The sequence below is a fragment of the Platichthys flesus genome, chromosome 12 (assembly GCF_949316205.1).
Source record: "Platichthys flesus chromosome 12, fPlaFle2.1, whole genome shotgun sequence".
NCBI classification, from domain to species: Eukaryota; Metazoa; Chordata; class Actinopteri; order Pleuronectiformes; family Pleuronectidae; genus Platichthys; species Platichthys flesus.
Window position 1 is genome coordinate 14526332 of NC_084956.1, and position 284797 is coordinate 14811128.

At 42.1% G+C, this 284797-nt stretch overlaps 18 protein-coding genes, 1 long non-coding RNA gene and 1 pseudogene across 31 annotated transcripts in view; 7 read left to right on the plus strand and 13 right to left on the minus strand.

Annotated features, from left to right (window-relative positions):
* Positions 1-55150: 55150 nt before the first annotated feature.
* Positions 55151-59218, minus strand: ly6pge (lymphocyte antigen 6 family member pge). Its single transcript, XM_062400640.1, has 3 exons — positions 59000-59218; positions 57179-57295; positions 55151-56569 (listed from the first exon to the last, which is right to left on the minus strand). The coding sequence occupies exons 1-3, from the start codon at positions 59058-59060 to the stop codon at positions 56376-56378; spliced, it is 372 nt and encodes a 123-aa protein (XP_062256624.1). The 5' UTR covers positions 59061-59218; the 3' UTR covers positions 55151-56375.
* A 485-nt stretch (positions 59219-59703) lies between these two features.
* Positions 59704-112569, minus strand: tacc2 (transforming, acidic coiled-coil containing protein 2). 2 transcript variants are annotated; one of them, XM_062400641.1, is made up of 23 exons: positions 112335-112569; positions 103520-103758; positions 102170-102271; positions 94259-100333; positions 92785-93366; positions 88351-88650; positions 75122-75228; positions 73172-74588; positions 72950-72985; positions 71370-71427; positions 71082-71289; positions 70253-70302; positions 70050-70159; positions 69406-69559; positions 68896-69042; positions 68529-68621; positions 65216-65359; positions 65042-65118; positions 63551-63594; positions 61525-61685; positions 61312-61418; positions 60960-61080; positions 59704-60648 (listed from the first exon to the last, which is right to left on the minus strand). In XM_062400641.1, exons 1-23 carry the CDS (start codon positions 112443-112445, stop codon positions 60583-60585), a joined length of 10509 nt encoding a protein of 3502 aa, XP_062256625.1. In that variant the 5' UTR covers positions 112446-112569; the 3' UTR covers positions 59704-60582. The 2 variants fall into 2 exon arrangements, with proteins under 2 accessions (XP_062256625.1, XP_062256626.1); XM_062400642.1 differs by lacking the exons at positions 94259-100333; positions 102170-102271 and having other exon boundaries at positions 112335-112487.
* A 1261-nt stretch (positions 112570-113830) lies between these two features.
* Positions 113831-118241, minus strand: nsmce4a (NSE4 homolog A, SMC5-SMC6 complex component). 3 transcript variants are annotated; one of them, XM_062400687.1, is made up of 11 exons: positions 118186-118241; positions 117197-117449; positions 117028-117108; positions 115984-116114; positions 115464-115612; positions 114907-115006; positions 114697-114787; positions 114514-114608; positions 114370-114415; positions 114190-114275; positions 113831-114090 (listed from the first exon to the last, which is right to left on the minus strand). In XM_062400687.1, the coding sequence occupies exons 2-11, from the start codon at positions 117405-117407 to the stop codon at positions 114025-114027; spliced, it is 1056 nt and encodes a 351-aa protein (XP_062256671.1). In that variant the 5' UTR covers positions 117408-117449; positions 118186-118241; the 3' UTR covers positions 113831-114024. The 3 variants fall into 3 exon arrangements, with proteins under 3 accessions (XP_062256671.1, XP_062256672.1, XP_062256669.1); XM_062400688.1 differs by lacking the exon at positions 118186-118241 and adding an exon at positions 117907-118139; XM_062400685.1 differs by lacking the exon at positions 118186-118241 and having other exon boundaries at positions 117197-117889.
* A 247-nt stretch (positions 118242-118488) lies between these two features.
* LOC133966010 (coiled-coil domain-containing protein 177) lies at positions 118489-121949 on the plus strand. The gene has a single exon (XM_062400684.1). The coding sequence runs from the start codon at positions 119411-119413 to the stop codon at positions 121097-121099; it is 1689 nt and encodes a 562-aa protein (XP_062256668.1). The 5' UTR covers positions 118489-119410; the 3' UTR covers positions 121100-121949.
* Positions 121950-122082: 133 nt separating this feature from the next.
* Positions 122083-126301, minus strand: LOC133966012 (zinc transporter ZIP9). 2 transcript variants are annotated; one of them, XM_062400690.1, is made up of 7 exons: positions 126069-126301; positions 125723-125828; positions 125320-125487; positions 125165-125233; positions 124378-124463; positions 124164-124298; positions 122083-124077 (listed from the first exon to the last, which is right to left on the minus strand). In XM_062400690.1, exons 1-7 carry the CDS (start codon positions 126162-126164, stop codon positions 123808-123810), a joined length of 930 nt encoding a protein of 309 aa, XP_062256674.1. In that variant the 5' UTR covers positions 126165-126301; the 3' UTR covers positions 122083-123807. The 2 variants fall into 2 exon arrangements, with proteins under 2 accessions (XP_062256674.1, XP_062256673.1); XM_062400689.1 differs by having other exon boundaries at positions 124164-124322.
* Positions 126302-130506: 4205 nt separating this feature from the next.
* On the minus strand, positions 130507-148100 carry LOC133966009 (CSC1-like protein 2). Of its 2 annotated transcripts, XM_062400682.1 has the most exons (24): positions 147748-148100; positions 143210-143428; positions 142879-142958; positions 141428-141469; positions 140236-140326; positions 140091-140128; positions 139825-139967; positions 139575-139626; positions 139352-139460; positions 139195-139265; positions 138528-138608; positions 138313-138436; positions 137132-137265; positions 136894-137031; positions 136057-136210; positions 135810-135916; positions 135613-135699; positions 135434-135499; positions 134637-134799; positions 133612-133717; positions 133284-133451; positions 133062-133177; positions 132877-132948; positions 130507-132337 (listed from the first exon to the last, which is right to left on the minus strand). In XM_062400682.1, the coding sequence occupies exons 2-24, from the start codon at positions 143402-143404 to the stop codon at positions 132161-132163; spliced, it is 2514 nt and encodes an 837-aa protein (XP_062256666.1). In that variant the 5' UTR covers positions 143405-143428; positions 147748-148100; the 3' UTR covers positions 130507-132160. The 2 variants fall into 2 exon arrangements, with proteins under 2 accessions (XP_062256666.1, XP_062256667.1); XM_062400683.1 differs by lacking the exon at positions 141428-141469.
* A 222-nt stretch (positions 148101-148322) lies between these two features.
* mrpl14 (mitochondrial ribosomal protein L14) lies at positions 148323-150024 on the plus strand. Its single transcript, XM_062400693.1, has 3 exons — positions 148323-148468; positions 148697-148796; positions 149516-150024. Exons 2-3 carry the CDS (start codon positions 148717-148719, stop codon positions 149880-149882), a joined length of 447 nt encoding a protein of 148 aa, XP_062256677.1. The 5' UTR covers positions 148323-148468; positions 148697-148716; the 3' UTR covers positions 149883-150024.
* A 197-nt stretch (positions 150025-150221) lies between these two features.
* Positions 150222-159662, minus strand: LOC133966013 (calpain-1 catalytic subunit-like). 2 transcript variants are annotated; one of them, XM_062400691.1, is made up of 23 exons: positions 159528-159662; positions 158284-158301; positions 157226-157472; positions 156665-156734; positions 156462-156580; positions 155657-155790; positions 155368-155536; positions 154857-154940; positions 154678-154763; positions 154505-154579; positions 153603-153763; positions 153264-153433; positions 153153-153164; positions 152827-153038; positions 152690-152729; positions 152508-152573; positions 152210-152267; positions 152001-152065; positions 151800-151868; positions 151639-151717; positions 151426-151539; positions 151241-151299; positions 150222-151161 (listed from the first exon to the last, which is right to left on the minus strand). In XM_062400691.1, exons 3-23 carry the CDS (start codon positions 157469-157471, stop codon positions 151135-151137), a joined length of 2115 nt encoding a protein of 704 aa, XP_062256675.1. In that variant the 5' UTR covers position 157472; positions 158284-158301; positions 159528-159662; the 3' UTR covers positions 150222-151134. The 2 variants fall into 2 exon arrangements, with proteins under 2 accessions (XP_062256675.1, XP_062256676.1); XM_062400692.1 differs by lacking the exon at positions 158284-158301.
* Positions 159663-162085: 2423 nt separating this feature from the next.
* On the plus strand, positions 162086-167619 carry LOC133966015 (calpain-2 catalytic subunit-like). Its single transcript, XM_062400694.1, has 21 exons — positions 162086-162400; positions 162488-162557; positions 162712-162830; positions 163255-163388; positions 163476-163644; positions 163742-163825; positions 163905-163990; positions 164081-164155; positions 164335-164495; positions 164582-164751; positions 164862-164873; positions 165034-165245; positions 165428-165464; positions 165587-165652; positions 165739-165796; positions 165885-165949; positions 166184-166252; positions 166351-166429; positions 166986-167102; positions 167211-167269; positions 167354-167619. The coding sequence occupies exons 1-21, from the start codon at positions 162164-162166 to the stop codon at positions 167375-167377; spliced, it is 2103 nt and encodes a 700-aa protein (XP_062256678.1). The 5' UTR covers positions 162086-162163; the 3' UTR covers positions 167378-167619.
* A 647-nt stretch (positions 167620-168266) lies between these two features.
* LOC133966577 (calpain-2 catalytic subunit-like) lies at positions 168267-176336 on the plus strand (annotated as a pseudogene).
* A 2681-nt stretch (positions 176337-179017) lies between these two features.
* cfl1l (cofilin 1 (non-muscle), like) lies at positions 179018-182523 on the plus strand. The gene is made up of 4 exons (XM_062400695.1): positions 179018-179175; positions 180107-180393; positions 181679-181755; positions 181851-182523. The coding sequence occupies exons 1-4, from the start codon at positions 179173-179175 to the stop codon at positions 181967-181969; spliced, it is 486 nt and encodes a 161-aa protein (XP_062256679.1). The 5' UTR covers positions 179018-179172; the 3' UTR covers positions 181970-182523.
* A 2221-nt stretch (positions 182524-184744) lies between these two features.
* rrbp1a (ribosome binding protein 1a) lies at positions 184745-198526 on the minus strand. 4 transcript variants are annotated; one of them, XM_062400500.1, is made up of 27 exons: positions 198335-198526; positions 195324-196188; positions 194155-194309; positions 193911-194033; positions 193005-193157; positions 192732-192850; positions 192371-192524; positions 191241-191379; positions 190820-191001; positions 190684-190718; positions 190520-190595; positions 190362-190399; positions 189819-189900; positions 189689-189729; positions 189516-189594; positions 189341-189439; positions 189149-189235; positions 188957-189046; positions 188614-188706; positions 188461-188511; positions 188296-188376; positions 187434-187517; positions 187120-187197; positions 186416-186499; positions 186209-186307; positions 185404-185547; positions 184745-185261 (listed from the first exon to the last, which is right to left on the minus strand). In XM_062400500.1, exons 2-27 carry the CDS (start codon positions 196168-196170, stop codon positions 185223-185225), a joined length of 3252 nt encoding a protein of 1083 aa, XP_062256484.1. In that variant the 5' UTR covers positions 196171-196188; positions 198335-198526; the 3' UTR covers positions 184745-185222. The 4 variants fall into 4 exon arrangements, with proteins under 4 accessions (XP_062256484.1, XP_062256485.1, XP_062256483.1 ...); XM_062400501.1 differs by having other exon boundaries at positions 189341-189436; positions 189689-189732; XM_062400499.1 differs by having other exon boundaries at positions 189689-189732; positions 198335-198525.
* A 3899-nt stretch (positions 198527-202425) lies between these two features.
* Positions 202426-209324, minus strand: snx5 (sorting nexin 5). Its single transcript, XM_062401038.1, has 13 exons — positions 209182-209324; positions 207984-208088; positions 207748-207858; positions 207343-207464; positions 207093-207216; positions 206621-206716; positions 206410-206515; positions 206229-206304; positions 206072-206111; positions 205878-205964; positions 205203-205362; positions 205019-205104; positions 202426-203613 (listed from the first exon to the last, which is right to left on the minus strand). Exons 1-13 carry the CDS (start codon positions 209215-209217, stop codon positions 203563-203565), a joined length of 1200 nt encoding a protein of 399 aa, XP_062257022.1. The 5' UTR covers positions 209218-209324; the 3' UTR covers positions 202426-203562.
* A 956-nt stretch (positions 209325-210280) lies between these two features.
* On the plus strand, positions 210281-212656 carry mgme1 (mitochondrial genome maintenance exonuclease 1). 2 transcript variants are annotated; one of them, XM_062401479.1, is made up of 6 exons: positions 210281-211249; positions 211361-211598; positions 211687-211819; positions 211941-212071; positions 212225-212283; positions 212517-212656. In XM_062401479.1, exons 1-5 carry the CDS (start codon positions 210733-210735, stop codon positions 212262-212264), a joined length of 1059 nt encoding a protein of 352 aa, XP_062257463.1. In that variant the 5' UTR covers positions 210281-210732; the 3' UTR covers positions 212265-212283; positions 212517-212656. The 2 variants fall into 2 exon arrangements, with proteins under 2 accessions (XP_062257463.1, XP_062257462.1); XM_062401478.1 differs by lacking the exon at positions 212517-212656 and having other exon boundaries at positions 210287-211249; positions 212225-212363.
* On the minus strand, positions 212092-214310 carry si:dkey-76k16.6 (uncharacterized protein LOC566817 homolog). The gene is given in 6 exon segments (XM_062401480.1): positions 212092-212891; positions 212985-213063; positions 213066-213110; positions 213661-213769; positions 213859-213969; positions 214102-214310. Coding segments are annotated over 6 exon segments (828 nt in total). The 5' UTR covers positions 214174-214310; the 3' UTR covers positions 212092-212479.
* Positions 214311-214789: 479 nt separating this feature from the next.
* Positions 214790-216950, minus strand: si:dkey-76k16.5 (uncharacterized protein LOC566887 homolog). Its single transcript, XM_062400889.1, has 5 exons — positions 216793-216950; positions 216601-216708; positions 216401-216521; positions 215582-215714; positions 214790-215495 (listed from the first exon to the last, which is right to left on the minus strand). The coding sequence occupies exons 1-5, from the start codon at positions 216865-216867 to the stop codon at positions 215096-215098; spliced, it is 837 nt and encodes a 278-aa protein (XP_062256873.1). The 5' UTR covers positions 216868-216950; the 3' UTR covers positions 214790-215095.
* Positions 216951-217453: 503 nt separating this feature from the next.
* LOC133966127 (cystatin-C-like) lies at positions 217454-219466 on the minus strand. The gene is made up of 3 exons (XM_062400890.1): positions 219191-219466; positions 218286-218399; positions 217454-217835 (listed from the first exon to the last, which is right to left on the minus strand). The coding sequence occupies exons 1-3, from the start codon at positions 219380-219382 to the stop codon at positions 217761-217763; spliced, it is 381 nt and encodes a 126-aa protein (XP_062256874.1). The 5' UTR covers positions 219383-219466; the 3' UTR covers positions 217454-217760.
* Positions 219467-220780: 1314 nt separating this feature from the next.
* On the minus strand, positions 220781-225284 carry mad2l1bp (MAD2L1 binding protein). Its single transcript, XM_062400389.1, has 3 exons — positions 224870-225284; positions 223576-223862; positions 220781-223019 (listed from the first exon to the last, which is right to left on the minus strand). The coding sequence occupies exons 1-3, from the start codon at positions 225282-225284 to the stop codon at positions 222477-222479; spliced, it is 1245 nt and encodes a 414-aa protein (XP_062256373.1). The 3' UTR covers positions 220781-222476.
* A 5946-nt stretch (positions 225285-231230) lies between these two features.
* On the plus strand, positions 231231-239032 carry LOC133966559 (uncharacterized). Its single transcript, XR_009923956.1, has 6 exons — positions 231231-231419; positions 232372-232498; positions 232676-232851; positions 232967-233029; positions 233111-233170; positions 238651-239032. It is a non-coding gene; the product is annotated as an uncharacterized LOC133966559 (long non-coding RNA).
* Positions 239033-273307: 34275 nt separating this feature from the next.
* The window catches only part of macrod2 (mono-ADP ribosylhydrolase 2), a 403426-nt gene continuing 391936 nt past the window's right edge, over positions 273308-284797 (minus strand). For all 3 annotated transcript variants that reach the window (XM_062401312.1, XM_062401313.1, XM_062401311.1), the window contains exons 17-19: positions 277059-277097; positions 276429-276500; positions 273308-274627 (exon numbers count right to left, since the gene is read on the minus strand). In XM_062401312.1, coding sequence (XP_062257296.1) covers positions 274605-274627; positions 276429-276500; positions 277059-277097 — 134 coding nt within the window. In that variant the 3' untranslated portion in view covers positions 273308-274604. The remainder of the gene's footprint in view (positions 274628-276428; positions 276501-277058; positions 277098-284797) is intronic.

The following is a 284797-nucleotide window of genomic DNA, read 5'->3' on the forward strand; positions in this document are numbered from 1 at the left end:
CGCGCCTGATGCATTAATCACAGAGGCTGTCTGTGTGTATCTGATCCCTCTCTGTTGCTGTGTGTGTGTGTGTGCAAGCCTGCTTATGTTGATGTACAGGATGTGTGCAGACTGGTCTTGATGTGCGGGTATGTTTGTGTATTTGTTAGGGAAATTGCTGCGGCATGCACGGCGAAGGTGCTACTGTCCTCTGTGTTTGCCCTTGGATGTGCTCCACCACCTTTGTGGCTCTGCCAGTAAAAGTCTCGGTGCTTGGACCTGGCACGAATACAAGAATCTGTTCTCCATCTGATCGTTAACTTTTGGTGTTAATTGATTAATCAAACCGTGCTGTTAATGAGGAAACACCAAAAAAAACAAGCTGTGTTCCATAGCGAAGGGGCTTGCCCTGTTGGCTCTGCAAATGACTAATGCAATGCAGATGGTACGAACGTTATATATTTATTTTGGAAAGAGACTTTCCTGCCGCTGATAACTCACCCCAGTCTGGTGGTACATAAGTTTGTCTAGAGAACTTGGCTGTTGGGAGCTGCAGCATCTTTTTCTGAAAAGTCCAAGACGGTGGCACCGCTTTAAAGCTGGAGTACAGATTCATTAGATGACGCCAAAACGCCATCTGTGGTGTCACCATGAGGGAGAGAGGCTGCATATTGTTTATGACAGAACCAAGATGAGGTTTTAATACTCGGTTTTATTGCTTAACAAATGAAGACAGGCTGAAGGTGATTGTTTATATCTGTTAATTAAGTTAATTATGATGAGAGGATTTGCTTCCCGCGCCCCTGTTGTTAATTACATCTACGTCTACAGCGTAAGGTTGATGCCGTAAATACAGATGTCATCTCCTGCACAGCCAATGTTAGAGATTAAGCTTGGCATGTGTTTGCATGTTTGCATGTGTGTGTATATCTCACAGGTTATATCATTGTCACCTAAGTATATGATGGAAAAACAGATGCTGGAACAGTCAGCTAATGAATTGTACAGTAGAAAATTAACTATGTATAATCTATAGAAATAAAAAGACAATGATTCTCATTGTGTTTCATGTGTCTTTGTCCAGAGCGGCCCACTGGTTCGACCTGCTGAGTGAGCCAACCCGCTCTCTCCCCACTCTGTCTCTGTCCCTTCTTTAGACCCGCTTCTGTTGCTGCAAATGGGACAGCAACCAAGGGGTCTACACTACAAGCAGCAGATTAAAGGATTACCATTAATTAGATGTCAGGGACAGAGAGGGGCTTTGCCTGTCTTGGCCATGATACAATATCTGTTAATCTGCTGTGCTCCTGGATAAAAAGAAATCAGTCCATTGACAGAAAAATAGGAAAAGAGGGATGGGGCCGAGGAAGAATTGAAAATAGGAACAAAGAGGCAAAGATGGAGGGGTGGGTGAAGAGATTGGAGGAAGGATGAAAGAAGCGGACGAAAACAAATATGCTCATGGTCCACTTGAATGTACATAGAGCTTTTCCTATAAAGAGAAAAAGCAGCTGAGGATAATAAGAGGCATGAGGGTGTAAGAGACCCAGCGGAAGTAACAATGAGTTAATAACAGTGTGATCTATAGAGGAGCAGTGAACTGAGGAGAGGGGTGAAGTGGGTGAGGCAAAAGAAAAATTCTAATATTGCAGTTTTTCCTTTGTCTTTCATTGTTATCTTTACCTTTTTTTGCTTAGACAAGTTTGCGCAAACATATGTCCCCGATGGACATTTGTCCATTTCATCTTTTCCTTGCACCATCACGTCTGTATGGTTGTCAAAAATAAGTAAAAAATGACCAGCTGCACCTCAAAGATATAGAGTTCCTTTGTACACACGTGTCATTCTTAATTGAAGACTCGGTCAGATGGATATGAGGTAAGTCAGGTGATTGACAGGTGACTGGTCTAAGTTTGATAAGGCACTAGTCCATAATAGAAGTCCCGACCCTTACTTTTAGTGCCCTTAACCCGAGCCAGACTGCCTGTGCAGACTTCAACTTTCTCTGACAGGGAGTTTGATACGGCGCCTCAGGCCAGGTGAGGACGGGCAATCAGGGCCTGTTAAACACCAGCCTAATGCCCTGCAAGCAGATAAGACTCACCCTGCAGGCATTCTGGTTTAGGACACTGTCTATACCCAGTCTGGACAAATCATCCACACAGAGCCTACAGCTGTATCAAGCTTATCACACATGCCGGTAATGTTGCTTATAGGAAATATAGCAATATATAACTATCTGCAGAGTGAGACTGATCTTAAAAATAAACGATCATGCATTTTGTTGAGTTGGTCAAACGCCTGAAGGCAAATACAGGACGGCACATTTTTGATGCATTCAGTAGCAGCTAATGTAGATTTAAGTTACGAGGGGGTAATTGATGGAAAAGGGCTGGGACATCATTTTCTTATGGCAAGGCATAGGGCATTCCCTCTATTTGAGTACAGGGACTCCGGGCACCCCTATGAGCCCCAATCGCCTGAGACTCTAATTACTTTGGGGACCTGGAGAATTCAAAGGATTTAGATATGGGGTAGAAAGAATTTCCAATTTACTGCACCACTTGATGTTTGTCTTCGTTTGTGGTAGGTCTTGAGCCCCGGAAAGCAAACGGACACTAAGTGCACATTTGTGCATCCTGATAAAAGTGAAACATTATTAGAACGCTGTCATGGCTGTGTTTATCCCCCAGGGTGTGTGTGTGTATGTGTGTGTGTGTATGTGGATAATAATCTCCTACACAAACGCCACAACCTCCCACTCTGCCTGAGCTATCTTCATCTCACAAAGCTCAACACCTGCCCGTCTTGGCCGAGGACATTTGGGCTCATGCTGGGGAGCCACCGCTGCTAGCACCTTTACACTGGGAATAAATTACCTCACAGAGTATTAAGGCAGAGCCATCAGTTTCGTTTCTCGATTGAGTCCTATTTAATTATTATCGTGCTTTTATCATGCTGTTGTTTAGACATTCACAAAAACATGTATTAATCACTTCACAGTTAGGGAAATGCTCTGAACAAGGAATTAGAATAAATATCTTTGAGTCAAGGCGAGGTCTGTGGCCAACAAGGCAAACAACTGGTTTACATGCATATCCCATTTGCAATGCCTTGATTAGAATGATTCGGACCCAAATACTAATTTTTTTAAAATAATATTAATTTTCTTTTTTCATTAGTTTGCAGCTTAGATTACATTTTCGCCTGATTGAGAACAGCCCCCTGTGGACTGTGGAAGGTGCTGTCTAAACAGTTTAAAACATGGCTTCCTTGACTACAGACCCTCCGAAGCATGAAAATCAGAAACACATTTTGGTTATGAGGTCAACCGACAATAATTGTCTGGCAGGTTGGTCAATTAACACCCCCCCCCCCCACACATACAAACACACACACACAGACACACTCATGCACACACCCACACACACACACACACACAGACACACACGTGTTTGGATCTGCATGCACATGTTTATGTTTTACCTTTGTACAATGGTTCACAAAGGTGTTAATTTATTTCGTTTCCATGAATTACTCAGCACAAATTAGAATAATGTAAATCACGCAGCAGAATATTCATGGATCCGACAAGGGGAGCAGTGTGTGTGTGTTTCAAACTCAAACTCAATATGGCATATGTGGAATTATGAGGCCACAAGAGCAGTAAAAGCTTAATTTGACAGGGTAAATTGTTGCAGAATGAAGGAAGCTCAATGGTCAAATGAGGATTTAATAGTAAAAGAAAAAATCCCAGTGATTCAGTTGTCATCCGTTGAGAGCACCCACGCGCATATTCACAGCCCTGTGACCGATGAAATGAGAGTAGGAGAAAATGGGTGGTAAACTTTCCATCATCTCCATTCTTTCCTATTTAACAGGGGGATATTTCGCACTCGCTCTGAGTGGCAGAGACCAGTAAAGCCACAGTGTTTTATGGCCTCGCTGCTCTCTGTTGACAAAGATTGGGCACAAGAGAGGATCGCGAGAAAGTCACAAAGTCATGCAGGACGGAGAGAGTGGTGCTTTGCAGAGCCAGTCTTTCACTGACAGACTGTAGTGTCGTTAATGGTTTAAGACATTAATGCCACACTCTCACTCTTTAATTGAGCAGTCGGTGAGCAAGATGTCAAACAGCAGAGTCCTCCGGGGTGGCATAGGTTTCATAAGTTACGCGTGTGTTTGAGTGTGTGTGCGCTGATCTATGTGCAGGTTTTTTTTTTATGCGTGTGTGTGTGTGCACTTCGCCTGTGTGGGAGTGTGACAGACAGAATGAGACCTCTCAGCAGAAGGTGCTGGGGAGACAATCAATACTGCTCACCAAGGTGTGCGTCAACAGCCATCTCTCGTTATGCACGGCGCGGGAGGTTGCTGCTGAGCCCGGCTGGAGAAGAGCCAGGGGAGTACGGACACACATTCGCTAAGGCCCCCCGACGCTGGGCTTTGTTGTCTTTTTTATGATACGTGACAAGATAATGAGTCTATTGCACCCCTGAATACATCCCCCACGGGTGTATTATCCCGGTGTATCCTTTCCATGGAGGAGTGGTACTGTATTCTTTCTTGAGATTCACCCTGAACACTGACGCCAGATGTCCATTCAAAGGCACCTCTATTTTAGATGTGAGGATGAGTAAAACCAAAAGAGCCTATTTGTGGATATTCTGTGCCGACTAACACAGGGGGAGGCAAAGCATACCGTGACATTGAAAAAAAACTAAACATTTCTATAAACAATGTGGCCCCTATTATCTACAAATAACCCGAGTCCCAAAGGTGCTCTAGGAATAAATATAACTACAAAAATAATGGGCATATTTCAAAATATGACAAGGCAACCCAATCCTTCTGGGCACGGATTTCTTGGACCAAGACTGTGGGACAGGTCTGTTGAGCTGCACCTCATCCCCATCCATTTGTATGCACTCTGCCAGTAAGCAGTGCCAAAGTGCTGATATCCCTCATTAGAAAAACAGGATCCAGGAAAGAGTCCAACTAATGCCTGCCCACACTGACACAATGATGGTGCAGGGTCTCCACAGGAGATTTGAAGGTCAACAAGAAAATGGTTGTAACAGATAGCAAATAGCTGCCTGTGAAAACCCAAGTCATTTAAATAGAATATCTTGTGCTGTTGTGGAATGAGCGTCAGAGGAGGAGAGACGGGTTCCCCTCAAGCTTGTTAACGCTATCTGAATTTGACTGCAGAAGGAAACTGACATGCTGACTGAGGTGACTGTGTATGCATGTGCATCCAAGTGAATCCTGTGTGATTTCCATGCCAGCTGTCAATTCATCCACACAGCGTGGAGTCCGGCTGTGGAACACGCACAAGAAGTGCACAAGAGTATTTGGCATTCGGAAAAACTGCAGCTATTCTAACAAGTCGTTCATTATCTGGTCATATCCCAGATAATTCTATCCGCTGAGACCACAAAAGCAAACATTTATCCAGCCCTTAGGGCAAAGCCCGGGGAGGCTCCGCTCCAAGCCTGCTGGAGTATGGAGCCACATCCCATGTCCCATATCCTCAGGAAAAATTTGCCTCCTCATTTTCAACAGCACCCCCTTTTCCATTCCATTCATTCCTGTATCATGTTCCTATTCTTCTTGTTTTTTGTTTGCTCACTCACACACATTTGGGTAAAGCGGATTCACCCTCCTTCATTACGAAAACTCTGGGGTTCTCCAGGTGTGGTCAGGGCCTTGCGCTACCAGATAGGGCACCAGGATTACACCCGCGTTAGATTAAACCACTACCACCGCCTGCTGGGAATTCTAATAATTATCAGCCTTGTACTCCAGGGATATGGGCCTGATGGAGGACAGGGGGTCCTGAGGCAGAGGAGGGGGTAGCGAGGCGTTCGTTGTCACAAGGTTTAATGTCTCTATCTTGAACTGGTCTGCCACATTGAGATAAACAGTGCCTGCCAGGCAAATGTGTGACAAAACGTCAGATGCACAGTTAAAAAGCACAGTTTGAGACGTAGCAACGACTATTTTTGTTTCATGTGACTGGCTTAAATGTGCCCTGCTGCTTATCTTCTATCATTTCATTCTGCATCCTCGGCCATGACGCTGGTCACTGCTGCTGCTGTTGCTCGGAGTGTTGTAGGTAAATGCTGCCGCTACAAAAACAGGACTCTTTGTCATTTTAGAGCTTGTTGAAAATTAAAGACCCTTCTGAGGGCACTGGGGGAAAGAATGGGGGGTCTGTAAAGAGAACATTAAAACAACATATGCTGCTCTCTTGCACCTCGACTCTTAAGACTGGCTTTTATTCCACCCTTTTCCCTCTATTGCACACTCTGTCCCCCCCTATTGAATTCCCACTTGCCTATTTTTGGAAAGTCATTGAGAGTCTTTGACAAAGACAGGCTGAAGTGAATGTGAAAGCGTGCCCCTAGCCTTGTCGCCTCGTTGTGGAGCAGGCCATCTGACCACCAGCAGTAGGTTGGGCCAGTTGGGGCCATTAGACCAGACCTTGGAGACCCGTGCAGCCACCGCTGCCAAGCTGCTCCACTCTCCTTCAAGCTTCAGACTACTCTGGTCGTCTCGCCCATACCACCTCCCCCTCTTCTCTTCCCCCTGCAGGTGCCAACTCTTCTGCTCAGCACGATCCCACTGGAGCACAATAAAAAAAAATCCATCCAGTCAACCCCGTTGTTCTCTGTGTGTGTGCGTATAGCGGGGTTGGCGAATGGACCAGAAATGTGAAAGAGCACTGGTGGCAAAATGGGACGCAAAAGCGAAGATGTCAGAGGAGGCTCAGTCCCGGGAGGGCTAATTTCATATTGTTGTCCAGATGACCTTGGGCTGGGTACCATGGAAACATGTCTACCTTGACTCTAGGAGGTGTCTTGGTGGCTCGGCGTTCGTCTGCGCCACAAAGCCCTCTCACTTCAGCACAGAGAAATCGCCGAAGGCACCAGGCTGGAAATAATAGCGGGGCTCCTTCGGGTACACGGGAAAGAGAGGGTATTAGCAGGAAATCTTTTGAGTTGCCACCGTTCATGCTTCACAGCTTCTCTTCAGACAGGTAGCTGTATTTGAAAGCTATTGATGGCCTTGTTCAATCAATGGAACAACAAAGTCCTGAACCAAAGTGACTCAGAGAAAAGTGAGGGTAAGTGTGTCTACAGGTGTGTGTGTGTGTGTGCGTGTGTGTGTGTGAAAGAGACAGATGGAGCGGAAGAGAGAGCTTGTGATTGCATGTGTTAATGCATGTTTAAACGCGACTTTTGGTGTTAAGTGTGCGTGTGTGTGTGTGTGTGTGTGTGTGTGTGTGTGTGTGTGTGTGTGTGTGTGTGTGTGTGTGTGTGTCTGCAGGAAGAAAGAAAGGAGGAAGGCTAAAAGGACACAGAGAATACCTTACATGATTTGATCTTGTAATGTTAGTTTGGAAAGGTACCAACCCATATTTGTATCCAAGCAATATATGTACTTTATGTCAGCCAACACGACTCTGTTTATTCAGCTGTAATTCATCTGTTCTGTTGGATATTCAAATTGGAGCTGGAATTAAGTAATATTATGCTTTATTTCCGAAAATCGTGCCCAGGCAGGACAAGACAAAATTCATATGCAAATGCAGAAGGAAAAAAACTTCACTGGCTGAAAATGTTAAAAGGCGACATTGTCATGATGCATTTCCAGCCTAACAGCAAATGCAGAAGTATCTTTAAATACTTGTCATTAGTGTTTGCGAAATCAATAGATTACTGTATTTTGAATTACAGATTAAACCAACTTGCAGCTATGATTGTCCAGTTTTCTTCATCGTATCATGGCTCATTGTCATGGACCAAAGCTGTTTATCTGCAGGTGCAGGAGATGGAAGTACAGGCAAATCTTTCTTTGTGCCACACCCCACCCACCGTCCTGCTGTCTCTGGCACGGCCCATCTGCCGCCTCAACGCACACCCGCAGTAGAAAGCCTTTGATTGGTTCACCTTTCATACTTTTCATTCATGACTTTGTCGGTGAGAGCAACAGTAGCTCTCAGGAGTAGTTGCCTACAACTGGAAGAATTTTGATTAAGACGCCAGGCAAATGTGAATCGTGTTTTGTTTCCCTCTTTCTTCTCTTGCAGCATTAAGAAAGTAAGCATTTGTTGTTAACACCAATTAGGAATTAATTACACGCTGTCTTGTGAGCGGGGTTCTAAATACAGACCAAAGGGCTGTGCGTCATTGTGTACTGTTTACACTGAGCAAGCATTTGTAGCTTGCATCTCTTTTCCTGTGAAGTGCCCTTGGAACCAAGTCTTTTATATCTCAATTAAAGTGCTTTCCCTGTGCTCCTTTGCTCTGAGCATGGCCATTATCACCATGGCTCCCAGCAGTGTCATTATACCCACTCCCAACAACAACCCCCCCATTTCCCTAACCCCCCCCCCCCCACCACCACCACCACCACCACCACATTTACAAACCGCATACCGCCGCGCCCACGCTGATCTTACTTGGACCTTGGCGAGCTCACCTCAGCCTCCTCACAACCAATCGCAGGACGGCATGGTGCCATCAGAGGAATATGGGATCGGCTGCATGGCCACTGGGTGTCTCTGCAGGAGGCATTGATGAAAGACCCCAGGGGAGGCCTGGCACAGCAAGGCTGCCGCTAAACCCTGAACTGCCTGTCAGCGAGGCTTTGTCTGATCATGATAAGTTCCTGTTAAGAGGCAGTGCTGCCATGGTAGAGCCCACGCCCTCTGCAATCTAACAGCGGCAGGGACCTCCAAAATGTAGCCCTATATTTCACTGCAGCCCCTGATGTATGGACTACAGTGTTGTGATGGCATTCTCTGTTCACCAACAATTACCAGAATGCTGACAGCAAATAAATAAATAAATGACCTAATAAAAAAATTCAAGATTCTGGAGTTTGTTGCTGTACTAGTTGTTCACCTCTGGGTGTCCAGGGAGGGCACAGAAACCCCATAAATACATAGGACATTAATTGAATATGACCCAACCAATCAAGCCAGTGACAGAGTTAGGCAATACACTATATATTTGTTATAGTCAAGAGACAAGATGAAAACGATCGCCTCACTGAGGCCACTACACAGCTTAATGTAGCTGTATATTCTCTGTGCTTTAAATGTCTATTGATGTTTTGTCAAAAGAACATCATCACATCAATTTGACTCAACTCAATCATAGACCCCCCTGCTGCTGTAAATACTTGCTAGCTAATCTATGGCTGAAAATAGTCCCCTCAAAATAAGCCATTTAGTTTTTGAGTAACAAAAGACAAAACCCAGCTGTTTTCAGAAATTACTAAGTCTTTTATTTATTTACAGTGTCTAATGTTTTTTAAGGTTAAGGTCTCAGTAGGAACAAATCAACTTGCGGGCTGAGAGTCGCAGAAGTCTTACAATTTTGATAAAACCATCAACACTGGATGGGTTTTCACTTTCAATTGGAATCAGCAGGATAATTGAGCTGCTGCTGTCTCGAAGAAATGTATTCTGCCTTCAGGTGTCTTAAATTATTTTAATCACTGTTAAACATTTAAAAGGGAACAAGCTGCAGGTCTGAGTGAATTATGTCAATAAAATGAAACAAAGAGCTTGTTGAGTTTTAAAGAATCACTCATGGGTTAGAGATGAAAGAAATATTGCTTATGATAGCCCCAAGCCTTCTTCCAGAAGGAGAGAGAGACAGAGGCAGAAGTGTGAATCGGCTCAGCGACTTGCTGCCTTCCATTGTCAGAGTGGCGCCATAATGGAAAATAAGTGAAAGAATAGAACTGCCAAGTGACAAGTCCAGGGAAGTACAGAGATACAAACAAAGCGCACCTGTTCTGCATAGAGAGCACAAATGAGACTTCACAATCATAAATCATGCACCAATAGCAGATAGGTACCTGCTCGCATTTAAGCTCTGGAGGCAGACCCAGGCTGTGGGAACATGAGAAGACTGCTCTTTACGGAAAAAGCCTCCATCCGTCGGTAACAGACTGAAACCCACAGGGTGCCTCTGCCAAATAAAATAAAAAATAAATAAAGGAATAGCAAAGAGAAGCAGAGTAGCCTTTAAGGTGGGCACCCGGCCCTAAGAGCAGCATGAAACCTCCTTGAAGTTATGTCATACTGCATCATACCCTGCAATATTAAACCACTCTTCAAGAACGATAGGACCCAGTCTTTGAGGGATCGAGGAGGTGAATGCAGACCTCACACACTGCTCCTCAAAAATACCAACGACGTTGAGATCTTTTAAATTAAAAGATGTGCTGTGGTTACGGAACCACTTTTTAATTTATTTAGCCCTGTGCAACGTGGCGTTTTCTTCTTGGTATATGGGAGCATCAGCAGGGAACAGCATTCGCACCACAGGGTGCACTTAGGTCTGTAAAATAGCTTCATATCCAGTGGCTGTTATGCAATCATGCAGAGCAATCATCAGACCTAATGATCCCCAGTAGATGGCGGTCCCTGCTATTACAGCTCTCATGCCATGTTTAACAGTCGGCAACAGACATTGTGGGTTGAAAGCATCGTTTATCTTTCCTCAGAATCTAAAGAAGGTAAAAGATGACTCATTGCTTCCAGCTATTGCACAGGGTCCAAGTTTACAGCAGGTTATGTACAGTGTTAGGACGATGGCTTTTAAAATGTATTTCAATACAGGTAACTAAAATCATCCACTCAAAGGAGACGTATCACGCTTTTTCAGTTTGTCTTTCCACCAGTGGGAAAACAACGTTTGACAAATGTCGGCTACGTTTAAAAGCTGTGAACCGAAAGCGAGCTGCTCCCCCCACTGTTCCTGAAGTTTCTGTGGCGTCTCATCAGTGGTCAGGACGATATTTCCACATCATTCTGATATCATGTGACACAGTGCCCCACAGTGGCGTAGTGCCCAGCTAGCAGCTAGTCTGAAGCAGCCCACGACAAAGCCAGGTAAAGTAGGAGCGTAGGCCGACACTTTCGCAATGCAATAGAATGTGTTGGCCAATTACAACAGAGTGGGCCAGCTAACCAATCAGAGCAGACTGGGCTGGATCAGGATGGGGTCTGAAACCAACTGGTTCAGAGAATTATTCAAAGTAGACTGAACCCAGGAGTCACTCTGGCGGTGTTGTTTATTGTTTAGCATTTCAAAAGGATGACAACACAATTTGTCCGTGACCCTATATTTTTCAAAAAACTGTAAACAAGATGAAATATAAAATGAACAGCTCCATATAAAATATTGTTTACAAAGAGGCAGTATTCAAATTCTCTATTTTCCCACAGCCTCAATGGGTGAAAAGGTTTTTAATAACTGCAACACTTTTATTAGCATTAAGGGAGTAGAAGTGTGAGCAATTTGTGGACCTAGTCTCAAATTGTTGCAAACTGTCGGTTGTTTTACAATGGTCCTCTGGATACTGATTTAATGTTTTTAACATCTCGTGAACCTAAACCAACTGAATCTCACAATATCATCTGGTTTTGTCTTCTTTCCCGATACACTCGAAAGACCTGTAGTATATTCACTCCTCCTTGCATGCAGCGCGGATGTGCCGGAAAGGATGATGGTCACTTTAATCATCTTGTATGTTTGCTTGAGGTGCACAGTGGTGCAGTGGTTAGCACTGTGCACCTCACAGCGAGAAGGCTCTGAGCTTGGACCACCCAGGGGCCTGTCTATATGGAGTTTTCCTGTTGCTGTGAGGAGTCTGTGTCTGCCTAGGTTTTCTCATCGGTACTCCAGCTTCCTCCCACACTCAAAAACATGCAGCTTAGGTTAATTGGAGTCTCGCCCCCGGGTGTGAATGAGGATGGTTGTTTGTCTCTGTATGTTGGCCCTATGCTGTACAACCTGTTCAGGGTATAACCAGCCTTTCATCCAATGTCAGCTGAGATTGGCTCCAGCTCCCCCGTCACTATGAAAGGTTAAACAGTATAGACAACGGATGGATGGATGGAAGGATGGATGGATAACATGCACCTCTGTAAAAATGGAATTACACATTGCGATGACGTAGACATCATGTCTCATCCATGTCTCTCAGTGGCAAGACAAGCACAGAAAATTCCCCCTCCTTCTGCCTCAGTCGCTTCAGTGGTCATACACATCATCTCCTCTGACATCTCATCTCTGCAGTGTGGGAGTAAATCCAGTACTCGTAGATCAACATTATCTAGCTCCAACTCCAACCTGATTCACTCAGTTTTCCGTCGTCATCTTTTGAGGTACACACACAGAGACATATAAACTCAAACACAAATAAGTAGTACTTTTCAGAGTTACACAGACACAAGTATATATTCTTACATTGGCTTAGGTTACTTCCACAAACTACGGCATTTTATAAACCAGGTTTAGGTGTTGATGATCAATGTTCTGTTGGGTTTTACATCTCAATATCCTTGGGGTTAGCCTATTTAATCAATAATGTATCTGTGCATGTTTACTTTATCGTGAAAGGCAGGTGGTGTTTCGTGACTTGAGCGGATTTAACTGCTTATTACCTCCACCAAGGAGGTTGTACGCAAGCTACTCAACTGATTTCCATGAATCTTTGTGGAGGGATGGTGCATGACCAGAGGAAGAACCCACTGAATCTTACTGCAGATCAGCCTGGGTCAGGGGGACATCCAGGAAATGTATTCTGTGTCTTAAACATTGTAGCTTGTTAGTGTTTTCATAAGGGGACTTGTTTGGCTAGTTAGTTAGTTTGTTTGTTTGTTTGTTTGTTTGTTAGCAGGATCACGCAAAAACTACTGGAACGATTTCCACATCAAATATCCCAAAATTTATTTTCACTTTTTTTTAAATGTTGATTGCTTGAAAATGTTCACCCTTGTCCCAGGGAATAATTCATGGGTCTTGATGAAAAATATCTGACATATTTATGGAAACCGATGAGTGTTTGAAATTTGGTGAAGCTTGATTGGATTTAAGGAGACTGTTGGGCCTTGGCTGAGGTACAGTATGTGCTCTAGTGACTGCCATAGTTAATAAAATGAAATGAAAGGTTTTGGATTTCTTTTTATTTCCTACTTCCTACGACCCCCCCTCCCCCAAGGTTTCCACTGCATGATCAATCCATTTTACTAAACATTTATTTGTGAAGTGAATCCACATCTCCTGCTCCTCTTCAGACCATAAGATTACAATGTGCAGGAGGCCGAAGTCAACAATCGCCTGTACACCCATATAGACATCAGTCTGCTCTGTCTGAACACTGTTGAGTCACTGAAAGAAGCAGTGTCAAAATAATTTGACAATCAAAAGTGAAACATGACGAAAGAGAAGATCGTAACAAATACACACACATACTTTACGCTACATCGCCGGTTACACTACTGGAGGCTGCCAGCTGTCAGTGAGCACTGACGCACATTGTGTCTCTGGCCAGTTCCGTTAGTCTCAGTGAGGTCGTCTCAACACGCTGAAAAAGCATCACATCATGCCTCAGACACACAGAATTGTAAAAAGTCCATCCATCTGTACAGCCTGTGTGTCGCTTCCCCGGCCGGTCAGTGTGAATCACAGAGGAAGATGAGGGAGACAGGCACAGAGGTACACTGTAAAAATGTAACAAACAGTCTCAATGTATTGTTTTTATTGTTAAGGCTAAAGGCGGAGCAATGTAGGATGAATCATATTCATTTTAAATGGATATTTTATTACTGTGTGTTCCCATTAGATTTGATTTTTTTAATTATTCTGCAGAAAATAAATGATTAAGACTGCTTTCAGATTTGTTATTGCATTCAGTTTAAATCCATTATTTTCAATGTGTTCCACATGCCAAATCTACAAGAGCTTGAGATGAAGTATTAATTTCTCCGTTTAGATGTCTGTCAAGTGGATTAATGATTTGTCAGATGGTCTTGAAATGAAATGCTCTGACACTTATTTTTTGCTTGCAAATGGATTTTATGAGTCTCTTAGCCTAACCTGTCACGACAAGTTGATCTGCAGCTTGTCTTAATTTAAGGACTGTTTTATTCACTTTGCTCTCAAAGCTAAAAGGAAGCAGCTGCCATATTAGGGGCTTGTGAGAACAAACATATAAATTAGTTTGCTGGACGGAAATTGTTGCTGAGTATTTTACCCCAACGAGGAGCACAAAGAAGAGAGTGAGTGAGAGTGATAGAAAAAGAGAAAGTTGGAGAAAAGCAAGATTGGACAGCTAATTATTTAATCTATTTTGTTTGTGACTAATGAGAATTAAGAAAAGTGCACAATAATTACAAACTCATAGACAAGGGAGAAAACAAATCTTGTAATCAACAATTAACAGCACAGCAAACCACTGTTTGTTTATCACATAATTCATGCGTGCGCAAATTTTGCTGGCTGATAAAAAGAACACGCACTTCATAGCCTTACGTATTAGGACTAAATTAAATTGTTGTTACTCTTCTGGTGTTCAAGTAATTGTTAAAGCTTGTTCATTCTTAATTTACTCCAACAACACTCTATGTCTGAGCAACTCAAAAGATATATTTCCTCTGCAGAATGCTCAATCTTGTGAGGCCTTGGTTTTTGTGTTAGTGTATCGTACAATGGCAGAAGGCAGGGATGGATGATATGTGTAGGAACATTAATCATATGCATGTGTTTGCAAAATGTTCCTATTATTTGCGCCGCCGGGCTGCTATGCCTGCTATACTTTCCCCTTTTAGTCACAGACAAGCAGCGGCGAAACAAGGGCAGCGTCGTACAAAGTCAGCAACTTACTGCCCAACAGAATATTTGTATAGTAGTGCACAGTTCTCCAAAATGGAATGAACAGAAGAAATACAATAAAATAGAAATGTCTCAAAGTAATGCAAGAGGAAGGACAGACAGGCGAACAGACAGAAAGGTAGACAGACAGACAGACATGTAGATAGATAGATAGATAGATAGATAGATAGAGCAGTGTCATTTATCCCCCTGCTACCGCGGACCTGGGTTAACTTTGATGTCTGTGTGGTACACAAACCCACGGACACCATCATTGTGGCTTCTAACCGATGCATCTTGCATGACAGTACTGTTGCCTCTCAGTAAGAAAGACACATGATCGATACCTCAATGATATCTTGCTGGTTTCTCAGCACCACTTCTCAGGCCAAAGTCACGCAAGTAGACTGAAGACTAGTGTCAGAAGGAGAATCTGCTGTAACCTTTCTTAGCCTCGTGATTATCTGACCACTGGTTCTGACTTTCATTTGCACTGTTTGCAGATTAGTCCAACCTCTTATAACATCAAATTACTTGCCGGGAAAAGATCATTTGAGCATTCAGCGGTGAGATATGAACATACTAAAATGACATCCACCAACTTTGAGAAAAATGTATTTGACAAGTACTTTTTACGCTTGTCTATGTCCCATACATTAACATGGAGGAGGCATACACTCATGAGTTTATGAGCCTTGCATCCAACCACCAGATAGCAATCAAGATGATTTGGCCCTACTTTTGAGGAGCTGTCACATCGTCCATCTTTATACATTCTATGAGCTAGCCTAGCTTGCTAATATTGGCAGTTCACAGCAGATGTTCCACTCACTGCAAACTTTAGTTGTCTCTATTTGATGTGCCCATCTGTGGTAATGACAAAGACCAAATTCTGAAAACTCAAAAATGTCCGCAGGTTGGGGCTACGGCATTATCTCTAAAAAATGATATCATCTTTTCAGTTCCAGAATTTAAGTTTGAGGAAAATAATATAATGCATAAATATATTACATTTTTTGAATATACCATGACAAGCCCCTGCATTTTAAAACCAAATTATTGGAATCCCTGGTAATGGTGATCAGGGTTACAGAGAATGAGATAGGGTAACCTAATGGGCTCATCTTCCCTTCATCTTTCTTCTCCTCTGAATTATTCAGCACTCATCTCTCCATCTTCTTCACTCGTGGGTCAGTCCCAGAGGAGTAATGGTTAAACCTCCCTTCTCATGAACACTACCTTATTCCCCCTCAGGTGACCCCTTGGAAGTGAGAGAAAGAAACAAATAACTGAATAGAGACGTCAGTTGGCCTCTGGGGAATAAAAAGAAAAAAGAAATGAGAAAGAAATGATGAAAAGAGCAACACGGAAGGACTTTATTATCCACTCTATCAGTCAGAAATCAGTCATTGCGTGTCACTCACTTGTCATTTTCACCGAACGCCAGAAATGTGTCCTCTGAAGACAAGTTTCAGAGCTCCATCAGCTACTCAACTAATGGGCGAGTAAGCAAACACAAAGTTAAGCTCTTTAGGGCTGAACGTAAAAGATGCTGCCAACGATTAGTTCTCTCTCTGCTTTCAAATGCTATTTGTGCAACTCTGTTTGAGGAGGGAGACGAGTATGTTGAGGGTGTTGGGGTGTGAATGCAGTGTGAGATGATTTGCCAGTTATCAGTCCTCTATGTCTTTCTGTCTCCCTTTTTTCCCCAACAGAACTGGAGCTAAGTGTGTGTTCATATTCAATATACAGTAGGTTTAAACATTTGATAAGTTTCTGCAACATTTCTGAGTTATTACCACCATTTTGTCACAAATACACAGTAGTAACCCAGAAGCTCCTCACCTTGATGTATACTTTTAAACCTGCGTTGTGTTTCGTGGAAAGCAAAAGGAACAAAATGCTATTTTGAGCCAGCCCTGCAATCAGGTGAGCTGGCGAAAAGTGCGAATGCTGCTGCAGAGCGGAACAGGCTCGGTGCACTGTCCCCACGCCGCCTGCCTGCCTGCTCCCAAGGGCCCACGGAAGAATAATCAGTCATTAACTGGTGCAGGCCGAGCTTCAGCTCCAGAGTGCCGTGTCCCTGGGAGGATCAATAGGCCAGGGTAATTAAAGAGCTGGCCGGGGACAGAGGGGGGCATGTTGCCAGTAAATCCACCGCAGCGACAGGATGCCTGTAGCCAGAATGACTACAACACTGACACTGAGAACGGCAGTAAGGGCGGGTGACTGACCATCCACACACCAACACGTTAACCTGAGTATATCACACGCTCTAGTAGGGCCTGGAAACTGCCTCCAACACCAGGGCATTCTCTTAAATATAACACAATACTGAAGACATGTATGCATGATGGGGTTGGGGTGTTGATACTTGACTCGTTTAAATTCTTTTTTAGATTTCATGTGGTGTAAATTGGCATAGATGATAGTAATTACTGTGATTTAGAGTTCTGTGCTGAGCCCAAACATCAGAGGATTAATCGTGTCGTCTTGTGTATCTGAGTGAAGACGCATATGTATTGAGCTGTCAGGACACATGGTGATTTAATTTCTCTAAGCTGCTTTTAGCGTGAGCAATGTTTTATTGTGGAAAAGGTAGGGGCAAGGTAAGCTGCATGAGCAAGAGATATTTTTTTTGCTCTCCAAATCCAAAACACCACAGATGGATTTCTTTTTTAAACCACAAATGGAGTGACAAAGACGTGAAAGTCTAATAAAGAGATGAAAGAAATATTAGAGAAAATCCAGCGGGAAAGACTGATGTGAATGATGTTGTTTTGCTGTTTGTTTGCGGAGGTATAATGTGTTTTTGCAGAGTAAAGTTCAGCGTGTGCCCTAAATCCCAGAGCATTTGCAGGCACTGCTGCTTTCTTTAATCTGATGCATTAGCAATCCTTAATTCGTTCTAATAAGGACACAGAGGTCTCGTGTTGTTGTCAACCCTCTCATAAGACTTCTTATAAGACTTTTTAAATCCAGCCCTTTATATTATGGCACCTTTACTCACTTAATGGTATGCAATCAGCAATACACAGCGCAAAACAAGCCAGCCGCTAAGTGGTGTACACACTGGAGTGGTGGCGAGCTTCCAAGAAACGTGCACTGCACTAAGTGTTTGCTGATAATTAAGTTGCACATCTGGTGAAATATAATTTTCCATTTTGAGACAATTATTACAAAGACAATAAAAGATAATAACAAAGATAATATGTAATTTCAGCCACTAGGGGCCTCGCCATCAAAACAAACACAAGATCTAGTTGGATGACATTGTGAAGCAACGTGGGATTCATGGGAGTTGTCATCTTCACCACCATATTCAGTGAAGATCAACTCAGGCACAATTCATTTTCACTGATTAGGTAACTTATTCGGGTTTATTCACGTTATGGGGCAAACAGCAATGACTAATTATGACCCATTACAGACATTGGAATGAAATTCAGCTGACTAACTGGCTAGCTTAGCTTCAACATATGTTGTTTGCACTGGAAGTTAAGGCAGAGACACGAAAAGCCAAGGGTAAAGTAGATTAAAAGGCGACCATAATGGCACATGTTGTTACCTTGGACTCTTCTGGGTTTGAAGATCATTGGAAACATTTTGGATATTGTAAGTAAGTCAGCAAAATATATAACATGGCTCTAGTTTATTTTAGACATTTTAATGAAGAATTATTATTCATTATCTTGTCAGCATATATCTTGATCTAATGAAGTATGTTATAATATGTAACATACACTTGATGGATAAAATTATAAAAAATTATCCTAATCTTATTTCCAATGAGTTTTTGTAAGTTCAACATTTTCTCACAGCAGATAATCAGACACATAGATCTGCCTTGCAGGAAAACTACAACAACTTTGACCCAGGAATGTCATCATTGAAATCACTTGGTGCTTCTGCTGCCTGGTGGCGTGTAGGCTCTACAGCAGGCTGGGCACACTGCAAACTAAACTGCCTGGCAGCATAAGCCAGAGCCTAAGCTCAGGGTAAAGAAAATATTTCATGTGAAGGGCAGACTATGATTATTAGAATGGGGATCCAAAAGTCCTTTTTACAAGCCCAGGGTCCAATCTGAAAGTCCAGATCACCAAACCAATATACAAAAAAAAAGGTTAGGGTTAGACAGGGGCAGACAGTGCAGAGAAGGCAGAACTCAGCAGCATGAACATACAGTAGAGATATCAGAGGGATGGCTTGGTGGTCCTGAGCAGAGACAAAAAGCATTTTAGCGAGACGAGTAGAGAAAGATAAGATGTTTATTTATACCAAACACATGCACAACACACTCATGCAAAGGTAGGTAAATATAACCTCTGCATTTAACCCATCTGTGTGCAGGACACACAGAGCAGTGAGCGACCATGTACGGCGCTCAGGGAGCAGATGTTGGGGGAGTAAGGTGCCTTTCTCAGGGGCACTAGACAGGGTAGGGAGACTCTTGGTTTTTTGGACAGATCAATCCAGGTTCGTCTTTTGCTGTCTCTCCATGGAGTCGAACCCGAGACGAACCAGAGACCTTCTCTGCCCATAGTCCAAGTTTCTGCCACTAGACCACCGCCTCTCCTAAGCGGTGGTCTAGTGGCAGAAACTGGTGGTGGTTGAGCCGGCTCTTTAATACAGGACAGGAGTGGATAACATGAACTGGATATGGCACGCATGTAGTTTTGTGGGGGAGCAGAGAAGCAGAATCTCAGCGCCACACCCAGCGAAACCAGGGGCGCACCCAGAACAGAGACCTACGTGCAGACTTCTGGGCTCATCCCCAACTCCTAAAACCAACATCATAATCAGGGCTGCCAGGTTCTTAAATGTTGTATCAGTAAAGAAAGGCTAAAAATTATTGTGTTTTGGCTTAAATGATCATAAATAAGTTATATATAAGAAAACTATTGGAATAAATGAATTGTTAATGAATAAACAATACTTTCTCAAAGCACAGCCAGTTTGTATTGATTTTCTTGACACCAGCTACAAATATAGCCACATTAAGGAATTTAAATGTCAATAATGTAAACAGAGTAAATAAACTAAAGTTACCTAAGTGAGGAAATTCAAGCTCCACCTCTGAATAGCTGTCTGTGACCCCTACATCCTCCAACGATGTGCAAAGCATGATTGGCTGAAGACTTCACATAGAGGAAATTAATAAAAATATGTGCATGGTCCAAATTCTTCATCACAACAATCAGCACAGGTGCAGGATTCACATTGTATATCTTCTAATACTGAATTTTGGTGTTATCATTGTTCAGAGTGCAAACATATCACACAAATTTGCTAATTATTTTACATCATCAACGCTGATAATTGTAAACAATACAAACGTATCAACATGCCACAGGACTTGCAGCTGCTGAATCCAAGTGGGAAAAGGTAACAATCAAAAGCTGTGCAAAAATGAAATGATTGGATTCTGCCGATGTGTCAGACCTGCCATCTGGGTTTCCTCGCACTTGTCGCTACTTAACAAGCAACGCAGCCTGATAGAGCACAGCCCGAGACAGAGAGCAGGACAGCCTGCAGACACAGGGCCATTACAGTAAGTGAACTGAGCATTTTTAAAGGCTGTCTGTTTTATGGCATTTGGAAATGGCCTCAATATTGATCACTTTATTGAGGCTCATTCAGCAGACAACATCCTGTGTATTTGATTTACAACTGATACTGGTATTATCGCCATGATTTGCCCCCACTGGTTGTGGGGCCTGAAGAGGAAGGTGTTGACGAAATGATTAACAGAATTGAAAACGAAATACCAGCTCCTGTAAGACACCCCAGAGGAAGAACCCTTTTTGTAGCCATTCAAAAAGATAAAACTTTCCACGATTCAAAACTTTTGTGCGATGAACACTGCAACCTGTAGGTTGCTTCAGACCTTACACAGTCGGTTTGTGAGACCTTTTTTGATCTGTGTTCACCCCAGTTTCCAGAATCCCTTTGATACCCACAGCACTCGAGGATACTCTAAGTTTGTAAGACAATACTTTCTTCCCTCAGAGCAAAAATAGCTTTTCCTTTCCTTTGCTTTTCCCAGCTGTCACTGGCCCTCTGTGATGGCTGCTGAGTGTTCCACTAAAGACTTTAGATGTGTGGAACTATTGATTGGGACGCTTTCAGCTCCTAATGGGGCTCTTTATTAGTGCCGTATTAAAGGTAGTTACACTGGAAAGGTCACCTAATCCTTTGTGTTAAAAAACACAGACAGTGGTTGCATCTATTTGTTTGTTACAGGTGCCTGATGACAATTCCCAAAAGACCCAATAAATTAAGGTATGTCCAGTACCTTATTAAGGTATGTCCAGTACCTTAATTTATTTATTTATCCTGTGCATCACATATGTTGCTCTACTGGTGCAATATTTACTCTATGTACAGTCTAAAAACCAAACATTCTTTCCATATATTCTCTAAATACAATTAACTGTGACCCCCTGCCGGCTTTCAACAGTGTTTGAAACATTTGTGCAACACATTTCAAACTGAAGCACTCCAAAGTGCTTTACATAAACTAAAAAGTAAAAGCAGCATGAGACCATAAAAAAATTGAATGGGTTAAATACATAAATAAATAATACTGGAATAAAACAACGAAAATAAAAGTACCTTTTAAGAAATTGTTCATTATTTGATTTGACAGACAGGCCACTAAGAGGTTTGGTAGCTTCTGCAGATCTCTTTCTGACAGGCCACAGGGAAGAGAGCAGAGCTCACACCCAACCTCTGCCCATCTATGCTTGATAACACTTTTTTGGAGATCATCACATTTCTCTCTGCCTCTCTGCCTCCGACCTAAGCAGATAACTGTGTTCTTGTCTGTGTGATTTTGTTGTTTCGCCATTAAGATTGAGTTATTGTCAGCATTAACACAGGTTGATGGATTATCTTTTAAAACCTAATTTGAATCTAATAAAGATGAATTGTTGAATGTATACCTGAAACTAGGCAGTGCAAGGATTTTCAGTGTGGTGCTGTTTTTTTGTATCATGTCTGTCATTGGAGTATAAATAAATCCAAACTCAAATTGTATATGTATAAATTCTTGATGATCTTTGATGACCTGCATTCTGAGAAATCTGAACTACACTCTTCTGGGCTTCTCGTCACTGGGACTCTACTCTGCCTGCTCCCCTGAGCCCATTGATTATTTGATTTATTGATCCAACCAACGTTCTTTCCATTAGGAAGTACAGGAAAACTTTGTCCACTCTTGTAAGGAGATATTAAATGGGCAGAAGGAGGGGTTGCAGGAGAGGCCTATTGATTTTGTGGACAGTGACTCTGATCACTTTAAACAGCCAGGGATCGACAACCAGTCCCCAGGCAGAGCTAAGTCTTGATCGTGTGGAGAGGAGAGCAGCCAGTGGGCGTGTCCATCAGCAACAAACATTCCACAACTTGACAAAAACGGGAGAAGGTATTAACTGTGATGACCATCGATCGTTCAGCACTGCACACAAGCTGGCCCATTCGATTTGTCTGGAGACAGAGATAGAGCCGATGTGATTGTAAGGAACTGCAAGCAGCAAAATGAACAGTGGGAGTCAACAGGACATCTTCAGCTGGAGCACATTTCAGTAGCAGGTTGCAGATGGACATCGACAAGGAAACAGGTGAACGAGCAAGGGAAAGGAAGAGGAACATAGAATGAGCGAGGGGAAGAGGAAAACACAGGGCTCCACAGGGGACTGATTTAAGCAGTGTCATTAACAGTCAAGGCAGAGATTCTCTCCTGGCTTCACTGCCCACTGCGCACCAAGGGTCATTCTTACCAGACAGATCTGCAAGCAGGGGAGAGATTTATTAAGAGCTTAGAGCCAGCATTATTCTGTCTGTTTGGCAGAATCTCACAGGTGGGGGTCAGTATAAACAACACAAGTTCTGAGCTGCTAGACTGTCCTTTTCTTCCAGAGGCTTGACACCAAGCTGAGTGGGTGCACAACACAAATTTAAACCTGCGAATGCCACAAGTTCACGGTTGCTATAGATGCTTTGCCTTTTTCAGTATGTACACCACACAGTGGAATAACTATTCAGAGTGCAAGTGTTAGACACATTCAATTGTGTTCGACTTTTTACATCTTGCTTCCAGATATCCAGATTCTGATTATATGGCGGATTATGCATTTAAAGAGAACAGCCTTTATCAATATGGTATGTGCCATCATAAAGGGCTGACACAAACGAAAACAGCATTTAGCTCTAGCAGTTTGTACTACATGTTAATGTTGAAAGAATGATGATCAGAGAGATAACGCAGCGAGCAATGCAAAGGTAACAACACCTTAATAAACACAAAGGATGTCTCACGGCCACATGGTGCTTTTTATCACTTAATACTGTCAAGTGAAGATACTATAATCCAGTTCTTTTACAACAGATGTCTTCTTGATTTTTGAATTTGCTACATGATTATGTATCTATTAAAAAAAGCCATCTCTGATTTTTTTGAGTCTATTGAATTTCTTTTCATGCGACAATCAGTAAAAGTAAAATTAAACAAGAAGGATCATTAATAGTTTTGTCCATTTCCTAATTATTCCTTTGAAATGGGCTAGAGCAAAAATCACACTGGTTGTCATTATTCAGTTTTTCTTATTTATTTTTTTACATACAATATGTAACTTTCGGCAGGTAAGGGTCTCCCAATCAAGACTATAACAAAAGACCCAGTTTGCTGATGTCGTGAAGCAGTGTGGGACATGGGAGTTGTTGTTTTCACCCTGTTGATGATGAAAATTGACCTGATATGACTCACGTCATTTTAATTTGTTGTAGACATTTGAATGAAGAATCATTACATATTATATTTTTAAGTTAGCGCTTAATGTGTTAACTGCTTTTGGACTGAGCGGGAGAAAGCACATTCAGATGAGCAGGCTGGACTGTACTGAAAAAATAACAAAGATAGAACAAGCTAAGGTAAGGAAAACGTATAGCAGAGATGATGGACCAAACATGTTGAGCCGGAGGCAGCCACACAGGAGGGGGTTTGATCCTAGAGCACAGGAGAAAATTCAAAGAAGTACAGACTAATGAAAACACAAGTCCTACGCACCAACCACACGGGAAGAGTGAAGAGTCTGGCATAGTGTGGCTAGAGAGCTGGGGTTTAAGTTCTGCAGAACTGATGAGATGAGGAGGGGAAAAGGAGAGAAACAGATGGCTATCACCTGAAAACACAATGTCTCACACATGAGACACAGTGTAGATCCATTCTGGGACACTGAGTGTGTGTCTTAGCGGAAAATCATTTGGCCCATTGCATTCGTGATCCTGTTCTTTTTCACCTTGAATTCAATGATTGATTAATCGGGTCCACGTGAACGATGTCAGCACCCAAATTGTTCTGCTTTTGAGTGAGCCTAATGAATGTTTGACACAGAGTGGATCTAGAGAGCGGACATGAAAGGTGATTGAAATGCATTGCTTTTGAATGGCTGTAATTTGGTCAGAATATGTCAATTGTTATGAGCACTGGGCATTTTCTGCACACTGGAATTAAACAGGGAGCACATCAATTACAGGGAGCACATATATTACAAGCAGGAGGAAATTATAGATTGGCACTTTCTTTGCAAACAGAATAATCACTTTTTATTGAAATTACACAGACCTGAGTGGCAGATGACACTCTTTACATTCAAAAGACATACTCATTTATGAGACACAGAATTTGCCTTACTCCATATGTTTCCAATGTATGTCTTTCTGCATATCATATTTCACACAGCTGTAATGAAATGGGAGAAGTGAGAAATTAGCCCCGCTAATCTCTCAATCTCCATCAGAAACAATGACCTGACTGGATGAAATCAATTGGACGTCTTCATAAAGTGAAGCTTTCAGCAACTTTAATAGCTGAAAGATTACTTTTGTGTCTGTAGATGATAATCAATGGCAAATTATGTTTTTATGCAGCGGTGCAGGAAATACTCAATCATTAAAAGTAGTAATAAAAAGACTGAAATGTACTCCAGTAAAATTTTGAATATACTTAAAGTATTAAAAGTAAAAGTAGGCATGGCCTAGTTATCTGAACAGTCAACATCATTATGGCTGTGGCCTCTCCTGAAAAAATGATCTGTGTTTCTTCTCCGTCAAGCAACTTCCTCTAAAAGGATGTTAAGGGGATTATACAAGACTAAATAATACGAGTCAAAATACTTCACACATTTTAATTTGATGGTTACTTATTTTGAATGTGACCAATAAGTTAATCAGAAAATACTGGTAACATGGCAGTATCTTTTTAGACTATTGTCATCAAACAATATTGGTGTCCATATAAATATGTCTAAAGTAGCTGTGTATCTCAGATATTTGCAATGAGAATGGATGATATAACTTTAACATATTGTGCCACTACAATTTTTTTTTCTTTAAATAAATCCATGATTTATTTCTATGAATACAACCGACCGAGGATTAACTCACCCACATTCTATTACTGCATCCTCATTTTCAAACACTGAAACAACAACACTCAGACACACACACACACAAACACACACACACAGGTAGCAGACAGTGCCTCTAACTCCCAATGCACAAAGCCATTATTTCTGGTGTAATTTAAGACGGCCCTTTGTAACATGCTAATTATGGCAGATGGGAAGAATTTCATATTAAAGTAATCTGGAATTGCTGATGGGTCACTGGATGTCTACAGTGAGAGGGAACAGGTCTGTGAACAGATTAACAGAGCAGTCTTTAATGTTTTATCTCAGAGACGCATGCCGAGAGAGGAGGTGGTCAGTTTGCCTTTGAATCACAGGAGTCAATTACCCCGTCCATATGGGACAGCGGTGATTTGGATATTAAAGACGGGCGGAGTTGAGAGTGAAGGGGCTGTATCAAAGGGGTCGCCCCGAGCCATCGTGTGTCCCTTAAGGCAATACTTATGAACACCTGACTGACTCTGATTCAGGGCTGCGCTGCTTGTGATAGCTTTGTCAGTGTATAGCTGGTGGAAATGAGATGGAAGATGGAGCACCTGGTCCAGACAGAACAGTCAACGTCTCCAGGGATTCTCATAATTATCATTGGATTCACTTCATTATAGCACCTCTGAAAACACAGTTGTGTCTGGCAGCACAATAACACCTACGCTCAGTGTTTTAAAATAACAGCTCTCTTGCTTCAGCGCTAAAGATACATGGTGGTTAAGAGCATGTTACATATACCCCTTTACATACGTATGCAAGACTGCTTATGTAAATAGCTTGTTAAAAAGAAAGTCTCTGAAGGAGAAACCTTTTATTTAAGTTACCCATTAGCAGTTAGTAGTTCCCCAGGGCACTGCACTCCATTTTTATCATCTTTCAGCCTCTATATGCCAATAATATCAACTTAACAGGTGATCATATGTCAGTGTTGTATTCAAGGTTTGTTTCTGAGGCACCGCAAACCCCCAAAACTGTCAGTATACAACAATTGTTTCATTGCAGAATATTAGGGACATGTGAAGGGTATATATATCCATTATTTGATCGATGTGTGACACCCAGTATGAATGTTCATGTCAGGGAAGCAGAAACTTCATGATCTTGGTTGATAAAAATATTCACCGAATGCATATCCTCAATATATAAGGGAAATTCTGTAATAGACTGATTAACAAATTAAAGGCTTTTCCCTAATATATGCCTCTTACTTGTTTAAAACACACTGGGTGCAATTAATCTCAATACGGTTGAGTTAATTAAACGTTATGAAGCGGTTTTCCCTTCCACAGATCTTATTATTTCTTTCTGCATTTGTGTAAGTGTTATAAAATTCATGTGATGAATTTCATTGCATCAACTGGTGCCAAGTGACAAGGTAGACATGATTTTTCTCCAGTGAAAAAAGAACTTGATTCAGTTACATGAAAGCTTAATTGCTGACAAATACGTCACTGAGAACGACCTTTAACTTTGTTTTTACATAATGGTCTATTATCTCCTCAGCTGCTCCGACAGATATCACACAGCTGGGCTTTCTTCTTGTGTGATCAGACTGGATTAACTGTCAAGTGTCACATCTGCAACTTAGGAGTAAGAAATGCACAAAAACCTCTTGAATTATTCAGTTTTAATCCGAGGAGCTGTCCATTTACCCAGAAAGCGCGAAAAATGTCTAATTGTCATAAAACATATATTACTGATGGAGACTTACCCAATATAAAATCTAAATACTCAAGAAAACTTTTTAAGATGCTTGTAATTAGTGTCATGGTCTTTTCTTGGCACCTTGACGCAGACTGGCTGGTCATAATGATCCAATGAGGTTTCAGACAGCAGTGAGTGGATAATCCAAGTGATCAAAGGCTCTTAATGCAATATGAAGGTTTTTTAAAGGTCAGCTGCAGATCTGCCATTTCTTATAAGTCCCGCGCTCTCCTCTGGCCTGCCAGCCATTAAAGGTCACATCACGCTACTCTCCTGCAGACAAAAAGATGGCAAAGGGCTCCGTGTGGAGGGGGCCATTCTTCATCCAACAAGGGCCACAAGAGCAGACACTTCTATTATACTACATGCTGTCATACCGAATTCACAGCAAGCGCTCTCAACACTGAGCTCTGTAGATATAAAGGTTTGTCCAACAGACATCGAAAAGATTAATGTCACCACAGCCCGGACAGCAACTCTGACTTCCTATGTAGTGTCTCACTAGATGATAACAAAAAGTAGCAACACCTTTGAATCTTCTCAAAGTATAGTAAAGGACATCAGCTAAAGCCAATAATTAAAGTCTGTCAAATGCAAGATGATGCATGTACACCATTTTATACTGTATGTTCCGAGCTACTGCTCTGTAGCATGATAGTCCTTTCTGATTTTAGTTCATATGTTATTCAGTTGCTCTTTCCTTTTTTCGGCCAATAAACACAAAATCCCATCTCAAACAGCAATCTCAACTTTAATGACATTTCTCCTTTAAAGTCTCCTCAAAACAGCAAAACCGAAGATTCAGGAAGATGCTATATCCATCTCGGAGTATTTGAATAAAAGGGTCATGAAGGTTTATTTTAGTACACACTTGATCATCTATATAGGTTTAAATGTGCGATTTAAGATGCTGTTAATTAGAATTTGCCTAGTCTTTGCATGTGTGAAAGTAGTTTTATCCTTATTTGTTTTGTTGAATACAATGTATGTGTTTGTTTACTGCCAACGCTCACTAAGGGTTCATATGTAAAGAAGACAAATTAACATAATTTTAATGAAATCACATTTGCGTGAAAAAATGTTGTGTGAGGCAGAGCGGCATCAGATGAATCTACTTTCCTTTTCCACAGTTGCGTTCTACAATATCAGAGCAATGAGAAAAATTGAGCTAATTAAGAAATTAAATTAATTTAATTAATCTGCTTGTGGGAACACAGCAGCATTGTGATGCCTCATTCAACCAAACAAAGCCTACAGTACACATGCAGCAATGCATTTGTGTGGTTAACAAGGAAAACACTGTAAGTTTACCTATTGTATTCATATGTCATGATGTTTTTCTTTATTTATTGTGTTTATTAATTAATTATTAATTAATTAATTAATTAATTAAGGAGTTCGCAGTAGATGATACATAGGCTTAAAGGGGAAGATACGATTCTATCAATTTCTTAAAAGTCCTTTATTGACAGAGAGACTTCCATATCTTATGTGGTTACAGTATAGGTGCTTTATTAATACTGTAAAAGTATCAGAAAGTTCAGTCCACGAAGGAAATACACAAAGATGGTGTTCGGAAACTGTGCCGACAAGCCGCAAGAGCTTACGAAACTTTGTGATGTCACAAAGAGACAGTTACAGTCTATCAGTTGTGTGGCTTCTATAGTTGCAATATTGTTGTTTATTATTTTCCTTTTCGATCACATTAAAGACTCGTATCAGTTTTAAGTTTGGCCTCTCCAATGAGCTTTCAAGCTTTTTAACAATATTCTTCTATCAATCATTATATGGATTTTACCTGCTTTGTCAAGTTTACTGTTTTATTTGTTTTGCTGTTTTACCTGTTTAATTGGACCGAAAAGTTTCTATCACCATTCACCGGCAGAGTTCAACACTGTTGAACTCTGAGCTGCTTGCTCGATAAGATAGCTTTGTCTCCATAGATGCGGCCCAGGAATGTATTCAGTCCACCACTCTTGCTGTCCCAGTTGCCCCTCACCCAACTTCGTCAAGTCTGATGGTCACAACCCTACTCCCACTACTCCCAGATGTTGTTGCAGCTAAGAACAGTGAGATTGAGGCAATGGCAGTGGGCTCTGCCATTTCTGAATTGAACCTATATGCTGAAACGCTACAGACCAATGCCACAAGATTATCCAGGAATTTGCAGTGGAACCAAGCTGAAGGCCTGGGTGTTTACCTCCACAACAAATCCAGCCAGAGCACTGTAGTCTGAATCTGACCAGCTGTTTGGATTTCAGCTCTGAATTACCAGTTGCATTTAGCGGTGAGTTTTACCATTAACTATGGTTGACTTGGCCATAAGGCACTTGGAAAACAGTAGGCCAGTCAGAAGAAAGGCCAATACAAAATGTCCTGCTCTTAGTCAACCTCTAAAGAGGTGCGAGGAAAACGATTGCGATGGTTCTTGGTAACTTAAACTATAAATACAATATATTTTTTCAAAACTTCAAGAAAAGAAAAATAATTCATAAGTTGGCTAACTAATATGTTGTGTTTTAACTGACTTGCTAACATGCAGAAAAAATAATATTTCATATTTAGTCAATGTGTCATTGCTGTGCAGACACACAACTCTAAATATACATCTCGTTAAACCACAACATCTTCTTATCCGTTTCCACAGCTGTTAAATATGTGTTGGACTATTTGGCATGCCGATGAGAACCTTGAAGTTGTTACAAGACACCTTCAATGAAGGTTGCAAAAGTAATGAGTTTTCTTGCATAGAAACATCTCTACAGCAGCAGGATCATTTGTTGATCTTTATTAAGTAAATGTTGCCTCACCATACCTGTTATACTAGAACCAAGGAGCCTTCATGATTCAAGTAGAAGAAAATTAGTTAGACATTCAGTTACAGCAGGACATTTGTCATGGCTGGTTTCATGAAATTAATAATGTTGGCTTAATCTGTTAACTTAAACATAACTATGGTGATACCAAGTATTGTTATTTCAAAACTATAAATTATTTTGTTTTTGTTAAAGATTTCTGGACAAGGAAGCATGACTTTACCACTATGCTTCTCCTGTGCTGTGGCTCCAGTTTCCTCTGTTTGCGCAGGTTACTGCAGCCAAACTATGCCTAATGTCCACATATGGCAGCTTGACCAGCCGGGTCTTGCCCAACACAGACGCAGATCCTAGTTGACTGCGGCATCACACTGCTAAGAGCGTTTCCCTGTTAACACAGACCAACAGTGACACTCAGGATTAAATCTGTCAGTGGCCTATACACACATGGTCTGGTAAACACAAGCAACAATAGATCTTCAATTTTGGCTATTCTTTGCTCGTATCTACCTTCCCTCTTGCAATTGAGGTCTGGAAAGTTACCTTTTTGCCCCGAATTCCATCCCTAATTAAAACTAAAGCCCCTGTTCCACTGGTCAGACACTCCCGGGTCAAATTACTCTGAAGTAGACACTGTTGTTTGTCGGCTCCATCTCTGATGGGAGGGATGGACAAAAGACAACCGGGTGAACGCACTAATTTGTTAAGACAGTGAGGTGAAAGAGCACCTTTCGTCTTTGCATTTATGACATCTATCAAAAAAAACACTCCTCTGTTGGCAATGGAAAATAAATCTATTTTAAGTGGGTTTAACCTTGTTTAAAAAAAACTGTATATACCCATTAATTAAGGTGTAAAGGAGGTATAAGAGGGAATGTCATGTTTTTTCTGGATTTTTGATTAATTTGTACAGGATGAAAGAACGGTGGAGGGGAACAGAAAATGCTAAAAGACCTCCTCCAAGGTCACACCCTCTCCATTCATCACCGATGATTGTCACAGCAGTTCCCCCAGTCCTGAAGCCAGCTACGGTCATGAATGTGCATCTTACCCCTGTGCTCTGGGATAAATTTCTCCTTTAGTGTGACAGCCACAGTGAATGTGTGTTGATTACCCACCACATGCACCGACAACCAGCGAGGACATTATTCAGGTACAAATCAGGAACGGAGGAGAAAGATAATGTTTCCTGAAAAACCACCCGTGTATTGATAAACTGACACTTTAAGTCATGCATATTGATTAAGTCCTGGAGGCATAAGTAAAATCAGTCAGATCTGCAGAATGAAGAGCTACTGTGAACGTGGCTGTGTCATTGAGTGAAAGACATTTAAAGACATCTGAATACAAAGAGCTGTGCTGTGGTGATAGGAGATCTGAATAAACCAGCGTTCAGGATGCATTAGCTCCAGCCTGAGTAGCTATGCTACACCATTCGGATTGACTGCTCTTGTTAAGTAAGAAACACTGCAATCAGGTGAATAAGTCTGTTTTTAAGGCGTGACCTCACAAGACAGCCTCCTCGTCCTCTGTGAAAAACACTTTGGCCACTTATTTATGGGGACGTTTTTATGCACTTCAATGGCTTCATTTTTGTAAATCACCCTGAAAAAAAGGTTTGACCTCTACTTAGATGTCAGTGTCTCTTCAATTATCAATATTATGATGAGGTGTGGCGTGCTGTGGCAATCAGCGCTCTTCAACCGACTGCATTATGCCCTTTTTTCAATATAAGCCTGAGGTGGTTGTGAAGGCCATAATGTGTAATAATGGTATGAAAAAAGAACAGCTGACAAAGGGCTGCAGCTATCCAGGTGTTCTGGCACCTGATCAATGCTTTTGCAGAAGTCACAGGGACAGACAGTGTTCGCAGCAATGCATCTTTCCTGGAAACTGTCTCTGAATTCCCGGCATCTACCTCTGCGGTGAGGACAGCCACACCTCGTCTGGTTTCCTGCTGAAATCCAATGTGGCATCTTCAGTTTCCAAAGAGGCGTTTTATGGCTCTTCAGTCATGATTATGAGGTAACCACCAGCGCAAACACCACATGAAATAAAACACCAAAGTGAATGTACAAGAAAAGTCAAGGCACATGGAAGATGGCCCTGGAAGAACGACACACACAAGCTTGCGACCGCATTAGCGAGAAAATATACTGCTCACACAAACATGTTCATGTGCTAAAAAGCCTCACAGACATGTACCAATCACAGCTCCGCTGAGCTCAGTGGCATTTATTATTAATAGAGGAAATCATAGGAGGTTTTTAATTGGAGATGCTCTAGTGGGTGTCTCAGAGGTAAGCGGGGTGCTGTCACTGTCGATCTGCAAACTTCCTCCGCTCGGAGAAAAGCGGCGGGACGTCGCACTTTCATGTGCACCTCCTGTTGACTGTGAAGGATGTAATTTGAAGCCGTCCTTCTTCTCTCACCACAGCTTCTGATTAGCAGCCCCAGTTCCCAGACTGGAGCATACTAATTCAGGAGCGGCAGTCTGGGAATCACCACCATTAGGGGCAGGTATAGAGAGTAAATGGCGTAATATGCAAATTAAAAGGAAGGCATCACCTTGGCTGTCAATCACCAAAATGAAATAAAAATTCTGTACAGCTGCTAATAATGTCTCGCCAGAGGGAGGGAGTGAAAGGAATGCAGATGAGAGACAGGGTATAGGGAAGTGTGGAGGGCATAAATGAAAGCGGTGTGGAATCAAAGCTGGCTGCCCTGTGCGCATGTGAGGCTGTGATCGTGGCAGGCACTCAGGCAGTCTGTGTGAAATGAGCCCAGACACTGACAGGAGTTAATGACAGGCAGGGCCGGGGTTCCAGCACATCAACAGAGGTGCGTCACTGTCTCCTGTCACCCGTTTGCCTCCTCAGGGCAGAGTTGCGACTTCCTGTGTGCTTCCAAAATGACCAGCTGCACTCGAACATCATTACACAGCGCAGCTGACAAAGGAACAGATGAAGCACTGTTCTTTTTTCATCAGGAAGCTCACACTGTCTTTCTTTTGAACAACATCAGCACAACAGAGGCCTTCAGCAGGGGTTTTAATAGGATACATTTTATAGAAAGAGGGGACAATATCTCATTACAACCTAAAGCTACTTGATGTGTTGTGGGTTTCTTGGTGTGTGAACCCAGCCCCAGTGTGCCACCGAGCTTTTGGTTGAGCTGTGCTGGCTGGCATGATGATCTGAAAGTCCCTCTTGTTTGTCATGTATTGACCCAGTTCTCCTGACAGCTTAAAATCGCTGCCATTCTCGCTAGTTGTCTCCTTATATGTTTTCTCCAAAATATGCTTGATGGAATATTGCTGGAGCATTGTTGTCTTTACAATACACACAGATTGTTTACCCTTTAATAGCTCTTCTTCACACCGTTGCACACTGCTAGTTCCTCCATCCCACAGAACTGTTCCTCTTTTTCAGTACAAATTTAGCAGTGTTGCACAATCTCACAGAAGAAGAACATGTCCAGTACATAGAGTCACAGAAAAACAGGACAATACATTGAACTCATTTCACCTCCTCCATCATTTAAGCTAATTTATATTAGATTTTAATCAACGCCTTATGCTTTGCCCCTGCTTAATCATTGCAATAAATATACAATAAAAGACAATTAGAGAAGTTATGGACAAATGCTCTCAGCGTGACAGTAAATGGAATACTGTGGTGATTTTTACAACTTACTGCTTCCTTACGGTAACTCTAGTCAACTATTTTGAACAGATCCTTGGGGTTTACAAAACCACTGAACAAATTCCTTCACAGATTACAAGAGGAGAGCTGATTTTAACAGACATACTATTTTTTCTCACATGGCTATTAAGAATTAAATATTTTCCGGCGGAAGCAGTTCCATGTTTCAATCTTGGTTTTCATCTAAATTGTACAAATTGTTGTTTTATTTACATTAGAGTGGGCCCTTTATATTTTAATACCTAATATTTACACAGGGAGCGGGTCCTCTCTATGGAGGCCACCATGTTTTTTACAGTAGTCCAGACTAGAAAAACGTAACACCCTTTCAGATTTTGTCACAACTGAAGGTTTCCTAAAGTTCTCTTTCATGTCGTGGAAGGGGAGGGTGAGGTGAGGGGTATTCTACGGTGGCCCTGAGAGCTCAACGAACAGCAACTTAAGAAAACACATGCAAGTTGACAAAACACATGCAAGTTGACAAAACACAAGGAAAGTAAGAAAACATCTTCATCAATTTCACAACACAACACAACACATTACAGAAACGCGCTGCAAATAGACACACTCGCTGCAAATAGACGAACGCGCAGCAAATAGAGGCGACAACACAACGGAAGTGTTTCCAGAGGACAGGTAAAAGGGATGGACACAGGAGACACTAAAACGTCCAATACACCATACAATTTCGGTTCCGCACAGGGTTCGGCAACCCGCGGCTCTGGAGCCGAACGCGGTCCCTCTGCAGTGGTTGTACTGTACAGTGTTGTGCATATGTTTCGCGATCGCTGAACTTAACGAATCACTTTTCATATTTTTAACGTGAACGTAAAGATGAACGTGACGTTACTTTTTTTCAATCATCATCGTATCAGGCCCTCATGAAATACCAGGAGCGGGTGTTAGTGTGTTGTGTGTGTGTGTGTGTAGCGGGCTGACCGGTCTCGGGGCACCGACCCCGCCCACTCGCTCAGAAGAGGGGGCAAAATGTCTCTTCTGATAGTAAAGGTTTCAAACCCCTGCTCACTATGGACAATACATTTCCTCACAAACAGGGGCTTGCTTGTTAGCGCTTCTTATTCAGTTTAACAGGAGAAGACGGCATGTCTCTAGATCGGAACAATCTTCAGAGCTCACTGTGGCTCTCGCCGAGCGAGTGGGCGGGGTCGGAGCCCCGGTGCGCTGGCCACACACGCGCACACACACACACACCCACGCCCGCTCCTGGTATTTCATGAGGGCCTGATACGATGATGATTTAAAAAATGAACGTGACGTTTAATCACGTTCATCGTTACGTTCACGTTAATAATATGAAAACTGATTCGTTAAGTTCAGCGATCGCGAAACATGCACGACACTGTACAGTACAGCCACTGTAGAGGGGCTGAAGAGCCGCGTTCGGCTCCAGAGCCGCGGGATAACAACCCCTGTGCGGAACCGAAATTGTATAGTGTATTGGACGTTTTAGTGTCTCCTGTGTCCATCCCTTTTAGTTGTCCTCTGGAAACACTTCCGTTGTGTTGTCGCCTCTATTTGCTGCGCCTTCGTCTATTTGCTGCGCGTTCGTCTATTTGCAGCGCGTTTGTCTATTTGCAGCGCGTGTGACTATTTGCTGCGCGTTTCTGTAATGTGTTGGTTTGTGTTGTGAAATTGATGGAGATGTCTTCTTACTTTGCTTGTGTTTTGTCAACTTGCATGTGTTTTGTCAACTTGCATGTGTTTTCTTAAGTTGCTGTTCGTTGAGCTCTCAGGGCCACCGTAGTATTCAGCTTCAACATGCAACTTCACAGCTGAAATTTACGCTCCAAAACTTAAAAAATAAGTTTTAGTGATCTCTTTTTGTGTGAATCTCATTAGAGCCTGAGACTCGGACCCTTTAAATGGAGAGCTGGTGAGGACCACCTGTACGGGGGTTCACTGGGATTTATCACAGTCCATGTTCTTTGTGTGTGTGTGTGGATGTGTGTGTTTACTCACCCTCCAGCACTACCTCCCCACCTGAAGCTCCCCAAGAGGTTTTCCGGGGCCTTACCTCATTTGCACACATCACAGCAACTTGGGACTGGGCTGACAGGCTCATTTTCCCCACTCTGCATGGAGCAGCGCAGCAGCACCGCCATGGAACGACCAGGCACCCAGAGTGGTTTTATAATTAGCTGCTTGCTCTCTGCCACTAATGTACAGGGAGCAAGAGCCTCCTTGTGAGTGTGTACGGTCGCCAAGCACTCAGCATGTGCAAGTCACCACTGATGATAATATGTAGGTGCACAGTATATATATTGGCTGAGGTCGCGGTGACAGGCTGGAGCAAGGTGAGAGAGGGAGGCGGGCGGAGTTGCCATCGTGTGTAAGATAGCGCTCGCCGTCTCACCACTCAGCAGGTGCGAATTGCGCCCGAGGCCGTTGGCTGATTGCTTTGATGTCAAATGATTTCTTTTTAAGTGGCTCTGAGGTGCAGGGATCACAGGCACGGCCCTGGTCTCGTTGTCACATGGTCAGCTGGACTTATAGGCAAGCCAGCGCCACACCACACTGCCCCGCCGCCCCCCCCCCCCCCCCCCCCCCAAGGGTGCAAAGGGCTGGGGGCCGATGTAGCTGTTGGTCAATAACATGGTTTATGGGGAGTGAGAACACAGCTGCTGTTTGTTGCATCTCCAGGTGCTAGGGCCTGGTCCTGGCAAGGAGGTGAAAATGAAACAGAGAGGAAAGGTGTCCCTGGGAAAGGTTAGCAAGGGCACGTCCTCATTAAGAAATGTCCCTTAGAATAAAGTAAAAGTATAACAGTTGACACAAATAAATAAGATTGAGTGCTGCAAGAAAGTGCATCACCATAACCGGATGTTTTTAACAAAACTAGATGGTAAAAACCTTATGTTGCCAACTGTTCAACATCAGATCCATTATTACATTTGTAAAAACAAGCTCATACTTGCACATGAGGATCCAGAGTTCTAGAGAGAAACAGTTAAACTTGGGGTTGCAACCAAAGGTGACAAAAATGAGGGTCGCCACCAACGTATCTCTTCAATTTGTGGACTATTAAGTGTCCCCCCATGCCCCTATGGAAAACCCGCCCCTGCACACTTGTAAGCTGTGGCTGTTACGAGGACATGCAGGATTAACATGTACACAGTGTCTCACCCCATCCCGTCCTGCCTCCACACCACTGCTGCGCTTCGTTTTCTGTCTCCATGGCACAGACAGCATCTGTTGTTCAGCGTCGCTTGTACAGAGCAGAGAACATCCACCGAGTGTAGAGGTGGAAATGGAGCGATCAATTCGATTTTAACAAATTACTTTCTGTGTATTACCCAGCAGCTGTTAAATCGGTCAACCTTAGCATATGCACCCGCCTCCCTTCTGAGGGGACGGAGGAGAGGAGAAACAGGGCTTATCGGAGCCGCGTGCTACATCATGGCAAACTGCAGAGAAAGTCAGCTGTGGCCCGGGGCCGGAGTGTGCTGTGCGTATAGCATGGCTCTGAGATGGAGGGACGGATGAAGGAGGTGGGTCAGTTGGACCCCAGGGGCCCCTGGTGGAGATGATGCAGTGACTGAGGGCCAGGAGATGGCCATGCTGTGCATGGAAGTCCAGAGTTACCTTAGGCAAAGGCTGACCAGACCATTTGTTCAATTCCTCTGCTTTTAAATATATAAATACAACACATCACACTCTGTTACACATTGCCACGCTCACAATCATACACACGGTGAATATATACATAAATGCAGAAATAAGTGTGTGTGCACAGGAACAAACCGTCTTCAGAAAGGACAGACCTACTTTTAGTCCTACCTACAACCTCAGTCTTTAAGGTTACAAGCACAACACAGCAAGTTCGCTCCCTAAATTATGTAAATTTATGGTAAAGTGCTACTAATGGCTCCTAAGATCACTCTGCAAGGCCACTTAAAAGCTCACAAGCCCATAAACTGCGTGACAACAGCAGTGGGCTCTGACCACACAATCTTCATTTGTGTGATGCATCGTGCATGTGAGTGGGTCAGAGGTATGGAGGGTGAGAGAAATAGACAGACAGCCTGTCTATATTATCTATCCAGTTGCTACAAGATTGGTGACAGAGCCTAGATGTGTGATGATGCAATAGAAAGTTAATCTCACCTTGGACACGCATATCCATAATGCATAATACTGGTATGTTTTCATCACAGGTCTGAGGACTGTGCAACCGGAAAGAAACACAGCACTTTAAAAATACCTCTTTTTCTGTCGCAATTTAGAGCCATTGCCAATAGTTAAATCAGTATAAAAGAACTACATCTTTCCAATTGCCCATCAACGCACAGGCACTGTAATCACTGCACAATAGAGCAAAAAGCCTCTACTTATGGAAAGTACTTTATAGTGGCAGACATGTTGGCGAAGTCTACCATTAAGTTTTGATAAGATGGTTGCCATGCTAACCCAACCATAGATATATATAAAGTCTAGATGTCTCGGCCAACTGAGTCGAATGTCCGCACATGGCGGCCATCTTGCCACAGGCAGCTCGCCCACCCATAACATTGAGTTGTAGTGGTACGTACTTTTTGAATAACCATAACTTGCTAAATTCTCAACCGATTTTTTAACGGTTCGGTTTCTTACAAACGTCAGATATGTAGTTATGTCACAGCATACTTATGAATAACGTAACGTAATCAACCACGTCATCACAGTGCCCTTGGGTTGAATTCGTTTTCAACAAACATGCCTGCCGCTGGCGAGCTGAGATGTGTAGATGCTGCCATTGAGTCTGTTTTAGAAGACATCGACAACGCATTCATTTTGAAAGAGGAACACAGAACGTGGAGGCGACGCCAAAGCACCGCGCTAATCCATATCGCCCCGGCGCTTGGCTGTTCACAACGGACACTGAAGCGACGCTGAACCGCCGGGCAGCGCTAATAATATCACCCGGTGATCCAGTAGATCGCTGCACGGCTTTGTGCCAGTCACACCGGAGGCTGAAGCACTGCGCTGCGCCAAGGCTGCCTCGCGGTGCTTCAGCCTCCGGTGTGACCGGCACAAAGTTTTAACATGGGAGTGGATGGGAGCCAGCTGTAATTTAAGGCCTGGCGCTGCGCTGAAGCGTCCGGTGTGAACCCGGCGTTAGTAAATAACTCACAATGCGTTGCTTAGCATACGTCACATACTACGTTGCTCTGATTGGTTGTAGGTCTATCCAATTGATCGAAGATGAATTTTACTTCCTGGTCAGTTAAAACACGGCCCATAATCACACCCCAATGGAGCGGTCTAAGACTCACATTCTGACTAGAATTGTGAGTCTGACAACGTCAGGCTAAATAATTACGTTATTTTCCAAAAAATAGAATAATGTTCTATATAGGTACAAGATTTCCCTTTACAAATATACATCAAGATTTTTTTTTGATTTTTTTTATTTAAAAAGTACATGTACCACTACCAACACAATGTTATGGGCGGGCGAGCTGCCTGTGGCCATGTGACGTTCGACTCCGTTGACCGGAAAGCGGATGAGACATCTAGCCTTTATATATATATATCTATGAACCCAATTGAAGACGAAGGAATCAAATAAAAAAATAAAAAAGACCTGTAGGTTTAACAAAGTAATGTCAATACCAGGTTATATGTAAATAATTACAAAATCGACTGCACAGCTATCAAGGAAAAAATAGATTGTATTTCTTAATGTATTTATTTATGTATTTATTCATGTATTCCTACATTTGTTTATTTGTGTATTTCTACATTTAATTATTTAATTTATATATTTGTTTCTTTGTCCATATTATAATCAGGTAGGCAGCCTAAACTCAGTCCCAAGCCTGGTTGGTTAAAGCGGTGTGATAATCGGGTCTAAAACTTTGATGGATCCTTCATTGCATAGGAATGGAAGGATACATTTGTCGGCCACAAGTTGGATGGCAGAGTCGCAACACTGTGACGTTATCTGTCTCAGTAGGAGGCTGCCCCTGAATTGAGACATAAATACAATTACATTTGCATAATACACAATATCACATATTCATTTTTTTATCCATCCATCCATTTTCTATACCACTAATCCTCACAGAGGCACTGTAGTCAATCCCAGTTGACATTGGGTGAGAAGTAGAGAGATTGCCAGTACACGACAGGGTTTACATATAGAGAAAAACAAACATTTCCTGTCACAGCTATGGGGGAACTTTTAGTCTCTGATTAACCTAAGCTGCATGCTACAGGATCAAGCTGGAGAAAACCCATGCAGACATTCAATCATATAAACTCCACAGAGAAAGGCCCTGAATCGGCCGGCAGCAACGCAACCAGTACCTCCTCGCTGTGAGGCAACATTGCTAACCACTGTGCTGCGCTCTTACATTTGTGCCTCTTGTTTTTACAACTTGTAAACATTGGATTTTTACTTTAAGTTTGTTTGCTTTTCTGTGTTTTTAATTAAATGCGGCTGACTGAGTAAGTGCGATGAGTTTTTCATCCAGGCCTTTCAAAACAGCGAAATTAATAATGAGCTTTTGAACAGATTAGATTCTGTCTGAGAGTCTCTCTGCACACAGTGAGAGGATATTCACACAACAAAAACTGCTGCACTGACTCATCCTGATAAAGCAAAATGTAATTTTGTTTATGATGAGAATTACTCTCTAAATTAATTTCCACAGCAATTAATCCTGATGTCTCACCTATAAGATGCATTCTGCTCTTTGGGAGAGGAGATAAAATGCAAAATAATTGGATTGATTATTTCATATATTTTTTGTAATGACCAAGCAATAATCGTATCCTCTTTAAATTAATGTTTTTCCATTATGTGCAGCCTATGAAGTCAGTGATGTTCAATAGCTCTCGGGCACTCGAATATTTAATAAATATCCCCATTTATTGTGCCTTATTCCGTAGGTGAAATTCAAGTGTCCAAGGTGCTGTTCATATCCCCCTCCCCCTGTCGCTCACCAACCCCCAAACCTAATAAAGCCATTGCGGGGCATTTCTTAATTAAACCTTTATTTATCTACTTGATTGTTATACAGGGAGGGACAGGGTTAAGTCTGCGATTTTCTATCTCATATCGGGAGTTGACTGGTTTCAGCCCTGAGGGAATATAATCTGAACATCAGGTCCACTGAGTGCTATAGTTTGCATAGGCGTTTAAGCTAAAGGCTTAATAATAAGAAGGTGAGAGAGCCAGTCATCCTTCAGAGGGATGGGAACTAATGAGATGAGGATATGAAACAAAGGAGGGAGAAGGGCTGAGGAACAAAAGGTTGAATGAAGATAATAAACAAAACAGACCAATCCAGACCTAAAAGATTTTTAATATTTTTGGATGAAAAGATGCAAAAATGCATAAGTCAGGCTGAATCACAGTAACTTCTCACCAGCACACTATGGAAGAAAAATCAAGCCTTATTACCTTGGAAAGTTTGTATCAGTGTCTGAGGGCCAGAAAGCAATTACATTAACAGCAGTGAAGAACAAATCTTTCGAAGGTGAACAAGTCTGAATTTCAATATTGGAATATTTTTTCAGCACTCGGGAGTTGTGGTATGATGCATTTTCTTAATTTAGGTATTTTACCTTCACTATGAAATATGCAAACCTCAGGATTTGTTGTTGCTTTTGTGCTCAGAATCATGCAGCCTGTCACTGGACTGTGCACATTGCTCCTACTCATATTTCATCCCAGTTTCCTTTAGTTTGGCTAACGATGGATCAGCAAACTTGTCGGTGGTGGAAAAGGTGGAAAACATTGAAATGCTATTGGTGTTAGCAAACATTTGCCTGTTCTCACATCCAGCAATCATGAACCATTATCATATATATGAAATATTTAAAGTATATGACCATTTTAAATCCAGTATACAGTAGCCTACTCACCTTTGAGCTCTTTATTGTTCCCCAACATTTCTCGGGCTTTTTAGCTGTAGGGTCAATCACAGTATCTTAAAGGGGAGATATTATGAAAATTCCACTTTTGTAGTGCTTCTACACATTAGTTTGGGTATCTGGCATGTCTACCGTCCCAAAAACTCTGGAAAAAAATCACTCCCGCGATTTGTTATGGTTCCTCTATTTCAGAAACTATGTGCTAAAGTGCGTCCAATGGAATTTCCCCCGAAATAGACGTCATAGTCGAAAAATGCCCATTTAGTACATTCCCCCATAGCTCTATGCACTCCCCCACTACCACTCGACCCACCCCTAGATGGACCCTCCCACTTTATAGAAGCTCGGTCCACCGGTGTCCGCCATTTCATTCTTGCAAGCCTTGGAAACACTTGGATTAGCTAACTAGCAGCATGAATCGGTGGTCGGCTGCAAACATGTCTTCATGTGACTCCAGCTTCAGAAGACACAAGATTGAGATGGATTGAGTTCATATATGATGGCAACGTTCCTGCCACCACTTTGAATCGGAGCTACTACGAACCCCGGTAGTAGCTGCTACGAGCTCTGGTTGTAGCTGCTGGAGCTTGAAGTTAGCTACAGATGCTTGTAGCAGCTGCTAAGAGCTCCGGTTGTAGCTGCTGGAGCTTGAAGTTAGCTACGGATGCTTGTAGCAGCTGCTAAGAGCTCCGGTTGTAGCTGCTGGAGCTTGAAGTTAGCTACTGACGTTTGTAGCAGCTGCTAAGAGCTCCGGTTGTAGCTGCTGGAGCTTGAAGTTAGCTACGGATTGTACACTTACAACCGGAGCTATGTTAGCTTATGTTACATAATGTTTGATATGTAACATGTCAACAATTGACACGTATAAGATGAGCAGTTAGCAAAGTAATACAGAGGGAAGACTAATTTATGTATTTTATTCCTCAGTCATAATTTTATTGCAGAAATGACTGATATCTCATGCATAAAAAAAAACAAAACTTACTGTTCTATTCCTTTTAGACATAAAGGCCCATAATCTACCCTATAGATGTTGAATGCATTCTGTAGTGAGAACACATTCAAACACATGTCTTACACCTCCATGAGAGGGGGGAGGGGTGAGAGGGGTGAAAGGGGGTGGGGTAAGATTGAGGGTGGGGTGAGAGGGGGGCGGGGCCCTCAAAACAGCTTGATCTGAGGAGGTCTGTTTTAGACAGAGTAAAAAGGTGCTGTTTTAAATGATCCTTGGGGTATTTTTACCAAAAAATGTTACAGACATTTCATTAAGACCCCAAGGAACCATATCAACTGTGGTGAAATGGGCATAATATGTCCCCTTTAAGGCCAATGTATGCTTCTCCGAGTCCGTTACGGACGGACGGACAGATGGATCGGACGGACACTTTTTGATTTATAGTTCTCCGTTGCTGAAAACAATTGGGCGCCAGATCAGTAGGTGGGCAACGGAAGACGAGCTTAGAGAAGCCTACCTCATGAGTTCCCAGAAGAAGTCATTCATTATTTACCTGCTCCCGGCTTTTCACACACACATTCTACGATGGCAACTCAATAAAATAAAGTGACACCCAGCGAGTCATAATGCTTATGCTATCGTTTCTTAGCGCAGCGGTTCCCCGGTCTTGTTTCCGAACTGGACTGCTAATTCAACAGCTTGAAGCTACACGGAGGCAGCTAGCTCCCCCCCCCCCCAGCTTCCACACACAGTCAACAGGGACTCCCGATACTAACTACTACCAAGTATTTGCTTCTAACCTGTCGGTGTGTGAGAAACAGTGTCATGATAGCTGTAGAATTAAAGTCGTGACAGCATGTTTTTTCACAGTTACCACCGCAGTAAGCATGGTGGCTGGGACGCTAGCGCCATTATGAAAGTTCGTTATAACCGTATCTGATCGTACACACATGCCATCAGGGCTTTAAGCAGCCACCGTCAGCCGGACAACTCTGCTGGCTTAACACACTTGTCACATTAATCGTAGAATCGTAGTTGTGTTTGGGTTTATTGTAATATAGGAAATGAAACAGGAAGATTGAGGTCCGGAAATGATGTTGTTCCGAAATACTGTCGTTAGCGGACCAATCACAGGCAATGGCTATCCGTAGGCTCTCTGCCATGCCGACGTGTAGTAACAAAAATCAGAGCTGCACGAAAAGCTCTCCGTGGAGCTTGGAGAGGGCGTTCCACGGCAAAGAAGGCGGTCCTATCGGTCCTGTCGGTCCTATCTATTTCTGCCGTAATAGGTCATAAAATGTGGTTCAGTGTTTGTCTAACCAATCGTAATCTGTCTTGTTTTTATTGAACATCTAGTGTGAATGGAAAGATTTAATCTTTGCGAGATGAATCTGTATGAATAACCCGAATAAATTCTCAGCAGGAGATTTTTCCTTCTAAAAAATAACTCACACAAATACATATTCTCATATGGTTTGTGAAATAGCTCAAAATCGTCTTTAAATAGTGCTTCTTATTTGTTTTTTCTTACCGATGGCTTCCGCATCGGGTAAGCCAACAGTTGCATGGCAACCAGTTGCTCGATGCACCCTTTGAGCTGTCAGAGTTACCAATGACATTCACATCTCACCTTGCATGTGATCAAGAGAAATGTGTATCGTGTATGTTCACGGCAGCCTAAACCATTTCATGTTGTAGCTGGATTTACAAATCCCTTTGTTATCGCAGCCAAATAACCACAAATAATTGGAATTATCAACACCAGTTTCTAACAGTAATTCACATCGATTCAGGAAGAGGAAAAACCAAGCAACAGTGGTGTTAGTGAATCAAACGAGCGCTAAAAGGTGAATAGATATTGGACTTCCACTCATCAGTTGTCCACAAATATGACTTAGTTTGATGTCAATGGTCTGTTGAATATGTAAGTTGGCAATTGATGAACTTTAGTCACTATAGAAGTTCAGACACGAAATCCAGAAAATATCATTAAATTTGGGTCAGGACATTTGCTGAAGTTTGCATCTCACACATGAAGGACACATTTAATTGTTTGAGTAGGAGGAGTAGGACATAACATATGCATTTTTGTTGACAGCATTTTTTACTGACACCGGCCCATATCATTAAAAAATCTCAAATCCAAGTTGAAATTTTTTTCGGCATCTTCTACATGTATGACACCTCATTTTCATCCCGAGATATATGCATTCGATCTGTGTTTTTTGTTATTCAACACGTTTACTTGCTCGCATTCATTACAGACTTGGACAATTTACAAGGGGGCTTGCAGGAAAAGAAACACTAAATGTTTGGAGCAACTGACTCTGATATTTATATATTCTCACATACAGTCCCTCTGGAACATTTCAGGAAAATATCCCTTGTGATCTGTGATGCAGCTCTAATAAATTGAACTTAATGAATTCATCAATCTGATGTTGTGTCACTTGTACATGCTTGTACATACTTGTTCATAGTAAATAGCTGATAAACAACTGAGATTTAAACAAACTGCTGTAATCAGTTTATTAAAAGACTGGCCAATGAACATGAGTATGGCTGCATGTTCCCTTCTCTTTCCTCTCAAGCTAGGGAAGCGACAAAAGGGTCAAGAAAAAAAGTTCTGTATTCACTGAAAACACTCAATTTATTTATTTTCTATAACTTGCACTAAGACTGCATTCTAGATGATAGGTAACTAGAAAATATTTAACTATGTATTACTAAACCCTTGGTGTTCATTTTATGTTTGTTCAGGATGACTTGCACATTATTGTAGATTGAATTGAGGATTTTGCCTACCTTCAGACAAGTTTTACACACGTGTCTTCTGAGCCCCTGGTGGCCAAGTTGTGAAAACTGTATTACACGTAAAAATAAAAGTTACCCCTCATTAAACATTCCTCTGCTCCGCGCTGCCCCTCCTCATCCACCTACCCCAACTACCCTCCTCACCCCCAGCCGAGAACAGCTTAGGTCATTACAGTCTGCTGTCAAAACTTGTGACCGCTCCGCATTGGAGCCGCCAGGATTAAGGGCTCTGAAAACAAGAACAAGGAGGGAAGGAGGTGAGGGCTGACAGAGGGAGCAAGGCCTTAAATATTTTCTCTTTCTTCCCATCTTTTTTCCCCTGCCACAGTTGACCGCGTGCTGATTCTTGCAGCTACTTTGCCCCGGACTGCACTAATGTGAAGGGATATGGAGTTACATGGAAAACACGGAGAGGGGGCCTGTTGCCCTGAATGTGAGGAGCAAACCTCTCTTGACTATTGAGCCATAGGTATCAGGACTCATTACTGTATCCTCTCCATACAGCAACAACAGTAAATGCCTGTTAGAGAATGTTAACTTTGCAGAATTAGCTATTAAATAAAAATTGTCAGAATATGTTAGTTAGAATAATCTACTCTCCTCTCCATTGTTGTACTTCCCTTGTATACTAGGAGCTTATCTCAAGCAACATCACTTTTGGCAAATATGTGAATGAATACTCTGAAAAAATGAGGCATGCTTTTATTTTGAGCAGATTTGACTCTAATGCCATACTATCAAAAATGTCATGTAATTCAGAATTCTGCAGACGCAAGAGTGCTGACCAGGATCAGATAAAGATATCACATCATTATCCTCTTTGTCACTTCTTACATTGGCTGCCTCTAATTTATATTGAATATTGTATTACTTGTTTGGTAGGTTGATTGGTTGGTTGGTTGGTTGATAGATTGATTGATTGACTGATTGATATAATCTAGAGGAAGATGAAGATGCATGCTGAGATGTATTGTGCTTCATTCACATTCAGAAATTGTCCTGGTTGACAACAGAAATATTCATTCTAATTCAGACCCTTTAGGATTGAAGGTTTGAGGCATCAAAGGGCATCCTGGGTCATGTTCTATTAAAGTTAATGCAATAGTGGTATATACACTGTGTATATGTGTGATGTTGTCTGAAAATATGTCAGCAGTTGCACAGAAGATATTTTTACTTTAGCTCAACTGTTACTTCTATGTTGACCCTATCAGGACTTTTCAATTTCAGCCCCAACAAAATATTATTCTCTGCCTTTCCTGTCTGGCTGAGGAAAGTAAAATATTTCCTCTTTTTTTTAAGCACAATCATAACAGGTTGTGTTCCCTTAATCTCTGCATATCGAATCAGCCCAGCAAATTGGGCGGCATAAAACTGAACCGTTACTCCATTATCCAGTGACACTGATTTGAAATGAGTGTGAAATAATTTGTCTGTTTGGACTTCCTCTCCTGTGGCGTTGGCCTGTTTGGTGTTTTATTTACCGTCACCTCCATGCCCAGAGCTCTGTTAATCCTCTGTTTGTATTCAAACACCTTAGCTGGTTGCTGTGCGTCAGTCTGTCTCCACACTGGCTGCTGTGAGCAGTCTGTCTAGCTGGCTGCCAGTGGAGCTGATCTGGCAGGCAGCCTGCTGTTGGGGACGATGCCTGATTCCAGAGATGTGTGACAGCAGATAGTGAATCGGTGTTGTCCCTCTTCTCTGCTGCCTGCCTCTCTGTTTGATAATGTGCATATCTTCTTCTCTGTCGCTCCACCTGTCTTTCTGCTTGCTGTTATCTGAATGATACAAATGTGTTAAGCATATTGATAAAAAGCATTGGGAAGCCCTTGTCTTGATTTATCATAACTAAAAACGCTTGTCATCAATACAAAATTCATTTCCTCGAGATTTTTTAAAACTGTTTTTTGGAAGCCTGATGTTGACATGAAAGTTGCTCTAAGTATGGGGAGGATTACACCAACTGTGAAAGCTTAAACACGACTTTCCCTTTGCCATAACGCTGCTTTCAACCTGTCGCCCCCTGCAGGCTGCACATTAGCATTGACCCTGTTCCATGGGCCCTTTGGGGTCATCAGCAAACCCTGTGTTCTCGCTTGGTTCCTTCCCCTCACCCCGCTGCTGAATGGTACCCCTGATTATCTCATAGTTGCGCTGGCTATTCCCTCATCTCCCCTTTAAAAGGACTGCATTACTTCCAGCTCCGCAGACTTGTCAAAACCAATTTGCTCTCCTATTATACCCTCAACTGATTTCACCATGACCCCTCCTCGCAGCCCTCCCTCCGCAAATCCTCGACCCACCGCTTCCCTAAATCGAAACTTCCAACACGACCTGTGCAACCCTAAACTCCCTCCACCCCCCATCCTGTGTGGACTCCTGTGATTTTTTTTTTTAAACCCACCCTCTTCCTTATAGCATTGTTTGGTTCTAAAGAGCGCGGCGAGTTTCCTTTCAAACCTTCAGAGGGAACACAGACAAACAGCAGCGAGTGAGCTTGTCATACACACACTAACAGGCGTTTGTGCGAATGGGAGTAGACAGTGAGTCACTGACTGGTAAATAAAACCTGTCTAATAAAGATCATCGAAGCTGAAATTTTTTTGTTTGCCAGCACAGGCGGCACTTCCACCATCATATCCTGCACAGCACGTCAGCCCCCCACCCCCCCGCCCTCTCCCTGCACCCACCCGTCTCTCGTCAATTAGCGCCTCGCCAGTGACAACACAGAGGATCTTCATTAGTGTAGAATGCTCAATTATATCAGTTGATATTCCTTTCCAAAACTAATTATCCCAGTTGCATGGTACAGCTGACTGAGCCTGCCCTCACCCCGGGGCACAGCAGTTACTGATGTGATTTGGTTTTGGCTCTGAGGTCTGCTTTCCTCCCCTCGCTTTTGTCCTCCTCCTTTTCCTCTACACTAACTCAGCACAGTCAACCCTCAGCAGCCTTTCTACACTTCACTTCCATTATATATTGTTTTACCCTTTGTGTATGTCATTTTTGAAATTGCCCACATGCTCCACATTAAGAGCCCCTTCATATACAGGAGATGCAGATCTGGGTCCTCCTGTAAGAACCCTCAGAACTGTGGCAAGGAGCTCATCATACGTGCCGTCTCTCCATGTAATCCTGCTCCTTTGTTCATCCTGTGGGAGATCACCAAAATAGAAGGCTGTACCACAGCTATAGCTGAAAAAGAAATGGTGCAAACTCCGCTTTCTCAAGTGAACAGGATATGGAGCAGGAGGTGAAAACCTCAGAGAACATATGGTGCAATATTGTGATGCTGTTTATTGGCTCAAAGTTAACTTGGGATTTATCCCCAAGAGAATAATCAAGACATCTGAAGTACGTAGTTTATGAGGAAAATTGTTCATCTGTTTGCAGAACAGTGTTTTTAAAGCCACTGATTTAATCTCAATTAAATTTAATTATTATCAACTTTTTAGACATAAAAACTGAGTGGATCAGCATGTGCAGTAAATTCATTACAGCAGGAACCTAAGGACACTTTCACTAAAGAAAATTGTATTTTTAATTCACCTCCAGCTCATTACATCCATGCTAATCTTTTTACATCTCTTGAGAACGGTCTATAAGAGAAAAATATCATTCAGATGTCTGAACATGCTGTATACTTTAGTCTATTTCACTGTGTTTCCTGTCAAGTTCAGGTTCCCTCAGTGGGCTCCTCGCTGCCCTCAAGCCAGGGACTGGCCTCACAGAAGGTGGGCCATTTAGTCACATTTCAAAGTAGCTCAGGCAGGGGAACACACTCATTACACATAATTCTTCTCCTCCTCTCTCCCCCCGGCTCCCTCTTTAGTCGCCCCACTCTCCCCCTCTCGCTCTCTGTATCTCTCCTCTTCCCCGTTGCAAAGACCAAAAGCCCACATGGTCCTCCGTCCGGAGGTAGATCACTTTAATTCTGCTTCACAGATCTTTTTCAAAAAGACCCAAGACCCAGAGACCTCAGAACCAGTGACCGTTGCTTGAACCCAGGCAGACCAGCCAGGACCCAAACATGGCCAGCGTCTCACACGCTCTCATTCCCCCCAAGTGGTTTTGTTCCCTCCTCACAATGGCACAAGCACTGGAAGTTGAGCAGCATGTGATCTTTTAGCTCAGATGTGTTTGTTTGCTTTTGCATCCAATGGTCAGCATGTTCATCCGAGTCAGTGATATTGGCTGATACTGAGAGCAGCTGATCGATGATTTAAAGAAGACTGCTTCCCTTGACACACAAATCATTAAAAGTATCATATTTTGCACTTTTCTGATGCTTTATAGTAAGTTTTGACATCCATAGACAAGATTTTTTGTTGGGTTTAAATTCCAAGAACCATCTCGATTTTAGTTTTACATCTAAACTCTTGCTTCTTAGTGGAGCTCTAGCAAGAACAGGTACAACAGCGTTTCTTCTGACTGGACGTGATGCACGACCAGGCCAAACACAAGTAACACATTGTAGCTCAAGGTCCCTGTCTCACAAACAAGCACATTCAATCTGTGTGACCGAGGAGGGAAAAAACATTTGCTTACTGTGACAAAGCAAATGTGTGGTTTTGCATGGAATTCCACTTTGGAAGACTTTGACCCGTGATATTCACTTGGTCAACGCTCTCATTACGGCGGCATGGTGACTGTTGTTTTTTGACATCACACAATTACAGAGGTCCTGATAGCTCATTTTGTGTCACCTTCTTTGAATACTTACTATGTCCATTGACTGAGCATTTAAATATCACGGTAGACCTGATTTATAATCAAAGACTTTCTACAATATTGGGCCTTCATGTTGTTTCTCTTTCACTGGTGGTTATTTTGGAGGGACTGCATCCAAAGCTGAGTTTAGCCAAAACAGTCTGACCCGTCCTGGGACAACTGAGAACTACTCTTCCTCACGGGAGGAAACTGTCCTAGATGAACAGGTTTGCCTATGTGGGCCAGGCCTAGAACTAGAACTAGTTGATCATGAACCTGGAGGGATAGCTCAGGGCTTACAGTATGTCCTGCTTCTATCCATGGTTGTGTCCTGTTTGGTCTTGGCGTCAGGAAGAGCTGAGGTCTGAGGATGAATTTGGGCCATAGCACAAAGAAAAGGAAAATTCTTAGTGTCACTTCTATTGATGTGTGGTCACTGTGGGTAGGATTGTAAAGAGCTTTCCTCATTGCTTGTGTTATTGCTTGATATATTTGTCTTGCAGTTTGGGTGCCTCTATAATGGACTGTGTGCAGTGGTTGCACAATAGGGCTCGATGTGCTAGTTTCAGTGCTTTGTGCTGAAATGTTTGAAAAAGTGTTTTTTTGACACATGCATGCAGCAGCTTCTTAGCGCTGAAAGTAGCCTGATGACCAGCAGTTCACCTGATAGAAGAAGAAATGTCCATTGTGATGAAGGAAAAGGGTGGAAGATAAACAAGCACAACAAAAACTCCAAACGGGATAACCATATAGACACCATGATGGAAATATGATGTTTGTTTCAAGTAGAAATTTGAGGAGTTACTCATTTACCTCATTGTAACATTTAATGTAAGCTAAACCATGAGTTTTCAAATTGAATATTTAAACGGGTCTTATTATCAAAAGAAAACATCAGTTTTATTTGAACCAGGTGAATCATTGAAGAAACCTTAAGTTAAAGGTTCACTTCATATGATGGGAACAAGGTCACTGGCTCATTAATATGCCTGCATGGTTTTCTAACTACAGATACATTCACTATCGGTCTGCCTGTCTTTCACTCCTAATCATTTTAACATGTACAGTATCTGAGCTCCAAATCTTCAACCCAATTTATCTAGAAATTATTTGAGCACTTGCAAAAAATTGATCATGACGAAGCACAATTACCTTCCTGAGAATTAAAGTTTCTTCTTAACTCTTATATCGATTAGTCTAATCAGTTCTCCTACCGCCTGCTGTCATTACAAACAGGCTGTGCAATCAATACACCATGCATATAAATATCATAAGAAAGAAATGCAATTAAGCCCTTAACTGAAAATCGCACAGCAAAAATATGTCAGCTTGATTGTTTGTGATGAGCAGAAAGTCAATCTTTCCAAGGCACTGCCAGATATAACACAACGATAAACCCTCACTGATAACAGCAAAACACACACACAATCCCACGCACACAAAAATAATAACAGATATGTGGACGTGTGGGATATTCAGTGGCATTCTGGAGGAGTGAAACCTGTCTGGTTCACTTTAGGAACCACTGTAGATGTGAGTGTTTTCATAGCCTTGTTAGTTTTGTGCAGCTTTCCTTAAAGGGCAGCCGCCTCATTCCTTTGCTGACTGACAGTGGGATTTGCGGTGATAATGTCTTCCGGTGCCAGAGGATTGGGATTAAACATATTCCAATTTAAACAGCAAAGTTGCCATGGCGATAACCTTCAGTTTTAGCTCAGATGGTCCACCTGAGGAATACAGTGACTGGTGTTATTGTCCGGAGACGCTCGACACTTCGGCAGGGGGCTTTGGCCATGATTGCACTTTCAAATCCTCCATCAAGTGATAAACTGTGTCCCTACAATACGTCTACCGGTGAAAAGTGCCGTTGACATTTCACACAGCAGTCGAGGGAAAATTGAGCCGCTCACAAATTTTCCCACTTGAGTGACTCGTGACCGTAACACTGTTGAACAGTTGGAATTGAACGACTGTTGGAGCACCAAAAGACAAACTTTAGACGCCCCCACCTACATCTCAGCGGCACCTTGACATGTTGACCCTCCCATAAGCCCTTTAAGTTCAGGCAAACCTTCCCCTCCCATCCTAATTAATGTGAAAGAGGCCTTTCAGAAAAGTAGCTGATGAGGGCTGACGTGGGGCCACCCTCTCGGCTGTCTGTGGACACAAGCTTTCCAGAAAAAAGCTTGGGCTGCACAGGCCAGGAGACTCACGGTTTGGGATCAGTGTATATCCCCCTCTGGGGCAGTCCGTTCACACTCTCACACCTGTCTGTCAAAGGAGAGATCAGCAGGACATCACCACAGAGAGAGAAGAGCCAAAGCAAGAAGCCGAGGGAGAGAGTTTTCAAGTTTTTTAAATAAAGCCCAAACCCCAGCAGGCAGCAATAAAACAGTACAATTATTATCACTATTGACTCGAGCCAATCTCAGCAGTACCCATGAGGCGTGGTTGGTCAATATGAATTGCAACAGTCTTATAGAGTTGACTATATCTGCTGAGGGCAGAGGTGGGGCTACACTGCCTCATTGTGGCGGCTGTGTGAACTGCAAGAAGACGCGCAGGGGGTAAAAAGATGCGTTCATATTCGACGCACTCAGATGAGTCCACAGAGCTGATAGCTGGTCATGTTTACATTTACTTAAGAAATGTGCAATATTCAATGCTTTTCTATTAAACATGGCAAGGCAGTTTTTCTCATATAAAGCACATTTCATACACAGCGGTAGATTTAAGGGGCTCTACGGGGACATTAAAAACAACACAGAGAAACAATGAAAATAAGTCCATTTAAAAATCAGAAAGCACAGACTCCATATCAAAAGCAAAACGTAAAAACTGAATAAAAAGGCGTAAAAGATGTAAATATAATAAAGTTTAAATTTCAAATAATTAAATAAAACAAATAAAGTAGATATACTTTGTGTGTAAAATCTTGAATGAAAATAGGATACAATTAAATAATAGTGTGACTTAGATAGATTAGTTAAAGCTATATTTGAATAAAAATGTGGTTTTAGAACTGCAAAGGATGTGGCATTATTTAGAGTTTTAGACCATAGGGATTTTTATTTGGTAAATATGTTTTGAGTCTCATATGAATATTTATCACTACACCGTTATACCTGCTTCTATGTGTACGTCATAACTCTTCAGTAAGCAGTGAGTGCCATCAGTCCAACAGATGTTAGTCTTATATCTTCTCTAAGTGTGAATATAACAGGTTTACATGGTTCAGCCTGTGAGCAGCTGTTTAATCCAGCTGTTTGAAAATATGTTTGCTAATGTGCACATAAAACATATCCACCAGAGGGATGCACATAGCTGTAAACACAACCTGTGCTTTAACAAGATTAACTTCATCTTGTTTTGGTGCAAACACGTTTTAACACAGAGCTTCTGGTTTGAACTTCATGTTATTTCCTCCACCGCAGCGAGTGTGACGTCCCTGAGGCCTGGACCTGGGTGATGTTTTCCCCTCCAGGCTGATTGTTTAAGCCTCACAAATTCATAACCTGGGCTTTTTAAACAAATCAGCTCTTAGTATTTACTGGTCCGGTCCTTATGATTTTATTTTTGTCTTAATTTTTATAGAAACAGCTTAGGGAATGAGAAAATGACCAAGAGATACAGCCAGAGCATAATCACCTATTACACAAGAGAGACCTGCAGTGCCAGGGAGTCAAGCTGAAGGGACAAGAGAAGAAGCAGAGAGAAAGAGCGGTATAGGAGAATAGGATGTAAAGAGAGAAAGAGACAGTTCAAATGAAGAGCTATGAAATACATTTGATCAAACTTATGCTTTTGCACTATTAAATTGAACTTGTACCGAGGCTATTTTCTCAGTTATTGACATCTATATATATTTTTTAACAATATGTTTTAATCTGTGCTTGTTTGTTTGTTTATTGATATGAGTCTGAGGAGAAACAATAAACTTTTGGTGTGTATCACCAAATTGTTTTTTTCTACTTTCCTTAAGTTTACATTTTCAAATCAACATTTTTGTTGACTTATCAAAGAATTGCGGTTGAATCTTGATGAAAAAGTATGATATATTTCTGCATATCCAAATGGAAAAAGGTATCTGGTTAGAGGTAGTTTCATACGAGTGGAGGTGAACAAACAGGCTAGAAACCTGGAACTACCACCAATTGTGTAGCTGAGAAACGTAATGTGATCTTAGCTTTAAGGCTGGTTTTAATTTAGGAGACTGTTGGGCCTTGGCGGAGGTGTGAGCTCTACCGGGTGCAATTCTGCTTTATTATGTTGGCTTCATAATTTAGAAATTATATCTCCACTCTTGATACTCAACATCACATTCCCAGGACAGGGGAATTAGGGAGCTACATCACATTACCTCATCTTTAAAAAGTGTTACACTATAATCTGAACGAACACTCAGGTGTTCTCTGTTCAGCTGGTCACAATCATGTAGTACCATTGTCAGTCGTTATATAAAAAAAGAGATAAATTAAACACAAGTAGCGTTAGTTCATGCAGGACATTGAGTGACGTCTACTGATACTGGTTTTTATTGGTGTGTGTCAGTCACTCCCCAATTTAAGCCCATTCTCTCCACAAAGTGGTATCTTTAAATATGACCTCCTCCTCACTGATCCCTGCTCAGCCACACTGTCACTCGCACCCTGCTGTCGGCTCGTCACTGCACTCACCTCGTCCACGCTAATCGAGCCTCATCACGAGACTTCCGTAACTCGTACTCATGTCATATAATAGTATTATTTAAAAGGGCCTGCAACATGCTTGGTGCTACATATACAGTAGATATTATCCTTCTAGCTTGGTGTAGGTTTCCATCGTTTCTAGGTTTTTGCATGTGTTTCCTGTTGTATCCTATAGCGTGCTGCATGGCTAATCTAGGGAACATCCAAAGAATGGAGCTATCCGTGCCGAGCATAACTGTATTCCCCTTTGTGCAATAAATGATTAAATCATGACGAGGTGTTCCTGACTGAACTATAATCAACAAAAGAAGCTTTAAGATTGATATCAAACTACTGTAAGCATCATAAAAACACTTTGATCGTAGGACAAAAACACTTCAAAATCTTCAAGTAATTGATCAATTTGGTTATTGATTTGCTAAATCCTTAAATATGCTCTAATTTTGCTCTAAAGCATCACTGATTCATATGGGTAAAAGGTTATAAGAAGCATGCAGGTCCAGTTATTCCACCTTTAACTGCTCAGGATTTATAATTGTAATAGATGAAGAATTGTTCTAAATGCCACACAAATAAAATAACAACATACTACTACTACAACTACAACAACTACTTCTACTACCAATACTACTAATACTAATAATAATACTCTACCTATTATATACGCGTCTAGCATATGGATTTAATGCATGTTGAATTAACCTCAAACCACTTTTCGTACTAATATTAGAAGTGAAAGAAGGACATTCGCAGAAATGCAGTTACAAAAGGTATTTTATATTGTTTGCACATATTAAATTGGCTCCATTGTGTCATTCAGTAGTTGAATACATTAACTCACAATTTCATATGTACAATGGGCAAAATATGCACAATTAGTTTATTTTTGTTCAAATTACATTAGAATTTTAAAGTGAATCTACAAGGAGAAATGTACATAAAAACAAGAAACAGAACGCGCACACTATAAGATTACAGTGTGCAGTTTATGCTATAGGACTTTTTACGGTATAGATTACTGTAACTTCTGCAGGTTATAGATTGAATGTATATCACAAAAAACCTCAGTAAACAGTGTGGATTGTCGTTCACAGACATTTCCTATACAATATGTACAGTAGCCTCGACTTATAGAGTACAGGCCTCAACCTGTGGTGAGGTGTGCTCGTACTCACTCTGTTTATAAACTCAGTAATTCTTTGAGTGACTTCAAACGCAGTGGATTAACCTCATCATTGTAACATGCCTTGCCATGTAAAAGGCTTGTGTAGATTTGCGTGTGTGAGAAGTGTGTCCTCGCCAACTCTCAAGATATCCTGCACTGCTCATCGGATGTGTGATTGATAGGTGGAGGCGCTGATGATGTAACGACATGTTGACTGAACTATTGGTGCCATATTTAGCCTTACTGGCATCTCCTACAGCACAAGCTCTGCTAGAATAACTTTGGCGTGTGGGTATGTAGGTAAGAAAAGAGACAACAGATTCGGCAGAAATGTGACTTTAAAGGTGAAAAGTCAATAGTTTCTCAAGCTTATTGTTCTGTAACTGCACAAACGGTTTGTTGAGCAAATGAACTAAAAGAACTCGAACCGCATCTCTCCCCTCTTTAATGTAATAAGCAAATAATAAATGATCTCTGCCTGTTATTTCAGCGCTTCCCTCAGGATCCTCTACTTATTGGCTTAGCGAAATCCACTGAGAGTCGCTTCTACTTGAGCACCGCTTAATGGATTCAATCCAATATCGTGCATATAATTCATGCAGTCACACCTAGCACCTCGAGCTCTTCAGCAACTCTGGGATGTCAGTATTTACATTGAGTGCAGTGGTGAAAAGTAGGACAAAATGTGTAGCGTCAAATTACGCAGCGTTATTTGGCTGATTTTTTTTTGGGGGGGGGGGGGCGAACTGACTGAGAACAGCAGTGGTCGGCGTTGAGACTTTCAGGTGGATACTTGTTGGCACGATGCAGTTGAGCCGGAACATCTACTTGAAAAAGCAGTGGAACAACAGAGGCAGGAGCAGCAGCAGATAGTTGAGTCCCTGCAGTGACGAGGCGAAGCTTGACACGTTGCAGTCGTTGCTGTAGCAGCAGTTGACTCTGACGCCCGGCGCCCTGTAGCCCTGGCTGTTCGCCTGACTGCAGAAAGACTTGTAGGAGCATGACTTCATCACCCCACCTGACAAACAGACAGGAATAGAAGCCAGGTACACGGGTTTAGCAGCTATCTCACACGGAGCAATTGAGTTCAACTGGTTCTAATAATAAAACTGCCTGGCTGGACTGATTTAGATGGGCTATGATGCACTTTATGTGAGGAAACTAGTAGGGAGGAGTATTGATAAGATTTTAACGATTCCGATTCCTTATCGATTCCTTATCGATTCCTGCTTATCGATTCCGATTCCTAGTTTGAAACTAGTGTATCTACGATGTAACGCACATACAACATGATGGTTTCTCCTGCTTTGTGCATGTTTAAATTAGGAAAAAGCTTTAACTTAATTTCATGAGGAGGAATTGTCTCGGTGCCTTGAACACATTGTGTCCTAATTTAGGTTATCGATCGAGCAGGAGAAACAAAGCTCTTCATTCTCAGACCCCCTGCTGACTGGGGTGTGTCTTTAGACAGCAGCAGCCTGTCCTCCATTAAGTAAAACACACACACACACTAATATACACACTCACACTTGCTGATGCAAATACAGTTTTTACAGTTATCATTGTTGGTATAGAAAAGATAAACTAGTAAAAGAAAAGGCTACTACACTGTCACGGTTGGACTCACTGTCATGGCCCACCACCACAGCGCAGGCGTCAGAGAAGCTTGGACACGATTTGGAGCCTTGTAGGTTGCAGTCCTCGTTGTTGGAGCCCATACATGAAATACATCGCAGAGCCTCACCTGACAGACACAGAGAAGAAATGTTTGCTAATGTACGAACACACACGTGCATGCATGATACACTAAGTAAAGTGGTACAACAACTCAGAGATCTCTTGAATATAGGTTTATCCTGGTGGAGGGGAGATGGATGGCTCTGTTTTTCGAACTAAAACATTTGATATAAAATACCAACATACACAGAGTCTCTGTTTTGTTCCAGAGCAGCATCACTCAGACATACATAGACATTGGGAATATGTTGTGTAAATGTTCCCTTTTCTTTACTACACATTACCATACCTGCTATGTTTGAGGTTGCTGTATTTCTTATGGAAACCATAGACAGCGTAATAAAGCAATAATGAAGCAATATAGCTGCAGCTGCTCTAGCGTGGTAAAGACTGCATTATACTTAGGCACATTTAAACTAACTAGTCCCATTTATCATAAATTCAGGGCCTGGGATTTATGCTCTTTAAAAAACAGGATCTAAGGGTTTGTTGAGCATGGACACACAGTTGTGGTAAATCACACCTTAAAATTACAGTAAAGTCAAGGCAAGACAGAGCATTAATTACTCCCTTTTGTCTTCTCAAACAAAGCAAATAGTTAAACTCAGATATAAAAACACATGTTCCTAACCTTCAGCTAAAGCTTGAGGAGTCCACTTCAGCACATAAAACACTTAAATGTCTCTCTAAAGCTCTCCAGAGGAAGAAGTGGTTGTTCGAGAAGGAGCTGACCTTTAAAATATCACTTTAACGCTTCCTTTTGAAAACCTCTATCCGTCTCCTAAATTCTAAAATGGCCCTTCAGAAATTGCCTGAAAAGCAGCGTCCTAAGAGGATTGAACAAAGCTGGACTAAGAGGAATCACTTAAAGATTCAAACATTCTTTTGCAGCAGCACATCTCTTGCTTTGGCGAAAAATAACCTCCTTCGACCCCGAATGTGCCCTTTTATGGTTGTTGTGATGGCGGGAGGACGAGATAAAAATGCACAGACACACAAACGGTTTCCTTACGTATACATATCGGAGTGGTAACAGTTTCCAAAAGTTATAAAAGTGTAGAAATGTAAAACGATGACAATGACAGCAAACCATCATTTCATGGGTGAATTTGAATAGCTGGTCTACTTCGGTCACTGTTGGTGTGCTCCTCTGTGTGTTGACATGCCATATAAAGGTCCCCTGCTGTTTGTTGTTGACCCCAATCTATCCCCACAGCACAGCCGCTCCACACACATGCTTTAAGTATTAGCCTGCAGGCCTATTAAGAGATTAACTGCTGGGGGATTGCATGCTTGCTACAGGAAAGGATGACAGTTGGGAGGGAGGCAAAAAGCAGGATAATTACCATGGAAATTAACAACAATTAGCAGACTTCGCATAAAATACGAGTCATCATAAGGTCTTACAGTGGAATCTAATTAATAGGTTTAGAAAACATGTCATGGATGTTCTGAGTAATAACGAAATGCAGTGATGTTGTGTCATCTCTTGTCCCGATGCGTAAAGCACCGGCTTTATGGACAGTCAACAGCTTTGTGTCTCTTACGGAAAACAATTAGCCAAATCAATTCTTGGAAATTCAAGACAGACAAATGCGACGATTGTCTGAAGGGCGACACCATCCGAGGTCAAAGTTGACAGATGATCCAATAGGAGGAAAGGCCAGTTAGAAGAAATAGAATGGTGGGAAAAAGAAGATAAAGTCCTTACTGTTGGTTGTTAGCAGGACCAGGGTAAGCAGGAGCAGCGGACAGTAGTGGACAGCTCTCATGGTGCCGGTGGTCCTTCTGTGAAAAGCAGCTTGTTTGGTCCTAAAGCCCCCTGAGCTTAATCTTGGCTATCTGATGAGCCAATGCCCCTCCTGCACTGACCAGGAGACAAGCAGCCCCTCAGCTGGGGCCCACAACTCTGTGTACGTATCGCAGTGGTAGCTTCTTCAGTCAAAGATGTGCACTGGGACACATGCTGCACCTTACACCTTACTTATCCTCACTTGATGTGGCCACACCCATCGAGAGTGTGGCTCTTCCCTTTCCTGTCCCTGTCTCCACCTGCGTCCCAGCCCTCACACTTTATCACTCTGATACTCCAGGTGCTCTGAGGTTACTGGTGTTGTCCTCTGAGATCTGTATTCAGGAAACGTTTTGCTTTGTCGTTGCAGCTTCTTCTTTTGGACTTTTGGAAAGAAGAACTCTGTGTCTAGAGTAATACATAAGGGATTGTAAAATGTTGGGTGTCATCTGTCCAAAAGACACCAAATGTCTACATATTCGGTTTCTTCAATTTATAACATTTTCTGTGAACTATTTCAAACTAGAATGGCACTCAATAGAGCACATACTATCACTAAGGCTCAACAGTCCTCTTTCGAAAACATGCCCTGCAGGTTAAGCAGTAGAGTGAAACCGTTGTGCTGTATTGCCATCTTTTATTGCACTTTGTAAGCAGACGCTGTACAGTAGCTGTGCAGAAGGTTATTCCTCAGTGTGACACAACCACCATAGCAGGACGAGGACATATCCATCCAAAATTAAATTAATCCTTGCCACAACTGAATACAGTCACGATTAGTTTGCCTCATATCAAAATAAAATCAAAAAAATAAAGTCCTCACAATTTCATCGATAAAGCTATGACAAGTATGACAAATATCTACAAGGTTACATGAGGAAAAGCGCACTGAGGATGACAGAATAACTATCAAAAATGCAGATACTTGGAATTTCCTATGGTATATACAAACATTAACATTTCTCTTTCACATGCAGGAAGCTACTGTGATAGTTTGAGTTCTCTTTGTGGTGTATCAACCTGTTATGAATGAATCTAACTCTCTGATACTCTTTGTCAAAGTCCATCTTTGAGACGACAACAGGAGCGGGTAAACAGTCTTCTCCCTCAATGGCTGTCATGGCAACAACATTATAGATCATTTTCACCCACAAACAATGCTCTCACTCTCTCATCGACACACACACACACACACACACACACACACACACACACACATTAGTGATATGGTACATTTTCTAAATCTTTAAACCAGACCTCTGTTACGATACGATACGCTGACACATCAAAACAATTTACAGAGTGATTTAGAGGAAGCCATTCCTGTGGATCCTGTGTAGACAAAGTCAGTAAGTAATAAAATCGGCAAAACCACTCAGGGCTATGATCTCTATTAGTCCTTGGTGGAGTGATAAATAAAACTGATCTGCTTCATTTTCTAAGTAGTTTGTCCACAGCCACTCGTCTTCTCTTTGAGACTTGGCCCGGATGTGACGCAGCCGCTAACTCTTCCCCATCTTGGCGATCAGCTCGTCGCAAATCTTTGTCAGCTCCTCGATCTCTTTGTTCTGCAAAACAAGAATAAAAATAATAATATATATACCTAAACCCCTTTTCAACTGGTCAAACAACGACTAACATAGGCTTAAATCATGACAATCCAATGAATGCGATAATTAGGCAAGAAAGCAAGGTGAAAGACAGCTCAGTTTTCGCTGCATTTTTTACTTAGATCGTGACACACAGGCTAAAAAGAAATAAAAAATCAGAAAGGTAAACTCCACTGTCAATGAGAAAGGAGTATTTTTTCGGTTGAAAAATAGGGGTTATTCACATAGATTTTTCTCATTTCATTTCCATATTGCTCAGAACAACTGACCTTTTGCTCCAAAGTGCGCTCCAGAGAGTCCACTTTCATCTGCTCCTTCCTCAGACTGGCCTGGTGTGCGGCCTGTTCCTGCTTGGCCTTGACACGCACATGAGCTATGTCTGAATTGGCCCTGGAAACACAAAAATCACACAATGAGAATCAAGTGAACTCTGCGTAACTCCCATAAGCTTGGGGAGTCTTGTAAAAGCACTGCTAGCTAATAACATTGGCCCGTATCCAAACATATTCCAGCTGGACAGTGAGTTACTGTGTAGTTAGTGTATTGTGTTGATATCCCTGAGGGGGAAAACGCAGTCACAGAAGAGTAAACATCAAATAATGAGAGTGTGTGTAGACGTACCTGTCTAGTTTCTCCTCTGCATGAATCTTCAGGGCCTGATAGCGCTGTTCCTCTTTACGGACTCTGGACAGATATTCCTGAGCGCACTTCTTCAGAACCTCTTCATTCTGAAATGGAGTGAGAAGTAGTTGCTTTTAATCTCTTGTCATCACAAAACAATTATATGACAAATGTCTGCGTTTAGTGAATGATTAATGAGTCAGTATCAGTCACCTTGCGGAAGCCCTCCAGCACATCTTTCATCTTTTCGTAACGACGGAAGAGTTCGGCCAGGGACTTCTCCACGGAGTTGAGGTCGGACAGGGCCTGGTCCTTCTCCACGATCAGGGACTGGATGGTGTGGTGGGAGAGAGACTTCTCTTTCTGGTCATCCTCTGATGGACACACACAAACATAGGGTAGCTCAGATCATCAGTCTGCAGTATGTGCTGAACAGTCTGCTGTACTGGTGGGCACATGAATGATTTAAAGACCCCCAGCAACACACATATGTACAAACAAATGTTTTAATTTGGACTATAGCTGTGTCTCAATTCAGGGGCTGCATCCTTCAGAGGCTGCATTTGAAGTCTGATTGCTCAATAGGAGCGTGAAAGCTCCATTTCAGCGGCTCCTTCAAACACACCTGACAAATATGTCCGTCCTCCCCTGAGAAAAAACGAATTTAACATGTGGATCCTCCCTAGCCCATCCTATCCCAGAATCTATTGTGCTTTATTGATAAATCTTTTTTACGAAGAGGTAATGAGTGGAGTTGAGGCACCGGCAGGTGACGAGATGTCAAAAAACCACAAGGGGCAATAAAACGTTCTTGTCGTGTCCAACTTCAGGTCTGTTGCTTGGCAACAGCAATAAGGGCATGGCACGCCGGTGACAGAAATCCTCTGTAGACCAGACTCATTTCAGTTCTGTCTTATCAGTCCACACAGCACACAATGAAGGCGGTCTCCTTGGGCCGGTTAGACTTCGTTCTCTGAAGGACGCATTCGCTGACTTGAGACACAGTCTATATATCAGAATGGATTTGTGAAATTGTATGAGTTAATATCACTTTATACTACACTACAAGTGTATTTCTTATAAACCAGTGTAGCATGCAAACAAAAACACGTAACAATGGAAAACATAAAGAGATCTGCAAACCATAGAGGAACCATAGAGGCCACTGGTTTTGCTTTTCTTAGAGTTCAGTATAATGTGGCAAAGCTTCAACAGTATCTTGACCCCCTCCCATCTTTCCTTTCCTCTTACAAGCTTATATGACCAGCCTGCTTAACTCACTAATTCTCTGAATGACTCAACCCTCCATAGTACAGAAATAAGGTGCAGATGTGCACGTAAAGGTTTCCACTAGGTAGGATGTTGCACTGAATTTCAACAACTGAAAATCCCAATAAAGGCAGTTGAATAGAAACTGACAAACAATTATCTCCTTGTTAAAATACAATGTCTCAAAATACAGTGAAATGAAATACAACAACATGGACAAACAGTTGTCATTGGTTGGAATGAAAAACGTGAGAGCATCTGCGCCCCTTCTTTGATGGACGGATGGAGAGACGTGAGCTGACACAAAAAGAAGTGAAGGACAAGTCCTTGTTACTCACCTGGCATGCCTGTCAGAGTTATCAAACAGTAAGGGGCAAAGATGGGAGCAGAACAGAAAAGAAGGGACTGTGTTAAGTCAAGCTGGGAGGGCAAGACACATGAGAGAGCCGAGTGTTAGACACAGGTAAAGACAGGTTGTTTCTTTTTTGTGACAGTGCTTTAATGAAAATTTTAAATGAAATTATACAGCAGCAAAAAAAGCAAAAACTCTGAGAATGTCCAGAGGTGCTGGAGAGGATGTAGGTGAGGGCAGGAATGATGCAAAGAGAAGGGCCTAGGTGGAATTTACTGTGTCCAGAGGAGCTGAACATGAGGGAGCAAAAGTGAGAGCACGGCCCCGACCAAAGACTTCAGGATTCGGTTCATATCCATCAAACATGAGAAAGTTAGCAGATAGCAAAGTTAGCTTGTGTCAGAGCATTTAAAAACTCTCCGCGCCCTGTAATCAGTGTATTTGGGAACATAAAGGCCTTCTATGTTTTTGCTTAATTTGCAAATCAAACAAGTGCAGCACAAAGTGGTGGCAGAGGCTGGGGAGCAAAAGTAATTCATTCAAATAAAATTCTGATGGAACAGTAACCATGTGATCAGAACAGTGTTCATGTGAACTTATATTTAGAAATTAACTCACCAATCATCTGTGCAATTGTCTTCTCATACTCAGCAACAATTCTCCTATGGATGAGAAAGTTAGATCATCAGAATATGGATAGATGTTAGATCAGTAAACACAGACATTTGTTTATAGAGCTTCCTTTCAGCCCTTTACCAAGAATTCCAAATGACAACACAGGATTGGATGGATATTTTTTTTATGATAGCTGTGGATCTGGCACTACAGCCAAACAATTTGGGCTTTTGATTTTAATTTTGAAATCATAATCATATATGTCTGGCAATATCTGACATTAAAAAGTCCAGGTTGCATTTACATACACCAAACATTCCAGTTTTATGCCTATATTCTGAATGTTTTTTGTTGCTGTGTGGTGAGGTTTGTTCATTTAACATTCACATCCTGGTTTATAGAACATGTTATTGCTCAAACATGGTGAAAACATATTTTTAAAAGGCTCTTAACACTGTTTTATATTATATAGTGATACAAAGAGATATAGAAACTTCCTTCTGTAAAAACATTTGTGACTCTATATAACATATAAATTATAATAACTACATTTGAAGCGGGCTTCATCCTATGTTCAGATTTATGCCCTGTTTATGTATGCAAATTAGCAACATTTTAATAAACCTTATTTGCATATTTACACTTAACGTGTCTGAAAACTTGTGATAAAAAGTGCTTGTTTAAATTAGCTGAATGGGTTTCATGGTGAAATCATCTAGTCAAAAATGTTACACTATCCAACTGTAGTATTGTATGTGTTTGTTGTCCACCTGAATCTCACTGTTGGTAGTGCCCTGCCCTCCGAGCCGAGCAGCAGGGCCCAATGAGAAGCCTTGTTTTGGTAAAAGCAGGTTACTAGAGGTAAGAGGATTGATTAGCCATGCCTTGTCCTTAGACTTTTAGCTCCTCCTTATCCTGAGCCCAATAAGTCAAATGAAGTAAGCTCTGTCTTATCCACACTAACTGGTCTGTGGCCAGCTGGACCCACACCCACCACCTGCTGGCAGAGAACATGGTGTCAGTTCAGCCTATCTCCTTCTACTCTAACCCCCATTAGCAGCTATTTGTCCGATATGTATCGATCGTTTGTGGATGTAAACGCGAGTCGAATTAATCCCAGTTTTGAGTTGCGGTCAATCAATTGAAATAATCCAAATGACAGCAGTTTAAAGCCCCTTAATATGTCTTTTAATTGAGATCTAACCTTTTAACTCTGGATATCAACCACATCTATTTCTCTCTTCTCCAGAACTATCACTAACGCTGATAATAAGATGAAGTTCTTTGAAGAGCTCGCCACACTGCTGTTAACCATGGCTTGGTCTGTCAGTTTAAGCATGATAAACCAATTGACTTGTTAAATGCAGAGAATGGATAGAGACACTAAACATCATGACACTGCTGTAGAACAGAAGGTGTTAAACCCACACCCACACGTATGGGTGTGACCGCGCAGTGATGTTAGTGACGACAAGGCGACGTGCTGCGTCTTACCTCATCTCCCCCACTTCCTGTCGGCTGTCTTCATACTTTCTCTGCCACTCCAGCACTTCTTTCTCCTTTGTCACAATCTGAAGAGGGCGACGAAAAACATCAAGTAAAGAGTGATATCTTACTCTATACATAGTTTTTATGACTAATAGGATAAAATAAATAGTTTTGTGGTACCTCTTCTCGTGCAATTCCCAGAGAGTTGTCCAGGTCCCTAGGCAGGTTGGGACTCTCCCCTTCGATGTAGTTGGTGGTAGCCGTCCTGGAGTACAGCGAGTTCTTGGACACAGCACTCTCCACCGGAGACGACGTGTCTCTGTGCTGCTTCCAGGAACCGAGAGAGAGGATGGAGAGGAAAGGAAACATAACCATTAACAAACTGGACGGAGCTACAGACGGGGCATCCTCACCCTCAGGGCCCACACGCACATTCTCTACTAGATTACTGGACCAAACTGCAAGGCAGCATCAAACGATATCAAAATGTAACACGCAGCAAAACAAATTAATATGTAAATGAGGCAGGGTGGTGATGCTCCTGAAGACTTGGTCAGCCGCTGCATGATTGGATGAGACAGTCTTCATAGCCACAGTGCAAGCCAAGTGATTGGCTGATGCTGCCCTTGGCCGAGCAGTCATGATCTCCTGCTCGTCGTGGGCGCTGGAATGTAACTGGGGGGGGGGGGTCGAGGCAAGGCTGAGGGGAAGGAAGGCAGCAGCTGATACAGCGAGGACTGCATCATATAGGAGGGAGGTGGGGTAGAAAACTGGGCAACATGGGAAATAGATGTTAGTCTCATGTTAAAGCATTCAGCCCCATGCTACACTGTTCTTACCTGTTGGCAGATTGAATCAATTGCAATGTGAGGTGAAGTAGAAAATTCGCAAGATTTACCGTTACGATTTTTTTTAATATGGCGTCGAAGTGCACTGAAAGACACAACAAACCAAGGTATATATGCATTTTGATATGACCAACGCAACTTAGGACAATACTCTCCCCAACAACAGCTCCAATCACACATAACACTGGGCCAAAACCAAAATCCCCAAACAATCCAAATTCTAAAGCCATTTCTGGTCCTCCAAACTCTATTTGCTGCTCTGAAAGGGATTAAGTCATCCTTGGGAGAGCCGGATTACGGAAGGATTTGATGAAATGGTCGAGGCTCCTGGGGGACAAGGAGACTGAGACTAATTCGTAGAAAAGAGAGTAAAGTGTTTGGTATGGCTGCAGCAATAATTCCTTTATTCCACCGGAGGTAAAAGCTGGTCAAGTTCAGGTAACCATGAACCTCTTTTTGCTTTTAGCGCGGTATTAGGCTTATTCTTCCAGTTCAGTGAGGTTTTAAAAAGAAAATTCAAGTTGCATTAAAGTGCCGTCTTACAGAAACAATCCCCAAGAAGTACCTGGGGCTAAATGAGCAATTGTGCATTGGTGGTGCCATTAAGTAATTACCACACAACTGAAAACTCTGTGGCCCCCGGGACAGTTGTCCACTTTGTCTGATTGGTATATAAGCCTTATAGTAAAAGCACCATTCATTTCGATATCATCCTAAATCATCATGTCTAATGAACTGTCAACATTTAGCTTTGCCTTGAGAATGACTAAATCTGTATCCAGCAGAAGTTATCCAGCAGAGTTCCAGGAGCAAGAACAAACCACATTGGCAAATCTTTCACCGTATTATAAATGCCTTCCTCACCCTCTCCCCCTCTTCCCTTTTCATATTCTTCCTGCCATCCCCAATCTCTCCAGGTTTTATTCCTCTTCTCTGTAGGGCTCTGGGGGGGTCCGAAGTTTCCCCACAACGCAACAATGACTCAAGAATCCTTCTACCTCTATTTATCACGTTGTAAATGGTGTGGTAATAGATGGATGAAGACTACAACATGGAGAAATTTACTCACAGGGACAAATACAGCTAAGGTAGAAGGCAAATGTAGGGAGACCTTAAGAAACGTCTTTCTATATCTTCTGGGGTCTACAGGGTCAAAAGTATACAGTGCAGTCTTTAGGTATCTGGATGGTTTGGGCTGTTTGGCTCAGGAATCCAGCACGGGGAAGGTAAAGAGCTGAATTTATATCCAAACAGTGTAGAGTTTGAGCCCCATCGTTTGCTGAACTGTTCAAAGATTGGGGCTACTACACATACACAACAACACATACCTCTTTATTTATGTTAGACAAATCTTTTCTAATTTTGAATAAATTGTAACACAATACATATATTTATGTATATAATATTATAATATTTTGTTGATGTTGCTCTGTTACAAAAGACATCAATTACATCTCTGTCTGTCCCAGGAGAGGGGGTGAGGGACAGAGAGAGGGGGTGAGGGATGTATCAACTATGAAGCAAACTGTGATTAGTGAATATGGACTATACAAATAAAATAGGATTGATTGATTGATTTATCGATTGAGGGCTGTGATCCCTGCAGTCAACACTTCACATCCAGTGGTCTTCTGCACTGAGCCAGACACGACCAAACCCAAGGACTGCATTGTAGTCGGGTCAAAACGTGGACAGATCACAGGGTTGTGATGTCACTCTTACTTTCAATAAAGGTGAACCGTTGATATTCCACCGCCGTGTGCTGGGTTTCTTGAGTCGAGACTGTAAAATGTGTGGGACAAGAGCATGAGACAAGGAGGTAGAGAGGACCGGAGAGTGCCTGCCCTGCTCCAACTGTTATAAGAGTTGTTCCACTGACTAGATGTTGCAGATTTACCACTGATCATTAAGTAAAGAAGGAAAGAGACTTTTGCTATGCCTAGACAGGTGCTTTTCAACCCAAACCTTATTACTCTCATTGACACCTACCCAGTGTTTGTTAATGCTGTTAGTTTGGGAACCAAATCACAAAACAACAATGTGACTGGGATTCACGGTGATGATGACAGTAAAGCATCAACAACTGCATCTGTGTGAGTCACGTCCATATACCTCCTCAGTTGCTGTTGAGTGTGAGACGTTCCCAGTCACATTCATGCTCATGTAAGCCTGAACAGACAACATGAATGTTGCCCAGCATGCATAGTAAAGGCAAGGGACTGCCAAGGCACAGCACTCCTGTTTCCTGAGGAGTCAACCTGGAAGAGCTAGCTGCTGGTCGGGGATGGGAGCGGGACGCATGAAGCCATGTTAATAAGAGATTTCATATGTGGGGACTGAAGAGGTGGCGGGACTGCGGATGTGGTGGTGCAGCCGCCATGTTAATAAGGCCATGGGTTCACAGACACACTCAGGATGGTGTGTTTAGGGAGAGGGGAAAGCAGGCTGAGACACTCTCATGCACACACACACACACACACACACACACACTGCAGTCCCTCAGGTGTGTGCCCCTACACACACCTGCTATTATGCAATCGCTCATTCAAGATGCACATTTGCTCGCACAAACACACTCACACATACGCACACGCAAACTCACACATACGCACATAGAGCAGGTGCAGGCTGATTCAGCGCAGTACCTGGGGGTTTACAGTGGAGAGGGAGGGGCACTGAGAGATGTTTTTGGCTACCTGCAGAGCCTCTATCCTCAGGGCAGCAAGCACCAGCTCCTCCTGGGCCGCACTCAAGGGGGGGGGGGGGTTGATGGATTTCAAGGGTAAGGGAGGCAAGGGGGAGGGGTTGCGGCCCAAGGATGAGAGAGCAAAGGGAAAACATATTGAAAGTTCAGCACACACACTTCCTGCTGTCTACATTTCACACACCATCGATCTTAAGCCAAAGTAAGGGAAAATGAATATGTCGGATGTGATGAAGCAACACAATGGGAACAACAAAAACACACATCAGGGCCACACAATGGGCCAGCGAAGTGGGCTGTCAACACACCTGTAGCTTTTGGGCGAATGCGGTGGGGTTGGTCTCGGCCAGGTCAGGCTCCAGGTACTGCAGAGGGTCGTCACACTCAGACAGCCTGTCTAACAGGGGCATGGCCGGGACAGGAGCAGGGGCCTCCATGGGGCCCTGGCTAGGGGACTAAGAAGGGCACCAGGAGGAGTAGGCAGAGGGCAGGGAGGAGGGCAGGGGTCAGCATGGCAAAGCAAAGCGCTGAGTTTTTGTTTGAGTGGCAGCATTGGGAGCTAGGTCACTGGGTTCTAGCTGGAAACTTGGTGTGGCAAAGTGACTATCTGTCATCAGTGACTCGGCTTTAATGAGAATCATTACGACTGGCGGAGGGCCAAGTCACGGCGTGCGATAGAGCATACTCTGGGTCTCTCAGTTGTGACTGTACAATAACATGGTGCGAATGTTATGAAATCAACATCGACAGATTCTCTTCAAGTGATGGTGACGAGACACAGTAATGGCATATGTGATGATAAAATGTTTTTGACTCACTTGCTCATCCCTCTCCGAGCTCTGAGTTCGGCTGAGAGACTCACTCTCTCTCTTTCTGCCCTTGTCTCCGGCAGAGCCCTCAGGTCCGGGCCGGGAGCTCAGCACCGGTGTCTTTATACATGCTGATATCTGGGCCTCCATCTCCTCAAAGCTCCTGCACAGAACGAGAGGGAGAGAGAGAGGAGGAGGAGAAAGAGGTTCATGAAATGTAATGCACTGGGTTTGATTGATGAGAGTGTTAATTAAAAACATCATGAAGCTGTATGCAATCATCGTGCAATCAAAATCATTGTGGTCTAGACTTGGCATGTTAGATATGCCAGTAAAGTCAAACTAAAACTGCACGGTATATCCTCCTGTACATTGAACATACAACTTGTGAAATACTTCAGAGTAACTACACATTTACAAAACTATAGTTATTGCCCTGCAGGGGAATGCCTCCACTAACCATTGCAGTTTAATAACCAAAATGTTGCTGAGGTATTATTTTTTAATTGTATGGGATTAGTAACCCAAAAACACATGCCTATGGCAACTGGCTGTCATCAAAGTAAAATTTTGAAAATAACTAGTAGTACTAGTAGTAGGGCTAGTAGTAGGGTTATCAGTAGTAGCAGTAGTAGTAGTAGTATAGAGTGTACCCTGTGCAGGGGGAGCTGGGCTCAGATCCATGTGCACCCATGTTCTTGGTTAACTTGTCAGACACTGAATCCAGATTCAGGTACAAAGATGGCTTCTTCGCTGAGGGTGGCTGCGAGACACACAATTCATTAAAACATTAACACATTTTTAAGCCTTTCTCACATATCGCAAACAAAATTTCAGAATTATACCAAAAACTCACAGGCGTAGAGGAGCCAATCTTCTCCATGTACTCGATTTCATAGTCTTGCACTGCCACAGAAAGACAAAACCAAGTTTGTGATGCAGAGGAACAAATGGAGAGACTTGTTAGCCAGTGTTCAGCTGTGGACTGACGGCATCAGAGGCCGAGGCAGTGCTCTGTTTTTCGCCTTCATCTGTGACCCAGATTGGTCGAGTCCACAGCCTCTGGGAAGAGGTGGCTCATGCAGAGGGCAGGGGGCGGCAGAGAACTGGGCCAGCAAGCCTTTTGCAATTGTACAAGAGAAATCAATAATAATGCCAGATGAATGAAGAGTTAAGTGACTGATTGTTGTACATGAGGGTTTATCCAAACATAAGCTCTAAGCCTGTCTGTAGCATGTTGTGATCGCTGTTAGCGTTTGTTCGGACACAGATGGCTGAAAGTACAAACAGGGATCCTAGAGAGCTAGGCCCCCTTGAGAGCTGGTAGTACAATCTGCCTGAGAGATCTGATCACAAGTGTAAGTTTGTGTGATCCCACCTGTGTATTAAAATGTGATGAGATCTCACTTTCCAGCTGTTTGTAAAAAAAATTTTATATGTCATTTGAGCCGAAACAAATTTTGTTGTTTGTACCCATCAAATCAACATATGGACACTCACAAATGTTAAAATACTTTGGATTCATAGTGAAACTGTAGCGAGTCAGAGATATCAGTAGGCTATATATCGATATGAAGCCCAGGACACACTTGCAATCACGCAGCGAAAATAATGGGTCCACATGTGTCCTAGACCACCTCTGTATGTGGTCTGAGTGATCGGATCTCAGGACAAATGTTACTCACCTAGACTCTGATGAGGAAGACTGATCTCATTAACGAAGGACGTGAGGTCGGACGGCTGAGGAAAGTCTTGTTGGTCAGAGTTCAGTTCTGCATCCATGTCATGCAGGGCGGCCCACTTGTGACTGGTGGAGGAGGCCAGCTTCTCCTCGTCTGTGGCGTGGTCGTCCTTAGGGTGGAGGGAGGAGGGTTCATCTGTGGACGTAGGATCCTGCAACCCCAAAAAAATTATACCGTCAGACGGAGCAGGAGGAAATACCTGAAATAGTTAGGTCAGCATTAAGTACGCACCGGTGATGTTTCAGACAGTGGGGATTTCTTTGGCGACCTCTTCACTCTGAAAGTATTACTGAGAAAAAGAAAAAGAATTAAGATCCACTGTCTACAGTCCACAGCTGTCTGGACTGATCCTAATATTCACTGAATAATAAGAAGTGTGACTCAACATGGGAAACCCCAAACGCTATCATCTTTTAATAACATTTATGCTTAGAGCAGCATTACCATGAGTAACAGAGCTACTTACTGTAGTGTATGTGAGGCTGAAATGACCAAACAGTGGCTGTACAAATACTGACATATAGCACAGAAACCAGACAGGAATGCATTTAGGGATGTAAGGGGTTAGTTACGACATAATGCAAACATAATGTATTACTATGGATTAACAGTTAGATGCAGCTATTTACTTTCACTGTGAACAGGAATTCTCATAACTGGTTGATCATCTTGGGATGACTTTGTAATTCAGCAAGTCACAAAATTATAAGGGTGAACCCTCTTTAGTATTGTGAGCTAGTTTTTACTTCAGTTTGTAAATTTCTGCATCCAGTCACAAAAATTGAAGGCAGTGTTTTATTGTTTAAATGTCAAATTCATTTTAGAAAAAATATTACCAAAAAGGACACATCTTTTTTAAATGAAACCATTACTTTACAGTTTTAGTTCTTTCAGCCAACAATAGCTAACAGTGAACACAAGAGGGAGCACGTGTCCCTCTTTTGTTGCGCTCTGACATGTCACTGAAATATCTATCACAAAGACAGACATAGGTAAACAAAATAGATAGTTTCAATAGAGAAGATTAATTGAACATTTTGTCATATAACCGAATCTTTGATCTTGAAAAATTTGTTTGGATTATTTTTAAAAATGGGAGTAACACAAAAAAACAATTGGTACTCAGTAGAGCACATGCCTCCACCAAGGCCCAACAGTCTCCTTATGAAACCAAATTTACACATTTACTAGATCTGGATTTGTATCTGGATCTGCACAAAATTGACTAAAATTTGAATATCAGTCCCCTAAACATGCCTGATATTTCCTCAAGATTCAATAATTATTGTATGAGAAATCAAGGAAAATGCTGAGAACGCGCTTCCTTGGGTCATGCCCCACCCCTCCACAAAGTTAATGTAAATCGAAATTTTTACATAATCTTGCGAACTAACAAACAAACAAACCCTAATGAAAGTATACACTCCTTGTTGAAGTAAACAACATGTCACCTTGTGTTTTGTTTGCATTGATCCATTCTTCATCATTTAACAGAACCTCTTTGAACGCAGCTACACTGACCTCTATTGGTAGAAGGTTTCAAGTCCTTCATGATGCTCGCCACACTGAAACGATGTGTATATTGATGTATATACTGTTTATAATACAGAATGAGTGAAGATATCTGTTCTGCAATTAAAATGGGCAGACAAAATGTTTATATGGGATTGTTTAATAGTAGTTAATAATAATAATGGATTGTGATGTTTCTGTTAATGTGAGGAGGGACACCTGGGCAACGTGCAGACTTAGAATAAGTCACATGGGATTAAGGATCAAATGGTGGATGGTTGTGTTGCCCCTGTACTTACAACAAACAACACAGAGAGGACACACCCCTGGACTTCCTGTTGCATACGAGAATACACAGACACAAGTGACAGACAGAGGACACTACAAGCCATAGTAGACAACTAGACCACAAACACACAGACTCACCTAAAAATCCACACCAACACAGATGCAGATGTTCCTACACATGAATGTCTGTAATGCGATGTTGTGTATGTCTGTATGGAGCTACATGAACTCACGATTTGAGAGGAGTTTTCTTCTTCTTGGCAGGTTTGTTCTGGTTTTGGTCCTCCAGCTCCCCAATGTTGTCATTGTCATTTTCATTGTCATAGTCATTGGATGACAATTCAAAAGAGCCAGAGGCTTTCGGCGGAGAGTCAGCCATCTTATTGGAGGATTTAAATGGCTCTGTTGAGTCGTCTAAGTTACTGGGGTCAAAGCTGTAAGACTGCCTTGACAATTTAGGGGAGTTGCCAATTCCTGTCTTGGAGGTGAATGGATTGAAATTTGGATTTTCCCACTTGTCCGTTTCAAAACTATATGATGCTTTAGGAGCAGAGATTTCATCGTCGTTGCCGTTGTGTGTTGCTGGAGAGTCGTTGTCCAGCTGCTCCATCTGTGCTGGAGGAGCCTTTTTCATCCCCAGCTTTGGTTTCCTCAGAGGCATCTTGGAACCAGGTTTCTTGCCCACTTTCTTGAGTGGGGGTGAGTCCTGGTGTGACACCTCACCGCTCTCCTCAGAGTAGTCAAACTCCAGCCTTACCGCCTGACGCTTGGGGATGATCGGTTGCTCTTCAGGGTTGGTGATTGGCTCCTGAACAGGAGCTGGAGGGCTATATGGATGTGGGTCTGCAGCGGGGACAGGGGAACTCTCTGCAGGCGTAGCAATAGAGACTGGACCTTTACGTCCTAGTTCTGGGGAGTTGGCAATTTTACTCCCTCCTGTCTTGAAAGGGTCGATGTTGTCAAAATTATCTGGATCCCATTTATAGGAGGTACTAGGGGGGATGGGGGATTCTTCTTGGTCTGCTGCACTACCAGGGAGAGGTGTCTCCTCGTGGCACAAGGGTAAGGCAGGGATGACAAGGCTCTCTTCTTGGCTGGTGTGATTGGTCTCTTCCGGGAGAGGAGGTGGAGTTTCAACACGGTTCTTCCTGGTTCTGCGGAGGGTTCCTCCAGGGCTCGGTGTTGCAGATCCTCCTTCTGCTTCCTCCTGAGCCAGGAGAGGGCTGGCAGTTCGAGGCTTTGCCCGCTTCTTGACCTCTGGGGTGCTGCTGGAGGAGCCAGGCCTTGGACTTTCTGGGTTGGAGTTCTGTCTAAGAAGAGGCTTCTTCTTCACAGAACCAGGACGGACCTTCTTGGGCCTGTGGAGTGTACCAGGTGCACTCTCTGTGCCTACGCTGAAGGCCTCTGAATTTGGTTGGAAACCTCCTGTTGTGGATCCGTCAAACAGACCACAGATGTCTAGCTCTCCTCCCTGGAGGCTGAGGGATCGAGCGAGTGTGTGACTTGATGAATCGGTTGCATTATATGCTATGTTGTATGTGCCACTGGCTGCGATTGGCTTGTTTTCATCAAAAACAATAGATGGAGAACGGCATCGTTCATCAATTGAAGTCAAGTCAGAGGCAGGGTCATTGACTGAGGTCTCTGCGACTGCAAAAGATAAAGAATCACATTGGATAAGATAAGAACTCTTTTATTAGTCCAACAATGGGGACATTAACATGCCATATAAAAGAGGTTTTATCAAGACATTAAAAATGCAAAATCAAAGCAAGAAATGTATTTATAAATTACATTATAATGATGATATAGTTAAACTGGTGAGTTCTGATGTGACAAAGAAATCCTGCATGAAGCCAAACGCTGCAGGCTGGCTTTTCTCAGATGCATTAATACAAATTAACGTGTAAAAATAACTCAGTTAATCTCTCTGCCGGAGAGAAAAATATTCTGATTCTGACTTACTGATGGTCGAGCTTTCCTAGATTCTCCAAAAGCATCAGTTTGAGCCGTGGAGATTATTTTCTTCGAATAGCCAGATATACCGCTTCTTTCCACTAGATGGTGCAACATGACTTTGATTTCATGGTCCTTTTTTCTGCACTCCTCAGGCTACAGTATACGATCACAGAGTATTTTACTGAGCTAAGCATGAACAGTGCCATATCTACTTCTTACTGTACCTGTGTCATCAGATGTCAGAAGCAGGATCTGGGGGTCTACAGGAGAAACAGCCTTGACTGGAGTGGTAGATTCAGGGGTCTCAAACGCTCCATCAGAATCTGAGCTCCTTTAACAAAAGACAAGGACAAACTCAGTCAAGGATGCTGGGAATCAAACTTGAACTACGATGACTCTGGATCACAATCATTGGCAACAATATCACAAAAGGCAGAGCTAAATCTGTCTCCACTTCGACAACACAAACACATTTTGCAAAGACAGATGGTTGCTTATCATGTGTAAAGTTTTTTTTGAGTTATTATGTCCCAGATATTGAAAGGTTTGCTGTGACTAACGTCGACAGACATAAAATCCCCTTCCCCACACTCCCGCCTCAACACACATCCCATACACACAGACAGGAGACCATCTTAACATCCAAAGGTGTGACAGCTTTACAATAAACAGGAGGTTGACCGAGGAGAACATCAAGCCATAATTGGAGAAATTACGGAATTGATTTTTCCTCTGCATTATACACACACACACACTCATACACATTTGGTAGCAGAGATAAGCACACAACCTGAATACCAATCTCCATCCTCCAGTGTTGTCATTATTAATTTCATCTGTGGCCCATCATCCCATCCAGTCTCTCACCTCTGTCTGACCAGCCCCCCAGCAGCCTTGATCATGCCATTGGAGCGTGAGCCCCATGAGAAACTCCGAAGGAGCCCCAGAGCCGGATCCGAGTCTGGGCTGTCTCCGTCTCCTGCCCCTCCCAGCAGCGTGTCCCAGCCCCAGCGAGCCCACTGCAGCGGAGACAGAGCCTGCCACGCAGTCACTGCCATGGCTACTGGCTGGATACCCCTCTCCGCACCACAATGCTCCTTCCTGACACACAGTTAGACGCCCACTGCCTCGACCTCAGATGATGACTAAGACCACCGTATTGAACGCAGCCCCTTCCTTCTCTCTACCTTTCTTTATAGTCTAATTAGCAGCTCTCTTTGTTTCCTGTCTACAGTCCTTTCCCTGTATGATTCTTTATGTGTCCATATCAGCACGTCTCCACTCCTCCCCAGTAGGAGATGCGACTAAATGAGACTGGCTGCAGAAGCCCACCGCCTGCATACAACTCTCCCTGCCTCACTCTCTCTTTCTCTCTCTATTCAAGCCTTACTGTACCTCCCTCTACCTCTCTCTCTTCTTCTCTTGCCTCTGAGCCACTCTGGTGTATCGATACAGGGAAGGCATTCTGCTGCCAACCAGCTCATTCTTCACATATAACACCACTACATTTCATATACAATACTATGTCCTGTCTCATTATTTCCACTTTAGTTTCCTTTTATCTTAGAAAATTAATAAAATATAATTATTTCTTATTGCAGGGGTCAAACTTTTCAGCCCAAAATAGCCATATACCAGAGAACATGTTGGTCAGAAGGCTGATGATAACTTGCATGGTTTTATTGTAATGTAACAAGAACTATTGTCTTAGTCAATGCAGAAGACAAACTGTGCGTCAAATATATATGTGTGCAGGTGCAGAAGATAGCCTCTCTTTTACAATGAACCATAAAAATTGCAATAAAAAAAAACAATCCCTTGAGGTAATGCTAACCTTATTGGAGGCATCCACAGTTAAATGACAACTCATGTGTCTACAATGTATTGATTCAATCAATAGAGGCTCACCTGAAGCCATTGCTGAGGCAAGTTAGCATCTTGTGGGGCTAATTCATCACATCCCCACAGATAGATAGATAGATAGATAGATAGATTACTTTATTCATCCCCGAAGGGAAATTAAGTCGACCATATACACAATATATGGTTCAAATTAAAGGCAAGTAAAGTGTGAGAGACATGGGGGCCTGAAACAGCAGCTAGTTATCAATACAGCTGATATGGCGGATGCAGCAGCTAGTTATCAATACAGCTGATATGGCGGATGCAGCAGCTAGTTATCAATACAGCTGATATGGCCGATGCAACGCAATTCCAGAGCTGAGACTTTAATGTTTATAGAGGAGGCTGGTAATAAAGGTTTTTGCTGTCATGGTCAATATGCCCTCTATCCCTGGGGCCATATCACAGCAGAGTGGGGGGTTCTTCTAGACCAACAATATGGCAGGAGTAACCAAGTCTCATTGCACAGCAACATGCAAATCGCCTCCCCCCAAACACACACAGTATGTTCATGGTGCTGTGATGTGAGATGAAAAAGCACATGGCTGAGAAGGGAGCTAGAGCTATAATCTCATTGAGAGCCCGGTGTGTCCCAGCAGGAGGAGATGAGTCTGTCTGGGGATCCATCTGGATCAGTCACTGGGAACCAGGATCATATACTGTCAGATGATTTAAGGCAGGCAGTGAAGCAGACTACTCCAAAAACAGGACCCCAATGCTGTATCCAACAAACAAAAAAGCTTCCAGCACACAAAATTAAATATTTGGGGGGATAAATTATGCTGTTATGGATAGATGGTAAGAAAACTGAAAACAGTAAAAAGAAAGAAACAACGTGCTCAGTTTCTCTCCATGCAGTGGCCATTTTTCATGCAACTGCAAACACTGTGTTGCTATGGCAACTGGAGGCTGTCGCCGCCATATGTTCCACGTTGGCAGAAAAAACATGAGCAGAGTGTCTGGATGCACACGGCCCAGGATGCACACGGCCCAACACGCAGACGCAGACGCAACAGAGGCTTATAACCAGCCAGGATCTGCACATTGCACATTTATGACGCGAAGTGCTGCTGCATCAGCATCACTCTGCTCACATCACCCGAGCTGGTTTCTTCTAAACCTCCCAGAATCAATCATCTTTATTTAGCTTTCGAACGACTGCGATCATAAATGAATCTGCCATCTGTGTTATTAGGGTCCGAGCAGCGATCAGCGGGAGACATTGAGACAGTGAGGCCCAATTGAAATTGTAAGGATTATTATTAATTATAAACATTTTCTGGCAAAGGAATTGGCTTTTTAGGGATTTTAACAGTTGCATCTTCCGCAGCTCTTATCTTACCAAACAGCAGACAAAACACAGAAGGAGGAAAGGCTGCGTGTACAAGGAGGAGCAGTCGGGGTATGAGGTTGATTAGAAACAAAGAGAGCAGCAATAAGCGATAGGAGCCTCTCAGATTGCCTGGAGACAGAGTCTGTGCAGTGTGAGGCAGGGGACACGCTGCATTTCAGACAGCCAGATGTGTATCTGCTTCCAACTCCACCTGTCTCGACAGCTTTCACAGAGCTGGAGGGAGAGCCATCACCAAGCCGGGGGGAATTAGGAGAAACTGGGCAACACAGACACCACACGTAAACCCAAGACCACCTATCTGTCAATTTAAAGCCGCCATATTCTTCCGAAACAGAAGATGCTGTGATTATTAATTAGCATTTGTGTTTTGCATAAAAAAAATGATGTCATTGCAAAGGGAAGATGGGGGAGGATGAGGCAACTGATGATGAATGATGGAACGAGACGGAGAAGCCATATATGAATGACGGCCCGGCCTGCAAGCAGCTGTGTGATTAGCCCCAATGGATTATCTGCCGAAAGACGGCTCCCTCCACCGTCTTGTGCCTGTCAAACACCTTTAAACACCCTTCTCTGTCTGGACAACACGTTCATGTATGTCTTTCTATTGCTCCCTCCCTCCACCTTTACATCCCTCATTTTCTCCGTCACCTCCCGCATTATCGCCACAAATCATCTCTTTTAATCTTCTCTTGATGCAGCAATCACGTCTCCCAAATCTGCTTTGGAGCACAGGTTGATTTGTGATTTATTGTTTGCAATGTGTGGAATTAAAGAACCAGGGAAAGGTTTTCTTCAGCAAGAAGTGTGCTGTGTCGCATGCTTACCATTATTAAAATTCTTTGTACGAGGGTAAATGTCTGTTTTGTTCTGTATTGTATCTGCGTTTGTTGTTTATTATGCTGTGCAGTCTATTGTGTAAGGCTGAGCTGAAGAGACCAACAGGGGGAGCTCCTGTTCTGCTTACCCCTGATGAATGTGTCTGGATATGAAGTATTACATCATAACCACTGTACAGGCTGTGAAGCGCCACATCATTATTATTATTATTATCTTTTTACAAGAGTCTCCCCAGTCCCACACAGATGTGGTGCAGTGAGCAGGAAGCAATCTGCAGAGGTTGTTTTTAATGGGACAAAGAGCACAAAGCAGCTCTGTCTGATTCTTCAATCTTCAGGAAATGAAATCTTATGGAGAATCACTCTGCACTTCCTGCAGGTCATAAAGAGAAGCTGGTACAAAAGTGTTTTCGATCATCCCCTCAGGATTCTGGTATCCCTTTGTCCAAGAAACCCCCTCATCCAGTTCCAAAACAAAGAAGCCACTGACAGACTAAGATAATCTCCAAGAGTAATACCTCATCGAGCCTAATCTGAGACTTTGACTGCAAGCAGATGGCACATTAAACAACACCAGGTCAGGTCAGGTCTGTGAGTCAGAGCCGAAAGGGAGTATCACATAATACATATAATTATTACATATTACAACCAACTGCACCCTCCCCTTAGGATGTAGGACAGTAGAATTTCAATTAAATTGTGCAGATCAAGAACAGGTACTGAACATGATTATGTGTAGTGTTAGAATATATTGTAACATATATTGAAATATTAGATATATCAACTAAACAAACAAACATGATACAATAATATTTATTTCAGTAAATTTACTCATTGAGGAGGTGGGATTACAAATAATGACTATAATAGATCCTTTCTCATGCAAAGTAAAAAAATAAAATACATAAAGAGTCTTTTTTTAAATGAGCATCTTAAAACGTGTATAATTTTAGGAAATAATAAAATAAATAGTGATAATCAAGTTTCAGTTAATCTTCTTTTTGTTAACTCACCACAACAACTCATACGTTTTTTAACAATTTCAACATATCTTAACATCTAGACATCTACTTTACTTTTCCTTTCTTTTCCTTTTATATCCCACCCCCACTTTTCTTGAGAGAAGTGAGCTCCAGCTTGTTCTGTCAGGATTTTGTAACTGGGCTAGAATGGTGTAGTGTTTTTTGTTTTCACATTGCTGCTTTCCGCGGTGTAGGAACATATGAGACACCGATCTGATGCTCAAGCCACAAAATAAAACAATTCTTAGTTTCAGGTTTTCAAAGTCATGAAAACATAACTATGATTATTATCCCCAATAGACTTATTAAATCCAAAGATGAAATGAGAATAAAAAGAATATAGACTCTATTCAGCGTAAACTGAATTCTGGTCCATTACTTAGGACTCAACAGTTCCACATCAGAGCCCTGCAGTGCTTCAATGTGTGAAGGCTTAACATACACCATGAGTAGTGTTGACAGCTTTACACAACTGAGGGAGTAAAAGCCTTGTTAGTCATGGTTGAGATGGCGGGAACTATTCCGGTCACCTGTGGGAGAAAAAAAGCAAAAAAAAAATCTCCCCCCCTGCTGCACTTCGGTCCACCGAGCTCTAAGTTTAGTCGAGCTCTGACAGGCAAAATGCTATAAATCATTCATTTCTGTATTACACACAGCACACACACATTTATCCCATTCCCCTCATCCCTCTCTTGTCTTCCTCCCCTGGTCCCTCTTCCCCTGTGCAGCAGTGTGTCTGTGATATAAATAAAACACAGCAAAGTGGAGCACTCTTGCTCCATCCCCATTACCTCTCTCCCTCTCTCTCTCATTCTGTCTTCCACTGATATACCTGACTTATCTTCTTCTGCCCCCACACAGCGTGTTCTATTTCAACATCGTCACCAGCTCCTGCTCCCAGTGCACCAGCCACTTCCTATGGAGGACCATACATGACATAAGTAAAAATAAATAAATAAATAAATGTATAAATAAATACAGAAATAAATAAATAAATGAATAAATAAAAATGGAAATAAATAAATAAATACAGAAATAAATAAATAAATATGTTAATACCAAAAGAAATGTCAAAAGAAATGTCTTAAATATATTTTAACATTTATTTTTTCCCTGATACATTTCCTTTGCATTTGCAGTGTCCTTATGCTAATGAGAAAGGCGGGCCTAACCGCAGTCTCATGCAGGATTGGTCACAGGAGTGTAATGATCCAGCCCTACTACTTCTGCCTTTCAATGCTGGTGTCCAGTAGCTGTTTGGGACGTTGAGCCAGTTCACACTTAAAATGAACTAGTTCAAGTTCAGAGGGTTAGTTAAGGTTATTTTTTATTGGGATGATTTAGCTGTCAGTAGTCCTGACTGTGAGCGTCACGTCTCGTGTTGTAATGAGCACAAGGAGCGAGCCGAGAGGAGGAGGAAACAGAAACTCCAGCTCGGTACAAACCACCTGCCGCCTCTGCTCTGAACATGAAGCCGCTGATCTCTGAGCAGATGTGACCAGAGAAGCTCTATGTTTTCACTGTTTCCACTGTTCCACAGAGTCACTAACTGGCTGTTTCACGGTGAAGAGCTCAATCTCAGTCACTGCCCGTGTCTCTGAGCGAGTGTGTGGCGGAGCGCAGGGGCTGTGTGTGTGTAGCTCAGTTGACCAATCCTGCTCGAGACTGAGGTTAGGCCCGCCTTTCTCATTAGCATAAGGACACTGAAATGTGGAAATAAATAAATGTGGAAATAAATAAAAGTTGCAATAAAAGTGGAAATAAATAAATAAATGTGGAAATAAGTTTAAGACATTGATTTATTTAATTCTGCATTTATTTCCATATTTATTTCCACATTTATTCCAACTTTTATTTTTCGATTTCAGTGTCCTTATGCTAATGAGAAAGGCGGGCCTAACCTCAGTCTCGAGCAGGATTGGTCAACTGAGCTACACACACACAGCCCCTGCGCTCCGTCACACACTCGCTCAGAGACACGGGCAGTGACTGAGACTTGAGCACTTGAGCCAGTTAGTGACTCTGTGGAACAGTGGAAACAGTGAAAACATAGAGCTTCTCTGGTCACATCTGCTCAGAGATCAGCGGCTTCATGTTCAGAGCAGAGGCGGCAGGTGGTTTGTACCGAGCTGGAGTTTCTGTTTCCTCCTCCTCTCGGCTCGCTCCTTGTGCTCATTACAACACAGGACTACTGACAGCTAAATCATCCCAATAAAAAATAACCTTAACTAACCCTCTGAACTTGAACTAGTTCATTTTAAGTGTGAACTGGCTCAACGTCCCAAACAGCTACTGGACACCAGCATTGAAAGGCAGAAGTAGTAGGGCTGGATCATTACACTCCTGTGACCAATCCTGCATGAGACTGCGGTTAGGCCCGCCTTTCTCATTAGCATAAGGACACTGCAAATGCAAAGGAAATGTATCAGGGAAAAAATAAATGTTAAAATATATTTAAGACATTTCTTTTGACATTTATTTTGGTATTAACATATTTATTTATTTATTTCTGTATTTATTTATTTATTTCCATTTTTATTTATTCATTTATTTATTTATTTCTGTATTTATTTATACATTTATTTATTTATTTATTTTTACTTATGTCATGTATGGTCCTCCATAACTTCCTGCTCAACACAGAACAAAACATCACCCCACCAGCCTCCCAGCGGCACCTACTGTACTCATTGCCTCATTTTTGTTCCCACAGGCTTCCCAATGCTCTGTTACATCTCATCCATACCTGTAGTACCTGTAGTGGAGAAGGACTGATGCATTTGTGCCTGCGCACGTGCTCCGATTCTCTCATCCTTATTTACGTCACAAAAGAAAACAAAAACATGATGACGCGCTCAGTCGCTCACAGTGGATTTCAGAGTGTGAAGGGAAATAAAGCAAAAAGGGATAAAAAAACAAAAGGAGGTAGCAAAACATAATGTTCCAGAGACAGAAATGTGTGTAAGGCTTAATTTGGCACGTGAGTGCATGATGCATAATAAATCAGTCTGGACCCACAAATAACATTTATGTTGCATGGGAAGCCAATGTCAAGCCATGAGTAAATAAATCATTGCATGCAAGAGCAATGCAGAAGCAGTTGGAGCAGCTCCACAGACCTCCACCTTTAATTAAGTAATTTTTCATAATTGATAGTTTCTTAATCAGCTCGATCGCCTCAGTCTGAACATTTCCAGACAGAACACTGAGCATGAATGCAGTTAAAGTCAAACTCACATGTGGTCTTGAGAAGGACAGGGGGTCAGTCCTTGCTCCATAGACTCGTTGGCTCCCATCCTTAGCTAGCTCGGCCCCCCCTGTGCCCCCTGCCTGCTCCAGCTCTCCAGCCACCCTCCACATTCACCTGCTCTCCTCTCGCCTCTCACTCCGATCCTTGCAGAGGAAGCAGCCTGTGCAAGAGGAGGAGAGCCCCGGCCGAGCTGACTGTGCTGCAGTGCAGAGGATGAGCTCGCATCAGGAGGAGAGCAGTGGGTGATTCAGGGCTCCTCACTCCACGCACAGCATCCCTCAAACCTCTGCTCCTCTACACACTGAACGGAATATTCCTGCGTCTCATCTGAAGGTTCAAATGATGCAGCACCAGGAGGAAAACCAAATCTCCAAGAGGAAAATGACGAGAGGAAAATCATCCACAGCAGATGGGGCAAAACGATAATCCTGTTTTCTCTGTGTCCTGTGAGTGTGTGAGGTGCATCGTCTGTCTCTGATATCGCTGAGCTGTGTTGTTGCTGCTTTCACTGCCTCCTCCCCCTCTCTCCTCCACTCTCTCCCCTGACAGCAGCCTCCTGTGCCTTTAAAAAGACAAGCAGCCTTTTTTCCCTCGACTACCTCGATTATGCAGGGGGGAGCCAGACAATAGCAGACCCCTGAAACCCCATAACAGGGGCTTTCTCTTTCACTCCGTCAGTCCCCCGTCTTCCTCTCTTCCACAGTAACCCATCTCTCACCATCGCCTTTGTCCTCCAAGGATCACCCTCTCTTTCCCTGCATGATGCATAGAGAAAATATCATCTTTTTTTGCCTCCTTTTGCAACAATGGGAGCCTCCACAACTCAGCGTAGCCAACCAGAGTTTTGCCTGAGGTAAACAATAGACTCTGGGAAACTAGTATGTATGTGCATTATTCAACTCTGACCCTATAAGGTTTCATTCAAGCCGCTCCAGCAGTGACTCAGAATCAACATAAAGCAAACAGCCAATACAGCACCGATAAAGAGAAAGATTACATATTTTAAGATTTTCTTCAGCCAATAAGCTTTTTACATTTACAAGCTATCAACAGACAAAAAGGCCGGGACATTTTGTCATTGACATGTGAGCATCTATTATAAGTAAAAAAAATGTCTCTGTGTGAAATCCCTGTGAAGCAGAAATCCAGTTCTTTCACCAAAACCTTAAACTGCATCAAATATAGGGAGCGCAATAAAAATATTCTGTCTCACTGTGTCTTCAATTTTTTTTTTTTTTCTGATCTGTTATCTGTGTGTCATACGCAGAGAATGTGTCCTGTGGAATGGAAATAGGAGCAGGAACAGGTTCTACAAATTTCCCATTGATCGTCCAGGAGCAGTGGGAAAAGGAGTCGCTCCATGGTGGAAATATGAGAGCTATAAATCTATTGTTCGCTCATGGGAAAGTGAGGAAAACGAGGGCTCCCGACAATAGAAACTCCAACCTGCAGCAGTGGGGTTCAGGTGTCGCACTTGGGCTGAAAAGACAATGATATGTAGCTCCACTGCACATCATAATACACACTAACCAGTGCTCAATCCAACATAACACCACATTTCAAAGCGGTCACTGTTTGCATGTAAACATGAAGTCCATTAACAGATGTTCACAAAAAATATCGATGTATCTCTAGTCTCAGATGAGCCTGTAGTTCGACATTTCATAGCCCGAGGGGACAACTAAAAAATGATGCCCACTCACAACTCCCAACGCAGTCCCCAGCTAAAGCACTCATATTGATTACTGCTGCTGTTCAGACCCCAAACCAGTTCACAAACGTATGTAGGGCAGCAAAGCTTGTTCAGTGTGTGTCGATCACAAGTTCCTATTCTATTGAATGAGCAGCATCAACAGCCCCTCTTTGCTGCTGAGAGTCTGGCCTCGCCGTGCAGTTCTAACTGCAGCCTGAAGAACATGAAGAAATAAAAAATTCTGCATACTCAGGCACTGGAAATTATGGCTGTGGTAGGATTTTCTGAAAGATTCATAATGGCACTCAAGAAGAATCAGGGTCACTACCATCCTCCAAAATGCAGCCTGCAAGACTCCTATTACTTGTACAACTTATAACTTATATCTTTGTGTCTGTTAAATGTGTTTAAGCTGTGAGAAAAAATTTAAATATAGAGTTGAGAGATATATAGACCTGCTGTTAGTTACAGATTTATCAAGTCTTACTTTCAAAAACTGACAGGAGATGTGGGCAGATTATCACCAAAAGCATCTTTCAAAGTGCTGTAATGGATTTTGGGTTTTAATTCTCAAAGCAGTTCAAGTGAAAGTGTGCAGGCTGGTAAAGGCTCAATCTGGTACAGGCTCAAATTCATTCTTCTGAAAGTTAGAAATTAATATAAATAGAAAACTGACTTTGTTGCAAACCATGAAATCGCTCTTACCACATCAGTGATCACACATTTACAACGTGGGGCACCTAACGCCAAATTTGTAAGACAGATTGTTGCTGATGAGTGTAAATATGCTCTGCTAAAGTACAGGCTGGAAATACCATACAATAAGCAGAATATAGAAAACACAGTAAAGCAGCTCCATAAGTCATAAAAATGTGTTTTGGGGAATCCTGGTTTTAGATATCTGTGCTGATCTGCTCCTCTGATCATCCAGCTGGGCAGCTGCTGATCAGGCAGTTTAAGAACCTGAAGCTTAAACAATCCATGCATCCATTTTCTATACCTCTTATCCTTTGAGGGTCACGGGGGGGAGGGAGCAGCTGACATAGGGCAGCAGATTGGGGTACACACTGGACAGTATTGCAGAGCCAACATACACAAACAAACCACCACTCACATTTACATTTACAGATATGGTCAATTGAGAGTCTCCTATTAACCAATCTGCATGTGTGTGGACTGTGAGAGGAAGCGGGAGTAAACCCACGCCAGACACATTAAGAAAATGCAAACTCCACAAACGAGCTGGGATTCAAACCGGGTACCCTCTTGCTGTGATGCAACAGCGCCACTGTAACACCGTGCCACCCGTAAACAATCATGTGTACAATATTCAGATGAAATCTTTCTCTTTATATCAATAAAGAAAATAACCCCAATCAGCCGGTGGAGGGATCAGGGCCCTTCAGTGGGACATCTTAAAAATAAAGAGCCAATGAAACAAAAGCTCCATCGGCCCAAGTTAATGCTGAGAACGCTTGTCACAGTAAAAGGTCAAATAATAGCAGCTTGTAAAATGCAGTGCTCAACCACAATTTGTCAACAAATGTGTGTCACTGGTGGATTAACCCTCATGATGAGTTAAATATTAAATAAAGGAAAGAAAGCTGTTTTTTTTCTTCAAAGAGTTGTGTAATTATTTCTCAAGATACAACTCTTTAAGAAAAGGAACATGAACAATGTTTTGTTTTTTGAATTGACTTAAATGATGAAAAAGGAGATTATGGAGCAATTACAGGAGCCAGATTCCAGAGCTTTTTGCAATCCCTAAGTGCCTTTGAGCAAGATAATAAATGTCTGACAGCAGAGAGAGGTGTTTAGTCTTATTTGGGCTGATAGATTATCACTTAATTACCAGTACATATCCTGTTTCTCTCCATTATGGCCTGTATACTCAAACGAATGCACTTTATTTTAAGTACAGTTCTAACCTGCACATATTTAGGCATTTTTTGTGTTTCTGCAGGCAAACAATCTGTGACATCCAATCAGAACATTCAGCCCATGTTACTATGCAGGTACCCCACTTCTCTCCACTGCTTTCCTCTCAGATGTCATGAATAATATAACAACACAACGTACTCCAAGCCCTCTTTCTGGTTCTGGTCTTCTCTGAGCAGGTTCGAAGCCAAACTTGCATCGAGTTAGTAGCTGATATTTATATATGTATATCATTTTACACAGAAAAAAAAATGTCTTTTCTGATTAAATGCTGATGTAAAGATAAATGAGAGCTTGTGTTTCCCAGTGTTGATTCTATTATAAACACTAGGTGACTGCAGCATTCAGACGACAGAGTGCAGACACAGGCCAGCATCACTACAAGAGCACTGGACTCTGCGCCCTCTGCTGGTTGTACATCTGCACTGAGAAAGTGGCTGAGTCATACCCTCCTACAAACTCAAGTCTGTGAAAATAAACAGCGAGGACCAAACACCCTGCAGAGGAATGTTTAGTGTTTCATGTAGTGATAGCAAAATAATGATAAGCATTTAAATATAATCAGCATGCAAGTTATGAATTACATGGAGCTTTGTGCCATAATGCACAAGCAGTCATAATACCCCAAGTGGTTAAGATAGAAAATCCATGGGTGTAAAGTGCGCCACAAAAATCATTTGTTCCTGCTGCATTTGTTATATCAACAATTAAAAAGCCACAATTATACAAACACATTACATTAGAGTTTCCATGACCACTAAGTTCATAAATTGGCAAATCCCATTTCCTTTGAAATCATGTGGTAGACACATAGAGCAATGCTATACTGTTATTTTGTGACTGGGGTAATAAATCTGAATTTCACTGCTGCTCAGCTGCTTTCTAGGAATTATTCAACATTTAAAGAGACATGCTCCTTATCCCTCTACATGAGATCACTGATACCACTGACGAATATGAAGGATGCAGATACACAGATCTTTATTGGCTTTGGACAGAGCCAGGCAAACTCCTTCCCCGCTCTTGATGCAAAGCCAAGTTAACCCCCTGCCCACCCCAGCTACACATTTACCACGTAGCTGTGGGAGTAGTGGTAGCAGTTTTGTCATGTAACCACCGGCAAGATAATGAGCACATTTCCCCCAAATGTCTGGAGCTGTAAGAATTAGAACGTATCAGGTAAATGAGTGAACCAGATGTCGACTTAATGCGTTTACTTGACTTAAACTGGACTTGAAGGGATAAAGACGTGGCTACTTGTCGTCAAGGAGGCTAAAAGGACTAGTGTCAGCCCATGACAGATCTATACCGGACTTACCACTAAAGCAGAGCAGAAGCATACCAGAAACCACTCACTCAGTCACATCACCTTTTTTAACATGACAAACATGATGATGAAATGAGAACAGAACAGGTTCAGGACAAGTGACAAGTAGGCAGAGCTCATGTGCTTACCTTAAGTTCTGGTCGACGGGTGCAGAAGCAGGGCAAGGGTCCACAAACTCGTGAGCAGGAGGTGCAGGAGGGGATGCAGGGGCTGCAGGGGCTGCAGGAGGAGGGAGAGGAGGAGGAAGGCTGGGGGATGCAGGTGGGGTGACTTCAGGTGTGTGTCTCTCCGGGGGTGTGGGAGGAGGAGTGGGGAACTCTGCGCTGTCGTGGAGGTGAGGAGGGGGCTCAGGCAGGAAGGGGGAAGTAGGAGGCAGGGGAGAGGCAGGGGGACTGCCACTTCTCTGTGCCTGCTCAGCGAGGGTGGGCCTGCAGGGGAGGAAGCGCAAAAACATCAACACACAGACTGAAATAAGGCGGCCCAGTACGGTTGTTCGGAGAGAACTCGGTTGACAAACTTTTGTTTCCCATGAAGGAAACTTACCTCCAATAAGTGAAAGACAACACGCTCTGCTCTACCCCTAAACCAGCAGTGACTTGAAAAACGAAATGTTCACTTCAACCAACCTAAGGAAGCTTTGACGTTTGAATTACAGGAAACTGAAGGTGCAACTCCACTCATCACTCCCTCTACGTGACTGCCCACGTTTCCCTTCTTTGCTCCACCTGTCCTCAGCATTGAAGAAGGCCGGCTGTAGGTAAGGGTGTCCGTCATCATTGGTGGAGTGGATTTGGCACAGATCTAGGCTGGTCTTATCAGGAGGGGTAGTCTAATCTGACAGGCATTGCGCCGGACGCCCTGTGCAGCTGTTACCCACTTGGGGCATGCCTTCTGTTTAGCTCTAAAAATACCACCCAGCAGCCTTTTCTGCAGAACAGAGCATCCACAATAAGCTCTGGGAAACAACTAAAGCACATTCATAGTAATGGAGCATCAACTGTCTGCTGAGCTGCACTTTCCAAACAGCTCATTTCAGACTGAAACTGAAACTCTGCTCTTGAGTAAAGTCAGAGTTTAATAACCTTTAATGAGGGTGTGTGCTTTTCTACAGGGCGTTAAAAAGCTAGAGGTTTAACGGGGGCCTGGTTCCTATCAACCCATTATAAGGGTACAGATTTTTTAATTGATGCAGGATGGTTGTATGATGAGGAAACATGCCATAATAACATACATGCAATCGTTTTAAAGTGTGTTTTACCCTGCAGTTTCCGAGCTACTTGTCATAAGCATCTTTGGCTAACTTTGCACATGCAGCCGGGAAATAGAAACAAGTCAAAACATAGACCAAAACTCAGAAGCAAGCATCAGAGAGTAGAAAGTAATATCCCTCTGGACACCGAGGACCTGTGGAGTATTTACTGGATCGGTTGCTTTTATGTGGGGATAATGTCAGCTGGCCCACTCAGGTTAACAGCTGCTCCCAGATATGATGTGTATGTACTAGAAGAGGTTTTTATTACCATAAAGGAATGAGTGCAAAAAGTCAGAGGGTGCACATGTGCTCTTTTTCAGCAACACATCTCTTCATGTCAGCATAGCTCCACTGTCGTAATCAACGCCTGCAGGCTGCCCGATTCACTCGTTCACTGTTGGTTACTGAGCAGTGTGCAGGGTAACTCGTGAGCACATCTTGAAAAAGCTAATCAGGTTTTTACAAGACAAGATGCATAAAAGTCACCGAAAAGTCAAGATAACAAAACCTGATTCTCCGACTTCCTCTTTATTGACTGAGTGTTAAGCAAATAAAAGGGACATGTCCTGAACTGTGTTAAAGCCGAACACATGCACACTGAGTGTAATCTACAGGAAACAGCTAGATGAGGACAGTCGGGGTGTTTAATGATAAACAAAGCTGTAAACAAAACTAGCTGAAGGTCCTGAGCAACGCGTTTTTCTCTGTAAATGCCGTAATGATGTGAGGACCATGTCTGTCATGCAGCCAGCAGCTTACTCATACTGTTCCTACACACAATGTGCGTGTGCTGCACACTCAGGGACACACTGACTGTATATATTACAAACACAGACATCGTATGTAACCCACTAATTTGTTTCCACCGTCTACTACTTTGATAGAATCATTGAAAGACCAGTGGTTGAATGAATGACAAGAAATCTGCTCGACACGTACAGGCAAAACATATGAAACTACAATCGCCATGGCAACTAGTCTATTTACAGTTTACACCAACAACACGGATGAGAAATATCCTGCATACCACGCTCAAGAGTCACAATCATTCCCTAATGTTCCAGAAGAAGCAAAAATAAGTTTGCAAAAGATGTTTTGTTTTGTATCAAGTGTAAGATTTCCAGAAAGTTTCATGGCGTGTTTATACCATCTGTCATACATCAAATCCAGTCAGCGGTCCAGTTCCTGCTAGGCCTAAAGTCATCTATTTATTAACATCCTAATTTTAAAAGTCTAACATACCAACAGGATTCCTGAAAAAACTCTCAAGACCGTAAAACATCTGTTCCTTTTACTAATGAGGGACGATCTCGCCAACTGTCAATCATGTAGGGGAGGGGAGCACAACATGCTTTAACCTGTTAGATTTTTCTTTAGCATACAACCCTTTATTTCGCAACTTTGTTCTTTCTTTTCCGCCTCCTGTCTCGCCTGTCCCGCCCCCCTCTGCCCATCTGGTGAGGTCAGCCCCGGCAGAATGTTAGTAGCACTGTTACCTACAGACCATCTGCTGCATCCACCTGGAGGGACTTAACCACAAACTCCTACTGTAGACACACACACACATGCACAGAGGGAAAATGAGGGCAGCTCCTTCTCGCCAACTCACCCAGATTCCAGCCATAGAGGAAACCATCACACGACTTCAGTAGGTAAATTCAGTCAGTGATGGGAATGACTCCAATCCGAAACACCAGAGGCCGGTAATAACTGTGCGTCCCAGTCCTCCTGCCCTGTGTCTGTGACTCCTCACCGACTCTGTCATAGACACACGCTCACTCCACAGCACATGCTCCAGTCTTCCTCTGAACTCTGGCTTTTGTTCCACTCTGTCTGCTCTGTGCAAATGACTTCTGTGGGGCTGAGTGCCTGCCCAAATTCCTCCCACTACAGGCTTCAGTTCACAAAGCCGCATAGACTGAGCAGGGCTGACAGCTAGGACTGCCTCTGGGGGGGCGGGGAAAATAACATACAGACACACACACACACACACACACACCTCCACATTGACCATGCAGTCACATTTCTGTCTCTGCCACACATAGGCAAGTGTAACTCTATCCATTGATGAAATCTATAGTGGAAATAGCAGCGTCACTCCTCCTCTGAGCAAACCTTGTCCCGACAGCAGTGATGGGACAAATGTTGTGACTGACAGGCGGCAAGTGCTACTCTGGCATGTGGGGGATGGCTCCTGGGCAGGCAACAACCGGCACGAGAGACTCACTGTACTTTCATGAGCACATCCTTATATACACAAGGAACACTGTCGATGCTGGTGATGGAGCTTTTCAGTTAAACAGTAACTTACATGGAAAGAGAGTCCAGCTAGAGCTGTTAAAATGCTTGAATAAATACTGAATCTCCACATGTCGGCTGAACTGCTTTACTATGTGTATTTAACAAGTCAGGAGTTTTAATAGCATAAAGGGTTCACTGCCATCACATCGAGTAGTACCTATGTGTGTGACGCCTTTTCATTCGTCCAGTCTGACACTGTAAAACCACCGCAGACAACAACAGCCAACCAGACGCCCCCTGAGGTGTATGAAAGGCAAACAAAGCCACCAAGCGGGCTCTGTGCGCATGGAAATCCATTTATGTGCGTTCAGGCATCGCAATGTGTGATCTGCCAACACAACGTATAAGTTAGATGCAATAAAATGTTTGGATCAGTGTAGTAGAAACATTATGAAAGGTCATCTACAAATCATTTTAATGTCTAGTTGCCAGCTGGAAAACCACAAATGACCAGTCTCCGTGTGAACGTGTTCATGTTTAAATGTTAGAAACCTCCGATTTTGGACAGCTGACAAGTAAAATGGGCTTTTAACAAAAATAATATCCAGACTGACTGCGCTCTGAGACTCTTGGCAGTTGCTTTATTGGCAAACATACACTGGACATCGCAGAGTATATTTCATAACTTTGACTGCAGGAAACAGCAATAACTACAGTGTGATTCTGTAGTGCCCATAGCGCTGCAAAGTCCTCTTAAATTCAATCGCGCTGTACCAAACTGCATAGTTATGGGTTCTTCCCTGACATCTTCCCACCAAGTTTGGTGAAAATCCATACATCAGTTTTAAGGTTATATTGCCTCAAATCAAACTAACCATTAAACAAATGGATTGGTGTGAAAACATAATCTCTTTGGCAGAGGTAACAACTGATCCTTCAGGATCAAGCAGAGCGACGAGTGGAAGTTGGTTCATTAATTCAAAGATCCTTATCATGTTTATCAGATGTAAAGATGAACCAGTCTCATTGAAAACACTTACAAATATTCTGGTTCTACAGAGACACTCACCTACTGTCCTGATGCTCCTCAGCAGGATCCTGGATTGCTTCAGTCTCTGCCTCAGCTGGCTCTTTCAGTGGCTCCTCTGGTGGGGTCTCAACAGGTTCTTCCACTGACAGCTCACTGATCAGCTTCTCCTCAGGTTTTCTGGGCTCTGTTGTCACCTTTGTAGGTTCTGGTTCCTCATTTTCCGTTGATTCTGGCAGCTCTTCTGTGCTTTGTGCTGGTTCTAGGAACTCTGCGGTCCCCGCTTCAATTTCTGAAGAAATTAGCGGCTCAGCTTTGGCTTCTGGACGTTCTTCAGGAGGCTCCTCTTGTTTCTTGGTTGCATCTGAGGATTCTTCTTTTGTGCTTTGTGTTGGTTCGGAAAACTTGACACTTGTCAGCTGTGTTGGTTCTGGGAGATCGACTGACTTCTTTAAAGGTTCAGGAAAATCCACTGGCTTTTTCACACGATTCGGAGGTGGGATTTCTGTGGACTTCTCCGTTGCCAAGTCTGGTGGTCGGACCTCCTCCTGTTTCAGAGGAGCAGCTAACTCCTCGGTCGGAGTGAGAAACTCTAGTTGAGGAGACTCCAGAGACGGGAGGGCTCTGAAAGAAAGATTCAAGAGAGGAGGGGGGTTGTTGTTTTAGTTAACAGCATATACACAAGGGATGACTGACAACTGACAAATGTGTCTGTTTGTGTGGCTGTGGGGTGTCCATGTGTTTGTGTTGTTGCTGTTGAGCAGTGTGTTTTGTGTAGAAAAATAAGGCTCATTCTTGCCCTGGAGAGCAGGGACGATGTCACAGCTGATGTCATCGTTTGAATATAAAGGGCTGCATTACTTCCATTAGACTTCAACAGGCACAGTCATCTGACCCGAGCTGGAGTCAATACAAAGTGCAGCTCTGTGTTTACCTCCTCATTCATATTCATTGTCACACTGCTCTCTGTATATCCAACAAGTCCAGGGCGAAAAAATTGGCAGTACTCTGAATACGAAACGACTAATAAATAGGTGAAAATCGCAGATTTACAGCAACGTGGAAATATGAATTAAAGTAAAGATATTGATGTACTGAAGTCAGAAATCCTTCTTCTAGGTTCTGACTTACACGTCTTAAATCCTGTTCATGAATGAGGTAATATATTTAAAAAAATTCTGTTTTAATCACATTACATAGCAAATGGCACTGAATAAACGTGATTATTACGACTGGCTAGCAGAGCGTTTTTCCTTTGTCAGAAGTTGTTTACCTCTGAAGTTCTAGCAGAGACAGGATAAGTCACGGGTGAAGATGATATGATGCAATTACAAGGCGACCATTCTGTTACCTCAAATATAAAGATTGATATCCTGGGCTTTAACATAGTTGGAAAAGTTTCAAATAATGTAAGTGCACAAGTCAACAAAATATTAACATAGGTCTAGGCGTTTTAAGAGAATTGCTACATATTGTATGTGTATCAACTTTGCACACATACTGTTGTTGTCTTTACCTTAAGGTCTCCACTGAGTTAACTCTCTGTTGACCTTGAGAACAGGATGCAGCCTCTTTTAGAGCTTTTATCCAGTCAGTATCCGGTTCGTGGGCTGTTAGTCCAGGATCAGGCCTCTCAGCAGCCTCTACATCCACAGACAGTTGTTCAACGGGTGAGGTGCAGGAAGGAGCTTCATCGAGTGTTTTACATTCACTTTGGGAAGCAGCGACACTGTGCTTCACCTCAGTGTCACGTTTGACATCTGTGGGTTTTGATAAGGACAACAGATTGTGCAGCTTCTCTAATTGGGCAGAATCTTTTGGGAACTTTGACTCATGGAGAGCAAAGCTCCCCTCAGAAAGACAAACAGTCCTGTTGGTGCTGCCGTCTGATAACCCACTTTCACAGAGCTCTGAAGCTTTAACTGATTCTGAACGACTCTGAGTTTGATTTAAAAGCTCTTGTTTTTCCCTGGCTTCGTTGTTTATTGCCTTTCTCTCACTTTGTCCGTTCCCCTGGCTGCTGGCTTTCTCTCCGTCCAACGCTGCTTTATCTTCCCTTGTGATCTCCTCTACATCAGGGCCTTTTATGGCTGTTTGTGCTACTGGGCTGCTCTGTGTGACTGAGCTTTTATTGGGGCTTTGCAGCTCAAAAGACCCGCACCCTGCATCCAGCATTTCACACTCCTCAGTCTCACTACTGTTGCTTTTCACAGCTACTGCAGCACTAACATCGTTTTCCACAGTTTCTGGTTGCCTATCAGGATCAGGCAGGGCACTGAATGTTTCTGTACGAGGTTCCTCAGCCTCTTTTGCACTCGGAATAACAGTGGTATGAATGTCATGACTATCTGTGCTGAGCTTTGATGGAGCCGGTATCCTGAAAGGTGAAGTCTCATGTACCTGTGATGCAGACTCAGGAGGAACAGCAGTGTTCATTGAGGTCTCTTGTTGGTCTTGACACGCAGCTGACAGATTTCCTTTTTGCTGACCTTTACCACCCATTTCACTCAGACACTCGGAGCTTGGCATTAAATCTTCAGCTGAACTAACTGCCACTAACCCAGGGCTTTTATTCCCATCCACCACCTGTCCTGTCTCCCCTAGAGGAGAGCAGGTTGTTCCTGTCACTATGTCAGTCGGTGCGTTTCTCTCAGCAGCCCCTCCACTCTCATTTACATCACTGCTGGTGGGAAATGGCACATATACCCTGTCAACTCCTTTTACAGCTTGTGATCCATCTGCGGCTTCTTTCTCTAGACCTAATACTTGTTCTGAGCCTCTGCTGTCATCATGTATCAACTCCTTCCTACTTTCTGACCGACACAAACTCTCGACAGCGCCGTCTCTTCCTTCTTCTGCCTCTTTTCTTCCTGGAACCAGTGCTTCGGCCTTCCCTTTCTTTTTTTCTCCCCCCTCTAGGCAACCACCTGATACCTCCTCTGTGGGGTCTCTGGATCCCTGACGCTGCTGTTGCTCCTGTTGCTGAGCAAAACAGTTTGGATCTGGTAATTGGCCAGAGGCTGCATTCAAAACTGGTACTGGGTCCCTGTCAGAGCAGAGTTCCAGTGTTGCTGTCGCAGTTTGGCACAAACTCGGATCAGAAACAGTCTGTGGTTCCCTAACAGACTCTGTGTTGAGCGTGTATTTAGACGACCCTGCAGGTCTGTCTGGGGAAAGGCAAGAAGCCTCTGTCTCACTTTCAGATGCAGTCCCACCCTTCCTCTCTCCTTCCACCCTTATTGGTGACTCATTGTTTTCTACTATATGTTTATGTGGTGGCTGCAGGTCTCCAGTTTCCCCTTCAGCCTCTTTATCTGGTCCAATATTCTCTTGTGGTTTTCCTATCAGCAGCTCCCTACTGCTTTCCTTTTCCTTTTGATTTCCCATTGTTGCTTCTTCAACGTCTTTCCTGTCTCCTTCAAACAGCACAGATGACGGATGACATTCCATTTTGCATTTTCCTTTTATATTGTCTTTTTTCACATCATCAGCCTCGTTGGTAGGCGGGTCAGAGCTGAGTGGGCAGACATCATTTATGAGGTCATTCCGAATGGAAGCTTCAGAGATAACAGGCTTAATTGCAATAGGGTCAGGGTCAGTTTGAGATAAAGAAATCAAATTATCATAGTCATCATTTGCAGGAGCCCCCACTGCATCAAGAGGCTGAAACAGATTTCCCTCTGGTGAAAATAGGATATTTACATCATTTATCACATTATTTTTGATCTCCGCATCTGTGGCATAATTTCTATCCTCCAGTTTTGTTTCATCTCCTTCAGCACTGACATCAGCGTGCTCCAGATCCCACGCTAAAGATATATGTGTCATTTCCCCGCCCTTGGTGTCCTCCACATCTCCGGAGACTTTGGTTCCGTCACCATCAGCAATGCGCTTCTCTGTATCCTCAGGAAGACAGATACCACAGTCATTAATGAACTCCCAGTGACTCAACATTGGGCCAGGGGGCCGCAGCACAAAAGCAGGATTACTGGCACATTGATCGATAGCAGGAATCGACTGGTCAGAAACTGTCACTTCTGAAGTCCCTGATTCATTTTCACTCTGCTGATCATTCAAAGGATCGGTTTGATCTAACGGGGTAGGGTGCTGATGACTGGGGTCTCTGGGCGTTGTCTGAATAGAGGCAGTGCAGGCTAAGGTGACAGTTACAGGTTCTGAACTGGGATCAAAGTCAGTAAAGATCGTCCCAACAGGTACCTCAGCAGAGGTGTCACTTAGAGGCTCACAAGTAACATTATCAGCTGGACACACAGAACTTGAAGGGAGGGGGGGTTGGTTACCTTCATTTTCTTCACGAATGACAGCGGCATCCCTGAGTGAAAGCGACTCGCCAGGCTTGAATGAAACTATAGAGTCAACCTGGGACTTATTCATCTCGTTCTCCTTTGACAAACACAGATTTAAAGGATCTTTCATTGTTTCCGCCTCTTCTTGCTTGATCTCCTCTGTCGACACCTGTCCAGCTGTTCCAAGATCAGGGTTAGAGATGGCACTTCCTGCTGTTTTTAAAAGGTCAAAACATTCTTCATTACCAGTCTGATCCGTCTCTGTAGGACATGGATGCTGTTTTGTGCAGGCTTCTTTTGCTGATTGTAAATCCACAGTGTTGGTCACTGACTTGTTGTTACCTAACGGATCTATTGCAACATTCTCCTTGGTATCTTTGGTTGCCAAATCTTCTTTATCCAACTCGAGCTCTTTCGGATAGTCTGCTAAGCTTTGTGTTGTGGGCTCATCCTTGGTAGACGCTGCACTGGTGGGGATTTCTGGCCTCTTCAAGCTGAGGAAATCTGGGAAGATGTAGCTGGCCTCAACCACGGGATGATGCAAACTCTCATGTACAATCAGAGGGGGCAGAGAGGCGCAGTCCATCGGCAGCAACGACCTGTTCCTCAGATCCACAGAGGAACTGCCCTCTCCTTTCACTGTATCTGCAAAGTGAACTCTGTGGTTGCCTCCACTGCTGCCTCCACACACAAACACAGCCCCTCCGGACATAGCAGGGTTACCAGTGTTGCTGTGGGCTTGAACTTGGATCTCAGCTGCACTTTCTGTGGTGCCACTCTCAGGCTGTACCTGTTGATCGTTGCTTGTTTGCCGCTCGACTGGGTCTCGTTGCGAAGTAGTCAGAGGCGGAGGTTTGAGCAGGAGCTGGCTGTCGTTTCTCTCTGTCTCTGTGATGGATGACTCCTCACAAGTGTGTCCCAAAGACACTGCTTCGCCTGGAATCAAATTCTGTTTGAGATCAGCCCTCACCCCTTTGTTTGCATTGCTGGAGCTGTGCTCAGGCTGAGTGGGGAGCGGCGCGGAGTTAGAGTGATGGTCTTGTTCGGTGTAGATGCTCCCAGCGACGGCAGCATTCGGCTCCCTCCAGCTCTGTGACTTCGGCTGTGACTGTGCAACATCGGTGGGCGGACACTTCTCAGTCTCAGCTGATGACACCCCACTAGCATAGCCTTCTGGCTGGCTGAATGAACTGTGGTCTGTAGCAAGCCCTCCTTTCTCTTCCACCTCCTTTCTTTGTCCTCCTCCCCCCTCTTCTGCTCCCTCCAATCCCACAGCACTGTGAGCCTGACGATGAGGACCAGTAAGTATCCCTAGGGGAGAATTATTGATGTAAGCTTCTAACAGGAGCGTCTCCTTCTCTCTGTCTCCCTCTTCGGCTGGCGAGCTCTCTGCGTCTGCAACATGAACGCTGGTCTCTTGCGGTCCCTTCATTTCCGTCTCAGCCGAGTTGTGTGGCATTTTGCCGCTGCAGCCTTTCTCAGACGCGGACTCTCTGTCTTTGGCCGAGAATGCAAGTCCACATTTTCCCTGTGAACCGATTAATGGGAGCTGAGGAGGGCTGTCCGGGAGCCCTTCTCTCTCTCCGTCTGCAGAGCTGAGGCACTTTTCTCTTCCTCCCAATCCCTCCTTTGCTCCTGCTTTCTCACTCTCTGCAAATGCTACAGTAGCTACTCTCTCCGGTGAATTGCAACTCACGCTCTCTCCCTCTCCCTTGCTTTTTATCACTTCTGGCATCGTGGGTGTTGTCAGTGGCAACGCAGCTACCACCACTATAGCCTGTTCAAGGGCACCCTCCATGTAACTCTCTCCCACACAAGTTGGACTGTTAGTGAGTGGGCTCAGTTTCTCCTGTGTGAGTATCGCTGCTTCCGTGGTAACTATAACCTCCTGTGTTTGTGCATCCGATCTCTCATCAGCAGAAGCACGGGCATTGATAACTGCCGTTTGGACATGTGTCCTGGGTGTATTTTGGTTATTGATAACACCTCCGTTTGCATGTTGCCTCCTCTGCGGGTTCTTGTCTGAGCTCTCGCCACATGGGGCATCTGCAGGTGAACAGTCAGTAAGACGATCCTCTCTGCTCTGTGGGGGTGATAGACGGGGGCTGGGCGGTCCTGAAGGACTCAGCTGCTGCTTGTAATCAAATCCATTATCAGGCTGTTCTCCACAAATCACAAGGTCTGCCCCTGACACTGATTGTGCTTTGGCCTCTGAATCTGCTTGAATGAGTGACTCAGCCTGAAAATCACTGTCAGATTGTACTACTGCCTTTGCTTTCTGTTCAGTCTCTGCATTCTTCTTTTTATTCCTCCTTTGTTTCTTCTTTTCTTTCTTTTTTGTCTCTTTGTTCTGCCCGGCCTGTCTGGCACTCGCTGAATTCATCTGCTTATCTGTTTTTGACTGATTCTCCTCAAAGTCTGTTCCTGTCTGTGCTTCTGACTGCAACTCAGAAAATGCATCACCATCATTTAAAGGAAGTCTGTTGCCTCCCAATATTTCATTAACTAAATCATTTTTTTTTTCAGATTCAGCTATACAAACACTAATACTGCACTCATCACTGTTATTTTCTTTCTTTATGTCTGCAGTCTCTGTTATTACCTCTGTGCCTTCGGCCCTAATCACTGTGTTACAATCTAATCTGCCCTTTTCCCCAATGGTTGCAATAGAATCAACACGCTCCACTATTAGATCGTCTCTATGCTGAGGGGACACAAAGTCCTTTGGGGTTTCTTTACATGAATCTGACTTTGATGAGGGTGTTCTCTTCTGCTCATGTACCTCTTGTTCTACTTCTGACTTAATCTCTGCACATCCATCTGTGCTCTGTGTTACTTTTATTTCACATTTAGTCTCTGCTGCTCCGGCAGTATCGCCAGTGCCCAGTATATAATTCCTGAAACTAAACACAAGTACGTCTCTCTGAGTGTTTGCTGCCTCACTGTTTCCATGTGTGTCGTTGTTTCCATGGCCTCCACTGCTTTGTCCTGGCTGGACTATGATTGGAGACAGTGACGATGACTCACTTGACTTATTAACTGTCACGCCTACAGTTTTCTTTCCTTCATCATGAACAGTCTCCTGCGTGATGCCGGGCTGCTCTGTGGGAGTAAGAAGGCCCAGAGAGGCCATTTGCTCTTCACATTCCTGGAAGGCCTCTTGCAGCTCCCTGTCTATAAGCGCAGATGAGGGAGGGGTCAGGGGTCGGACACCCGAGTGAGGTGTGGCAGTGGGCTGAGGTGGAGGCTGGGCACCTGTGGGAACTGGGTCGCTGTCATGAGGCCTGAGTCGAGGGTAGGGTGACAGAGTGAAGGAGTTAGGACTGTCAGCCAGACAGCTGGTCATTCCACGATGCCACAGAGCGCTGCAATTGAAGCCCATGCTCACCGCACACACAACTGACCTCAGGATGCCTATTCTGAGGCTTGCGCATTCCTCTACAAGACATAATACCAGGTGTATTCTATGCAAATGGCTATTAATGAACATGCATGTATGTTCATACACAGCACAACACATGTTTTAGGATACACACCAAGTACAGAATCACATTGGCAGATTTCAAAGGCAGTTGTGTGCCTACACAATCCTCATTACTGTTAAGTAATGTAATCAGCCATTCCTGGAGGCCTGCTTATAGTTTAGAGTGCCAAGTGATCGGGTGCTTTGCAACATCCTTTTGCAACACTCCTGAATGTGAGAGCCTGAATTTTTAGTTGTACCAAAATTTCAGCCATTAAAAACTGGAGTGGTTTAAATTATTTGATTGGTGAATAATGTATTGGAATTATGACTTTGTATTGCTCATGCCAACTTTTTAAGTGGGAACCTATAATGGACACTATGAAAAGTCTGTACCCTTTTAATGCAGCAGCTAACTACTGCGTACTATACATAACAACACAGTCTATTCCATACTGATCACAATAAAGCAGAGTCTCTTGGCTTAGACATCAGAACACACATTTTATGTTCTGTGTCTATTGTTATGTACCTCATGTTACTTGTTTTATGTTCAGAGTCAATGAACCAGGCTAATAACCACCATATTGTGTATTATATAATTATATAATATACCTAATTATTAAAAATAATTCAGACCTGCCTGTATAAACCTTTCCATAAACCTATACGCTAATATAAGAGTATTTCAGAGCAGAAATGACCCTGCATCACACGTCTCAATGTATACAGTTAGCATTAAGAAGTTCAAGAGCAGGTGCAGTGTAGCTATTTCTCTTCCAGTTGTACTTGCTGAGTCACTGCTCAGCCACTGTCTTACAGGAAAATGGTGATGGGTTCATTTTAATCTCTAAGTCCAATTATGAGTATGTACAGATCATTATTATATAGGTAACATACATAACATAATCTACACTCCTACTCGAGTCATTACGGATGTCCAGATATAAGATCATAAATAAAGTTGAAAATACGATCCTTTTATAAGTGTTAGTGTATGTGGTTGGTTAATGCTTGACCCAATATGATTCCTCAGCTCTGTCATTTCCTTGTAAGAACAACCACTACCTACCTCACCTGACTAGCCTGCCACACAGGCCTGAATCTAATCCACTTGGCACTCATCCTGCTAAGGGGTGGAACAACAAAACACACTCAACAAGTTAGCAGAGGACTAGTTTTCTTGCAGTTTTGCATTTTAAGACTATGTTCACATTTGTCCCGGTACTTTGCAGGAATTCTGTTTATTTTTAATTCATCTTTTGTTAAGGTTTTAATCTGCCTTGGAAATGCTTTAAGAAATCAAGGTGTTACACAAGGAGCAATATTATTTGGGGCGTCACACAGAACTCATTCAGGCCTTCAACACATTAGTGCAATTTCTCTGAGACAAAAGCAGAGCGCCAGGTGACAGTCAGTTCGCACGTAATTCACCAGATTCAGATTGTGAAACAAGGGAGTCACCACACATCAAGCCAAGACCTCACCCGAACAGTGACATCCATCACACTGGTTAGAAATACTTGAACACTCAAAGCACCTTGGTTTTAATCTTTATACAGTATACTGCAGACCACTCTCCCACAGCAGACCACTCTCCCACAGCAGACTCCCCCCCCCAAACCATCATTCTCCTCATGCTGAGTCTCTCAGGTACCTTGTGTCTAGAACCACCTGCGGTCCACTCACTTCCACGTGATGCTGCAGGCTCGCCAGCAAAGGGTTCACCTGCTCACATTCCCCTGAGCTCGTCTGAGCTCTGCAGACATTCACACAAGCAACAAATCAATATCACATCAACGTTTACCTTGACTGTGTTTTTCATAAATATCTGTTCCCTTGCAGCCATAAATCGAGCATATATAAATATGCCATTATACAGTAATTCTAATATGAGACTTTATTGATGGTGACCCTGCACCTTCCAGAGTATCTCATTTCTACACTATATTTTATTGGTTTGGAATAAACAAGTTGATTATAAGCTGTAAGTATGATAAAGTGCGTCTGTGTATGATAAAGTATGTGCTGTCAAAGTAAAGATAGACTTTGAAAAATGTTTCCAATTAAAACTAAATCACATTGTAACTATCTGTCTATGTGTTAGTCCTGCAATCTATTGGTGTCCTGTCCAGGGTCTTTCCCGGCCTCTCAGCCAGTGCATGCTGGGATAGACTCCTGTCCCACGATGACCGACAACAATGTCACAACTATAATTAGATTTTTATCCATAACTTTGACTTGTGCAGTTTTCCTGCTGGACCCCACTCACTTAAAAAACTTAAATACAGAGCATCTCTCATTGCTTTTTATGCGGTGCTTATTGAGAAAATTGGTTTTCAAGGCCTTTCAAAGGACAAATGCTCCATAGGCTGCTTTCAGACATGCACTGAACTCCAGATAATCTCATGACATTCTCCAGAGGGGCTTTGTATGAGAGTATAAAAAAAATATCTGAGGGACATAAAAAACAGTTTCATAGACATAGAGGACACAGGCGAAGATGTCAGAAGTGCTTTTGGGGATAAGTCAATGTGCTGTAAACAAAAACACATGATCTCCGCAGCGGAACTAATTTATCACGTCCTACTTCAGGCACACGTCTCCCGGATGTTCTGGAGATTTCTTTGATGTTGTGAATGCGTAGCAGAAAATCTCCTGCTGCGTTATTCATACGTGAAAGGCCGGACCCATTGTGCGGAAATTGCCTGGAGTTCATGTCTAAAAGCAACTATAGTGACAGCAGGTTTATGATCTGTCTTACGTAGAAAATCCAAAAAGTCTGGTTTTACTTCCTTCTGTTTGTTCAGGAAACAGACAAGGAACGCAAACAACTGTAGTTAATTTACATGAACCACACTTCCTGTAACTGTAACAGCCACCAAAAACCAAGTAGACGGTAGGCTTTCTTTTTTATGGGATATCAAGTCCTAGGTTTTATCTTTCATGCACAGTTGTGTATGCACAAACATGTGACTGTATGTGTGTGTATGACCCCTGAACTTACCCCAGCGATGACCCCCAGATGTTGAACTCACTGCTGAAGTCTAGACTGGGCAGCAGGTCGTGTGGAAACTCCAGCTCATCCTTGTCCTCCTGGTCTGCAGCAGCACCTCCACTCTCCTCCACTCCGGTGAGGACCGGGACGTCGGGGTACACCGGCTGAAGAGGCAGACTCTGCAGGCTCGCCGAGACCTCGGTCAGCAGCGTCCTGTCGTCCCTCTGGGTCAAACTCTCAACTTCAGCCTGTGGATCAGAGGAACATGACTGAGGCGACGCACACTTCATGCTGAAGTCTCTGTTGGATTATGCATGACAGCGTGTGTATTTAAACAAGTGTGAGCGTGTTACAGGCAAACATGAGAACACCGTCAGAATTAAGGCTCAAAGCCAAACACAATGAACAAATAACTCCACCCATGTGTTAAGCGATTAACTAAGGGGTCATTTGTATAATACATAAGTCCTTTAGACTGAAGATGTCCTTTAAACGACTTCTTTCAAATGGCGTCTTTGTTCCTCAGCTTGTTTTTAATTTAGCTGTTACTGAAATGAAAGGACTATTTCCAGGCTCGCAGCATGGGACTCATTTCTGCAGCGTTGTTTGCACTAACTACTGATTAATTAAGGTGATTAATTGAAGGTATCTTAATTGATTGCTTGGCTGTATGGTGTCTTCCACCTCAGAATGACCTAATAAGGACGTCTGCTGCTGTACAATGTTTTTTCCCAGGGTGTCAAAACATTTTTTAACCCTGCGAGTAGGAATAATCATTAAAGACAAACCAGTTCTGCTGCCTGTGACGAGCATAATCACACATGTGGTTTCAGGAATTTCCTTGTGAGTGTGTCATTAAGATGACATTTTCCCTTTTGAATCCTTCAAAGTAACTTAGGCTGATAAAGTCTTTCCTGATCTCTGCCAGTCACTTCCCTGAAAAGAAAATGTTCAAACTGTGACCTGTCTTTCTTTCTGTCTCCCACACCGCAGCCACACACCGCAACACTTGGCTGTGGCATCATGTTGCAGCAACACTGGCATCCACAACACACAACATTCAGCTGTGGACTCTTGTGATGGAATTTGTCCCGCATGTGAAGCCTCGGTTTGCAGCGGTGGACGTGTTTCCCTTATCTCACCCTCACTGACTCAGATCTGTATGAAGGTGTGCGAATGCAGGCAATGTGACGCAGCCCTTTAACATTCAGATCATCTGGGACATGTGTGTACATGTGAGCCGTTTCTCTCTGAGAGTTTAAGCTGAACTAAGAGGTGAGTTGATTTGATTGTGTGTGTGCACAGAAGGACATAACGTGGCTGTTTGTCGAGGGGGTGCTGAGATTCGGAATCGAATCCATTCATTCATTATGTATGAAGTAGACAACATGGCTGCACACGCGCAGAGGTCGCTGTCGTCAAGAATGGATTAGAGACAAATCCACAGAACATACATTTTACTTTTACTTGTTATACATTTTAATATATTTTTGTTTTATAGAATATAGTTTTTAGAGCCGTACAGATGTGGATTTTTGGGGGCTTGGGCAGATATCAATGTGGTGGAGTTAAACAAATTTTCAATACTAACATGTCAATACATGGGTTAAATATAATTATTAAATATTTATGAAAGAGAAATGTAATTGAGGCCTGACAGTTTTACACAACCATTTAAAAATATCCAAAAAATAAACAGAAAATGCCAATACAATATTATACATATTAGAACAAGAAGACAATATAATGTTGTACTAAAAGATGGACTAAAGAATGGTCACCTGTGTGTGTGTGTGTGCATGTGTGTGTGTGTGTGTGTGTGTGGCTCTGACACACTGGATTCACCTGTGTCCCCGGGAAACAAAAACTCTGCCGTGCCAAGACTGATAATCATTGGCCAATTACATGTAACCTCTCTCATCTCATCTATGTAGACAGATATATTTTTAAAGGTGCTATTTTGGAGCACTCCTGATATGTTTCTCGTAAAAACATTTTTTCAGAAACATGGCACCACATTTGATTTCAATGTAAAAATCTAAAACTGAAAAGAAGAAACTGAATCCAAAAACAGTTCATCTTCAGATACGAGCGTTAATCTGTAACCTGCTGTTACCTTCTCTGTTGATGTTACATAATCGGATAAAAATAAAACCCTTCACACCTTCAAAGTCAGGCACGCAGAGATGAAGACAGTTTGATCCTAAGACGGCTGTATGTTGTTGACGTGTCTTGGGTTTCCTGTTTCCTGACCTTGTCACTAGACATGTGTGATACAGAAACAACACCAGAAAGCAGATAATGCTCAAATTTATACCTCACAGCCCTTCACCATGTTACTGGCCATTTAAAAAGTTCATTATGGAGTCAGTGTTACCAGGTGACGAGATGTCTCAGTAAGTTTGACCCAACACACACAGAAAGAGCAGTCTGTTATTAATTAACCCACGTGCAAACAAAACAGAAAGCAAGCTAAGGCTGCCTGGAAACTGCCGCTCCTCCAACAATCATTCAGAAGTGAACTTGACAGTGTCCATGTGCTAAACTTAAAGGCTTCACACAAACAGAGAGGAAAGCAGGAGCAGGCCCTCGCATTACAAACACACTCACACACACCATCCTGTGCAGAATGAAACACATCTGTCACTACAACTTTTATCCCACCAGCATCCCCTCTGTGTTGCACTCACCCAGCAGTGTGCTCCTCTCTCCTCTCTCAGTGCAGCTCCCCTGCTGCTGCTCTACTGTACTGGCAGCCTCTGTGTTTTGATGAGAGGGGCCGACGACGACACAAACATGCCGCAGCACATGATGCTGCTGACGCTCTCTCTCCCCTCCTCTCCTTTGGACTGACTCAGCTAACTTCCTCCTCCTCCTCCTCCTCCTCCTCCTCCTCCTCCTCTGTCCTCTATTGCAGCCGCTCCCCTGTTAAATTTCCATGAGCCTCCTCTGTGCTTTTGCAGTAAGTGTGTGTGATAGTGTGAGTTGAGTTTAGAAACACTACACTTCCAAACACTGGCAGACACAGTCCGTGCTGCTGAGACTTGACTGGGCTGGCCTATGCTGACAATACTCCTCCCTCCCCCTCTCTACTGTAAACTCTTTCCACGCAGCTCTCTCCCTCTCCCTCTCCCTCTCCCTCTCTCTCTATCCCCTCCTCCTCCTCCTCCTGTGTCTCCCTTCCCTCTTTTTCTCTCTTCCCCTATGCACCTCTCCTTCAGCCTCCTCCCTCCCTCCTTCTGTGCCTCATGCCTGGCCGGTTGCACTGGCTGCCTGACAGTGCCTCTGCAGGTGAATGCTGGGAATTAGGCCAAGGGTCGGACCTGCAGTGACCCTCTGGGAGAGGATCAGGTTACACTTCCAACAAGCTTTGGTTACATGCACTTGCACAGAGATGCACAACATCCTGCTGCATCCCAACAGCACCTTTCTCATCCTGCTCTGACCTCACTGTGTTGCTAAGGTCTGACATCATCCCTGTGTTCATCACTACACAAGGACATTTAAGCCACTTTTATACTTGGGTGATTCTCAAGAAACACAAACATAATGTAAAAATACATCATGATGAGTAAACTGTTTAGGATTAAACGCATTTTTTTGTTGTGACACTTTTCTCATTTGTATCCTCAAACACCAGGAAATGCACAACCAGGTGATAAAACCAGACAAAAAAAGTGCTCAGAGAAGTGATCACATTACACAGACCCTTGGTTCACTTCACTGTTCACCTGTGAGTTTCTCAATTGAATTGAAGCTTTTTACAATTGGTTTAGAATGGCTATGCTCCTGCTTATATCTGCTATAACCCCTACGGCTCTGACCACTGACTCAGATCCTCCAGCAGGGCCCTTTACTAACTGTTTTTAAATCACAACTCGTCACTAAAGGTGACTTTTGTTTTTCAAGCCTCTAAGCTGTGGAAGTGGAGATGTCTGACAGGCAAAGTCACTATTTGTTTATTTCTTCTCTTAAGGCTCATTTTAATGGTATGGTGAATTCGTAACTACTGGTATAGTTAAAGATATTTAGTATTTATCTTCTTGTGACATCTGTTTTATTGAACAGCACGTAAATTTGTTTTGAAAGGGGCTTTATTTGTATCAGTGTTGCATTTAGACTGAATAACAAACATCAAAGATGCATTCTCCAATGGCTGAGGTCCAAGGGGATAAAAATAAACCAATTCAAACTGAGTCATCACGGCCAGTACAGTCTGAGATAGGTTTCATTTGAAGGGATAATGACACACGTGGTTTAAAATCTACTTATTTTGACTGTATTCTAAAAACAAATGTTTTGGCTCAACAACAAGAAAAACTACGTAATTGTTTGCATCAATCTGTTCTAGAAATGAAGACTTGGAGAATTGGTTTTCTCTCTTAAACCAGTGTTGTTCTTAATTACAACTTACTTGATAATTACTCGAATATACTTACTCTTTAAAGATGCAGCAACATTTCTCCCTCTTTTTCACTCACACACACACAAACACACAGAAGTTGTTGTACCTGAAAGCTGTCATTGTGAGTTTCCTGTGGTGGAAACAGAACAACATTCTCTGGAGCGCCCTCTTCTGGCTGTAATGGGGAATGAAACAGATCTTTAAGAGGAAATTCTATAGTGAGTTATGAAGCTGTAGCAGTATGTACTAATGCAAGGATATTAAATCCAACTTGTTTTTGAGCTTTTAGTTTAAGACCCAGTTTGCAATCACATCCAGGCAGCTCCAGTGTACATAGTTTCTAGAGTCTATAGCTCATGAGACAAATGTTTATGTTAATCCTATTAGAATAATCCTGAATTCCACTGCTCGAGACCTCATGTCACATGGGCACATTTTTCAATCGGTGTCATTTTTCTAATTATTGTTACACAAAACAAAAAAGATTCAAAATAACAAGTTAACTGCAACCACATCTCTGGATGCCAATAGGAGGCCTTCACAGGAGGGATAATAAACTGAAGAAGCAAGAAAGCAAGCTTAGTAGAATCAGAGTGTGAGAGGAAACATAGATCCTGGCAAATATTGTGAGTCGTGGCATAAACAGCTAATGCTAACGTCTGCTCTACACAGGTTAACCACATAATAGATCAAAAAGCATGTTATCGGAATGCTTATTACAAAAGCCTCAAATTAAGCACAGGAATGTACACAAAGTCTGCAGCTCTGTAGACATTCTACGTGAAGCAGACAGTTTGTAATCATGAGAGCTGGTTTTGTTAGTCGTCCGTGCACGGAAGAGTTCAAGGTATGCACACTGCAGCAACTGGCAAACCAGCCATTCAGTGGCAGAAACTCGTTCTTACCAACGCCTCGGTCGTGCTGGTCTCGTTCCCCATGACTCAGCCAGCTGCAGGGCCACAACTGCCCAAACCAGCGGCGCCCCTCACATCAACTGTCTGAAAGACACTGGCACAGAAGAACCATCAGCATTCGGCCACATCCACATTCAACAAAGAGAGACTGGAGCAGAGGGAACGGGGGTGCTGTGGTCCCACACACTCCGTGGGATTAAAGCTCTTCGGTATGAGGTTGAAGTAGCAGGGACAGAGAATGTGAAAGTGCCTCTTCTTTTGGAGATTAGGGGGCCTGGGATGCTAAACCGCCCCCCAGGACCAAACTGTAGGCTTTAACTCAAATGATGTGAGCTTCATGGCAGGAAAAACAGCATCCAAACTTCTGGAGGTAGAATGGCACTAAGTGGAGCTCATACCCTGCCATGGCCCAACTGTCCCCAAATCAAACCACATTTAAATTCGCCAGATCTAGATGACATATTTGGATCTGCACCTTATTTCACAAATTTAGTCCAAGAGGAAAATGCTCAGAAAATGCACAATGTTGTAGAAAGTGAAAAAACATTCCTGGATACGCCCCCAATCTGAATCTGAATCAACATTTGGGTCAAGTAGGTTTTGCGTAATCATGCAAACAAACAAACGCAGACAAAAACATAACCTCCTTGGTGAAGGTAATAACTGTCATGTAAATACAGACGGGGATTTAACGTATTTCTCTAGGATAAATTATAAACAGCAGGTCCCCTCAAGTCTGGAACAACACCTACACATGTGGTGTATCACTTTGTGCAGGTGATGTGGCTGAGTGACTGCAGCATACGGACACAGTGACTGAGGAGGTGTAATTCCGTAAACTAATCCTAGCTGGATAAATATCAGATCTCCTGGCTCCGACCTGTGGCCCCTCGTCTGATTGAACATCAGGATCGAGACGATACACAAAACACCCAGGAGCTTCTCTTGTCAAATTAATCATCTCTATATTAACACATAAAACTACATTTAGAAAAAAAAACAGACATTTCACTTATTCAAAGAAAAGCACTGCAGCCTTCTACGTTGAGTGGAGCCACTGTCGTAACCCTGCTTCTGAGGGCATCTTTCCTCCTCTCACATGAACATATCAGTGTTGTTGCTGAGCAGTAAACACACAGCACCACACAGAGGCTGTTCATGCTTTTCCTCATATGACTGTAGGGACTTTGCTTAGTCAGAAAGCACTGACCTGGATATGTAAGACTATATAAATAGAAATCTACGCTGTCCACTGCTGTTTGACGTTATTCCAGTCTTGTGCACAATTTTTCCCTCACACTTCATCCCCAAACAAATGAGGCTGTGAACCAATGGGTGAATGGGGTTGTGTGTGTGTGTATGTGTTAGTGTTTTTCTTTTTTTTGGGGGGGGGGGGTATGCTACAGTGTTAAGTTTCTCTTTTGGCATAGATGTTATTCTCTGCTTCCTGCCCAGGGACTACAGATGAAAATGAACGTATAGCTATCTCTGCTACTCTGTGCATTTTCAATGTCAAATACACAAATTAATAAACACTTCATCCGTTTACTGACTTGTAAATTATTATAAATTGTGATGCCAATCATTGATAATGCCATGAGAACAAGTCGGTTTCCTCTTTATATTCTGCAGCGTGGTCACCCCTCACCATGCAGTGCCTGCCTTCTGGCTATTTGTGTGAATGGATGTAATTTCAGCCTGCACTCTGCGGACGTGTGTGTGTGTGTGTGTTTGTTTGCGCACTTGAACTGGCAGCAGTGTTTGGGGCTTTTTCTGGCAGCACCAACAGGTAATCGGGGAAAATCATATGATCAGACTGTTGCCAGGTCTCCTGTCACCTCATCGTCACTCAACATGATCCTTTAAGCTCATGTGGTTTTGGATGAGCACCGCGTGTCTTTGCTGAGACACCGAGAGTGTGAGGTTACCCTGTTTCCTGCCCCTTACCTGACCCCCCCCCCCCCCCCCCCCCCCCCCACCCGCTGGCACAAAGACCCAGCAGCAGCAGCACAGCCTCCGAACTAAACCAGTTACGGTTCTAATGTTTTAAAACCAACATAGAATACAGTACGTCTCAGATAATAGAAAATGACAGTTCAGCAAGGTGGGGGAACAAGGAAAACAGGTGAACACTCTATGCAGGGGTTGAAGTTGTAGTTTAAACCATTTTCTTCAACCTGGCCGATGGCAACTATAATAGGTCGATTGAAATAATCCCACTATACAGCAAAGTCATGCAAATTCCACTGCATGCATTCCCCGATCTCCCCCTTCACCCCTTCATCCTCCATTTTCATGTTTTGACTCTTTCATCAATTATAAACCAAACCAATCGTCCAAAATCAACTCTTTAACGCACAGTGAACTACTCACCAGAGCAAACAAGAGAGACTTTTCTCGACACAGCGTCTGCCTCTTGACAAACCCCCTTCACTGTGTTTACTGTCGTGCTCAAGGCCAATGTTTGTTTCTGGCCCCCCCCGGTCTAAGGAGTCTGTTGCTATATTTATGAATTACACGTTGAGTGGGAGGAGAGGACGAAGGGTGGACACAGGACAGGGTAGAGGGGAGGAGACCGAACCAGAGCAGGGGAGGCCATGTCTGGGAGTAATGTTGGTGGTGGGCTGTGGGTGGAAGGGGAGCGTTGGAGGGGTGTCACCTGCTCTGACAGGCTCAGTAGACCTGTCAGTCAGCTGGGGGGGGAGAACTAGGGCAACGCTGTAAACAAACAGGCGCGCTTCAGACAGCAGGTCAAGGTGTGGGGCCTCCTCGTCCCTTGACTGGTCATTTGAAAGGTTGCAGATGCTTTTCTGATATTTATTTCATTTGTACTTTTGCTCCACAGCTTTTACATTCACACGTTATCTCATCTTCAGCTTGGGGAACACAGTGTCCGTCTGAGATTCTGTGGTGACTGACATGTTACGACAGCAGTTGAAACACACTCCTGCTGCCACAAACCTGCTGCGGCACAGATTTACAAAGCTACCATGCAAACAGGAGCAACATTTACAAATCTATGTTAGATTATCTGCCATCATCACAGGCAACCCATAGCTCAGTGTGTGGAGAGAACATGGTTATCATCCCTATAAATAACACTGATTTGATCAGCTCAGATCGAAGCACTCGCAGCATAAACATCCCTTTTGCCTTGAACGTTTCTTCTTTATCAACCGCTTCGCTCAAAACATCATCTGTTCTCTTCAGGATCTGTCAACCCGCCTTCCACCTTCCTCCACTTCGATCAGCATCCCCCTGACACTCCTCCCTTCCTCATCCCCCTGCTCTCAACAGCTCCTTTTCCCAGCTGACGTCGCCCCTCCTCCACCACTGGAGAGCACCGACTCTCTCGCTTAGCCTCTTCCCTGGGAAAAGAAGCTTCAGCTCCGGACCAGTGGAAATATATTCTGCCTTCTCTATCTCTCTCACACACACACAGTGATTCGACGCTGCAGTCAGCCTCAGTTCAGCACACACTCCCTCCCTCCTCTCCTCTGTTTACCTGGCTGTGTGAGATACCGATGCAGCTCCCCATCCTGTATTCCATGTCCTCCTGTGGTGAAGTGACCCTTGCACTACATGGCTGGCACAGCACCTTTCTGCAGAACTGCATTGTTATCAGTCAGACTCAGCATTGCCAATGCAGCCGGGTCTCTTCTGACAGAGCGTGCGTGTGCACGCCTTTCTGTCTGTAAGAGCGTGTGCCTCGGTGACTAATAAATGCTCTGCACTGCGTTGCCCGTTGTGCAGCTGTCACATATATTCTCAAGCCATTGCTATATAAAAAAAAGCTACATTACATAAGGAATCCAACCTGAGCAAAGTGTGTGTGTGAAAAATGGAGATGCTCATATGCAGCTGAGGCTCAGACCACTGCATACATGGGTGAGCAGAGCTTTGGAGGGAGGAAAAAGATCACAGAGGGAGAGAGAGAGAGATGGGATACAGCATGAAGCGGTAACTGCGCCTTTAAAAGAACCAGGAGATGATGAGGATGGAGCGACGTCACGAGGAGAGACACCAGTGTTCATCCAACTACATCTGATCGGAGAGGGGATCACTCAGCTGAAGTAGAGCAGGAGGGAAATTAGTTCAGGGGAAAAATATGAAATGAAAATGACCCTTTCTTCAAATTCCTTCTGTTTGTCATTTTAGTAAATTTGACAAATGTTGGCCGCATCACGCACAAAAAGAGGCTTAACTCTGAGCACCATATTGGAGTTTGTACAGTAACTTGGGTAAATACATAACAACAAAGTTTAAGAATCAAAAACACAAATATTGTCATATTATTATTTATCCCCATATTACCCTTATGTTTAAAGTGTGCCTCATTGTAACTGTTGGTTCCCGTTCATTTAAGCTTGTGACACCATTTAATCATCTTTAGACCCTGACGCCAGTTACATGCGTCTGTGAGTTATTAAAGGTCAACCAGGAGAGATTTCCCCTTCCTGCTTTATTCAAATAATTATAGGGAATCTGAGGAAGCAAATCATCGTGTAAATCATAAGAGAAAATACTTAGGGTACATTTTAAAAAAACTACTATATCGTGTAAGATACATATTTACCGTCTTCAAAGAGTTTGTTTCCATCCCAGTCTGTTTGTAAATTTGAGTCCAGGAATCTTTCTAATTTATTGACATTTTCGAGAAGATTTTGATGACATTTTTTTTCAGGGGAGTGAACATGATTTTGTGAATGTAAATGTGGTTGCATAATGGGACTGGGTAGAAAGTAGTGGACTAACAGTAGACTAACATTTTGCCTGGAAGTGAGTCGTGACCTTTAAACACACGCTGCTGTTAGTTCTTTACCTTCTGCTGCGGGGATCTGTCCATACAATTTGAATACCAGCTATTCAAATTACAGCATTAGCTTGTTTTCTAACAATACAGACAATACCATGTTAGGACCCGAACAGTGCATCAAGGTAATGTTCAACACCTGCTATTCAAACGTGCTCAAAATAAATGAAAACAGTACCAGCTTTCTCTTCTTGTCTTTTATTATTTAAACTTCTAAAAACAGTAACACAAACATTAAAAAAATGTGCATTTGAGTTATTAGGAACTCAAAAATTGATCTACGTTTCATAGAAAATTTCAAAGAATTTGTCTGTATTATGTAGAAATTTAAAAAAAAAAAATACAGAATTCAGTTTCAGCAAAGAAAAAGAGGCACGGCCCCTCACGCCTTCTGTGTGTTAGGAGGATGAATCATCGTGTGTGTGATTTCGAAGACGTCTATGAGCTCCTGGGAAAACAACAACCAGTTATAATAAGAAAGTTATGACCAGAATTAAACCAATTATGTGTATAAAATATCTTTTAATGTTGCTAAATTAAGACTCACCCTCCACATCTTTGGACTTATCGAGATGATGCACTGTTTACGGCTGATGGATCCTGCAGCTTCTGCCTCGCCCTCCTCTACAGGTGCTGAAACACAAAAAACACACAACAATGCAGCAGGGGACATTGTCTTTCCTGTTCCACAAGCAGAATATTACAACTAAATGTCACATCCTCTCACCTATACAAGGCAGTTTGCCATCCAGATGCATCCGTGCCAAACCGTCCTGAAACACACACACACACACAATGTGGTCATGTCTGCTAACGGCCACTAGAGAGCAGAGAAGCTCAGTTAAAATCAACCTCAGCACAGGCATCTTACCCGGATCAGGAAAGATGTGTGGAAAATGTTCTCTACTGTCCGAGAAAACGAGTTGGGGTCAATGACAAACTCATAGTATGAAATCGGCGATGTTGCTAAAAACAAAAAAGCAGAGCCATTTAAGGAAATAATAACAACACAAAGATGCAAAGTTAATGTCCGTAAGGTTGACTTTGAACTCACGATCGTCTTTGTAATAACTCTTCAGATATCCTAGGATCCTTTCAACCTCTTGCTCTGTTGCTTCTTGATGGGACTCTTCCATTTTCTTCAGCTGAGGCAGAGAGTAGTAGTTGTTTCTTAGTTTAGATAATACTCAAACCTGGATCTGTTTGCAAAGTCAAAGTCACTTGAGCACAGATACCTGGAGCCATAAGGTGTACGTTTTGTTACCTGAGTGGGCATGATCCTTTGGGTGTCCTTTGTAGTCGCTTTACTTTGTCGCACTATCTTTTGCTTTGGAGGAGGCGGCTCTGCATGGAACGAGCCCATCCTGACAAAAAAGAAAAAATTGAAAAAAGGTTTAATAAAATGTAATACTGGGGGAATGGTAAGAAACCAGGGGGAAGCTATAAGAAAAAAATAATAATAGTCATAACAAACTTGTTACAAGTGAAATGATTTTAAATTAAGACTTGCTGTGCTCTGGGATTTGAACCTGGGCCAAGAAGGTTATATTTACATTTGCAAAAAAGTTGGTGTTAGGAGACTCAATTATCATTTGCACATTGGTATTTTTTCTAGTTTTTCTTTTAAAAATGATTGTTTTCTTCAAAAAATTTTTTTTAAAGTAACATAATTAAGGTTAAATTTAATTGACACCTACTATGTAAAACTTATTAAACATATTTAAGACTTTTCAAGAACTAAAATTAAGCTTATTGAGTTTCAGAGTTTTCAAACCTTTCAAACCTACACAGTGGTTGTGCATAACATTTAGAGGCTCTCACATGTAGTGGAAGGAGGGTGCGGTCCTGAAACAGCCCTCTGCCCTCCGGGCCACTCTGTGCCAGGCATCCTGGGGAAGGTAACCCTCAACTGTGCCCCCATTCTGCTCGTCGTCACCGTCTTCTAGTCGGTTCAGACCCATGAAGGACAACTGTTGGAGAAGCAGACACATCTCCACATGACTACTGCAATGTGTGATCCCATGATGCTTGCATTCAAAACAGCAGATTTTTTCTTTCATTGTATTATATTATATATTTATCATGTCGATTCCTTATTTGTTTCCACCAATCTGGTAAAATAAACCAATGACAATGAAATCTGAAGAAACACTGTAACTATGATAAAAAGCCATACTGCAAGATGTTGGGATCATTTTATCATTCAGAAAATTGACAGTTAAGTGGGATCTTATCAGTCTCATCAGTCATGACTCTGTGACTGCGTGCTTATGTCAGTTAAAGGACACCTCCCTCAGTTGTAGATGTAGACATATTGAGTATACACAATAAATGTACTCACAAGATGCTCAGTAAAGGCGGCGGGGTCGAAAGCGGTCCCTTCAGCAAACATCTGACTGGCTTTCTCTTTCCCCAGGTCTGTGGCCATGACAAGGAGCTGGGAATCCAGAGCCGCTTCCCTCGCCTGTCGGACTGCAAAAGATCATCAAAAATCACAGTCAAATATCTAAAGCCCAAATTCAAAACTTAAGTAGCTGCATCATACATAAATAATCTCTGGAACAGTGAACTGAATTATATCAGAACATCTTTGACCCTTGAAATGTTTAAAAAACTCATACAGACCCATTTCTTCTCATTGGGTTTTAATTCCAATTGAGTTTGAGACTTTGATTTCATCTGCAATTGAGCAACATTTGAATCTCAAATATTCAAGTTGTTTAATGTTGTATTGCTTTTGTATTTCCTTTTTATTCTGTTTTTTATATATAGGAGTGGTCAGTTGGATCAAGCCTGTGACAGGGAAATCCTGGTGGATGTAAGCCAGTGGGTTATAGAGACTTCAAGTCCCATTGCATATTGTCACTACCACCCTATGACCAGACCTGGTCCTCTGTTCCAACACTCTGCGTGTAGTAGAATTGACAGTACCCTGGGAGGATGCTGTAGATGAGGCGAATGAGAGGAAAGGGAAGAGGATGTAGTATGCAGAGCAGTGGAAACAAAAACGATGTAAGCAATAGTCCATCCAGTGGAGGTTGGCTGTGAGGTGTTAATGCATCATGCACCATCAGGTTGCTCAAAGAGCTTGGGAATAGACAAGCCCTGAACCAGACCCTGAAATAAACATCAGGGACTACAGAACACTGCAGCCAATGGCTCTGGATCAGGAGGAAAGACACAAACCGGGCTCCAAGATGTTGGGGACACACAGCAAGGTCTGATCAGCCTGTGGTGGGCCTGCTTTAGCAGAGGGTGACTGGTGAAAACTATTGACCATCTTATCCTATGTTCTAAAAAAAAGTATATACTGTGTATTCTTTCAAGTCACATGTGGTTATCATAAACGCTCTATATTAATAAACGTTGTTGTGTCTTGACATACCATCTTCGAACAGCTTGTTGGCCTCCTCTAAAACTTCAGTGAGCTTGTTGTTGGAGGGATTCAGCATGTCCTCTCTACTCTCTGAAAAACAAAAACACGTGCATCAGAGACATGTCAACAAATAAACAACATGAGCCCCCCCCCCCCCGCCTGTCCAGTCTTTACTCACGTTGCACGGTGTTGATCAGGTCTCTGTACCTGCTCCGTATCTCCCTCCGGGCGGCCGGGTCATTGTCGCCATCGTCCCGCAGGTCGGTCGGACCGTAGCCAGAGTCGCTGTCGTCCCCGTTGCTCTGCGGTCGCTCCACTTTCCTGCGGCGGCCCGAGGAGCCGTTCTCCCGGGGAGGGTCGTCCTCAGAGCCGCCCTTGGATCGCTTCATGTTCGGTCGGTGAGGTGAGTGTGTCGGTGAGAGGGAAACACACTGCACACAGAACAACAAAACGGTTACAGCTAAGAACGTTGCAGCGAGGAAACCAAACAGACAAAGAACGTGGAAACAACGATCGGGGCGAGCGGATGTGTTCAAGTTGCTGAACGATGTTTGGAAACTGATCACAACAAACAGGAGGCTTCTTCGAATTCAGCCAAAGACGTGATAAAAGTCAAGATATAAATCCATCACTCTAGCTTATTTACAAGCTGGACAAGTGCTAAATGTCTCTGGAGTCACAACAAACGCGAAGAAGCTAAAAGTGGTGCAAGGAGAGTTAACCACAGCTACTGTCAGACACTGTGGACGATGCTAGCGCTTTGAGAGTTAGCTGGTGTTAGCTGTTTGACTAACATTACAATATATATGAACCAACCACGCACATAGGATTGACTCGTTTGCGGCTAACACACATTCAGTAGCAGTTAAAAAACAATACAAATGAAACCTGAACCAGATCCAGAAGTAAACATCTGCTGGAGACGCCACGACCGGACAAAACGGAAGTGCTGAACAGTTTCCCATTTCGTTTCTGTTGCACTTATCTTTGGGTCGTGCTAGCGTTAGCCCTTGTTATCTTTCAAAATCAGTTATCTTAGTAACTTAGCCGAGAGTTCGGGCCACCGATGCTCTCGTCGCAGAGAGGACACGTTTAAAAAAGTCCCAGTGAGTTTCTGTTGTTGTTCTAGTGAGTCTAGAAGAGATGATTTCGAAAACTTCCACCAACCTGCTCTGCACTGACAGGGCGCCACAAATATCCATGCGGAACATGAAGCTAGCTCTGTGTTGGTACTATCTTTACAGAGAGAAAACAAGAAGTGGAAACTCGACTACAATAATAATATTATTAATAATATTAATTAATAATAATAAGCTTTTTCAACAAATAACGTCAGCCTGACATAAATGCATACATAAATAAGTAAATGCATACATCAAACTGGATTTTTTTTTAATTGTAAAAATGGATGAGAGCAATAAAATCAGAGAGTATTTCACAATGACTTAACAAAATAACACCTGTTTGGAGAAAACTACAAATGTCCTAATTCACTGGCAAATCAGAAAAACTAATAAATAATACAAATATAAATAAAACCTCCCAACAAGTGAAACACAGATTACACAAATGTAAATATGGCCTGTGAGTGACAGTTGTTGTACACTCTTTTGTGTGTCTAAAATCATCACGCGCATTGTGTTCACGTTTATTCATTAAACTTCGGATCAATTTTCTCAGAGCGTCCCACTGTCTGTCAAAGGTGGAACTAACTTCAGTGATGGCGGACAGTCGTACCGGTAGATGGCGCTCTAACCCTCTAACCTTGTGATTCTTTCTACAGACGCTCTTTACTGTGAAGTCATTGTTCGTCGTCATGGTAACCTGAAGCGTCACCCCCAGCTGTTACCAGTCTTCCTCTATTTTTCTTACAACGAGTTTAAACTGATCAATGACGCGGTTTGTTGACAAGCTTTTTTTTCTTTTTGTAATTAAAGCAAGTTTAAGAATATGACGTAAAGAAGTCAGACTTCTCATATTGGCCTTACATTGACTTGAGATCCTTTTGGCGCAAAGGATGCATAAAGGATGAGTTTGAATGATTCAAAGATTCGTCCAGGAAAACATTTCCCGTGTTCTGGAGTCTTTCTGGATCTTTGCTTTTGTTTTTATATTTCCTGTTTATTTACCATGAGGCCATAGTTCATTCATTATTCTGTGCAATCTGTAATTACACGTTTCATCAGGTTTGTGTAGACAAACTTGAGATATTTACAGACAACATTTCTAGTTGGGCTTTTCCCTGTCTGTGGTTTCATCACAGCCGAGCAGGACACGCAGCTCTAATCCCTCCATGACCTCCCTGCGTCGAGAGGGCGAGAGAATGAGCTGGAACAAGGGAGTGGAGGAGACTTAAGGAGCTCCAGCGGGTAGGACTGGTTTCATCGGAGTCATGGGGGAGCAGAGGACCACGTTCCCGGTGCTTCGTTTGAACCTGGACAACTTCGACCTGGCGGAGGCGGAGAGGAGCCGCTACGTCTTGACCAGCCCCCGCTCTCTGCAGTCCTGTTCGCGGCTCGGCATCAAACCCGTGGAACTTCTGATCAAATCACTGAACGAGCTGATCGCTGAACAGAGGGACGTTCCCCTGGAGGCGGTGCGAGTTATGCACGAATCCTACGAAAGGGAGAGAACGAAGCTTCTGCAAATGTGCCGAGAGGAGCGGGAGAGGATTATCCAGGGGAGAGCAGGGGACAGGTGGCCTGGCTTGGAGGAGGCGCCCGTCGCCAAAGTGAAAGATCAGTCAACACAGAGACACTCCATCCCGTATGCAGACCTGTGCCTTAAAGGGAAACCAGCCAGCAGGTCCTCCGGTTCTGCTGCTGGTCCCAGAGACCTGGACAGGAGCACAGTCTGCAGCTACAGGCTGGGAGACCTCAGGCATTCCCCATCTACCGAGAGGAAACTGGAGAGGCTCACAGAGGACATCAGGAGGGAGATGTGTGTCACAGTGTCAGAGAGAGACCGCAAGATAGCTGCTCTCATGCTGGTGAAGCACGAGGAGGAGAAGGCTCGCCTGGAGCACTGTCAGCAGGAGAAGCAGCAGAGAGAGGAGGCCCAAAGGCAGATGGAGGCTCAGCGGGCTCAGGTGGAGAAGACGAGGAGGAGGCAACTGAGGCAGAGTGTGCAACACTGGCATGAGGATCTGGAGGCCCGAAGGAGGGTAAGGGAGCGTCAAGAGAAAGAGAAAGTAGAACATCTGAAGCTGGAGGCACTTCTGCAGGAGGACCGCTGGAGGAGGCTGAAGGAGGAGGTGGAGACCCAACGTAGAGAAAAGATGGAGGCTGCACAGAAAGAGGCGAAGGGACGCAAACACTACCAGGAGAAGCTGCTGAGGGAGAATCGAGAGAAGGAGAAGAGGGAGCAGGAGAAGGAGAGACAGGTGGCAGTCGAGAAGGAGCAGAAGGCCAGAAGGAGCAGAGAGCTGCAGGAGAAGAAAGAAAGAAAGAGGCTGCAGGAGGAAAACCACAAGGAGCTCCTTCGCCACATCCTTCTGAAACAGGAGATAGAACAGCGTGTGGGGGAAGAGGAGGCCCAGATGAGGAGCACCCTGGAGAAGAAGCTGCATAAATCCTGTGAGAAACGTACCCAGGCCGTGGAGGCCCGGCTGAAGGAGCTGCAGGGGCGAGCAGCCCGGGAGGAGGAGCAGGTTCAGAGGGCGCAGCTGAGGTCCAAGCTGCAGAGCGCCCAGCATCTCACGCACAAGCAGATCCTGGTCCAGCTGAACCAGCGCCGCATGGAGCGGGCCGCCCGGTACACCTCAGCCCAACAAAGGGACAGAGCACAGCAGACACAGCAGCGCAACAAACACAAGCAGCTCTGCCATCAGAGGCTGTGGGAGAGGCTGCAGAGAGAAGAGGAGGCGATGAGGAGGCTCAAGGAGAGCTATATCTGCATGAAGGAGTGGAGGAGAGAGAGGCTGCGGACACAACGAGAGCAAATACAGGAGGAGGCCAAGACGCTGGCTCGGGCCTCCTTTCACTTGATGGACAGGGCGAGGCAGTTGACACACAGACGGACCTTTGACCAGATGGCTCTGCAGGCTGAGCTGACGGCCTCCATAAGCCACATGAAACTATGAGTGACTGTCGATGAATGTGTTGTTACCGGGCTGCAGCTGAAGCTTTAATGTTGGGGCCCCCAGCTACACAGAGGGCCCTTGGACACACCATGGATCCTTATCATGTTAGAATTGTTCTCAATGGGCTCAATGTAGCTCAACAAGGGACGTGAAGAATTGTATTTGTGTAACGACACACAAAGTGACAGTGTGGTTAGATGTTCAACATAAAAGATGGTGCCATATATTGTTTTTTAATGTATTAAGGCAAACATGAACCTGGAGTTATAGGTCTGACCATGTGGTGACCTCCCATCAGGAAGATCCAAAAGTGCAGAATGGTATTGAGAGATCCAGCAGGACACAGTTTAGTTTTACACATATTCCTGCCTGTGGAGAGTTGAGAAGTGGGGTTAAACTGCCTCTGGTGGTACATGAAGGAGTTGGCATCAGTGTTTTGAATTTGCTATAAGCAGCCAATTACAGCCAGTGGAGCACAGAGAAGACAGGAGTGGTTTCAGGGACAATGTTTGGAGGTTGAAGATGAGCCAGAAGTTGCAGCGTTGACCTCTGGGTAATGTTCAGCTCACCACTGTGTCTGACCACCACTGTGTCTCTAGAGAAAAATTTGTTATATACATTTATGTGAATTAAGCAGATTAACATTAACCTTAATTACAGGAATTGAAGCAGAACCAAAGAAATATATATATATGTAGAATAAAAACAGCTGAGTGAAGTGATGACGTATTGGACAGTGTTTTTGTATGTTTCACTCCTTCTCTTGACTTTATTGTATCTGGATATGTTTTATTAGAATTGTATTATTAAATTAAAAGCAAAATGTCTTATTCAGTTTATTGTGTTTAACACCAGCCTGATTGTTCTATGTCAAGTTCTCAGAGGCAGTTGATGAAAAGGGTGCAACCTGACACTTTGACCATTAAATAATGAATTAGCATCAGATAATTTACGTCTGCATCAAAAAAGTACGTGAGGCATCATTCTAACAGAACCATGCGTGTTTTATTTCATATAAATGTCTGCACTCACTGAAGAAATAAAGGGAATCATCAAAATTGATAAAAACCCAAAGTGACATGATCATAAATTCAGTGACACGTGTGTCCAGCTGACTCACATATCATCTAGCAGACCTACAGACTTCATAAATATTGTTATACACAGGGGTGGGCCGGTCTGGTCCACTATGTTTTTTTTTCTTTTCTCTTCTTCCTCTCTAAATTCCCTCCAATTGGGAGACGAGCGAGGAGGACTCGACAATGATGAGCGAGTGGAGGCAGACATGGCAAGTAACGTTGGCCTGGAGCTGGCTAGGCTACATTTTTGAGACATGTCCAAAACAAAGTAGAAAACGTTTTTGATTTTGTTTTAATATGCCGAATTGTGATATTATGGGTTATTATTGTTCAGATGATTTTGATAAGCTAGCTAAGAGCTGACATGTGAGAGCCTGAGGAGTTGTTCCCCCTCTGTCCATGTTCGAGGACTTGCTCTCTGTCTGCCTCCACTCTCTGCCTTCACTGTACCAAAGTTTGTCTGTTGAGCCTCCTCTAGTCTGGTGAGTTTATCATTTTTTATGTTTTATGAAATCATACTTAATTTGTGATGATTAGAGACATTATAATGTATCCATGTCCTTCTCAAGTTGACCACTTGACATGTGAGAGCCTGAGAAGTTGTTTTCCAGACAAAGGTAGAGCTGGCAGGGGCGTCACCCCGGGCCGGCCCTTTTGGGCTGGGCTTCAGCTGCAGATCTAAAGGCTGCTTCCAGGGGCATGGTGCCCTCAGCCTTTGTTTTTCTTTGCTTCTGCACCTTACAACATACATCACACCTTATATTCACACATTCAACACTGTTAACACCACTGACGCGTAACATATTTTACACATCCCACTACATTGTTAGAGCTATCTTGATTTGGAGTTAAATAAATTTACTTTTGGCTTGAGAGGTTTGTGTGTGGCCTCCCTTCTTGTTGCCATCTTCGAGCTAGGTGGTAACAGTAGTATGCATGGGAGAAGACGCCGCGAGATTTGTGGACTTCTATGTGGTGTCCGCTGATAATGTAGTGGGCTGGTCTGGACAGACAATGCCACCCCTGGTTACACATGTTCCGACACGCGTCCAAAAGGCAGTTAAAAATCTCACGTTAAAAACTACAACTTCTATTTAATCACACGAAAGTTTCACATCCTTTCTCACGTGTAGACTATTATTGCACATTAATAAAAGAGAAAAACTGAGCTCCAGACTAAACAACAAAACAAGGAAGAAACCCCCCAAAAAAATAGCCTGGCCCAGATCTATTATCTTTGGTGTAACAGACAGTATCATGTGATCCGGTCGTTCCTGTAAATCTATCGACTTACTGGGATTTCACCGCTGAACAGGCCCTGTCCTCAGCTTTGGCAACAAATGAAGCCTATTCTGTTTCCCATAATGTTTCTTGTAATGGAAACTCAGGCAACAGAGGACGACATATTTGCCATCAGATTCTTTATACTGACTAAAAAGGTCTTGTAATAAACCTCTGATAAACAAATAAAAGCTGGACACAAAGTGTAGTTTCACAGAGAACACACCAAAGTAAACCCCCCGTCCCAGTCATATTGTATTTCCTCTAAAGCTTACAGACTAGGCTAGAAAGGTGCTCACAGTCTTTCCCCTCAGGTGCGGTGGCACTGTGCCTTTTCTTTTCTTCTTTTCAGTCGTCATGCAGCCCGAGTGCCAGCACCATGGGGAGCATGACCCCAAAGATGAGAGTGATGCTCTCCAGGAGCCCCACGTGGTGCCGCTGGTGGGTCTCAGCTCCGGCAGTGGGCTGCTGGGGGTCAGAGGAGGGCTGGCCCCGGTCTGCTCTGGCGCTGCTGATCTCCGGGAGAACGTGCACTGTGGCCACGTAAAGGAAAGTCCCAGCTGAGAAGAGCATTCCCACGCCTGTGGAGCTGAGCTGGTTCTGAGGCGAGCTGCCAGACTACACAGACAAACACATGAAATCAAATCAATAACAGAACCACCGACTGAAACACTAAGATAAGAGATATAAAGCTGTGTTCTCACTGCATGTAATATGAAGTAAGAGGTGATGGCAACTATAGGTGACGCAGCTGAAAAGGCCAGCAAGTGTCCCTGGATGTACTTCCTCTCGAGTCCTGAGTGCATCAGAAACGAGACCAAACCAAAAGCTGTGGGCGCCTGGGAGATAAGAGGGAAGCTCCGCTTTATTAAAACGTATTAACGATTGCCACCATCTTTTTCTCTCTGATAAACTCACCTTGTGTAGAATTACTGCAAAAAATACTATGACTTGCACAGTCACTTGACCCGTGGACACAGCAGCGCCGAGAGCAAATCCATCGGCTGTACACAGAGGAAAAAAGATGTTAATGTTTACAAAAGGCTGTGACTAAAGAGGATGTTTGTGCTCTTTTCTTTGTGACATGAAACCGATGAAGTTTGTTTGCATTATATTATCACACCCTCACTCATCTATTTGACAGGTTAGGTTTTCTATTTGGCATGTTCTATTCACTTTTTTTCCTTCTTTGCATGTATAATCTATTTGAGTAATGAAGCTTCCACCTACTCCTTTAAAGCCCGAATATTTAAAGAAAACAAAACATGAATCATTAAACAATAAAGGTACTGAATAGTCGTGCTGTTATGTTCTTCAGTATATTATTTTACCTTTTACCAAACGTTTGAAGAAACTGAAATAAACAAAATATTTTTTAAATGAAATATTATGTTATGTTATGTTCACTATACTCTTTGTTACTAGTCTAAAAAATGGATCAGAGAGATTCAGCTTCTGAAAGCTACATGTAGTTAGATTTGAAATGAGCTAAAGCTTCCAATTCTTGGTTTAAACTCAGGAAAATGTCTTAAAAGACTCAGTGACGGAATCACATGCTGAGTCACATGAGGTCTTGAACAACTCTAAAGCTTTGTGGGGAATCGTCCTTGCTTCAGGGCCTACATGGAATTCCATGAAACATCTTACTTACCTTGGGAAAATACACAAGTCATAAAGGAAAAGTGCTGTCAATATTTTGTAGTACCTGCAGCGTGAATCACCAGCCCCAACGTGGCTGTGACGCCGACACTTCTGTGCAGCTGTGTTGCTTGGTCTGAAATGAGATGTTGCACATGTTGTGGTGAGGAATAAAGACAGTGGCGGACATTAAGTGAAGCTGTGAGAAGTCAGCCAACTTGCCACGCATGGAGATGTAACTTGCAATCTGATCCACTGCAAACATGAAGGTGAAACCCAGCGTTAAAGCCACTCCGATGAAGAAGCGAGGCGGACGGCCTCTCTCTGTGGAGGTTGTGTTTTTGTCGCTGCCATTCAGAGAGTACGGCCCATCAGAGGAGGAGGAGGAGGCTGCAGAGAGAAGATGAAGGACAGAGAGAGCTTTTGATCACAGACAAAGACACAGGTGGACATGCATAAAAGGACTGAATCACTTCAATCCCTATGTGCTTCATCACCCTTCAGCAAAGGGCCACAATCAAACAATCACTTCATCATGTGTGATCAGCTGCAGATTAAATGCTGCAGGTTTCCCTCCTTCAGGTCAGTTTGTGTATGGGGTTGGTGGGTACAGCGCCCTGCTCACCAATCCATGACTCCTCCAGTAAACCCACTCCCTCTGGGATGGTGATGGCCAGTGCGGTGCCACACAGGAGTCCAGCCCCGAGGACAGTTATCAGCTGCAGGCTTTTCTGAAAGAGTGGACACAGGATGTCAGCTGATCAGTGAGATTCTTCCTCTTCCTCCTCCTCCTCCTCCTCCTCCTCCTCCTCCTCCTCCTCCTCCTCCTCCTCCTCCTCCACAGTGTAATTACACACAAAACAGATTCAGTAAACACACATAACATCATGAGCAGGACTCTCACTGCAGGTTGAGATACATTTTGATGCGTTTACAGTCATCTGGGACTTCAGGACAACATCAACACTCACCTCGGACAGTCTGAACAGCAGCGGGATGAATCCAAGTAGGAAACAACCGACAAACATCGCCACCGATATGAAAGTAATAATGAGTCCACCCTCCATGGCGACGTCGGCGTGTTATAGACCAACCCGTGGCGGCTGAGTGTGTTGCTGTGTTACATGGTGGTGTTGAGTGTGTGCCGGTGGATCAGTGTCTGGATGGCATGGAGCTCAAAGGCAGTCTGGCTGTTCCACGTCTCCCTCCACTCTCTGCCGAGCATCAGCACCCAGTGTCCCGCCCCCGTCAACATCTGGCCCAATCACCTACCACCATTCGTTTCCTGCGACAATGATCCATTACAGTACCCAGTTGAAATGCTAGACCCAGGGGAGGTGTTGTGTCAAAGGGACAGTGTTGTGCAAGTTTACACCCATGAACTAGTTAAAAGTTCAGTTCATACAAGTAAACATGAATAGTTCACGTTCATAGTTCACCATTTAAATTCTGAACTAGTTCAGTTCATGTCATAGTTTTAAGGTGGAAAGTGAGAATGAATGACTTAATGTGTTAAAGAAACCCTTATTCATCATTACTCCTTGCCTTTTCTGTCGGAATCTTTATCAGACTGTGTTAAAATCCCTCTCTGCTTTCTCTTGCCATCTGAGGGCTGTTGTGTTGCAGGTATGGCCTGCCCCTTTAAGGAAAGTTTGTAGTGTAGTGCACCTGGGTATTGTGGGTAAAGACGCTAAAAGTGTGTGTATAACGAGAAGTGACGGACCACCTAGAGGTGATGCCCTTGTTGCTCCTGCTGTATATCCGAGAAATAAAGTGGCCGCATTCCAAGTAAAGAAACATCTCCTCCCTCTTATTCACGGAGCGGTCCGGACGGCTGGTTACCGGCCAGACAGCGAGCCAATATAACCAGTGACAGGGGCGGCTCCTGGTACAGGCGACACAGGAGACTGATTTATCATGACGTGACACATGCAATGTAAAACAATACATCAACGTCACACACATCATCCTCTAACCCCGGGGACACACCGGAGGTAGAACCGCTGCGAAAAGCGGTCCGCTTCCTTTCCTCGCCCATGTTAAATACTTGGGCTGCTCGCACTGGGAAGAACCGGAAGGCTCCGCTGCCACACACACACATAATCTCCTGTGAAGACCAGCATCATTTACCCCTGAACCAGAACGGAGAAATGATGATGATGATGACGAAAAATTAAATATAAAAAATATATATAAAAAATTAAAAATTAAATTAAATTAAATAAAAAAATAAAAAAACTGCGCGCACATCCTGCGCAGAAGCCCATTGCGAACATCTGCGGAGAAGCCTACTGCGCACATCTGCGCAGAAGCCCACTGCACACATGCTGCGCAGAAGTCTACTGCATACATCTGCGCAGAAGAGCCCATTGCGCACATCCTGAGCAGAAGCGTATTGCGCAGAAATTGCGCCGTGCAGTTTATTTTTTTTTCAATAAAATTTTTCCCCCTGTTTTTATATTTAATTATGTTAAATTGACATAGTGTAGAATATTTTGCACTTAATAAGTGAAGTGCTACCAATTTTAAGAGTTCAATATATTTCCGGATTAAAGATGAGAAAGAGTGGGATTCTAACCCTGGACCTTCCTGTTGGAGAACGGAAGCTCTACCAACTAGGCCACACCGCCTGATGGATACCGTAAAGAACTAAACACATAAAGAAGACGGCCAAATTACCATGTGTGTGTGACCGTGTCATTTTTGATAAAAACTTCAGAGAAAATATGTTGTACTTTACTACATATATTTGACAGCCTTACTTAAAAGTTACTTTTAGATTTTTGCCTTTTAGATACTGGATGATTGTTAGAGAATAACCCAGTACATTTTCCAACCTTGCCTTTGAACACCTTACAAGAATCACAGACTGCTGTGATGTCCTGAGGCTGCCCCCTGCTGGCTGCTGGGTTCCTCTGCTGCTCTAGCTTGGTTTGTGCAGCTTGTGATTAACTAAAGTTGTCCATAAAAGAAAATCTTTAGTATCCTTCGAGGGCAATTTGATGTACAACCATCAATCAGTGCACGACCAAAATAAACAAATATAAACAATGTAAATAAAACACAATATAAAAACCCTATAGACTAAGTAGCAGGGGGAAATTAGCTTTTAATAAATGAATTGATACGTCGACCAACAGAAAATTACCCGTCAACTATTTAGATATTCTCGAAACATTTCATTCTACTTTAAATTTCCTGTTGTGATTCTAATAATTATTAATGTTGGTGACATTTCCTTGATAAATGGGTGGAGGTTTTATTACCTCTGCTAAGGTGGTTATGTTTTCATCTCTGATTAGTCAGTCAACAGGTTTATGTAATAAACTACTGGACCAATAACCACACAACGTGTTAGAAGGAAGCTGCATGGGTCATAGATGAACCTATACGGCTATATGACTGTTAATCTCGCCTAGGGCACCAACATTGCCAGGGCCGGCCCAGACCAGAAAGCTGAGCTCCCAACTACGGTTCGGAGCCGAGACACTGGCCAGAGAAGAAAACACTTGGAAAACGTTGCTTGATTGGTCTGCATGTGTGCCATGAGTGATGTGTAATGTAGTGCGAAGTGGAGTTAGTTGGTTTAGGTTAGGTTACATTGCGGACATTTTACGGGCACTGTACATGGTGAAAGCATTCGATTTAGACAGCGTCTCTCCTGAGGATAAAGTATTGAAATGTCCAAAGCGTTAGTGAACAGGTAGGGGTGGGGCATGTGACAATTCTAGGCCAATGGCTGTAGGGTTTTGTGGGATGGCAGGCTCTCATTGGCTGATGAGTTGGCATATCAAGGGTGAATGAGTGAAGAATACAGTGGTGGATGATAGGAGTGTCGGAGTTACGAACAAGAAGTGCGTCGTGTTCGCTGGACTTTAATGAAGTTACACATAAAGAGAAAAGTTTCCTGTCGTCTGTACGCGAGGACGCTACAATATGAACGTGTTCACCGTTCAAATTCATTATTTGTCATTGAGTTGCGTTCAGTTCATCGTTCTCATAAAGGTGAACGTGTTCAATGAACGCGTTCTTTTGCGTTCGTTCATGCACAACACTGCAAAGGGAGTTATCCCAGAAAGAAAGTGTGCCCCCAAACTGCAGGCCTACGAATCAATTGAAGCGATGCGACATTATTATGCTTCTATATCAACGATAGACTGTAGCTGTCGCTATGGCTACGGCAATGTGTTATTGTGACAACACCGGAAGTACAAGTACAATTGTCATTTGATTTGTTATTTATTATGTTTATTTTATTACGTTAAATAAGTTAATGATGGAAAGTAAATTGAGTCTAGTTCATGGTTCTGCTGTCAATCTAAATGATTAATGGTCAAAGTCAAACGCCACCGGAAATAGTCAGTGAAGTCTGAGGCTGGAAGTGACGCACTTTGCTGACCCAAGTACGTCGAGAGAGAAAGAGACAGAAAGAGTTGAGATAGGACTATCTACTACTGGCTAAGCAGGCGAATCGGTACTTATTCATAATATTGTCTGTAAGTATTGTGTATTGAATTAGAAACGTCCGTGAAAATAATGTATGTGAAATGTGTTTTATGTTGTTGCAGTTTTCACGGTGTTCCATATCTTCAAAGAATAAAGTGATTGTGGACATCAGTACGAGGCGTATAGCGTTTTTAACCAGGGTAGATACATAGACTGTACATAAAGATGGACGACATGGAGGGCTCCCCAAAAGTGAAGGCAAAGAGTCTCGATCCCCACCTGGTGAGAGGCTGTAGTGTACCTCATCTCCTCCGTGTTAGAAGATGGGACATGGACCAAACTTATAAATCAAAGTACACTTCAGATTAACATTTTTTAAATGATATTCGTTTGGTGTCGGACAAGTTGGGTGGGGGATTTTTTTATAGTGAACATGTCTGGAAGTCTGGCCCAAGCTGCTTTCCGCGAGCCACATGGCTCAAAAGGACTACACTATTGTGAGGTAATGCTAAAGTATTGTACAAAAAAAAGTAGCGCGAGTTTTTATAGTGAACATGTCTGGAAGTCTGGCCCAAGCTGCTTTCCGCGAGCCACATGGCTCAAAAGGACTACACTATTGTGAGGTAATGCTAAAGTATTGTACAAAAAAAAGTAGCGCGAGAGGACACAAAACATATTGCGTGAGAATGCAAAATTATTCGCCCAATAAATTCTTTGTGTGATTCTTTGGGGGATGCGTATACTAACATAAGTTCAAGGTCAGCAAACTAAGTTATGTCTGTCAAACAGCAGCATTTATCAAAGATTGCAATCATTAGCTGAGCTAAGTCTGTAACAGCAAAAACATCATAGTATTGAACTGAATTGACATGCTTTGCTCTATAATGTGACTTTTCATGATAGTGGACAAAGGAAACATTACATGTTGTCATTGTTAAACAGAAATTCTTGATTGTCCACAAACTTGATTAAATACAGATTTATTGTTCAAAGAGCTGAGTGGGAAAGTAAATATGTACAGAATAGAAATCTGTTGTACTTAACGGCCCTTTGGAAAGAACGACAAATGGTAACATTTGTCATCTCTCTATCCAGAATGTAAATCTAAAAAAAAGACAAAGCACACAGAAACAGTCTAGTTTTGCAGTTTGAAGGTGCAGCAACATTTTACCGTTACATTATTGAAACAAGGTGAGAACTTCTATTAGACTGTTGTTAACAAAAAACATGTATGCATTTCCAGTGGGTACCACCATCTAAACCAATCTTATGAAAAAAATAAAACAATCCATGAAAAAGATAACAGTGGCTACAACAGATAAAGAGAACTAGTCACAATGACCCCGTTCAGACCTGGTAACAGCATATGTCCTCAGTGATCCAATCACAAGTGATCAGCACCAATTAGAGAACTAAACACACCCTAACAAAGACTAAAAACAACATAATGTCTTTGTGATCACAAATAACATCTATGTTTATTTGCATATAGAGTGGAGAAGCGAAATCAGATCTCAAGTGGTCACACAAGACGCATTCAGGGTTCAATGCCAGATGTGAAGAAGTTAGAGCTGTCCACTTGGGAGTGGATGGTTATACCAGGTCTTAACGAGGACAAAGGGTTTTATCTAAAACTGTCCCCAAAAAAACACAAATGGCCTCTCTCTCTCTCCATCCTCTGAGCAACACAAAAAGGATCAGCAGGATCTTGACCTTCAGTCCTCCTGCAGCAGCCATGCAAGGATTGTCCCCTACAGGGGGCAGCATCAGTAGCAGCAGTCCGACAGCAGTACAGAAAGAGGCTCAGGGATGGGCAGGTCAAAAAGACAATTACCAGTGTAGTGATTTGAATTCTGTTCTTCCTCAGTGTAGGGATGTATCAATCTTGATAGCATTTAAAATCCCATTCATACAAATAAAATAGGTAGTTTAACAAATGCAAAGTTTTAGAGTTGTACAGGGTCAAAGCAGCTGTTAGTATTGATGTTGAAAGCTTAGAATTGGACATAGTAATGGAAGAACATGTTTTGAGACCATGACATTCTGCACAGACCAAGCTTTATGCTGGTGTGAAAATTTCTCTTACGCTCCTCTCTCATGAGCTGCTTCTTCTGGGGAAGCACCTGGTACAGTCATTTAGAGATACTCACAAAGGACTATGGAAAGTCCCTCCAGGCATGCTGTACTACGGTACCTTGGTGAAACTCCCTCGTATAGGACAGGTCCTCTCTTTGAAGTGCAATATTGTTAAGGAAATACAGACAGAATATCACACCCTATACCGGACAAGGCAAAACATTCTTCATCTGTGCATTGGTTTATTTCTTTCATGGGTCTATGTGCACGGTTTCAGGGCGGGCCTCAGCTAAATCGGCCATGCGCTGTCAGTGTACATTCCCACAGAAGATGACGTTTGATGAGACCCAGTGGAGGACATATCCTTGAGCAGCAATCCATGTAATGCTCAGTAGACAGTGTGCTTACGTTAGTGTAAAGTCCCTCGATGGAGGTTGAGATGCTTTGGAGAACTGTTGGTCCAGTTCCTAGTTTAGTTCATAAGATCAGTGCACTCCTCAAGTTAACTCAGGCGGTCTTTTTATTTCTGTTCTAGGCAGCGTCAGTGCCTCACTTCATTATCGATGAGGCTGTCCTCACCAGACTGGAAGTCCTCATTCAAGCCATTTTCCACATTGATTATTTCCTCGTCCTGCGAGGATCCCTGGCCGTCGTCACCACTTCCTGAACCAGCCTCTTCTGAATTTGGGTCTTGAAGTACCTGAGCAATGTACATTTGCTGTGGGGGAGAAAATGAAAACAAATAAAAATGTTGAGGTCCGAATGCTAGATCATAACTCAGAATAAGTTATCTTTGGCAGCAAAGGGTTCTTTACATGGGTTTAAACACATCCTGCACTTTTTTCTATTATACTGATAAATCATTCAAAATAATAAGAAACTGTACCCATAAATATGTGAAGATTAAAATAACTTAAAAAAAAAATATGAATTTCATTTCATATCCACAATAATAACAAAACTAGTTTGATTATGGTGAGAAGCAGCAGCTGACTGGCTAACTGGCCAAAAGTGTGTTTTTCCTTCGTTATCCGTTGTTTTCCCCAGATGTTATAGCAGAGTCGAGCTATGACAGAGGCAAAGCGGATATGACAAAAGGGGAATAAAATTAAACAACTTGTTGCATTGAATACATTTGGGGATTTCTCTGTGTTTGAACATTTAGGGAAACATTTTGGATTATGTAAATACACAGTTTTGGAGGTTTGAAGGGATGGCCTCTAAAATCTTTAGCATTATGTCTGACTGAGTACATACCGCTGCCTTGTTTGCAGCAGAGGTGCACGGTGGACGCCCATTCTCCACTCCATCAATGTCCTCGGTGTCAATCTGGTATAAAAAACACATTTAACATCAGCAGCTGAATATCAAGCTTGTATCAAATACTTGGATGAACAATTCAGAAAACATCTTTATGAAAAAGGTGCAATTATTTTAGTTACCTTGTAGTTATGAGCACTGAGATATTTAAAATGTCCAAAGCAGACATGAGAGAGGCAGACGATGATTGTGATGATCAAAACTATGAATGTGAACATGGATGTTGCAGCTGAGAATCCTGCGGGAATAACAGTAGAGGGAAACTAGTTTAACATGGTTAACAGTAAACCAATCTGTGCATGTGTTGTGACACGAGTGGCCAGTAGATGGAGTCCTCCTCTTACCCGAGCGGACAGTGGAGAAGAAGAGAAGCCAAAAGAGACAGAGAATAGGAGCAGCCACCACCTGGTTGACAGCTCCAGAATGGATCTTCTTGTCCAGTTTGGATGGCAGATAGGCGTAGTACATGTTGTATCTGTCTGCTAAGTGTTTTAGCAGCATGTACATCAGTCCTGCACAGGGAGACAAGACAAGACATTCAGCAGAGGTAATCCAATTAGGCCTGCTGATAAGCTTGAGCACAGAGCCACTGTGCACCGCCAGTTCTCTGTAAGTTTCCTCTGCACTCATTTCATGAGCGCACTATCAGGGATAATAAATGGTAGCACTCACCAAAAGGGACAATGATTGGGCAGGTGATGCTGTAGGCCATAACCACAGTGAAGATACACATCATCCAGGCATAAGCTGCCCCAAACTGGAACTCATAGGCTTGGTGCTGCCGAGACACAATGACAGGATATTAACTTACTTTCTTGATTCTTGTTGTTCTGGGTTTGTACCCTCATAGTTGAATGCACTTATTGTAAGTCGCTTTGGATAAAAGCGTTAGCTAAATGAAATGTAATGAAAATTCTAAATCAAAAAATCTTAATATCGTTGGCAGTTAATCAACATTATAAACATATTTTTAACCTATAATCATAAAACTGTATTATTATTTATAATAAATGATATGACATTAAATTCCGTGGTTCCGATTTCTAGCCCCTTAAAAGGTTCAGTGTGTAAGATTTAGCTGAAAGGGATCTGTTGGCAGATATTTTCACTCATGTATAATCATCTAAATTGTACAAATTGTTGTTTTCTTTACCCTAGAGTGTGCCCTTTACATTTACATCAGGAGCTGGTCCGCTCTCTGGAGGCAGACATGTTTTTCAGATTAGCCCAAACTGGACAAATTTATCACCTTTTGAGTTTTTAGAACAGAAGGCTACCACAGGTTCTCCATCATGATTGGATGAGAAAGGTGAGGTGAGGGATATTCAGCTGCAATACGCAACTTCACCACTAGATTCTAAACACTGAGCCTTTAATATGGCTTGTTTGTGCACTGGACAATGACACATTCACTTCCCCGTTCAGTTTAAAAGTAAATGTTTTTATATTGAGCTAAAAAGTCTTAAACTTAAGCCATTTTTCCGTCACGACCTGGTGAGATCCCATGCTGTGCTCACAAATCGCCTTGTCCTGGATTTCTACGGTATTTATACAAGATGGTCCGGTGGTTAAGTTTGCAGAAACTGTGGAGCGTCTCACTCTGACGAGGATGGTGGTGTCCAGTGCATGTCTAAAAGCAGCTTATTTCACATGGACCATTAACTGGTTTAAGCCTGGTAACCAGGGAAGGAACAAACCCTTTTGACGTTCCGTCGCTCAGCTGCAGAGCGGGCCAGGCAGAGCCGGATCATGTACATGAGCAGACCCGGGATCCTCAGCAGGTCCATAGCGTTTCCAATGAAGGCGGACGCGATGACATAGTTCACAAAAAAGGCTCCATTGTCAGGAAGGAAAACACACCTACAGAGTAAAGAAATGGGTAAGTATCATTTAAGAGAAAAAAAGCCTCATGCTTAAGTTTAAAAATACATTAGTGCGTAACAGAATTTAAATTCAAGTTAATTATATAAACTAAGTGAGACTTGATCTTATTTCTAAATGACTGAATTAAATATCTACTTAGTAGAGTACATACCTCCACCAAGGCCCAACAATTCCCTTAAATTCAATTAAGCTGCACCAAATATCCTACACTCATAGATATCAGGTTCCTAAATGTGTCTCGTCAACATTTATGAATCATTCAATGGAATACCAAATCTCACAATGTTATAGAAAGAAGAAAAAAATTCCAGGATCTTCCCCTTTATGCAAATCTCTAATGCTATATAGGTTATTCCCTGACCATATCCTTCAATCACGTTTCATAAAAATCCTTTTAGTCGCTTTTATCTAATCAAACAGACATACATACAAAGCAACAAACAAGTGGAAAGGGGTAAAAACATGACTTCCTTGAAGGAATTAATAATGATTTTTCTACAATATATTAGTTTCCACTAGTTATAGTGAATAAATAAACTGTTAAAAAGATTTCATCCTGTTCTGCTTTTGTATGTTTAAATTCAAACAGCCATAAAATTATTCCACTTACTCAAATCTCACTGCAGCATCTGCCAAGAAGCTTTTGTCAAAAAGCCAGCGGAAGAAAACATCCAAACTGAAAGATACGAAGAAAGAAAGGAATTATAACTATTTATGCTGACAAGGTTATTCATGTGCAAATTAAACATTCAATTGCACTGAAGGAAATGTATTAAAAACATGCTATACCTGCTGAGTCCTAGGGAGGGCAGCAACAGGACCATGAAGATCAAGAAAGAGTAGCATTTATGCATTGTTGTCCTGTTCTCTCCTGAGCTACAAGGCCAAATGAAACATTTAGAGATCAAGAACACACACAACCAGCTTAAAGGTCAAATGGAAACAATTACAAAATAAGTATTGACTGCAGAAAATGTGACTCATACCGGGTCCAATGTGCTTCAAAGAAGGCAGAGTAGTAGACAATAGTAGGAAGTAAGGCAGAGAAGGACCACAGGAGGAGGGTGGGGAAGAACTGGGTGACGATTGGATTCTGGAGGACAGATCAGAAAGAAACAGGCATGTTATGTGAAGACACAGAGGGCTTAATTCCTTTGCATCTGTAACAGCATGCAGACAGGTGATGGCAATTTTTCAGTAGAGTGATGACAAAGATGGTTAAACTGAGCTCACATTTAGGTACTCCACTGGTTTGGTCACATTGAACTTGTCCATCGTGGAGATGATGATGGCCGGGGTGGTGAGGAAGAACAAGAGGAGGAAGAGGACACAGTTGATGATGAAGAAGCGGATCCACCAGGGGAATCCTCCCACTGACAGATGCTCCCTGTGGGATAAAGGTTATGTGGAGGTTAGATCGACGCTGGGTGGTGACCTGCCTTTATGGACACAGCTGTCCTGTAAACTGATACTGCAGCTCAAAAGACACTTTTTTATCTGGTGAGCGGAAATCTTTTCAAAGTAAAATGAAGTTCAATTATAGTGAGAGCATAGTACAGAATTTAGGAATGAACTTTTCATTATTATCATTTGATTAGGGAGCTTCGAAAAACTAAACTACAGCATCAAACAAAGTTATCAAAAGTCTTCCAGATACAGTAATCATTTAAAATAAATGACACTGTCGATCAGGACAACTGATGCATTCACAACACGGACAACTCATTTTCCAGTTCAGGGTTCTGGGTACTGAGTCCAGCCTCACCAAACTTTGAATAAACTTTGTCCGGTCTTTTTTCGCCGTGGCTCAATTATACTTCACTTTACAATTTCAGAAAAAAAAAAACTGCAATCAGCATTCCCACAGACATACGGCCCATTTGAAAACTGGCAGGTTTAGAACGGGCACTGCACTAGAAATTAGTAATTATAACATGAATGAAATAACATCACTGTGTATCAGGGGCATTATGAAAATTTTCAGCACATTTTAACAATACCGTGATAATGGTCACTATAATTATGATATATGGATAAATGAAAGAATATGAGACTTGAAAGTGTTCTTACCAGTAGACATTCTGTGGATCTGGGGCATAGCCGACAGTCCAGTTGTGTGTGTGTAGCTTGCCACTGAACAGAGAGGTCTTGGGCTCCTGACGACAGTGACAGCCCTGACACTTGCAAGCATTAAAGTCCTTCGAAATACTGAAAACATAGATGTGGAGGAGGGACAAGAGCAATGTAATTCAAAAACAATATCCATAGGTACACATTCCATTATTTCAACATGCTCAAATGTACTTACATGGCAGTTATGGACTCATTCTGAAAAGTGACGAAGGCCATTCCTAAAGGTTTCCTGTTGACCTTCTCTCTCTCCTTCCTGTAGTCTTCTTTTAGTTGTCCCTCCAACTTGGTGTAGTAACTCACTGCCTCTTCCTGCCAAGGACACAAGAATACAGTCAAGAGTCTATGATGTTTGTGTTTGTTTTCTTACTTTAATCCTAGTTGCCAATACACAAATGATGAAGCTCAGTTAATACACTGGAAACAAGAAGACAGGCTATTAATATACAATATACAGTAAATGTCAACCTTTAATTTTCAGCTTTATATGTAATAGCTTAAGTTAAGACAATACAATTACAGAATGTAAATAATAACATACCTTAAGTAGATTAACATCTGTAATACTTGAAGGCCTCTGGAATAACTTGATAACTTTATAGAAATTAGTTAATTTGGTGATAATTTATATGATATAAGTATTTGCGGGTCAACAATAAAAGGCTAGTTAAACAGAGGGCAGAACACAAGTTCAATAATGTGAAATTGCAGCAGTAATTACATTTTTCAATCAGTCATGTTGTACAACAAGCTTACTGAACTTATGGTTCATAATATCATAACCATCAGAAGTCAATGCAAATGTGGAGTGCATCAAAATGTCTCCATTTAACAAATGTATAAAAAGGTCAAACACACTATGAAAGAAGTAATATATAGTTGTGTATGGATATGATTTACTCTGCCCCCTTGCCCCCTCTAGTTGTATATTCCTCATATTATTTCATAATTTGCTCCAATTTGTTTAGTTTAAAATGTTTTATTAATTCTTATTATCTATTTTTTGTCACATCTTGGGGGTGACTGATCCAACACATAGTGCGATTCTGTGTTGGACAGAACTTTTCTGGCATTGAAAATGATGACAAAAGAAATTCTTTGTTGATGCTCAATTGAATCAGAAAATAAAACCAAATCATCATGTATTATAATATCATTTTTCACTCAGCGTGATGGCATGACTATGGTAGAGGGATTGCATAGGATGACTTTGATTATTGAGGGGTTAAAATACCAGATGACGTGACATAGCATTTTCACAAATCTAAAATTAAATAAATGTTTTTATCTTTCAATGAAATGAAAACGAGTTTAAGGAGTGTGTTATTTTGAGATAAACCTGCAACATGTTAGTCTGACCTGCTCACAGCCTTTGATGATGCAACAGCAAAGGTGGCCACAGGGCTTTGGGTTGACCATGGTGATTATGTTCTCTTTTTCCATTAGGTCGATGAAGAACTTCTTGTTGCGCTCTGCCTTCTTTCTGTATACACAAAATTTTAATATGTGAGCAAATAAGAAATTATTTAAAAAAAGATATAAAACTCGCACACTCCCAGTTAAAAATGTTTTACCGATCAGAGTTGAGATTCATCAGTCTGGCCACATTGTAACAGATTCGAGCTTCCAATACGACACAATTTTCATATGCTTGCCTATGAAAGACATACAGAAGGAGAGAAAGTGAGAGAGTGGACACATTTACAGAATCACAAATGTACACAGTAAGCATTAATTACGCATTCCTAATAACAAGATCTGTGTCTTTACATCTCTCATGTGAAACCAAATTATAACATCGCCACAAATTGTAACAGGCTATCACTACAAGGTTTTAGGAAGGGTGGGGGGGTGTTTGATGGTGTATTTGTATGTACTAAAACGTGTAGGAGCAAATATAACATTTTTGTTAATACAATTTGGCTGAGTAGGAGTTGAGCAAACACCCCCTCCTGTCTTGACACATGACTTGCATAATCCTGCTCATCTGGCTTCTATTATGGACAATTACACATATAGGCCAGTCATTGTCTGATCCTGGCCATAAGGGTGAGGACAAAACAACTGTTCCTAACAGGGAAAGGCACGGCTCTAATACATCCTATTACAGTTACTGCACAGCTTTAACCCATGATGATGGACCACTTTGACAAATGGACAGATTTATAGTGGACAGATTTATAGTGGTATAATATCCGTGGAAGCAAGACAGCAGCGAGAGAGGTCTTGAGGTGAGCTTACTCAAAGTGCTGCTTTATCTCACTCTCCTCTGCATATTTGGAGATTCCATTGACAAATAAGGTGCGTTTCACCTGCACGGAAACAAAGGAAAGTAATTAGCAACAACATTCAGACGTATGTGGGAAAAGAGAGGATTTTCTGAAAGTATGCCACTGACCAGGTCATCCTCCTTGTAGTGCATCTTGGAGGTGTGCCGTCTCATGCTGTACACTGTCAGTAACAGGTAGAGGAATGCAAAGGTGGTATGCAGCCACAGTAGTGTATTACTTTGGAAATAAAGGGTAAAAGGGATTTAGTGACATGGTTAAAAACAACAGGGCAACATAATGCTGTAAAGCTGAGTATAGGCTAAATTAAGTGAGGGTATAAGTACTACTCACTTGGCATCCAAATTTGCTATAGTGGTTCGCCCAAAACTATAGGCGTTGTTTTCTGTAAAACAATATTACAAATATTATTCACAATATGGTATTACACTGCATTTAATACAGCAAAGAATTTGGGACAAGATTTAAACTGGTAGAGTAACTTCCGAATGACTTCACAAAAAAAATGAAGTTTTAAATAGAAGTCAATGCAAACTTGTCAAACAAGATTAATAGAAAATCTAAACTATATCAATAAACTCACCAAGTAGATTTCCAGAGAAATTAACGGGCAAGATGATGCCCACAGAGAGCACGCCCACTACGACCAGTAGGCCAATAATGTGGCGCTGAAAGGACAAATAATACACAGCATCCTCCCCACACTTTTCCCGTATCTCCTCATCCCTACAGAGAGAACACACAAATATAATCAGCAACCTAAGTTCCATTCAAAGCAGACAATCCATTTTAAATCAATGATACTCGAATTTCTCTTATTTCCAATTTTCTGTTGGTAGGTAGACTCACTTGATGCGGAAGATAGCAGTTAGCCAGGAGCAGAAACCCTAAGAGAGACGACAGCAGTGAACTAAAGGTGTTGTAACAGCTTTCATGTAACATATAGTGTTTATATGATTGAATACATTTATTCTATAAGAAATGGCATATTTACAAGGTCTTTCTGATCAATGTCCACAGAGCTGGAAACTGACGTGAGGCGTTCATAGCGTTCAGATGTCTCTGATGTCATCGCAGAGGCCATACTGTATACAGACAACACAACACAGTGTTTGTCTGATGTTACACAACTAACCAACATCAGAATGAACTACGAGGGATATTAGTTGTTCACAACTTTGGGAGAGTGGGATTACCATCAGTATGGAAAAGTTGAGAGAACAGTAAAACACCCAAACACACGCCCTGAAATGGACTGAGGAGAGTCATCCAGTGGGATCCACACAGGATTTTGGTTGGTAAACCAGTTAACTACAGGGAGATTCTCTACAGCCACATTTCATGCATTATTAAGTGCTTACTAGAGGTTGAATTCACCATTACCACCAGAGGAAAGGTTGTAATTAAAAAGACATAGCTCTACACAAAAGAGTATTCACCAAGAAAACAACACAGTGATTATCAAGAGGCAGATGTATGGAATTTTTCTAGCAGAGCCACAGCTTCTCTTTGACAGATCATATGATGACCCTTATTATTTACTGTATTCCATGTTGATAACACTCCCTAAGGAAGGTCAAGTCAGTTCAATTTATACATAGCTGAAAAATATGAAGATTAGCCAGGCTCTGCTGAATTTCCAGCACTGGTTCAGTGTAGTGAGTACAACATGTAAGGATGACATCACATAGATCTATAAAGAAGAGGGGAGAGAGCCTGTGGCTATAATCCACAGTCAATTCTCCTCTCCTACATTCCTGAACTACACGAGGGTGGATGTACTGTAGGTGCACCATGTTAGGGCCTGTCTATGAACAACCACAGATCAGTGAAGAATTACCTCTCCCTGTAAGCATCTTGTCTGTGCGGCTCATGCAATGCGCTCACACAGAGGAAGTCCATGCTTCATAAAGAGGTCAATACACAGATTAGCAAACAAGATCTGATTAGAATGGCGAGAGAGGACAGGGACACATGACAAGAGAAGAACAAGAATGACAAGGAGAGGGAGAATGATTAGTAGCCGGGCACTGACAAGACACCTGAAGAAGGAAGAAAAAAGCGAAACCATTAAGAGTGACAAACAGATTGAAACCCACAGCAGCCTGGACAGTATGAGGGTTATAAGGTTATCTAGAGAAAGAGGAAAGGACAGAGGAAGTCTACTGTACGGAGAAATAACATACTATTCCCGTTCATCCAGGCGACTGTACCGCTGATCCATTCGTCTAAAATGAAAAGCAACACAAAGCCATTCAGCTCAGTTAAGGGATAATGGCCCTTTTGGCCAGTACGGATATACATATTACACCAGTGGAATATCAATAAAGGTTCATCCTTGTATACACAGATATAAAGAAATGGCCTGCAATTTGACAATATGCCTTTTACTCTTTAATGAAGCCTGAACAATAAACTTATATTTGTTTAATTTATATCCCATCTTTCTGATGCTTGCCCACATTTTCACTTAAGGCATCTTTTACTTTACAGGCTTTACTAAAATTGAAGAGCCAGACAATGACCTTAAGTTAGCAGAGCCATGAGACAATAAACTACATTTCCTGTCGGATACAAAAGTGTCTCATGCTGCCACCCCCCTCCCATCCTCCCACCATGCTGCAACCCAATTCTCGGCTCACATGCAGCTGAAAAAATAGTGTATCTGCAACATCACACAAACACAGCAGGGGGATGTAGGTGATGGAGCAATGTGTCATGCACTTTCCAGCATTCACAGTCAAATGGGCCTGTAGTGATATCTGATCTCTCTCCCTTTTCATCAGTCCTTGTGTTTCATCTCATGATACAGTGGTTTAAAAGGAGCAATGGTATCAGCCCATGTTGACGGGTCCAGTGACTCATTAGCCGCTTCCACATCTATTCTCCATTTTTATTATCACTCTTGCGACATGCCATCAAACTCTTATTATCCTCAGGGGAAGGATGTCATTAATTTATAAAGGGGAACTTCTGTCCATGTGGCTTAGATGCAATGACAGTGGGGGTTTTGAAAATTCTTAATATTTAATAATCATGAGTTTCTCCCTCCATTTCAGGCTTGTTCAAACAGCTGTCTGTTAAACATGTAACAAAGCATGAAAATTGCCAGCAACTTTGACATAAAAGGAAAACTGCTTATGGCGACTTCCTGTCTGGTGTCCCATCCATGTGATGTCTGCTTCTGTCAGAAAACAAAGTGAACTATACACCCTTGAACTGTAAGCAAATCACATCAATGTCCAACAGTGGCTGTGTTTAGAACAGGCTCATGACTTGCTGCCTTTTACACTGGCTCTTTAAAAAGTGCTGCCAAACCCATGGCAATGTCTTTTTTCTCCATCAACTGTGTTTAACTAATCTTAACTGGTCACACCAAGATGGATTTCTTTGCACTACTGCAACTTCTTGAGTAAAATTTGGGTCAACTGTATAGTTATACATTTGTTCAAATCGATTATTCTAGCTGCAAAAATTATTTTTGGATCAACCATCAACCACTGCAGTGTATTAAGAACATATTACAATGTGATGTTTACATATAACATGTCAACCATAATGTGTATATATAAATAATATCATTGCTTTCAATGCATGATGCTTAACACCAAGGTGTGGATTTGTGAACTCTGATTACCTTTCAGTGTCGGTCACCAAAGCGAGGCGCCCATAATCCCATGCTACTTTTCTCAAGAAGGAGAACACAAACAGCAGCACCTAGAAGAACAAAATGAACAGCGGCTGTCAGCACCTCTAGTTCCTTTATTTACATTACAAAAACATACTGAACAAAATCTACATCGATACAAAAGTTGTTTTTATTTACATTTAAGTCATTGCTCAGATGTTGATATGAAACCCGTATGACACACATGAGGCAAACTAACAAAAAGGCCAGGCTCTATTGGAAAGCTACGCTCATCGTCTGTTGTAACTGGGCACTTCACTTAATGGACAAAGGTACTCACCAAGAAGCACATAAAATCAAGTGCGAGGACAGTTGGTACCCCTCCAAAAGGCAAGCCCACGAGTACTGTGCTGGAAATTCGGGCTGAGTAACAGTAGTCCCTGGTGGAATTGGGCTGTGGCGTGGGGCAGCTCTCCGACTTGGAGCATCCTTGAACCCCCCAGATGGCCATTATCAATATCAACACTTGATGCATCACTCACTGCAGCATGTTGACAACCTGAAAAGAGGCAAAAGTGTTAGATCACCAAGTAAGCTGACTATTACACTCATCTTATGTATGGGTCTATCATGGACCATTCTTCAGCTCATGGACAGAAATGCAGAGAAGAGGTAAACAGCTTGAGATATGAATTTGCCTTCCCTTCCTGCTGAGGCTTCTGTCTCGTCATTAGTCACATGCTTTGCTGCTGCTTCTGACCACATGTCCAACCACTGTAGTTAACTTTACTCTGAATTCAAGGGAAACCAGATAATGCATTAACAGCTTAAACATGTAGCGGGAATGCTGAGTTGCACAAATGGATTAATAAGTCAAGCTGATGTTTCGGTTTCTAACTGCAGTGTCAGACTTTGTATTAATAACTAATATTTTACATATTATTGAAATTTCTCACATTGGGTATCTTCATAATTCAATAAGAAACAAGAAACAGCAGACTTAACAATCTACCTTAAGCGTATTGATGGACAACACTGACAAAACATGAATAGTGTATGAGGGATAATGAGTCATATGAGACATGTATCTTTACCATCCTGGGTAAGGCTAGACAGTCCATTCTCCTGCCCGAGCACACATCAAAAGTTATGTGCAACATTGTGGCAAGTCATCCTGACACCAAGGTCAGCATTCATACATACAGTAAACAAAGATGACAGGCAGGGCACAAGTTGTTTGAAAAAAAACAGCAGTCATCGCATCAAAGCCAGTTGTGACATCCTCAACGGAGGTTCAAATCATGAGAGAAACTAGAATAACAATCAAAAAGAGCATATACTTCCACATAGGCCTAAACGTGTTATAAAGATGTTATAAGATGTTGAGACAAAACAACCTCTGAAAACTAAAGCACCTTCTTTATCTCATAAAATATTGACGCATTCTGATCAACAAGGGGTTTGGAGAGTGTGTGTAGCTGTTACAGAGAGGGCTGGAGTGTGTTTGCAGTTGCACTGCAATACTCGTGCCCTTTGACCCACTATTAGCAGCAGCATTCACGATGCTGCTCATCTGCCCCAACACTAACTCATTTATCCGCTCCCTGGAATGCTGTGACATCAGTGGAGAGGGACGCAGCCAGCGCTGAACAATAAGCCGATAGAGAACACAGAGTTCAAATGGACCGGTCTCAACCCAAGAAGGACACAACTCACACCCGCCACTTCAGCAACACTGCTGCACGTCCTGGATCCATTGACACAGTTCCAGCTATTTAGGATTCAACACCAATATCTTAAGGGGGAGTTAAGCACACTTCAAGTCAAGAACAACTTAATATTTCTTGTGAGTTATAGATGCTTTTTTAAGGAATAGTGAGGTAAATAACTGTATAGGCAATTTCCTGTATGTGCAAATATACATGGCAATAAAAAGAATTCTGATTCAGATTTCTCTTGAGTGGCATGATAACTTAAAATATGTAGGACATGTATCTATACAATCATTTGTATTTGTTGTGATCTACAGTGGTTGGTTTCAACCACACAACCTGATAATATAATGCAACAGCACTACAATTCAAACTCTTCATCTCTGCATGTTTTTGAGGATAATAACAAAATTGATTTCCTCGCCATTTGTCTCAGTTTAAAGTGCCATGTAACAAAGTTAAGTGTACATTTGTCTTTGTCACCAACACACTAATACTGAGTGCAAAGCAGATTCTTAAACATATTTGGAATCATCAATTTTTTACATCAGGGTTTGCTTGCAGTCTTCTACTCCTTTGTAGTCTTTGATGGCATTTACCCGAGAGCCTGCCATAGCATGCATTTGCTGTGAGGGAGAAACCACCATGCCTGGCTGATAGAAACTCACTAGAGAGCTCGCATTTGCTCTTCAGTTTAAGCAGTCAAAACAATGTGGTTTGTGAGGGATTATCATTACATATGTCCTATTGTTTTAGTTAAGAGAAACAAGACCAAAGCGAAACATCTACCAGGAACAAATAAACTGAAAAAAACTCAGACAACAGTGCATCATTCAGTTTACCTCAGGCAGCTGCATGTTTATTTTATACTGATGCCTTTTTACCGTAAGTGTACCCCCACCTTGAAACTTTAGAGCACTTTGGTTTTCCATTTACAGCACAGATATTAATGACCTTGTGCATTAAAAATGTGTTTTCCATACGTACATGAGTCAAAATATTTATATCTACAAAGTGAAATATTTAAACCGGTGTTGTCTAATACTAATCGAGGGTTCTGAATTAGGTTTGCAGCAGTCAAGCAACACCAACTGTCTGATAACCTTGCTTGCACAACTAAATAAAACCAGAATTTAACAAGGGAGGGACACACTAGAGGAGCCAAGACTAAATTAAATGTATATTGCTCAACACTTTTCTCCAAGGACGTTCACTTCCTGCATAGACTATTTGTAACTCAAAACCAGCACCTGGTGCAGTTTCTATTCACAAGTCATTCACACATCTACAGTACAAGATAAAACGTATAACCTATAAACTTAATAAACTACTACTCGTGTGTGTGTTTTGCTTCACAAGAACTTTTGACTTGGCTCCTGCAATGCTGCTGGCTAGTAACTGTGATTTGACATATTAGCCTTGTTGGTATTAGCATGTAAATCATTGACAGCCTCCCTGTGGCTGAGTGTTGACGATCACAGATTGTGATGATGTCAGAGTTCACTTTCATAATCATGTCACAACATGCATATCAATTTAAGACAACACATAATACGAAGACAAGGAATCCAAAGAAAAATTATAAATGTTGGATCTCAAACATAATTAAATCAATTTATTTATTGTATTACTATTAACAACTTCCAGGGTAGGTTAGGGTACCTAAGGTCCACTTAAATATAATTAAGTAAGTATTGTTTACTGTTGACATAGATTCATTCAAATATAACTTGAATAATAGAGAATAGAGGAGTAATCATACAAAGGTTAAGATGAGACAAATTCCAATTAAGTTGTCTGTATGACAACAAATTATTACATTGAATAGAGGAAAACAGCACATAGCATAGAAACGTATCCATTATTGTGTAAGAAATGGAACAAATTATATTATCTCTATTAAGTAATCTCACGATCGTATTTTAAATGTACCTTGAAAAGGATAACGTGTCTGTTGCATCTCATCTTTTCAGGGGAAGCCTGAACTGATTTGAGTCAAACAGACCACAATCACTTGCAGTTAAATGTTATAATAAGCAATAATAGCATAGCATACACTGTGTGGTTACAGTCCTATGTACATGAGGCTTAGTTTAATGTGGGGAGTTAATCTCTATTATCTGTGTCACTGTTTCACCTTTTCAAATTCTAGATGAACACAGGGTGTCAAACTGATCAGGTAATAAAAGGCTGTCCGTTTACATTCAACTGGTGATGGGCATAAATCATCCTTTTACACAGTAACAGATGTAATTATGGATCAAATAATCAAATAGTTACCCATTGTTTTCAGACTAGTAAACATAAAAAAAACATACATGAAGGAGAGAAGGCAATACCCTCAGGTTTAAGTGAGGAGTCAAGTCTTAATCTGGGATGTAATCGGTATGAGCAAAGGTGTCAGTGTGATCATTCTCAATCTATTTATATCTGATGCAAAAAAAAAAAGTTTATCCCTTTAAAGGCTGCCCGGTGATACCCAAGTCAGTGAATGCAGCAACATAAACCTGTTACACTACAGAGATTCTCCAAACACAGCCTTGCTCAACCACCAGCTCTACATAGATAGCTGAGATATGTGAGGAATTACTGATCCTCCACTGTGTATGTAGAGTAGAGACATGCTGTACGGAGCCTTACAGACAGATGGGCAGACACTGCAGCTGCATTGTCTCACACCGCTCCTAGTATCGTATCCCATCCACAGGGTGTCATATAGTGCGGTGGTCCAAGGAGTTCTCAAAATTATTCATTAAAAATGTATTGTTAATCTCATACGGAACAAAAGAATATGATCAGTTGAACCTAGCCTAACATCCCCGGATGAGAACAGGCGACCTTAATCTTTGGGCTCGAGGGTGGCAAATAATAAATAAGTCATGAATGACACAGCCATCTACTTTAATGTAAAGCTACAGTCCTCACAACCGACAAGCATCTTCGTTTATTCGGTCTCACTTGCTTGATGACCTCACTGGAGCTCAGTTAGCCTGGCGCTAATGCTAACGGGATGTGTTTACTGCTTGTTCTGACAGCTACAGTGAATGAAGTAGCGCACAGTTTGTTTCGCATTTAGCTGCTACGACTGTCGAGAAAAAACAAAACACGTCTGTGGCGAAAACAAACGAAAGCAAGGGCGTTTATGTAAGCGAGTATAACAACTTACCTTGCTATGATACGCAGCAGCAGCAGAAACTGTTACAAATAGCTAATGTGAGCTAGCACTCACTAGTTTCGTTGAAGTTAGCCAAGTTAGCCCCTCGATGTAGCAACACGGGTGGGCAAAGTAACAGGTAGAGGTGGTCTAACGCCCGGCGGCCGAATTCCCGCTTCAGACTAGCATCTGCGAAACACAGTACTGAATCCGAGAGAGTCGGTGAGGCCGTGTAACTGTTCGTGATGACGGACAATCCTCCGCTGTCTCGGCTGCGTCTGTCAGCCGGTTCGACAAGTCTGCGCTACCCAACCAGTCAGTCTGCCAGCCGAGGGTTATCTTCGTGACGTACCTAGCGGGCGACCACATAGAGAGGCGACTCGCCCTTCTGGGCCATGAACGGGATCTTCGTAGAGTCTTCGTTGTGCAGCTTCTATGTTCTTCTACATCTATGCGTTCCCTAAGCGCGTTTAGATGACGCACAAAGACCAACAAACAAGCTAGCGGTAGCCGGCTTTGTGCTTTTTGTTTTGTGCTCATGTTTTCACGAGCAAACTTTGTCATGATTCAAGAATAAACATCAAAATAAAGCGGTTCAAACTGTTTGCAGTGTGAAATATGTATATATATCTAGCTAATGGATATTGCGTCTATCGGCTAGCTCGGCTAAAGCTAGCCGGTCGCATGCCACCGACGTCACACTTTTGACATTGGCATGGAGCGTGATCACAGGGTAAAGCTAACGACACACGATTTTAACTTATCCTTTGCTGCTTTCCTTAAACACATTTTCTAGCATTTGTGTAATTATCATTTGCAGTAAACTCGCTTAACCATAAATCATTCGGCCCCATCGTTAGAACAGAGAAGAATCCGCGTGTTTTAGGATCATTAATGCTAGCGATATCGTCCAACCCTTTAGCTGATTAGAAGCTAACTGTGTTATGTTTTCTCTCTCCAGCTGACACAGTTCTCGTAGTTATGGCTCTCCCCGTACTTTCAAGGTCCCTGACTGGCCTCCTCGTGGGTCCATCGTCCATAATTCACCAGAGGACTTTTAGGTAAGATATCTATCCCTCAGGTGTGGAGCCAAGTGTTTATAATACTTTATATTTCCTATTGTTTTCCATTATGTAAATGTGAAATAATTATGCTTTTAAACTATAGAAACATGCTGTTAAGTTTAGCCAAGAAAAATAATATTCTTCACTAGATGGCCCAACAGCCCCTATAATTAAATCAACCACACGCCGAGATATTGATCCGCTGAATATGTCAGAATTATTTCATCAAGATTCACACTCTTTGACAAACAAAAATGTTGCACTGTTAACAAAAGTGATAAAACAATCCTTGATCTGGTCACTGCTTCGGACCCGCATCAACATTTAATGAGTTCTTCCCTGATACTCACCACATCCTTCCACCAGGGTTCAAGGGACCCTGACCAGTAGATTTTGATTAACCTTATCAAATAACAGATTAACAACACAGATGAAAATAACCTTGACGCATGAATCAAAGGGATGATGTCACCAGGTAACCGTTACTCTTTGTTAGGTGGCCGTTGTGTTTGTTTATTGAAATAGCAAAACTTGAATGTCTCGAAAGTTTGTATCTTCATATCCCAGCGAATTCAACATGGTTAATGGCACAATTTGTTGGTGATGAAATACTGACGTTAACTTGTTCAGTTATTCTGCATTACAGCTGACGGGGGGGGCTCTCACGGAAATTCTGTCATTAGTTGATTTACTATATTAACTATTTTCCTTGCCAGTGTGTCTGCTGTATCAGCAGCCATTCAGAAAATGTCGAGAGTCCGGGTGGTGGACAACAGCCCTCTCGGAAATACGCCGCATCACCGTCCGCCAAGAGTAATCCATGTCTACACCAAGAACGGCGTAGGAAAAGTTGGTGACAGAGTGCTGCTTGCCATCAAGGGACAGAAGAAGAAAGCGCTGATCGTTGGACACAAGATGCCTGGAGATCGCATGAGTCCACGCTTTGATTCGAACAATGTCGTTCTGATTGAGGACAACGGGAACCCTACAGGGACGAGGATTAAAGTTCCCATACCAACACATCTGCGGGAACTGGAGGGGGACTACTCTAAAGTGTTGGCAATTGCTAGTGCATTTGTTTGATAACTGTATCAGCTAGCTGTTGTTTTTGAAATCCATATATAATCTGTATAATTTCCGATCTGCTGGGGAATAAAAGACTATTCATAATTGTATATTTTCCCTTCAGTAAAGTTTAAAAGAAGTGAACACTAAGTCAAACAAATTGAGTCTATATGGTATTCCTTTGGTTACTTAATGCATGAAGGAGATTCAAGTCCTTGTCAACATGTTTGACTTTTTCTGAAGCCTCCCTATGCTTACTGTAAATATAACCTATAACGTGAATGCATAGGAGTTTTTAGGAGCAGCCAAATGTGTGGCAAGATTATGTTGTAATGAACACAATAGAGAAATCACAACTATGAGGGCAATATTTATTGAAGGCACGACATACATTCACAACACATCATATGACTGGCTTATTTTTAATAGCTGTTAACAACATCATGGTGTAGTGTATAAGGCATTCAGTATCATGTGATCCCTGCATATGTCAATTGAGTGAACTAATACATTATTTCTCAATGTGAGGCAACTTCACTAAACCGCTTAATAAAATCCAAGTGCAAAATAAAACAACTAAATTGAACTGCTTGACTTTCAACGTCATCTGAAGAAGACTGGTGTAACATATAAACAGGCTAAACTTCAGTATCAATGCCAAAAATAATAATTAATACAAAACTTCATTGACATCAGATCCAGGCTTATACTGCCACCTACTGGTGCAAGATTAGAACGACAAAATCTTAACTGAGGTGAGAATTTCCTGTTTCAAATATCATCAAATATATATTAAAAATCTTGTCAAAATTGAAACGAAAATGATTGAGCAAAACTATAAGACTTAACTTTTTAAAGCACAACCTCTGAAAATCATTCTATTTTATTTATCCTGCTTCAGTGGGATGTCATAAGTTCAAATGTTAGTATGTCAGTTAATTCATACGGACAACAAAACTAAAATGTATTAGTGTTAAATTAACTAACTGCTACAGTGCACATCACAGCTAGTGATTTTTGTCATGCACAACCGCATGCTGTTTTATCGAGAAGACAGTTTATGTAGCACAATGACTGCATAGTTTCTTAAATTCAGCTGGGATACGCGTCTTGGTTCCACTTATTTGTTATACAGCATTTTCTTTGCTACTTCAGATGCTGAGGTGGGATGTGTTAAAGGATCAGCAGGTCACTAAGGCTGAGGGGTCTTCAGGGTCCCGGTTTGCGGCAGTCTGTACCTTTACACTATTCTTCCAGTACCGTCTCTTCCTCATCCGCACATTGTCAGGTAAAGCCACTGGCAACATGATTCATGAAGTTAGAATAAAACAAGAGATTGAAAAACTGTCGGGACTCTCTTTTAAAACAGAAATTACCTCTGTGACGTTCATCTCAGCAACTCCTGATCCCTCCTTGTCAAACTGCTGGTAAGATCCTGTTAACCAAGTAGACATTTTCATTATTATCAAGATATCATAATTACGCTGTATACTCCGTAAGATAATATGGTGTAACATTTGGTTTATGTATTTCTAATGACATCTGCATTAGTACTACTCACTAAACATGGCTTCAAGTTTGACCAAGCAGCAGATGAAGTTGTCAAAGTCAACCATCTCGTTCTCTGCGTACCGGGCGACCAAGACCTGATTCAGTCTGTTGTTCAACTTAAAACCTACAAAAGGAAACAACAAAATAGAGAAAGAGCTGCAGTTGTCATCTGTGAGGGAGTGTACATGGATAAATGAGGATTATGATTCAGTGAGAATTATACCTGCTGCCTCCACAGCAAGACGCATCTCATAGGAGCTCATTGCCCCAGACTTGTCGAGGTCGAACTGTCTATAAATCAGCTGGGAAACAGTGGCAGAAATGTAAGTAGAAATGCAGAGTTGAAGTTTTATTTAACCTTGCACATATTTTAATAAAACTTACCAGCCATTTCCGGATCTTGTTCCAGAGGATCTGAAACTCCACCAGACCCAAACGGGCACTGCCATCTTTCTGACAACCATGGTGTCAAGGCAAGAAACTACACCCAGAAAATCACTAAATGCTAAATAGTTTTTTTGTTTCCAAGAAAATCAGTTCATTAAAGGTTTGATCAGCTCACACCTGATAACTCAAAGAGGATACATCCATTAGATTGACCATGGTCCTGCATGATTCTACACTGAAGCCATCAGTCTTCAGGTCCTTGTCTGAAATAACAATAACACCCAATAACACAGGCTGGTCCACAATGATTCAGTTACAGAGGCATTATGGGAAGTAGACTGCACTCTGCAGTGGAATCTGATACAGTATTGGTAGATGTATTAATAATATGTAAAAATAAAACTCACGCCGGGAGACAACTCTGTTCAGAATGGTCCGAAGCTCACGAATGGAAATCTCCATATCCTGGTTAACACAGCAGACGAGAATTTTTTTCACATACAGCATAAATTATAGCAGAATTTTTAACTGTATTTATTCCATAACAAATGTGATGCCATTTTGGATCTAAGATGTGTATTTAAGACACTGCTAAACAATTTAATTACTTTTTTCCATATTGTAATTATATCTTAAAACGATTCAAGCAGTGTTGGCGAGTACTAATTACAACAAAAACAATAAGACAGGTGTTTCAGAACATACCTCCCCTGCTAGCTGAGCAAACATGGACTTAAAGGAGTCATCAATATCATCTTCAGAGATTTCCTCCTGTAGGAAAACAAAGAAAAAGCGGCAACTTATGCTGAGGATGCTATTTCTTTTATGATATTAATAATGTTGTTAATTTTTTCATTCAGTGTTGATCATGAGTCATTTATAAGTACCTCATCTTCTAAATCAGCAGAGACTTCATCATCCAGTTCTCTGCAATGGACAAAAACATATTTACATATATGTGATTTTTACTTTCACACATCACAAATACATTAAATGACAAACATCACACATGAAAAACACATACTCAGTTTCAGATTGCTTCTCAGTGAAGACCCTGAGGACAAAGTCGGCCTCTTGGCCAGGGTCAAAGGTGGAGGGGACGATGAGGTACTCTCCAGGGGGCAGACGCAGGCGCGTGCTCACCTCTCTCAGGTTGATGAAGGTCTCTGAGCGTGCGCAAGACGACATGCTCAAAAAGAAGTTCTTCTTCAAGTGGACATTCTGGCAGCCTCTGAACTAAGGGCAGGAGGAAATAACACATGGGTTGGGATGTATTCGTTTTGTTCACCTAAGCTTGTGTGGATGTAATACACAAGAGTGTTTTCTCTGTATTTTTTATGCTAAACCTACCTCTTCCGGTATCTGAAAAAAAAGATAAATGAAGAAATTAATATATACAAATAGCATACTTTTAGATCTGTAAACCAGACAAGGAGTGGAGTGATCTTTCACAGTTCTCACCTCATAGAGAGCAAAGCCAATGGTGTGCATGTCCTGACCTTGGCGCCGATGTCTGCGGCGGTCCTTCTGCATGAGAGCTACTAAAAAACTGCACGCCACCTCATCATCCTCGGGGTCATCGTCTTCCTCCAGCAGCGTGATCTTGTACTGAGGGTTGATCCAAAACGTGTCTACAGAGACAGTGCAATGTGTCAGCCTGTTTAATAGTCACAGTAACACGAGAGGACCTGGTTGTTGAGATATCGGCACTCAAATACTTTATTAGTAATATTATCAATGTCAGAGTGTACACTTGTGCATGAAAATGATTTTTCCTGTGAGCACACAGATGGGACTCACTGGGGTGGTTCCTGCAGCCTCCAGCGGAGCTTCCTTTTCTCCAGGAGCCGTGGAACTTGATGGTGTTCCAGTGGCTGACACTGTCCTCGCTCAGAGCATCAGGAGTCAGGTTACAGATCTCAAGGCGAGAAAACTGCCTCGTGAATTCACTGAAGGACATCCTGGAAGATTAAGATTAGCTCAGTCAAAAATCCGGAGTGCAACTTTTGTTACATATATTTCACACTATGTCCATTAAGTTCTTTTTCAAAGTTATATTCACATATATGTCTTTTAAACATGAAGCTGGAGCCAGGAGGTTGATAGCTCAGCACAAACTCAAATTCATATCCATACAAAGTGTAAAAACAACAAGTTGCTGTTAATGTGATGAGAAACACTAAGAAGTCAATGATACTAACGGAAAATAAATATTCACAAATAACCCCACTTGAAGAACCCATTTTCAATGTATTTGTAAACAATTAACAAACAAGATATATTTATTGGAGAGCTTTAGAGGTGCTGATGTTTTGATTTGTTATTTACGGACAGAGCCAGGTTAGATGTTTGACCCATTTCCATCTTTGTGCTAAGCTAAACTGAGCTTCTCCTGGCTGTAGCTTAAAGGAGAATTCTGGTATTTTTCCGCCTGGGCCCGATGTTTATAAATGTGGATTTTTAATCGAATGGTACTTACGACAACTTTTAGAATTAGTCCAGTAGAATGCCTCTGCCAGGCGCACGTTCATAAACACAGGGCCCAGGTTGAAAGATATTGGCATTAACCTTTAATATTTAGAGTACAAGTGTGTGAGCTGTATCAATCTTCTCATCTCAACAAAAAGGCCCAAAATAAACCGAGCCATTACTTAAAAATCAAAACATTAAATTCATCAAATCTCCATACTGCGACATCCTACCAAAACTCCCCGTCTTCCATCTTAAGATGCAAGTCCTCTCGTTCAGAAGGGTCGATCTCATCCCATTCAGGTGAACTAGCAAAGACACAGGAGTAAAGTGAATTAACACTCTTGAAAGAGGATATTAAGGAAAATAAACTAGGGACGAAAGTACATCCGAGACATTTACTCACTTGTCACTCCAGGCTCCAGTCCACTCCACCTGGCCCCAAGGGTTACGCACTCGGATAAGGCGCGTCAAGTTGCCACGGAACTCGACCTGCATAACACCAGGGACACGGTAAATTAATAACTCTTACTGTTATTAACTATGGTGACTTATTAGAGAGAACAGAGTCATGCACAGACAGACCTCCTTCAGCGCAGTGAGTGAGTAGGCGTGGCCCTTCACGAGCTTCTTGAATGTAACAGCCTCCATGTCGAAGGCACTGGAGATCTGCAGCAACGTAACAACATGACAACTGCAACTGAGTGTGAATAGTCTAACACAGTGGATGCCAGACTAAGGGTAAGGATCCCTTGGGGGGGAGTAAAAAATGACTTTCATAATTCATGTACAATTTAAAACCATTTCGTATTTCCATTTTAAGATAAAACCAAATGTGAATTAAAAATATTTATGACCATAGTGTCCCTTGCAGTAGGTTAATTTATAGCACCAATATGTGCACCAATATTATTTTTTCACAAACTAGTCCAACGTCTCAGGTATCATTATTTTGGAGGGCAGGGACTGAAAGGTTTGGGAATCCTTGATCTGGCATTTAAATAAATACAAGAGCTTTTAACATTATCGGCCTTCTAAAGATGGTGCAGTCTTGATCGTCAATTCTTGGTGCTATGCCAGCGTGTTCAGCACTCACATCGATAGAGCAGCCCAGTAGAGAGCCTCTCTCCAGGGCTTTGCCGATGATCCGGTACAGATCTTTCGGAGCCCTGCTGAGCTCGTACATCTCGGACACGCCGCCCGTGAAGTCCTCAAAGCCCTCAGTGGTGCTTCCTCCGGACAGAGCCTCATAGGAGCCATTCAGCCTGATGCCACATTAAAAAAACATCACATCACTTTGATTGTAGACCTCAACAGCATTTCATAATGTGCTTTACAGCTTCTCATGATGAATAATTCAGCTGCTGGCCTCTTTCAATACCTACTTAGCATAAGCCTTCTCCAGGAGTGCACTCCAGAATTCGTTGCCCTCCGCAGAGTGGACAAACATAAGCTCGCCGTCTTTGACAGGCAGCCTGTCATCAATCACGATGTCCACCCACTCGCCGAACTGCCAGAACTGCAACACAGAGCAACATCTGACAACTCAGGACAGATTTTTGTTTACTACTCATGGATTTAATCTTTCAATAAGTCTGTCAAAGTCCCCGGTCTAATAGAATGGCAGGTGTAGTGATGATGAATGAAATTGTCCAACCCTCATTTTGGTTACTTTTGCTTTAGGTGATGATCCCATAAATGACAGTGAGGGAAACAGGGCAGTGTCTGTTTTGTTTTTGTAGTTTCTTCTAGCAACTGTGTTCTAATAACATACAGAAATATTTGAGATCCTTGATTTTGCTGCTCCAATGTTGACCAGGGATCTGCTGGAGTCCTGTTACATGAGGGGGTTGTCGTTTTTACTTAAAGCAGACAGACAGGAAACTGATGGAGGTGGGGGGTATATGGATTAATTCATTGATTGTAAAGGACTCATAGACATAAAGCTAGCACGCCCACAACAAGGGCAGGACATATTCACTTGTCAACCCTGCAGCTGGTGTTTTATATGTTGGGAATTAAAAAAAATACAACACACACACACACAGATGTTTGAGCGCAGCAAATCTGAGCACAAGCAGAGTAAAGTTTTGAGTAGAACCATTGCAGAATTTAAATGTGAAATATTGCTCTCAAGCTTACAGACCACAATCATGAATAAAGATCTGAAAAAGACTAAAGGGGAAGTACCTGAAAGTGGAAGATTCCAGCGTAGTCATCCTGGAACGACTGTCCATGAGGGACCACCCGATGAAGAAGCCTTTCATTGAGGGTGAGAGAGGCGATGGCTGCTAAGAGCCAGCAGTCACCTGCGGACGAGAGAAAGCCTCCAGTAATGTCTTCCTAATTATTTTTCATGATAATTTAAACATTAATGACCAACACAGACTTACCGAGCGCTCCCTGACAGATGTCTGTCCTGGTGGCACCACCCAAAATGAACTGAGGGTCCTCGGTCAGTTCCTATGGAGAAATTAAATACAGTTAAATCAATCATGCACAATTACCTCAACAATTTTGGGGATCTACAGATTCAGTGCTTTGAAACATGACACATTTTTCAAAGCTATTCTTTCCACCAATGCATCAGCGGCTTGTGTTTTAATGAGGCACTGTAAACAAATGTCCCAGCAGGGAGTGGTCTGAGAGACACATGCGATGCTGACAGCTGCAGACGGTGGTCAGAGAAGTTCCTGTCCCTACTTGTCCTATTCTGTCTGAGATTCCAGACTGGAAAAAAGATAGTGTCACTGATATGTTTGCTTACATACAATAATCTGTTGAGTCACCTGGAAATTGCTCTTGTGAAAGAGTTTTTCCTCAAAATAATGACGGATATTTACGGGTATTTCAAGATTTTCTACATTTGTAAAAATCAATGCGTAAATATGGTGTTTTTATATAAAACAATTCTAAATAGGCTAATAATCAACTCTCACGCTCAGTTTCCTCACCGTGGGTCTCATCCACTCCACATCTCTAGTTTTGGAGGTATAGGGGGCGAGCTCCTTGAAGCCCAGGGATGGAGGCTCGGCGGGGAAGTAGGGGTCTTCAAAGAGGCTGCCTGACTCCACGCACTCCTGCTTCAGCACCTCATAGTCCTGGTTGTTCAAGTGCAACGCCTGCTCTTTGGAGCCCATGCCTTCTGCGCGGAGCCTGTTGGCGTATATCGTAGCAGATATCCCTCCAGCTGGATTCATGCTGGTGCAAGATATAAATAATGGCAGTGGTGGGTGGGTACTCACGGAGCTGTCTATAAATAGCAGAAAGCTCATCCATGGCATGCTCTTGTATAAAGAGTTACAGGAAACAAATCAGGTGTAAGAGCGTGTGTATACAAATAATGTTTATTCTAGTGATTAAGCAGGATTTCATTTCTGCTGATTAATTAGCTGATTAGAGTGGATTCTACTCCGAAGCCGAAATTATAACAAGAGGCATCTGAAGAAACTGAGGTCAGGTCCTTGGTATCACGTTCGTGTAGTAAATTTAAGCAATTTTAAACTTAACACTTAAAGTTGAGGTTTAGAAGGTGATTATTTTTTGGTAAACAAAATTAAAAATGTACAAATTTGAATAATAATTTCAGCTTTTGATCCCCAACACTTTTGTTTCTGACAGTTTGGTGAGGACTCACCTGAAAAGCCTAAACAAGAAAATGTAAATAAGCAGTTAATAAAATGAAAAAATATAATTTAGGGGTCTTAGAGTAGCAGGTTTGTTGGTTTAACTCATGACCTCAGCATTTCCAGAGTCCAGGCAGCAGCTATGTAAAAGAGCATCAGCAATGATGCAGGCCTATTCCTGACAATACTGGTGAGTGGAGGAGGGTAATGGTAAGTGGTGACATAAACAAAAACAGTTAATGAAGCTTCAGTGAGAAACTACAGAGGATCAACAGAAATACAGAGAGTTTTGTAAAGTGACTACAGGAATGTGAGACATGAACAGCAGAGCACCACCTTAAACACGGCAAACACAGGGATAACAAAGCGAGTTAGAAACGTGATACCTTGACTGTATGTGCGAGCTGATGGGAGGAATGAGACAAAAAGGAGAGATAATGTCAATTACTGATTTTTTTTTAACACAGGGTTGAAAACAAAAGTGTTCTCATTTCAAATAATTGTGATTGCCATTAGTCTGCGAGGCAGGAAAACCAGGCCCTAATGGAAACTTAACAACTCAGTGGGGACCTTTTTCTCTCCCCTGAATGCTTTCAAATGTCAAGAAGTTCACAGCCTTAAGTGAAGCATCATAGCGGCTTGTTGGATTGAACCTTTTTACTTGGCTGGAACTATCTGAATCACAATTGGGACACGGGATGGTCTTTTATGCCCCTCTGCTCCACTGGAGAGGAATAATAATGAGCCTAGTTCATTAAACAGAGCAGGCATTCACAGTTGGAAGGGAAAACTTGGATGAAGCTGCTGAGGTGAAGGAGCCAGAGGGAGATATGAGACGAATGGTGGCATTAGCAAAAATAAATCCAACGTGTTGCTGTGCAAAACAGTGTATTATTTTGACAGAAACAACTCTGCAGGCAGGGAGAGTGTTTATAGGGCCGGCCCCTCGCAACCCTGAGGGCCCCCACATGCCTGTAGAGTCTGCAGGAATGTCCCTGTGCTCTGACAAACCGCTAGAGAGGGTTGTCAAATGACCAAAAAGCATCCTTCTCCTGTTTTTTCACCCCCCAGTGGACAAAGAACAGCTGATCCACGCAGTCCTGCGGTGGTGATGTCATCCATGGGACTTCAACCCTCAACAGAAACCTAAACCCAATCAACTAGCCTCTCAGTGTAAACATGGCCTGCGCGTAAAAGTCTGAATTATCCTGCGCATGTGTTCCCAGCTTTATGAATTGAAGATGATGATAAGCTCTCCACTATTTAAAAAAAAAAAGTCATAGTATGTCAGGCATTTAATACAGGCTCCTATTTGTATTGTGAGCAGCACCTGTTCAGCAGAATAAGCAGGCCTGTGTTTACAGTGTGTGCGCACTGGGCTGCAGCCACACATTTCCCCTCTGTACCAGTACCTACAAGTGACACATGAATCTGTCCCATTCAGTGTGACGGCTGTATCCGTGCAGACTGTTGGCAACCCCAAATCATGCAGTGCGTGAAAGCAGACGCAGCGCAACAGCCCACACAGAGGCCTACACACTACAATAAAACCACGAGGCACCGTTAACCTTAAGCCGGTGAACGAGGTGCACTGATTCTAATTAAAGAGAAAGGAGACGGCAGCACTCACCACTGCTTTAAATGACAACTCAAAGCTCCACAGGAACAGTCGTGAGGGGACAATCGTGCAAATCTGTGAGAGGGGGGTAGAGGTTCTGTGCACAGTAGCGCAGGCCCACCCCTTTCCGCTACACGCACACACACACTGCAGGAGACACCCCTACAGTAAGTGGAGGAGGAGCCACTGGCACACACCCAGCAGTAACACACACTGCCGCTGGAGGTGCTGAGGACAGCGAATATAAAATACAGCTAATAGACCACAAAAAGGCAAAAGGTCAGGTTATTATTAGGTAAGTATATTAAATACTTACTTAACAGAAATATTAACTAAAGAAATATACATCAGAAAAGAGCCTATTCAAATTCAAAGAATTACTTTTAATTGATTCATGTTTTTTAAACATAATAATGCAATTTCAAGTTTTACTTATCAAATGTAAGTTAACACAGGGGCAAAGGATCAATAAAGATTGTTGGACGAGAAGGTCAGGTCAGTTCAGGTCAACAAAATACCGCTCAATATAAATCTAATCAAATAAAATATATACAGTACATTCAAAGTGTGAGAGTAAAACCAACCAGTGTAAAACCAAAGTGACAAGTGCATACAAGTTGTTGTGCATGTTCAGAGGATATGCAGAGAAATACTTGGATATGAATTGAGTTATGAATAAGGGAGCCTGATGTCCTGGTGTAGCCTGGATTTGTAATGCCCATCATGTGTTGTGTGTGGATAAATACACACCCTGTCCTGAGCTGCTCTGAAACGAGGTAACCACATATGGACCAACAATAAGCTCTATGTTTACATGCACATAATAAACACATCTATACTAAAACGGGAATAACTGCCCCATCCTAAGTAGCACATATCACAAGAAGTGTCAATATAAACTACTGCTGTCCTCAATAAACATATGTATTTTGGAAAGCAAAGCTCACTGACTGACTATATCAAGAAGTTTATGTTCATGAGGCCTAAGCATGTTTGACAGTGACAGTTTTAGAGAATTAAATATATACACGTTGCTTTAAACTGAGAGTTCATTCTGATTGAATCAGAGGGAAAGTGACGGTTCCACTGTCGTCTTTATCTCAGAATGTATGGGGCTGATTGACTTGACAACAGCTAAATAAATAATATGTCTTGCCACCTGGAAAAGTAAAAATTAGCATCAATTTCTCTTAATCCTTATCCTGGAGTAAGTGCCTGTGTCACCTGAACCACGAAGACTAACATAGAAAAAAACCTAGGCCTGTCAGAGCGTCATGACATAGAGATATGTAATTACTATGATAAAGTACTCAAATCCTATTTTCTAAATCAACTTTTTATGTTTTAATGATGGGTGTGAAATGAAAGCAGTAATTTTAGCCAAATTTGAACTAGTTTTAGCTATTTCTGGGGGGGTTTCACTGTGCTCTTCATGCTAGTTCGAGGTGGGTGTAGATCTGGTGGAAAAAAAGATTCAATAGAATCTCAATCTATGACAGTTTGTGGGTTGTTAGATCTCTGTCAATTATTCAGCCACACCCAAACAGACTGGATCCGTTTTGTTTTTTTACATCAAACTCTAGATAGTCCGTGTAGATAACAGTATAACTGAGTAGAATACGAGTTTCACTCGGAATGAAAAGCTCATAAATGATTATTATCTAATTCCGCAGCTCCCCTCAGCCCAATTGAGCTTTACTATAATGTTTTTGTTGATTACCAAGGCTCTCAAAATAAAAAATCTGTGATAAATGACAAGGCAAGCAGAAGGCAATTGGAGAAATTTGGCTCCCCAAATGGACTGTTAAACTGAAAGGAAAATTAGAGCCTCATAGCTAATGTGAAGTTTAAATGTGTACCAGCAGGAAAAGAAACTGTAGTCAAGTAATATCATTCAAGTTCACATTAGCATTAACATGAACAAAAATAACATTGACATAACATTATTTGCTCAATTACTTTTGGTCCCCTAAAGCTGTTTGGTAAAAACAACAGCACATGTATAATTAATTATTTGTAATGCAGTCTGAGTCCAGTAATAATGTATTCTATTGATATGGGCATTACATTATAGCCATATTGAATCCTAATGTATTTGCTGACTGCATATTGACATCCCCCAGGCTTAGTGTTGCTACTTTGCTACTCTGACTCTTGCTCAACTGTTACTTCATTACAACCATTTAATCTTTCATGTCTCAATTCTAAGCGTTGTGTGAACTTAATCCCTCACACTAACCTGGGGAAAACATCTCTATTGTTTTATTTTCTTTGATGGGATGTTTTGTAAAAGATTATTGTAGAATGCCTGTTACCCGATTAGATAGTGGGTTTCCTTTGCTTCTGAAGTGGAAGTCGACAAATGGGGCAAATGAGAATGGTGGTTGGAGTCGCTTTAGGGTGTGGCCCTGTTTGCATTTCAGATGTGGCCACAGCTATCTCTCAGGTGATTTGCCTAGGGTTGCTGTGGTCTGCTCTGTTTGCCTCACCTGTCCATTGGAGGCCCCGCCCTGAATGTGATCCCTGTCTTCCATACCCTGTGGCAGATATAAAGGAAGCTGGGACAAAGACACGTCTACTTTGTGACCGGCTCCTCTCACAAGAGAAAAATCCAGCCCCAGCGAGTGTAGATACTATCTGAGGGGAGGATGACATCCACGGCAGACCGACTGGCCCACCAGAAGGAGAGGGAGCAAGGCATTGGCACCAACCAGCAGGCGGTGAAGTTCTCCCAGCAGGACTATGAGAGTTTGCGGCAGCAGTGTCTGAAGAGTGGACGTCTCTTCGAGGACAACCTGTTTCCAGCTGAGAGGAAATCCTTGGGCTACAATGAACTGGGACCATACTCATCCAAGACCAGGGGAGTGAACTGGAAGAGGCCAAAGGTAGGTAGCATATTTCTGAATATGTGGACCAAAATAAACCAGATTAATTACATTTTTCTAAAAACAAATGTTTGCTGCTCTTTGTAGGAGCTGTGTTCCAACCCCAAGTTCATTGATGATGGAGCCACGAGGACAGACATCTGCCAGGGAGCTCTGGGTAAGTGAGGGGAAAGAAAATGGATGATGGACTGTAATGGCTTTTAGAAGAGGACAGTATACTGTACATATCTGTGGAATAAACCCCCGTCTTTTTGAGCTTGCCAAAGGAAGGTTGTTGCCCCATCTCAGAGTGTGAATCGGCTCCATTGCAGGTGACTGCTGGCTCCTGGCTGCTATAGCCTCTCTGACTCTGGACCACCGCATCCTGGCTCGTGTGGTGCCTCCTGGACAGAGTTTCACAGAGGATTATGCCGGGATATTTCACTTCCAGGTGACAAACGCTTTTTTTCATCTGGCCCCTAACCCTGAATTTCATAACCTCTGAGTTTCTGGTCTTTTATCTTTCTTAGACTGTCTTCTTTCCTGCCAGGTTAGATCATAGAATGATGGGTTATTTTAATGAAAACTGGTCATTATACATCCGCAAGGCAATCAATAACTCACCAGTGTTAAAAACCACTGGCTCTTCACTCTAGCGCCACCACCAGGTGAAACTTGAATACATGGTGAATAAAAAAAACATTGTGACAATATAAAAACAATGAGACTATTTTACATTTGTGTTTCATATGTAATCACCTGACACTCAAACAGAACATCCAATCGCAGACTCACACAACTGCCTGCAGGACAGTTGAATGAACTTGGAGGGTTAAGAACTAATTCATTAAACAATATAAATATTTCCTTCAAAGTTCTGGCAGTTTGGTGAGTGGGTGGACGTGGTGGTCGACGACCGTTTGCCCACCAGAGATGGAAAGCTGCTGTTTGTCCACTCAGCGGAGGGCTCTGAGTTTTGGAGCGCTCTACTGGAGAAGGCCTATGCAAAGTATGTATGAGCCCTTTTTTATCTCCAATCGAAACATTATGGCATCTGTGAACGTGTAGTGTATTCCTGTCTCTTTGTGTTTGACAGGGTGAATGGTTGCTATGAGGCTCTTTCAGGTGGAAACACTATTGAAGGTTTTGAGGATTTCACCGGAGGAATTGCAGAGATTTACTCCCTAGACAAGGCTCCAGCAAACCTCTTCCAGATCATACAGAGGGCACTGAAGCTGGGTTCACTGCTCGGCTGCTCTATTGATGTAAATCTTATTTTACTACTGATTTCCATGACTATCTGCAAACAATCCAACATTTAGCAGCACTAATGCCATCAATGTATGCTGTTGGTGCTCTCAGATAACTAGTGCCTACGAGACGGAGGCAGTCACATCTCTGAAACTTGTGAAAGGACATGCATACTCAATCACTGGAGCAGAAGAGGTACTATTCCACTTTTTTTCCATTTAATTTAACAGCATGCACATTTTCCCTATATATTGAAGCCTTGCTCTTTCCGAAGGTTCGTTCCCGAGGCAGAGTGGTTCAGCTGGTCCGCATCAGGAACCCGTGGGGTCAGGTGGAGTGGACAGGGCCTTGGAGTGATGGGTAAATAACTGTATCAAGAAACCATCAGCTACCATTGAATAATTCAAGGCATTTTTTAAGAGCATGATGTTTTCTAATTACTATTATTAGATCCAGTGAATGGGAAAACATCAGCAAAGATGAGAAAACAAACTTCAACCACGTGGCGGAAGATGGAGAGTTTTGGTAAATCTGACTTTATCCTTTCAATAGCATCACAAACATTTTTATTTTGGATGTTTTTTTGATGGTAGAATATGGATTAATAATCGTAATCTTCTGTATCTCCAGCAGCAACTGTTTAGTGAGATGAATAACACTTTTTTTTATATATTATCATGTAATATATATTTTCCTTCTGCCAGGATGTCCTACTCTGACTTCACCAGGCACTTCTCCAAGCTGGAGATCTGTAACTTGACCCCGGATACGCTCATGAGCGACACAGTGAGCCACTGGAACCATTACCAGTTTGAAGGGATGTGGCGGATCGGCTCCACAGCTGGCGGCTGCCGCAATAATGCAGGTGAGGGGAAATTAAATAATTTGTACAGTTACAGCTGAGCAAGACGTTCTGAGTTTACAATACCTCACCTTCTGAATGTGTTCCAGCCACGTTCTCCTCCAACCCTCAGTTTTTGGTGTGCCTGGAGGACGTGGATGACGATCCTCTTGATGGCGAGGATGGATGCACGTTTCTGGTGGGGCTGATGCAGAAGAATGGACGACAACAGAAGAGGCTTAACCGCGACATTGAGACCATTGGCTTTGCCATTTATAAGGTGTCTGACAATAATATGACATCACTGATGAAATCAGTTTGTTGTATGTGACTATTTTATGACTAATTGACTGATGTGCAATAAATATGCGTCTTTCTGATTTTTTACAGGTCCCAGATGAGGTCTGTATTTGTTCTGGTACATTTCTGTAATGATTTTCAACTTAAGATCGACATTTAAAATTACATCACAATTATCAAGATGATTGTGAGATTGTCTTGTGGATGTCTGGGCTCTCGCACAGCTTTCCATTAATGAAGCTTCTCTGCTGTCAACCTTCAGTACAAAGGTCGCAGCAATGTCCATCTGGGTCCAGATGTTCTGCTGCGTCAGAGAGCTGTGGCTATGAGCAGCAGCTTCGTCAACATGCGAGAAGTGTGTGACCGCTTCAAACTCCCTCCAGGGGAATACGCCATCGTCCCCTCAACCTTCGCACCCCACAAGAACGGCACTTTCGTTCTCAGGGTGTTCTCAGAGAAACAGGCTGCGACCAGGTATCTGTGTTACAGTAACAGGCAGACTACATGATGTTTAGGGTCATGTGCAGTACAGCACAGAGCTTTGGCTCATGCAGCCATCTACAAGCTGCAAGTCAGACGATAGCTCCTTTGGTCACAAATAGAAATTGTAAACTTTTTGTTGTTTCAGTGCTCACCCTCTGCATTTCTTCTTTCAGTCGACTGGAGGAGGAACTTGATGCTAAGATAGAGGAGGTAAGAAAATGTTCTTTCCTCCACCATACTGAATTTAAAAAACACATTGGTCAATATAATATATACATTCAATTAACATGCTGAGATCATGACTCACACTTGCTGGTATTTTTCTATCACAGGACGTGATATCTGAGAGTGATGTGAATCCTCATTTCAAGCAAATCTTCAAGAAGCTTGCAGGCGATGTAGGTGGAAGGAAGAGACAAAAATGCTAAAAACGCCATAATCCTGGATTACAAATTAAAATTCATGAAATTTGTTCTACAAACAGGACATGGAGATATCTGTCTTTGAATTGATTACTGTTTTGAACAACGTTGTCTCTCACCGTAAGTACTTCTGAAAAAGGTGATTCATTTAAGTACAAACTCTTTTATGTTCATTGACTATAGACTTTGTTTTGTCACTTTCTTGCAGGGTCTGATATCAAGACAGATGGATTCAGCCTGGACACAGGTCGACTTATTGTCAGTCTGTTGGATGTATCCTCTTTAAAACATTAAACAGACACTGATTCTTTATGTTGAGAAACAGCACCTTAAATGTCCTTTCACTGTGACCCTGCAGAATCTCACTGCACTACAGCTTTGGAGTTAAGATCCGTAAAAGACATCTGATGATGACTTAATATCCCTATTCGCAAATGTTAGATACATAAGTGACTAATACATTATTAGTCGCAGGCTTTGCATGGTGGATACCTTAACATTCACCAGAAAGATGGAAGTGCCATGCTGGGACTGATGGAGTTCCACGTACTTTGGAACAAAATACAGAATTATTTGGTATGTTGCGATTAAATTGGTATGACATTTATTATGATCATGGTAGGAACACCTGTCTGCATCTGCTAACACAAATCATGGCTGCCTGGGTCACACAGGCGATCTTTAAGAATTACGACTCAGACAACTCTGGCACCATGAGTTCCCATGAGATGAGAGGCGCCGCCACTGAAGCAGGTAAAAAGACATGATCACGAGAGGAATCTCAAATGCAAATGTCCAACAAATGGTGTTAAAGTGTAGACAATGTAAAGGACCATGCAGCTTCTGCTAATGCTTCAATGCAAAGCTGTCAAACTCTGCTGCATGGCTCCAGGATATATCAGAAATGTCGTAATACTGCATTAAGACTCTGTATGTCTTTGAATTGAGAATGCCACTAAAGCTGAAATACCAGTGGATTACAGTAATGTGAAGCCCATGACTTGTTTTTGTAGAATATCCGTTAACTGCTCAGGAAAATACAGCATCCTTAGTTGCTGGTGGTGTGTTTGTGTGTATAATTACTGCTACCAGAAATTGTCCGACTGGATTAGCCAGTTTGACTCCTTCCCTGCACATTGGTGTTTGTCATGTATGCTTTACCACAGGAACAAGAAGAGTACGGGCCAGACTGTGTAACTTAATTCTTCCATTGTTAATAGCTGACACCTCTCCAAAATGATCCTCATGTATGAAACCAACCCTGCAATCTTACAGGAAGTTGATGATCCTTACGTTTCTTCTTCCACAGGTTTCAATGTCAACAGCGCCGTGCTGCAGGCCATAGTCAATCGTTACACCGATGCTCAGTATGCCATAGACTTTGATAGTTTTGTGGCGTGTCTCATTAAGCTTGAAATGCTCTTCAGTAAGTGTCCGCAAATACAACTCCAATACCTCTTAATCTTACATTGATATGAATCAGAGAGCTGAGGCCTGCTTACATTAACTGTATTTGTGTTTTCCTCTCAACCAGAAATGTTCAAGTCTCTGGAAAGAGATGACTCAGGGAAGATCGAGCTGGACATGCAACAGGTGAGGAAAAAAGAGTGTCTGTTTTTTTGGGCTGTCCCACTTTAGACACTGTGTTGTTGTATAACTTCTGTTTGTTCTTTGCAGTGGCTGTGCCTGGCTATGAACTAGCTGTGGAATCAACACAAACAGGGCTTCCTTTGTGGTATTAGCCAGTTAACCCAGTGAGAAAAGCATTTAACATACACTTTATCACACATTTAACTGCTATATTACACATTCAATTGCATTTGCTGTAGCCTACATATAAATGGAGAAATCCTATAGACATGTTTTATCACGCATCTATTAAAAATGGTGTTTGCTCTTGAAAAACATATTTCAAATGATAGAAAATAAAAAAATTAAGAAACCCCTTGACTGTTCCTATTTATTTAATCTTGCACAGATCACAAAGATAAAATGATTCCAATATTGTCCGCACCTCTGTTTTTCCTTGTTTTTCCTTGCAAGAATTGATTCCTGCAATAACAAGAGCTGTTGAGTTTTCTGTGATACACTCACATTTGTATGAAGTGACATTTTATGAATAAGTGTAACTTCATAATCAAATTACTTTTAAGTCGTTTGATATCCGTTATTTTTCACATCAACTCAACATGATAGCAAACTCGTACTAAATATTACCCTTTATATTGAACGAAAATGAGAGATTACATGAACATTTCGTTCAATATAAAGGGTAATATTTAGTACGAGTTTGTAATTGTAGTAGATAAAGTAATCATTTTAGGAGAAACATGTTTGAGAGTGTACAGAAATGATACAGAAATATATTAAAGATTCAATTCCTCTGCTACTGGTCCACATCTGGGCCAATCACGAGCCAACACTCGAGTCCATACACACAGTGGGAAACAGGTGAACCAGAATAGGCAGCCCTGACCAGGGTGTGGAGACCAGTTGAACTGCAAATGCAACATAGAGACCCTCTACACACACACGCACACACACAACAGGAGACTCACAGGCAGACAGGTCGTGTCACAAGCCGCTGAATATGTCTGGCGTCGCGAGCAAACTTGCGCACAACCGAGACCGATCACACGGGATCGGGACCAACTCTCACACGGTGGAGTACCTGGACCAGGACTACAGGGCTCTGAGGGAGAGCTGCCTGGAGACAGGGCGGCTGTTCGAGGATGATTGCTTCGAGGCTCTGCCCTCATGCCTGGGCTACGACAAGCTGGGGCCAAACTCGAAAAGGGTGCAGGGCATCACCTGGAAGAGACCCTCGGTGGGTAGAGGCCGGGGCAGCAGCAGATACGATGGGCTTAAATAGGAAAAGTGCAGTTATCTAAAACTCTGCAAACACACTCTCTGGGCACTAGTTTGTATGGAATCTATGCAACTACATATAGATTATTAAGATGCTTTTATTAGTCCCAAACACATGCACAGACATGCAAAGGCACACTCATGCAGGTAGGGAAATTTAACCTCTGCTTTTGACCCATCTGGTGCAGGACACACAGAGCAGTGAGCGACCATGTACGGCGCTCAGGGAGCAGATGTTGGGGGAGTAAGGTGCCTTGCTCAGGGGCACTAGACAGGGTAGGCAGAATCCTCTTGGAATTTTGGACAGATCAATCCAGGTTTGTCTTTTGTTGTCTTTCCGTGGAGTCGAACCAGAGACGAACCAGAGACCTTCTCTGCCCATAGTCCAAATTTCTGCCACTAGACCACCGCCTCTCCCAATTATTAGTATCACTCATGTGTTGACTCTAAATATTGGTTCAGGGGCTATTTTCCTCATATTTTCCTACACCCTTGTTTTTACAGTCAGTCTTTGCTGCTATTGTTCAGTGATGAAAGCCAGTTCCTGTTTATCAACAGCCAAGTGCTTTTGCCTAAAAGCTTCCACCTGTAGTTTGTTTATAATATTAATATGGGTGTGATCATACAATGTGCAGAGAGAGAGGGGGTAATTCAATGTATTTGCAACATTTTCCTGCAGTGCGTCAACATCCAAAGCATGTAAGATGTTAAAATAATATTAGTAGAAAAATGCCTAGAAATGTCCCGAACAATCAGAATGAGCCGGAGACTTCTAGGCACTTATCATTGAGGCAAAATGCCTTAAAATGTCCCACTCTTGGTATTAGGGAAGTACAATACGTGGGACACTGTAGGCACTTCACATTAAAGCAAAATGCCTAGAAATGTCCCACACTAGTGGTTACGGAAGTGTAATACTTGGGACACTTCTAGGCACTATATATCATATATAGATAGATAGAGAGATAGATAGATAGAGAGATAGATAGATAGATAGATAGATAGATAGATAGATAGATAGATAGATAGATAGATAGATAGATAGATAGATAGATAGATAGATAGATAGATAGATAGATAGATAGATAGATAGATAGATAGATAGATAGATAGATAGATAGATAGATAGATAGATAGTTCAAGTATCAAGTACCTTCAAACACACATACAGGGTAAGACAAAAGTAAAAGGCTGTAGCATATGTAAACAGTGTAAATAATCAACAAATTGCTACTTTTTATACGTCACAAATAACAAGAAATAAGATGGAATAAGAAAAAAAAATAAGAAAAAGTGCTTCGTTCATTTCCACCTCTTTTCTTTCAGGAAATTCATAGTTGAAAATTTTGCCAGGACTGACATTCGCCAAGGAGGGCTTGGTGAGAAAATGCATTTTCATATTTGCAGTATTTATTTTACGGCAAAGTCTTGTAATGACTTTTCATGCACATCAGTTGTCAGATATCCCATGTAAACGTCAGGACTCTCAGTAAATTCCTGTGCATTGACATAAACATAGTGACTGTGGACAAATTGCCTCTTACACAACTCTCTCAGTCTTCAGCATTTGCTGCTGAGACATGCAGAGAATGTGAGCAAGCAGTTACTGTGCACAGCTGAGTGTGTGTGTGTGTGTGTGTGTGTGTGTGTGTGTGTTTGTATGTGTGTATGTGTGTGTGTTTGTGTGTGTGTGTGAGAGAGCAAACAAACTGCAGACAGATGTGTCCTACAGACAGGGATTATAAAAGTTTGCAACATAGCATTTTTTTTCCACACAAAAGTTCCCTTTGCTTTTTCATCTTTGTCAACTTGTGTTCAGATAACAGCTGGCTCGTCGCAGCCATCGCTTCCATGACCCTCAGCAAACAGGTTTTGACTCGAGTTGTACCTCAAGACCAGAGCTTTGACGAGAACTACGCAGGCATCTTTCACTTCGAGGTTCAGTAGATGGACACATGCCACAGTTGCATTCTTTTTAAGTGCTGCAGACAGGTTTGATTTTTTACATGTTGTGTTCTCTTCTCTTCTCTTGTGGTTCAGTTCTGGCAGTTGGAGAGTGGGTGGATGTGGTGGTCGATTGCCCACCAAAGCCCTGAAAGCTGATGTTTCTTCGCTCAGAGGAGGGATCTGAGTTTTGAGCGCACTGCTAGAGAAGGCCTATGCCAAGTATGGATTAATAGAACATCTAGAAATAATCTATTTTATTGGCCTGCTCCTCTGGTGTAGTCCCTCATGAAACCTTTTTTCCCCTTCAGGATGAATTGATGCTACGAGGCTCTCATTGGTGCAGCATCATTGAGGGTTTTGAGGACCTCACCGGAGGCATTTCTGAGAGTCATGACCTGAGGAAGGCAGATCCCCGTCTCTTCAAAATCATTGAGAAGGCCCTGGACCGAGGGTCCCTTCTGGGATGCTCAATCGATGTATGTTTGAGTTTCTTGTTTAACTTTCATGGAGCATCGTTGGTGTTCTCTCAGGATCTGGTAGTTTTGACCTCACTACTTTTTCCTCTCAGTCCCAGTGCCAAACCACGATTGATTCAAAGACCCTCAACAATCGCGGGTTGTTGACAGGTCATCCCTATTCATTGACGGGAGCAGAGCAGGTGAGCGAATGTGTAAAAACAGATCAAACGAGAAAGACCATCCAGGTACAAGTGAAGCTGCGGTGGATATGTGACAAAAATGAGGAGTTAGAAGATAACAATGTCAACGATAAGAAAATCCATAGGGTATCAGGGTTCACTAAAGGGCTTAATGAGACACAAGCTGTGTCTCAATTCAGGGGCTGCGTCCTTTAGAGGCTGCATTTGATACAGATTGTATCACAGCAGCGTGACTAGACCATTTTAAACAATTTTGTCTATGAGACACAAAGGCTCCAACTGGCGCATCCCTCTCTGCCAAACCTATCCCAGGATTAATTGCACTTTGGAGACAAGCTGTTTTTCAAAGAGATAATGGTGCCAGTAAGAAACGATATGGCCATCAATTAAGTATCAGGCTTTAACTCTCACTTAACAGTACACCCGTGAAAAATTCCAAGGGGCATTGCATTTTTATCGGGGAGTCCATCTTCAGCTCTGTTGGTGGGCGAAAGCAGAAAAGACGAGACGAGCTGGTGATGACGATCACAGAAATCCTCTACAGACCACCGTCTCAATTCGGTTCAGCCCGTGTGTTCTATGAAGCTCAAGGAGGAGGTGGTTTTCGTGGGCCATGAAGATCATGTCCTCCGAAGGATGAAGCCCCTGAATTGAGACACAACTACATTCACCAGATCTCAATCGGGAGGTTTGACCAACAATATTAAAGTTGAATATTTGTATTTATATTTGATTATACTGTTTCTTTTCTGATTGAGGGTAACTGAAACCTTATTCTGTGTCAGGTGGAATACAACGGGGACATGGTGCAGTTGATCAGGATTAGAAACCCATGGGGTCAGCGGGAGTGGGACGGAGACTGGAGTGACAAGTGAGTGTTGTGTACATGTATGGGGCTTTACAGGCACACACATGGTTCCTAGGTAACAACTATTGTGATCCCCTGACTTCTTCTAGTGCCAGATTAGCAGAATTAATGAAAAATCCTAATAACCATTGGATGGATTGCCATGAAGTTGGAACTGACACTTATGTTCAGGATTATTTATAACAATTATTGTAATCCTTTAGTTTTTCACTCTGTCCTCATTAGGCTAAACGCTTGTTTGAGTCCAATACTTTGGTTTAGGACCAGATGCCTGCAAAACTATTTACAATCCAACTATGGTTAATCATAGATAGTATATAAAAGTGGACACTTCTCCATCTCCTTCCATTATCCAAAATAAAGCCAAAATATCCTTGATACACAGGCTGCCATCTGGCACCGATAACATTGTTTTGGAGACAGTCTGGACAGTAAAGATCTTGAGATGCAGCCAACGGAACGAAGTGCCACTGATACAAGTGCTTGACCAATCGAGTGTCAGTCTCAGCTCTTAATCATGAAATTTCATCCAGCATTTAATTAATAATAATATCAAATAACTAATACAAACCACAAGTACTTGAACACACATCTGTTAAAATGTATCTGACATGCACTTTGACTATTTAGTTGGACCAATATGCATTCCACTAACAAGGAGGAGGCATGATTTGTAACTTATACTTCTGCCTGCCACCAGGGGGCATTCAAGGTGCTTTGGCTTAACTGCAAGGGAGCAGTGATGTTGTTCATTTTAATACACATTATGTGGTGAACATGGACCCATTATTCCTCTTGAACACCAGCACTGAACCTCACTGCCCAATGGATGTAGATGTATTTGTGTGTTCGAGGTGTGGGTGGAGGAGTTGTGTGGCGCTCACTTCACGGACCTGCTTATTTGTGCAAAACACTATTCAACTTACTCACACTCAAATTCTAGTTCTGGCCACTGGAGATGCTTGAGTGATGCCGATCGGGAGAGGCTGACCAAAAGTTCTGACAACGGGAAGTTCTGGTAAATCTCCAAACAACAAACATATATTGTCCGAACAACAAATAAAAAATCTCTAATGACACAAATGGAGGAAAAAGTAGAGATCTGCAACCTCCCCCTCGAATACTCGAAGTGGGTAGAGTCTGAGTTTGAAGGCACATGGAGGAATAACGTGTCAGCTGGTGGCGTCAGAAACTTTATAGGTACAACCAGTTTCATCATTTTTGCATAATTGCCACTCCAGATTTAAACCCATCCCTAATATATGTGTCTTCCTAGGCATCTTATCGATGTATCCTCAGTTTGTCATCAAGCTGAATGAGTTGGATGATGACCGTGATGATGGCGAGGATGGCTGCAGCTTAACTGGTGCTTGATGCAGAAGAACATGCACAGGTACCAGTCTCGCTGGACAATTGGTTTTTCCATCTATGAGGTGAGGAGCTGCTTTAAAGCCAACAGTTCCAGTGACGATTTTTGTCAGAGCCCCTTTTCTCATGTTCTTATGTTTGATTTGTGTTTAAATTTCTATAGCTGCCTGAGGAGGTACATAAGCAAAGATGAATACACTTCATGAACTTGTTGCTTGGAGCTGTCGTTTTTAATGAAGAATGAGCATTCAAAGCAACTGTCTCATTAAGAGATTACGTATCTTAATCATTAAGATTAAGATACGTTTATTTATACCAAACACATGCACAGACATGCACAGGTAGGTAAATTTATCCTCTGCATTTAACCCATCTGGTGCAGGACACACAGAGCAGTGAGCGACCATGTACGGTGCCCGGGGAGCAGATGTTGGGGGAGTAAGGTGCCTTGCTCAGGGGCACTAGACAGGGTAGGTAGAATTCTCTTGGATTTTTGGACAGATCAATCCAGGTTTGACTTTTGTTGTCTCTTCGTGGAGTCGAACCAGAGACGAACCAGAGACCTTTTCTGCCCATAGTCCAAGTTTCTGCCACTAGACCAGTGATTCTCAAATGGGGGTACGCGTACCCCTGGGGGTACTTGAAGGTACTCCAGGGGGTACTTGAGATTCTTTTTTTATATATTTAAAATTAGCATCCATTCACAAATCTTTGAAAAATTGTTATTTAACAAATATTCAATAACATATAAGTGTAAGTTCATGAACTAAATTGTATATTCTGTAGGCTTATCAATTTAATTATCCTAAAAAAAACAGAGTCTCCCCCATACCGATGGTTTGACCCAACCTGGCACACGCCACCTGTCGTCACCTGCCTTGAAAACTTCAACAATGGAGTCGAGTTGAAGTGCAGCAGCAATGCTGCTGAAACACGGAGGGACAAGTACAAAAGAAGGTCGAAACCAGAGCAGAGAGCCTTCCCTAAACAACACCGTGAGAGCTTGTGCCTCTTCGGAGGGGCGTTAAAACGTAAAAGTTTTCCGTTGTGAAGTTAATGATTCATAACAAGAAGTCCGCGTCTCTACCGGTACCCTTTCAAAATAAAAGCAATAATACAAAAGCGGAAATGAAACTGTATGACCTTAAAGCGAGCAAATATTTCACAATAAAATAACAGAAAGACACTTCAATAATATTAACAATAACATAGATTGGGTTATTTACACTTTTTGTTTTTTCTGTGGGGAGAGATTAGCCAACAGTGGCATTAAGCCACCACATCTTCAGCGGTATCTCCAGACAAAACATGAAAGTCATGTTGGTAAGCCACCTGAGTTTTTTGAGAGGAAACTTTCTGAATTCAGGTCATCTCAAGACACAATGCGAAAAGCCTCCCCGAAGCAAACGGAAACAAGCTACCTGTCAGTATTCTTTTCGATCTTTAAAGAAGATATTTTAAGATGATAAATATTAAAAAAATATGTTTTGAGCTAATCTTTTATTTAAAACTAAGTTAATGATTTATTTTTTGGGAAGAAGTGTTTAGCTATAATTAAGTTCATGAGTTCAGTTTGAGAACATATCTTTATTATGATCCCAAAAGAGGTCACTTTAAGTTGATAATTATTTTGAGGTCGAAAATCTTTATTTATATTGAGATAATAATAAAAGTCTTTAGTTATTTGTATATCTTTTTATTTCGAAATAGTTCAAGAGAGACCACTACAAATGAGCAATGTTATGGACATTGATGGAGTTTTAAATTTGAATGTGTCAAGTTACAAGGATTAATAAATCACATTACATCTTTCTTTCAACCAAAAATGCTTTGCGCTGGTTAGGGGGTACTCGGCAGAATTTTTTCTTCAAAGGGGGTACGTCACTGAAAAAAGGTTGAGAACCACTGCACTAGACCACCGCCTCTCCGCTGTGTTCAATTCAAAATATAAAAGCAACGAGTTCCAATGGATGGTGTGTATGCAGTGCCCTCATGTGACCAAATTGCACATGTCTTTTTCCATTACTCTGGCAAAAGGCAGGTTCACCTGATGAGGGACTTCTCCGAGTACAACTGCTCAGTAGTGCTCTCCGAGAACGTCATCAATAATCGAGAAGTGTGCGGCCGCTTCTGTCTTCTCCCTGGAGGATACCTCATCATCCCCTCCACCTTCAATCCCAGAGAGGAAGGAGACTTCTATATGCGGGTGTTGTCTGAGAAAGGGGCTCATTTCCAGTACACTCATTTCATAATTTGTTTTAATGTAATATATAATCACAGTGTTCAAAATGATCATATGTATGTGTGTCGTCCACAGTGGCTGTATCTGGCGATGGTGTAGAGGACTGTTACAGAAAAGGATTCGGTTTTGTGTTGAAGTATCATCATATCTGGTTTCAGGTTTTCGGGTGAATGTCTTTTGCGATGAATGGATATTTAATTTCAATGAAAACTATTCCCGGTTGTCCGATAATCCATTAACAAAATAATGCCAAATGTTTAATTGGTATTCAATAAAGCAATATACATTAACACAGTTTGTATGTGCTGTTCTTTCAAGAAGTAACCTCAATTACTTTTTTGGAAATTTTGCGCAACACAATAATTGTTTTTTTTTGCAGATTGATACTAATCTCAGACCTGTATGGTAAATATGAAGCAACAGCCAGCAGCCAATTAACTTTGCTTAGATTGCACACATAGGAAACACCTTTAGTTTCCAAACAGCTGCTATTGTCCTCCTACTAGCACCTCTCAAACTCACCACGCAACAATGTTTATATCATTTGTCAAATGGCAGTTTTATACTTATTTTTTGCATAGATCATACTACTGAGATAACAATGGGATTCACCCTCAGAGGTAATTGTGGGAAGATTATTGTTACATTTACATAAGAGCCCAGTCAGCTGTTTCCCCCTGATCCCTGTCTCTATGTTAATGTCAGGTAAAAGAAGAGCCAACTTTGAAAACATATCTGAGCAAACCCAACAATAGTTACACAACAGACATGAAACTTGAACCGAGGTGAGAACAACAATGCTTTTTCTCAATGCGAGAGTAACTTTTTGTAGACCAACCCACATCTGCGAGAAGCATGTCTGGATGAAGTCAGGACTGACAACTAAACCTGGTCTTAAGAACAGTCTTATTTTAACTTATGAGTCACAGCACTTGTAAAAAACAAATGACTCAGCATGTAGCAGGTATTCTTCATACACACCCTGACACTGTCATTGTGTGCACATTTTTTTTCTATATGTCGCACTATATGCAAGAGGAAATGCTTGTAGATATTTAACAAAACACATGTTGACAAAATGGATGTTTGGTATACAAGCCATCCTTTAACCTGTGCAGAATTATTCTTAAAAACCTTTTAAATTCTGTCTCACACATATCTTCTTCTGATACTTATTATGATGATGATGATGATGATGATGATGATGATGATGATGATGATGATGATGATGATGATGATGATGATGATGATGATGATGATGATGATTGTTATTGTTGTTGCTGTTATTATTATTACTAACTCGGCCAAGGCAGTCTGTTCATTTGCAGGATTTTTGTTTTTTAACTTTCTTTAACATTGTAAGATAGGACACATTTTTCTTTGAATTCTCAAGTAATTATGTGGAGATCTTGATGAAGAAAAAACTGAAATATTTCGGAGGTTGGTATAGAAGAGTGTCTGCAATTTGGTGTGGATGTAGCTGAGAAATGTAATGTCTTAGCACAACGGTGGCCTAGGTGGAGGTATGTGCTCTATTGAGAACCTTTCTAGTTTAGTAGTTGAGACATGAGTAGTTCAGACATGAACCAGCAGATGTCAGAGTGCCTATAGAGTAGAGGTCTGCTGCTCTGTCGTCCCTGACTGGGTTGTGGCCGGACTTGCTGTGTGCTTGCAGCAGCATGCAGCTTTTCACTCACACAGCGCTATGCAGCAGCCATTTCCTGCCCTGTGTGCTTCAAGATTGTGATTCTTTTATAACTCTGAAAACTTTGTGCTGAATGCCATTAGCTCTGGTAGGGCAGGCTTTACCACAGTTAGTATAATAAACAACCCTCAAGCATCAAAATGAGAGTTTTCAGTGGATAACTCTATTGTACTTTTGCTGAAGGGACTGTCAGCAGTTTGATATTTATGATAATGTCTCTGTTTTTTCTTCACATATAACTGGTTTCGACGCTCGCAGTGCAAGTGTCAGCCAGTGTAAGTTATGACATGCTGACATTTAGACACCCTGCTTTTTGGAACAGGATGTGGGACGGGCCTCTGACTCTGTAAACCACTAATCCTCACAGGAAGCCAAGCTACTGTGATGTTGAAGCACAGTGTCTGTATTCAAAAGCAGTAGCTGTAGATGTGGAGTTTATTATGTTCTAAATTCTACAACAAGGGGAACTAAATTATGGGTATCATCTAAAAAGAACATGAAGATGATTCTTCTCTGGTGTTACACTAATCCGGGACAGACGTTCACACAGGAAGTTACCCTTTTTGTCGCTGGCAGTTGCTGTAATTCAGATATTTTGCCACAACACAGAGATGAGGGGCTCTACTTCTTCACTTATTTCACAGCTCTACAAGCCTATCCATGTGCCACTCACAAGATATTTATATTGTCTTATGCAATACAAATAGTCCTTTTTTTGTTTTGTATTATTAACATTTCAAGTTACTAACGAATGGAGAAACGTACTTTCAACCATCGGAAAAACATGATGTAAGTTGAGAGGAGGTTCCTTTGAACTAGGCCCCTGATTTTATTTTTTACACTTTTTGTCTCAAGATCGAATCATCATAAGACAGATATATAAGGTTAATTCAGTTTAACGGCGTTTGTTCTTTTTCCTTCCTGTTTTCTTCTTTGACCTGAAGGGGGTCTGACTGCGGGTGAACCCTTGACTTTTCTACTGGTTTGTACAATCTTTGATTTGATGCAGTTTTACTACAGCCAGACCAACTGAATGTCATATAAGCTGTAAATATTTTAAATACATGTATATTCCCACACTTTATACCTATTTTGGGCCTCTGACACAGAGAACAGGCCTGACAGAGGCTGCATGGTCTCGCAGAAAATGAGGAGAGAAGCTGAGTTACCAAATAAAACTGTACCCTTAAAATTCACTTCAGTCCAATTTACACACTTTGGTGGTGAATATATGTGTGTTCAATTACAACTGGATTGCAACCAGGTAGATTTTTACTGACTTTTGGAATCTGATGGATAGGCACATCTCTCTTCCCACAGGTAGGGCAAGTAAATCCTTTTGGCACATCTGCACACTCATCTTAACCTTTACCATATAAGGCCACTGAGCTGAGTCCCACAGGCAGATGAGTTAAAAATGTGGACAGGTTTGTTCTCCATATAAGGGTGTCATGTGCCGCACCCACCCATGACTGGCTCAAGATCACCTGGGCTTTTAAAACCCTCAAAAGGAAGGCTTCTACAATACTGAACTCAAGCAGATGGAAACACAGACAAATAAAAAAAGAAGCTTGCCCTGTTTAGCAGCGCATATATTTTCTTTGATTTAACACGCCGATGGCGACTGCAATGAGAATTAATGCACAGAGTTTGCTGAGGTTTGCAAGCAGCTGAAACTGTCACACCTGGGAAGAGGCCGGGCCAACTTTTGGAGGTGTGCTCATTTACCACAGCCCCTCCCCCATGAGTCAACCTGCTCTCTCTACTTATGACCCTTCTGCATTGAGGCTGCTGCTGCCATTTTTGACTGCTGCCTGCTCCTTCACACATCTGAAGCAAAATGGTGAGTAGCTTCCTCAAAGCATTTCACTGGACTGACTTTCTCCGTGTCAGTGAATAACTTTTTCTCTCTGATGTGTGTGCACCACTGGACACATGTAATGTAGAGGTGACACATGCCATATCTTAATTTTAATGAAATCTGACAATGAAAAGATTAACTCAGACATTATGGATGAGTATATATTTACATTTGATGTTATTTGAGGTGGAAAAAAGCTTTGCAAGTGAACAGAGAGTTTTGAGTTTGACTTGTTCAAGGTGTGGTTTTGCCTCCAAAATGGAGGGAGCTTTGTTTGTGCTTGAAACTTGTTCTGAGAGAATCCTCCGGGGCGGTCTTTCTTGTACTAACTTGTTCCACAATGACTGGAATGTGACAGAGTCGAGGCCTTGAAGATTCACAGGGAAGCTAAGCTCATGGCATGTAACTGAAAGAAAGCTGACACGATAAAGCTGACACAATATTTAGAAAGTGTCTAAATGGCGTGAACACTATTCGACAGTCTAGTTTTAAAGAACTTCCTGTTTCTTAATTTTTCACTTCTGCTTTCGGTCTCAAAACCAAAGCACAACTGCACATCTGCTCGATTATGAGCCAATCCTCTGCAAGTGTTTAAACTGTGATAAGTTTTCCATCTGGGAGCCTTAATTCATACACCTTACGGAGAAGTGAGAAGTTACTTAATACCATATTCAAAATGATGAGGAAATATAACTTTTTGAATGATATGAATGAGATTGAACCATTTGCACTTTTGAGAGTTATATATAACAATTATAGCTACATTTGTCTTAGGATCTGACCTCAAGCAGATGTCAATCATTATACATTTGGCTTGATTATACACAAATCAAGCCATGACAACAGCGTTGATTGTCTTTTTTAATATTTTGTACCAATGCTGACTTGAAACGTTTTGTGTTTTTCTCAACAGGCGTCAGGGATCAAGACTTCCGATGAAGTGACGACCATCTACAATGAGATGAGACTGGTGAAAAATGATGCAAATCAACTGGAACGCATCAGAATTGTAGTGTTTGAGATCAAAGACAGCCAGATCCAGCCGACTAAAACTTTCAGGCAAAAGGATCTGACCGACGTGGAGAATGTCTACAAGGTTTTCCTGGAGCAGATGCCCTCGGGAGAATGCTGCTACCTCCTGTATGACTGCCACTTTGAAACCAAGGACTCACCCAAAGAAGAACTCGTACTTGTGATGTGGTAGGTCCTTGTACTGCAATGGAAGCATGAGAAACTATTGTTAAATTATTGTCTCCAACTGCACCCTAAACCTGTAGCAGACCATATAGTCAACAAGCAATATACAGGGGCATGGCGAGTGTCGACTAAGTGAATAAGAGATGACCTAATGTTTTTAATTTTACAAGCAAGATTGTTTTTATTTCACAGTTTCACAATAACTGGTTTAGTGAGATTCTTGGTCCGTCTCAGATGCGCTGCTCTCTTTTCGACGGCCTTTAGGTTGCCTTGTTTAGGTGTTGGTGATGATGCAGGAAATGCTTTCTCCTGATACCTCCCCCATGTAGTTTGTATTTGTGTAGGTGTGGCTACGTAGTAGAACAGTGCACCACCACTCCAGTCTGCTAAATCCTCCTGAAGGTCTTCTGTAGTCAAACGCAGGCTCTGATCTTCCTCAGAAACCTTTCTTGTTCTTCCCATCCTCGACTTGACCTCCACTGTTCCTATTGCCTGTTATTTCTTAAACAGTTATAATTTCTTTACTAGTGTAATGGAAAATTATACCATTATACCACACTATATATTATCTCTGCTTATGCATACTATTTCTGCTTGTATCACTGCCAAGATGACATCAGAGCCACAAATCTGAGACTGTGCTCGTCTCCCCCCCTTACGACCTCGAAGAGGCCTTCAGCCTATGTCTTATCTCGTGGTATTTTACCTTTTACTCAGTTCACATACACACATATTTCACCTCTTCACTAAATCTGCATGAAAGAGCACACCTGGGAATGTTTCTTCGTCAATCCCTCTGCAGAATGCTCTTCACATGCTTTATCGGACCTTCCTTGCAAGGAATAATGTTTACTTAAAAGACTATTATTCTAAGGTAAGTCTCACCAGGTCAAATTTCCATCACACTATTTTCCTAAATTTATCTTCCTACAACCTTTCCATGTGTCGTGGGCCTCTGTTATTTAAATTTCCATGTTTCACGCATTGACATTTTCATCACCGTGCTTTTCTTATGATTGTAAACAAGCCATAGCTATAACAAACCAAGAGGTAATTTTAGCTAAGAATGGTGTAATTTTGGCTTTACACTAAAACATTTCAAATTAAATGTCATCTATTCACCAATCGAATAATGTCATCTTAAAGATTTGGTCGTCTTCCCCCCACCTGTAAACAGAAATTTCAACCAAACCTTTCCATGCCACTGTAGCACGTTTTAAACTGAGGTGACACTTTCCTGTTTATGTATGTGAATAATTATGTTAATGGTGGTATCTCTTCCTATCAGGACTCCTGACACCTCAAAATGCAAAGATAAAATGGTCTACGCCAGCTCAAAGCAATACATTAGGAAGGCCATGCCAGGTAAATGGTTTTTTTTTTAACTGATTCTGGTAGAAGCTTAGAGCGCACGTTGCATTGGGGCTTTGTCTGTAACACCCTGTTTGTGTCCTCCACAGGTATCAAGCACGAGATGGAGTTCAATGATGCTTCAGACTACGAGATCGAAACCTTTGCAGATAAACTTGGGAAAAACATTTCGAAGATTGAGGGCCACTCTTTTGGAGGCAGAAAGTAATAAACAAAGCATAAAAGGTCAAGTAAAGGGGATTTGAGATGAGGACACCAGGGCTTCTAAATTAACCTCCGTTTCAAGGATTGGGTCGTCACAGTTTAAAGGGAGGGGTTAGACATGGGGTTAGATTCCTGTTACACAACAGCTAAGGTCTGTGCTCTACTACACGTTCTAGTCACACCAGCTTGTGGACATAATATAATTAATGATTGGAGGTATTCGTACATTGATACTATTGTCTGTCACTTGACTCTTGGTAACAACTCCAAGTGATGGCTGTTATGTACAAACCGTACATACATGATGTTAGAACCATGTCTATTCCATCTACCTTGCTTTAGGGATTGGTTAATAACTTCTCTGCATACAGCTATATCTTACACACCCTGTTAGATTTAAAGGTCAAAATAGCCAGGCTAAAACTCTGATATCTGTTTTTCTAGACTGTTACAATTTAATGAATATAAAATAGTATGACTTTTACAAAGAAAAATAATTTCAATGAAAATGCAGGAGTCTTTGCATTGAGTATTGTCAAATAAATTTGATGGAATCAATTGTGTCCAAGTCTTACATTTTTAGCACACTCAGCAATTATAAGGGGCCACTAAGGGGTTCAGTATCTTGCCAAGGACACTTCGGCATGCAGATGGGGAAGAGTGGGGTTTGAACCGGCAACCTTCATGTTGGAGAACACCCGCTCTACCCCCTTGGCCACACCTGATGACTTCATGATTCAGTATTCTGCCCTTTGATCATCCCTCCTGATATTATTTTTGAAAGTTGTCCTTTAACATTACAACCTGCTGTAATTACTATTGGTGCCTCGTTATTGGGCGAAAATGGAGCCTATAATTAACAGATGGCTGCAGGGGGGAGGGTGTTGGCACAAGGATTCTGCCTCCATTCACACAACCTTAGGCATTTTGGTGTTATACTTTCAGGTTCTATTTAGAGGGTATCCCAAATGACGCCAGGTTTTAAATTATAACCTGTGTGTGTCCCTCCCTGTCCCTGTGGGAAGACCGCGGTTTGAGGAAGTCTAATAAAGATAGCAAGCAAAGTATGCTAACCTGGAAGCTAAGTGCAGGAGGAACGGATGGAACGCTTGCTGTGAGCCGGTGGAAGTGGGATGTCTGCTTTGCAGGCCAGGCTCAGCTACATCTGGTCCTGAGGTACCTCAGTATCTGTGGGCTGGACGAGAGTCATTAGAACATTTACAGAAGCGTCATAGAGGTCTTCCTGTTATTTATTTGGAAGGAACAGTGCTCATTATTTGTAAGACAAAATAACCAGAGCCAGAGTCAGCTATATAACGAAATTTTCATCTGTTGTCCCTAGCCAGTATGCTAAGCTATGCTAACTCCGGTTCAAACCAATCAAGTCCAGCCCTTCCCCTGTATTCAAACTTAGTGGCTCCAGTTTCATATTTGTTAAAGACGTGATTGGCGTCAATTTCATTTTACACAACAGGAAATGAAAATAATTGCCTGTTTTCAGCCAATTTTGTTTTTTATATTATTGTTTAATTTCAAATCTTCAAATAGTTGACTGTTGAGGATATTACCTTCAGAGGTTCATCTGCCTGGAAGCCATTTGCAAATCTGCATGGACACAGCACCTCCTCCTTTCAGTGTCAGACCTGCACGCTCACACCATCTGTCACCTCTGCTTACAGTTGCTCAACATGCTTAGTTTGGAAGTGACCACAATGATATGCGGTTCAGGGGAAACAGGTTTTCAAGCCTTCGTAAACTAACTGGGTTAAAGCTAGGGGAAGCTAATCGTGGAAAAGTTAGCAAGAGCAGGCATCCCACCATCTCCTATCAAAACACAGACGACTTTTCTGTGACTCGTTCAACACCTGGCTATTGTCTCTTCCTCACCCAGGTATGTTTCCACCTTAGGGCTGCGTCACTGATCTGCATCACGGGGGGCGGGGGGCAATTAGAAATTCGGGATGGGCCCCTTTTCCCACAGCAGACACAGTGTGAGCATTTATCCGAGTTTTAAAGAACTTGTCCCAACAAGAAATTCAACCAAGCTGTGGTATAATAATAATTATCTCACTTAAAAATATGATTTTTACTATGAAAACATAGCCAAGAAGAACATAGCCTATGTAGAGGTCACAAACAGTTGATAAACGTTGGGAAAAAGTCAATTGCTAAATATTGTAGCGAGCTGTGCTTGCTAGCTATTTATCTAGTAAAATATAACAACTACCAGCAGTCGGTCAGTGCCTGTCAATGCTCGGGCACTACAAAATTAAATTAAATTGTAACCAAAACTTTGTTAAAGCTAATGAATGGATTCAGTCAAGTGCTTTTACCTTACAATGGGCACAGGAAGGGGTTTGAAACTTTGGTGACAGATAATTTTCAGTAAATTTTGCGGTGAACCTCACACGGAGAAACTCAGCGAGACCCTGACTCTCTGAAAGAATGTGTCTCACACAGGCAGATAACATGGGTGCCAAAATGAAAAGCAACATTTTCAGTGATACACATACACACTGATGTACAGAGTGTGGCCTGTGCATTATAGTACTGAGTTACAGTCAGACTTATTTTCCTTTTTTCACCCAACATGAAGAAGATTCTGACAAATACTATAAAAAGTGTTCACAAACAACTCAGCTTTCAACTTTCAAGCAAATGGCAGATTTCACGGTTTGATTCATTCCAGATCTCAAAGTATGTCAAAATAAAAGGGTGCAGGTATTTTTGTCTCGCCTCACTGTGGGTTCATTACATCAACAAAGACACAGGACAAGAATGACAGGTGACACTGTAGTTTATTCATTCATACAAATTTGATGTGTTATTGGCTGCCAGCTACAGAGGACAGCAGGACCTAAAAGGTACTGCATCACTGAACCATAAAATGTTCCCATCATTCGACCACATAGAAAAAACATACAAAGTAATTGCACAGGTTGATGTACGTTTGACGTACAATCGGTTTCCCTTTTAACACTGAACTATGGGGAATTGTTTGGAATATAAGGCAGGGGGATAAATAACTTCTGACATAGCCAGAATGGTTGATGGAATGTGTGTTTCAGGAAAGACTGCAGCAGGACTCCCTCCTCCAATCTTACTTTGAAAAGTTCATATTATATCAAACATGATTCCTACATTTGCAAAAAATGCAATTAACTACAGTAAGAGAAATAAATTGTTTTGGAATGCATAACTATGGTAATCATAAGGCATATTTGGCAGTTTTGTGTAGTGTCCGCAGTATACTTCTTTCAGACGGACGTTCCTTCCTTCAGTTCCACATATTCACCCTTCAAAGTGGAAAGAAAAAGATCAGAGTCAATAAACAAGCTGCCCAAATCACTTCATCTAGAAAAGTGTATTTGAAGTCTTGCCAGTGTTAAGCCCTGAGTCCTCTACTGGCCGTTATAAAATAGGTATAAGTTGTTTCACCTTGCCCTCCAGGTGCTCCTGTAGTGCTTTCACTGTGTCTCTCTCTTTGGTCAGCTGCTCCTGTGTTGCTTTGAGAAGCTGCTGCAGCTTGGTGGCCGCCTGGCCCAGGTCTTTGGACAGCTTCTTCTCCTTGTCTAGGCGCTCCTGTGAGGACAGCAGCAGAAAGTACTTTAAAGCAAAAATTTACACTGAACATATGGAGATCCAACGTTTTTTTATTACTCAAGTTCCTCTCCTGCATTGACAAAACTCCATGAAAAAATGTAGGCCTTCAAATCACTTTGTAACTCTCAGACCGCGGTTTCATTTGGTATTTTCAAATCTCTAAATATGTAAATTAGCCAATCTTATCTACCCATACCTGCAGCTGAGGCGAAGCTTGAAGATCATCAAACACATGACCCTCTGCTTATTTCTCCTGTTTAGGTAGGTAATATACAAATGTTTGAAACATAGGGAAATAATTGGCATGGATCGACTACCTTTGACTAAGCTACCGTAGCTAACTGAGCTTGCAAAACACTGTCAATTTGCTTCTCTTGGCTTCTTTGCTGATGCCCCTTGTAATAGCAGAGTCGGCTGTCACCATGAAATACGATGGTCAGAGATTAAAAACTGCATTCAATCAACCTACTATTGTAAATTTAAGTGAGGTAATAATGATAGTAAAATGCTGAGTGGATTTTTTATCCATGCTCAATAAATTATTTATTTTATACCCAATTTAATACTGAACTTGGGTCTCCATTAAACCAAGTGAGGTTGTGTGCTTTAAAAATAAGATATTTAAAAAAAATCAACACACCTTGACTTGAGCAACATCCTCTGAGTCAGTTTGTGGTGACTCTGCAGAAACCTTCAGAAGATCCAGCTGAGCCTGAAAGTCTGTTATAGTTTTCTGGGCCTGAAAGTTTGACAGCACACAGTGATGTTATCCAATGAGAGTGTATTCAAAACTTTCTAGTGTGACAAGACTAGAAACGGAAAAAAGTGCATCGTCGATGGCTGCTACCTGCTCAAACTCCTCTGAGAGCTGCTGCCCCCGAGCCTCCTCCTCATGCAGGTTCTCAGTTGTCTGACTCAACTCATTCTGCACCTGATGGTAGACAAGCACACAATAAATATATACACTGAAAAACGATTAACGCATCATGTGTGTACGCAAGCATTCTCATTCCAAAGCAGCAACAATGCACTCACGCACACAGAAGCTGTTCTGCCAGTGTGCCAAATTAGTTTCCTTTCACACTATTTCAGGTGCAAGGCTCAAGTCTAATGTTACATTTCTGTTGCTGTTAAGAATCCTACTGAAACATTGAAAAAACTAAAAGGAGGAGAGATGTGCATGCCAGAAAAGTTAAGAAAGAGCAGTATTAGAGTTATTTTCACTCAGTCAATGCAAATAATGGTTAGCACAAACAGTTGCTGTGTCTTGGGAGAACTGGACGGACTGGAAAAACAGCTTTATCATCCGTTGCCTAGTATCGGTGTATTGTGACCACATCCTTGATTTAGGACTTTGTGGTGTCTGTATGACACAGATCACCCAAAATCTGTCTAACAAAGTGTGGAATGGTAAGTCAATAAAATGTGCATCTGATTTTCTATCAAATTGAACCAAGCTGAATTAAGAAACTAAAAACACAAGTGTCCGAGTCACTGTCCAGTACTCTCTGACAGGAAGTTAAGGGTGCCCTGTGACGTTTGCACCCTGACCTGACTGGGTTGAGCCTCGGCTGGGCCATTCTGTTCGCTCTGAGCCCTCATCGTGACCTCGCCCAGTTGCTCTCTGACCTGAAACAGGAAGCCGTCGCTCGTCACTGGTTACATAACCTCCCTGGGTCCCCTTTGTGTTACATGTCACTGAAACCTTACTGAGCTGGCTGGGCATCAAAGCACTGGATTTTACACAAATTCCTTGGCATGTTACATTTCAGGATAATTCTCCATCTGACCTAAGTTACACTGGTGTATGAATAAGTTAAAACGTTGTAGATTATAGGAAAGCAACTTAAGTCAGTAAAAGTCACCTGTGCAAGCTCCTCCTTCTGTGCCTGGGATTCCTTCTGGGCCAAATCCAGCTGGCTCTGACACTCCGACAGCTGCAGCTGCAGCTGAACATAAGAGCACAGCAGAGGAATGAACAGATGTCAGACAGATACTGTTCTACATGCACCACATGAGGCTGAACCTTAGAAAGAATACCACAAATTACAACATTTAATTTATTAAACACAAAATCTTCGGAATGTTTATGCCCTCATGTATATCAACGACTTACAAATTCCCTATGATCCTGCAAGCCATCTTAGATCATCCGATAGTGGCCTTCTGGTAGTTCAGAATGACAACCAGCTACGATAATGCTGCGACTGTCGCTGCTTTTAATTATTATTATTATTCTTAAAAATGCTTTTAGCTGTGTGAATTTTAATTTATGTTATTTAGTCATATTCCTTTTTATCGTTTTGTGACACTTTGTCACTTTGTTAAGAAAAGTGCTATACAAATAAAGCATATTATTATTAATGCCTCAAACTACACACATATCCAACAGTAACAGGTTTATACAGTATTATTGAGTCCAACACACAAATTCTCATGGTTTGTAATGCTGAAATATTGTTTCTGATATATATGGAGAATAATCAAAATGATTGACTGTTCTTTTAAGATCCTCCATCTCTGTGTTGTTGAAGAGCAGATTTCTTTATCTTTAGTTTTTATTTTAGTTAAAATGTATTTTTGGAATACAGGTCTCAAATGTATTTAATATACAAGTTGACCTCCTTAACAGGTGATGTTGCACATAAAAATTCAATAAATTGTAATATCAGCATTGCCCGTTTCAGTGACGCTGCTGTAATCTGTAGATTTAATTTTCTCATGTACCTGCTCCATCTCCTCTGAGGTTCCCTGGTTGTCTGACTGCTTCTCCAGCTGAGCTTCCAGAAGCATCATCTGCTCCTTCAACTGCACAGAAGAAAATTCACAGTTTTAGAGACTGTTATCTCAAGTGGCCATTTAAACTTGAGTGGATGTGAAAAAAAGTTCCACCTTATCTACACTTTGATCTTCAGCCTCCAGCTCGCTGACTTTCTCCAAAGCCTGGTAGTGCAAAGACGGTTCAGTTTAAAGAAATAATTTAAGTGGACCAACAAGTGGTGAAGAAACATTTTAAAGAAGTGAGTTCAAAGAGATACAACTTACCACCCTCAGCTGTTCCTCTGAGTCAGCCATCTTGGATTTCCATACCAGCTCTTCCTCTTCTACGCTCTTCTGCAGATCTTTCAGCATTCCTTCCTAAAGTAGACAGCACCAGGACTAAATGAGCTGCATAGATCTTCTCCATAAGAGGTGTAAAGCATCTCTTTTTCATCCTGACATATTTGATTTCTGTAAAGTTCAGTTGTGTTTGAACGTCATCAACATGCCCACTCATTCGCCGTGATCATTTCCTGCTGTATTCTCACATGGCTTCACTCCTTGTTCTAACACACAGCTGAGAGACAGTTTGTTTTATATCATCAACATCATGATGTCAGTCACGTACTGTTTCAGCCAGAACTGTCCTGTACTGTTCACACTCAGCCTGAAGGGAGCTATGGCTCTCTTCAGCCTCCTTCAGTTTCGCAAGTAATGCCTGAAAAAAGAAAAAGAGAGAAAAAAGAAAAACATTATGAATTTTGCAAGGTAAATTCAAACCAGTCAAGGTAACAGCAAAAAAAATGTTAAGACAACTTACTGGCAACTCTGTGCTTGAATCTACCTCCTGGCTCTGCTGGTTCAGAACCTCCTGAGCTTTCTGTGTAAATTCTTGCAACCAGTTGGACTAAAGGAGAAAAGCAGATAGAAATATATCATTTGATCTATTTTCAGCAGAATAATGAATAAATAAGAGATTTTAGATTATTCAGAAACACAATCCTTTTCTTACCTGCTCTAACTCTAAAGGTATTTGTGGGAAGAGTGTCTGGAGACTTTCTTTGATTTCGCTTTGAAGACCAGTCAGCTGTGCCGTGATGTCCTGGTTCTGCTAAAATAATAATCATTAAGTTAATTAAGCGCAAAGCAGTCTTTGATTGATAAGTCACGAGTGTGTACACACTTACTCCATCAGTGGTCATCTGTTCTCTCATTTCTCTCAGTTGCTCTTCTAATGAGGTGACGAGAACATCCTTCTCACTCAGGCTAGTGACAGAATCAAAACAGAGGCAGAAATTGTTTAACAACAGACCCAACAACAGCGTGTGATGGATCTCTATGCGTGTTCACGGTCGTTTACCTGTCCTGTAGTTGAGTGAGTTCTTCTGCAGAGCCATCTGACTGCTGAAACAGAGACAAGAAGCAAATGAGTTATTCATTGTTCTGCCTCAAGGAGTAGAATCATGCAACATAGCCGGAGGTACACTTACTGCTGAGTTCTTAATTTGCTTCAGCTCTTCTTTAAGGCTTGTAAGTTCCTCCTGTAGCGACGTGACAACACTGCCATCCTCACTGAAATCATATTCAAATTTTATACAGCGATAGAGAGATAGATAGATGGATGAAGATACTAGATAGAAAGACAATAGGTGTAGAGAGCTAGTGGTAGTGAGATGGAGAGAAATATAGAGATACAGAGATGGGTAGATATAGAGAGAGATGGTGCGGAGTGATATACTGATAGATATGTAAACAGAGTGATATGGGTCGGCCGAGATGTAGAGACATGAAGATAGATAGAGATGGAGAGAGATCGATACAGAGATAAAGAGATGGAGATTGAGAGATAGATTGAGGTGGATAGAGACAGAGATATAGAGAGATATTGATAGAGGGATCGGGATATACGTTTAGAGAAACAAGATGTTGAAGATACAGAAGTAGACAGGGATAGAAAGATATTAAGATGATATATAGAAAAGTAGCTACAGCTAGAGAGATAAGAGATACAGGGGGATAAAACAGTAACCTACCTCTGGTTTCTTTGTTCAATCTCAGCTATAGTGTTCTCCTGTAAGAAGATAAGATTGTTTGTGATTAGCATAGACAACTTTTACATCTTTGTATGAATAAAAACAACTGCCAAAGTAATAAATAAGTGATTTAATCAAAAGATATTTGTATCACTTACGGCAGCTTCCTGCTTTGTCTGCAATTGATTCAGTTCCTCGTGAAGCGTGCTCAGCTGGCCGTCTTTTTCCTGAAGGCTGCAGAGGGGGCACAGAATCTAAAGTCAACGGAACAGCTCTGGATCTAAAGTCAACTCTGATAAAAGGAGGGGGATCAAACCCTTACCTAAGCTTAAGCTGTTCCAGTTCTGCAGCATTCACCTGCGGCATCATAAATAACAAAAAGCCTTAGATGTGACTATGTCGGGTCAGCCATCTGGCCATTTAAAAAAAAAAAGTACAATTGACACAGTATGTTCTACCTGATTGTCCTCGTCCTCCTTTTTGTTCTGACTGGCTTCCAGCAGTGAGTTGATGGAGTCCACCTGCTGTACGAGCTGGCTTTTCTCTGCCTGGGTCTCCTCCAGCTGAGCTGTAAGGGCTTCCACCTGAGCAGAGTGCTCCCTGACGTCAGCCTCCAATCTCTCTGTACGCTCTTGGAAATCTGCAGGGAGAACACTCATCACTTAAGTTTTATGATGCAGCCACTGGTCACAGAAAAATACCCTAAATGTCTATAATGTATTATTTGTTCTACTTATTGCCGTCATTTAACTAAAAATAAATTAAACTTAGGCACCATCCATTCTAATAGGTTTTAGTATTAAAACAACAACTATCTTCTTCCATACAAGTCTTTAAGCTCCAGAACAGTAATAATTCCTGTGAATGACAGACTCTGACCTGAGATTGTGCTGCTTTCCTGCTGAGCCTTGTCCAAAGTGGCCTGCAGGCTGCTACTTCTACTTTGTGTGTTTCTGAGCTCTTCGCACACTTCCTCCAGCTTCCTCTGTAACGCCTGCTCGCTCTCTGCATGGGCAGCCTGAAATAAATTGAGCAATATAAGTCAAACTGCAGAGGGCAGCAAAGAGTCGCTGAATCAAAGCATTTTATAAAGCATTACTTCACAGTATCAGTACTTGTATTCCTATTTCCACACACTTAAAGATAAAGATAATAGCATATTTACAGATTTTCCGACAAAGGGGCAACCAAAAAAAGTTGAGGCAAAATAAATAACATGACAAAATATATTTTAACAGCATGTTTGGATTTCTTTCAAGGAAGTGATTTTTGTTTATTTAAGGAAGTGTTTGTTATGAAGTGCTTTGAAGATTTTGAGATAATGAGTCTTCATCAATCTCTGCAACCAATTCAAATCCGCAAATTGTTGACAATTGATCACATACTGATGGCCTGAGCGATTGCATAACGCGATTGCATTAACCTGGCAGGTTAAAGACCTTTACCCGCCAGAAGGGATGATGGTAAATGACTAAACCAAATGAGGACTGACTGTCAGGAAGTGTTGACTCACTTACGCCACATAACTTGTGACCGACGGCAGTCATTACTGTGAGATTGTGTAAAAGTGAGAACAGTGAATGAACAGATACTGTAAGACAGGGATGCACTGCACGTCTTGAAGTCATCAGTAAGATAAGTTGTAAATAGCTTCACACTGTTCTTGTGCTTTTACGGCCCGTTGGAGCGGGCGGGTGAGGCGAGATGCTCGGACACGCACGCATTCCAGCTGGTGCTGTGAAGCATTTTCCCTGCAGGCCCATTATTGTATGGCTGCATTCCAGCCAAGCCCTGAGCTCTGTGATTACAGGGCAATTAAATTTACCATAACATTAGAGGGGATGGGGATAGGTGGGAAAAACTATGCTTGCATTTTTTTGAGACTACAACTGACTGGCCACTCAATGACAAAAAGGCATTCGAAAAACTAAATTAAGTTGTGGAAACTTGATCACGTCCAAAGTAATTTATAAAGGAGATGATGTGGTATTCCCACAGCAAAGGCCAACCTGCAGCAGGGAGAGTTGCTTTTCAGCAGCGGAGGCCTTGGCCTCCAGCCCTTTCCTGATGTGCTCATCAGCAAGCAGACTTTCCGTCTTCTCTCCGAGATCCTTGGTTAGCTTTGTACATTCCTGACGCAGCTTGGCCAGCTCTGCATTTTGTCTGCAACAGACAAAAAAAAGAAAAGATACAGAGTCAGAGAGTCAGAAGACATGACTGACTACCATACAGGCCAACTACTCCAAAAATGACTCATAATCTGTACATACTGTAATACATTTTCAAGTATTACTGATATCAATAGGAAGAGCTACACGCATGTCATTCAGCACTGTTCATCATTCGTTATTGTGACAGGAGGAGACTCACTTGCTCTCTGCTTGACTGGTGGCTTGGTTGAGGGCATCACGGAGAATGGAGTTCTCCTGCTGTAGACGGGCAAGTTGGGCATTGGGGCCTTTTTCCAGCTGGTCCTGCAGGCTGATGACCTGGAAAAGTAAAAAAAAAAAAGTTTTTTAAACAACTGGAAATATGGGACCTGCGTGCCTGATTGGCATTTCATCTATATCAAGAACAAAAGAGTTCAAATCCTCAATAATAAGTCAGATTATGAAGAGGGCATCAGAATTTAATAGTAATGACCTTTGCATTGAGCATCTGAGTCTGGGCTACATGGTCCTGGTAACTGGCCTGCATGCGAGCTTGGAGTGCGATCATTTCCTGCTCCCTCTTACTCAGCTGGGAACTCAGCCTTGTCTCAACGCCGGCAACCTTGGACTTCTCACCAGACAGCTCCTGAAAAAGACAGTAGATTCAGACTCACCCTAATATATCTGTGGCTACAGAGCAAGTATTTCATGAAGTGACATGTCTCTACAACTATTTGATTTATAGTAGAGGAATGTATCACTCCTCTGAGGAGGATTTTAAAGTTTGATGAGGACGATGTAGCTTCTGTCGACACTAATGTTCTCACTTTTCACTATTCAGGACAAGACCACATGATATAACAAAGAATGGGTAAAATCTGATTTTTTTCTTTAATATAAACAGTAATCACCTGTCCTTACATCGAGCACCAACCGTAGTGTTTATGTACAATATCTTAAAAAAAACATGACAAGATAATCTTGTGATAAACAATGACCTCTCCTCTATTGCCACCTATAGATTGACATATATATTACATGAGATATTTTACATCTTATCTAATGAGTGGGTTACAGTGAAATTGAGTGAGCTTACGGTGCTCTATGATAATCGTGTTTGTTTTAGTGACTATCAGGACAAAAGATAACAAATGTCTATACACTTTCATGCTCAACTCAGACTTAACCCTTTTCAATTTTGGAACCAACATGTATTTTTCTCCACTGCCACCTTTAAGTCAAACTACACTTTGACTCACTGTCAGAAAGGATCTAAGAACAGAAGAGATTTGCATCCATCTCACAGTAGGGGAATCTCACAGGGCTGCCAGTATGGCAGTACATCAGATGTGTATATTGGCAGGAATTTGGCACCATATGTGACACTTCAAATTCTAACCTTGGTGAGTTCTCTAAGACGGTTCTTTGTTGCAGAAGCTTCCTCCTGTTCTGCCGCCAGCTGTTTCTCCCGCTCCTCCAGTTGTTTCTTCATCAAGGCAACTGGGTCTCCTTTCTGGGTGGCCTGAAAATATGAATGTACAGAAAGTAAGAGAGAGAAAAATGAACTCAGTGAGCTAAACGTGCTGTGCACCCTAACCAGGTCTTGTGGGTGTATTTTTCCTCATCACAGCAGTTTCTCATACCATGTGCCAGGTGTCCTGAATGATGCCAACTTTCTCGGACAGGATCTCGATGAGCCTATGTGCCTCCCGCTCACTGAACACCATGCTACTGATAGTGGACACCAGAGATTTGTAGGGAAGGTACAGCGGAGCATCAGTAGAATCCACAGCTGCCACTAAAGTGACAAAAACAAATATTCACATTTTAATTAAAGTTTGAAACTACCGAGACAGGTAGTTTTAGAGGCGATAGGCAGTCACAGTTAAATCTAAATTCCCACATGGCGTCAGGAAAAGGACAAGGTTGTGACCTGTCCTATGGGTCTGGGAACCCGTGCAGCTTCGTATAGCAAAATGATGGGGCACTGTGGCACCAGGCAGAGCCAAGCCTTGGGCAAGTGAGATCTCCAACCCCCCTCCCCTTCTTACCCATTGTCAGGACACTGAGAGCCTTTGTCAGCAAACAAAACAGGGCAGCGATGTTTGGACAAGTTGGCTTGCTCTATGCCCTCTAGAACTGAGTGCCAGACATTACCCACTACTGCCATTGGCACAACTTTCCATGGGTACAGCCCTAGAAGTTCATCAGTACTGACAGGGTATTACTGCCTTAGATTGAGTGTGTGAGCGTGTGTGTTGTGTGTGTGTAAGTAAGTAACTCAACTGTGCAGACGTGCCCCCATTCTAGCTGTAAACATTCAAGTCTGACTACTGTCACCAGTGTTATGGCTAATGTAGTTCCTGCCTTGAGAACCATTTCCATCAATTCAAGGGAGACGGCTAATTTTAACAATGCTGGTTCTAATCTAAGCCTTGTTGTACGGAGAAGGGTAACTGTAACTGTAGCTTGCAGTGACTTGAAGAGGGTCCCAGCTGAATGTGACAAGTAATAGCAGTCCTGGGCATCAAAAAGAATCAATGAGATACAACAGGGGCGGAAATCTGGCAGCCGCATTAGGAACAACATTTTTTTTCTTAAATGCTGTGAAATTATTGGTGTAAAAAGCCTCATCAATGAGTAAGAATACTTATACTAAAAATGATAAGGACAAAGTTATAAAGCACAAGAAATAATGTAGAGCTGGGATTTTGACATATTGGTACTGAAGGAAGTGGCAAGTTATGTAATGACATACAGTTACTGATTTGTCTCCAAAATTGTAAGTGACATCTCTACAACATCAGCTTACCAGGCTCACTCTTTTTCTTAGAGGACTTTTTCTTGGGCTCCTGTGCTTTTGCTTCAACAGCAGGAGCCTGCTGCGATCCCACAGGGGGCACTGCCATCACTGGGACCTCTTTGGTAACAGCCTCCAGCACTGGGGCAGTCTTGGATGGAGCTGGTGAAGACTTGGCTGGTGCTGCTGCGGCCTTTGCTTGTGCAGGAGCAGATTTGGCTTGGGCAGATGCAGACTTAGCTGCAGGCGCAGACTTGGCTGGGGCAGACACAGGGGCCTTGGTTGATGGAGGGACTGCAGAGGACTTGACTGCTGCGGGAGCAGACACTGGGGCAGGGGCAGCTACTTGGGTTGAGGCAGGCTCAACCTTGGCGACCTTCTTCTTCTTTTTCTCTTTAGGAGAGGGTGCAGGTGAAGGCTCGGCAGCAGGAATTGGTTCAGCGGCAGGTATGGGCTCAGGTTCTACTGGTGCTGGGGCAGCAGCTGGCTTAACCTCGACAGCAGGGACAGGTTCTGGGACAGGTTCAGGAGCAGCAGCTACAACTGGGGCAACAACGGGCTCAATGACTTCTTCAGCATCAGTAGTATCTTCTGTTTTTTCTTGCTCTGGGATCTTTCCATTGGGCTTGTCTTCTTTCTTCTTTCCACGGCTTTTCTTCTCAGACACTTTGTCCTTCTTCTTTTTGTCTGAGCGACCTGACTGTATCTTACCTAACTCTCTACGTTGTTTAGCGAGGGCCTCCTCATAAGAGGTCTCTTTCATGGAAAAGGTGGAGACGAGGGCAATCCCGACAGCCGAGATCACCATGAATCCACCAAACACCATTATCCCAAGGGTCTGGGGGTCATAGATATCCATTTTTCAACTTCAGTAAACCTAAAAATAGAATGGTAGACTTGTTAACATGTATGCAAAAGTTAAAAAAAAAATTTGAGCAACTTGAGAAAGAAGTTCATATAAGTTATTCAACATTCCTCTGTGCCTAGACAAAATGAAAACTGACAGCTGCTGTATTAAAAGCAGCTGGTGAGAGAGATTTGTGATGAATTCTGCACATCTAGACTTTACCCTCAACCGCCTCAAGGTGTCTCTCTTACCCCATTAACTTTTGCCTTGAGGCAGGCTACATAATGCAGAACAGCCTATCTTATCAGCAAACAGTGCAAAGCCCCTTGTCGTATGGCCTCTTATCAATGGTAAAACATGTGCTAATACAGCTGGAAAAAAAAAAATCACTCAATGTTCCATCTCTTACACAGCTTAATTTTAAAGTCCAACACTGAGCCCTCTGGCGCAGCACAAGCACTGAAAACCAACTGAGCCAAAGTAAACACTCATATATAACAGCCCCAGGCGAAAAAAGAAAAACATTCCCGAAACACATAATGTTGACGATGATTTAGGAAACGTGTCATAAAAATGGTCTAAAACTTACTGAGATTGTAATTCTCAGTATTTGTTTATCAGTATTTTGCTAAACAGAATGATTGAAGTTATTTGCACTTTCGAATCGTGGTTAGGGTTGTGGGGTTATGCTTTATTATTATTATATCATCGAGCAAGATAAAATAGAATACAGTGGTTTGATATGAAAAATTAATTGTACAAATCAAGGCCCCATTTTTTCATAGAGCCTCTGAGGGCAAATTGCCAAAGCAAACATTGCTGAAAAATGACTTGAAATCATGGAATCACATTAAATAAAAAGGAAAAAAGTATCAGAGCTATAATAGTTTGGTGTATGAGTGAAACACTGAAATGAACTTACGGCAGAGAAAGAAACCCAAACCATGGAGGCCAAAAATGTTTAAAGACCAAAAGTACATAAAGTTACCAACCACTGGGTGGTTTCCTGCCCTGCAAAAAAAAAAGGAGCTTAAAGGGTCTTTCACTTATCACGTTAAAACTCTTAAAGGCTCTTTTTTTTGCAACACTATTAGTTTAAAATGAGGGACAAGTGCAAAAAAAGGGGAAATGGGGGGGCTTAGCAAAAAGGCAGCATTGTGACGTGGTATAGTGGAGAACTGCTGAGCTGCTTTAAGTGTGATCGAAACATGAGTCCAGAGTCCCTGTTCACAGCAGGGTCTAAAAGCCACGTACAGAGAGTACTACCTCCTAATCTGTGATGTCACACGTCACTATATCTCCACTCAGACTGAGCTGGCCAAGATGATTTCAAGAAAAACTGAATTATAGGTTGACTCTTTGCAGATGAAAATGGATCTCAAGGCTAATAAGAGGCAGGACTATATAATGGAACTTACTATAGAGCCACTTTTAAACTATAGATCCGTAAAAATTACAATATCTGGCTTTCATTAGCGTGCAATGGCCAGCTACACGCGAGGCATTGGACATAAAGTTCTAATGAAATAAAATGAAAATATCAACTCTACTCATGGAAGTAAAATACATAGGAATGGCTGCGGTATTGGATTTTCCTTATTCGTGTGACACACATGTTTCATTATGCTTGGTGTTAGACGGTAAGAGTGACAAATGTTCGTACAAAACCACACACTTTTTATTCCAAACTTTAATACAACAGCAATGACTTCCAACAACTTGCATGACAGTTTGTTCAAAATGAAGCTAACATGAAATGAATAAAACCGAGACCAAAGTTAGAAAAGGCCTCGACTCTTACTGAGACACGGAGGACACCTCACATCTTAATCCTTCAGACGTGCACTAACACTCAGTGTGTAAATGTGCCATTACTTATATGTTAATGCTTTTAGTGGTCCAGCATTTTAAGCTATCACTGGGAATCAATGAACTTGGCTCACGTCCTGCACGTTATGGTTTATAGTGTCGGGTTACGTTACAAAATATGAACTACAAACGCTCCAATAAATCCGGAGAGCAAACATTTAGCACGGAAACGCAGTGGAATAATTTTCCACAATATCTTTATTCCACTGATTTTCCATCCCCTGGTAGTTAGCAGGAGTTAGCTTCCCGGGCTAGCTAAATGTGGATCAATGAATAAGAAGGAAAAATCCGGGATTCCCACACTTACCTCGCCGGTGATGGAGCTGCGCGAAGGGAAAGAGAGCGGGCAGAGAGCTGCGTGCTGAGGACGAAGGGACCTGTGTGCGAAGCTGCCTGCTGTTCCAGCTGTGTGTGGCTCAGTTGCCTTTTCTTTCTTCCACTGGTCTCCCTCTCGCTCCGCTGGAGAATCCGTGCTCCGCTGTGAAGTCGTGGCACTTCGAGCTGGCTAGACGCGCTGGCCCCGTGCCCCACACAGCGACCAGCGACCGACGGCGCCTCTGATTGGCTGGGGCGCGCTGGATCCGGAAGTGAGCACGCCGGGAACTGTAGTCGTCTACGTCGACGAAAAGCAAACTCTCTGAGTCAGAGAGTTTTCAAACAAAGGTGGTTTGTTTGATCTGGGAAGTAACGGAGCGAAGTTACTGGAATTAAGTGCTGCAGTGAATCTGTTTACTAGGTCCACCGACCCTTCTTTATAGTTTTTAACCAGGTGCATTTCACGGTTGTTCATGTTTACACAGTTACAGGAGCAGTTTAGTCGTTTAAATCATACACGACTAAAAACACTCTGTCTCAAATAGGTTTTATTTACCCAAGGACAGTTTCACATTAATTGTGTTCATGGTTTCCACAATGCCAAATAAATTAATTTAAACATATGTCAAAATGTAATAATGATAGTACTTATGAACAAGGTGTGTACATTATCAAGGTAATAGGCTTGTACTCAGTATATACTTTAAAAAATAATGTAAGTGAATAACTATTCAAAGAAAATAGTAACAAAAATAGTAACAGAATAACATAAAAATAGTAAAAAGTATTTCTGTCTGTTTTTATATTCAATAGTAAGTTCTGTTCCAGCACAGAGAGAAATATACAATATCATATTAGTAAACACTTTCTAACCCAATTATATTTAATTTAGCTATAAGGCCAATAACACATTGAAACACATTAAACAAATGATAGCAAGACCTTTATTCACTATTTTCTAATATACTTTCATTACGTTTTTTTGTTTGTTTCCCCACCGGATCAGATAATTAACATCATTACACCCTCAAATAATGGCTTTACAAGCAAGGCAATAGGCCTTCGTTTTTTAGTTTGTTTCCCCACCGGATCAGATAATTAACATCATTACACCCTCAAATAATGGCTTTACAAGCAAGGCAATAGGCCTTTCAGAGCTTGTCATCACCTGCCACACCTGAAAAGTCAAGCAGCAGGATGTGATTGTTAGCATTAGTGACGTCTGAAGCTCTGACAGTACATCTTGAAAAGCTTGTTAACCACACCCTCCTTTATTTAACGCCCCAAAAAAGTACCACTGGGGATAATAATGAAATTCTATCAATCAAATTAAGTAGCACAATGAGCACCTTTGTGATGGATTATTAAAATATGATGCGTGGAAGTTTTCAGTGGAATGCAGAGGTCGGACATACTTATAATGGAACACTTTTCTGTCCACACCCTAGGTCATGTAAATATTAATAGACATTCTGTACACAAGCTTTCCTTGAGCTTCTAAATAGTCCCTTGTGTTAGATCTACTCATTTCCATCAGCTTTCAAATATAACAAGAACATTTTTATTTTTCATTATGTCTTTCCTGTACATACAAATACGCCTCATTGACAGTATGATTAGCCAAGTGTTCTGCCAAAACGATTGGAGCGTTTTTCATCTTCTGCAAGTAAAAAACCACAGTGGGTGATTTTGACTTCCTTATGCATTGCTGCTGTACCTGGACATGTGACCTGTTCAGCTCCTGTTCGCTCTTTTGCTCATATTTGTACAGTGTGACAATCAGGATGATAATTAGCCTTTCCTGATATGACACAGGATCAAACAGCTATATTTGTGTTGGTTGCACCAGAGAAAACAACTGAGCAGGGCAAGTTGCCCTGACCTGGGGAAAGTTTGGCCACATTTCATTGTTTTAGCGAGGAGAGACGATATTTGGCCATGACGCTGTGTAAATCAATGATATTCCAGAAAATAATCTGTGAACCCCTTAATTTTTATGTTGAGTCTCACATGTGCCAACATGAATGAGCTTGTTTGCTTATTATGGAAACTGTCAATAGGGGTTTCTATCAGGGAATATAATAGTTTTATTTGTTTTTAAATTTGATTCGCAATCTGCAACATTTCACACCAGAGAAAAACAACATTGTAAGAAACTGTCATGATATCTACCTCTTTGAAGATGGGCTGTATTAGCCCATGGCCTCTGTGTTATTCAGTATGTTTATGTTTATACGTTTTCGGCCTCTCCACTTTAAAAACTAGCATTGGAATCCATTTTTAGTAATGTCAACTTTATTTAAATTTACCGGTCTTCCAATTCTTCGTTTTCAATTGCTGGAGAAAACTTCTCTCAGCAGCCACAGTAGTGCAAATAGAATTATACACTAAGTTTCAACATAATTCAGTGAACTCTAAAACCTGCAAGTTGCTATTTAACTCAGACGGCAAAAGCAAAAGATGGAAAAGGTATACATTTGCAGATTGGTGCGCATTTTAACTAATGAGCACCAAGAAGTAGCCTCCTGCTCTGTTTCAATAAGGAAGAGGTGACATTTCAGTTTCACCAAAGTGCAGGTGCGCTTTTCTATAGCGAGTCCCTGCAGAGGACACAGTTCCTGTTTGAGGCAGCCTTCATGCTTTATGGCTCCAGTCATTCCCCTATAGCACTGACTGCACTTATCATGATGCTTCAGCTGAACAGTGATAGAGCTGTGGGACATTACGCAGGTGTTCAGGGTCAGTCAGCAGAAATAACATGTTGGCTCTTTGCAGTTCGCCTGTCCATGACCAAAGTGGTTTCATACTCAAATAAACACTTATATCATGACATGACACAGCAGAAGATGAAACTGTGAGGACTGATGTGTGTTTGGTAGATGATTTTGACATTGTTTCATAAAGGCCAAAGTTGATGAGCAATCAGTGATAATGCCTTTAAAAGACTCAAATATGAAAAAATCTCCACTTCTGCATTTAAAGCCTGTAAAATCGGAGTGTGCTTAGAGGAGATAAGGATATTCATAAAATCTGCAGTGCCATTCTTTGAAGCCAGCAGAATTCTTGCAACAGACAAATTTAACACAGAATATCACTGCCTCAGAAGTTTCTGAGATTAGCGTAAAAACGATAAAGGACTTCTTTATCAGTGTAACATCAGCTGCACAAAAGACTGAAGTTATGAGAGACATTTATGTTTCACACAGATACTGATCGGAAAAGTTGTTGGACAGCACGTACTCTATAAGTAAATGCTGAAAGATCGTGTCAGTTTCAAACTGACACGTCAGGCTAAACTCTGATTCTTTTACTTTACACTCCTCTTCACAAGTGTTCAGTTGCAGAATTACTGAGGATGCCTCCTGGATGTGAGGTGAAACATCTGTAGTATCTGCAATTAAGTCCAGTGGCCCTTGATTCAGCTCTGACCTGACAGAAATCCCCTTAGCCCTAAATCAATGAATCAAACAATCTGATCACTGTGTCTACACGACTGGTGACGTAAACATTGACACATGTATCCATTATGGACAATTATATATAATGTCCATGATGGACATATACTTTCCCTCTCCATGTCTAATTCAAGTTCCTTTCTCTATTGTATAACTGTTTGAATATGGTCTTTGTATGAATATTAGAGTTAAGAATACAGTGAATAAAATGCTACCACGGGCAGAAAGTGTTTGATTAATAACGCAGAATGAAAAACATTTTTTTTCCCCCATGGGTTATAATGTTTTGCAGCAGATCATTTATTTGGGTCACGTTGGTTAGCACTGGTCAGAGTAAGACATGAAATGTGCATTTTGGTTGTGCGGTGCTGATTCCCATGAGCACTCTGGCATTTCCTCAAAGCTTACCTAATACTCTTCACTGTCCCATCCCAGGACGTACTGTGGTCAATCGATTTAACACAAACATGTGTACAGCTGTGTTTAAATTCATGGGCCCACACGCTGAAGCTTGGAGGAAACAGAATATAGTTAGTGGCTAGATGGATTCTGCCACCTAGTGGTATGATGGGTGGCTCAAAGACAAACCCATATGTCACACAAAGAACTGAATGGCAAAAGATCAAACTTGGGAAAAACAGGATTTATTTAATGTAATAATTACAAATTTATAAAATGATGTTCTGTAGGAAAAGCATCATGTCAAGGTATTCACACAGTTGGAATCCAATAGAAATACATTCAATTTTATATAAAACTATAATGTATTTTAATTCTCCACTGAGCCTGGCCGGGTTTGTAAAGTATCTTTTTTTCTCCATTTTTTGTTAAGTGCATCTTTTCGGTTTGAAATAAACCAAGTGTTTAGAAGATCTGGTAAAATATATCAGGTCCAATACATGAGAGCCTGTAACAATTTAGGGCAAAATAAAGAAGAAGAACAATAATTACAAACTAAAAAGGGAAGCGTGAATGAACCGAGTTGGCCAGGGTGAAGAAGCAGCTGAGGATATAATACACGTGGTACAGGGGTATTGTGGGTGCCCTGTGCAATGCACATTGTTTGATTTATTCTTCTACCAGTCTCTATGATTCATCCATATGTACGTCGTTGATTTCTGTGGGATTTGACGCCACTTCTTACAAATGTGGATGAATTCCTGAGGTGAAGTGCAGCTATTTTTAAACACTTGATGATCAGTCTTGTCTTCTAACAGCGTGGTTTGAATGCACTCTAATCTCAGAGGCCAGGAATGCAGAGTATGAGGATATTTTTTTCCAGCCACTAGTTTTACATCAGTCTTTAGCAAAGAAAAAAGCTGTAAAATGTAGGTATTGGCTTTGCAAAAGACATTCTCTAAGCCTTTTTGTAAAAAGGTATTTACATGAGGGAGGAGGTTAGAGTTCAAATTCATGGAGGCAGAAACATTATGAAAAAGGCAAGATTGATACTATGTGCATAATGTAACAAGGAGAAATTAAGAAATTTCCCAAAAAAAACAGAAGTCATCTCTGTTAGCGAAATATGAAAGACATTGATTTTGACTTCCATAAATAATGGAAAAAGGATGGACCACAGACCAGAGGACAGTAAACATGGACACATTCGTCTTACGAGACACTGGTGTTTCTCGTGCAGGGTTTTAAAGTGGCATCAGACCCCAGGGTGGGAGCAGAAAGAGGTCTTGGATTCATGTCCATGCAGGGGCCCTGGGGACGCCAGGTTCTACTGGTGATGTTATGGACAGGACCACTTGAAAACACGTCAGTTGCTCTTGAGCAGGTCAATGCATCCCTGCAATAGACTCGCATTGTTCTGTGGAGACAAGAGGAAACAAGTTTTTCAAGAAAGTATCCATTTAATGTGGTTGCAGACCCCGGATCAGGGAGCAGATCCAGAAGTCCTTTCTACACGTTCTTTAACATTGTTAGCGTTTCTCACATTTCTTGAATAATTCATGGGTCTTGATGAAAACAATCAGGCAATTAGGGTGCAGACCCAAATACAAGTCTGGATCTAGTGAATTTAAATGTCGCTTCATAAAAGGGCTGTTGAACCTTGGTCAAGGTATGCACTCTACTGAGTGACATCAGAGTTAATGTATCAGCTTTTAATCTGGTTATATCTCTCTTTAAAAAAAAAACTACTGTTTGCTTTACAACATTTATATGCACACATGTTATTATAAGCTTTTTATGATCTTGTGTTTGCATGTGTATACAACATATGCTACGTATGGAAACCTTAAAAAATCATTATCTGGATTTTGTGAAACTTGAATATGTCAGATGGGTTGTTCTGAAAACAAACTGTGATCCTATAGTCTGTAAACACCATCACAGTTCTGAAATGCTATGTATACTCACCAATATGTTTACTAGGAACACTTGCTACTGTTACAGGTCAGGAGCTTCAGGGTTCACAACAAACTGATCTTAGCAATTGTTGGTGTCAGACAGGCTGCGGAGTATTTGATAGTATTTAACTGTTGTTTTGCTAAGAACCGAAAAAACAACCATTCAGTTAAGCACCAACTCTGCAGAAACTCTGTGTTGCTGAGAGAGGTAAGAGGAAAATTGACAGACTGGCTTGTTACTCAAATAACCGGTCTTAACTGAGGTGAGAAGAAAAGCATTTTAGAATGTATGACATTAAGATGAGTGGGCTACAACAGCAGATGATTGTGTCGAGTTCCACTCATGTCAGACAAAAAGTGAAATCTGAGGTGACAGTAGGCAGAGGCTCACCACGACAGCACAAACAAAGCTTAGTCTGATGAATCTGGATATCTGCTGAGGCTGTAGATGGTAGGGTCTGAATCTCACATCAAGATCATGAATCCATTGATCCAACCTGCCTCATGCCTACAGGTCAGGCTGCTGGTGGGGTTTGATGGCATGAGGAACATTTTTTGGCAAACCTTGGGCTCCCCTAAATACTTATTAATCAGTATTTGAAAGCCAAAGCCGCTCTCTGTATTTTTTTTGACCAAGTGCATCCCCTCATGGCCACAGTTTACCATCTTCTAGTGGCTACTTCCAGCATGATTCTGCAAATGTCCAAACGTTCTCACAGACAGGAACCGAGGCCGAATACAGTTAATGTGCTTGGTGAGTGTATGTTCCCATGGGAATGTTATGAAAGTATTCATATTAATTCAATACTACTAGACAATATTACAAAGTATACATGTATCTAGGGGGTGTATTATGCTTCTCACCTTGGCATGTTTTATTTCGAGCTCAGCCATCTCTATGAGGTTCTTCCTGAAAGCCACAACACGCCTCCCCTTGAAACCGGTGAGCTCTAGGTGGAAAACATTGAGCAGTTTAAGGGCTCACATAGCGTATTCTATCTTATACACAAGTACAAAAATCTGTCTGAATCTATCAGGATTGACAAACCTTTCTTTCCAGAATTTGAAAGCTTGTCAAATTTCTGCAGGCACTGCTGCTGGTGCTCCTCTGCCTGGGGAATGTCCTTGCTTTTCAGTCGAGCTTTATCTAAAGCCTTGTTAGAGTTCTCGTAGTCAGCTAACGCCCGGGCTCGCCTGTATAAAAGGTCCTAACAGACATGATCCACACAGATGAACATAAGAAATTACCTAATAAAAAGTTTTAAAAAAATACTTAAAAAGAACCTTCACTTGAAGCACATTCAAAATATCAATGGAGCACAGAATCCAATAAGTCAATATTTAAAAATGTCATGTTTTCGAAAGATTGATAAAAAAAAATGCATTATTATATTAATAATAATGATACAGAAATACATGTGCTTCTGTTTTATGTATCAGGGTTTTATATGGCACCTTAAAATCCTTTTTTCCTAAATTACAATAGATATTAATTTGGTCTTGAGCTGAATATAACAAAAGTTTTAATTTCCAATATAACTTAAAATGCCTGGCTTGTTGCTCGATCGAATGCAGATTATTTTTTCAATCTTTCAACTTTTCTTGTGGTAAATAGCAGAGCATTACTAATTTTGGCGTTTTGCCTGCTTGTGATGTGCATCACGACCAGACACCATTGTAATCTGTGGACCTTGAATGAAAGCACGCGATAAACATGTCTCACCTTCGCAGCCTGAATGTCTCTCATGTAGTATCTTAGCAGTTCAGTCAGTTTCAGCTCCTGGTCAGATGCGACTCTTCCCTCCACTTTCTGCATTCAGAGGCAAAGTCACAGAGTAGCAACCACAGTGTACTAATGAATCAGGATAAATGTTTTTTACAAAGTCACAGCTTTTTGAGACATGAGGTTCAACTTACTCTGAGTTTCTCAAACAGATCTGACAATTTCTCCAGGTGTCTGACAAAATAAGTATAACAGTGAAAATTCTGCAATTACATATTTGATGACATGTCAATACATTAAGCATGAAATTTAAGTCACAACTCAACATGTTGAAAATGAAATGACACTCACTTCTTATTTGCTGTACTATCATCAGCTGAGAGACTGTTCAATGTGGCAGAGATGTGAATATAATCATCCGCAATATCTGAAATAACAGAAATAATCTATCAAAACAAAAAAAAACAAAATCCACAATAGAAATAAATTCATTGCAGGACAGGTCCCCTTCCAGTTAATAATGATCCAATACTTTTGTGAGCGCGGGTCATTTTTTCTGCTTTGGCAGTGGAATCTTTTATCTTGCTGTAGTAGTCGAGAAGGAATGTCTTCTCCTGCTCAAAAAAATCATCGACTTCCTGTGTAGGAGACAAACAAACTAAGGTAAGTTGGGAAGCGGTGACAACACTGAATCTGTAAAGCTGTCGTACAAACACTGTAGGCAGATCATGCAGACGCCCCACCTTCACTCCTGAGATAAGGACCTCATCAGCTGACTTCACCATGTTTTTAAAGAATCCTCCAAACATTTCCTTGGCATTCTTCCTTCTCACGGTCAGCTAAAATGACAGAATTAAGAAAGAAGAATTTTCAAATCTCTAAGAGGAACATTACTTATTTGTTGTGTAATGGAACAAAGTAAGATCTGAAATAACATTTGTGCTTGTACCAATAGTTCATTGTTTTTGTGTCATTATGCGTCACAGTGTGATCCACACGTATATGTAGCTGGTCTCCTTTTATCAAACTGCTACCTAAATATAAAAGCTTGTTCTGCAAATAAACTTTAGAGCGACTGACAAAAACTACACAGATCAGCATAACTGCTGATCACAGCAGGATGTAAGCCATGTGTCACAAGTGTCCAGTACACTCTACTTCCTCTCTTTCCAACAGACAATTTGGAAAAGGAAGTCAGCATTAGGAGGAACTCACATCCTGGTCATACTCTAAGAAAATCTGGAAGTTTCTGTCTTTGTTTAAAATGGGGTGAGAGGACACTCGCTGTAGGAAGATTTCGTGCACTTGGACAGTCTTCTTGAACACAGCCAGGTATTCACTGAACAGAAAGAAAAACAAACACCACAGATTACACAAATAAAAGAGTTTTTAAAAAGGACATTATGCTGCATAAAGGACACATACAATACAATATGTTTATGTTTTGACTGAGAGTCACACTCACGCCTCCAGCTCCTGCTTCATTTTAGCGTACTCTTCTTTGGTCATAGTGGCTTCACCTTCCCCCAGTTTGTGCATCTTCTCTCTTGGGCTCTCAAAGTCAGGCTTTGGGGGCGCTGGAGGAATCTATGACGGATAAAGTCATAGCAGGATATCATTTACTTTATTTCATTCATTCATGACTGGATAAATGTCCTTATTTGTAACATACTCATGAAGTTTCGGGGAAATATTTTTTCAAAAGGATTACTACTTGATTTGTTAAAGACTTGAAAATACAACAAACCAAACATATATCTGAACTTACCCTTTTGTCATTAAGTACATAGCGCTCAAACAGAAATAGTGATATTACATTGTCTGACTTTGTCTGCGTATGTGGATCATGTGTGCAAGTCGACATACTCACTATCAGGCCAGCGTAGTCCTCGGTCTCCACCAGAGTGTCATGTAGCCAGATGAAGTCTTCATGCTGCCTGGGGACCGAGAACTCTGGCTTCTGGAAAGCACTAAGGGTGGTCTGGGAACAAAGTTACATTAATAGAATATGTTAAAGGAAAACTGTCAACTAATTAGAAAATAGTATTACTGAATATACTTAAGATTAGGAGTAAGGTTTTTGTTCGTGCACAAACTCTTTTCTACCTTCGTATGGACAGTAAACTTGACTTTGTCCCGTTCACAGAGTGCGTCAGGAATGTCAATGAGTAGAGAAGCATCATTGTTCAGATCCACAGAAACAGAGCGCATCTAAGGAGAGAGAATAATTCAGAGTTACCAAAAAATGTAGCTGACTGATCTTATGTGTGAAGACAAAAATATATTTTTGTATTTTTGTTTGTTTTTAAACGCTTTTTAATTGTAATTATGGGTCAACGATATCAGGTAAATCTCAGCCAATGAGGCCACACTACAAATCCTCAGAGACTGGAGTCTTCCCAGGCTTGACAACATGCAAACAGTTAAGAGGAATGTGCAAATAACATCTACAACATCCTAAATCCTGTCCATTTCCGTTCATGACTGGCTGAAACTTCACGATGGGGTCAAACTGGGGTTCGAATTTAGAGAATCCAAAATGAAATAATCTCTCAATCTCTGCAGCTCAGAGTCAATCTAAAGAGTTCATCTGTATGACCAAACATGCAAAGAAACTATAGCAATTCAAATCATCCAGGGGTGTAGAGCTGTGAGTCTCTCGGTGGTGCTGGATAGTGAAGGCAGTAAAGTTTGGGATCCAACAGTAAACAGTTAACAGTCCTCCGGTTTAAGATTCTGCTCCACACCCTTGTTGATCTGTTATACTACGAGATAGAGTACAAACGGACTTGTCTATTTACTGTCGTGCTGATTAGAGAACAAATCATACAACCAGTTACCAGTGTAAAGAGCACACCCGTCGGAAAGAAGGTATCAGAGACAGAAGCAGCTGCATTAAAAGTAGGTCAGGGTAAAGATATCGTAGTGTATTTTGACGCTTGTCAAAATGCTAGTCATTTTAGCTCAGTACACTGAGTTATAACAGGCCAGTGTGCTGCACAGTTAGTGGAGTAAATATGTAGATATGAGCAATTAGCGTAAACTATGCTAGTTTGAATAAGTTGACCAAGTTAGTTAACATAAAGAACGACAGTTTTCTCAGTCTACATGCAAACTGACTTTACTCGTGAAGGTTTAACAGACTTCCCGAAAGCTTTACCCATGACACGATAGCTAGCTTTAGCCGCAGGCTAGCGTTGTGTGGGCAGGAAAAGTTAGCGGCAATAACTTGCCACAAAGCAAGATTCAAACTCCCGAGGCTGAGTTTAACTGGGGCTCACGTGCCAGGAGCCCTTCGCCTCACCTTTTCCTTGCTGTTTTCGTCTAAAGAGGATGTCATGGTGATACTGAAATTGACGGAATGGCAAGAACAGGCCAACCACCCGAATAACAAAACTAGAAGCAGGAAGCCCTCCCTCCACTCACTGACGAGCTGTCAAACCTTTTTCTGCGCCCACTTCCTGGTGATGAGAGATTAACCCCGCCCTACACTGAATTTGATTGGACGGTGTCAAACACACGGAAGGTACGACTGGTGTTTAACCCAATCAGAACTGCGGTCAAGCCAGCCGACACTCGCGTCTCTGTGGCCAAATCAGCCAACACAGAAATTCTACTGCGCGCATGTACTGATATTTATGGTAAACGCATCCAAAGCGTACTGAAAAAAATGAAATGGAAAATATCGCTGTTGGACAGTTACAGATTCCAAGAAAGGTGACTAGTCATAGGAGTGATAACAGAAGCATATCAGTCTCATTCTGAACTTATTGATCAAAGTGTTTTTAAGAACTTTGAATATCCAGAAATGAAGTGATTTGATACATTCCACAGTGAAAATGTTGGATTTTACTTTGAAAATCTCCAAATCTATACAGTAAATATGTTTGATCTTCAGTATATAGGTAGTCAGAGAGGACCTGGACACAGGCATACCAGTCTCTCTCTGAACTTATTGAGCAAAGTGATTTTAGCAAAGTGTTTTTACAGTACTACTGAAGTATTACCTACTTGAAGCTAAAAATGTATGACTTATTTAGTAAAATCTCATTATTGATACTGTCGAAATTCTATTCATAAAAATGAAACAGGTAAGACGATAAATACTTTTCAACTTTTCAAGTTTGCATTTTCTATATGCTCCATGTCAATAGTCTATTTTGAAAACCGGACGTATCCCCACATGTGTTCGTCCTCCAACTTCAAGTACTCCGTTGCCGTCCCCTTTCTGGGCGGTTTGGATCATAGATATGGTTTTGATGGTTTGGATGCGTTTACCATAAGTGTCAGTACATGAGTGCAGTAGAATTTCTGTGTGGACTGATTGGACCACAGAGATGCTAGTGTCGGCTGGCTTTACAGCAGTCAATCAGACATGTTGGATTTGTGCACGAGTTTTTATCGCATGTGGTTTCTGAAGCAGTCTTTTTAAACATTAATGTAAACAGTTGTTTGTCATTAATGGAAACATGGAGTGGAACAAAAAGTAAATGAAACTGTAGTACATCTGCGGAGCAGATGGCTACACGGATGTATTTCGAGGATGCACCGCGTATTATTGGTAACGTACATTTTTGCCTTATGGGTAACGTAGTTTTTTATTGTTACAAAAGCATCAATGAAAAGGTAATCCGAACTTCAATTCCCATAGGCGGAAATTTGTGCAACTGAAAAGAAGCGTCGTGTGAAAACAGTTGTGTTTGTGTGGAGCGGTAACTTTGGAACATGTTGGGGCAAGTACGTGACCGTGAAATATACCGGAACGCCTCGAAAACACCGTGGGTTTGTGTAGTTGGAAGCCTCTAAGTAGACAATAAGTCATTGTTCTCAGGTTGTTTGAGTGGAAGTTGTCAGAATGTTCATTGTTAAACGTGTGGTGTGTGTTGGAGGCATCATGCTCATCCAGTGCACCTCCCGCCCTGTGAGGAACTTCTCAGCCTGTCACTGCCTGAGCTCCCCTAAAAGACGCAGCTCCTACAGTTTAGCGGTCAGTGAGCGCTACTCCTCTCTTGTGAAGTCGGTCATGTCCTCCAGGGTCAGTTCCCAAACCCCAGACACCCTCCAGGCGGAAGACGAGCACATCTATGGACCTGTTGTCAAAGCTCAAACGCCCTCATCTAAACCAGAGAAGAGGGAGCCTAAGACCCTTCACCCCTTCTTACTATCAGAGAAGACTCTAGAGACAGAGGAGACAGATTCCGGACCGCCAGTTCGGATTCTGTTGAAAAGGGGCCAAGGTGGGTCCTCAGCACCGAGTGTGACCCGCATCCTTCAGCAGACCCTCTCCCCAGAGCAGAGATTCTACCTGGAGAGGTGGAAGAGGAGGATGATCGAAGAGCTTGGAGAAGATGGCTTCAAAGAATACTCTCAGAGTAAGTACGTTTAACATACAGTGTGTGTCTGTGTTAAATTCAGATGGCTATTTCTGACATCTGTGCTCAGAAGTGAGATACTCATGTGATCCGAAATTTGTTTTCAATCAGATTTATTCAGGCAAGGCAAGCTTTTCCATTCCACTCTGGATGACATCATGGCGTCGGGTGCAGCCCAGGAGAACAAGGCTCCTGCGGAGACACCAGCGTATCCAGCTGAGGTTCAGGGATACGTGGAGAGCATCTCTCACATCCTGGAAGACGTCAGTGCAGTGAGAGCGATTGAAAGCACTGTACATCACGACAGCCTGGACTATCTGGGAATTGTGGATTGTGTTGCTCGCTACAGGTACATATGGTAAATTTGCAGACAAATGTACGGTGTACTATTCCCAAAGCAAAGTGGACATTTCACACTCAGCCTTCTTTGTTTGCAGAGGTGTTCTATGTCTTATTGACTGGAAGACTTCGGAGAAGCCCAAGCCATTCCTGAGCAACACATACGACAACCCTATTCAAGTGGCAGCCTATGCTGGGGCTTTGAACAATGACGGAAACTACAAATACCAGGTGTTTTATAGTCACAAATTCTGTTTCTCTGATTTATAGTTCAGATTATTTATGATTTCTTACTACCACAGTGTTACAAACCTTCAAAACCTCATACACCACTGATCCCTTCTCTCTGCAGGTTGATCATGGACTCATTGTAGTGGCTTATAAGGACGGCTCGCCTGCCCATGCTCACCAGCTCAGCTCAGAGCAGATGCTACAGTACTGGAGGACGTGGTTGCTGCGACTTGAAAAGTTCACAGAACAGAGGTGAAGTCAGATTCATTACATTTAAAAATTATTTCAGTTTTTAATGCAGGATCGATTTTAGTCAGAAATAAATTTATAAAAAAATGCCAATGTCATGAAACAGGTATATATACAGATATTTTTTGACATTACGATTTGTTCTTTTCATTCCAGATCCGGTCATACGTCAATGGATTTTTCAGAAAAGAAATGAGGTGTTTGAAGAGAGATATGTGAGTGCATTTCCATGAAGCAGGTTTTTCAGTTTAAGGCAACTTAACTTCTAACAATGCTGTAGGACAAAACCATCAGCTTTTAAACGACTTGTTTGCCTGCCTTTTCTGTGCTCAATAAGCAAATGAATTTGCTGAACTTAATTTGTTTGTCTAAAGTCCATCAGTTATTTAGAATATATAATATTTGTATTTGTTACCATCCACTGAGCTGTTCATTAAATGCCACCCAGGCCTGCCTGTATGTGGGATCTTCAGTAAAGCCCATGGTTTTAAAAAGCCTGTGGGAGGCCAGGTTCTCCTCCTCTATGAAGCAGTAGACTGGATATTCCTGAGTGTGGAGCCTCTTTGCCATGGTGCTGATGAGGACTTTGGCGTAGCCTTTGCCTCTGTGCTCTGGCAGAGTGTACAGCATTCCCATGGCACACGATGCATAGGTCAGGATCCAGGACACTGGCCTACGTTGTGCATCCAGCACGCAGCAGGAGGGGAAGTTTGCGATCATGTTGCGGATCATCCCCACAGCCTCGTCATCATTTGCGAACTTCCACGTCTGACTCACCCAGCAAACGTGGGATTCATCCAGAGAGCCGAGGGAGATTCCTGAGCTGAACACAACAGAATTATGAATAACCTGTAAGACCTGTGATGATCATGACCTGTCTCCAGAATTAAGATGTAATTGCTTGGATAGGCCCTACCTGTCTACAGAGGGAAGCTTGGCTACATCCTCTAATATCATCATGTGACACACTGCCAGTTTCTTGCTGGACACGTGTTTTCTGATGCCACTGCATTGAATGTCTCCATGTGCCGATGACTGATTGCTTGGACAAAAGAAAATAAGTTTATTTTTTGTATTATTAAAAAAAGATTAAGGATTCCAGTGTCAGAAATGATTTCCACCTTGATTTGAAACTTATTCTTCAAATGTTGGTATATTCAGAAGACTGACAGATCAAAACATTGATTTGATGTTCATTTCTCGTTTGAGCGTTCGATCTTTGACCTCATCAACTTTTGAGGTGTCAGATTATGACAGAAATGGTATATCTTTCTCAGATCATTAAATGATATGCCACCAACAGTGGGAGGACTTTGACAGTAATGAAGGAGAAGCAAAGTTCAAAACACAGCTACAATTAAACCTCAATGGCAGCAATGTAACAGAAATCAGATGTCTGGGTTTTGGAACATATTTCTTATTGATCTGTCTTCATATGTCATTTAATGGGACACGCTTTAATTAAAAATGGAAAGATCAGTGCATTATAATTTCATGATAGAATTTCAGTCACTACATAGGGCTGTTCTGCTAAGATTAATGTGCTAAAAAATGACAGAATAAATTAGAAAAAATATATATATATATTTTACCAAGACAAAGAAACCTGGTCCAATCAAGGATAGAGGACTTTCGTATGGTTTCCTCCATAAGAGCTTCATCCGTTGCAAAAAACAGTATATCTTTGAAAAGATCACCTTTCTGGACGAAAAACAATGTGAAGATATTGTTCGCAGAAATATACAGAAACAGTCTTTCTGCGTGTGTGTGTGTGTGTGTGTGTGTGTTACCTGCACATGCATTGGTCTGCAGACAATCACAGTGAATTGTGGCCATGTGTCCACCAACACCTGGACAGGGTCTGAGCTAACTCTGTTTAACAGGACCAAATTACCGTACACCTTGAAAACAACGCAAACAGCTCAATCATAATCCAGATAATTACATACATTCAGTTATTGTTACTGAGACTGTGACAAGATAACCCGGAATCAACGAGTTACGATCTGACAGTTCAATCTGACGTTACAAACCAGTAGTGACCGTGGTAGATGTCTTCTCAGCTGGGTCTCTGCGTCTTTCAGCTGCTCTCCGGTCAGCTCCATTGTAAATGTTGGTGATAGTCTCTGAACTGTAAAGACATGTAACCTGCTGCAGTAAACGAGTTTATATGTTTATGGTTCTGAGAGATCGGCTTTGCTGGAGATACAGGCTGACGTAGTTATGGTTATCGATTCGCACTTTCGACACGAAGATCGAGAGTGAGTTTGAAGAGGGGGAATCCCTAAATCTGGTTTATTGTAGTTTACCACGTATCGAACACGTCTTAATATTTTTAAATCCTTCTACAGATTTATGGAAGCCGTTTTCCTCATTGTCGCCATGCTAGTTTGATTTGTGGTCCAGTTGTTTCTTATCCATTTTCTAGTTTGCTTTCTATAGACATTCCACACAAAATACTGAACACATGTTATCTGCTAACAGGATTCATTTATCTTCCACTCCCCTGCACATGGTGTGATCCACATGATTCATGTTTACCAAGAAATAACGTGTTATGGTCATTATACTATTACTTCTGCATTGCTCTGCACACACCAACTATACAGTGGGCAGCTTGGAGTTCAACAAAATTAGTAATAGTAAAGTAATGGGTAATACAAGGCTTCAAGACTGATGCACCAACTTTTTCAAGAAATATAGATGACATGAGATCGAACGAATGGATAGATCATTTTTATTTGACAAATCTGCTGTAAAAAGGAAATAGTTTTATTTACAGTATGTCCCTCATCAGTATTATTATTTAAATCCACATCTGAATGCATAGCTTTGGAGTAAAAGTTTATATAAATTTGAAGATTATAATTATTTCAAAAATCTTGAAACAGCACAAAATGCAACCGAATTGACAGAAAGTGTATTTAAACAACTTCCTTATTTTACCATTACATTCCATTCCTGTTTCATCATACAGATACAAGTTCCTGTGACAGTGTATCAGCTACACATTCAAAACTTTTGAAATCAAACATTGATGTCAAACCATTGCGCCCTGTATGAAGGATCTTCAGTAAAGCCCAGGTTTTTAAAAAGCCTGTAGGAGACCACGCTCTCCTCCTCTATGAAGCAGTAGACTGGGTGGCCTCCATCATGGAGTCTCCTGGCCATGGTGCTGACCAGGATTTTCGCATATCCTTTCCCCCTGTGCTCTGGAAGAGTATACAACATGCCCATTGCACAGTAATCATACACCAGGATCCAGCACACAGGCCGACCCTGTCTGTCGGTGATGCAGCATGTCGGAAAGTTGCCAATGTAGTATTCAATCATGTTGTAACCTTGCTTGGTTCCTCCAAACTTCCAGGTTTTATTCACCAAGTCAACGTGGGAAAGGTTAAGAGAGGAGATCCTTGATTCAAGCTCACTGTATGGAAAAAAATATTATGATAACCTCTGATCTGAGAGGAGAGAAACATAAGATAAAGGGCTTTTAAGGATCTGAGTGTGTACCTGCTGACTGTTGGTGTGAGAAGATGGCTGCTGTCTGCCAAATACAGAAGATGCACCAATGCAAAGGGTCTGATGGAAATTTGTCTGATAGAAGACACCTCCATGAGAGTGGGCTCATTGGATTTGTTGAGTCCTTAAAGGAGAACAAATATTTAGGTTTTTACAATTGGGCTATTTGTCTTTACAAGTGTCGGGGGTAAGTATTTACATCCTCAGGAAAAATAAGAAAACCGTGCACGAATAACTAGTAAAATATTATATTAGCAAAGTGTCTTGACAAAACAATGGTCAAAACAGGAGATCCCAGCAGTGAATTCACAGATGAAAATTATAATGGTCTTCTACAACAGAGAGAATGAAATAGCAAGTGTAGATTTTGACAAAGGCTTCAGTCCTGATTTTGTCTTTTCATGTTAATAAATATGTTGTGTGGAGAAGATCACTTTTCTTTTGTCTCCTTGAGCTTCTTCTATGTCTGGATACCTCTGATAAGCATTACTTGTAGATCTATATATGAACAGTGTGCATTTGGCTAAATGTTGTGTTATATAGATTACTATGACTGATGATTAATGTATAATTATCAAATTTTCTGTGATAATAATAGATCATATTTCATTAAGTACAATTTTTTTGAATCCAAACTACAATAACTAGCGACGTAAAAAGGCAAAACATTTACCTTGGATCTGTGTGGGAATATAAAGTGGCATGAAACAGAAATCACCAGGCTACAATAACTTGGAACTAGGAACCTGTTCTCTCTTGTAATTGCCTGACTGAACAAGAAAGTACTTGTCTGCAGTGCTCTGACCTCACCTCCAACCGTGAAATCTGTACTCCAGTCAAGTACATTCTCCTCTGTAAACAATTCCTTTAAAACCTGTGCATCCGTGCTGAAGCATGACACCTTTTTCCTGAGCTGCAGAGCAAGCTTGACCTGGAAAACAAACACAAAATCAAACAACCATGTGGCAGCATACCCAACGGATACCCAAGGTCCAAGGAGATGAACTCACCTTGGGATCAGGTCTGCAAATGATGACCTTAAAATCAGGCCACGAATCAACAACCACCTCCAGTGTACTTGGTTTGTTCCTGTTAATACCATAGAGGAAGCCATAGACCTTAAAATGGGGGAGGAAAATGAATTGCCTCAGTTGTTTACAGGTGCACTGCGATTAAAAGGTGACATGTTGAGGATTAAATACCTTGTAACTTTTTGGTAGGTGTTTGAACAGAACTCCTTCAGCAACCTTTAGTTCATCTTTGTCCAGGACCTTCATGTTTGGCTAGTGGAGCCTTACTGATGCAGTTCAATCTGCCTGCCAGTTTGAACTGATCTGTTCCAGTAAAAAACGGATTCAGAGTCCAGTACTTGTTAAATCATTTACAGTCTGTCTTCGGCCTCACACACTTTATATCTGGTGCCACCTGTGCTTGTATGGCCCAAGCCCGAGTCAGTAATCGGTCTCCTGATTGAATTCACAAGGAAAACTTTCAGAGGAGTACATGCTATTCTTTAGACCTTCAAAGTAGCTTCTGTATTCAGCAGAAAATGTCATTGAGGGAAGGCAACAAAATAGTTGTCCTCTTTAGCTGCTCCTTTAGTATAACACAATACATGTTATATTGTTATAGACGTAAGAATAGAAATAACAGAAAGATGTGGTAATTATTATTTTATCAATTCCTGCCTGTATATAAACCTTCAAACATCCCACATGAACTTTGTATGGTATGCCATATAACAAATAGAAAAGTTAAAGTGAGATATGAACAACAAATGATGCAGTAATACCTGATTGGATTTATCAGTGGTAAATCTGCAAAAACAAACTCAATATGGATACAATCATTTGGGTTCAGGTGCAGCTTTAATCATCATTTCTTTATTAGGTTTTTAGGTAACAACAAAGTAGTTCAACACACATTATTTGCAGTTTGCTTGATTTAATGATTATGCATAACTAAGTGCACTATAATACTGCATAGGTTGTTCTGTAATTTGACACAATACAACTGTCAGGTGTCAGTCAATCTAACATACAGTGAAAAAGCAAAGGAAAGTGGAAATGTTAATACATTTGCTGGTTGTCTAGTACAAAGTATTGCTTTTGCATCAAGGTTATTTTTGCAAACGTTGCCCACGCTGAAGGTTTCCCTCGCAGTTCTCCGTCTAGCACTTCTCACCCACCATCTGGATGTCATTAAGCCACGGGCGGCTCCACACGCTGAATGTGCACACGTAAGGCTGCAGGGAAACAGGTCAGAACACACACCAGAAGTCACATTTAAATATTTAATCAAAATATGTACTGTACAAAGCACTTCAATTACTAACCAAAGAACTAATGTTCAATTATTTGATAAAACTAGTCATCTAGTTAAAAATAACTATTGTGTGACATCTTTAGGTTTAACAGTGTGAGTGACACATTGTTATGTTCCGCTAAGGTATTATTGATGCAGGTTGAAGCCAAGTACATTAACACCACTCTACTTTGTCTAGTTCCTACTTCTCTCTATGGCAACAGCAACAAAGCTCAATTGATCAAAAGGGGGAAGTATGCAGTTGATTTGCTATCTGATGAAAAACATGATCTATTGTTCAAGTGTTAAAAGGTTTCAAGTTTAATGATTAACATCCAAACTTTGTGTCTAAAACCTCTCCGTTTAAATAATGAAAGAAAGCTGCAGTTACCTGAGCAGAGGCTGGGTCTTGGTAGATGGCGCACACTTCATTTGCAGCATCGTTCTTTCTGCAGGGGGTCTTGGCCATTTGCACAGTGATGATGTACTTGTAGCCAGCGACCACCTGGAGGAAGACATGGGTGAGAAAAACAGGAATTTTTCATTTTAGAACCCTTAATAACAAAGCACTGAAGCATTAACACAGAGCACATTTCAGAATTAAATGAACACAAAACACTCATTATTAGCTTGCGTCAGTCGAACACCAGGGAATGAGCTGATGCAGCTCCATGCAGTTGCCTCAACACATTATAGCTTAAGATAAGATAAGATACAATAAGATAAGATGTGATTCAATACGGTAAAATATGGTAGAATATGATATGATAAGGTAGGGCACAATAAGATATGATAATATTTGATCTTACGGTACAATACAATGAGAAAAGATAAGAAAAAATAAGATATGATGAGATATCATACAATAAGACATGGTCATGTCCGATACAATAATGTTTATTTGTCCCGCTAAGGGGAAATTTGAAGAATAAGAGTGGCAAAGAGGGAAAGTGAAAAAAAAAACACTCATTAAAAGTAATAAAGAAGTAAAAAATAAAATCTATAAGGTAAGGGATATATAAACAGTGTATGCTGAAATGTATGAAGTGTATGATAAACAAGAAAAAGCGGATTGGACTGGTGAATGAGTTGGGAAAGAGAGAACGGGGTGTGACAGGATTATGGTGTTTACGTACAGGCCTATGTGATTATCTTTAGGAATTGAGGAACACATGAACAGTCAGTGTGAACCGGAAGGTTTGGGTACAGGCCTACTGGCACTGAGGCCTCAACACACACTGGATTACCGTAATTCCCTCGGGCAGACTTCCTGGGAGACAATAATCAGCCACTGACCTGTCTCTGGACCCTGATCACTTTAGCCACCTGGCTCTGGAACAAGTCGTTGGAACCTCTGTTGTGTTTGACGACGGCGAAGTCGAGGGCGTCCTGCGCTTCGCTGATATCGATGTCTTGGGGCCCCCCCACCAAACTCCCCAAGCCCACGGCGAACAGAGCCGCGAGGACGGGAAAGACGAGCTGGTTCATGGCGTTTCTGTCGATGGAAACACGGAGCGTGGCAGAAGAGGAACTAAACAACAACACCGGTCTGTAACCTACCTATTTATGTAAACAGCAACGTCACGGCGGAGGGAGTGACGTATCTCCACAGCCAATCAAAAAGCTCTGCAGCCCAAACGCGCACTGATATTTTCCACGGCTGCACCCCGCGGGAGGGCGGAGTTAGACCCTACAGCGCCGCCCTGCAGGTCAAGTCAGGGCGTCTCGTGAAGGATGATGAATGTACTGGTCAAAATGGCATTGAAGCACAAGTGTTAAAGTACAATAACCTAAAAGACTCATTCACCTCTCATGACAAACCTAATACGCTTAATTCTATATAGTCTGTGATTGCTTTTCCTTGTAATATTTCCACTACCGCTAACAGTATTACTCACATTCTATTTTATATTTATCTATGGTTATATATTTTACTATAATTTATATTTTATTTTACTATTTTGTTTTTATTTTATATGTATAATTTTGTTTTTGATATTCTATTATTTTTTTGCTTGAGTGGTTTATTTCCTAAATATTTTTTAGAATGGTTAGACGATATGTTTTACAAGGCATGTAATCTATTGTTGATATAGAAGAACAAATTACAACATCTAGAAATATCTTAATGTGCTCTTATAAATATTTGGAGTGGCGCATACCTCTCTAGCTTCTTTTAAATACCATCTAAAAAACCTCTTTCTTTCTAAAAGCTTTGGGGAATGTTAGATTTGCATATATTTACAAAGTTTTGTCTTTGTTATTTTTACAGCTTCATCTCTAATGTTGGAAACGTCCTTATGGTAAAATGCCTCGTTCTGGTTTAAAACATTTTGGTGTGTTGACCGGGGCTCCTACATCACTTTTTTGTTTTTGTGTCAGGGGTTAGGGTTAAGTGTTTGCAGAGAACAAAGTGCACCGATGTCCAAAAACCACTGACAACAAATTCCTGGAGACCAGAGCAAATAGAAAAATACTTTGCCACAAGAAAAACATGAACATGTTCCATAAATCCATACAGACTAAAGGATTTAAATTATGACCTTGACTATAGAAAGAAGGGGCCCTCATGATTGGTCCTAATCTACGCTCTTAATTCAATTACTTTGAGAAGAATATCTGGGACGTCCTGAGGGAATAAGGCTACCCTCACACTCAAGCCACTAAACCAGACACTGCAGGTGGGAATATAAACCAAGAGATAATCTCACCAACACTGATGATCATATTGACAGCGTTGATGGATTAAGCACAATCTCTTGTTGTGTTCTCAAGAAAATTCCTGAGAAAATGAACTGAAACAATTCAAATGTCACCAACATTTTGTAAAGTCATTATTCTGTTAGTCAGCTTTTGTCATATAGAAGTTTTAATAGTGTTTACTGGAGGTGGAGAGAATGATCCTCAATTTTTTTGTGGTCAGAATAGAAATGACCTTATAACAGACAGCTTGCGGTCATCATGAATAACTTGTGCTGAAAACACAGCATGCGACCAAGCTCTCACATGTCAAAACTGTAGTTTTTTATTTAGCCAATCCGACCTTTACAAGCCTTGAGACCCAAACATTTCTTACATTTTATTCAGAACAGGTATATCTGTGGCCACTGGATTGAGCGCGTTCCCTCCGGACATGTTTCAATTTAAAAAATGCTGCTTTTTGTCGAGCCAAAGTATGGAGCCAAATCCAAGCCAATAGTTTTGAATATTTGACTAAAAAATTAAAAGGAAGTTTGGATCTGGAAAAACACAACAATATATTAAAGCTTTGGGGGGTTAAATATAATTTTGGTTCAGTTCTGGAATAGTTTTGAGTAAAGTATTTATTTCGTTTTCATATACAGTTTGATATTTGGGGTCTCAGTTTTCTGTTTCAGATTTTATATTTTCAGATTGAGATCTTATTCTTTTACAGATTCAGATCTTATTTGTATCAGTTTCAGATCTTTTTTTCACTTTCAGATTGTATTTTTTCAGTATCATATTTCAAATGATTAAAACTATGGCCTGGATTTGATTCCATTCTGGTGGTTCCTATAATCAGTTTTGTTTCTGAACCACTTAATGACATCTCAGACCAATGTTATGTTATATGTCTTTTTAATGATGGAACACATAAACAAATCCCTCCCACACAACACATCAAATTCTTAACGTGTCCACAAAATTGCAACACTGCTGAAATCACATGAAGGTTTAGATAAATGTAAACATGTACACAGATGATACTCGCAATCCAATGTGTCTACAGATTGTATTAAATAAATCAATATAATGTGTTAAACCTCTCATGTTAAGTAGGTTAGAATGATATTGCATCAGCATTATGCTTGTTGGTTTGTGTTTAAAGGGATAGTTCACTGAACAATTTAAATTCACTCATTATCTACTCACCACTAAGCCAATGGAGGGGTGGGTTAAGTGTTTGAGTTTGAGTGAAATATTGCTCGTGTTGTGTCATTCAAGTGCCTGCATACCCCGACATTTATTTTCAACTGAAAACGGCATCACTTGCACCATGTTTTAAGCCTGAATGTCCGCTGATATCTATACATTGTTTAGCTACGTCTGCTAGCATCGCACCTAAGGGAGTTGACTTTTAGGCTTGTTTTATTAAGTCTGAAGTCTAGTGCACCATTGACGTAATCTGTATTGGACCCTGCTGCAACAAAATTGACTTCTGAGACACCAGAAGTGTTCCCGCCACCTTTCCATCGACTTAGTGGTGAGTAGATAATGAGTGAATTTTCATATTTCAGCCAACTATCCCTTTAATGTCTTTACAAATTAGTGATACAAAACATGTAAAACATTCTTAATAAATATATAAAAATAAAATATTCCCCAACTGATTTTATCAAATGCCAACAAAGCATCTTGAGAACAAATGTTCTCAATATTTCAAAAGACAGTAAGAGAAAAGTATGTGTCAATACACCCCCTGTAGTTTGAGCTAACATACTTTTAATCACCACTAGAGAAGATTTATCTCATAATTCAATAAAACATGTACAGCTCAATTCAAAATTCGCTTTAACCACCATTAAAATGTAATATAAGGTATAAGAAAGGGAGCTTTAATCTATTTGCTCCCCGTCTTGGTTGAGTTGCTGATGCCCTTGATCATCATTGGAGCCTGAAACCACACATAATCCTGCCAGTCTGACCCCTCTGCCCCTGTGTCCTTGCTGGGATCAGTGGAAAGAGCAATAATTTGGTTCCTTACACGAGTTGGCACTTTAAATTGTAGTTTAGGACGGAACCAGCCTACACCGCAATCCCTGTGAGCAAGCACTAAGACGGTGGTGGGCATTAAACGAACAGGTCTGGTGTCAGACAAAAGGTCCGCCACGAAAAGCGTGCGGAAGAGTTGCCTTAAGCACGAGGACACCCGTAGACTGTGATCCCCACCAGCCGACACCAGCCCCTCCAGGTTGATCTCATACAGCTCTTTGGGCAGGATGAGGGAGCCACCCATTAGGAGCAGCACGCGGGGCACCCTGCTCAGGGAAAAAAGCACCTCCAGCTGCTGCAGCAACTCCTCCAGATCCTGAAGGGTTTGCTGACACTTGCGCCAGTCCATGTCCACTGTCTGCACTGGTCTGCGAATCACTGTGTCTTTATCCTGAAAAGTCAAACATTAAATTAAAACCTTGAAATTGAATCAACAACCTGCCAAAGTTCTTGCTCGTAGTGAAAACTGTTGGGTTTCTCTAAGGTCTCGACCTCAATATGTTATGATCCGGTGCTAAAAAATGAATTGAATAATGCAAACCTTCTGTCTTTTTAATTTGTTTTTATTGCCATCTATTTTGTGAAGCACTTTGTAACCTTGTTTAGATAAGTGCTATACAAATAAAGTTATTATTATTACAACATTTCACTTATCCCAAGGAGGTTACCTGTACATTTGCTTGTTGATTGTCAGCAAGATTACAGAGAACAATTGAAGTATGCAGAGTGGGTAGGGGGAAATCTATTGTGTTTCAACATTTTCACCCAAAGAATAATTCCTGGATCTCAAGCAATAAAAAAAATCTGTCAAATCAAGGGAACTGATATCTATGAGTGTGTGACAGGGGTTAGCGCTATACCAAGTGCAATTCCGGGTACAATTCCGGGTATTTTTTATTTTCACCTTCATATTTTTGATGTGTAAGAAGATAATGTTTCCTGCTCACCTGCATTGAGGCTTGTTGCTTCTTCTGGGAATAAACAAGCTGGTCATACGTCATGGGTAGTTGCTGTCTCTGATAGAGAATGCACTTGAGGATCTCGCTGACAAAGCGGCAGCAGCCTTCCTGAGTCACAGTGCCGGGAAAGACGACGCTCACATAGCCTTGCTCCCGCGCTCTTCTCGCCACCTCAGCATCATTGTCCTCTGTGTGACTGTGTTTACTGGCAGTCACACTGGAATCATTCAAACCTTTCTGACCAGACGTGTTTTCCTCTTCTTCCTGGGCAATATCTGTCCAAATAGAGACAAGGAATATCTAGTCAAATGAAATGTTAATGAAATCTAGCAGAGCCAGTTTTCGAATAAAGCCATTGTCCCCATTTCCCTCTTAAATTGCAACTGTGCAGTTGTGGTGGAAGAATTAGTCTTTGCTTAAGCATGTGGCGAATACTAAAAAGTATGCAAGACTACACAAGTAGTATCAGAAAAATGTACTCCATGCATCAAAATAAGATTACTTATGATTCTGAATTGTTCTTTTCAGCGTTATATATTGTGCTTCCAGGGGTGAAACGGTTACTGGTAACATGGTATACCATAGGAAAATTCCCAACACTAACCCTAATTGACATGATTATCATGGTTATTTCACAATCCCCTGTCACCAATTGTGTTCGTTTAACAAACACTAATCATTTGTCCTGACTTTCAAATGTCTCCTCTGCTTGGAGAGAAACTCAATGATGTGAATGATGCAAAATCATGGGTAAAATAAATTGCAATGAAACAAGCAATATTGAGCATTATTAGGATATTCTAAAGTGAACCAATATTATTGACCTTGTGGAAAACATTAGCACATTCTATTAACTTATTAGTTGAGTTAATTTAAACCCGCCTTATGGGAAGTTTCTTTACTAACTAAAGCCTTATTCCAATTTCCTCATTTCATATGGCTTTGATTGTAGGATTATTATCATATTACTAATGAATACAATGAGAACAATAAACCCAGAAAAGCTGCAAACCATCAAATATAAGAAACTGGAATCTGAACTACTGCTGTTAAGTAAATCCAAATTATAGGTCACAAAGTTAAAGTTATTCTGAGAAGTGGTACAAGTCATTATTTTGAGAACGTTTCTTATTTTCATGATTTGCGGGATGCGGAAAAAAGCTCCCTCTGTGTTTCTACAATGAAGCAACAAACACTGAAATCAATCTTCCTGAAAGGAAACCAGAGATACACTATAACAGTGAGTGACGGAGACATGATCCTACACACACACACACTCTACCTGCAGCGACGTTCTCCTTCTCCTCCGTGTTGTTTACACTCGGCTCATTTGAATTTAACCTGTTTTCATTGGAGACGTCTTTCAATTCTCTTTCTTGATCCGAGTGTAAAGGTGTGTGTGGGGCCTGGGCTGAGAGCTGTTCGGCTGTTTCCGCAGTCGCTCGGTATGAAAGGGAGTCTTCGGGAACACGGTGTAAAGTTGGGACTTCACTCGTCGTGTCGTGCTCCTGAGTTGAGCTCGTATCTTCATCTGGAGAAAACCTCAGACGTGTCTTTATCCCATTGTCCCCGCTGCTACCGATGGACCCGTCCTCTGTGTCCTCTGTGTCCTCAAGGGGTAAAGTTGGTTTAGATACATCCGACTCTTCTGCCATAGTTTTGAATGTCTCCGCCGGGTCTGTGCCGCGCTGCATCATGGGAGACGTGGACTTCAATGACCCTTCGGAAAATCGACTTCCCTTTGTGAAATCGTGGTTAATCCATCGACTGTAATATAATTGTATTCTATTCAATTGTATTCTAAATTACAATAATATATAATAACAATATTGATAATACATGTATTTGTATATCACTGATCTAAATAAGTTTAAATAGCGCTTCACATAAAAAAAATGTGTTCGAACGAAAAATAACAGATTGTTTCTGTACTTCGTCACTTTAAAATAAACATAGACCGTTGCCTAGGGCGCAAAAGGCCGAGAGGGCGGCACAAGAGACTGATCTAAAATGCCGTGACCAGTGTTGTGCAAGTTCACACCTCTCATGAACTAGTTCAAAGTTCCGTTCATACAAGTAAACATGAATAGTTCACGTTCATAGTTCACCATTTAAATTCTGAACTAGTTCATAGTTCAGTTCATTTCATGGTTTTTAGGTGGAAACTGAGAATGAAAGACTTAACTTGTTAAAGAAAACCTTATCCATCACTACCCCTTTACTGTCGGAATGTTTATCAGACAGTGTGTAAAAATCCCTCAGATAATAATAAGGTGCATCGGATCTCGGTTGTAGTTGCTGAGTCTGCGTCTCTGCTTTCTCTTGCCCTCTGTATATGAGACCGAGAGCTGTTGTGTCGCAGGTATGGCCTGCCCCTTTAAGGAAAGTTTGTAGTGTGTGACGTGGTGCACCAGGGTATTGTCGGAGAATAAGCTAAAAGTGTGTTTATAAGGAGAAGGGACGGACCACATAGAGGGGATGCGAGTGTTGCTCCTGCTGTATATCCAAGAAATAAAGTGGCCGCATTACAAGTAAAGAAACGTCTCCTCCTCCTTATTCACAGAGCGGTCCGGACGGCTGGTTACCGGCCAGACAGCGAGCCAAGATAACCACTGACAGGGGCGGCTCCTGGTACAGGCGACACAGGAGACTGATTTATCATGACGTGACACATGCAATGTAAAACAATACATTAACGTCACACCATCATTCTCTAACCCCGGGGCGCACCGGAGGTAGAAGCGCTGCGAAAAGCTGTCCGCCTCCTTTCCTTGCCCATGTTAAATACTTGGGCTGTTCGCACCATATGGTTCGCACAGCCGGAGAAGAACCACGAAGCGCCGCGACCATACACACAGGCACATTATCTCCTGTGGGGGGGTGGCGGCTACAGGCTTGCGTAGGTCAGTCACCTGTGAAGACCAGCATCATTTACCCCTGAACCAGCGCGGAGAAATAATGATTATGAAATGTAATATTACACATTCTGCGCAGAAGCCCATTGCGCAGGAATTGCGCACGCATTTTTTTTAATTACATTTTTCCCTGTTTTTATATTTAATTAATTTAAATTAACAAAGCGTAAGATATTTTGGAATTAATAGAAGTCCTGCCAATATTAAGAGTTTAACATATTGCCAGTTTGAAAATGGGAAGGAGTAGGATTTGAATCCAGGTCCCTCTTTTTGGAGACCAAACGCTTTACCAACTAGGCCACTTCAGCTGATGGTTTACACACTGAACTAAGCACAACAAGACTATGGACAAATTATGGTGTGTGTGTCATTTTATGCTGCTTCTGATAAACACATTTTTCTACTTTACTACTTATATTTGACAGCCTTACTTAAAATATACTTTTATATTTTTGGATTTTAGATACTAGATGATTTAACATGCTTTAAAAACCTATTGTTAGAGAATAACTCAGTAGTTTTCCAACCTTATCTTCTGACGCCTTTCAAGAATCAGTCTGCTTGTTTCCATGTGACGTCCTGAGGCTTTCCCCTGCTGGCTGCTGGGTTCCTCTGCACTCCATCTGTTGTCCTGAATGAGCTTTGCTAATAAAAGAATACTGCATAGTCACATGCATTATGCATTGAGAGCAAAGCATCCTGGTTTAAATGTTACTATCAACACATCTCCTTTGGTACTCTTTGTCAGTGTGAAAATTTAAATTAATTACACTGCATACAGTACAAGTGACACAAAAGTTTTGTACTAACAGGAGAAAACGTCCTTCAAAGTCGTACACAACTCAATATGGATGATGAGTACACAGTTGTAATGATGGTAGATACTTGTGTATTCAAAAAAAAAGAGCTATTAAAAGACCTACCTCATACATAACTTACGGTCAAGTAGATAAACTACAGGTCTATTAGAAGAAATGTACATAAACCATTAATATTAGAAGAAGAGAATTTCTTTCTCAAATAGAGAAACTGTCTCTGTTTACACCTTAATCCTAATATAACTTAAAAACCCAAAGCAAAGAATTACATTTTTTCAACATGCATCAGTAGACATTCAATTATCTGAAATACTTTTAATAAAACATGCACATGTCAAAGTGTAGGTGTGCTATGTCTTGAAAAACAGCTTCGGATTCCTATCACTTGTGTGTGCACATGTACTAACTTTCTGTTTGTAAGCAAGTCATAGAGAACAATTCATCGGCCTTGATTCAAAAAATATTTTGGCACAAAAAGGGAACTGATATCATAGCAGTGTCTCAATTCAGGGGATGCATCCTTCGGAGTACGCGGTCTACCCGGCTAACGAAGGAGGTGGTCTTCATGGATCGGCAAAGCCCCTGAAGGGCAATGATCCTGGGATAGGTTGAGCCAGGAAGGATCCACCTGTTGGAGATTTAACTTCTCTGGGGTGGAAAGGCACTTTTATTGGCCTGGAGTGGCCAGTCGCACCGCTGTGAGGCAATCAGTCTTCAAATGCAGCCTCCGAATGATGTGGCCCCGGAAATGAGACACAGCTCATGAGTGGGTGAAATGTGGTGCGACTAAATTTAATTAAAGTGGACTGTTGGGCCTTGGTCAAGCTGTAAACGCTCTTTCTGCTGTTCTATTTCCCACCTTGAATCTCAACTGTGGCCTTGAGGTTATAGCCCTTCAAACACCAGGGATCATCATGCAAGGGGTCAGAAATATTCCAAGCATTGAGGAGGTTGCATCATAGCTCTCAAACAACGTGCACAAAAAGCGACTCCTCCACACCACATTAGAAACAGACTAATGGCAGCCTCATCAGACCTCCCTCACCTTCTCTCCATTTATCTCAATGTGTTCTCCCCACTAATCAGAAAATGTGATGAGGGCAGCAACCCGTAGCTTTTCTCTCCTCACCTTGCACAGCCATGGAAATTTCACATTACCCAATGAGGTTTCCTGCTTGTCTACCAGGAGGCTTGTGCAAGGTCATCAGCGGTGCTGCTGTCAACATCGCAGATAATTATATATGCCTCTTAATGCTCACTATCTGTTACTTTGTAATTAAAACAAGAGGGCGTGCAGATTGCTTTATGCTTCAGTAATTCCATATCAGATGAGTGGTTGTTTGTGTTGTTCAGTAGTCTTTACATGTGCTGAGTACTGGTCAGAGCCTCGCACACTTAAGCAAAATTAAATTGTCATGTAAAAGTGAACTTTTTATAACACTATCGTTTTGTGATAAGAGTTTTAATTGTGACATTTTCTGCTTTTTGATGTGTCAGGGAGATGAAGGTTTAATCCCACGGATCTGCGAAGGCTTGTTCCGGCAGATATCTCATAGAAGTCAGAGTGATGCGGTGTCGTTCCGTACAGAGGTCAGGTAAGGGACAACCACACACACAGCAATATTTCTTTTTATCTCTAAGTCACAGTGCAGGACTGGTACAGATTTAAACATTTAATTAAGTGCTAAACCTGTCAAACACTCAAAGCTTTTTTTTTTTTGGTACAGAGCATATAGAGCTGGTGTGGTCCAGTAACACTTCTGAATCCAAAGCTGGATTCAGAAACAATACTTAAATTGCTAAACCAAATATGAAGAATGCTAAAGGATATAGCAGCTAACAGAGATGATGCCTCATCGCCATGGTGGAGGTTTGTCTCATGCCATTGTACAACAGCCTGTAAGCAATGTTGCAAATATATGCAAGAAACAAGTAGTAGTCTTGTTTTCATTATTATGAAATTACTCAGTGAGGTACAGCACCTTTTCCTAAGTTCAGCCAAAGGCTATGTAACCAAATGGAATGCACATGTGGAATAAACCAGCACACACTGTTCTTTCTACTCCCTTCATCTAATGGTGATAAGCCTTTCGGGCAGAAATAAAAACGATAAGGCAGTTTTCTGTTAGTGCGTTGTTCTGTTTTTTGTTATAACTGTAACACGGCCCTTTTTAAAGGCAGCAAAACATTAAGGATCAAATACTATCGAAGTCTACAATGATTCAGTCTCATTACAATATCTCTTTCAAGTCTCAGCTCCGCTCTTAAATGATTATTGTTCGCAGATAAAAATTGAGGATTTGAATCTTGTCAAACTACTGTGAAAACATTATTGAGCCATTTGGTTTCATCTGTGCTGCTGGCACATTATTTGGGTCATCATAACTCCGGAATTGGGTTTTTATCTGCCAGGCCCTGCCAGGCCCCGCTTCAGAAGATTTTGAATAGCTCGAAAATGAGTGAGGGAGTGCAAGTTTGACAAGTAACACAGTTGAATTGTAATTTTTTAGGATTCAGTGTGGCTCATACATCAGTCTCCAAAAAGATTGTCAAAGTGTTTGCATCAGGTAGACACTATATACTAATTATTTAAAACTATTTAACAATCCCATTGCACCCAACATAGATTATGGTTTCATAGAGTGCAGCTTCCTTCATTACCTAATTGCTCATTTCTCTGTCATGGCTCCACTCCTCACTGGAAAGACATTTAGTAATTAAGTTTTGCTTTCTTCTGAAACCTTTTAGTGTCTTTTGTCTTTGTGGCCTTTAATTCCATCGCTGTTAAACCTCATCATGCATTTTTTATTCTGTAATAAAGATTATAATAGAAGAATCATAAGTAACTACGTTAATAATCCCCCCCCCCCCAGTTTAACAAATGTAATAATGGACAGCTATGCCTCTAGTCATTTAGAAACCATCTAATATCACAAACGGTCTGAGTTGTCGTCAATGCCAGAAACATGACCTGCGTGGCTACATCCAGAGGATATGGTTCCTGCCATTTCATTATTGTCATACTTTCCTAAAGCCTTATTATTTCATGCTTTGCATTATTTTCAAATCAGCGACTCAGATTGGTCCTTTTGGTGAGTGCACGCACCCGCCACAGTATTGATTGAGGTGCTCTGCTGTTTGTTTATTCAAAGCCATGCAAGCAGAATGCAGGCACATTTTTGGCCGTAAAACCACAGCTTCTATTTTCCTGGTAAGTAGTAAATAGCAACTTGTTTTGTTCTCACCTGGTGCTGTGCCGTTCACATATCTGCATTCAGACACTTTATTAATTTGTTCTTTTGTGGCCTTGGTGCAATCTTGGATTGAGATTTTTGGCATCTGTGTTTCTGTCTCGGCACCAGCTATTTAGAGATCTATAATGAACGTGTGCAGCACCTCCTCAAAAGAGAGCTACACCTACAGATGGTGGAGGTCAGACTGAGTGAGAACCAGAGAGATGGCCCCTATGTTCAGATTAAGTATTCAGTTATACTCCACAACCACCGCAGCTGAGCTTAAACGCATATGATCTCATACAGGAAACTACATCTTGTGTCTAGATCTGTCCAAGCACTTGTTGCATAACCGCAGTGGACCTGATCACTCTCGGCTACACCAGGTGCACCACAGCCAGCGCGGGCATAAATGACCTCAGTAGCCACTCCCGCGCCATCTTATCCATCAGCTTCACACATCAGCTTCAGTCTGCCATGTCTCATGTTCTCAGTATGATTTAGAGTGGTCCACTGTTAGTAAAGGCCATTCCTCCTGAGCTCTAATTAGCATCAAGTATCCATTCTGTGAAGTGATCACTTTCATCTTGTCTTCATCTTCAAATTATTTCTCTTTTTTTTAACCCTTAATAGTCACTGTTTGTGGTGATGCTGCTTCCTCTGTGAAGTTGCCTTCCTCTGAACTAAACAGTGATTGCTGAATAATTTTTTTTTCTGTCACAGGCGTGGTTAGAATTGGAGTTGCTGCATGAGACGTTAAGTAAGATCAGCAGTGAGAGAGCCGACGTCACAGGCTGAGCCCGGCTGAAGGAATGCCAACATCAAGAAATTCCTGGTCACCCTGGGGAGCGTCATCACAGCTTTGGGTAAATGGGTGTTTACAGTTCCTGACACAACTTAACACCATGTCTTAATCTAGTACTGAAATCGGTGAAGCTGCTCTCAGACCTGCACTGGATTTCGAACCTTCTCCTGAAATTACGCAGAGGAGCTGTAAGCTAGAACACAAATGTCCAAGTCAGTTGGTCTGAACTTCTTTTTCCTTCCAGCCCCCTAGAACAAAGTCCAGTGAATTGCTCAGCAGAATTCACTGTGAGTAAGGGGGCTGGAAAAACTGAAACGAAACATACAAAAACAATACAAAAAGAAAGGGTGCCATACAAGTAGAGAGCTGTTGGTTATAAGTGCCAATACCAATGTGTTGTAAACAAATGTGATTTCTACAGTGAAATTTATGCATCATGTTCTGCTTCCTGCATGCTCTATCCAGATGCCATTCCTCACCTTCTCTAGTGAACACGTGTATTCAAGCCTATGCTTGTGATTATGCTGCGTTCTTCACATGTGCAAAGCAAAGTCCAGACAATGTCTAGACTCTATTGCCCGGACATTGTCCGGAGTTTATATCACGAAACAGCGACATAGATTGGAATATGATTGTATTCAATGTTGGTACCATGATGTTTGCTGTGTAGTCACTCCAGCTGTTTAAAAAGTGTCCCTGCACTTTGCTGCACTTGATTTTGCGATAGGTCTTGCAATCAGAGATTAGTTTCAAATCCAAATTGTTTTTTCCTCATTTGAAGGAAAAAAAAGTCTGATCCGATTGGAAAACACATGACTGTAACGTAACTCTGTATTGAATTTTATTCAGGATCTTAACAAGCTCAAAGTCTTAGTGCAAACCAATAACATATTTTGAGGATGAATATTTCTTGGTGACACTTTTGCTCTCACCGTGGATTTACAGAGCTGGATGTAACATTTATTACAGGGAATATTTCTGAGTCAGTGTTTTCGTTCTGTGTGACTCCCCAGCTGACCTCAGCGTGGGTGGACTGTTGACAAAGAAGAAGAAGAAGCAGACCTTCATTCCATACAGAGACTCTATGCTGACACGGCTACTTAAAGAGAGCCTGGGTGGAAACTCTATGACCACTATAATGTATGTATGTACTTTATAGATGTGCTGTTCTTCGTTTTTTTTACCCTTATCTGTTCTTAGGAAAAAAATATATGTGTTTGTCTACCACATAATCCTTTTTTTTTGTTTTCTGAATACGTCCTCCCACCTCTTGTAATCAATATGTGCATATTTCTCCCTCGTGACCTGTAATTGCAGCCATTTCTCCTGCTGATGTGAACCACGATGAGACCCTGAGCACTTTGCGCTATGCCAGTCGAGCTAGAAACATAGTGAACTCTCCCACAGCGAATGAAGACAGCAGTGTGAAGGTTATCAGAGAGCTGCAGGCAGAGGTAGCCAGGCTCCAAAGGCTGCTGGAAGACGCCAATCAGGTCCTGCATATGTTCAAGCTCACCTAAAAGGCCAACAAGTACACAAAACTATATTTGTTGACGGTCTTTTATTCAAAGGTTATATTGTCTGTTGGACTGTCTTTCACTACTCCAGGTCTCCCGTGGGGAGCTGTCTTCCTCTGTGCTAGAAGAGGAGCTGCATCAGAATGAGGCAAAGGTGACTCATACTCTGTGTGAATGGAGCACAGGGGTGTTTTTGTGTCTTACTCTGTAAATAATGCACCTGTTGCTCCACCAGGTTCTTGTACTGACCAAGGAATGGACCAGCAAGTGGAATGAGACTCAGAGTATCCTGCAGGTACAACAATCATTATTTTAATGTTTTTAACTAACAGGACAAATGCACAGTGGCTGCACAATCTGTGACATCTGTCATGCTTTCCTTATCCCTGGCGTGAATAAGTAAGCCCAGCAAGTGCCTGTGGCCTCATCCAGACCAGCAATAGGAGCTGGTTTACCAGTTATTCTAACAAAGGCCACATGAGCTTTTGTGTAAATATTCTGGAGCCAGAATAAAATGGGTTAGATTGAAGAGGCTGTATCTTTAATATTTTGGACATGATGTAGAATATAAAGAAGCACTGGTTAAATTTTTCAAAACTGCTGCTTGTAGTAAGGACTTCCTACCAGCTGGTGTCACTGCAGGTCTTGTGAACAGCTGCAGCCACTTCAAGGACTGGAAATGGTAATATGAGTATAGTCAACCTGGCATTTAATTGAATTTTCCATCCATTTAGATTTAAAATAGATTCAAAATCCCTGTTTGCGTAATAATGGGGAATTTAGTGTTTGACAGTGTTTGGGGAAAGTGACAAGAAAGAAAACAGGCGCGCCTTCCCTTACTACCCGATGGTTTCTCTGAGGCCAGGACAGGGTGGCGGCATTCACGCAAGAACTCCAGCTGCAACCACACAGTTTACACTGAACACTTTTCCTCTGTTGAATTTGTGCCCAACCTTCCAAATAACACCAAATGTCATCTGTTTGGGGCTCATCGTTTTCAGCCAAGTGGCCTGTTGCATTATGCATCGAGCCGTGAAGCGTGCCAGTCACGACGAGCATGGAGTTACTTCTTGTCTCTATCATACGTGCCAGCAGTGTATTCTGTTCTCTCCGAGTATTTGCATGGGTTTAAAGTATTGTGTTGATGTGGCCTTTGAGAGATGACACTGAATAGATTTGTGTATTCCTGGCTTGTAGCACTCAGTAGTGATCCTGTAGGTCAGGAGATGAGTAATAGGAGGCAGATTGCTTTTATGAAGCCATACGTTTAGGAGGACGACGTGTACGAATTTGAAATACTCTATACATGAATGTTGGTTATATATGTGCATGCTGGGCAATTAACATTCTACTCTGTATGGTGGTTAGGTGACATTTAGTGGCTCGACAGCCCTTTATTCATTACAGTGTATTGAAACTCATTAGCAGCTGTCACTGCTCCTAATTAAGAGGTCTTGATTATTGACATATGGCACTTTTGTTTCTGATTGTCTGGCATATTAATTAAAGTCTCTGTATTGTAAATCTGTTTGCATGGTCAACCGGCTCTGAGGCATCGTCCATCTCTGCTGGCAGAGCTGAAAAATAGGCCTTATTTAGATCTGCACCCATCCATAAATGCCCCTGATACGATGCATGATATGTCGTGACACCCAGGAAAAAAGGTCGCTGTACTGGTGACCGGCAGACACACTGGTGTTGCCAAACCTGAAGTGTTTGATGAATGACTTTATGGATTTGACATTTGTCTTCATGTGCTTTTGCATTCTGGCCAGGTGAAAAATGATAAGTGGGATTCCTGCATGAATATCTGAAGAGACAATAGAGGTCGTGTTTTTACCTGATTCAGTACAGAATGATCCTTACAGTGTTATTACAGTGTTAGTGCATGTTCTCCATCTCCAGCACATGCTTTCTAAATTGAGAGCAGTCTTCGCCAAATCTTCGTCTCTCTATATATTTTGTGTTAAATTCATTTGATTATTTTGCTGAGAGCGGGATGAAATGTTCTGCTTGGGCTGTAAAGAGACAAGTACGAAGACGAGCTGACCAAGAGCGGTGTAAACAGAATTCTGTATTCAAAGCAGATTTAGAATGCAAAGTTATTCATCGTCAGCTTCCCAGATTGGTTACAGGGCATGTGTGGAAGAGAAAGTAATTAATATGAGATGGATTCCAGAGCAGCCTCTTACCAGTCAGAGGCGGGAAGAGATTGAGGAAAACAAAATAAGGCAAGAAGAGGGTAAAGTGAAATGTTGTACTGCAGGGGTATTTATATAAATATATATATAAATATATATACAGACACAAAGATGTGTGCGTTCACGTGTGGAGTTGCTTTCTCCCTCCAACAAACCATGCGGGGAGGAACCTCCATTTCACTAAGATAAAATTAACTATCAGTGGTTCTTTGATCCTGGTCGTCTTTGTATTTCCCAAACCTGGTACAAATCGGCACAAAGGCACAACTTAAGTTCTGAATGCTCTGAGGCTTGTTCTGTTTAATGTCAGTGTCAGCAGTTGCATACATCATAATCAGTGCGTGTACGATGTCAGGACTTCTACATGTTCTTATCAGCAGGTTGCCTTTGAATATTCCCATAACAGGAAATCTTGGCTCCAAAACATATGAACTTGATTTTCTTCATTAAATTCTTGAAAATGAGTGATTGCTCAGCTTTGTTTGAAACACACATTGGGAACACATGTTGAAGATGTCGTGTTCATGCAAGGACTGAAATCTACGTGCTCCAGCCTTAAAATCGAATGGTAGACACAAGTTATAGAAATATTTGGAAGTTCAGGATATATTGTCAGAGAGTGCAACATGACAACTATCATGGGACGTGTAGCAGAAGAGTTCCAGATGCATTTAAATGCTTATGGCTGAAGCATCAAGCTGATAACACAGCACATTCATATTTGAATACCAGAATACAACAACCTTATCTCGGCGGTTTTCACGTGCAGCACGTGCAAATGAGAAAGTTCAGAATAAGAAACGGAAAGAACTGTTTCACTTAATTTTTGATCAAATTAAAGTAATGAATATATAGAATATAACCAATCATTGCAAACAAAAGCCTGAAAACTGGCCATGTAATTCCCTTTCACCTTTTTATGCATTATTCACTCAACCTTTCCCTTTTAACAATGTGGGATATAAGTGCAGCTCTTTCAAGGATGTTAACCTTTAAATTTGGAACTGAGCAATTCACACGCTGACATTTTTCATCTTGTTCTGAATTCTACCTGCTCATCTTTCCTGTTGGTAAGTTACTCCACTTGGCAAGGCTGGTGGCCTGTCGAGGAGAGAATCAATGGCTGGCCTTGTATGTCAGTGTTTTGAAATGCATATTAACCAAGTCGGGAACCTGTGCTGTCAAAGTGTGCTGAAAAACCCATTAAAAATTCTGCCCAACCACAGATGACGGCTTTTAATGGAAGCCCAAATGGTATGAGCTTGGTTGCCGGTCTAGGCCGCAGTTAATTACAGCATGTCCACCAGCTGTCTCAATCTGCACACAGACTTTTTTTGTTCTCATCTCACAGACACCCACACACACGCACACACGCACACACTCACGCACACACAGACTGAATGACTAACTGTGTGGGTGTGGTGAGGATCAACTTTCTTTGGTATGTGTGTGAGTGAATATGAAGAGAAAATAAGAGGATCCCATCTTTTCCTGGTGTCTGAGGAAAGTGACACAGTGCATTATCTGCCCGGCTGCTCCTCACCTCTAATGAAGTCTGTGAAGAATCCCTTTTAATTAAGTACAGGGGCTGGGGTCGATGCCTCTCCTCCTTTATGAGAAAAAAAAAGAATGTCTCCCATCTCGCAGTGAGCAAGGTGCTGCTGGTGGACACATCTCTCATTCCAGTCCAATATGAAACCGAGCAGGAGGTGGTTGAAATAGAGTGTTGGTTGTGAAGCCTCCGTACAGTATATGACATTTTCTGCTCTGCCTCATGGGGAGGTACTTAAGATAATCCGTGGCAATGTGAAGCATTAGTCCACCAGCTTAGCAGAAGAATACTTCTGATGGGGCCTCTCATACTCGAGGAGACTCTCGGTTATTGAACCTCAGCCGGTGCCCGAGGAGGAAAAGGTTACCAGGCTTTAACACTTGCCTCGGGAGTTGGGCTTCTATTCATGGTGTGTTTCAGTGTGTCTTTTTGAACTTTGCAGGTCATCCCAGGCAAAGTGTTTCATTTGTTGCTGAATAATTTGAGTTTATACTGCAAAAAAATACAAAATCATTTTGTCTGCAGTCTTTCTGGCCTTTCCTAAGCTTCACTCATATCTTCTAGTCTGGCAGGAAATAATACTAAAATGACATTTCACACAAAGTTGAATCAATATCACCTCCAGACGGACACAGGACTGGGTAGTGTGACTCATGCTTAATATTTCCTCAGCAACAATTGTTGGAGGCAGTGAAGCATTTTATGGAGCAGATCAGAGGTTGAAGTGGAGCTGTCCTGTGCTTTAGAAATGGCTTTCAAAGATTAAATCAATTTCTCCACTTCTTATCGCATTTCTGCGGCGGTGCTGTGAAACCGTTGAATACATATTTAGCAAGGATACCTGGACAAGCGGAATTTAAACATTAATTTCTGACAGAACTTCGAGCTGTGATTCAGCTGTAGTGTTTCTCCAGGTGTTTTCAGACTTAAACTCTAGAGAATGATACTCTGCCCGGACGCGTTCACAGCAACACAAGTCTCCAGAGCGTTTGGGTGAGGGGTGGTGTCGAAAAAAGACGTAACATATTAATTTCGCCTCAGAAATAACTCATTAGTTTGCGACACATCAACACTGTTGTCTGCTCTTATCACTAAAAGCTCTCTGGACATCTTCGTTTGTGTCACCTACGTGTACAGCACCACTTTTTCTTCATTTTCTTTTTGCATCTGTCTGCAGATTTTCAAGAGGGCTAGCCGGAGAGACTTTGGAGAATGTCCGGAGCATCTCCCTTCGACATTTGCTTTCTCACATACAGCCCCTCCGGATAATGAGATTACACGGAGTTCAGTGCATGTCTGAAAGCAACTTTAATGTGACACTTAAGTACAGTAGGAAACAATAGCTGAAGTGTTTTTTTTGTTTGTTTGACTTATGATGATTAATTTTTCAAGTTATTAACTTCGCTCATCTAATAGCAGCGTTATTTCTGGGGGAAAAGGCATCTGTAGCTCTGTGTTTGAGCTGTGGCATTTCCACATTTAAGGCACCGGATTTCACTTTAGTTTGACCTCGTACACTCTCACACGCAGACACTCAGCCACTCAGTCACATTGTGAATGACATGGAACTCGCTGAAGTTTGTTCATATTCTTTGAAGCTGACACACTTCACAAACTGGGGAGTGTTTTTATTGCAACACACAACGTTGATAGCTATGTATCAATAAAGGCAATGGCGCATGGTTTATAACCCACCTGTGTGTAAGTGTGTGTGTGGGTGGTGGCACTGCGTCTGTTTCACTCGCTGAACACAATGTACAGTTTGACTCTCATCACGATGATCTGAATGATTTATGGTGCCTCTCTAGCCGTTAGCCACTCTGCTGCTTCATGGCGACACATGGTTGGAACGCCACTATTCTATGTGGCCTTCAGGGAAGGAAGAGCAGTCATAAAGAATTCAGTTTTCTGCTGGTTGCCATTAAATGTCTGTCAGCATTTTTGTTTTTTATTGTGTGCCATTTCAACAACATTCTTTTTTGTTTTTTACCCATTAACTGTATATTCTCATGTGTCCTTTAGATGGAGACTCTGAGGAAACAGGGGAGGGGAGTGGGTCTGGACTGTCAGCAACCTCAACTAATCGGCATTGAAAAAGATCTGCTCAGCACTGGCATCATCCTCTATTATTTGAAAGCATATGCAACATTTGCACTTAATATAATTCACATATTTACCTCCAACAAGGAGGTTTTGTTTTCATCTGCATTTGTTTGCTAGTAGGATAACACAAAAAACAATGTTTTTGTGTTTGAGGGGTGATGCAAGGAGGAACCGTTTAATATTTGCTGTGACTCAGGATCAAGTGGCGGATCCATGATCATTTTTTTCGTTGTCTTTATCATTGCGAAATTCTGCGTTTTAGAATAATTGATCTTTGTAAAATGTTTAGGGGAGTGATATTTATGAGTGTGTGCATTTTGCAAATCCAAATAAAAAATCTGTATCTAGTAATTTTAAATGCCGTTTCATAAGGAGACTGTGGGCGTTTGTGGAGGTATACAGTCTTATTGTTATTCAAGATATCAATGCTTCTCTCACATAATTTTCAACTTTGTCAACTGGGTTAGGGTTAGGGTTGTGACCTTTGAACCTTCACTGCAGGAAGGGCTAAACCCGGTCGGGAGTGACACAGCATCATGCAGTCAGGATATTAATGAGTCAAGGTTACTATGACATATCCCCAGCTGCTGTGTTTTCCACTGGGCTGAAAATAAGCAGCATTTCCTTCTGTGCTTTCATATTTAATTGCATTGCAGTGCTTCATGGGCTTGGGCTCCTCAGTGAACACTGTGTGCTTGATAACTGTGCTGGGTCTGTGACTCTGATCCCTCAGGATGGTGCACTGTGTTCAGTCAATGGCTCTGTGGTCACCGGTTCCTGCCAGCTCACTCAGGGTAAGCATTTCTGCAAAGATTATATGCTTTTGATATTCTTATAATGAACGTAGGGGGGAGTCATATCTGCAATAATGAAGATTTCTCTCCCTCTTATTCACAATTATTTTGTCAGTGGGAGGCAATAACACTTCCATCCATTTGGAATGCAGTTATATGAGATCACTGCATCGCATCTGCAAATGAAATCCACTTTATGTCCCTGGCTCCCCCACGGCAGCGCTCTCAGGACATGAGTGGATTGTGAACACAGCCCTCCACAGGGCAGATGCCATTTCTCTTACTAAACATTTTGAAGGGCGAGAGGCCCCAGACAAAGCTCCAGACAAAGCCCCAGGCCCTCCATTTAATTGGCAGATGGAGTTGATAGGACCGACAGGTTTGAAGTGGGCCAGATCATTAACCTTTCAAAGGACAGAGCCAAGCCGAGCTGAAACTCCTGCACCCCTGAGCCGACCCTGCTTACCGGGGCTGGGAGCTTTCACTTTTTTCTGCTTCCTCATCCACGCTGCTTCGCTTTCCAAAGATAAAAACTGCACTCAGAGCCAGGCAGCGCAGGGCCTGGGCACGCTAGTCTCTTTATAATCATTTCAATTTATCCAATATCCCCTTCAGAAATGGCTGCATCTGAAGCCATTTTCCTGAACAAATGATAGTAATTTTCGGTCCAAAAGCAGCTGGAATCCATCACAGACTGTCTTCTCAGGTGCTTTGTCACTCGTCAGAAGTCATTAGTAGCAGGAAGATTAGTATTTGCTGTGGTGAGAGAGGGGATGGAGAATGAGGACGAGACCTCTGGAAAATCGGTGGATATGGCGAAATGAAAGGGAGTCTGATATATAAAACCTAATATCACTTCAGATCTATAGCCTTACAAGACTTCTAAATTTTCCTTGGACCATTTTCTCCGGGTAAATCATCCCTCTGGTCCGGATCCCCGACAATCTCACTGGAGATTGTCTTCCTCACGGTAAATTCATTCACTTTATCTAAGCAGTGGAGGATAATGTAGAACTTTAGAGCTATTTCTTTAGTTTTCACAAGTTTGCTGCATTCCCACAATGACGGGGACATTCCCGTGGCCCAAACATTTTTTGCTCCACACTTCTGTATACACTATAAACACTGAGCCACGCCGACAATGGTAAACTCTGTACCATTACTATCACTTTCATCCATCTAGATGATCTAGATGGATACATTTTACCTTCACCATTGTTTACGGGTTATGTTTTTAAACTTTATACAAAACATGGCCAACTTATACCTCCCCACTCCATATCTCCAGTAGGCTGCCTTCTAAATTATTAAAGGAGAATTTATTGAATCTGTGTAGTGGGCTCACAGCTATTTAATTCCAGTGCCGTCTGTTTATCTCGCACACAGGCTCAAGTTGTAGCTTTTCTCATAGCACCACTAGCTGCTGTTACCAGAACAAATAATAACATCTTTAAAAGCAAATCCCTTTAACCTACATCATCACCAACCAAGGGATAATGCACATCCTTTATAAGGTGACTTTTGCTCCTCTCAAGATTTAAAGGACCATTTTTGTCGAGGACTAGAACGCACTGTGAAACCAGCCCCTTAGATTAAATTTACGCCTCTCATTTACCCTGTTTGAGAGAATGAGAGAATAATCGTGATAATGAAAGCACAGCACAGGGAGGCTGGATGAAAAGAGAGATCATTACACGGAGCGATGCGTCCTGGAATTTAAAAATAATTATAACCACAGTCTGACTTACTGGAACTGAAACTAACACAGAGTAGTCTGTACAGCAAAGGCACAAGTCTGCTCCCCTTAATTGAATAATGGGGATGCAGTTGCTCCACTTGCTTCATTGCTCAAGTGCCTCTACTCGCTGTGTGATGCATAATTCAGTAGTTGTTGCAGTTTTATACTAAATAGAACCTTTTTTTCATGCTTTAATCTCTTTGGTTTGCTCCAGGTAGCATCATACAACTCGGAACTTTAACCAGGTTTAACCACCTGACTGAAGCTGCCCACCTCCGAGTGAGAAAGGTACAGACAGAACTTCACACTGAGATAGTGTCTTTCAGCCACAGCTGCATTGTCTGTTCTTAATTTTGCACAAGCAAGTCAGCATCACACACTTTGTTTCCATAACTACCGACTGTAACAGCCTCCTTTGGCAAACACTGCTCGGGTTTGAGCTCTGGTTCATACTCCACAAAACACAACCAGGGCAGATTTATCATCATGAAAATAATACTCACCGCCGCTCTCTGCTGCTATGGCTTGTTTTTGCCTGTTGAGCATGAAACTCTGATTAACTGGCTCACGAAAAAGCAGCAGATCAGCACATCATGAACGGTGTCACCACATTGTTGTACAGTGTTCGACCTCAGAGAGAAGGCCAGGTGCAGCGCCTTTCAAAACCAGAAGCTTTTCATCCATCTTGCAGCAGCTCCCTCCTGGCCCTCATTCACTTTTATGTGTTTTTAAAGATCCATTGTGTGAATGCACACTTGCTCCTGAAGAAAGCAAAACCAGTGTTTCTCTCCAGGAAGTTGTCTGGAAATGTTTGCTGCCAAGCCTGAGTCGGTTTGAGAAAAATGAATTAAATCATTTAAAATTGGCAATTAATGCTTAGAATGTCCATCCCTGGAAAACATGGTAATTTGAAAATGACAAGTTTAGTGCAGTTTCACATTCAATTCCTTTTCCTGTCTTGTCATACAGAGATATGGAGAAATTAATTTAAAATGCATCTAAATAATGAAAGTCTAGAGTTTTTATAAAGTGCCTATAAAAAGTATTATACTTATTTTATACCATCAAATCACAGATGTAATTAGAATTGTTTTGATATGGATCAACAGAAAAATTCCAACTTTTGCAATAGAAGCTGAAGGTTAACATTTTGGATAACTTTATCAAAAGTTGATGTTTTAAAACCTCTGTTGATGAGGTGACTATGATATGCTGATATACATGACTTCAACTACCATACTACTCTTTGTATTTTCAAATGAAGTTCTGGTCTCCTACATTTTCAGTTAGCTAAATATAAATAATTTCAGCATGTGAAAGAAAAGGACCTGGTTAGAGAATAGACAAATAATAGAATGGACATTTCTTCCTGTGCTTCATATGATTTTCTGCAGTAAAATGGATTCACACACCATTGTATAGGCACAGCTCTACTTCTGCAGCTTCCTGCTCTCCATTATTAAAAATGGCTGTTACAGCGGAGTGAAGTACATATGGCCCTGCTATGTCTGAGGAGAGTCTCTGCTGTTAATTTTTAACATCTATTACAAATGAGACACTTCCACATTGGCTCAGTCTGAATATGTGCTAGCACACCCAGACTACAGGGATGTCTGAAAAGTGGCTATTAAAAGTCAATTTCAGCAGTATCCAATTCTATGACATTCCCCTCTTGTATTGTAGAGATACTATTTTACACAGACTTTAAAAACTCCGCCAGAATGGACCAGACTGTGTTACTGCTGCACTCCTGCCAGCCAGCATGAATGACCCTTTCATTTTAGGGACATATAATAGTTTCATGCTGCTGATCCTCATTTTCTGAAAAGGCTTTGACTGTTCCAGATATGAGATTTTGATAATTCTCCAAATGTGGTTTAAGTCCTTCAGTGTCCCCTCTTATGTTCTGCGAAAAACGGTCATGAATACTGATGACATACAGACTATACTATAATTAAACCATTGTAATTGCAAATCTACCATAGGCAGCTGTCACTCATTACTGAAACATCCATCAGACTTTCATTTCACAGTGCTGTCTCATTCTGTCGTCTGCAGAGCGGGCTTCTGTCTGTCTTGAGCCTGCCCCTGACTGACGTGCCCAAGTCCACAGAGAATCTGTCTAAACTCAATGCTGCAGAGACCAGGGCGAGACTTACACAGACATGTGTGCACTCTGTGACTCGAGTACAACTGAGCTCCCTCCACCCCCCGTCTCCATAATATGCCTGCTTGTTGAGCATCGTTTATCGGCTGCGTGGTCCAAATCAAAGCCATAAATCATGGCAGCATTTCTGTGTGGAGAGGTGCGAACATGCAAAAAGCCATTCTGAACTGTTTAATGCTGAGCCAGTGGAAATCACAGCAGGCATTTCTCCTTTAATGTCTCCAAATGGCCTCTAGTTGAGTAGGTAGTAAACTGCCCAGTGTTCCATCTCCAAAATCACTGCAGTGCACCTGAAGTTCAGCTTCATGGAAAATTTCCAGCATTCTTTAAAAAAAATAAGTGCTGATTGGAAGCGAGGCAGTTTATTGTGTGATGTTAAATTTCACATCATGAGGTTTACAACTGTGCCTGTTGATCACAATTCATAACATGGTTGAAAGCTCTGTAAAATCAAGTTATATGAATTTTGAGTTGAGTTTATTTGTCACACAACAGCAGTTATCCACAAATAAGGAAACGTGTAGCCTACTGTGTACGTAGAAAGGCCTTTCACAACCGGCAGACATTGCATCTACAGATACAATTAGAAAGGAGTGGAGAGTGCATACCTCTCACCAGTCCGATCTAAAAAGTTTTTGGCTCCAAAATTAACTGGGCCAGTTACTCCTCCAGGGGTCATTCCCCACCCTGCCACAACAATTCTTGAAATCAGCCCAACAATTTTTGTGTAATCCTGCTAAAAGACAAACAACAATTAAAGAAATTATTTTTATAAATTATATTGTTTAGATCAGTTGTACAATACTGGTAATGAATGGGCTAAGAGAGAAAAACAAACCTCACCAGTTTGCACCTGGTTTGTCTGGTTCCTCTCTAAAAATGTACCAGCAGGATAAATTAAAAGACACTGTGCACTATGGCCAACTGTGGGAGCCATATGCTAATGTGACATCTTTATTCTCTGCTGCTGCCTTGGAACTGTGTGACAGGTCATTGATTTGTTAGTGTCCCAGTGTTCATTGAATCAGTGCCCAAAATCCAATTGACTCCCTGGTGATTCACCATCCACTGAAGGAGTGGTGAGTAATTTGAGACACGCCTAATATCTCTCTATGAAAGCGAACGCCTGAGGTTTTACGTCATGTGGAGCTGTCTGACCTGTTATTTCCCCTCACAGTACTGTATCCCTTAGAAAAGCAGTGCTTCCACTCAGGTAGTTCACACTGCTTCAAGTGCGATATCTGCAACCCTGACATTGTTTTAAAGATTAAACTGTGAATCCAGGTGTTTGTGTAAAGGATTAATACAAGGCTGCTATAAGAAGCTCGAAGTGGCAAGGGTGAAAGATGGAGAAGGGATGTCCGAGCGAGTCAGTGTCGAGAAGTACAGTGTCGAGAAGTACAGTCAAATATACAGAGGTGAATATGCACAGCAAACTGCAAAATTAGCTCTATTACATTTTTTCCTGAAAAATGTTAAATGCAACTCTAGTAGCAGTCAGATGAGCGCATACCCCCACCAAGGCCCAAAAATCCCCTTAAATTCAATCAATCTGCACCAAATTTGACACACTCATCAGCTCCATAAATGTGTCTGATTTGTTTATTTTTCATCCAGTTCCATGAATGATTCCCTGGGAAATCAGTCAATATCTCAAAATATCTCAACAATGTTAAATAATTCCTGGATCCACCCCCTGATCCAGGTCTGTACTAAAAGCAGGTTTTCACAGGCCGCACCCTTCCAACAACGAGTAAATTGAATTAAAACGGAAGCTGGGAATATCCGGTCAGCTGTGGGAGTGACACAAGATCAGGGACCGGACCTGAAGCAGATTTAGGGGCCGCTCCATAGCATCAGAAGGAACCTTCATATTATCAGCTACATCAGCTACACCACAAAGTTTATGACTAGAGAGTTTTGACAGAGAGAGGCTAACTGCATTGACTCAAAATGAGAGTCAATGCAGTTAGACCACTTCAAATGTTATTTATCTAAGTTTAAATCTATATGTTTATTATATCCAGCTGCATTGATGTCAGCTGAATGCAAAATTTCTCACCTGGCCTTGCTACAAGTCCCAATTCTGTTTCTTATTATTATTCGAAATTCCAAGTACATTAACATTGTTAAATGGAGGGTTTTGCTCCTCAGTTATGATGTGTTTAATCTAGAAATACAAACTTTAGTGGTTGCATGTTAGAGAAAGGTAATGTAGCTGGGTCACTGAGTGTGGCATTTATAAATATGCTGGTTTGCAGATAATGTCAATGGACACTTCCCCTTTGACTTTATAGAAGGTTTAAGGTGAAAACCATTTTGGGGAAACATTAAATTATTCTCATATTCTGAGCTTTTAGTTTGGCAACTTTTATGCTGAAAACTCCCGGCAAGGGCAAGAACTGACCTTTTGTCTATAATGGCAGGGTCCTATGCTTGTGTATTGTGTATTCATGACTGTCCATAAGACCCGCTGGACCCAAGGCAAGTTGGGACACTAAGAGCTTCCAGAGCTAGAGTGGACCAGCTGGTATTTGTTCCATGCTGCTTTTAATGGTCTCCTTGGCTCCGAGAGTCCCTCATCTGAAATCCCTCACAGTATCTTCCATCTCTGGCCAGAAAGCCAGTGAAAACTCCACAATTTGCCTTCTTCGGCCGCCAACAGGCTGCTGTTTGGTTCTGTTCTGTTTGGTACTTACATATCTTAAAACTGCTTTTTTTTAACACTGCTTAACGTCCATCACTCGAGGAACTCTTGGGACAGCTACCACCTCCTGCCACAATTCATAGTGCAGCCAGACAGCTTAAAGTGACAAAGAAGTTCGATATCCTAAGTTATATATGTCTCTTTTTCTCAGTCGTCATTCTCTCAAATATTTTCGCTAGACTTCCGGAAATGTTGGAAAGTATAGTACTCATGTGTTTTAACAGGTATGAAACACTGTACGAATTCTTCGTGTTTACATGGTACGATGACTAGGGCGAAGATGGAAGAGGAGCTCAGCCAACAGGCGGTAGCTCAGCAGCAGGTCCAAGAATGTCTGAACAGACGTAACCAGGACATGAAAAGACTTCCAGAGGAAAGCAGTAGGGTTCAACATCAACAGAGAGCAGAACAGAGGAAAAAGGGGGCAAGGATGGAAGAATCTGGTAATGGGTAAGTTAGAGGGAGACAAACTGTGCTTCCTGTGGTGACGTTAATGAACCTCAGTTATTCCACAACAAGAACACTGTAAACCTCTATGTGATTGATGTAGGCAACGGAAAAACGGTAGAAAGAAAATCTGGTCAGCATCTTACGGTAGGAATATTTGCTGTTAACTTCTCGTATGCATGCACATGATGGCTGATTTGCATATATCCTTTGTCTGTTTGGTTTGTGGGTTGTGCACGTCCTCAGAAATTACCCGGACAAGTACTCAAGATGCCACATAAAGGTTGGGGCAGTAGCGAGTCCTTGACAGGTCATTGTGCATGTCATCAGGGACACGTCATCATTGACAATAACGAAGGAGAGTTTTGATTGTTAATTGTTAATCTCCTCGAGTGTCACCAATCCAGGTGACAAGTGCCAGGAAAATTGTTCTGATTCAAAGATTATAGAGCAGAGGGTTTAAAAACTACAGTCTAAGTTCTGTGGCGTGACGTCTACTGGAATCCTCCAGTAATATGCATAGTAAGCAAGTATGTGAACAATAGATTTCACGACGCAAGCGGTTGCCTATGGATATGTGTGGTTATCACAGGCCTTTGGCTGACAAGTGTAGAACATCCTTTCTACTGATCCTCAGGATCTGCAAAAATCCCTTAAAGCATCACTAGGACCTGAACTGTGTCCCTCTTGTAGTGGTCAGTTTACTGCCAGAAATGATTTGAAGAGTATATTTGATTTTTGCTCCCCTTCCAGAGTGCAGAGTGTTGTATGTAAATCCCCAAATCAACATGCACAGATTCTATTTAATTTCACAGCTAGTAGAGTGGCTCTGATCCCATGCAGCCAGTTGGACTGTTTGCTTTTCAAATCTAATGGATGGCTTCTGTGAAGGAGGGGGTTGGGGGCTGTTGCGGTCTAGTATTTTGCTGGCAAACTGTTTGAAGTCTCCAGTGTCACTTCACAGTAAATAATTAAAACTGCTTCTGAAAACAAAGAGTCTGGCAGCATGTGCAGGCATATAACCACAACTGTATTGTGCACATGCCTCCTCTTATTAGGATGTAGTTTTTATTTCCTGAATACGAAATGTATTATTTCCTTCTTGTCTCGTCACTGTGTGTGTTTCAGTCTGATAAGCTGGATACAGGCACGGCAAAGCCCAAAGTGCCAAGAACCTTTGTTACATCCACCTCAACAGAGAATCTCACAACTACAGTATGATTTCACATTTTTTGTATTGTTACTAATAGCCCTTTAATAAACTCCTACAATAAAATATAGCTTTTAATTCGTTCTAGAAATAAATGATGCTGCAACACAGTTTGCATATAGTGAGACTTTATTCTACAGTTTGTCTTCAAGACCCTATATAAGTTGTGGTGTTATTTGTTTTTGTCTTTGTAATAAACAGAATAATTGTCAATACCTAGAACAGCTCCTCCAGCCAGGCTCAATACACGTTTATGTGAGGCATGAAATACTTTTTTCCCTTTGATTGTTTGTTTTGTTTATTATGCACTCATTTAAACCTATTATGTGCATGCACATGAAAATATATATAATTGAATACATAAACAAACTCGTGTTTTTAAAGGGAGCTGTGTGAATAAGTTATTTTAGCGACTTAGCAGTGACCTAAATTAGTATATAGTATAATTCCATTCCAACAGGATTTTTTAAATTATGCTTTCTACTCATTGTGTCTCATCCTACTACACAATGTAAACTAGGCCATACCTGGAAAATATCCTGTCCATCACACTTGTTTTGAGTTGGATGGAGACACACTTCAGAGTGGGGTAAGCACCAGGGATGGCCATGACCAGGAGAGGGAGGTTTGTCATAAATCAAGGCCAGTGCTGATGTCTGAGAGACCGTGGAGAGAAGCTCAGACTGGGGCTGGAGCTTCAACTTGTAAGGGAGAGGAGTTTTGGTCAGGGGATGCCAGCCTCCAGCAGACAAGTGTCCTGGGCCCGGGTGATGGATGTGCCACAAAGCCAGAGGGGAATGCTAATGAGACCAAGGTGTTGTGGCTGACTGCTACAAGGCGAGACCCGGTTCTAGTGGGAGCTCATTAGGCAGCATGTCCCACCTGCAGAGCAGCACAGGAAGCAGCTCCATGTCTGTCCTACCCCAGACCAGCACTCAATCTCCAATCGACAAAAAGCCTCTTAACACTCAGGCGCCCTGCCATCCACATGAGCAAAAAGTCTTCGAGGGCCAGTTTCGCTGTGGAGAGATGGATGAATCTGGACATTGGGCAGGGATCTCGGGAGTGTGTGCAACTGAGACTGCAGCAGCCACAACACTAAGCTCAGGACTGGGCTTCGTGGATGGTCCAAGATGCAGGGCGGCTCCTTTGGAGCTCTCATGCAGTATTGCAGCAGGTCAGGGAAGAGGGCCTTCCGCACTTCAGCCTGCCATGTTGTCTCTCTGGCTAGGGACAGTGATGTTGTGTCTGTGGTGAAGGGACAGCCAGGTATTTTCAATGGTGAAAGGGAGCTTTGTCTTCTCTTTGTTCAAGCATAGTCTCATTCCTTCCACAGATGGATGGCTACCACGTATACCGCACATTCAGATGGAGATAACACAACAATTTGAGACTGATGAGGCAGCTGAGGTTATTAACCCTGACACCTCACACAACTACCAGTCCTGACACCAGCACAAACCATTAGCAAAACAGAAGAATTTCCAGATGATGCACCGCTTATCCCAGACGATATCCGACAAAGAATGAGAGCATTGGGAATCTGCCTCAAGACATGGCTGATACAAACCATGGAGATAAACGGATCACAGAGCTGCTGTGAGTGAAACATATGAGTCAGCTGGAGGTTACCTCTGCATCTGAATACGAAGAGAACTTCAGGTCTGTGCCGAACAAAACGGATTTCCAAATGTTCAGTCAAAAGTTGACTGAATTTCGTGATACCCTTTCGAATCTGCGAACACTTCCTCTGCTAGACATGATGAATGTTTTACATTCTTTAATTTCCACACCAGTGATCACCTGCCAGAAGATTGTAGCTCTCTTTTGGCCCATTGTGGCTAAACGAGCCAACCTTAGCCCTGTCCTGATCCTGGCAGAAACTGGCTTCTATACACTGACTACAGATTCTGGGCCCCTGGTTTTGTTCCACCATGTCCCCGTGTTTGAGCTGAAGCAGGTACACATAGGCTTACCAGGCCAGAGTCTGCGTTTAATGGGCTCTACAGAAGAGAGCATCTTTGGGGTCTAAACTCGCAGCCAAAAGCTGACCAGAGAGCTATGCTGGGCCATACTTTGTGTCATCTGCCTTGGGGACAGCGGGGTCTCACAGCACTGTTCCACAGAGACTTGATGAGGATGACTCTGGACTGGCAGACTTGTGTACCTGACCTGCTGATGGAGGCTGGAGTTTGCTGCTCTTGTTTACCTTCTTCATTTCAACATGGGTCAAGATATGGTCCCTCTAGTAGAAATACAGTGTACGGGTGTGCATCAGCCCCAGTCCCCGGCCTGAATCCCTTGCCCAGCTTTTACTGACTGATATCCACCTTGGTCTGGTACAAGAAGATGCTGTCTTTCACCCGACACCAAGCTCTGTCACCGTGCAGCACTGCCGTCCCCTATTCCAACACCTAACTCTTCGTCAGCACTCTGATGTGCGCTGCGTGCTGGTGCATGATGAAGACAAGCGTGGAGCTGTCAGGCTGGATGTAATCCTAGCAAATGTGAGGGGCAAGGGTCACCCTGAAAGCGTGACTGAGGCAAAACCCCGCCTGCACAAGCATCAAATTAATCTCTGCATGCAGAAGTGTGGAAATTAACTTTCAGTTGCTCCACTAAGGCTGCCTGCCTGATTAATCACTTGTCAAATGTCTGATCAAGGACTGAACAGCCTGTAATGTACAGCCCAGCTTGAAAACTCACTCAGAGGGAGCAAAAGGGGGCAAAAGTACATCCCTACAGACAGTTCAAAGAACTACTTCACTGTTAAAAAAAAAAGTGGAAACTATGACCTACTTTGAAGTTTCTGCATGATTTGTTTCTTTACAAGTTTTGGTTATTTTAACATCAGCCTACATGGCTTAGTTACTTAAATACATTGTCTTTTAAACACTTGCGTTTATTTGTTATTGCATGGTGTTTGTTCTTCTCTCACTCCCTCCCCATTATTTGTCAAAGAGGTTCAATATCTAATATTTTAAATAACAGGAGCTGAATACTTTTAAAGGATTTTAGACCAAACGATCTCACTGTCATTATTACTTTAAAGGTATGTCAAGCTGTTGCACATTTTAAATATTTTATACAAAAAACTTGAAATGGATATTTTTAAAGGTGTTAAAAAAATAAAAGGAAGGTAAATCCACTGCGGCTCTGGAGTTCTGTTTACCACTGAGGATGAAGATTAGCTCTGATAGGTGAGCTTTTAACTTGGGAAAACAAAGGATTCAGAGTCTGATGCATTTCACTGCTTTCTCTAATGTCTAATATTTTGTTTTCCTATCATCTCTGTCAGGCTTTCTCTCCCTCCCCCCTCCTCTCTGATGTTAGCTTTGAATAGACTCCTTTTTACTCTCAGCCACTTCCTCACTGTCTAGGATGCTATGTCGAATGTATATATATATTGTACTCATTATTACTGAGCTGCCTAAAGATGTATTCTTGTCTGAGGTAAAGCTAAACCTCCACTACACAGTTTCTGTCTGTGTAATGGCTTAATGGATTTACTCCTGCCAGTCAGCATTGTCCTCTCCAGGTGAAGCGGCTGTAAATTGTGGAGAGGTTCATCTGAGCTGCATCTGAGAACGAACCTGAGGTTGATTCACAACTCGAGAGTTGAAGCTAAAGAGTGTTTGCTCCCTGTCTTGACTGAGTGACCCCATCCAGCATGGCAAATTACAGGGGCAATGTAATGCAATCAGACCTCTTGTCTGCTCCAGCATGAAGGATGGAGATTTGGCCTTGAATGGAGAGACACATCACACTTTGGAGCTGTGAGGTTTGAGACGGGGGTGAAAGCTCAGGGATGTGAAAGAGTTGTTTTTCTCCCTTTCTGCTTCAGACAGTTAATTACCATTCAAGCCTTCCACTGTGTATCAATGCCTTCCTGTGGATAAAACACAAAAGGCAGAGAAGCCGCAGCCGCAGCCCAATACTGTATATTAAAATGAAGATGGCACTCTGGTGTGCAGGAAAAAAGATTAGAGCTATGCATTTAAAATTCCATGAGTTGATTTACACAGTTTCTAGATTACATCAATGCCAATGGATCGCAAATTTATTAGGAGGTTATAAAGGATGAAATGTTAACGACAAAATGAGAGCCTGCAAGTGTCCTGCAGATAAGTCCATACATTTTGTCAGCATTTGGAAACAGTTAGTGTGGTTTCATCCGCTTATCCTTGGAGGGTAAGAAAGAGGGACAAACCACAGGACCAACATATAGAGACCATTCAAAACTCACACCTACAGGCAATGTAGAGTCTACAAATGACCTAAGCTGCATGTCTTTGGACTGTGGCAGGAAGCCGGAGTAGCCAGGGAAAAGACACAAGAAGACTGTAAACTCAACACAGAAACACTAAACCAGGATTTGAACCTTATTGCTTGGATGCGACCCACTGCACCAACGTGCTGCTCCAGTTTGGTTTCAGTTAGCTTTTACTATCCTTTCAGAAAGTCTGTGGCAACTGTCAGAGTAATACAACCCCAGAAATGATGTTACAATTAAAGACAGACAGTAACAACACTGCTCAAGGATTATGAACAAGTGCTACTGACACACACCTCATATATGATTTCTGGTCTAAAACATCTCTGAGCAGTGGAGGTCCACCTCCGTCTGTGCCTAACACTTTCCCCACCCTTCAGGACTCAAAGTTTCAGGACTTTCTTATTGTGTTGTTCACCCACAATCTTGCTAGACAGAGTAACTAACATACTAAGTTCGTACTTATTCACCACATACCAACCCTTTCCTGTAAATGACTGGGTTTGAGTCCCATTTATCCTATCCCTATATATTGATATTCCTTTATACCTTCAGTACAATCACAGTAGCTATTAAAGCTACTAGTTGGAGTGTAGTCCTGCTTGCTCACAATAACTTACAGTGATAATTTCAAGCTATGGGAGCCCATGACTTCTTGTTGACTAACATCTAAATAATATTTGTTCTTATTATAAATCCTATGACACATTCGCTTTGTTCTTTGTCTACGAGGTCATTTATTGGCAATGCAAATTATGCTGTAGTGAGAAATCTTTGATACTGGTGTTTATATCTCAACCAATGAAAATGTTAATTTATGGAAGTAAATCTCACTTATTGCAACTTGTGTTTCTGTTGAATAACTGCTGCTTCTCATATTGAGTGCACTGCCACAAGCTCCTGTCGGACACAGCCTGTTAAAGGGGAAGCGCTTACTCTCAGAGTGCAGATATAAATGCCACCTGGCAGGCTCTGAATCTATAATCATTATTCTGTGTGATTTCCCACTGGGTTCTGCAGGCCTTATACGCAAAGACATTGACAGGATATAACAGGATAATTTGTTTACCATCTCCTTTGGAAGCATCTGAACGTGGCCTGGCCATGTCTCTAAATGCTTAGCTGCTTTTTTTCATTTGTATGTCAATCTTTATCGTTCTGGTAGCCCACAGGGTCACAAAGATTATGTGGTTCACTTGTGTTTTCAAGGCTAATCCACAATGCAATGCATAGGATTGAATCGCTCCTGATTATGTATATTTAATGTTTCGTAAACTCATGGTCTTTGGAGAAGAGGGCAGAAGATCAGTAGATTACTTATTTATCGACATAAAATTATGAAATCTAAATTTTTATGTAAATACATGCTTCATAATCCATAATGGTCATGCAAAAACCATGCTTTTATACATTTTTGCAAATAAATCTAACTTTCTGAGGCCATTGTACAATTAATCCATTAAACTATTTTTCAAGGGAAATTACCCAATATCTTCTCGTTATATCATTAGAAATGTAAGGAGCTGATGCTTCTCTCGACACAAGATGTCTCCAGATGGTTAACTGAACATTTTAGTGTTTGAACTTTTTAACATTTACAGATAAAAAGAAAAATGATTAATCATGAAAAGATTTGGGAGATTATTCAGGTATGATTATTGAGCCTCCTGGGGAAGCATCAACATCTGTTTGTTTGTTTCCTTCAAACTGTTCTGTCTTTGTCAGCTTTTTGGGTATAGCCTAAATTTGTCCTCATTGTTATGTTAGTCTGCTGCATTCTCATGACATGTGCGAGCTGCCCGTCATGCACACACACTACATCATGGTTTGGTGTATTCCAAGCTGTGCTTCAGTTCTCTGCACAGCCAGCAGATAATATTCAAATCTCCTGTTAGAATGAGCAGGTTTCCCCAGCAGTCTTGTTGGACAGCTGTGTAGAGGAGGTTTGTTTGTTACCTGCAATGCAGCTGCTCCAGATGATGCTGTTCCTCAAATCACCTGCTGACTGGAATTCCACTGGCCACTACAGGAAATCACCAGAGGGATTGATGACATCACTGGTAGCTCAGATCAATTATAGCTCAGATTGAGTTATGCTACTGAGTCTGTAGCTAAATGGAAATAAGTTTGATAGTGATATTATTGATACATAGTTAATAATTAATTATTGAATACAGTTTTTCTTGCTTAAACACGTCTGCAGATGAAGAGGAAGTACTAACATCAAACAATGTTCTGAAGTAAAAGTAACCTCTCTACTTTAGTAAAAATAAGTAAGTACTTTCTTTTAAATATACTCAAAGTACTAAAAGTTAAAGTACTTACCGAGTACTATTCCTTAATGCAAGGGTAAACTTCCTCATCACAGCCTCGGTGGTGGCTTCCCTCAGGTGGTTCTTCTTCACCAGTGATGCTGCAGGAGGTCTAACGTTACCTGCTCACTCTGATTGGATCATAGAATTAGTTCCTCTCTCGTTAATGATTATTTAAAAAAGTATAAAAAAAAACATGTAGAACATTGCATTGTTAAAATGCAGTGGAGTGGTAGGTAGAGATAATTGCTGCTATAGGAGGAGGAGTATAAGTGAAAAGTACCTGAAAATGAATCTACTTAAGTAATGTTCTGGATTACAGCTGACCATTGACAATATTTGCCTCTTGGGGGCACTGGCTGTTAACTCCTGCGCATTGACAAATAATATAATTTAAAAGCTCACTAACAATGTGTGATTGCTGCTGAGTGTGTTATTGCTGTCTGCACATTAGCTTGTGGACAGTATTATGGTGTGTGCTGATGGCCAGTTTGTATTTAGCTAGCTATGTGCAATATTGGTAATGATATTAATTGTGAATTACTGTAGCAGCAGAGCTCATTTCTTCTGGTTGTTGGGCATGGGTATTACGATGCTCTTTTGCTCTCGCATTGAAATGTGTGCACTCATGAATGCGTATAATGGTCTTTTGAACTGGTTTGGTGACGCATTGTTTTCCGTCTGAAGGTTGCTGCTGATTTGAGGGTTTTCAAATCGTCTTGCTGACATGCCATTGACATAATTATGTTCCTGTACTCGTAGGATGAAGGCGAGAAGTCATCAAGGCTTTAGTCACACACCATTATATTCACATTTTCTCCACGTTCCTCTGTTGCATCTAAACTGCTGCCCTCCTGTTCTATGATCCATGCTGCGGCTACACTCAGCTGCACCAATTACCAGTTTAAGCTCATATACCCATGTACTGATGGTTAAATGTATATCACGCAACATGAAGTTTCACAAGAGGAGATAATTTATCCCGGTCTATTAATTTGATATTTTGGTATGTGTAAGTAAATACTGGATGTACCTGCTTCTGTGCCTTTGCATATCAGTTGGAGTGTTTGGTTTAGGTTGATCCATCGTAACCTCAGTGATTGGAGAAGAGGACTCAAAGCAGATTACTCACAATATTTGTTATTGTCTCTTGCTAAGAGTGTTTCTTGCTCTCCTGTGCCAAGGGAGGTCTGGATGGAGTATGAACAATGCAGAAGGAGAATCTGCTGTGTTCACGGCTCCTATCACCAGAAACTCTCCTGACATCTTCGCGTGTGTCTTCTACGTGCACGGCAACACTTTTTCATCCTGATGTATTTGTTTTCTTTTTCTATTTCTTTCAGTTTTTGGTCCATCAACCACGTCACTCACTTGCGGTTGGGATCTCCTGCTGTTCTCGCACACATCACATCTCAGACGTTCTCTGGAGTTTTTACTACGGGGCTGGGTGGAGAAGCTCTGGACGAAGTCAGGAGCCACTCATTCAGACGTTTGCGTTCTCACATAAAGCCCATCCTGAGAATGTCAGGAGATTATCAGGAGTTCAGTGCTTGTCTGGAAGCAACATATAATCTAAGCAACTTTGATTAAAGCCACAATCCTGCATTAGTCTGACACTTTGAAATAGTGACTAAAACACCGGTGCTAATTATTAGAGATCAATGTTTGTGATGTGTGTGACGTGACACACTTATTTGTTCTTTAGCAGATATGAACCAAAGTCTAATCACTCATTTTTGAAGGCTCTTTGTCAAGGTAGTGTTTTTAAGTTCAGTTCCGGCTCAGTTGAAGTCTTCTAAATGGCCAGTTTGTGCCATCCCTTCTGTTTTAAATTCAGGTCACTCAAAAGCAGCACATCATAATTAAAGAAAGCTCGTGTTAGCCCACCAGGACAGGTTATATCCACGCCTCTGATGGAACGTGTTGGATCTCACAGGAGACGGACACAATGGCGACCTCAATGTCACTGGCACTCATTTGTGGACGTCCGTCTGCGGGCCAGGGAAAACTCTCTGCCCTCTGAATGAATGGGTTTGTCACAGAGTGTCATTTTTAAATTGGACTCCATCTCTCTCCATTCACCCCTGCTCAGTTTTGGACCTCACATGAGCTTCATTAGCGTTTGCAGGAACTGAGAGACATTTACCACCATGGATAGTGACAGATTTCACGAGCTCAATTTTACTGTTGCCCTGGGGGGGGGGGGGAGAGTACACCAGAGCCTGTCCCTGCTCGCCCAGCCTAACTGAAGCAGGGCTGCGGGGGGGGGGGGGGGGGCAGTGCTCACCATCTGCTGATTGTGACTGTACCCGGCACTTTCGTAAGGGGGCCGCCTTCCTGCCATTGCTGACAGTCCCATGCCAATCCTGGTATCTGTACAAGAGATGCATATTTTATTTGATATGTGTCCTTCCTAGAATTGGAAGTAAAAAGGTTACTGTATTTTTGTCTTAATCTAATTATGTGTTTTGTGGATATGAAGGACGGTACAAAGTTGTTTAGATGTCAGGCATCTTTTTTTTTTTGTCAGATTCAACCTTTGATCTGCAGATTAGCTCCAGTCCTCAATGCATTGTTTAAACTTTGTTGGTAAAGCTTCTCTTTCAAGTTGCACTCCAGAACTTTCTTTATGTTAAGTTCAGAAAATTGGCAGCTGAGTGAAGACATTTAATTTCAAATGGATTTCAGTGAAGTAGCCGTTATAGTTGTTTATCGATGTGTATGGAGGGAAGATTGAGACTGATTACTGGGTTAAACGTATTTAATCTGTTCACCACATAAATGCCCTAGGCTTGGTCGTCACTGCTCTGATTGTCATTGGGCGCTGGTTAAGATTGAGATGATGTTACATTAGGGTTCTGATTGGTTTAATAAAAAGCCATCTGATAAATGATAGGCTCCTGAGGGTAGTAGGAGTGACAATTTGCAGCTTATTTGATTTGACGATATGAAGATGTTGTCCCTTGAATCCTGATGAGCTAACGGAGAGATAATAAAATGTATAGAAGTGTCTAACGAAAGAGCTCAGGAGCAAAGATACAAGAGTTGCTTTAACTCAGTTTAGTTAAGATATTCAACTGTCTTGTTTATTTCATTTTTGCTCAGGGATCTGGGTCCTTTACCTTTGTTTGTTTGTTTCGGAGACATTTTCTGCTAATTGGTTTTCAGCTAAATTACTCACCTGGCTGCCTTTGTGTTATTGTTTTATTCATGAACTGAGTGTGCAGCGCTCAATCTAACACCTTCAAACAGCAGCCCAGTTCACACTTTTGCTGCTGGCAGGCTGCTACAGTCCTGTGATCCCTCCAGTATTGCTGATTGCACGCTACAAAAAACGGATATAGACGCTGTGCAGCAGGTCGCTCACACGAGAGGCTGCTGCTCGAGACTCCCACAAAAGTTGGAGAAATGGATGCAACTTCAAATATTCATGAGCAGCGCTGAAGGGGAAGAGCTTTTGCCATGTTCTACAAAATAAACTTGTAAAGGAACTAAAGGCTGCACAGTCCACTAATAAAAACCATGCAGGGTTTTGTTGAATTTTATTTGTTTACAAGAATCAGGAAATGCTTTTAAAGTGTTAATGTGTTTGACTTGTTTTTTTGAAATAGCCTTTTTTGGGGTTGGAATATAATGTGAGCACTTTGTAGCTGTGCCCTGTCTTTGTTAAATCTCCCTCTCCTGACTATTGTTTATGAGCCTCTAGTCCAAAAGTCTGCTCATTATAAATAGGTCGGGGGAAAAGTGAATGATAATTATGGCCGAAAGTCAAATGTTGTTGCTGCTTGATGCTAAATGCAGCCCAATGTGGGCGCGGTTCATCGAGAACACACTTGTCTGGCACACTTTTATTTTAGAGCAGCTGGGTTTAAACGTCTGCAATGATTAATACTCAATCTGGCCTCAGGTCAGTGGAGCGCTGTTAAGTTGGATCAGTAAATTGTCCATAAGAATAGTCAGTTGTCCTCTTTTCAATACCAATTAGAGGCCTCCTCACGTACTGAACTGTACTTTACTACGTTACATCTGAGGGTGGAAGCATGAAGATGTTTGTGGGACCTGATGAATATTAAGTGGGATCGCAATACAACATTCATATCAGCAGATGAGCACATATTTACATAGTAGAATTACCATCCTGTAGTTTCATGCCCTCATTATTATTTCCACGATCTTTGACCGGTTAAATCCAATCATTTAAAGCAATGGTTGGTGATCCTGGAAAAGCAATAAGAGCAAGCTACATTTTGAAGATATGCAATCGATGCCTCCCGCCCCCTCCCGTCGGCCCTCTTGTCAAAGCTACGCCCCTGAAACACATGAATGAGCACTGCCTGACAACTGCTAGAAGACTTTTCCATGACTCGCTCACTAACTCCTGACGATCGTCTCTGCTTCAGCGGTGTATGTCTCCCTGGTTGAGGACTCCAGTCATGCACAGTGAGAGCATGGGCAGGGTGCGAGCAGTTAGGCAGGTTGGTTAGATACAGACAGGTACGCCAGCCAATCATGTTAATCACAGTCCTGTAAGGACCAAGGCACTGACAACTTCATTTATCGATGGGATGTGAAGAGGATTTTAACAAATGAGATATAGAAGTGTCTCAGAAACCACTTACCAACCTTACCTCTTTGAATCCAATTGAAAACTGGCCACAATTCGAAGGAATTCCTGAAAGGTACAATGGGGAAATCATTTTCAAAATGATAAAAACAAGTTTTGAGAGGCCACCAAGATCTTGATCTTTGACCTCTGACAACCGGAATCTTATGAGTTCATCTTTGAGTCCAAGTGAATGGTGTTCTTGAGATTTCCTGTTCTAAGGAATGGGACGGACGTACAAACTTAAAACATAATGCCTCTGGACACTGGCCGGGGAATAGAAATTAAAAGTAATTAATGCTTAAAAATCACACGCCAGAAAATTGCAACAGCACAGGTAAAGGTCTGCAACAAATTACAGAAGCTTGTACTTCAAACAAAGCCATATATTCACAATGATATGAGTCAGGTACTTGGAGGAATAGCGATATATACATATTGTTATACTGCTGCTTTGTCATTAAGTTTGAATATACACTGTGATGCTGAGTGTAGCAAGGTCCTCCATCACTGAGCAGGTGAATTAGTGTGATTTTTCGTTGACAGAATAGAACAACAAGTGACTTATAAAAGCCTGAAATCCCAGAGCCCAATGTAATCATTCATAATTGCTATTCTATTGATCAACAAACTTATCAGAGCATTGTTGATGCAGCATGGTAATTAAAAAAAAAAAAGACCGAAAAAAAAACCAGTCACAGAGGCTGCAAGTAAATAATTATCACCTTGCGACACAACAAATTAGCGCTATATCTGAAACATTCCTGTGCACTAAGTGTGACTGGCACCAGCGGAGTAAGTGCTTTGGTGGTGATGGGTGCTATCAACAAAGCTCCCTCCTCTGGGGCCTGAGGAACCCGATATTTAAGCCCCCTGACATGAGGACCAGGCTGTTTTCCAAATCTGCTGCATTTTACTTTTACGGCACGCAGGAGGTGAGAGCGGTGACAGGCGGAGCAGGTCCGGACTGCTGATGCTGCCGATGTGAGCTCCTTCTCCACACCTCCTATTTCTAGGCTTCCAGCGGGCTGTCATTAATCAAGCTCCAGAAGTTAAGTGTTACTGGAGGCATTGCTGTGTTATAAATTGCATGGGAAATGCATAATTAGTCTGCATCAAATCTATTTTACAGTCATGCAGTCTTCAGCTGGGGATGCATTTTGTTCCAATTGCCTGTCTGCAGGGATAATAATCGCTGGTTTGGATCAGGAGTGGTGCTGGCTCACCTGATGTGAGTGGGAAAGTTCAGGACGCCTTGCGGGAGACACCGAAAGTGGAGAAATGGAAGAACACATTGTTGACTGTCCAGCGTCCCTTTGCCCTCTCAGGTATCCTCTGTGTGCAAATGACTGCATCATGTAGAACAGGAGGGAGGTTTGCAGTCTGTGAACCCGGCTCGGCAGGATGCTGCAGGAATGTCTGCTGCTTCTCTCCTCTTCAGTGTCACAAGGCCACACTCTACTGACTCCGAGCCAACAAAAGCAATTTTCCTCAGGTCTGTCTTTTTCCCACACGCACACACTTGATAACCTGCCTCCCTTTATAACTTTTCAAGCTATGTCCACTGTCCCAAAGTTTTCTTTTCCAGTTCATGAAGTTCTGTGCTCCATTTTTTCATCTGAGCCCTTTTAAATGCCTTTTCTGCTTCAAGGAAAAAAGACTTAAGTGAACAGTTTTCGCTCATTATTCCCGCATGTCTTTTGCCCATCCTCGAGACCTTAACCCAGACAGGGACTATTTCCATGTAATTGGTGCTCATGTCGCTCCTATTTCCATTTAGTATTTTTGATATGGCCGTGCTTTCCGAACAAAGGGAGCAGGGTGCAAAATGTCCCTCACTACAGGCGGCAAATTACTCCTCAGAACTCCACTAACACCCCTGTGCAGCACAGAGCTGCCGTAAAGGCAAAACAATTTGTCCGACATGAATAGGCTCCCTGGAGACTGTCTTAAGAGTTAAATGACCTGGGTGAACCCAATACTAATCCACGGCTGGTGTTATTCAGGCTTGGATTGCCAGCACTTCTACCCTCTGAACAGCCATTTGAAGACTGTTTATGCAAATTCAAGGTGATCTGCTTTTCTCATGGCTTAGTTTACTGTCTCTCTCAGCCCCCTGGAGACTCCCGCACTCACTCCAATCTTTCTAACTCCCCGCTATGCAGACACGTCGCTGCGAGTGGGCATAAATATTCTGCAGTACAGGTGTTTTACATACAATTAACAGTAATGGTGTGAAACAAATCTGCAGGGATTTATTGACATTTAAAAACTCAATAAAAATGTCAAACAGGTTGCTGCAGGATGTAGACTGAACAAACACAAGTAAGTACTGCTGTTACTGTGCATATTCTCTGGATGAGTAAGTATTGCACTCTCACACACACACACACACACACACACAAACGTAGACACTTCAATCAAATCAAACTTGAGACCTGAGGTTGTAAGAAAATATTAAGGATCCAACTTTTTTTGTCTCTGACCGCATTAAAGCATCTTTGAGGATAAACTAGTGTCGTGCATCCTGTGTAGTGTGCTTCCATGATTACAACAGGGGGCAGCAGTGAGCCGTGGGTCGTACATCAGGTCTGACTTGCTACCTTTCTCCCACCCCCTCGCTCTCTCATAAACAGGATTGTGGTGTGCCCTCCAGACATCTGTTCGGTTGTAAATGGAATGAATAAATAAAAACAAAGGCCCTATGAATGACACTCCGAGTATTTATGTCCCATGCAAACATATATTCTGTTCCAATATTATAATCCTTATTGGTACATTTATTGTTTGTGTCAGCGTTTATGTTGAAGTGCATCAGTGTTGTGTTATGGGTAAAATGAGGAGAGGACGCACAAGGAGAGGACTCAGGAGGGCGTTGGACGGAGGGAAGTTGGGGAAAGAAAGTATGGCCTGACAGCCAGTCACTGTACAATAGAGAGAACAGATCATTAATTAATGCTGCCGCGAGTGTGAAGTGAATTGATTTGGCCCCTGAGCACGACACGCACTAACACCCTCGTCTAACTGGCATGGCGGGGGCTACGGCTGGAGTGGTGGCTTCTGAATCCACACACCCCTTGTCTGTTCACCTCCGCTTTAATCACTTCTAATTGTTTCCATTGGCGCGCAGCAAGTATCCAATGGGAGTATCCAGTGAGTGTGAGACCCTCACACCCCCTCGATCATCTCATCAGGGCCCTTTCTGTCGCTCACGCGTTTTGTTTATTGGTCCATTCAGTTCGCTCGCTCACCGAGTGCCGGATGGCTTGATTAAAGTAGTTGTTTCATGAGTGTCTCTTTTGTTGTGCCTCTGTTTTGGTGTGTTGACTGAGTCAGGAATGTGTGTGTGTGTGTGTGTGTGTGTGTGTGTGTGTGTGTGCTGTTGTCAGGGGTTGACAGCTGGCTCTCTCTGCCCCCTTTCACAATGAGGCTGTGACTGCTGGAGTGTGACCAGCCTCTCGCCCGCAAGCCCGTCCCCCCCCACCCCACTCCTCCATCCTGCAGCCTGGCCTGCCCTGCAACCTTGCTGGTGGCCCTCTCTCTCTCTCTCTCTCTCTCTCTCTCTCTCTAGATCCACACTGCATATGGGTCTGGTCAGCCATGGAAACCTGCTCAGCCCAATTAGAGGCAGCCGCCAGCTGGGCTTCCCTTCCATTCTTCCATCCCTCCTCTCCGGCCCTGCCACGTCCCCCTCTATTCCTCTCCGGTGGCTTCACGCTCCAGCATCTCACAATCAGAGCCTCTCTCCCGCCCATAATCATGCCAAGCTGATGGGCACGCTGTCCCCGGCGTGTGGGATGGAAGCAGCGATTTGTGACACGTCCTCTCTCTGCGGACACCAGACGTGCACATCCACGCCATTGCATCCGCACAAACAAAAAGAGACAAACACAAGCACGGTGCGATGAGGAGACCCACATTCTCCCCTGCCAGATGCTATGTTTTGTCTCTGGCCTCTCCAGCTGGTTTGGACCAAAGGGCTGGAGAAAATAAAGCAGCCTGTTATTGAATTCACATCTCAGCGGCTCGACTGTAGTGTGGACGACTCTGCGTCAGTCTCACCCCCTCAAAGCACATTCTGGCTTCAGAGACAAGGTGGCAGGGAGGGATTCAACATGATTCAAACTGTCTGGAGCAATTAGAGCTCATGCTGTAACAGAGGAATTAGGCTATTCTCTCTTTCAATATGGATTTATTCTTCTATTATTGACATAGTGTAGCATTCCCGCTTCATGTTCACTCACTTAGCATTTAACATCACTCACAGGAGTTCGATACTATAAAGTATTTTAGTAAATAGTGACAGCCGAAGGACATTTCATGAGTTAGAGAGATCATTTTCGATAAGAAAGATTAGTGATTTGAAGCAACCTCCTCTCTCTCTCTCTCTAATGGCTTCATAAAGCTTCAAAGGGCTCGCACGGCCTCAGCTGCCTCACCTGCAAATCTGGGACTTTCGGAGACTTGAGGATTTAAGAAACATGGAGCTGACAAGTAAGTCACTCGTGAGACTTTCTGTGTTGTGTGAAAAAGCACTTTCCTACTGACAAAATAAAGCGTCAAACTTTTCTTGAGAAGTCTGACTATATGTCATTACCACTGAAATGCATAAGAATGATGTGCTATCAAAAAGAGTAACGGCATCAGTGTTGACAGATAATCATTGTCACTGCACATGCACTGTAGCTTGAATCATTAAGCATGATTAGTCATGTGAGGAGGGCTCATTCACGCAGAACACATCGAAGCAGATAGATTTCTCTCTTTCTAGTGTTTTATTCTTCCTTATACCTCTAACACAGTACTTTATTATCTCAGTCACTTGTTTCAATCGCAGAAAGTTTCGATCGGCCATCGTGCCATTAGGGATCCTGAAGTGTATGAGCTTTGTAAAGGTTACTACTCAAAATGGCTTCAGTTTTCTGCCATAGCCATTTCTCTGCTGTCTTCCCTCATATTTCACTCTGTGGTCATCAATCACTGATGTGGGACAGATTGCACATGAAGTTGCTGGAACCCATTTTGAGGTGTGACAGGGGCCTATTTTGTGGTGGTGGCAGTGACGGCTGCGTGTCAGAGCTCGTGACAGGACGCTCCCCGCCCTGTCTCCAGAGGTTTGGGAGTTTTGAGGGACCACCGGCCCCTTTTGTCCTCCCTTTTGAGGACAGTCTTTGACACGGGTTGTTTTAGGCAGAGGCAAAAGCAGTAATTGATTTCTCTCTGTGGCTCTCAGGCACCGGCTGCATCTCACCTCCAGAAAAAGAAAAGCAGATGAATAAAAGGACAGAATGTGAAGTTTATAGCCAACAGTCCCAGCACTGACAGATGGTCAAACCTCACATTACCAGGCCCTGATAGAAGTCCGGAATGTGGTGGTTAGCTTCTGAATTGGCTTCTGAAAGGATTGGTCATATATATTAGAGCAGAGAGTATTGAGCCGTGAAGAGCTGGGGAGAAGGGAGATATTGAGGCGCTGAGACGCTGAAGGTGAGAGGGACCTAAGCTCAGATCTGACAGGCTACATTAATAGATCGCTGAGCTGATAGATGCAGGGCGGAATGGTGCGATGAATAAAGTGACTCGGCCTCCGAAATTGAATTTTTTTAAATTCCTGTTGCAACAGCCGGTGGAAAAAGTTGCTGCGATGTTCGGGCATCGCGACCGAGGTTCATCCAAGTGAATCTCACAGGAATGAATTTCAAATTCTACTCTGAGCCATCACTATTATCCCATGCTGACTGACCAGTCTAATTATTACGAGCTCAACAAAAGTAAATTACAGTCTTTCTCCTAAGCCTCCGTGATATCAAAAGAATCAACAGAGCATTCATCATAATTGTGACCTTGTGTCTTACTGTCAGCATAACTGACATAATCAATTGCAGGGGCTGACGGCTGTGGCAAGAGGTGTTTAGTCTGAAGACGAGGGAGACGTGTGGCGTGGACTGTCTGCAGACGCTCCAGCCTCTCTCCATTAATGTCAGTGTCTGTTCCGATCCACAAAACTCGCCTCAGACATCCTCCAAAACTTTGTAAGTTAAGTGTAAGCTCAACAAAGCTCCCTTTTCCCCTCTCACACTCGCACGCATGGAATAAATGAGCCAATTAAAAAGTGAATGTGAAAGTGTCCCTGAATCTTGTGTTTTGTGACTTGCATCTTGCTGAGAAGCTGTGGCATTCTGTGACAGGAAGGACCCCAAAGTGTTTCTGGTGTCATTTTAATCATCTCTATCTGCTCGTTTTGAATTGTTAACACCTCTCGAGGAGGCTCAGGCAATTTGGTAATGATGCTAAATGAATCATGTCTTCTAATGGAGTTCATGCAGCCATGTATCAGCGACGTAATTCAACATAGATATTAGGAATTCTCAACTGTTTTCAAATTACTGTCATGGTAAACACAAGTGGAAATTCTCAGTTTTAATGGCTTGTGAGGAATATATTGAATTATTCATCTTAATGAGAGTGAAGGGGATGACAAAGACGAAGCAGGGGACAGTCGACCAAATCCCCACACATGTTGTCCTCTACCCTCTGCTTGTCCTGCGGTGGCTTGCAGAGACAAGCGTGTCTGTCTGCACCCATCCACACTTCATCGCTGAATGATTGGTTGTGAAATGGCACATTTAAATTCCATGCTGTGTTGAAGTGATTTTCCTGCCTACCTTGATGCCTATTTTGTTATGGAAATTCATGACACATTAACATAACCAGCGGGAGTTCGGCACAGAAAATAATGAATCCCGGTGAGAAGGAGCGGCGCTCGGCAGCCTTATCTGGGAATCAATAAATACACATACAGCCGGCCCCTGGGGGTCACACCATGTACACTCCAGCATATGCTTGATTGCCGTTTGCTCATTGTTAACGGACGGCTTGCAGCAGACACAGAAAGGAATGTTTTGGCCCATGTGTAATTGATAGCCGTGGTCTTTCGGGAGAGGATTCTGAAAGGAGCGTGTCACCTCAACCGTCCGATGGTCTCATGTACCTGCTCTGCCTGGCAAAGTAGTATAGGTATAAATACCACCAGCCAGGAGCTATCATTACCGGGATCAGGAGCAGAGACTTAACAGCACCACAGCTCACCTGGGAAATCTGATTTGTTATTGCTTTTCACGTAACTAATCATAACTTGACCTCGGATGTTTTCCTGGCAAACGCTCAACTAAATTTGAGAACGGTAAAGTGGACACTAGTCAGGAGAATCCATTCCCTCCACTCTGCTCAATGGATAAATTCCTTCCACCTGATTGTGAATGCAAACAGGGCTTCACTTAGTACAGCCTGTTGCTACGGCAACGGTTCTCCAAAGCACTGGAGGACCCCGAAGGCTCCGACAGGCAAGATGCTGAAATGCAAAAGCAATCAGGCTCTCTCTCTCTTCTCGTGAAGATCTCAAATAAAATAATTAACTAAATGTAATTCTCCACACTGTCAATTCACAACGTCAACATCAAAAATCTGCAGAATTTTATGAATCGAAATCTGCCTTGAATTCAGCGCGTCTGCTGCCTCGGGTTCGTGAGAACTTTGTTTGGCAGCGGCTTCCTCCAGTCTCTGTTCATCACACAGGTAGAGGTTGGTGCCAGGATTCATTTGAATACTTCTTCAGACTTTCTTGATTAGTGCTGTGAGTTTGCCTCCCCAGTCACAAAACTCATATTAACACTTAAACCACACAGACAGTCAGACGAGTGATGCTTCACTCGTTTGGACAAGCTAGTTCAACATAACCACCTCATCAGGGGCTCTACCTCATGCAGTTCATATGTAAAACACAATGATTCCTTTGGCAAACACTAATTTGATTAAACTACTCACGGAGCTGATGATATGAACACTTCCCTGAAGATTCCTGGAGCTTTGGCAAATATATGATCAACTCACTTGTAACAGTTGAAAAAAACTAAGTGGAATATATGTTGCCAAGTTGGAGGCATTCCAATCCCATGATGCTTTGGGCACTTATTGACTATTTTTTGACTTGCCAAAAACCAAAGCTGAAATTAAGCGCACAAAAATAATAGTGTATGTGCTGCAACTCTCAGATGACCATGGATGACAATCAAAGACTCGACTATATGGCAGGATAAATCATGAAGTTTGACAATGATACAGACGGGGACGGACTACTGGACTTTCTCACCAAGACCAGCCATACTACCCCCCCCCCTCCTTTCAGCTCCCCCCTTCCCCTTTTTGTTTGAATATTTGTCCACTTTCCTCAGTCAATGTAAATTAGCGAGATAAACTTTCACAACTTCTGCTCCAAGCGCATCAGTGGAACCCAATCCATATCCATTCGTATGACATCAGCCCAGAATGAGAAGAGCTGTGTCCTCCTATGTATCGGTGTGGGCTGGTGCACAATCCAAATGATGCTCCAGAGGCCCACAGAGCGAGCGGCCCTCCTGATGGCCATGTCCAACTATGGATTCAGGTCTGGAGCCCTGTTGCTGCCTGATTCTAGAGCCTTAAAGCCAGCACAGCTTTGCTAAAGGCCCCTACATAACAAAGTGGAACTGTTACAGTGATTTTTAACTTCAATACATTACTTTTATACATTTGGATAAAAGCCTTGCTGTATATTTATGTTTATCCCTAAGAAAGGAAGGTCAAACTCTCCCTAAAGAGAAGGTGTAAAGATGGGAAAGCACAGTAAGCAGAGATATTTCTCAACGAGGCCTTAAAGGGTAAATAACATGATCGTTACATATTCTGTCACTACTGCGAGTAGCTGAAGGCAAAGAGTGGTGTTACTGCTGCCATTTGACAGACATGACATGACATGACATCTCACAGGAGGCAGAGATGAGTGATGTCGAAAGCTCCGCTCACACTCAGGTATTAATGTGGTTAGCTTGTGCCTTGTGTTTTGATCAGTTTGATTTATCATAGCTGTCACTTAAACTAAACTGAACTGTTCACTGCGACTCACGAGATGTGCAAAATAAAGCATTAAACATGAGTTCCTCTCTTGGATAAGTCATTAACAAGCTTGTTAATAACCTCTTACTTCAACTGGGAACAAAGCATCACCAGTGTGAGGAGGAACCACAGAGCCACTGCAAACACCAGTGGGTCAGATTGAGGGATTAATAATGATTTAGTTGAGCACCTGCACGTTGATGTGTGTTGAGAAAGGTTCAGGAGTTGCACCGTTAAACTCAAGTTAAAGTTGAATGTTTTTTTCCAAAAACATATTCTGGTCTTCATCTTAAACCTGTCATTCATTTAAAAAGAGTGTCCTACTGATTTTTGTAAAACCTGTGGAGGTAAAAACTTATTTTTTAAACAATTGACTCCAGCTTCCCCACGGCGCCGCCAGTGTTCAGTGTTTGTAGTTAAGTGCATTCACTTCAGATGGATGCAGTGAAAAGCAGCAGGGCTTCAGGAGAAACCTTGCACTCCCCACAGCTCCTCTTGTAAGTCCTTGATCTCTAAATGCATCGCTGATTCATCCACAGACAAACCTGGGAACCAAAGACCCAGGTGACATTTCATTTTGCTCTAATGATTTAGAGAACATCAGCCAAAGTAACCATAACGCTCCCAAAGTCACAGCTAAATAAGACTAATGCATTTATTAACGTCCAATTTGATTACCGAGCGTTTTCGACACGTTGCTCTTCACTTTCTTTCATTAGGCTTTCCGGGTAATTTCTCCTGTTGGAAGAAAATAAAAAACATGGAGAAACTTTAATGACGTCTAAAGTAAATGCATTAACAAGGGGAGCAACACATTTCCATTCCTTCCCCATTCCTTCCCCAACAGCATTCAGTTTATTAGTGTTACATAAAGAGATGTTATCATTTAAGTCTCCTGTTCCGTTTTATCTCTCCCCAAAAAAGGCACATTGCATGCACGCACGCACGCAAATACACACACACGCAACACAAACAACACACACACACGCACGCACGCACGCACGCACACCCACCACACAAACACACACAGCATGCATTTATTTATTCAGACGAAATCCAAATGGAAGCCTGTTCACTCACATAAAAGCTTTGACCTGTAATAATAAATAACGAGGACAGTCGCAGCTAATGATGCCAATTTCTCGGAGGTTTATCAACAGATAACGTTGATGGGTCTCTAATTAAAATAAATACAGGAGCGTATATTGGTCCCAGCAGCTCTTTGTTTTTCTTGGTGCTGGGGAAGTTCAACCCATAAAATACAGCCGCTGCAACCACATCAGTTTCATAACCCAGCAAAATGTCTTCTTTTATAGGAAGCTGCTTCTGCTTTGTTTTGAAGCCAGCAGTGAATTCAGGTGTGGATGTCACTCATGTGAATTATTGCCAAGTTGTTATTCTGAGAAAACGGATGGAAAAAGCCATTGGAGAACTGCTCTCCTCAGTCCTCATTTACTGCCCGGCGATTAACAGCAGAAAATGTATAAAACTTTGATAACTGTGAACTGTATGTGTGAGACTTAACAGCCTCCATCCGGCCTTATCTGTACCATAGCTGCCATAATGGAGAGAATTTGCTGCATCACCTTAATAAGCACATTATCAAGTTGATAATTAGAGCAACAACAGAGAGCGATAGAGTGAGTTTATTAATCCTCTTTCTCCTCAGTTCTCTTGTCATGAGGGGCCGTCAGCACGAGACAAACATGCCTTTCCAGTCAGACAACAAATGTAATCTTCATAACCGTCTTGTGCCGGCGGAGTTTAATCGGCGCGGTCTCACTTCTTCAAAGCAAACCGGCAACGCTGCAAGTCAATTTCCTTTCAACATTTCAGTGGCTCTCGCTGCTTTGAAGACAGGCATCCATAATGAATGGCGTCAATTTTCATCCCAATTAGAGTGTTTATCTCGGCTTAGTTCACCTATAGTGTTGCCTTCGCCTCTTGTGGGGGAGATGAACTTTTATGAAGGGCAAACACTGTACCTCAGATAAAAACAGCTTATCTGGCGCTGGGATTTAAGGCTTTCGAGCTGGAATTATTTTTCTCCAATTTGTTTGTGCTGTGTTAACAGCTTGTGTGGCGACTGGGTCTCAGTAGCGTGGCAGGGGATGGGGGGGGGGGGGGAGTGGGAGGAGTTAGGAGCAGGCGAGTGGTGGGAAAGGAAGGAGCGAGGGAGCATGGCGACGCATGTTTATATAGGAAGACGTCCACTGGGCTTTCATCTGGAAAATGGAATAAACGGAGCAGAGCGCATCATATCAGCCCACAGCTGCTTGATAAGGCCTGTCAGATAGGAAGTGACGATCACACAGGTCAATCATCACCACTGTCACATACATAAATACTCTGTCATGTGTTTCTCTGCAATTTGCACATGCAGATGGAGTGTCTGTGTGATGTTGTGCAGTGCTGCTGAGGATGCGAGTGAACAGTTTCAGCCAGAGAACTCTGATCTAAGCCAGAAACTCCAGCATCGTTAGGCGTTCACACGAGGATGGCGGGCTGTTTTCTTTCGAGCAGGCGGTTTGTTATTTTTGCACTGAAGTGGCTTTGTATGCCGAGCAGCACAGCAGCGAGCTGTTTACCCTGACACTACCTAGCGCTCAAGTTCAGGGAACCCATCGCTCTGACACGCATTCAAATGAAGTCATTAAAAATGTAACCGTCTCCGTTCCAGGGACAATCACTGCTGACATCTGCTTGGCATGCGACACGTTAATGGAATGTAAACTCGGCTGCTAAAGTGACGGGGACCTTGTTCTCCATTGGCTTTTCACATCGACACATGGGAAACCTGTTGATGTGGTGATCTTTGCCATTATGAAAAATGGCTTCATGACCAGCTATCAATGACTCTGTTGAAATGACAAAGTTTAAAACAGCATGTTCTCTATTTGACGTTTCACTGGTGAAGAGATCCTATTAGATAACGAGCAGACACATGTTTAGAATAACATCTCTTGTCTTGTGATATGAATGATAAAATCTGACATACTGCCCAATGTTCGGCCCATTTTATTAGAATATAGGACGACATGTTGAATGTCCCTTGTACGTTTGATGGTCTTCTGCACAATTTAGGTTACCAACTACCAGTGGATGTTGGCAGGTGTTAGTGGCTACCAGCGACATAACTTCCCTTATCACCATAGCGTCATCAGGTTTGTTGGCCTTGAAGTCAATGATACAGTTCAAACTTTAGGGTACGCTGAGGCTGAAGGTAAATCTGGCTAATGGCTTGTATGGCATTATTATGAAATGTGACCGGCTGACTTAAGTAGGTCTGTCGTTGATGATGCAAAAAGTTGTTATATAGAATTTAACCACTGATGGAAAAGTTTTTGTTTGTTGAACGATGAGACAGACTTGGTGTAGGCTGTTGTTTGGGCCACCGGGAGCTCCGAAGTTAAGCTTGTCAATTTCTACACAGAGACTTTAATTGTTTTAATCAAAGTTGGAAGGTGTGTGGGGGTATGTGGGGGGGCCGGGAACCCATTAAACTTTAGAGTGGGTGGGACTAACGAGGCTGATCAACATTTTTTTTAAACTTTCTTTAAAATTGAGAGTTATTTTTGATTTAACTCAAGAAACAATACAGAGATCTCGATGTAGATCAGGAAGAGGACTGACATCGACGAATTTGGGGCAGCTTGATTGCATTTGAGGGGACAGTTGGGTCTTATACTCTCCTACTGAGCATCATTCTAGTTACTTTATATATTAGTTGAATATTTGAATCCCAGTAAATGGTCTTATTTTTAAAGTATAACTTCAGTTACCATCACAACAGAAGCCATAAGCTCATGGTGGTTCCAACCTGACCTCTTCAGTGTATTACATGGTGGTAGGATTATTAAGCAAAGACAGTCATTAACATTACTGTTTAAGACATTAGAATGAACATAATATAAACTTTGCATAGAGCCTGAACTTTGCTAAAGATGCGAGAAGGGAAATGGAGATTATGATTTTCTTCAGTGCTGCTCTGGTGCATCTCCCCACTCTGTCAGTATTTCACCCAGTGGATAACGATATGAATCCAGTCTGCTTTTATGCGTTGGTGGGCTTTCACTTTCAATTTCGTCAAACTGCTCGTTGAATCTCTGGCCCATTTTATCACTTGTGCACAGAGCGCACACTTTACATCTTCATTAACTCTTTTTTGATTATTTCCATGCAGAGATGTTGGAAGACGTGGAGTTGTATAAAGTTGGCAAAGTAAAGCCCCTTTATCACGGACAAAAAGAACCACTAACACCCACCTACCCCCGAGGGTACAATCTGGAGCTCTCATCGGCAGTAATGGAAGTAAGACAGCTCTGAATTAAGTTTTAAAAACACACTTTCACTGACTGACGTGTCTCATATGGAGGATTAGACTGTGATAAAAGCGCCAACCTGTGGATGAGAGGCAGCCGATCAATTTTACTATTATACATGGCAGATAGAGCAGCTCAATCTCAGTCCCTGATGTAATGCAGCAAAACTTGCATTTACAACTTTTCAGAAAGAAATTTACATTTTTTTTTTGTTGTCCACTCTAACCTGTCGGACAATCGAATCCTTTCATAAATAATTGGAAAGTTCAACTTCTATTGCAAACTCATGTATTGGAAATAAGTCTTTTGCCGTTTTAATTAAGTTTATACTGGTGAACTTTTAGGTAATGAATCAATGTCCACTGTGTAAACCACGTGGGAGGATGTATCAGTCTTACATAAAGAAATGATGTCATACAGTTTGAAATGAGGATATGGAATGTTCTCGTATGTATCAGCCTCTTTGGTTTACACCTGAAATCAAACTTTTCTCTGTATCCTGTTGTTATATTTCTCGGTCAAAAGGAATCAGTTTGGGAGTGGATTCCCAGGAATGTGGTGTGTGATTAAACACAGTTCTACTCGTGTTAGTTATGAGTAATGAAAAGAAGTAAACATTTACCTACTAAGATTTAAAACATTGCAGAGCTAATCTTTTCCTCACTGATAAGGGAGGTGGCAGAGAGAGGTTCTGGTCTGCAGCCTTGCTGAGGCTCTGATAACAAACTCCTTGTGAGGTCTCGCGAGGCCATTAGTGGGTTTGTCAGAGGGAGCGAGGCCTCGGAGGGCGAGAGGGTCTGCCAGACATCTCCTCTCTGCTCATACAGGATGGAGCCTGAGGGCCGGAGAGGCAGCACGCCACTGATCACAGCACATCACTTAATTGTTTCTGTCGACCCAGACACACGTGACGGATCGCTCTGCTACAGTTGTTCCATTTCACACGTATGAAGCGAGGGGACATGAAGTGTGCCGGCTGCTGCTGAAATGAAATCAAACATTAACTGCTGCTGCGACGACGCGACTAAAAAACAAGACACACGACGAGACACATTTAAAGCGGAGACATGGATTCCAACTTAAACTTTATTAGTTGTTTCTGTTATAGCTTAGCAAAGCAAACATCAAAGTATGAAGGCATCATTCCATAGAACTTTAAATCCATCTCATCTGTTGTATGGCACCACTGAAAAGAATTCATGAATTATACCGACATTGAAAAGAACCCGAAAACTATTTTCTTTTTAAATCAACTGAAGGAATAAACGATAAAAGCAACAACAAGTATTAGCCATTACATGACGAACTTAAAATTACAAATCATCAGCAAGCACTGCACAACCAAGAATTCCTACTCTGACCACCTCTTTAGGTCTGTGATTGTGATGTTGTCGCTCGATATGAGATAAGGCAAATTCCTTCGATACAATTATAGACAATCCGGTAAGGAGACAAGCGAAAGCGAAGAGGACAGTAAATCCTGTTTATGTTGGGGAAGTTCAAAGCAATTTTCTGGCATGCACTGCAAATGGCTCAGAGAGAGAGAGAGAGAGAGGGGGAGGGCGGGGGGGGGGGGGGGGGGGGGCGTAATCGATTTGTTAAAAGACACTCACATCTTCTTAAGTGTGCGTGGGCGCGCTGATGAAGAGTTTCCTGGTAAAAACGAGTTAAGCCGCAGTTACAGCAGCGGTAGAGATAAGACGTTGTCGGAGATGTTGGAAGATGAAAGGCCCGGGAAGCGGCACGTCGCCTCATGAATCGGCCGATTTGACTAAACAATGGTGCTGGACGTGCAGGAGCGCGTGGGGAGACACGGCAGGTGTCAGTGTGTCGCACTATGAGGGGACTCGCGAGAGGCAGGTGTCACCGTTTGGTGTCATCGGGACGGTGTAAGAACAAACTGGGGGGGAGGGGTTAAGCATCACCCAGCCTGGAGTGTGGACAGGTAGGAGCTGTGTCTGTTGTCCTCTGACAGCTTCGCCATGCTCTCACAGTGGGTTAACATTTACAGAAATGGAAAATAAAGAGAAGTTGTCTCATCACACCCAGCCTTGGAAATAATGTATGACTATAACACACAGTGAGGTATGGCTCATCTTTTCTGGTTGATATGTTCAAGTTGTTATAGTAAGGTTTTTTTCATACATACATATACATACAGTACAGACATACTTCAGGGGTGAGTAGTTTCTTAATTAAGGGGGAGAAAAGCGAAATCAAGTTGGGAATGTGAGCATCTTGTGAGTGACTGGTTGCCCTGGGGCCAGTGTCAGAGCCGCCCCTGACATGGGCCGGTCTGACACCAGAGTGGTTGGCCTCCGCACAGTTCGCTGGCTGTCAGATGAGGTTGATTGTCCGTCCTCAGCTGGTCATTCCTTCTTCTCAACAGTGTCTGGGTGGGAAACAAAATCCAGGGAGTAGAATTTAAATTCTGAAGAATAATCATATCACGCAGAGAACACAAAAACACATCTGCTATATCACTGCGTGTCATTTCTCTGAGTTCTGTGGAGGAAATGAGTGTGAAATGAAGATTGTGCACTTTCATTTGGATCAGCCGCTGCTCGGCTGAAATGATCATTGCACCCACGAAATGAAAAGGCTGGAGATCTGCCGCTTTCCCCGGTCATGTGTGATCGTAAACTGAATATCTGAATGGTTTGGACTGATTGGGAGACATGAAGTGCAGTGGGATGACACTGCCTATTTTGAACTATTTTCTGATATGTTATGGACCAAAGGACTATTCAAGGCAACAACATTTAGCTGCAGTCCAACATGTATATTCTCATTAACAGGGAAATGGAGAGGTTCTCCTAATGTTGGCTTCAGAGAATGACGGTGGTCATTAATCAAAATGGATTTTTTCTCTGTTGGTTTCATAAATCTGGTCAGGACTTTTCAGAGTAATCGCCCATAGAACTGAAATGAAATGTGTATAAAATGCAATGTTGCCATTTTGGCCAGAAGGTGGCGCAGATAAATAAATGTCTGTGATGCTGGCAGTATAGAAAAGCTCAGCCCTGACATTGATTTTGTTTTTCCATTTCATCAAGGGCAATGAATTAAATCATGAGGAATTTTACTTGGCACGAGGAGGAAAAGGAATCTGAGCACTGAGGCTGAAGAAGGAGATAAAGGTGAATAGATAAAATAACCCACCATCTTTGCTCAGGTCTGTTGTGATAACCCTACATTGTGAGTTCTTATACTATATATGAATTAATTTATAAAGGCACACTATGTGCTACCCGGCTCTCCTCCAACAGATCCCAACTACAGATGTGATGAGAATCACTATTTCCTGACTTCGGAAAACGTGATGTTTTTTCTCCAGCACTCTATGGGCTGAAGGGAAGAAGAAGAAGATGATGATGATGATGAGGAAGGAAGGCACGTTAGTAAGAGTTGTGGTCGGAGATGTTTAGCGGTCTCAGGAGGATCATTACAGAAAGATTATAGACGACCAAAAGCCATTATGCAAACAGCACAACTCGCGGGATGGGATGTGACTTCAGAAGGAAAACCAAACTGGAGAAAGACCGATGATGAAATAATCAGAGTCTCATTCTTTGGTCTAACAGCTCTGCAGAGCCACACACGGAACATATTCAGACATAGAAAATCACAGACACTCCGCTGATGTCTACTTTTCAAATTGCGTGCAGCCTTATTACTCCAAGTCTCAATGGAGACCTGTGAAACAACAGTGTGGGTATCCTTATCAAACATGATTTATTGGCATGATTATTGCCCCCACCCAGTCCGTGTTGGCTGCATGTTAGAATAATATGCATTGCACACTTGATTTATGAAAAGTCTGATAGTTCAGTTTGCGGGTAATTCATCACACTCAATCTCCAAAGACGTGCTGACACGTTTATACCCAAAAATATCAGGGTCATAGCTGCAGACCTGAAATGGGGAGAGAGGATTTTTACAAATGCATTTGGCCCTGGAGGGGCTGGTGCCTGCGACCTGCCCCTACAGAGACAACGGAGACGGAAAGAGACGGGGGAGAGAGCTGAGACGAAGCGGGTGAGGCTGGGTAACAGTCAGCTGCACAGCGCTGAGGATTCTCCGGTCGGAATGAATTTTAAATCGGCAGCTGTGACTACTAATAAGAATCTGCTTATAAATAGGGATGAGTGCGGGATGAGTGCGCGGCATGAGTGCCTTCTCCGTGCCCTTACCTTTGGACTGATTGCTGTCAGTTGGAATTGAATCGGGTTCTTCTGAGCTCTCGACGGGATCTTTCATCCCCTCTAGACAAGTGGAGGGTGAGAAGAGAGAGAAGAATAGAGGAGGAAAAGAGGGGGAACATATGAAGAGGGGCAGCGATAATCAAGCAATCTGTTCTGTTGTCCTGTGTAGAAAAGCATCAATTTGCCTAAACAATCTCTGTGTCCTGCCAAGCCTGAGAAACTGAATAAAGCCCTTAGAGAGAAAGAAAGAGAGAGGCTGAGTGGGTTTATAAATATAATGCAGTTAACAAGAACTCTCTGACATCAGGAGTGAACTGGCTGTGAACATCTGAACGTCTAATAATAGTCCTTCTTTAAAAACCCCAGTAAGAATCTGCACTGCCGCTCTGATTACTGGAGCTGAAACCACCGAAGTTTAAATCTATTCAACACATAATTAGAAGTGTTAGCAAGTGCTGTGATATTTCATGAACGTGGGCAGGTGTGTTGATGAAATATCCCCCGGTGAGTAGCAGGAGCATGAAGCAAGAAATGGAGGAAAGGATGAGGGCAGCAGACGGAGGGGGGGGGGGGTCTTGCGAGTTCACATGTGCAAGAACGTGCTCTTCACTCACTCACCTCCATTGCTGGTGCCAGTGTCATTGATCTCAGGGCCATCTGTAATGTGGAGCACATAAAGACATAGACATGTTACTCGACTCTTATGGGCAAAGAGGTTTATAAAGGCTTACTTATTAGTGAAAGTGATCATTTCTGCAAAATGATTCTGCTTTGTTTGATCTTAAAAAGTATCATCCCCAAACACGTCCAAGAATTAAAGCAAATTCCTCCTCATGGCCTCTCATTTACATTCCGTCCCCCGTGCCTCGAAAATCCAGCGCCTTCCTAAAGAGCTCCGCTTAAAAAAAGAAAGAAGAAGAAACAAAACAAATGCAAGAAGGGAAAGATTCATACAAAATTAATTACCAACTCCTGCCTGTGAGGCAGCCTGACCCCCCTCGCCAGCGAGCGCTCACACAACTCTTTCTTCGTCACTTGCTGAGAAACCCGTGCTTCACCCTTCACAACAACAATCATCCAAACAAAGCACATCATAAAAATAACCGCTCTCCCCAGGCAGTCCGGCCGTGATGTAAACAAATACAACTGCTTAGGCGAGTGTGGAATATTTACATCCACACGTCTGCAGTCAAAGTCGTTCAATCTATCATTGAAAGGCAGGACCCCCGGTACTAATAGCAGGTTTGGATACACATGTCAGGTCGGAGACAGGTCTTGAAGCTAATAGATGGATTGGACATTACATTTTTTGACTCCTTCACTGGCCTGTAGGGTGCAGCCACCAATGGAGAACACACTGGATATTTCACTGCTGCTTCAACATGAAACTGATTGAATCTGTTGCAACATTTCAGAAGGAGATTTCCCCTCCCTGAGACACCGCTGGGACCCACGAACTGTTGTGTAGCAGGAAGGATGAAGCAACAACAGTCTCACCCTCATTTCTTGTTTTTTTCACTTTGTAACTGAGGCGTGGAACTGTCCAGGGGTTTAAAATACATTATTTATTCATGCAAAACTATTTAAAGAAACATTCAAAACCCGTACCCTTGATTTGATAGTTGATTTCTATCAATAATAGTCAACAGTGATAATCAGTCAGCTCACTGCTGAGATCTAGTGAAGAGATCTTTTGGATTAACCTGAAAATCAGTTTAAAGGAGTTTTCACAGCTGTAAGTTTAGACCAAGATTCAGGTATTTTCTACAGTGTCTACATATGATCTGGTTAGTTTTGATTTCACCTTGCAATATAGGGAACACATCTAAGAATTCTGTGTGACTTACAGCTGTGTCTACTGTGTACTTGACATTGATTGATGTGTAGACAGGCGTGAATCTGGTGTCTGCATCTTGTCAATTTGGTGGTTCATAGTCTTTCCATTTAAAATGAGTGAATTGGTTCATTTTGCTGATTTCATTCTTATGGTTTTACCACCAGTACCACCAACCAAACCACGGTTCAGTTTGATCCAGACAAAGACCAGCTTATTTGGTTATTTGAATTATGCTCCATTGGTCCAGACTTTGGTCTGCGGAGCCTTTCTACCTGTTATTTTGGTCTGGGCTCCACATCGAACAAGGGTAGGCGTGAAAGCCAACTCAATAATACGATTTATACCGTCTCGTGTTTCTTTCCCTGCTGTTGATCAGCCTGTTACCATAACCAATTGAAATGGTGAAAACCATGAGAATATTACTAAGTTGTAATAATCTTACATTATCCTTTAATGACTCATGCTTTATTATAAATTAATTACAAGAAACCGATTTACCACCTCATTCAGTTGCAGACTGTAATGGAATAAATTGTCAGGAAACACATAAACACAGATTGCACCACACATGAGCAAGAGGCAGGCGTATGTTTTCAATAGTAATACAATAAATTATTCATAGCCATGAAATGATATGCAATGCATTAACACTTTTCCACATGATTACATTATGGATATTGAGGCTGATGGCAGGACTTGTGAAATGTGCCTGATTTTACGACTCGTGTCGAAACTGAGCCTTTATCATGTCTGCCTTTTTATTCGAGCTAGCATAGCAGCAGGAGCTCACTGAAGCACTGGACTGAACTTCCAGTTGCTCCTTTCTTCCTCTCTCTCAGGTAATAACAACCCCGTCCTGGAGTAGCATCCTCTTCCTCCACTACATCGCACTGATCAAAAACAAAGCCAAATGCTCAGAATTTCAATTGATCGCCGCCCCGGCCTCCCTTGCCGGTCTGAAGCTCGGAGGGTGCAGCAACATTTGTCTGTCTCGCTCACTAATTTGACTCCTGTGTGCTGACAGTAGAGGGGCTATCATTTAGGGGAGGATGTGAGTGTGCCGTGGCAAACACATAAACAAGACAGGGGAGAGAGAAAAACAGGCTTCTCTCTCAAGGTTCTGGTGAAGGAGAGAAAGAGTCCACAGAGAGCTGATAAGGAAAAGACGAGAAAAACAGTGGCAGGAACTGACTCTCTCAGCAGGAAACTAGACAGCTTACACCAGTGGTTCTTAGAGCCGGGACCCAAGACCCTGAGGGGTCCTTAACAGTGTCTACCACCCTGTATTTTGGTATGTAATTTACTATTAGGCATAGTAAGAGAATGTGTGTACAACTGGGTTATAGAGAAAGAGGGAATAAACTGGTTTACATTAAAACATCGCCAAAGGTGCTGTTTACGTATGAAACTGTAACTTCTTAGCATTACTCCCTGAACATCAGCAAAGGTGACTGGATGTCAGAGTTTTGGACGGACATTAATATCAAATTTACATTTGAGGGTTTTAATCAGTTTGGTAAACTTTTAGTGAAGGTTTGCATCAAATTAATTTACAAATGAAGAGAGGCCACCCAGGAGATCAGAAACAAACATTTGTCAGAGCATTGCAGAGAGATAACCTATCTTTGGAGAGGATGAGAGATGAGCGCTCACATTTACACACATAAGAGAGAAGAGAGGAAGGAAGAGAGTTGGGCATAAGTCACCCCTGTATGCAGACAAGCAGAAAATTACATCCCCCCCGACCCTCCATTCATTTATTCGACACGGGGTAGTTAGCTTTTTGTTGGTCAGCAGTAGTGTACTTCAGCACAATATTCAGCCTTAATAGAAAAGGTGTTGAGCAGCAATGACAATTTCAGATTTGAAACATCAAACAGTTAAGACATTTGCTTTAGCTTCCCCCCCCCCCCCCACAATTGTTTTTAGCCATGACTATTGAACAGTGTTTATGACGATGGGCAGCAGTTCTGCTTCTGCACCACTCTTAATGTTCCTGTCATTTTATCTCAGTCACCCCACGGGAGAGCTGGTCCCTGTGGGTCATCCACATGGCAGCATGAGAACCGGCGTTGCTTAATGTTCCAGACAGGAGCCTTAAGCAGAACAGGAGGTTCCTTTTTTCCCTCAGCCACAGGACATCTCACTGTCTTTTATTCAACTCCTCTTTCTCTTCAGCAAGTGGAAGAATGAAAATCGATGGACGCGTGGAGGTAGGGAAGTATCTGGCCCTACAGTGTCAACTTCCCTGGGAGAATTTCTACAGTTCATTTGATCTCCAAACCGTAGCGTGGCGAGCTGCTCCGCTGTGTGTGACCAGGTCCTGGAGCTTTGATCCCACTCCGCTCACACAGGTTTCCAGATGTTCCCACTCAAACAATGGACGTGACCTATCACAGTTTCTGTCCAGCTGCTGAAAACACTGAAAACCCTGTTTGAATTCCCAACAGGTCCACAGACCCACTAATACTAGTAAGTAGGCCCAGATGAGATCAATCACAACTAAAAAACATTCACTGACTGCATCTGTTTTTCTGTTTTGCTAGAGTTGATCAAAGATCAGACTGAGGTCTGTTAGTTTCTATGAAAGGTTTCGATGAAGCAGACAGAGCCAGTACTCGCTCAATAGCATTTCATCTTGAGAAAACAAAAAGTTAGGAAAATGTCAAGGTCAGTATGAGAACACTGACAAGCTCCATTTCCTTTCAGAAGATGGGAGCAGAATTCATTTCAGCAGAGTACTAACTGGGTGGCCTGTGAGGGACTTGAGCCTGGTCTGTGTTGGGCCATGTATATTAAACAAGTATCAAACAGCCCCTCATTGAACTTTGCATGGACTAATAGCTTTGAGCCTGATATGCCTACTGCAAAGATAATTACAGACATCTCCCTGCTCAGGCAAAACAAGAGCGTGTAGACCTCAACAAGTGCCTGACCAAAAGAACTAATGAGCTGGTAAAGCAGCCCATTTTCATATGTTAATGTTGGCTTTGTAGAGCAGGATTGTGGAAATAGTTAAACTGCATGAGCTGCCACTCTAAAAAACATGGGAGGGAAAAAGGATTCTGTGAGAAAGGGGGTTGAGTCTTTGATAGCCGGAGTTTTCTTTGCAATGAGATGGAACACTGTCTGACAATCTGAGCCAATTACCGAGCACTGAGCTGTGACCCGCGGGTTAGGGAGACGAAAACAAGCCTGCTCAGTAAACACTATGACCGCCCCTTTCTAGTGCTATCCCCCTGAAAAGCCAAGAGTCTTCATTAATATTCCGCCTTTCTTCTTCCTAAAAAAAAGGGCTGAGGGGTTGTGGACACTAAGTAGCATTGTGCTCCCCTGCGGGGTCCGGGTAACCTTGCAGCGGCGGATGTGGAGGAGCGGCTCAGAGTTAGGTCAGGGTCTTCTAAACAGTCTGAAAAGGCCCAAGCTCATTACATGGGCCTGGGCCACACTTGACGAGACGGAAAAAAACACAAAGTACTCCGACTGACTGGAAAGAGAACAGGACACCATCTGCTTTGGGGTTAAGCGACAGCTCACAGAAAGTGAAGATGATAAGAAGGCAGGAAGAGATGGCAAGAGAAAAGAGAGGGCACAGGTGACAACATGTGAAGGGAAAATGACCACTTGCAAACGTTTGAAAAGAAACAGGGTCTAGGAAAACCAAGTAAAATGCTCATTCTCAACCGACGACGTCTCTCACTCGTGATCTCTCTTTTACGTCTTTTTTTATTAGCCTACTTTGTCTAGGTAGCGCGGGACAGTCACAGTGGTCTATCAGAAGAAAAGAGCACCGAACACCGAGATACATGGAGATGAAACAAGTAAATGAATAACTGATTAAGATAAGAAGTGAGAGAAGGAGCCAACATAAAAATAGACATGGAAGGGAGAAAATGCAAAAGAGGCCTCCCCCTGTGTGCCCTACATACCTGCTAAAGCAGCTGTCAGTGATGGCCTGCTCCTCTCTCTCGTCACTCGCTGAATTACTTTACATAATCTTTAGACGCTCCCTCAGTACCTCGCTTCCTCATTACTTATTGTGATTTACTATATCACGGCCCAGGCAGACGGGCCGACGGACATGCGGGGGACTGGTGGGTCTGACACAAAGCCATGTGGCAAACCCTAAAATGGGATAGACCACCGCCGAGGGAGACGTGGAAGCAGAGGCGTGGATGTTTGCGAGCCCCAGAGGACACGGCTCGGGCCAGCGGACTGATCAAAAGTTGAAGAGATGCCTCTTTTAGGCAGCTTAAGGTTTTCCGCAGGAGGTCGTGGATCAGACCAGTCAATACAATCAAAGAGCTCGTCTAGACTGCAGTGAAAACCAGGAGCCCGGGCCGAGGACCTGTCTATAATTTAAAGGTCAGCGAGGCAGCAGGTTGATTGGTGGAATTCAGTAGCAGCTTAGTGTGTGTGTGTCAGCAGCCCGGCTTTAGGACTAATGGAGACATACTGTAACAACACGGAATGAAGCTGTTGTATCAGATACTGCGATCATGACTGATTGCTGATTTTATGCTGCGTTGTCCAATGCAGTGTTTTCCCTGATGACTTGTTCTGATGTATTACTTTCTAATCACAGCCTAGACAAATCCTGACACAATAGTCTAGATTGTTTCATATTGTTAGACGTACAGTTTAACTAATTATCCAACCATCCTTTATCTATACCGCTTGTATTTTGAAGGTCACAGAGGGAGCTGAGAAAATACCACAACATACAGAGACAAACAAATGTTTACTTCAACCTTCACACCTACGATCGATATGAGTCTTCAGTGAACCTGACCCCAGACTGCATGTCTTGGGACGGCGGGAAGAAGCCGCAATAAAGTGGACAAAAAAAATGCAAACACAGGATTAAACTTGCGACAGTGCTTACTACTGCGCCACCAAGAACAGATAATTGAATCAGTCAACAAAACATCAAGCTGGAACTATAAGGCAATTGTCATTTAAAACTGGAATTAGAGTCTCCTGTTTGTACGCAACGACCAGTCGAGTTGAAATTTACTTCCATGATTCACTCAACTAACGTGAAACAGGTAGTGAAAGGATTTCTTCAATTATGAATATGATAATGCGTAAATAATTGAGTTAAGGCAAAAAACATGACCTTTGACTAAGAAAACCAAATCCGTTCATCCTTGAGTTTTAAAAAACGTTCCCTCAAGGTGTTCCAGAGATATCTTGTAGAAAGGGATGTTTCCTACATGCAAACATTAGTATTTGCAAACGGCGAATCCCAAAACATAAGAAACGGACAAATAGTATCCTTATGAAAAAACATTTCATTTCAAAAGATCCAGATTTTCATTAGGATCTGCACCAAATTGCACACACTGATAATTATCAGCCCCTAGAACATGCCTTATTTTAAATCCAGGCCCATGAATTTTTTATCAAAATCCATGAATTATTCTCAAGAAACCCAGGAAATTATTGAAAAACACCCCATCTCGCAATGTTTAACAAATTAAAAAATTATTCCTGATTCCATCCTAAAATTGAATGAGCTCTTCCCTGGGCCATCATCCACTCCTCCACAACACTTCATGGAAATGGGTTGATTACCTTTAGGTATTTTAATCGTGCAAACTACCAAACGCAACAGAAACTCAAGTGGCCGATCCATTTGTGCTTTATTTTTATTATAGCACTGTACGCTCTGTGGGTTCCGAGTGAACCTGCAGAGATAAGAGAAGGGACTGAACAATACCAGGGAGTTAAGTGCAGAATACATCTGCAGTCAGAAGGGTTAAAGTCGTGAAGTCCCAGTTGCCATGTCATCGTCTCAAAGACTGTTGTTGTCAGTATCTCGTCTTCTGTTTCTGAGTGAAGTGCCGCTACCATCAAGTCGTCCTCACTGCCTCCAGGAGACAGACAAGCCATGCAGAGATCACTCATCACTACAACAGTGCCTTGTATCTGTGGGTTTTTAAAGAAAGTGTGTGAGTGTGTGGATGTGTGCGCATGATGGAGCCTAACATATTTTAGTGAGCTTGTGTGGGAATAAAAGACTTGGAGAAGAGACTTTTTCTCTTAACACTTGACTTGTCTCTCAAACATATCTCACTTGCAAGCAAGCAAGTTTAATAAACTTATGCACAATCATTTTCCACATGAACAGTGACTGGACCCCATCACACCTCCAGTGTTGTGCAAGTTCACACCTCTCATGAACTAGTTCAAAGTTCAGTTCACACAAGTAAATATGAATAGTTCACGTTCATAGTTCACCATTTAAATTCTGAACTAGTTCATAGTTCAGTTCATTTCATAGTTTAAGGTGCAAAGTGAGCCATTTTTGTAAGAGGCCAGAGCTGTTGTGTTGCAGGTAGGGCCTGCCCCTTTAAGGAAAGTTTGTAGTGTAGTGCACCTGGGTATTGTGGGTAAAGACGCTAAAAGTGTGTGTAACGAGAAGTGACGGACCACCTAGAGGTGATGCGAGTGTTGCTCCTGCTGTATATCCGAGAAATAAAGTGGCCGCATTCAAGGTAAAGAAACATCTCCTCCT

Coding starts and splice junctions, on each gene's coding strand:
- LOC133966127 (XM_062400890.1), bottom strand. CDS start 219,382: ATGAACCAGCTCGTCTTTCCCGTCCTCGCGGCTCTGTTCGCCGTGGGC. Junction 218,400..219,190: donor TGATCAGGGTCCAGAGACAG/GTCAGTGGCTGA, acceptor GTCTTCCTCCAG/GTGGTCGCTGGCTACAAGTA. Junction 217,836..218,285: donor AAGACCCAGCCTCTGCTCAG/GTAACTGCAGCT, acceptor GTTTCCCTGCAG/CCTTACGTGTGCACATTCAG.
- LOC133966009 (XM_062400682.1), bottom strand. CDS start 143,404: ATGCATCAAGTGTTGATATTGATAATGGCCATCTGGGGGGTTCAAGGA. Junction 137,032..137,131: donor AATGAGTCCATAACTGCCAT/GTAAGTACATTT, acceptor CTATGTTTTCAG/TATTTCGAAGGACTTTAATG. Junction 135,917..136,056: donor AACCAGTGGAGTACCTAAAT/GTGAGCTCAGTT, acceptor TCTGTCCTCCAG/AATCCAATCGTCACCCAGTT.
- ly6pge (XM_062400640.1), bottom strand. CDS start 59,060: ATGAGAGCTGTCCACTACTGTCCGCTGCTCCTGCTTACCCTGGTCCTG. Junction 57,296..58,999: donor GGTCCTGCTAACAACCAACA/GTAAGGACTTTA, acceptor TGTGTCTGTCAG/GTGAGGCTCTGCGATGTATT. Junction 56,570..57,178: donor TGTGGTGGTGGGCCATGACA/GTGAGTCCAACC, acceptor TCTGTTTGTCAG/GTGGGGTGATGAAGTCATGC.
- snx5 (XM_062401038.1), bottom strand. CDS start 209,217: ATGACATCCTCTTTAGACGAAAACAGCAAGGAAAAG. Junction 205,105..205,202: donor TTCAAATTCTGGAAAGAAAG/GTTTGTCAATCC, acceptor TTTTCCACCTAG/AGCTCACCGGTTTCAAGGGG. Junction 203,614..205,018: donor TCGAAATAAAACATGCCAAG/GTGAGAAGCATA, acceptor TTGTCTCCACAG/AACAATGCGAGTCTATTGCA.
- LOC133966012 (XM_062400689.1), bottom strand. CDS start 126,164: ATGGAGGGTGGACTCATTATTACTTTCATATCGGTGGCGATGTTTGTC. Junction 124,464..125,164: donor GCTGGTGATTCACGCTGCAG/GTACTACAAAAT, acceptor CTCTGTGTACAG/CCGATGGATTTGCTCTCGGC. Junction 124,078..124,163: donor CTTACTTCATATTACATGCA/GTGAGAACACAG, acceptor TTGTCTGTGTAG/TCTGGCAGCTCGCCTCAGAA.
- LOC133966010 (XM_062400684.1), top strand. CDS start 119,411: ATGGGGGAGCAGAGGACCACGTTCCCGGTGCTTCGTTTGAACCTGGAC.
- nsmce4a (XM_062400687.1), bottom strand. CDS start 117,407: ATGAAGCGATCCAAGGGCGGCTCTGAGGACGACCCTCCCCGGGAGAAC. Junction 114,416..114,513: donor ACACATCTTTCCTGATCCGG/GTAAGATGCCTG, acceptor TGTGTGTTTCAG/GACGGTTTGGCACGGATGCA. Junction 114,276..114,369: donor TGGCAAACTGCCTTGTATAG/GTGAGAGGATGT, acceptor TTTGTGTTTCAG/CACCTGTAGAGGAGGGCGAG.
- tacc2 (XM_062400641.1), bottom strand. CDS start 112,445: ATGCAGTTCTGCAGAAAGGTGCTGTGCCAGCCATGTAGTGCAAGGGTC. Junction 103,759..112,334: donor TCGGTATCTCACACAGCCAG/GTAAACAGAGGA, acceptor TCTGATCCACAG/GCTGAAGTTGAGAGTTTGAC. Junction 63,595..65,041: donor CAGGAAGTGGGGGAGATGAG/GTAAGACGCAGC, acceptor TCTCATCCATAG/GAGAATTGTTGCTGAGTATG.
- si:dkey-76k16.5 (XM_062400889.1), bottom strand. CDS start 216,867: ATGAAGGTCCTGGACAAAGATGAACTAAAGGTTGCTGAAGGAGTTCTG. Junction 215,715..216,400: donor TACAGATTTCACGGTTGGAG/GTGAGGTCAGAG, acceptor TTCTCCTTTAAG/GACTCAACAAATCCAATGAG. Junction 215,496..215,581: donor CTCACACCAACAGTCAGCAG/GTACACACTCAG, acceptor TTTTCCATACAG/TGAGCTTGAATCAAGGATCT.
- mgme1 (XM_062401479.1), top strand. CDS start 210,733: ATGTTCATTGTTAAACGTGTGGTGTGTGTTGGAGGCATCATGCTCATC. Junction 211,599..211,686: donor GATTGTGTTGCTCGCTACAG/GTACATATGGTA, acceptor CTTTGTTTGCAG/AGGTGTTCTATGTCTTATTG. Junction 211,820..211,940: donor ACGGAAACTACAAATACCAG/GTGTTTTATAGT, acceptor TTCTCTCTGCAG/GTTGATCATGGACTCATTGT.
- cfl1l (XM_062400695.1), top strand. Junction 180,394..181,678: donor GAACTCGTACTTGTGATGTG/GTAGGTCCTTGT, acceptor TCTTCCTATCAG/GACTCCTGACACCTCAAAAT. Junction 181,756..181,850: donor CATTAGGAAGGCCATGCCAG/GTAAATGGTTTT, acceptor TGTCCTCCACAG/GTATCAAGCACGAGATGGAG.
- rrbp1a (XM_062400499.1), bottom strand. CDS start 196,170: ATGGATATCTATGACCCCCAGACCCTTGGGATAATGGTGTTTGGTGGA. Junction 189,440..189,515: donor AACAGATGACCACTGATGGA/GTAAGTGTGTAC, acceptor TTATTATTTTAG/CAGAACCAGGACATCACGGC. Junction 187,198..187,433: donor AGAAGGAGGAGCTTGCACAG/GTGACTTTTACT, acceptor TTCCTGTTTCAG/GTCAGAGAGCAACTGGGCGA.
- LOC133966015 (XM_062400694.1), top strand. CDS start 162,164: ATGACATCCACGGCAGACCGACTGGCCCACCAGAAGGAGAGGGAGCAA. Junction 162,401..162,487: donor TGAACTGGAAGAGGCCAAAG/GTAGGTAGCATA, acceptor TGCTCTTTGTAG/GAGCTGTGTTCCAACCCCAA. Junction 164,496..164,581: donor CGGCTGCCGCAATAATGCAG/GTGAGGGGAAAT, acceptor AATGTGTTCCAG/CCACGTTCTCCTCCAACCCT.
- mad2l1bp (XM_062400389.1), bottom strand. CDS start 225,284: ATGATGCAGCGCGGCACAGACCCGGCGGAGACATTCAAAACTATGGCA. Junction 223,863..224,869: donor GAAGGAGAACGTCGCTGCAG/GTAGAGTGTGTG, acceptor CTATTTGGACAG/ATATTGCCCAGGAAGAAGAG. Junction 223,020..223,575: donor AGCAACAAGCCTCAATGCAG/GTGAGCAGGAAA, acceptor TTGACTTTTCAG/GATAAAGACACAGTGATTCG.
- mrpl14 (XM_062400693.1), top strand. CDS start 148,717: ATGGCTCTCCCCGTACTTTCAAGGTCCCTGACTGGCCTCCTCGTGGGT. Junction 148,797..149,515: donor ATTCACCAGAGGACTTTTAG/GTAAGATATCTA, acceptor TTTCCTTGCCAG/TGTGTCTGCTGTATCAGCAG.
- LOC133966013 (XM_062400692.1), bottom strand. CDS start 157,471: ATGAATCCAGCTGGAGGGATATCTGCTACGATATACGCCAACAGGCTC. Junction 154,764..154,856: donor CACTCACTGCGCTGAAGGAG/GTCTGTCTGTGC, acceptor GGTGTTATGCAG/GTCGAGTTCCGTGGCAACTT. Junction 151,300..151,425: donor CAAACTTGAAGCCATGTTTA/GTGAGTAGTACT, acceptor CTTGGTTAACAG/GATCTTACCAGCAGTTTGAC.